Source organism: Symphalangus syndactylus, chromosome 22, assembly GCF_028878055.3.
Source record: "Symphalangus syndactylus isolate Jambi chromosome 22, NHGRI_mSymSyn1-v2.1_pri, whole genome shotgun sequence".
NCBI classification, from domain to species: Eukaryota; Metazoa; Chordata; class Mammalia; order Primates; family Hylobatidae; genus Symphalangus; species Symphalangus syndactylus.
Genome location: NC_072444.2, coordinates 21,947,898 through 22,152,487, shown reverse-complemented (window position 1 = coordinate 22,152,487; position 204,590 = coordinate 21,947,898). Strand labels below are relative to the sequence as shown.

Below are 204,590 nucleotides of genomic sequence, written 5' to 3'. Positions count from 1 at the left end.
GCTGTGGGGGGGTTGCGAGCAGAATGTAGTATGGAGAAGTGGAAAAAAAGATTGTCATCTCAGCGGCAATTTCCATGTTTGAAAAATGAAATATTGATTATTGCGTTGGGCCACAAGACAGGGAGAATCAAATGAGTTAAATTATATGCTACAAAATGCTACAAAAAGTCGAATTTTAAGGAGAAATGGTTCTAGAGTTCATTTTGCTCAGCTTCCTTGTACAGGAAAGGAAAACTGAGTAAAAAGATGTTTGCCTAAAAACCACAGTAATGCTTCACAAACACAGATAATTATAATGAAATATTAAGTTGTTTCCACCCAGAAAAACAAACAACACAAGAGCCAACCCAAATGGATCCCCTGAGGTGGCACCATGTGAGCATCAAACCAAATGGTGACTTCAATGGATTGAAACACATCTACATTAATTCCAAATCAAATATTCCTGATGATACTCTTAAAAACTCATTGGTCACTTTGGGAAGTTGCTTGTTACTGTGAACATTGATACATAAAGGGAAATAATCCACCATTTATTCTGCCTTTCCTGAACAAACTGTATTTTATGGTAAACATATAATTGGCCTGGCGCAGTGGCTCACGCCTGTAATCTCAACCCTTTGAGATGCCTAGGCTGGAGGATGCTTGAGCTCAGGAGTTTGAGATCAGTCTGGGCAACATGGAGAAACCCCGTCTCTACAACAAGTTTAAAAATTAGCTGAGTGTAGTGGTGTGTGCCTGTGGTCCCAGCTACTTGGGAGGCTGAGATGGAGGGATTGCTTGAGCTCAGAAGCTTGAGGCTGCAGTGAGCCATAATAGCACCACTACACTCCAGCCTGGGCAACAGAGTGAGACCCTGTCTCAATAATAATAATAATAATAGTTGATGAAGAAAATTCATTAACAGTTGATGAAGAAGAATTCTAGCAACAATTAACAAAGGAATATCAGAAAGATCACTATTCTGCAACCTCAAAGGAAAGAATGGAGCTAGGGAATGATCCTCAAAGAATGCTAAAACTATTAGGTAAAAAGTGGATGAGGCCGGGCACAGTGGCTCACACCAGCAATCCCAACACTTTGGGAGGACGAGGCAGGAGGATCACTTGAGGTCAGGGGTTCAAGATCAGTCTTGCCAACAAATGATCCTCAAAGAATGCTAAAACTATTAGGTTAAAAGTTGATGAGACTGGGCGCAGTGGCTCACACTGGTAATCCCAACATTTTGGGAGGCTGAGGCAGGAGGATCATTTGAGGTCAAGGGTTCAAAACCAGCCTTGCCAACATGGTGAAACCCCATCTCTACAAAAAATACAAAAATTAGCCAGGCATAGTGGCACTTGCCTGTAGTCCCAGCTACTCAGGAGACTGAGGCAGGAGAATTGCCTGAACCTGGGAGGTGGAGGTTGCAGTGAGCCGAGATCTTGCTACTGCACTCCAGCCTGGGTGACAGAGGGAGACTCCATCTCAAAAAAAGAAAAAAAAAATGTTGATAAGCCCAAGTGTCCACCGATGAATGAATGGACAAACAAAATATAGTCCATGCATACAATGAAATATTATTCAGCCTTAAAACAGATGGAAATTCTGACACATGCTACAACATGATGAACCTTGAGGACATTATGCAGAGTGAAATAAGCTAGTCACAAACACACATACTGTGTGATGCCACTTATACGAAGTATCTAGAATAGCCAAACTCATAGAAACAGAAAGTACGATGATATTTCTGAGGGCCTGGGAGGAAGGGGAATTACAGAGCTAGTGTTTGGTGGGTACAGAGTTTCAGTTTTGCAAGATGAAAAAGTTCTGGAGGTTGGTTGCACAGTGATGTAAATGTACTTAACACTACTGAACTGTACGCTAAAAATGGTTCACATGGTAAATTGTATGTTATGTGTATTTTACCACAATTAAAAATAAAAACTCGCTGGGCCTGGTGGCTCGAGCCTATAAACCCAGCAATTTGGGAGGCCAAGGCAGGAGGATCACTTGAGGTCAGGAGTTTGAGACCAGTCTGGCCAACATGGTGAAACCCTGTCTCTACTAAAAGTTAAAAAATTAGCCAGGTGTGGTGGTGTGCACCTGTAGTCCCAGCTACTTGGGAGGCTGAGGTGGGAGGATTGCTTGAACCCAGGAGGTGGAGGTTGCAGTGAGGTGAGATCTCGCCACTGTACTCCAGCCTGGACATCAGAGCAAAACTCCAACTCAAAAAAAGAATTAAAAATAAAAGTTAAAAGTCACTGGATAAAAATTTGATGGGAACTTTATGATGGACAGATCACCCTGTCAGCACTGATCCCACTGAGCCGTCTTGGCATCATTAAAAATGGGACAATCAAGATGTTATATGTTCACAGTGTGACACAGAAGGAATCACACAGCCTGCCTGTGAAGTATTCTTGACAACAAGAAGACCGAATCTCATCAGGCCTTGAGATTTAACTCTTAGTTTGCGGGAAACATGGGGAAGAGAGGAATAAGTTAACAGAAACTATGAAGAAGCAATCAGTCAAACCTAGGGTGTGAATATTCTATAGGACGAAACACCCAGTTTCTCCAGCAGATCAGTGGTATGAAAAAGGTAGGGGATGCTGTTATGGAATAAAAAATATTTAAAAAACATAACAACCAAACACAACGTGTGGATGGCATCTAGATCCCGATGTCAACAAATCATCAATACAACAATATCTCTCAGAGAATCAAGAAAATGTGAACATGGATGGATGTTAGATGATATTCAGGAACTGTTACTAGTATTGTTAGTGTGATAATGTCATAAAGGTGGGGAAGCTCCTTTTAGTTAGGAAGTATTTATGTATGAAATGACACAATGTGTTTTAAGTTAATCCAAAAGGAAGTTAATCAAAAAGGAAGAAAAAAGCGATAAAACAAGATTGGATAAATATTGAAGCTGGATTATGGGTACATGGGGTTAATGATTTCTTTTTCCTACTTTTGTGTTGTATGTTTCAAAAACTCCATTATAAACCCCAATTTTTTTCCATAGAGAAGCAATTAGTTTATATTAAAAACTGTAACTCTCTTCTATAAGACATTTCTAATGCAGATGTGAAGATTAATTTGATTTCTAGCTACTTCTAGCCCCCAAACTACTAGCATTTTTTTTAGTTTCAAATTTTATTTTAGACACAGTGGGTACATGCGCAGATTTGTACATGGAAATATTGCATGATGCCAAGGTTTGGAGTATGGATCCTGCCACACTGTCAGTGAGCATACCACCTGTTGAGTAGGTTTTTTTTTTTTCTTTTTTCTTTTTTTTTATTTTTTTGAGATGGAGTCTCACTCTATCACCCAGGCTGGAGTGCAGTGATGCAGTCTCGGCTCACTGCAACCTCTGCCTACCAGGTTCAAGCAATTCTCCTGCCTCAGCCTCCCAAGTAGCTGGGACTACAGGCGCATGCCACCATGCCTGGCTAATTTTTTTGTATTTTTAGTGGAGATGGGGTTTCATCATGTTAGCCAGGATGGTCTCGATCTCCTGACCTCGTGATCTGCCCACTCAGCCTCCCAAAGTGCTGGGATTGCAGGCGTGAGCCACCATACCCAGCCCTGATGGACAGTTTTTTAACCCACCCACCCCCACACCCTCTAGGAGTCCACAGGGTCTATTGTCCCTGTATGTTTATGTCTATGTGTGCTCAATGGTTAGCTCCCACTTTTGAGTGAGAACATGCCGTAGTTTTATTTTCCTGAGTTAATTTGCTTAGGATTATGGCCTCCAGCTCCATGCATGTTGCTGCAAAGGACACGATCTCATTCTTTTTTATGGCTGCATAATATTCCATAACGTATATGTACCACATTTTCCTTATCCAATCTACTGACCACTGATGGGCACCTGGGTTGATTCCATGTCTTTGCTATAGTGAACAGCACAGTAATGAACTGACAAATGCATGTGTCTTTTTGGTAGAATGATTTATTTTCTTTTGAGTATATACTCAGGAATGAGATTGCTGGAAGACACCCAATTTTTTTAAGTAAGTAGTCCCAAAGGAACATACACACACACACATGCACCATAGGCAGAGCTAGCTATAACCAAAGTATAAGCAAATGAGGAAGCCAGGAATTCCTGAGGATAAATACCTCCATCAGTGTGGAGAGTTAACAGGTACAGGAAATGAGAAGTCAGACCTCAGGCCTTTGCAAACTGAGCTAGCAAAATCTACAATGCCCATATTAAGCCACGACCTTGAAAGGTGCTCTACATCCTGAGAAAGGGAGGGCTTTAAAGTGTATTTTTCTGGACTGCCAGAAAAGGGAGCACATGGGCTCTGCAGGGTTTCTGGAGGGGAAAATTAACAATGGCCACTATAATAATGACGATTGTTAACCCTGAGGATTCGTAACCACATGGGACTAGGAATTAATTTAACACTCCGTGCATTCAAGGGGGAAACTCCAAGCTGAGGAAGTAAATGTAAGGGATCACAGGTTGGTAGCAGCCCTGGCATCCAAATGAAACAAACAAAAATCCGTCCTAGGGGAATGCAGCCAGGAATCAGACCCCTCAGGACTCCCGCAGATCAATTTCAATCAAAACTGAGATCACATTCAAATTATTAACCCTCCAAGAAATAAGTCACTATGAGCAAGAGTGAGCAGAAAGAACAAATAGTAGATTGAGACACTTCCTCCTACCCCAAGGACATCAGGTGTTGGAATTCCCAGATACTGATTCTACTTTGTATTAAATAGTTTTTAAAAGAAGGATTTAAAAATGAGCAAGGAATGAGATGATCAAAAATGGCCAGGCTCATCATCTGTAATCATGAGAGAAATGCAAATCAAAACCACAACGAGATACCATCTCACAACAGTCAGAATGGCTATTACTAAGAAGTCAAACAAACAAACAAACAAACTAAAACAGAAGCTGGCGAGGCTGTTGAGAAAAGGGAATGCTTATACACAGTTGGTGGGAATGTAAATTAGTTCCACCACTGTGGAAAGCAGTTTGGAGATTTCTGGAAGAACTTAAAACAGAGCTACCATTCAACCCAGCAATCCCATTGCCAGGTATATACCCAAAAAGAAAAAGATCATTTTACCAAAAAGACACATACGCTCCTATGTTCATCGCAGCACTATTCACAATAGCAAAGACGTGGAATCAACTTAGGTGCCCATCAGTGGTGGACTAGATAAGGAAAATGTGGCACACAGACACTACGGAATACTAAGTAGCCATAAGAATGAGACCATGTCCTTTACAGCAACATGGTTGCAGCTGGAGGCCATTATCCTAAGTAAATTAACAAAGGAATGGAAAATCAAATACCGCATGTTCTCACTTAGAAGTGGGATGAGCATAAACATGGGAATAGTCAACACTGCAGACTACTTGAGGGGAGAGGAGGTGGGGGGGTGGGTTGAAAAAGTACCTATTTGATACTATGCTCACTATCTGGGTGCAATGTGCCCATGTAACAAACCTGCACATTTACCCTCTGTATCTAAAATAAAAGTTGAATTTTTTTTTTTTTTTTGAGACAGAGTCTCACTCTGTTGCTCAGGCTAGAGTGCAGTGGTGCGATCTCAGCTCACTGGAACCTCTGCCTCCCGGGTTCAAGCGATTCTCATGCCTTGGCCTCCAGAGTAGCTGGGATTACAGGCACCCGCCACCACGCCCGACTAATTTCTGTATTTTTAGTAGAGACATTTTCACCATGTTGGCCAGGCTGGATCTGAACTCCTGACCTCAAGTGATCCGCCCACCTCAGCCTCCCAAAGTGCTGGGATTACAGGCGTGAGCCACCGTGCCCAGCTAAAAGCTGAATTTTTTTTAACGCCCAGGCATTTGACCTCAGAACTTTGTGGGAACACAGGGAGAACTACTTGACCCCTGTACTTTTAGCACTTCCATTCTGGTAGGATAAACATCCACATAATCAAAATACATCAGGGGTAAAAACTCAAGCATTTATAGAACAGAGAAGGAATAAGAATAAGCACGGCGGACAAACAGGACACAGGCTGTACCTGGAGGCGGCAGCCTCTCCACACGCCTCACAGATTGTTGCTCTGTGTGCAGGAACAGAGCCCAAGTATTGCTGGATGTTCCAATTTCCCCAGAAAAGACATAAATCCAAATTGTAAAGTAAGTCAATGTGATTTGTACATGTTAGCCACTGCAGGAGACACCTGAAGCTTCTGCCACCCAATATTGATTCACCTTTCTTCTAAAATATTACGGTGTTATGTATGATTCCCCTTTGGGGACCACCCCCTTTCCTATTCTCAGCCCAGTCTCAGTCTCTTCCTGGTTGAGTTGACTCCATCTCCGGCTGCAGGGATGGGCATGTGACTCAAGCTTGGCCAATCAGAGCAGAGCAGTCCCCTGGACCACACTAATTGGCTTAGAAATGGGCCTGTGATTCAATCAGAGAAAATGAGAAGCCACGAGGCCTTTGGGAGAATCTTAGGAAAAAAATTCTCTCTCATCCCCTTGGGATTCAAAGCTGAGAAGATGTAAGGGCTGGAGCTGCAGCAGTCTTTCTGTGACCATTATACAGAGATTCTGTCCGAGGTTGGATCCACGTGGTCAAAAGTATTGCCGAGGAGCCAGAGAGAGACTGAGGTCTGATGACATCACTTGAGCCCTGCAGACTTTTCATTTACAGTAACCAGTTAATTTGCTTTCATGCTGAAGCTAGTTTGAACTGGGCTCTGATATGGTTTGGCCGTGTCCCCAACCAAATCTCATCTTGAATTGTAGTTTCCATAATCCACACGTCATGGAAGGGACCCAGTGGGAGGTAATTGAATCATGAGAGCGATTACCCTCATGCTGTTCTCTTGGTATTGAGTGAGTTCTTGGAGACATGATGGTTTTATAAGGGGCTTTCCCCTTTTGCTTGGCACTGCTCCTTGCTGCCGCCACGTTAAGAGGGACGCGTTTGCTTCCCCTTCCACCATGATCTTAAGTTTCTTGAGGCCTCCCTTGCCCTGCAGTACTGTGAGTCAATTAAACCTCTTTCCTTCATAAATTACCCAGTCTCAGGCAGCTCTTTATAGCAGCATGAGCATGGACTAATACAGGCTCTTTGTCACTCCACAGAAAGAGGCTCTATCCTCCGCCAACTAGTTAAAAGTATTTTAACACACTGTGAAAGCCAAAGAAACGTGGAGGCTGACTGTGGCCTTCAGTTTGCAGCCTCAGCACCTGGACCTGCCTCCCTCTGTCCCACGGTTGCATAGCCTCCCTCATTCCCCATCTTCCAGCTCTTGTTCCCACTGCTCCTTCCTCCTGCAATGCCTTTCTTTTCCTTCTCTCCCTCCTGAAATCCTACCCATCCTTCAAGACTCAGGTCAAGTGATTCCTTTTTCTTAGAGCCCTTCCTGACCCCACATGCTCCACCCCATGTGGAAGCAAGTCCCTCCCTCTCCAACCCCAGCCCCTCAGCCCCTGGTGAGCACTCAGCCCTTCTACTGAGAATCCTAGTGACCCAGGAACATTACTGTCCCCCTTGTTTCTTGACAATGATTCAAATTCAGAGCCGGATTAGAAGGGACAATCTTTGAGACTTAAGTTTCAAAAAACAATCTATTCTTAGGAGAGGTCAGAAAACACGGTGGAAGATGAGGATTTGGGTAAAGTATCAGAAAGAAAAGAACAGTTGTTCTCGAGAAAAGAGAGAGTCTATGTTGAGTGCAGTAAGGAAGGCGGAAAAACTGGACATGTTTAGACCAAATAAAATGATTCAGAGGAAACCTGAGAAGAAATGTCCAGCGTGAGGGGATTGATCGGCTCAGAAAGGAAGATCAGCAGCGAGTGATGGGGATGACCTGAAACAACAGCAAAATGCCTAAGATAGGAGCACTGTTGGCCAGGCATGGTGGCTCATGCCTGTGATCTCAGCACTTTGGGAGGCCGAGGTGAGCGGATCATGAGGTCAGGAGTTAGAGAGCAGCCTGACCCCTGGTAAAACCCCATCTCTTCTAAAAATATAAAAATTAGCCAGGCGTGGTGGCACACACCTGTAATCCCAGCTGCTCAGGAGGCTGAGGCAGGAGAATCACTTGAACCCAGGAGGCAGAAGTTGTAGTGAGCCGAGATCGCGCCACCGCACTCCAGCCTGGGCAATACAGTGAGACTCCATCTCAAAAAAAAAAAAAAAAAAAAAAAAAAAAAAAGGAGCACTGTTGAAATGAGAAGAGAATAGAGATGGCAGTGAGATGCTACAAAACCTCCAGAAACCCAGAGAGGTGACAAGGACTGAGGTTATCTCAAACTAGACCAACAGGGAGGCCTGCTGTTGATTGGAAGCAGCTTTCTCAAAAGGTAGGGATCATGTCAGCTTGCTGTTGATGGAAACTCAGGGCCACCAAGGCCTTCTGGAATTTGCTGTTCAATAAACAGACACAGGGGAGGGCACAGGAGGCCAAGCAGTGGCTAGATGTGCCAAAAGAGCCACCATAAGTCAAAGGACAAAGTGAGCAGGGGTGTCAGCTTCTAAGCTACCCCAGGCAGAGTCTGTCTCTCTTCTCACTTCCTAAACCCTGCCAAGCACCACAAAGCCTTGTACACAGCCCCTGTGCCTCCTTCCCCAGGCCCAACTGTTTCTTTATAGGATAAATCAACTACCCCAGACCACATCCAATCACAGAGGCTCTTAACCTTTGCTGGGGAGAAGTCTGGTTAAGGCTCTGGGCCCTCTTTCCAGAAAAATGCACATTGGCCCAGACACATCAAAGCTTCCTCCCAATTTCAATGGTTCACACCTTCCCTGAGGCCACCAGTAGGTCTTCTTGGACAATAGTCCTAAACTCATTCATTCATTTATTTTATCTTAAGAGACAGGGGTCTCACTAAGTCACCCAGGCAGGAGTGCAGTGGCATGATCATAGCTCACTGCAGCCTTGAACTCCTGGGCTGATGCAATCCTCCTGCCTCAGCCTCCAGAGTAGCTGAGACCACAAGTGCCACCACATCCAGCTAACTTTTTTATTTTTTGTAAAAGCAAGGTCTCTCTATGTTGCCTGTGCTGGTTTCAAACTCCCGGGCTGACATAATCCTCTCACCTCAGCCTCCCAAAGTGTTGGGATTACAGGCGTGGGCCACCATGCTCAGCCCCTAAACTCATTCATTTATTTTTTTTAAATCCTTGTTGAATGTTGGCTGCATGTCAGGTACCGCTCTGAGCACCAGGGATGCTTGGGTGAACAAGAAAAGAATGGCCGGGTGCAGTGGCTCATGCCTGTAATCCCAGCACTTTGGGAGGCCATGGCAGGTGGATCACTGAAGGTCCAGAGTTCGAGACCAGCCTGGCCAACATGGTGAAACCCTGTCTCTACTAAAAATACAAAAAAATTAGCCAGATGTAGTGGTGCGTGCCTGTGGTCCCAGCTACTTGGGAGGCTGAGGCAGGGGAATCGCTTGAACCTGGGAGGCAGAGGTCACAGTGAGTCGAGATTGTGCCACTGCACTTCAGCCTGAGTGACAGAGTGAGACTCTGTCTCAAAAGAAAAACAAAGAACCTTCACCACATGGAGTGTAGCTTCCAGGTTATAGCCCAGCCATCCAACAATCAGAAAGTCTGGAGGTGTGGCCCAGGAACTTAGTGATTCTGACATGGGGCCAGGTTTAGGACCTCCTGTTCCAAGGAACTCCTGGTCAAACTCCTTCTGTAAGAAGAGAGGGGAGAATAATATTTGAAGGCATGTGCTCTAACTCAACTATTCATGCACTGCTGGGGGGTGTAGATTGGTGCCAGCACTTCGGAAAAATGTTTGGCAGAATCTTTTAAAGCTGAACATCTGCTGAATCTGCAACTCAGCAACTCTATTCCTAGGTCTATATCTAATAGACACGTGCACATATGCATACCAACGGACATATACAGTGGCATCATCCAATTATCTCTGGTGTTCACACCTCTGTGGAATCCTCTCCCTTGAGTCGGGGCAGGACCTGTAACTTATTTTAAGCTGTAGAATACAGCAAAGGTGATGGGATATAATTTCTGTGATTATGTTACATAAGATTATAACTTCCATCTCTCTATTGAGAGTCTATTGAGGGTCCAGAGTCACAGACTCTGTCTACTGACTCTTACTGACTTTGATGAAGCAAGCCACCTTCCAGAGAGGCCCACATGGCAAGAAAGTGAGGGTGAGCTCAGCTAATATCCAGCAAGGAGCTGAGGCTCTCCTTCTGATACCCTCAAAAAAACGAATCTTACCAATAACAATGTGAGCTTGAAACTGGATCCAGCCAGGTGTAGTGGCTCACGCCTGTAATCTCAGCACTTTGGTAGGCCAAGGTGGGAGGATCGCTTGAGCCCAGGAGTTCAAGACAAGCCTGGGCAACATAGTAAGATCTCATCTCTATTAAAAATAAAAATTAAAAAAACAGGCTTAGTGGTACATGGCTCTGGTCCCAGCTACTCAGGAGGCTGAGGTGGGAGCGACACTTGAGCCTGGGAAATCAAGGCTGCAGTGAGTTATGATCACACCACTGCACTCCCAGCCTGGACAACAGGAGAGATCCTGTCTCAAAAAAAAAAAAAAAGAAAGAAAGAAAAAGAAAAAGAGAAAAAGAAAGCAGATCAGGCCTGGCGTGGTGGTTCACACCTGTAATCCCAGCACTTTGGGAGGCTGAGGAGGGTGGATGATGAGGTCAAGAGTTTGAGATCAGCCTGGCCAATATGGTGAAACCCTGTCTCTACTAAAAATACAAAAATCAGCCAGGGGTGGTGGCACTTGCCTGTAGTCCCAGCTACTCGGGAGGCTGAGGCAGAAGAATCGCTTGAACCTGGGAGGCAGAGGTTGCAGTGAGCCAAGATCATGCCACTGCACTCCAGCCAGGCTGACAGAGCAAGACTCTGTCTCAGAAAAAAAAAAAAAAAAAAAAAAAAAGGAAAGAAAGCAGATGCAGATTTATCCCCAGTTGAGGCTCAGATGAGATCCCAGCTTGGCCAACTCCTTGATTGCAGCCTGTGAGACCCTGAAGCACAAGACCCTGCTGAGCCCTGCCCAATTCCTGACCCACAAAAACTGTGAGCTGATAAATGTGGGTTGTTTTGAGCTGCTAAGTTTGTGGTAGTTTGTTAAGCAGCAATTGGTATCCAATACAATGGAATACAACAGAGCAATGAGAATGAATGAACCACAGCTACTTAAAAAGACATGCTTGAATCTCCCAAACATAATGTCAAGCAAAAGAAACCAGACAGGAGATGGAATCTGTAGGATCCCATTTACATAAAGTTCAAAAACAAACAGAACTGGCCAGGCGCAGTGGCTCACGCCTATAATTCCAGCACTGTGGGAGGTGAGGCAGGTGGATCACCTGAGGTCAGGAGTTCGACTTCCGGACCAACATTGTGAAACCCCACCTCTACTTAAAATACAAAAATTAGCTGGGCATGGTAGCAGGTGCCTGTAATCTCAGCTACTTGGGAGGCTGAGGCAGGAGAATCACTTGAACCTGGGAGGCAGAGGTTGCAGTGAGATCATATCATGGCACTCTACCCTGGGTGATAAGAGCAAAACTCTTGTCTCAAAACAAACAAACAAAAAACAAAAAACAGAACGAATCTATGACATTAGCAGTCAGGATAGGGGCTACCCAAGGGGGTGGGTAATGACTGGAAGGGGTCACAGGGAGACTTCTAGGGGTGCTGGTAATGTTTTGCTTCTTGACCTGGATTCTGGTTAGGTGGGTGAGTACACTTAGTAAAAATTCAAATGGTGTCTCAGCCCATTTGTAATGCTATAAAGTGCAATTATGACCTGAGACAAAATGTATATTTTCAATATGTATATTATCTTTGATAAAAAGTTTACAAAAAGGCGGGGTGCGGTGGCTCACGCCTCTAATCCCAGCACTCTGGGAGGCTGAGGCGGGTGGATCACGAGGTCAGGAGATCGAGATCAGCCTGGCCAACATGGTGAAACCCCATCTCTATTAAAAATACAAAAAGTAGCCGGGCGTGGTGGCATGTGGCTGTAGTCCCAGCTACTCAGGAGGCTGAGGCAGGAGAATCGCTTGAACCTGGGAGGAGGAGGTTGCAGTGAGTCGAGATCACACCACTGCATTCCAGCCTGGGCGACAGAGCGAGACTCCATCTAAAAAAAAAAAAAAAAAGTTTACAAAAAGTACAGCACTTTGTAATCTGGTAGCCAAAGTTTGAATTCCAGAACCACCATGTGCAAGATTGGTAACTGGTTAAGCTACTCGACTTTTCTGCGCCTCAGTTTCTCTTTCTGTATAATGAATTGGGCTAAGAACTAAATAAAACTGTGCATGACATGGTGGTTGGTACCTTGCTAGCCTGAATAAATATGAGCTGAATTTGTTAACCACATTCATAAAGGTTCATTGTCACTCACAAAAATATAGTGAAGGTTTGCCCACATGCCTGGAAGTAGAATTTATGGAGTTGTCCAGCAGGTGCCACCCCATAGAGACTGCTGGGTTCCCAAGAATCACCTCTAGTTGTGACCACAGGAAGGAGCACATCCTATCTCTTATATCCACATCCACATCTAGAAAGGTCTCAGAGTAGCCGGCCAGATAATATGAGACTAGTCATCCAGAGATCAGGTTTGTTCTGGAGTGGGACTGAGACCTGATGCAAATCAAAGTTTCTCCAGAGTGTTTGTGACCTGGGTTGAGATTGGGGCTCTCTTCCCACAGCATCAGAGAAAAAGAAAACAGGCAATAATTGTAAACACTCATAGAGCCATTCAGTTGTACCAGCCACTGATCCACTGTTTCATACATCTTAACCCATTTAATCCTTTCGGTCAGTGCTGTTGTTATACCCATTTTACAGATGAGGGAAGTGAGGCACAAACAAAATACAACAAAAACCAGGCCCAGGACAGGTGGGGCCAGCACACTTTGCAGTTTTTGAATGGATGGTACAGACAGACCCCCCACAGCAAAGCGCAAGGAACCAAGGGGACTGACTTTGAAGACCAATTTGCAAGATAACTGAATGCTCCAAACCAGCATGAAAGAGTCGACATGAGATGAAGCTCCATGTTTCCTCATTTTCTGCCAGGGGAAAAGGCAAGGATGGCTGCAGAAAGCCTCAGTTACCAGTTATTCTCTCCATGGTTTGAAATTATTTTTATGAGTCTGTGTGTGTAGGTCTGTATATAAAAATCCGTACTTTCTAAGCTTATATGGTCAGGTTACTAATGGGCCGTGGAGTCTCTAGTGGGCCCTCTGCTCTCTGTCATCCATCACCCTGCACAACAGCTTGGCTATTTCCTGCACTCTGTACTCTCTAGTTCTTGCTCTTCCTCTGGCTCTCTTTCATGCCATGGAGGCTGAGGAAGCCGCACCTCTCCTGGCCGGGGCTGGGGCCTGAAGCCAGCATTCATTTCATGTTGGAATGCAAGGGCAGCAGGAGAAACATCACACGGGTCTCTGAGGATGGAGCACAGGGGTAGGCTCTCCCCAGGCAAGAACAGCCCAGGGAAGGTGGCTTGGAAGGAATGAGATTTTATGGGGGCAGAAGTTCTGCAGAAAGGAAGCCCAGCACCCAATGTCAGCAGGTAATGTGGGTGGCAGGCCTGAGCTGCCTCCTCTTGGCTTATGCCCCCTTCCCTCCCTGCCCTGGGCACTGCCTGAACCTTTGGACAGACAAGAGTGCAGGCTGCTCAGAAGTGAGAGAAAGCAGGTGTGAGTAAGTGGCATCTTGTGATTGTGACAGCTGTCACCTGTAGTTCCCCAGGGGAAATACCTTCCTTGTCACATTCATCTAGATTCAAATCCTGCCAGATTTTCTAGCTGTGTGACCTTGGGCACATTTCTCCCTGTCTCTGAGCCTTATTTCCTACAATATGGGCTTGGTAGTCACCGAGAGTTCAATAAAAGGTTAACTGTAGGCACTGCCAAGAAGCACAAATAATCTAGAAATATCAATTTCTTTTTTCAAGGACAGTATTTTTTTTTTCTTGTTTTGAGAAGGAGTCTCGCTCTTTCACCCAGGCTGGAGTGCAGTGGCGCGATCTCGGCTCACTGCAGGCTCCGCCCCCCAGGGTTCACGTCATTCTGCTGCCTCAGCCTCCCGCGTGGCTGGGACTACAGGCGCCTGCCACCTCACCCAGCTAATTTTTTGTATTTTTAGTAGAGACGGGGTTTCACTGTGTTAGCCAGGATGGTCTCGATCTCCTGACCTCGTGATCCGCCCGCCTCGGCCTCCCAAAGTGCTGGGATTACAGGCGTGAGCCACCACGCCGGGCCTAGGGACAGTATTTTTAATGCCCCATCACTGTTTAATTGCAAGGTACAACTCTCTTACTCAGCCCAGAAAATTATATCGTAAAACCCTAAGTTATTGTGTATTTGATTTTCTGTTTTTGAAGTGAAAATGGATGATACGGAATTGGGTTTCAAGAATTTTGCACACACTTGAGATAACAGTGGCATCCTGAGGGAGAGAGGATCCAATTAAGATTTGGCAACTTCGGCTCCACTGATTCTGAGTGTCAGCTTTGCTCTCAGTTTAGGATTTTTTGTTTTTCACTGAGATATCAGCTAACAGCAACAGATGAACTCTCAAAGCCTGGTGAGGGGCATGGGCTGTTCCAGCTCATGGCCAGCCTGGGTTTCACTGGGGTCTCTCTGATAGTGAGCAAGTTTGTGTCCTGGGTTCATGTTAATGACAAGAGTTTGACTAAAGACAAGCATGGAGGGGTAGTGGTAGGGGTGGAGATGGTGTTCAGGCCTGGGCAGGGGACTAGAGAAGCCAACATCCCGGGGCGAGCACAGGTCAGCCCAGCAGTCCTCAGAGGACAGGAGGCCAGGCTTCAGAAGGGTGGCAGGGGCTTCCCCCTGCATATTTATTCATTCAAACATTGTTCTAGGGACTGGTGGCACAGCAGCAAACAAAACAGGAAAAAAAAAATCCCTGCCTTCATGGAGTTTAGATTCTACCAGGGGTCAGGGAGGGACACAATAAATAACATAAATAAATAAAAGAAATAGTATGTGAGTTGATGATAAGTGATGTCTTAGTCCATTTGTGTTGCTATCAAGTAATACCTGAGGCTGGGTCATTTATCCAGAAAAGAGGTTTATCTGACTCACAGTTCTGCAGGTTGTACAAGAAGCATGGTGCCAGCATCTGCCTCTGGTGAGGGTCTCAGGCTGCTTCCACTCCTGGCAGAAAGTAGAGCCTGCAAGTGCAGGGATCACATGATGAGAGAGGAAGTGAGAGTGAGTGAGGGGGAGGTGCCAGGCTCTTTCCAACAATTAGCTCTTTAGGGAACTGATAGAGTGAGAACTCATGTGCCCTACAAGCCATCCATGAGGGATTTGCCCACATGACCCAAGCACCTCCCACCAGGCCCCACCTCCAACACTGAGGAGCAAATTTCAACATGAGATTTGGAGGGGTCAAATATTCCAACCATAGCAAGTGGCAGAAAGAAGGGAAGAGGGATAGAGTGTTGAGGTTTTTATTTTGTTTGGATGTACTTTTGTTATTCTTATTTTTATTTGCTTTTGTTGCTCTTGTTGTTTTTATTTGCTCTTTTTTGTTGTTTATTAGATTTCATGGTGGTTGTTTTATTTTTTCAAAAAACCAATTTTAGAAAAGATGGTATGTGAGTAAAAAGCTAAAGTAAAGAAGGCAAAGGAGACCCCTGACGGGAACTGCATTCCAGGCAGAGGAACGGGCAAGAGCAAAGGCTCTGAGGCAGAAACGTGTGCGGAGCTGGGCCTGACCCTCTCTGTTCCTGTGAAGCCATCACTTGGGTCCCAGCCCTTGTGGTCCCTCCTAGCATTTTACGCCTAGAATCTTTCTGGTTGTAGGAAACTGATCCAGGCAGAACCTTCCAGACTGAGGGCCTGAAAGAGATTTGTAGGGACAGGCTCCAGGAGAGGTCTCTGCAGTTCAGCTGCATAAATCAGGGTTTTGTCAAGCTTGTTGCAAATGCACATTCCTGGATTATGTCCCAGACCTGCTAAATCAGAATCTCTGGGGTCTGTGCCCAGAAGTCCACATTTCTAAAAGCCTCCAGGCACGTTTGAGCATCTTCACCATATATTCCACCACAAATCGATGTCCATGATTTCTCTCTCAGATCCTCTTCCTATTGACTAGATGTATTAGTCTGTTCTCACACTGCTATAAAGCAATTCTCTGAGACTGAATAATTTACAAAGAAAAGAGATTTAATTGACTCACAGTTCTGTGCTGCTAGGGAGGCCTCAGGAAACTTACAGTTATGGCGGAAGGCCAAGCGGAAGCAAGGAAGCTAGCATGTTGTAACATGGTGTAGCAGGACAGAGAGAGAGCAAAGGGGGAAGTGCCACACTTTTAAACCATCAGATCTCGTGAGAACTCACTCGCTATCACGAGAAAAGCAAGCGGGAAGTCAGCCCCCATGATTCAATCACCTCCCACCAGGCCCCTCTTCCAACACGTAGGGAGTGCAATTCGAGATGAGATTTGGGTGGGGACACACAGCCAAACCGTATCACTAGGGTAGAGTGTGCCATAGTTCATCTCTCTTAGAAAAACGTTTAGAGTTTTTCTTGAGGTGTCTGGTCAGCCATTTCCTGCCAGTGAAAGGAATCACTCTCTAGGTAGAGTCAGCAGGTGGCTCTGCCCTCAAGCAGAAGTGGGAGGTGGCGGGAGATAGGATTTGCACATCTTCTCAACACACTCCATCCCGCGAGTCCTGTGCCTGCTGACAAGCAGTTTCTTAAGGACAGTAACTGTTCCAGGTGTATTCTGGGATCAGCGTGTGACATTTATAGGACTCAAAAGATGTTTGCAGAGATAGAGAAAGGGCAAAAGAATGAATAAATGTCACTCTTAACAGGGAGGAGCAGAGGCAGCAGGATTGTGAGTTTGGAAATATTTTTTCCCCAGCACATGGAAGAAATCCTTATTCTTTCAAAATTGTTCACTCCACCCCATCCCTTTCCCAATCCCCACCCCACTCCCAGAGATCCTCTCTTCTTACTCTTTCTATTTTCTGGTCTGTAACGGAAAGGACTAGAGATTTGGGTAGGGCAGGGGGCATACTAACCTCCAAGGGTCTCATGAGTTCAGCTCCATCAATCTCCTACCTCTCCCTATCGCCCCCCACCCTCCGTCAACGCACCCAGCTTACAGCGAGGGGTAATGGAAAAGATTCTTGAATCAAATCTCCTCCCTGCTCCTTCCTCGCTGTAAAACCTTGGGCCATTTCTGTGACCTCTGAGCCTCCGCTCTCCCATCTGTGAAATGCGGCAGGCTCTTGGGGCCTGGGGCGTTCAGCAGGCGGTAACCCGGTGGGCGTTCCCTGCGCGGTCCCACGTCTCCTCTGCCGCGCAGGCCACGCCCTCACCTGTTAGGCTGGGCCCCGCGGCGCCTGGCGGCGTTGCCATGGCAACGCGCGTACACAGGCTGGGCGGGTGAGTGGGGTGCCGGGGGCCGGCTGGAGACTCCGCGGGAGCGCAGCCGGGAGGCCTTGCCCCGGAGCGGGCCCGAAGCCTCTCGAGCTGGCAGGGCTCTCGGCGGAGGTCGGAGCGTGGGCCTCCTCCTCCCGCCAGGTGAGTGCGGCGCGGGAAGGGGCGGCGGGCCGAGACCGGGGACCGGAAGGGGCGGCCCCACGAGGACCAGCGCTGGGAGAAGGAGGGGTGGCTCCCCGGCCCCATCCTGCCGGATCCAGGCTCCGGTCCCCGGGAGCACCCCAGTAGCTGCCCCAACACCAACCCCTCCTTTCCAGGTGCAGGCCCCACCCCGCCCGCGGAGGAAGCCCCCGGGAGCCTTAGACCCCTCCTTGGCACCAGCCATGCCACTCTGGGAAGTCCTGGGGGGTACAGCTGGGATTAGCAGGGGCATCCCTGCTGCCCCTGACTTAGGAACGACACCCACCCAGCGGTCGGAGAGACTCCCCCCTTGCCTAACCTCTCCCTTCCCAAATACAACACTGAGGAATTTCTAGGGCTCTCAAGCCACTTAAGACCTGGTAACCCCTCAATAGAAATTTTGCTTCTCTCACTTATGACCCATAAGCAGGGAGTGCAGATGCCTGAAGCTCTTTTGCTCTTTTTCCATGGTCGGTGCCCTATGTCTTAGAACTAATTTACAGAGTTTAACGCATCTAATCGCTTTCTACAGTGTTTTCAGGTAGGAAAGTGACTGCACAGGGCAAGATTAAAGTGGGGAAATAGAGCCCAACCCATTCAGCTAAAGAAATAGACTTTTTTTTTTTTTTTTTTTTCAGATGTCATCTAGGATAAATACTGAAGGGGAAAATGAAAGGTAGTTACTGTCAGAGGTTCTTAGGCTACCCTGACTTACTTTTAAGCATTATTTTGTATTTTCATTCATTCATGATTTACTGAGCACCACTATGTGTCAGGCATGGCAGCTCTGGGGGCCAGAGGGGAGTAATGAACAGACTGAGGAACTGCAAAGGGTCTGAGATTTTTACACTACTTGCAAGCTAAGTTAGCCTGCCACTGCTGAATGATGCTAGCAGAAGACCAGAGACTCCAGGACCAGAGACAAAGGATGTTATTACTCACAGCACAGCAGGCACTGTGAGCTTCATGTTTGCGTTGGTTCCCCTTGCCCTGCAAGTACTCCGGGGTGATGCAGGACAGCTCAGGTGGATGCTGTGCACACTGCGAGTCTGTGTCCCAGCTAAGGAACCCCAAGCTCAGGAAACTCCAGTCTTTTAAAAGGGGCTGCTAGCCAGTGCCCAACCTTTGCCCTGGAAGGAGATGACTTTTTTTATTTTTTTTTAAAGTCTTGCTCTGTCTCCCAAGCTAGAGTGCAGTGGCACAGTCTCAGCTCACTGCAACCTCTGCTGCACGGTTTCAAGTGATTCTCCTGCCTCAGACTTCTGATTAGCTGGGACTACAGGTGCACGCCACCATGCCCGACTAATTTTTTTGTGTTTTTAGTAGAGACAGGGTTTCGCCATGTTGGCCAGGCTGGTCTCAAACTCCTGACCTCAGGTGATCCGTCCACCTGGGCCTCCCAAAGTGCTGGGATTACAGGCATGAGCCACCGTGCCCGGCCAGAGATGACATTTTTATCATAAACAAATCTGCACTCTGCCCTGGATAGGGACACTATCCCTATCCTTTTAGGATATTTGCCCTACAGATGTCCTTGGAAGATTGTCTGGAACAAAATCTGTCAATGTCTTTGCTCTGAAGATGGGTACAAACACAGGAAACCCATGGAGAATTGAGTTTAACAAAAACAGCACAGTTCGGGCTCTCTTGGAACATATCTCAGTGAAAGGGAAATAGTAAACACATAGCTAAGTAAAGAACAAGAAAATGACAGAGAATGATAAGCTCAAGGAAGGAGCCACAGCAGTGACACATGCTAGCTAGACAACAAAGTGACTGGTGACGCCTTTAGCTGGGGTGGTCAGGTAGCTACCACAAGGCACCAGCTGTGGGAACATCTAGGGGAAGAGCTAAAAAAAAAAAAAAAAGCCAGTCATTCAGATTTGGGGGTTTACTCTGGAGGCATTTCCTGTGGCTTTCCCCCAAAAGAGACATTTCTCGAACGTTGACTTCATATTACTTTTAGTTTGGATGTGGTGCTTGATGATGTAGTCCTCTGCAATTGAAGATTAATAACTCAGGCAATTTGAGGGCAACAGGGCATGGTTCTTTTGGAAAAAGAAGTGTCTTTTTATCCCTATTAAAGATAGCAGACTTAAAATTCTCGTTATATGAAAGTATTAATATTTCTGAGGATTTCCCATAGGCTTCAGAATTTACAAACATAAACTATCTGGCTTGTTTTTATTTCTCTTACTCCCAAGTGTCTTTTCTTTTTTGCAGAGGATAGAATTCTGGTGTTAAGGGCTATCTGTTATTTCACATCCCAAGTGTCAACAAAATAGTGACAACCTCAGTATCCCAAGTGACAACCTCTCCCTCCCCCCACTCAGTCACTCTCTCTGCTCCCCCATCCCATCCCCTCCCCGCCTAGCAGTGATGGAGGTGTAAAAAGTTGAGAGCTGCCTGAGGATTATATAGTGGTGACACGCAATGGCAATCTCCCTGCCCGAATGCTAGGGGACCTTAACCTCTCTGCATCTCAGTCTCCTTTTCTGTAAAGTAGGGACAATAATGACACCCACCTTGCAGGGTTTCTCTGAGGATGAAAAGAGTATATTCAAGGAAAAGTGCCTGGCACTTACTAAGGACTCCATAAATGATGATAGAGATGATGATGAAAAGCAGAGCCAGCCCTGAGAGTCCGTACCACCACAACTAGTTGAATTTTGTTTTTATCCATAGTCCAATAATTTGGCATTTCACTGACTTTTCAATTGAAAGGAAAAGAGAGAGACTGTTGTTGTTCTTTGGCAAGGAATTGAGGTGGAAGATATCACACTGCATCTTTAGACATAATCTCAAATCGGATTCAAGCATCGAGATGAATTACTGTCAACATTTTAGAACTTTCTGAAGTCACTGAAGTGTTTGTCTTAAAAGATGTGTATAGAACTTATTTTGAAATGCACCACAATATAAAATGGATGGACACACGGATAGATGGAAAGACCTGTGATAAAGCAAATATGGCAAAATGCCGATGGTAGAATCTAGTGGTGGGTACATAGGAGCTCACTATCTGCTTCTTTCAGCCTCTCTGTATGTTGACATTTTTATAGTAAAATGCTGGGGGGAACACTGTGCAGGGTCCTGATTACATGGCTGAGCTATAATCTTGATATTTTGCCTTTAGAAGTAATCTTTTTTCCCCTAACTAAATAAATGAAGAAGTGCAGCGATTTAAAAAGAAAAACATCATCTAATGCCTGCCTCTCCAATGATAACTCTTTAAGAAACTCCAAAAGCAGACGTGGTGGTGTGCCTGTATTCCTAGCTTCTCTGGAGGCTGAGGCAGGAGGATCAGTTGAGCCCAAGAGTTCAAGGCTGCAGTGAGCTGTGATTGTGCCACTGAACTCAGCCTGGGCAAAGAGCAAGATCTCATCTCTAAATATGAATGAATGAATAAAATAAGCTCTATAGAAGTTTAGGGTTCCTTGGATCAGAGTTTGAGAATCCCAGGTTAACAACACTAATAAGAGTAGTACAAATGAGTGTTCAATGTGTGCCAGGCACCATTCTAGATACCTCACGTGTATTATTGCATTTAACCCATTTTAGGCTGGGTGTGGTGGCTCATGTCTGTAATCCCAGCACTTTGGGAGGCCAAGGCAGGAGGATTGCTTGAGCTCAAGAGTTTGAGACTAGCCTGGGCAACATGGCAATATCCCGTCTCTTTAGCCAGGTGTGGTGGTGCACACCTGTAATCCCAGCTACTCGGGAGGCTGAGGCAGGAGGATTGCTTGAGCCCAGGAGATCGAGACTTCAGTGAGCCAAGATTGCTCACTGCCCTGCAGGCTGGATGACAAAGTGAGACCCTGTCTCAAAAAAAAAAAAAAAAAAACACCCATTTTATAGATGAGGAAACTGAGTCACAGAGAGAAAATAAGTAACTCACCCAAGGTCACAGAGCTAGTAAGGGATGGGTTAGGAACACAGAACTTGAATACTTGGTAAGTCAGATCACTAAGCTCATACTAAGCTTGATGGGAGGTGGAGAGCAATCATCAGTGGAACTCAGATTTGTTGTCAGGTTGTTTTAGCTTTTGTTTGTGTCCTGAGTTACTTCAGAAATGCCGTCTGTTTGATTATTAGAACCAGGCTTCTCTATGCTAGATATCGTGGTTAGAAGAGATCATCTTAAAAACCTGCAGAATTGTCCTTGTCATCATTGTTGACTCATCTATCTAATCCCCCCCTTCTGATTTCTCACTTTGGACATGACTCTGTGGTTATTTCATTCATTCTAAGTATGATGTTGTTGAACAATTAGAGGACTGCATTTTCTAACAAAATTCTTTCTGAAAACTTTATGTAGGGAAAACAGAGAGGATGAAGGCCTATCTAAAGAGCGCAGAAGGCTTTTTTGTCCTAAATAAAAGTACCACAATTGGAAGGCATGAAGATTCAGACCTTGTTTTACAGGTAAGAAGTCTTCCCACCTGTTCCCGTCCCCTCGCTGACCCCTTCCTTTTCCCTCTCTAACAGTCCTTAGTGTTATGTGGACTCCAGGCTCTTGTACACCACAACCTTGGGCAAGCAGCCATACCTTTCCTTGGTGTGCTACCAATAGCCGGTTGCCAAGGGTACCCATTTCCCTGGCATAAGGAGTGAAGCTGAGTGCTGGGCAGAGCGTCATGCGCTCCCATCCTTTGCTGAACACATCTGTCACTGTCCCACCCGTTGCAGAGCAGATGAGCCCCAAAGTAGGGCTTATCCCGAGAGGGTTCTTGGCTTTGCACAGGAAAGAATTCAAGGGCAAGCCAGGAGTAGAAGGAAACAGCTTTATCGAAGCAGCAGTGTTACAGCTGTATGGCTGCTCCTACAGAGCCCGGCCACCCTGTAGACAGAGAGCAGCAGCTCAGGGCAGTTTTGCAGTCATATTTATACTCACTTTTAACTGCATGCAGATTAAAGGCTGGTTTATGCAGGGAAGGGATCATAACTTAGGATCATTGGATGCCATGGAAAGGGGAGATAATGCCCGGGTGTTGCCATGGCAACACTACGTTGACATGGCACACTGGTGGGCAGGTCGGATTGAAAGTTGCTTTCACCCTGTCCCTATTTTAGCTAGTCCTCAGTCTGGTCCAGTGTCTGAGCCCCACCTCTGGAGTCGAGTGCCACCTCCTACCTCACACTTGTGGTCATCTCCCCAGCAGCCTGATGTGTGGTTCAGAAGGTGGGCACAGAGCTGGTGCTTTGGCCTTTGCCTGCTCTGGGCTAGACCTCTCTTCTTTTCAAGACCCCGTGGGACTGCCGTGGGCCCCTCAGAGGCCAGGGAGGCCACGGAGCTCCAAGCCCCTGGCTTAGCCTGGACATTCTTTCATTTTCTGAATTAGCTGTGGTTTGGTCCAAAGCCTCAGCTCATTGACAACCAAGGAAGTTGAAAGAAGGAGAATAATAATAAAAACAGTGGCTTTGAGCCTTTTTAAACATGGAAGGGGGTTAAAATATTGAAGTGGAAAGAGAAAAAATGCTGTGGAATCTCTCTATAACTGTGAGAAGAAGATCTCTTTCAGACCTCACTCAATAGACTTTTTTAACCCTTCATTTTGAAATTAGAGATTAACAAGAAGTTCCAAAATAGTAGGTAGAGATCACAACTACCTTTCACCCAGTTTCCTCCAGTGGTTATATACTATGTGTGACTATGGTTATATACTATGTTTTGACAATATCAAAACCAGGAAATTGACATAAGTGCTGTGTGTGTGTGTGTGTGTGTGTGTGTCAGAGAGAGAGCGAGAGGACAATGTGTGTAGTTCTGTATCATTTTATAGATCACATGTGTATTAATAGATTTGTGTGCATCAATCAAAAAATTGTCTTACCTCTTCTGCTTCCTTTCCCTTTCCATATAAATTTTAGAATAAGTCTGTCTATATCTATGAAATGTCTTGCTGAGATTTTGATAGAAATTGTGTTTAAATCTATACATCGATGTGGAAAGAATTGATATATTTACTATGTGGTTTTTCAATCCATGAACATGGTATGTTTCTGTGTTGATTTAGGTCTTCTTTGGTTCTTTCATGAATACTTTGTAGCTTTCAGCATACAAATCCTGTGCATGTTTTGCTGGATTTATACTTAAGTACTTAATTTCTCCTTTTTTGTTTGTGATGGTAGATGGTATTATACTTTAAATTTCAGGGGCCACCTGTTTATTGCCAGTATATAGAAACATAATTGATTTTTGTATGCTTATATGGTATCTTGCAACCTTAACTGAACTTTCTAGAAGTTTTTTTGTCACCTGCTTAGGATGTTACCATGTCATCTGCAAATTAAAAGTTTTATTTTTACCTTTTTGATCTGTACACTTTTAATTTTATTTTCTTAAGATATTGCATTGGCTGGGACTTCCAGTACTCTGTTGCATAAGAGTGGTGAGAGCAGTATAAATCTTTATATTTGCCTTGTTCCTGATTTTAAGGGAAAAGCATTCAGTCTTTCATCATTAAATATTATATTAACTGTAGGGTTTTTTATAGATGTTATTTATCAAATGGAGAACATTCCCCCTGCATTTCTAGTTTTCTAAGAGTTATAAACACAATCGATTTTAAAATAATTCAACATACCTTCCCTTGAGATTCTCATCCGTGACATGGTCTCCCTACAAGGACACAGAAAACTGTTCAGTGTACAAAGTGGAAAAATCAAATAAAAAGAATCGTCGTTTCTTCTGTATCGTAACAAGGGATAGATTTAAGGTAGTTTTACTTTCTGGGTGGCCAAGGTAGAGACAGTGATCTCTCTTTTGAACTGGACTATGATATTAGAAAGCTGTAGTAATTTTTAAAAGCACAGGCTTTGGAGGTAGACCTGGATTTGAATCTCTTAGACCGTTTTCTGGCTGTGTGACTTCAAGCAAACTACTTAATCATGCTGAGCTCATTTTCTCCATTTATAAACCACTTTTTTCACAGGGCTGTAGGGATTAAATGAGAAAATGCATATAAAGTACCTGGCATATGGTACTAAGTAAATGACGCCACAATCATTATTGCAGTCACATAAAGTGGGACTGAGAATTTTTGTTCACAGGGTTAAGGTGGGTATCCACTGATACTAACAAGCTATTTGGAAACGGGAACTAATGAGGACAATTATTATATATATAGACAAAAATTGAGGAGCATTGATTGTATAAAAATAATTGACTGCTTACTGCTCCTTGGCCTTAGTTTAAAAAGTAAGTCACCACTGTCAGCAATAGTTCCATTGATTTATGAAGGAATCAGTTGCATTTCCAGAAGCATGAGCTTACACTGGCTCCTGAGAGAACAGATGATACATGAATTGCCAAATGCTTTGTGAATAGACTTTTAATGGGCTTTTATATCTTCTCTTAGACAAATCCTCTTCCCAAAGCTTAAATCGATTTGGGAGAGGAGATTTGCTTTAAGAAGGGATGTGGGGGACACAGGTCTGTTCTGAAGAACTGAAACCTACAGGCATGTCCATATTTTTCAGAAAATATTTTATAAGACAAGATAAGGTGAAAATTGCCCCTCTTTTGCCTTCACTGGGCCTTTCTGATTAACCTGAGAATCATGCTTGATCAGCTAGAAGCCACCCTGAGTAATAATTCAACAGTCAATTTATCATTTGTCTTATTTGTGCTACTGGAAGTCATTCCGCTAAATAGAGTTCAGGAATCTTAAAAAAAAAAAAAAATCAGCTGTGAAATTACCCAGCATTTACACCTAGCAAAGAAAGAAGATTGTTTTATTTACTTGGATAAATCCTAAAGAATAGGGAGCTATGCTTCTAAAGATTTATTAATATATTCATTTGCAAAGCTGCCCTTTTTTGCTTATTAATATTATAATATTCTGACATCATTCACATATTCTGATAATGGAAGGTAATTATGGGCTTATTGTTTTTTAAAAAATTGGGAGAAAGTAAACTGTAAAGAAGAAAATAAAAATCACTTGTAATCATGTGACTCAGGGACAATCAATTTAGATATTTGTAGGGTTTTGCCCTCCAGACTTTTTTTTTCTGTATCGTGAAAGGAGCATGGTTTCCTAATGGCAATAGGAAGCTTCTTTTAGCCAGCCTGGTTTTTGCTGTTATTATCACTCATTCATTCCACAGACATTTGCCTGGAGCCCCAGCACGGAGACAAGCCTGGGGATACTCACACATGGTCCCTGCAATCAGGAAGCTGCTAGGAGAGAGACATAGGTCAGAGGATCTGCAGAGCCTGGATGGTTTCAAGCCTATGTCAGGGCTCTAAAGGAAAGGAATATGGAGGATGAGAAGGACTTAACTAGACAAAGGGAGAAGGAACAGAGTGTGCAAAGGCCCTGGGGTGGAAGAGCATATGGAGAGCCTGATGGACTGAAAGAAAACCAGTGTGTAGAGGTCAGAGTGGGAAGGGGGAGAGCTAAGAGGCAGGCAGGACTCCATGCCACTGTAAGGATTTTGATCTTGATCTGAAAAACAATGGAAAGATGGCACTGATGGATTTTCAGCAAGTGGAAGTCCTGCCTGTTGAAATGGGCTCCCTGGCTGCCTTGTGCAGAAATCAGGAGCTCCTTTCAGAATCTGCCCCTGCCCCCACCTGCATTGGACAGGGCTGGAGTACCTCGGCCACCAGCCTCGGTCATTTCAGAGCTAAACCTTCTGGTTATAATCTGTATAATTTGATGTGGTTTTTGAACTGTAATGTTTATAGTTGGATGTGGCTGTTACTTGAACACTGATAAGAAAGGGACTTAATTCTTCCAGAACGCAGCAATGTCACAAGCCAATGGTTGCTGGGTTTTTCATGTGCATGAGTGTGATTGTTAAACATGAATCCCGAGGCTTTCTGACACAGTGGGGTTAGGTGAGGTCAGGAATCTGTCCATTTCTCTGCTCTGCAGGTTCAGGTGAGGGTCCCCACGGAGATGCTTCCAGGACCACACGGCCAGGCACGGTGGCTCACGGCTGTAATTCCAGTACTTTGGGAGGCCGAGGCGGGTAGATCACTTGAGGTCAGGAGTTCAAGACCAGCCTGGCCATCACGGTGAAACTCCATCTCTACCAAAAATACAAAAATTAGCTGGGTATGGTGGTGCATGCCTGTAATCCCAGCTACTTGGGAGGCTGAGGCAGGAGAATTCCTTGAACCTGGGAGATTGCCGTGAGCTGAGATTGTGCCACTGCACTCCAGCCTGGGTGACAAAGTGAGATTCTGTCCAAAAAAAAAAAAGAGTGGAGAGCTGATCTCCTTAGGACCTCACCCTGCCCTGCCCTACACCGAGGCGGTTTCAGGATTCCCTTTACAATTGACTTGTAGGACAGCCAGAGTCGATGCAGTGCCGCGGCTAGGAGGGTGAAGATCATGGAGAAAAGCAAAGGACAGAAACTGCTGGGGGATACAGGTGAAACGCTCATGCCTGCCCCTCTGCCCTTTGTGGACAGCATCCTTCTAGTTGACTCCTTTCTCTCTAGGGGAAATGTTCTCTATAGCACGTCAGCCCCTTCTCATATGGGATCCTCAGAGGGTCAGGGCACAGGAGTGATCTAACAAACACAACAGAACCATCCAACCCAATGAGTCGTATCCCTTTGCCTGGCACCTGCCATTTCTGGGCTGCCTATAAGAACTATAAGAGCCTGCATCGAAGTCTTTTTTATTACTATTAAACAATGCTGCACTGAATACCTTTCACGCATCATTTCATGGACGTGCGAGTCCATGTGCCATGTCAAAGGACATGTATGGCTGCAGCTCTGTTGGCATCGCCACACTGCCCTCCAGTGAAGGCTTACAGGGCCAGTTCCCCACCAACAGTGGGGGCACCCCCTCCCCTCCTGAGTGGAGCATGTGACCTACCTGGTGCACAAATTTCTGCTCATCCAAGAGGCAAAACATGATATCCATGACATTTTAATTCACATTTCCCATTCTATGCGTGAACCCCTCAAGTTTTGAGAGAGAAGGTGACAGGTGGACATGAACCTGGATAAAGATGCTTACCCCTCCCCGGTCCTGTGATGAAATCCACCAAAAGAAGCAGGCCTGGGGGATGTCCAGCTGCCCGCTGTCCCATCAGGACGCGCCCGTTCACCTTCCTGCCTCAGCTGTGCTCGCACACTCAGCCCTGGCTCCCCACTGGGCGTCCTGCGCTCTGTGATGTGCCTCGTGTGATCTCGTCAGTCCTTGGGGAACTTTTCTCTCCCCTGATGTCACTGGTCAGTTCCCAACACAGCAATGCATGGGCCTACTGTCCCTTCAGCACGTGGAGGGCTTGCAAGAGGAAGAAGTTCCAAGAAAAGGACTAGATCATCATCTCTCTTTTCATTAAATACACATAACATAAAATTTACCATCTTCACCATTTTAAGTGTACAGTTCAGTGGCATTCATTGCATTCACGTTTTTTTGGGGGGGAGGGGTGGGGAGACAGAGTCTCACTCGCTCTGTCACCCAGGCTGGAGTGCTGTGGCACAATCTTGGCTCACTGCAGCCTCTGCCTCCCAGATTTAAGTGATTCTTGTGCCACAGCCTGAGTAGCTGGGATTATGGGCATGTGCCACCACACCTGGCTAATTTTTGTATTTCTAGTACAGACGGGGTTTCACCACATTGGCCAGGCTGGTTTCGAACTCCCTACCTCAGCCTCGAACTCCACCTGCCTCAGCCTCCCAAAGTGCTGGACTTACAGGTGCAAGCCACCGCACCTGGCCTCACATTGTTACTCTGCCACCACCATCCATCCACAAGACCTCTCTTCATCTTGCAAAACTGAAACTCTGTACCTATTGAAGAAGAATTTCCCTTCCCCTCCCAGCCCCCCAGTCCCTGGCAGCCACCGTCTTTCTGACAAAGTACTTTGTCTCTGAATTTGCCTATAGCAGATTCCTCATAGACTATACAATACGCTGAATCGTATAGTACGTGTCTTTTGTGACTGGCTTATTTCACTTGGCATAATGTTCTTAAGGTTCCTCTGTGGCAGCATGTGTCAGAGTTCCCTTCCTTTTGAAGGCTGAATAGAGGCTGCTGCATGTCTGTACTACATTTTGTTGATCCATTCATCTGTCAATGGACACTTGGGTTGCTTCCAGCTTTTGGCTGCTGTGAATAATGCTGCTATAAACATGAGTGTGCAGATCTCTCTCTCTCTCTCTCTCTCTTTTTTAAATGGAGTCAGAGTCTCGCTCTGTTGCCCAGGCTGGAGTGCAGTGGCACAATCTCGGCTCAGTGCGAACCTCTGCCACCTGGGTTCAAGTGATTCTCCTGCCTCAGCCTCCTGAGCAACTGGGACTATAGGCATGCACCACCACGCCCGGCTAATTATTTTGTATTTTTAGTAGAGACGGGCTTTCACCATGTTGGCCAGGCTGGTCTCGAACTCCTGACCTCAGGTGATCCGCTCGCCTCGGCCTCCTAAAGTGCTGGGATTACAGGTGTGAGCCACCACCAGATACCTCTTCAAGCCCCTGCTTTCAGTTCTTTCAGATCCATACCCGGAAGAGAAACAGAACCACCAGATCAGATGACAGTTCTATTTTTAATTTTTTGAGGAACTGCCATTCTGTTTCCCACAGTGGCTGCACAATTTTGCTTTCCCATCAACAGTGCATAAAGGATCCAGTCTCCCCACATCCTCGCCAGCACTTGGTATTTTCTGGGGGTGGTGGTTGTTTTTACAGTGGCCATCCTAATCAGTGTGAGGTAGAAGATCATAATCTTTTGAGACACATTGCTGTCTCAGCTCAAGGTTCTTTTGACTAGCACGGACAATACAAACAGCCACACCCCCATGTACAGACTACTTATGAGGCGTCTCGTGTGGTTTTATATGTGTTCTATGTATATGCCGTGTATGTGTTACAGAGCTGTATCCTCAAACAGCCCTATCAGGCGAGAACTACTATTATCTTTATTATCCTCATGTAAAGATGTGGCAATGGGGCTCAGAAGGGTTAAATAACTTGCCCCAAATCACACATCTAGTCGGGGACGGTGGCGCGGAATTTGACTTGGGGCTATCTGATGCAACGCTTATAGACAAAGATGCTTCATTGTTTGGTTGTAAATTTGGCTTTAGGGAACATCTAAAAATCTAAATATCTGAAATTCCTTGTGAGTCAGTTAAGATAATCGGTAGTGGGAAATTCCACAGGTGAGGATTATCAGCAGAACAGAGAAAATCACTTTTCCTGTGATCCTCATTGATGCAACAAGCTGAGGTGGCGCCCTCTAGTGTGAGATTGGGGTAAAGAGGAAATGTCGACCCAGGCTGCAGGCGTTTTCCTGGGAAGAGGTGTGCTGGGGGCTGCGTGGATGACCCACGAGGATCCTGTCTCGGGTGTCGGGGACAGCTCCTCAGAGCCGACCAAGCTGGAGCTGCCTCTTACAAGAGAAAGCCTGGTTTGCCAGGTATGACGGGCCAGAAAGGGCCCCCATCTCCCTGCCAGGTGTAAGAAACAGTGCACACAGAGATCTGGAGGTGTTGCGTGAAGCACTTGGCATGGCATGATGAGGGCTGGATGGCCCTGCCACCCACATGTAAAAAGGCCACGTAAGCTAGGCTAAGCATTTCATGTTTAACTTGCTGCGAAAATGGAACCCCCTCCTCAAAAGGCTTTGAGCTGGGGAGAAATTGTTATTTTGAAGAGAACACCGACAAACGTAGGCAGAATGGGTGGACCAAGAACAGAAGGGCGGCTCTAGAACAGGGTGGTCAAGAGCATGAACTCAGTGCTAGGCCTCTTGCCTGTGACCCTGGCTCTGCCCTCTGAGTTGTAGGGTCCCAGGCAAGTTACCCAGCCATTCTCGGCTGCAACTTCTGTATGTGTATGGCAGGGAACTGTGTTACAAGACTGAATTACCACGAAGTGCTTAGGACAGTGCCTGGCAGGTGGTCAATACTATAGTACATTTTGGTTATTGTATTCGTTTTCTATTTATAACAATGAATATTTATTATCTCACAGTTCCTTAAGTCAGAAGTCTGGGTGGACTCAGCTGGTTCCTCTGCTCCAGGTCACTCCAGGCCAAAATCAAAGTGTTGGCCGCCTGGGCTCTTGGCTGGAGGCTCCAGGGAATCGTCTGCTCCTAGCCCCACTCACTTTGTTGGAAGAGTTTAGCTCGATGCTGCTATAGAACCGAGGCCTCCATGTCCTCACTGGCCATCGGTTGGAGGCCAGCCTCAGCTTCAGAGGCCTCCCAATCCCACATGACTCAGGGCCCCTTTATCTTCAAAACCAGCAACAATGGGTCTAGTCTTTCTCATGCTTCAGATTTCTCTGACCTCCCCATCTGACTCATCTCTCCAACTCCAGTCAGGGAAAGTTCTTTGTTTTTAAGGGCTCCTGTGGTTGGATTAGTCCCCTCTGGATAATCCAGGTTAACCTCCCTGTTTCAAGATCAGTCATCGTTATCATATCTGCACCATCCCTTTACCATGTAAGGCAGCAGCACACTCACAGGTTCCGGGGATTAGGACATGGACGTCTTTGAGGGACCATTCTGCCAACCACAGTTATTACCATCTCTTGCTTGGACTCTGGCCATAGAGAGGGAAGCGATAATGTGGGATGTTGAGAGCTTTTCAGAGGAATTAGTAGGGTCACTGCCAGGGACAGTGGAGAAACATGGTGGATGAGCTAAGAGGATGATGCTATCATTTGCGTTATTGTGCGTTTACTTTGTGCCAGGCACTGTTTGCACTTTTGTGTGTATTAACTCGTTTAATCCTTTCAGCAACCCTACAAGGTAGGGATCTCCCTTCCCCCATTTTACAGATGGGGAAGTTGTGGCACAGACAGACTAAGGAGCCTGCCCAAGGTCACGTATGACGGGCACAGAGGGCTGGGATTCATGGTCAGGCTGTCTGGGACTGTGCAGAGACAAGGAGCTTCAGGAAAAGAGGACATCCAGAACTGGGGTGTGGACACGAGGATGACTAATCGCTGCTCTGTCGTGAGTGCCTAGCAAGTGGGCACACATTGCTGTCTCAGCTCAAGGTTCTTTCGAGCCCTCAGTGCACCGGGGGGAAATGTCACAGACTCCATTACTCAGGACTCTCGGAACTCTCCCCTCCCTCTTTCAGGGTTGCACTGATTCTGGGGAGCTCTCAGAGATACCCCCTGAAACAGCATCTTCTCAGGGACTTTCCTGTTCCTCAAGACTCTCCCAGAGAAGGTGGGCAAGGCTGATTGACAGGAGGGAAGCCGACACACTTCCTCTTTCCGTCTGCTCCCAGACCCACAGTCTTACCAGAGCCCTGGCCATTTCCTCACATCCTTATTACTTTGAAAACCCCAGCTTGTTCTGTTTCTGCATTACATCCCTTCCCCGAGGCAGTGACAGGGATCACAGTAGGGGTGCAGGATGGCCAATGACCAAAAGGTAAAAAGAAATATGATTCGATACACACATGTGCCTGTTGTCCCAGACACTCGGGTGGCTGAGGCAGGAAGATCACTCGAGCCCAGGGGTTCAAGGCTATATTACGCTTTGATGGTGCCCGGAAATAGCTACTGCACTCCAGCCTGGGCAACATAGCAAGTCCCTGTGTTTTTAGCGCACACGCACACACACACACACACACACACCCCAGTTAATTTCAAAAATGTTATCCCACCACACTGAAAATTTTGCCAAATAGTATCTTTTGTCAGTCCTTTGAGGTAGAGCTTATCACACTCATTTTTGCAGCATAGGAAGCAGCCTGAGAGAGGCAAAGAAATTTGTCCCAGGCTGCACAGCAGGAACGCAGCAGAGGTGGGACTTGAACTCAGAGCTAAGTGCAGAGCCCATCCTTCTGCACACAATAGCGAACATTTTAACACCTGCTGTTGGGCTAAAATACTCTTCTAAGTGCTTTTTATATATACTGTTTCATTGATTCTTCACCACAAACCCATAAGGGCCATTCTGTTATTATCCCTGTTTACAGATGAGGAAACTGAGGTCCCAAGAGAATAGATCACTTGCCCAGGGTCACCCCACTAGGAAGTAGGAGAGCTGGAAACGAGGTTTCACTATGTTTCCAGGCTGGCCTCTAATGCCTGGGCTCAAGTAATCCTCCTACCTCAGCCTCACAAAGTGCTGGGATTACAGGTGTGAGCCACCCTGCCCAGCCACAACACGTATTTTGTGACTGCTTTATTTCACCAGCATACGTTCTCAAGGTTCATCCATGTTGTGGCAGAATTTCTTTTCTTTTAAAAGCTAAATAACATTCATTGTTTGGATGGGCCACGTTTTGTTTATCCTTTTATCTGTCCATGGACACCTGGGTTGCTTTCACCTTTTGGCTACTGTGAATAATGCTGCTAGGAACATGACTGTACAAATGTCTCTTTGAGACCCTGCTTTCAATTCTTTTGAATATATACCCAGAAGTGGCATTGCTGGATCATATGGTAATTCTATTATTACATTTTTGAGGAACCACAATGTTTCCACAGTGGCTGCACTATTTTACATTCCCAGCCACAGTGTACCAGAGTTTAACATCTCCACATCCTCGCCAACACTTATTTTCTGTGTTTTTATAGTAGCCATCCTGAAGGGTGCAAAGTGGTATCTCCTTATGGTTTTGATTTGAATTTCTTAATGATTTGTGATCTTGAGCATTCTTTTCATATGCATGTTGGCCATTTGTGTATCTTCTTTGGAGAAAGTCCATTCAAATCCTTTGCACATTTTTTAATAGGGTTATTTTGGTTTTGTTACTGTTGAGTTGTGGGGTTCTTTATATATCATGGATATTAACCCCTTTTCAGATATGTGATTTGTAAATATTTTCTTCCATTCCATAGGTTGCCTTTTCACTGTGTTGAGTGTATCCTTTGATACACAGAAGTTTTAATGTTAATGTATTCCAGTTTATCTATTTTTACTTTTGTTGCCTGTGTTCTTGGTGTCATTGCCAAGAAATAACTGTCAAATCTATTGTCCTGAAGCATTTCTTCTATGTTTTCTTTTAAGGGTTTTATAGTGTTAGCTCTTATGTTTAGGTCTTTGATCCATTTTGAACTAATTTTTGTTTATGGTGTAAGTTAAGGGTCCAGTTTTATTCTTTTTTTTTTTTTTTTTTTTTTTCTGAGACAGAGTCTCGCTCTGTCACCCAGGCTGGAGTGCAGTGGTGCGATCTCGGCTTACTGCAAGCTCTGCCTCACGGGTTCATGACATTCTCCTGCCTCAGCCTCCCGAGTAGCTGGGACTACAGGTGCATGCCACCACGCCCGACTAATTTTTTGTATTTTTAGTAGAGACAGGGTTTCACTGTACTAGCCCGGATGGTCTTGATCTCCAGACCTCGTGATCTGCCCACCTCGACCTCCCAAAGTGCTGGGATTACAGGCATGAGCCACTGTGCCCGGTGTAGTTTCATTCTTTTACTAATACATGTGAATATCCAGTTTTCCCAGGATCATTTGTTCAAAAGACTGTCCTTTCCACCATTGAATGGTATTGACACTCTTGTCGAAAATCATTTGACCATATATGCAAAGGTTTATATGGGGGCTTTCTAATCCGTTTCACTGTCTATGTGTCTGGCATAAATACTAAGCCCACAGTGTTTGATTACCCTATCTTTTTAATAACTTTTGAAACCAGGAAGTATGACACTTCCAACTGTTCTTCTTTTTCAAGATTGTTTTGGCTCTTCAGGGTTCCTTTGAGAATCCATATAAATTTTAGAATAAAATTTTCTATTTCTGGGAAAAAAGAACACCATTGGGATTTTGATAAAGACTGCATTAAATCTGTAGGTTGCTTGGGTAGTACTGATGTTCTAAACAATATCAGGTCTTCCAATTCATGAACATGGGTTGTCTTTCCATTTATTTGTATCTTCTTTAATTTCTTTCAGCAACATTGTGTAGTTTTCAATGTACAAGTCTTTTGCCTCCTTGGTTAAGTTTATTTCTAATATTTTCTTCTTTTTGATGCTATTGTAAATGGAATTGTTTTCTTATTTTACTTTTCAGCTTGTTTATTGTTAGTGTATAGAAATACCACTGATTTTTGCATGCTGATTTTGTATCCTGCGTACAAAATAAATGATTTTGTATCATTTATTATGAATTCAGTGTTATATGTATGTGTGTGTGTGTGTGTTTGTGTGTGTGTATAATCTTTAGGGCTTTCTACATATAAAAATCATGTTGTCCAACAATACAGGTAATTTTATTTCTGGGATATATTGAATGCCTTTCACTTCTTTTTCTTGTCTAACTGCTCTGGCTAGGACTTCCAGTACTATTTCAAATAGAAGTGGTGAGGGTGGGCATCTTTATATCATTCCTGGTCTTAGAGGAAAAGTCCTAGTCTTTCACCACTGAAAATCATGTTAGCTATGAGCTTTTCACATATGGCCTTTATTATGTTGATGTAGTTTTCTTCTATTCCTAGTATTTTTTTAGTGTTTTCATCATGGAAAGAGTGTTGAATTTTGCCAAGTGCTTTTTCTCCATCAGACCAGATAGTCACCTGGTTCTTCCTTTTCATTCTGTTAATGCATTATATTAGACAGATTGATTTTCATGTTGAACCATCCCTGCATTCCAGGAATAAATCCCACTTGGTCATGGTGTATAATCCTTTTAATAAGCTGTTGAATTATGTTTGCTAGTATTTTGTTGAAGATTTTTGCATCAGTATTCATTAGGGATATTGGTCTGTAGTTTTCTTTTCTTATAATGTCTTTGGTTTTACTGACAGGGTAATGCTGGTCTCTTACTTTGCCTTTTGAGTCTCAGCTTCTGCATCTGTAATATGGAAATTATAGTAGAACTCCCTGTAAAGGGCTGTTTTGCAGATTAAATGAGGGAATGAACACAAAGTGCTTTGGTAAGGCCCAGTTCACAGGAACTTCTCAAAATATGTTAGCTTATAATAATAATAAAAACAGAACAGCAGTTAATCTCATAATGAGACAGCTCAGCAGAGTGGAGCTTGTATATTCAGCCTATGTTGGCAGCAGAGCTTTCTACCAACATCAGTTTTTTGCAGTTATCTAAATACAGGAGGGAGTGGTATTATCAGGCAGTCCTCAGAAACTCTCCCTTGGCCTAACACGAGGCAGAGGCTTGTCCCATTTTGTGGTATCATCCAAAACTTCCTGCTGGCTTTGATTTCTTAATCACAGCTTGACAGCTTCTGAGGAGCTAAAAGTAATGGGATTTGGGAAGAGAAAAACAAAATGCAACACATAGAACTTATCTCTTTGATGAGTTATTAAGAGTTCATAGGCTGGGTGCCGTGGCTCACACCTGTAATCCCAGCACTTTTGGAGGCTGAGGCAGGCGGATCACCCGAGGTCTGGAATTTGAGACCAGCCTGGCTAACATGGTGAAACGCTGTCTCTACTAAAAATACAAAACTAGCTGGATGTGGTGGTGCACCCCTGTAATCCCAGCTACTCAGGAGGCTGAGCCAGGAGAATTGCTTGAACCTGAGAGGCAGAGGTTGCAGTGAGCCAGGATCGCACCACTGCACTCCAGCCTGGGTGACAGAGCAAGACTCCATCTCAAAAAAAAAAGAGAGAGAGAGTTCTTAGAGCACAAAGAAATGTGGTCAATAGGAATGGAGATGAAGATGATGTGGGTAGCATTTCCCAAAGAGCTAATATGTTTTCATGTTTATTTAATAAACTTTATTTTGTTGTGTGTTTGTTTTGAGACAGGGTCTCACTCTGTTGCCCAGGCTGGAGTGTGGTGGTGCCATCATGGCTCACTGCAGCCTCAACTTCCTGGGCCAAAGCAATCCTCCCACCTCAGCCTCCCAAGTAGTTAAGACCACAGGTGTGCACCACCACACCTGGCTAATTCTTTTATTTTTGTAGGGATAGGGTCTCCCTATGTTGCCCAGGCTGATCTTGAACTCCTAGGTTCAAGCCTCCTGCCTTGGCCCCTCAAAGTGCTGGCATTTCAGGGATGAGCCAACATGCCTGGCCTAGACTTTTTTTTTTTTTAGCAGTTTTAGGTTCACAGAAAGTTGAGCTATAACAACCCCTCCCCCACCACACTCACACATACACACACAGTTTCCCCTATTATTAAAATCTTCGTTACTATGATACATTTGTTGCAATTGATGAATCAATATTCATATGTTATTATTAACTCAAGCCCAGAGTTTACATTAGGATTCATTCTTCACGTTATAAAGTTCTATGGGTTTTGACATAGGCATAATGTCAGGTGTTCACCAATACAGAATCATACAGAATAGTTTCACTGCCCTAAAGATCCCCTGTGCTTACCTGTTCAACACAGCCCCCCACCTTCCCCTGACCCCTGGCAACCACAAATCTTTCTATAGTTTTATCTTTTTAAAAGTTTCATGTAGTTGAAATCATACAATATGTAGCCCTTTTAGATTAGCTTTTTTCACTAAGCAATATGCATTTAAAGTTCCTCTGTATCTTTTTGTGGCTTGAGAGCTCATTTCTTTTTATCATTGACTAATGTTTCATTGTATGTATGTACCAGTTTGTTTATCCATTTACCTTCTGAAGAACATTTTGGTTGCTTCCAGTTTTTGGCAATTGTGAATAAAGATGCTATAAACATGTATCCAAAATAAATGAGTCTTAAAACCCAGCAATAAGAAAACAACCCAAATTAAAGATGGACAAAAGATCTGAACAGATACTTTGCCAAAGAAGATATACAGATGGCAAATAAGCATATGAAAAGATTTCAAACATCATATTTCACTTGGCAATTACAAATAAAAGAATATATCTCCCCATTTTTTTTTCTTTAGCCTCTTGATGCAATTGATTACATTAATTGATTTTCAAATGCCAAATCAGTTCTTGAATACCTGGAATAAATCCCACTTAGTTGTGGTGTATAATTATTTTTATACATTGTTGGATTATATTCACTAATATTTTGTTGAAGACTTCACGTCTATGTATATGAGAGATATCGGCTTGTAGTTTTCCTTTCTTGTAATGTGTTTATCTTGATTGGGTATTCAGGTGATATTGGCCTCACAGAATAAGTTAGGAAGTATTCCTCCTGCTTCTATTTTCTGGAAGAGATTGTAGGGAGCTGGTATCATTTCTTCATTAAATGTTTGATAAAATTCACCAGGGAACCCATCTGGGCCTGGGGCTTTCTGTTTTAGGTTATTAACTATTGATTCAAATTCTTTAATAGATAAGGGCCCAGATCATCTGTTCCTCCTTGTATGAGTTTGGGTAAATTGTGTCTTTCAAGAAATTGGTCCATTTCATCTAAGTTATCAAATTTGTGGACAGAGAGCTGTTTATAATATTCCTTTATATATCATTATAAATAATATATAAAATAATAATATAAATGATATATAAATTATAAATATAAATATTTATATAACATTTATAAAATAAATATGTTATATATTATAAATATAATATAAATATATATTGATATGATATAAAAACATGTTATATAAATATATAACATATGTTTTATAGCATGTAAATAGGAATATAAAATATATTTTTATAAATATTCTATAACAAATATATCCATGAGATCAGCTGTGATGGCCTCTCTTTCATGTCTGATATCAATAATTTGTGTCTTCTTTTTTTCTTGGTTACCTACTAGAGGTTTGTCAGTTCTATTGATCTTTCCAAAGAACTAACTTTTGTTTTCTTTGATTCTCTCTATTGTCTTCAATTTCATTCATTTCTGATCTAATTTTTCTTTCAGTTCTTCTGTCTATGTTAGGCTTATATTGCTCTTCTTCCTCTAGTCTCCTAAGGTAGAAACTTTGATTATTGATTTCAGATCTTTCTTCTTTTCTTATGTGTGCATTCAAGGCTATAAATTTCGCTGGGCGCAGTGGCTCATGCCTGTAATCCCAGCTCTCAGGGAGGCAAGAGGCGGGAGTAGCTTGAGCCCAGGAGTTCGAGACCTGCCTGGGCAATATAGCGAGACCCCATTCTCCCGAAAAAGAAAAAAAAAAAAGTCAAGGCTATAAATTTCCCTGTAAGCACTGCTTTCACTGCTTCCCACAAATTTTAAGTTGTATTTTCATTTTCATTTAGTTAAAATAATTTTTAATTTCTCCTGAGAGTTCTTCCTTCACCATGTGTTATTTAGAAATGTGTTGTTTAATCCCCAAATGTTTTGGGATTTTCCACCTCTTTCTGTTATTGATTTCAGGTTTATTCCATTGTGGTCTGAGAGCATACTCAACATGATTTCTGTTCCTTTAAATTCATTGAGGTGTGTTTTATGGCTCAGAATGGAGTATAGCTTAGTGAGTGTTCCATGTCAGCCCAAGAAGAACGTGCACCTTGTTGTTGTTGGGTTAAGTGTTCTATAAATATCAATTAGATCTTGTTGATTGACAGTGTTGTTCAGTTTAACTATGCCTTTACTAATTTTCTGCCTGCTGGTGCTGCTAATTACTGACAGAGGGTTGTGGGAGTTTCAGCTGTCATATTGGGCTTATCTATTTTTCTTTGCAGTTCTATCAGTTTTTGCCTTGTGTATTTTGGCACTCTGTTGTTAGGTGCATGCACATCAAGCATTGTTATGTCTTCTTGGAGAATTACCCCTTTACCATTATTTATGGCTCTCTTTTTTTTTTTTTTTTTTTGAGTCTCGCTCATGTCACCCAGGCTGGAGTGTTATGGCGTGGTCTCAGCTCACTGCAACCTCCACCTACTGGGTTCAAGCGATTCTCCTTCCACAGCCTCCTGAGTGGCTGGGATTACAAGTGTGCACCACTACACCCAGCTAATTTTTGTATTTTTAGTAGAGATGGGGTTTCACCATGTTGGTCAGGCTGATCTCAAACTCCTGACCTCAGGGGATCTGCCCGCCCTGGCCTCCCAAAGTGCTGGAATTACAGGCATGAGCCACCACGCCTGGCCTAATGCTTCTCTTTATCCCCAGTTTTTCTTGTTCTGAAACTGCCTTGGCTGCAGTTAGTATGGCTACTTCAGCTTTCTTTTGTGTTTCCATATTTTGGGTGGCAAAGTGTTTGGTGGAAACTTGGAAAGTGGCTAACAGCACAGATATTTGAATCAGGCGAACCTGATTACAAGCCAGGTGACTTGTCAAGCAGGGTGACTTTGGGCAAATTCATTCTGTGCCTCAGTTTCCCTATCTACCAAATGGGAAACTATTCCTAGATTCTTGTGAAGATGAAATAGGGCAATGCAATAAAGCACTAAGCAATTTCCTGGCTTGTAAGGTGTAAGTAATATGTTTTATTGTTACTCTAGTATACATATTAATATATTTTATTATTAATATAAGCTCTAGGTTGTTACATGATGGAACTTTATATGTCTAAGTGCAAGTACTTTTATATAAAAGCTGGACAGGGCACCCTGAGAAGATAAACTTAGAAAATAATTGCAAAGTCTCAAGCTGGCATGGATGTCTGGTTGACAGTGCCCTTAAAAGATGAAGACTTTGGCTGGGTATGGTGGCTCACGCCTGTAATCCCAGCACTTTAGGAGGCCAGGGCATGCGGATCATGAGGTCAGGAGTTTGAGACCAGCCTAGCCAATATGGTGAAACCCCGTCTCTCACGCCTGTAATCTCAGCATTTTGGGTGGCCGAGGTGGGTGGATCACAAGGTCAAGAGATCGAGACCATCCTGGCTAACATGGTGAAACCCTGCCTCTACTAAAAATACAAAAAATTAGCCAGGCATGGTGGTGGGCGCCCATAGTCCCAGCTACTCGGGAGGCTGAGGCAGGAGAATGGTGTGAACCCGGGAGGCGGAGCTTGCAGTGAGCCGAGATCACGCCACTGCACTCCAGCCTGGGCGACAGAGCGAGACTCTATCTCAGAAAAAACAAACAAACAACCAACCAAACAAATAAACAAAAATTAGCTGGGTGTGGTGGCGCACGCCTGTAGTCCCAGCTACTCGGGAGGCTGAGGCAGAAGAATTTCTTGAACCCGGGAGGTGGAGGTTGCAGTGAGCCAAGATCATGCCACTGCACTCCAGCCTGGGTGACAGAGCGAGACTCTGTCTCAAACAAAAAAGACGAAGACTTCAGTGTGCCCTGCAGCTCACAGTCGGAACATTTCCCTTCATCCCTCCAGGGCCCTGCGGCTAGCGGAACATGCAGTCACCTCCTTTATGCTGAGCTTCGCTCAGTCCTCTTATTAAAGTGAAATTACAGAGGAGCTTCTGTCCGCTGCCATCAGTTCACAGACGCACTGGCTGGGGCCCCTTTCCTTTGGGGAAACATGGTCACCCCAAGCCCCCTTTTGAAAAGCAGGCCATCTGTGGTTAGGCAAATCCTGAGTAGCTTTTAAGAAGCAATGGAAATAACTAATCGTATGGGAAATGTTTATTGTACATCAAGGTTTTTCAAAGGTAGTTATAAAACTATGTATGTAGGGTGTCATTAATTTTGTTTAAAAAAAATTTAAAAGAACGTAAGCGTAGAAAAAAACATGGAAGGATGTGAACCTCAATGTTAACCATGGCTGCCACTGGTGGGGGTGGGATTGTAAGTAACGGTAATGGCTTCTTTAGTACTTTTCTCTATTTCTTGTTTGGGCCATTTCTGCCTCCTGCCCTGGTACTGAGTACCACCATAAATACCCATGTGGAGTCAGGACAATAGAAAATGGCCAATTCCTTGACCATTTTCAGTTTTGGTAAAATTAAAAAAATAATAAAAACAAAAAGAAAAGAAAATGGCCAATTCCCTGGTCCCGTATTTGCCCAATATGACTCTCCCAAGATCCCTTTGCCTTTGTGTTGCCTGATTTCCCCACTCAACAACTTGGGTACCTGTCCCCAGGTCTGGTGTCAGACAGAGCACATATCCCAAGCTCCTTCACGCACTAGCTGTGTGGCCTTGGGCAAGTCACTTAACCTCTCTGATCTTCAGTGTCCTCCTTTTAAAATGAGGATTGTCGTGATGATCTGGTGGCGGCAAAACAGGTAAAGCACTCAGCTCGAAACATTAGGGGCTGTGTCATTTTTGTTTCCATGGCTACGACTGTCCTCCTTCTCCGTTGCAGTCTCCTGACATCGACAACCACCATGCACTCATTGAATATAACGAGGCGGAGCGCAACTTTGTTCTCCAGGACTTCAACTCCCGCAACGGCACGTTTGTCAACGAGTGCCACATTCAAAACGTGGCTGTGAAGCTCATCCCTGGAGACATCCTGAGATTTGGGTCTGCAGGGCTGACCTATGAACTGGTCATTGAAAACCCACCTCCGGTGAGTCCGGGCCACTGGGGGATAGAGGGGCCGTGTCGCCTTCGTGCAACCCGGCGCTCGCATGCAGCTGCAGGGTGGCGCTCATCCACAGCAGTGCCACTGTGATCACACGCTGCACTCAGGCAGCAGAGACAGAGTCGACCCTGTGGAGTTCTGAGTCATTCTGGCGGGTCCTGGGAGGGAGAGAATCTTAGCACCCTCTTCTGGGCATTTCTTGGAGTTGCATCTTGGCTCACATAGAACCAGTTTTCCAAAAATGTGCAACTTCCTGAGAGGAAGTGGAAAACAACGTGTGCTTTTGAAAATGCAGAGATGGATTTCATTTTTAGGCAGATCAGTGCTCTGCTCCTTCCTAGCTCTGCGACCTGGGCCAGACTTCTTCATATGCCCAGGTCTCTGCCTTCTTGATGGCACATGGCATCAAGAGAATGTCTGTAGAGCCTGAAACTCAGCGTCCAAGTAGACACTCTCAACACATAAGCACCTGAAAAGCTAAGTCTGTGAAGGCTGAGCCAGTGTTTCCCTAAACATGTCTGATTATCAGAATTTAACGGGGACTGTTCAGTAAAATTACAGGTTCCCGGGGCCCCTCCATGGGAAATTCTAATTTTGTGACTTGCCAGTGGGGGAGGAGGCGGACACACAATATCTGTATTTCGTTTTTTTCATACAAAGATATTTATTGAAGTATTATTTGTAGTGGCATAACATTTGAAACCTAAATGCCCATTAAAAGGGACATTGTTTAATAAAATATAGGGGTTTCATTCTTATGTGGATAACTATGAGGTATAGTTGACATACAATAAAACTGTACATGTCTAAAGCATATCTTTTGCTAGGTTTGGGCACATGGATATACCTGTGAAGCTATTGCCACAACCAAGGCAGCAAGTGCACCCGTCACACTACAGGGTTCCTCATGACCTTAGCATTTGTTTGCTTCCTTGCTTTGAACAGCTTTATAGAGGTATAATTTATGCAGCATAAACCCTGCCCATTTTAAGCGTACAATTCAACACATTTTAGTGTATTTACAGAAGGGTGCAGCCATCTCCACAAGCCACTTCCAGAACATTGCCATCACCACGTCCTAGAAAGGAACCTCTGAGATACTTGACTTTTTGTGTTGGTTTGTGCAATTTTTTATGTTTTAAATTGCGGTAAAATACATATAACATGAAATTCACCATATTCACCATTTCTAAGGAACAGTTCAGTGTTGAATGCATTCACATTGTGGCGCTGGTGTCACACCGTTGATCCACAGAACTCTTTTCATTTTGCAAAACTGAAACTCTGTCCCTATTAAACAAGAGCACACTGTCTCCCTGTTGCCTTCTCACCCTAGCCTCTAAAGACCACCATTCTACTTCCTGTGTCTGTGAATCTGACTACTCTGTGTACCTTGTATAAGTGAAATCATACAATATTTGTCCTTTTGTGTCTGGCTGGTTTCACTTAGCACCAAGTCCTCAAGGTTCATCCGTGTTGTAGCATGCGTCAGACCGTCCTTCCTTTTGAAAGCTGAAGAATGCTCCCTTGTATGATAGACCACATTTTGCTTATCCGTTCTTCCATGGGTAGACACGTGGGCTCCTTCCGCCTTTTGCCTGTTGCAAATGATGCAGCTGTGAATCTAAGTGTACAAATTTGGGGAAGGGTATTTTGTTTTAATCACATAAGTGTGTCACCCAGTGGTAAAGACATCCAACCTTCACTACTGAAGGAGCAAGAGAATGTATTATAAAAGATTCTGTTTTGGCCGGGCATGGTGGCTCACACCTGTATTCCCAGCACTTTGGGAGGCCGAGCCGGGCAGATTGCCTGAGCTCAGGAGTTTGCGACCAGCCTGGGCAACACGGTGAAACCCCATCTCTACTGAAACACAAAAAAAAAAAATTAGCCGGGCATGGTGGCAGGCGCCTGTAGTCCCAGCTACTCTGGAGGCTGAGGCAGGAGAATTGCTTGGACCCAGGAGGTGGAGGTTGCTGTGAGCTGAGATCACGCCACTGCACTTCAGCCTGGGTGACAGAGCAAGACTCCACCTCAAAAAAAAAAAAAAAAGATTCTGTTTTGTATAACAGTTTATATTTTGTTGATGAATGAGAACAGTAGAGTTATTATAATGGAATAATGAGGAGGAGCAGGAGGGACACTGTGGTAAGGCATTTACCTGCTTTCCCTTATTTAATGCAACAGCCTATGGCATGGGCTCTCTCATGATCCCCATTTTACAGACAAGAAACCTGAAACTCAGAGAGATTAAGTAATTTGCCCAGGACCACACAGCTAGTCACTGTGAATTAAACTCTGTCTTCATTTGCAGGTAACAACTGGGAGAAAACCACTGGGTCAGCTGCTAGCTGCAGCAGTATCATCAACTGGTTTTCAAAGACAACAAAGCACACTTTTTTTTCTTTTTTGAGATGGAGTCTCGCTCTGTCACCCAGGCTGGAGTACAGTGGCCCGAGCTCAGCTCGCTGCAAGCTCCGCCTCCCGGGTTCATGCCATTCTCCTGCCTCAGCCTCCCGAGTAGGTGGGACTACAGGCGCCTGCCACCGCACCCGGCTAATTTTTTGTATTTTTAGTAGAGATGGGGTTTCACCGTGTTAGCCAGGATGGTCTCGATCTCCTGACCTCGTGATCCGCCCGTCTCGGCCTCCCACAGTGCTGGGATTACAGGCGTGAGCTACCACGCCTGGCCAACAAAGCACACTTTTACAGTCACTTGGCTGTACATGAATTTTAAAAATTCTTATTTCTACATGCAGTTGCCTCCTGCTTTATTAGCTAAGGAACTGTTGGCAGCCAGACAGATGCTCCCTGGCCCATGCCCAGGGCACCTCACAGCAGCCTGAGCCTTTCCAGGGGGCAAGCTGAGCCTCTGTCCCTGCCAGGGTTTCCTCAGAAGACCCCCCTGCCTCCACCCCATCCTCACAAAACTGTTCTCGGCTCCCTTTCAGAGCATTCCTAGATCGAGAGACGTTTGTGCATGCTTCCTCTGAGCTCTTAGTGACAAAAGGTCCTTTGCAGGCCTGAGTGAGGGCAGCCATGTGGACTGAGTTTCTCTTTCCGATGGCTTTGCTTTCTATTTGCCCGATGACCTCGACCTGTAAGCTATAACAAAGAAAAAGGGAGGTAGTGAAGAGCGTCTCTCATCAAATCTCATCTCATTTTGGGGTCCAGTTTTTCTAAGAAATGTGTAGCTGTCTTGATTCCAGCATACTCTTGTCTCTTATTGATTCTTTGAGTCCCTGGAGAGGGCGCTGTGACTTCTCCGCGGTAGAGTTTTCAAGGATTGTTTCCTTTGGAAGAGGATTGTCCTAATATTGTAAGGCTTAGCTGCTCTTTCCCCTAGAAAGAGTTCCCAAACGGAAAAATTTATTTCAGCCTTTGTGGTGACCATAACCAACAGAGAGGGACGTGACAGCCATTTCAACAGGGAATGGGAGGTGGAGGCAGAAGTTAGAGACCCAAATGTGTTTGTAGACATCACAGTGGCTAGCGTGGGTGTCCTGAAGTTCAAGTGAGTCTGCCCCACACAGTTCTGCCCTGCTCTTGACCAGCTGTGCAATCATGCACAACTTGCATCACCTCTCAAAGCCTCAGTTCCCATTTCTGTAAAATTGGAATCCTAATAGTTCCTCCCATGTGGGGTTACTGTAGTATTAAAGGGGTCATTGTTTGCAAATTGCTTAGCCCAGCACCTGGCGCCTATGATAGCAGGAAGATAAGAGGAGCACGCTGGCAGCCACCTGCCTCCACTGTGAGCCTTCCCATGGACAGAAAACTTCCCAAGACCTCCCAATGACTAGGTGGATGCCTTTGCAAATAACTTACCCATGGAGTGACATACAAGGTAGAAAAACAGAAACTCTTGGTTGACAAAGTACATTGGCACCCACGATATGCTTAAGAGTACACGTTATATATCATAGCTTTTTTTGCCAAAGTATAGCCTAGGGGCCGGGCGTGGTGGCTCATGCCTGTAATTCCAGCACTTTGGGAGGCCAAGGCAGGAGGATCGCTTGAGGCCAGGAGTTTGAGACCAGCCTGGCCAATATAGTGAAACCCCATGTCTACCAAAAACACAAAAAATTAGCCAGGCGTGGTGGCACATACCTATAGTCCCAGCTACTCAGGAGGCTGAGGCACAAGAATTGCTTGAACCCGGGAGGCAGAGGTTGCAGTGAGCGAAGATCATGCCACAGCCTGGGCAACAGAGTGAGACTCTGTCTCAAAAAAAAAAGGAAGAAAGAAAAATAAAGTATAGCCTAGGGCCACCATCTTGCACAACTCCAGTCACCATTCACAGTAGAGTCCACGAAGATGGCACCCCCTGGAGTTGTGCGAGGCATAACCTACAGGGCCATTTGCAACGCCCTGAAGCAACTGTTGAGTAGTAACGTGGAGTCTCTGCCTAAGTGTCAGGCGTGTGAAATCCAAGTCACAAAGTCAGATGTGCTTGCCACGTTGTGCCTGCCATTATGATGTTTGCTTGTTGGTTTCTTCAGTGCTTTATGATTTCCAGGAAAGGAGCTGTGAGTGAGGGTTGTCCTGTGAACACTAGTGCTGTTCTTATAAAGCAGCTAGGTAAGGAAACCTACATTGGCCTGTTCTGCCCTGCTCCCATTCCAGCCAGAGCTTCCCACGTGACTTCTGGATGCAGTCCTTTGTCCCTCTTGCAACCTCATGACATCCTGCCCAACCTAAAGAGTGCCCATGTGCCTGGCTACTCACTGCCTTAAAGGGGAAGCTCTTTAGGAGTGCAGTGAAGAACACAAAGGCTTTGGAGTACGATAGACTGAAGTTCAAACTCCAACGACAATCTAGCCTTTCTGAGCCTCAGTTTCCAACTTTTGCCGGGCAGGAACACAGGCTCCCTTTCCCCCTTCAGAATCTGCATACAGGCCTTTGGGACCATCCCATCACTGTATAAACTGAAGCCCAAAGAGGTTCTGCAATGTTCCCAAGATTGTGTAATCAGTTATGGCCAGAACCAGGATTAAGTCTCCTAAGTCCCAGTCTGGAAGTCTTTCCCAACAGCCCAGAGCACCTCGGTAACCTGAATGCTCAGCCAAGTTCCTCACTGCAGTGCTGCCAGCCTGCCACTTCACATGCTCATGGGGGATGATGTATCATGTGGGTAGAAATGAAAGCCACCGATGATAGAAGAAAATGCAGTTTCAGATAGGGGCTTCCTCATTCGCCTCTACTATCTTTTCACCAGAGATGTTGCTGAAGTTCCTGGACAAACTCAGTTCCCCCCTTTCAGTTTCTTTTTTGATGCTGATGATAATGTCTGGTGGCTAATGTGTAATGAGCACTTATTATACGTACCAGGAAGTGTTCTAAGTACTTAATATATATGATCTCATTCAGTTCTCACAAAGTAAGAAGTATCTGTTGTCATCTCCATTTTACAGGTGAGGCACAAAATGTAACACATTTTTCGGGGTTATAGATGGTAGGAGGCAGAGGAGATAGATGAACAAATTCTGCTTAATTCTAAATCCCATGTTCTTAACCAGAGGTCGGCAGACTACATCCCATGGGTCAAATTGAGACCATCTTCTGTTTTTATAAATAAAGTTTTATTGTAACACCTCCATGCCCACCAGTGTTTGCTTTTCTGCTCCAATGGCAGAGTTGAGTAGACAGAGATCATATGGCACACAAAGCCAAAAATATTTACTCTCTGGCTCTCTAAGCAAAAGTTTACCAACCTCCTCTCATAACACTATGCTATTCTGCCTCTTTCATTTACCCAGTGTCTGAAGGAAGGGCTAAAAAGGAGGATAGGAGATTCTGGGGATAGGAGAAAGAACGAATGCCCCTGCTATCTGCTAGGAACTGCGCTGGTTAATAGTTTACTTAGTTAACTGAGGAATAGGAAAAAGGGAAAATACGCTTTGAACAGTCTTCATTACCTCTTTTTTTTTTTTTTTTTTTTTTTTTTTTTTTTTTTTTTGAGACGGAGTCTCACTCTGTTGCTCAGGCTGGAGTGCAGTGGCATGATCTCGGTTCACAGCAACCTCTGCCTCCTGGGTTCAAGCAATTCTCATGCTTCACCCTCCCAAGTAGCTAGGATTCAGGCGCCCGCCACCACGTCTGGCTAATTTTTGTATTTTTAGTAGAGACAGAGTTTCGCCATGTTGGCCAGGCTGGTCTTGAACTCCTGACCTCAGGGGATCTGCCCACCTTGGCCTCCCAAAGTGCTGGGATTACCTGCCTTCATTACCTCTTTAAAACAGAACTTGGAGATATGTGGTTCTAAATATACACATACATGTATATGCATTTGCATATATAGTAATATAATCATATTGATACATCTGATAAATATGCTTGACATTAATGTATAATATATACAACAGATGAATGTTTATAAATTTTACCTGTTTCTTCAACTGGAAGTTTTTTTTTTAAAAAAAACTTTGGAATGTTTTCCCTGGTATAACTTTTGAAACAGAAATTTGAGGTTTATAGTCCAGAGGCTGCTGTAGCTAAAGAACTGTTTATTTGTTCCAAATTTCTCCACCTAATGTTTTACTACCTGTGGTTGGTTCCTTGGTCTTAAATCACTTCTTCTCTGGGGCCACTGCTTTACTCTTACAAGTTTAAAGGTAAATTTGGTGCATGACTATAGCCTGGTGGGTGTTATTCAAACAAGTCAGAACTCACATTAACACCTTTCATTCTGAGTACATAGTGATATTTGTGCTCGTGTCAATAAGCATATTTTCCAGGAAATTTTACTCTTTGCAAGTGTCAGAAACCCAACTCAGACCAGCCTAAGCAAAAGAAGGAGAAGAAGAAGTAGTTGAAGTTATTTTTCATGTAACTGAAAAGGCCAGAAGCACCAGCTTCAGGCCTGGCTAGATCCAGGTGCTCAAGGGATGCTCAGGAATGTCTGTTGGGGTTACCTCTCTCGGCTTTGGAGCCCCCTTCCCTCTTTCTCTGTACCGGGAGCTTCTTCCTTCTGTCTTCTTCCTTCTTTCTTGCCTATTAAACTTTCCGATCCTTAAAACAAAACAAAACAAAACAAAACAAAGGAATCTATCTCTTTCATCCTTGTGAGCTTCATAGTCTCAAGCAGATTCTTGCCCCACCTGTAATGAGGTGGCCACTGGCAACCCCAGCACCTTCCAAACTCAGCAGCTCTAGGAAAAGAGCAAGCCTCCTCATTGGCTTGGCTTGGATCACATGACTGTCCCCAAACCAATCACTGAAGCCAGAGACATGGACTGCTCTGACTGGCCAGGCCTGGGACATACTCCCTACCCCAGAGTGGAGCGGATGAGCCCCACTAGAATTAATGGACTCAGAATTGTGGGAGGGAGGGGTGTCTGCCCCACACCCATGCAGGAGATGGATGCAATGTAGGGAGGAAAAAAAAAAAATCCCATGGCAAGAAAGCATTCCTCCTGCCTAAGCTGAGCCTCTGCAATGAGATTCCGGGCTAGGAGCTTGGGGAAAGAAAATGATGAATAATCCATTCTCTATCAGGAAAGTTGCAGGCCGGTCTCCAAGGAAGTAGGGTGGCTTGTTTTTCTCCTCTGTGTATGTTGAGAAGGACACAGAGTTGGGGGTTTAGTCATTCATCCCAGGGAAGGTGGCATTTCCCATCTTCATGGGACCGTTAAGTACTCCCCGTTCTTGAGAAGGATGTGACTTTGCCTGTAACCAGGCCGAGTAACTGGGGATTGAACAAAGAACCAGAGAGCACGGCACACTTCAGAAGAAACGTCTCGATAGCCAAGCTTTGTCATCTCCCAGCCCAATCGCGTAGTATTTTTCCTCTACACTGTGCTGTTACAGCTCCTGGGGGGGACCTGCTGATGTGATGAAAAGTCCTGAGACCAGGTTTTTTTATATCAAAGGACATTTTCCAAAGCCCGTGAAGTGGAGGGCACGGGGCAGCAGGCAGCCTCAGGCACAATGTCCTCGGCAAAAACACAGAAGGACTCCTGAAGTTTGCTTCGTCCTCAGATGTCTACAGAGTGTGCAGACAGCATAGAGGACTGCAGGGAGGAGCGCAGGCGGAAGCCTTAGCATCCTGGTGAAACAGAACACAGACGACCCGGCCCAAAACCCCAGGGATCAACCGTGGCTGTTTCCTGCAGATCACACTCTTCCCAAACCGCAGCCACATCGCCGCTTTTCCTAAGTTAGTTGATCATGCATTGGTTCATTCAGTCACTCAATCTGGCAAGACTGAGCTCCAGCAGGCCGAGTCTAGGGTAGAAAAGGCAGTTTGCAAACATCTAAGTGTTTTCTCCTTAGATTCTCTTTCCCGTTTTATGGACTGACCAGGAAATGAATTAGAACTTAAAGGAAAAGGAAAACTTTAAGGTAGAAGGTTTACAAAGACGGAAAGTATGATGGGCCAGAATGCACTTAGGTGTCCCCTAACCCACCTGGCCAAAATCCAGATGAATGGCCTTTTTGAATAGCTCAAAGGGACCTACTTCTTTAAGCTCTACAACGTGGAAGTAGTATGCAACTTGGCTGTTCTGTGTTCTAACATGTATAATCCTGATTTCTGGAATGGAAAATCCTAAACATAATTGATCCTTTTCTTGGAAACTTAGAATTATTGCCCCATTTTGAATCCTGGCACCTGCCAGGGGCTGTTGAGATGGAGAAGGCTAGCTTCCTGGGCCCCACATAGCACCCTCTGCTGCCTTGGGGCTCTTCTGTCTACGTTTTAGGGTCTGGCAGTCAGTTCCTGCTCTCTGCTGGGATCAGTGTGCCTCCTTTCCCCCTTCTTTCTTGCCCCTTCCCGTCCTTGTAATTGTGTAGTTATTAGTGTAAAATTGAGTAAGATCAGAGGAAGTAGAGGCTGAAAGTAGACCCAGAGGACCACCTGTATGAATAAGTGACATTAGTGGTTCCATGTGGATTTTGTATTTTTTTTTTCTGGTAACTCAAAGGTCCCTTAAAAGAGTGTTGTTTTTGTTTTTTAATTAAATAACCTGGCCAGGCATGGTGGCTCACACCTGTAATTCCAGCACTTTGGGAGGTCAAGGTGAGTGGATCACTTGGGGCCAGGAGTTTGACACCAGTCTGACCAACATGGCAAAACCCCGTCTCTACTAAAAATACAAAAAATTAGCCAGGTGTGGTGGCGCATGCCTGTAATCCTAGCTCCTCGGGAAGCTGAGTCATAAAAATCGCTTGAACCCGGGAGACGGAGGTTGCAGTGAGCTAAAATCACGCTACTGTACTCCAGCCTGGGTGACAGAGTGAGACACTGTCTCAAAAAAAAAAAATTAAATAACCTTTTTATTTTGGAATAATGTTAGATTCACAGAAGAGCTGTGATGATTGTACAGAGAGTTCCTGTGTACCGCCTCCCAATTTACCCCATGGTTAACATCTGACATGACCATAGTACAGTTTTCAAAACCAAAAAAAGAAGAATCAACATCGGTACATTATTATTAATATCAGCTAAACTTCGGGATCCATGATGCATTGGGGCACCATATTCATTTGATTATCATATCTCCTGGTCTGTGAAAATTTCTCAGTCTTTCCTTAATTTCCGTGGCCTTGACCATCCTGAGAATACTGGCCAGATATCCCAGAGAATGTCCCCCGGTCTGGATTCATCTGATGTTTTCCTCTGGTTAGAGTGGGGTCACAGCTTTCGGAAAGCATGCCACAAAGGCAAAGTGTCTCTATCATCTTATCATTTCAGGGGCACTGATAGCCACCTGGCATCCCTGTGATGTTCACTTCATCAAGTGGTTGAGGGGATATTGGACAGGTTTCTCCACAGTAAAGTTACTGCTTCCTTGTCCATAAATCTGTTCTTTGGTAGCAAATCACTAAGCGTAGCCCACCCTCAAAAGAGAGGGGAGGCCAGGTGCAGTGGCTCATGCCTGTAATCCCAGCACTTTGGGATGCCAAGGTGGGTGGATCACGAGGTCAAGAGATGGAGACCATCCCGGCCAACATGGTGAAACCCTGTCTCTACTAAAAATACAGAAATTAGCCAGGCATGGTGGCACGTGCCCATAGTCCCAGCTACTAAGGAGGCTGAGGCAGGAGAATCGCTTGAACCCGGGAAGCAGAGGTTGCAATGAGCCAAGATCACATCACTGCACTCCAGCCTGGTTACAGAGCGAGACTCCATCTCAAAAAAAAAAAAAAAAAAAAAAAGGAGAGGGGAGGAAGGGGGCATTAATTAAGACTCAGCTCCACCTCCTGGCTGGGGATTACCTATGTGTGTTACAATCTTCTGTCAGGAAGTGTCTCTTCTCCGCCATTGAATTATTTACTCATTCATGTATTTATATCAGCATGGACTCCTGTGTCTTTATTTGATTCTCTGTACTATAATCCACCTGATGTTATTTATTTTGTAGCTCATATTGTTCTAGCCTTGGCCGCTGGAGCTCTTTTGGGTTGGTGCCCATCCCTCTAACAGGGCCCGCACCTTCTGTTTTTGAGCACTTACTCACTTTCTGCTGTTACAAGATGCCCCGGGCTCATAATGTATTCTCCCTGCCCCAGCCCCAGAATCAGCTGAAGGGTTTTTTTAACTTTAGTTCTGTTTGCCAATTGTTCAATTCAGTTCGGTCAGCCAGCACCTAGAGTGTGTGCCAGGCCCTTCACTGGGCACTGGGTCCAGCCAGTGCTATGCTGATGAGTGTCTGAAAAAGTGAAGCATGCAGGTATAGTATAAAGCTTACTGACACAAAGAGTGTGTAGCATATTCTTTACAAATAATAACAAAATATGCAAGACTCTTTATTGCAAATTTATCATAAATTCCATAGAGCCATTGATTCTCACAGAGGATTTTTATTGATTTTTGCCAAACTCTTGTATCCCTAGCCAACTTATGGTAGCAACTGATGAATAAGTTTCCAACCAGATTACTGGTGGATATATTTGTTTACCTTTGTAAGACGAAAGTGGAATGAGAAAGATTTGTGTTGGAACCTCACATGTTCATCAATGACATGAACACCTTCTTTGCTATCATAGTTTCTGAATACCAGAAGAAACTATTGGATACTAGTTTTTGAATATCAGAAGAAAATTTCCTCCATATCTTTTGTGCTACTCATAATGTGATGGCTACAGACACAAAACACTTTTAAATCTCATCTGTATTACTAATATTTTATCCAACACCTTCCTAAGAATAGACAAGCAACAAAACGAAAAATCAATCCCTGATTTGTAGCATTTCCTGATTTCTGTGGTGTAAATACTCCCATTAATGCAGAACAGGCAAGCCCCAAAATTGGGGCTTAGCCAGGGAGGGTTCTTGGCTTTGCCCAGGAAAGAATTCAAGGGCAAACCAGTGGTGTGAGACAGCACCTTTTATGGAAGCAGCAGTGCACAGTGGCAGGAGCGGGGCTGCTGCTTGCTCAGCAGGGCTACCACATGGGTAGTGCACCCAGAGTAGCAGCTCAAAGACAATTCTGCAGTCATATTCATATCCACATTTAATTACACAGAAACGAAGGGGTGGTTTATGCAGAAATTTCCAGGAAAAGGGTATTACCTTTCAGGTAGTTGGGTCATTGCCATGGAAAGGGGTGGTATCTTTTGGGTGTTGCCATGACAGTGCAAAACTGACATGGCACACTGGTGGGCGTGTCTTATGGAAAGCTGCTTCCACTGCAGCCCTGTTTTAGCTGGTCTTCAATTTGGTCTGGTGTCTGAGCCAAACCTCCAGAATTGAATCCCACATCCTACCTCACCATCCTGGCCAATTTCAAGCTTCACTAACACAGAGCCACAGAGAGCTATGTAGCAGCACATCACTCTACAGCACTGCCAACACACAGACGCAGTAGGAAGAATAACCATAAGAGCACAGATTATCATGAAATATAGTAAAATAATTAGGAGACTAAGTTTTAAGTATTTATTACTATTGTTTCTGGTATAATTTAATTGTAAGTATATATAATAATGGCTGTGTTTATCAGCCAGCTCACAGAATTCTCCACATTTACTCATTGGCTCTCATGAGCCAGCACCAACAGGCCCCAGCTCTCCTCTAGCACAGCAGTGAGCCAGCTACAGCCCTGCCTGGGGGGAGACTGCGGTTCTCTGAGTGGCATCCAGGGTGCTGCACATACCCTGTGACTCAAACTTGCATGAGGGAGCCTATAGCATTCCTGGAAAATCCTGTCCACACACAGCCCATGCACCATCTTGGGGATTTTCACACCATCTATTTCTCATTTTCATTTTTTAACTCAGAAAATCTATTCTTCGTTAGCCAATCATCTAAGATCCTTTTGCAAGTATGGAAAGCAAGTGTAAATCACGACTTCAAATGACCTGGAAGCTCCAGGGGCACAGAGTTTGGAGTCGAACAGCATCACCACTTCCAGGCTTCAGGACCTTGGGCAAGTCTCTGAACCCCACTGAGCCTCTGCTCCTAAATGCACAAAATGTGGGTAAAAATGCTTCCCCTACCCCAGAGTTATTCTCGTGATTAGATGAGGCCACATATACGAAGGGCACAGCACAGCCTAGCACCTAGAGCCTTCTCTCCTTGGTGGTTCAAAGCCAAGTGATAAGAATTAGAGGCCGGGCGCGGCAGCTCACGCCAGTAATCCCAGCACTTTGGGAGGCCGAAGCAGGCAGATCATGAGATCAGGAGATCAAGACCGTCCTGGCTAATATGGTGAAACTCTATCTCTACTAAAAATACAAAAATTAGCCTGGCTTGGTGGTGGGTGCCTGTAGTCCCAGCTACTCGGGAGGCTGAGGCAGGAGAATGGCATGAACCCGGGAGGCAGAGCTTGCAGTGAGCTGAGATTGTGCCACTGCACTCCAGCCTGGGCAACAGAGCGAGACCCCATCTCAAAAAAAAAAAAAAAAATTGCAGACAGCAGAAAACGTGACAGATGCTCCAAGGGCAAGGTCCACTTCCCCGCCTTGTCCACAGCCTCCAGGGCTTCCTGGAAGAATACATGGGTCCTGTGGGACTCTGGGCAAACTTCCTTGGTGTTTTAGGGTGTCCTTCTCACCCTGAAGCCTTGACAGGGTCAGAAGCGGATGTTAGTGTAATAACACAAGAAACAAGGAGATCATCCGGAAACAATGGATTTGGAGTTCTCGAGTACGTTACTGGTTGGGTGTTTGTTCAAGCTGATAGAAATTCAGCCGTGGGTGTGGTCCAGGTCTTTGGCAAGCTGCTATTTTAGACAGTGTGGGAGAGATCAGGAAGAGCACATTTGGCCTCAAAAATAAACAAAGAAAAAACCACCACGCCACATACCATATGGTCAGAGGGAAAGAAAGAGGAGGAAAGAAAGAAAGAAAGAGAATGAAAGAAGGAAGGCACTAGCAAGTATTTTTTAACTATTTCTAAACCAGACTTGTTGATAACTGACCTTGATCCCAAACTCTATGTACATTCTAATGCGAGCTCAGCCAGGAGCCAGTTTTTCAGGAGTCTTTTTTTTATGTTTGTTTATCTTCCTCACTGTTTCCTTGTAGTTACCAGCAGCAATTTCTGAGAAAACCTTGACCTTGCTTATGATAGAGTAGGCCTGTTAAGTAGAGAAGACCGACATTAACCTTCCAACTAAAGCCGCCTTAAATCAACATGCTTTCAAAAAACAAACAAACAATGCCGGGCGCTGTGGCTCACACCTGTAATCCCAGCACTTTGGGAGGCCGAGGCGGGTGGATCATCTGAGGTCAGGAGTTGAAGACCAGCCTGGCCAACATGGTGAAACCCTGTCTCTACTAAAAATACAAAAAATTAGCTGGGCGTGGTGGTGCATGCCTATAATGCCAGCTACTTGGGAGGCTGAGGCAGGAGAATCGCTGGAACCCAGGAGGCAGAGGTTGCAGTGAGCCAAGAGCACACCACTGCACTCCAGCCTGGGTGACAAGAGCGAAATTCCATCTCAATAAATAAATAAATAAATAAATAAATAAAACTTTTTTTTTTAACTGGAAGAGCTGATTGCAGTCTTTGCTGCATTTACAGGTCATGCACCGGCCCCTTTAGAGACCCTCTCATTAGCACTGTGGGGGCTGCAAGTGACAAAACCAGCTCAAACTAGCCTCACAGTACTGAGCAGTTAGTGCAGGGTGCAACGCGAGCCAGGGCTCAAAACCAGCTTCTCTGTTTGTTCATTATGCACAATAGCCAAGAGATGGACACAGCCCAAGTGTCCATGGACAGATGAATGGATAAATAAAATGTGATCTGTCCATGCAATGGAATATTATTCAGCCATGAAAAGGAAGGACATTCTGACACATGCTACAACATGGAGGAATCCAAAGGACATTGTGCTAAGTGAAATAAACCCGTCACAAAAGGACAGATGTTGTATGAATCCACTTATATGAGGGACAAAGAGTATTTAAATTCATAGAAATAGAAGGGGAATGGTGGTTACCAGGGGCTCTTAGGAGAGGAGAAGGGAGAGTTATTTAATGAGAATATATTTTCACTTTTGCAAGATGAAAAAGTTCTGGAGATCTGTTTCACAGCAGTTAGACTTTACTTAAAAATACTGAACTGTACACCTAAAATGGTTAAGATGGAGGATTTTGTTATGTATTTTTTTACAATTAAGCAAAAACAGACTGGGTGTTGGGGCTCATGTCTGTAATCCCAGCACTTTGGGAGGCTGAGGCAGGAGGATCACTTCAGCCCAGGAGTTTGTGACTAGCCTGCACAACATGGCTAAACCCCGTCTTAACAAAAAATACAAAAATTAGCTGGGCCTTGTGGCCTGCATCTATAGTCCAAGCTACTTGGGAGGCTGAGGCAGGAGGATCACCTGAGCCCACAAGGTTAGGCTGTAGTGAGCTGTGATTGCACCACTGCACTCCAGCCTGGATGACAGAGTGACCCTGTTTCAAAAAAAATGGAGAAAAGAAAACCACCTTCCCTCTCTCCACGTCTGGGCTGCACCCCTTGGTGCTGGCTACATTTTCAACTCCCCAGGTCTCTGTGGCTAGAGAGTCTGGTGTCCAGCCTGGTCTCCTTGGCTCTGATTGGATCACATGCCCCACCCCTGGCCAATCACTGTGGCCAGTGAATGTGATTTGTTGCTTAGTCCCACCTACAACAATGGGCCGAGAGAAGGAGGGAGATTTACCCATAGTCTCCAAAAGATGCTGAGTGGGTTCTGGCCCGGCCACTGCAGAAATGTTGCCCTTGAGGCAGGAGACATGCTCATTCCCATTAGAACCTGTGCAGTTAGTTGGCATGAGGCACCCTTACCTTAGAGCCCCGCCCACCGAATGTCCTAGCCTGAAAGTGGATTCCTCCACCACAACCAATAATCTCTACATTTGTGTTCCAGAAGGCTGGAGTAAAACACATCGGAGTTTGCCTGATCTCACCTTCAGCCCATTCATTCAATGAGTACTTATTAAACCCATAGGAAAAGGTCATGGGAATGAGTGAGGCAAGACAGCCCTGAGGATGGGGAGGGACATGATGGATGGAGAAGTCAGTCCAGGGCAGGGGCACAGTGGCTCAGCTTCTGAAATCAAAGAACAGAAAAGAGGGTAGGTGGAGAGGCTGAGATGTTGGCAGTGGAGAGAAATGGGAAACTACACATAAGTTGGCAGTGGAGAGAAATGGGAAACTACACATAAGGTAACAGAGTACTGGAACTCTGCCCAGACCCACTCCTGAAAACAGATTTCAAGTGGGCCAGTGTCATTATGAATGCCTGGCCAGGTGTCCCCAGATGTATTAGTCCGTTCTCACACTGCTATAAGGACATACCAGAGACTGTGTAATTTAAAAATGAAGAGGTTTAATTGACTCACAGTTCCCCAGGGCTGGGGAGGCCTCAGGAAACTTACAATCATGGCAGAAGGGGAAGCAAACGTGTCCTTCCTCACATGGCGGCAGCAAGGAGAAGGGCAGAGCAAGGGGGTGGGGAAAGCCCATTGTAAAACCATCAGATCTCACAAGAAGTCACTCGTTATCACGACAGCAGCATGGAGGTAACTGCCCCCATGATTCCATTACCTCCCACCAGGTCCGTCCCAGCCCCTCCTAAGGGGATTGTGGGAACTACGGTTCAAGATGAGATTTGGGTGGGGCACAGCCAAACCATATATCACCAGGTGATCGGAGTTTGGTGCCAGATTTCCTAGAACAGTCCTCGCTGACTCCAAGAAAGCCTTGGGGGGAATGCATAGGATCCCTGAGCGGCTGTAGACAGACTGCAGCTTGGAGATTAGGATCCTGAGTGAGTGGAGAGACCTCCTCTTCAATAAAACCCAACTGAAGTTCTAGGAGGTGCTGTCTGCTGGAGCTCTGATTTTGGAAGCATTCTGTCCTTTTCCTCATTGTGTGTGTCTGAGCTCATCTTGTCTCTGGGCTACAGAAGGAGAACCGTGAGCCCTGGGAAAATAGGGATGAGTTCTTGCCTAGGAAGCAAACCTTTGAATTTAGCTCTACCTGGAAAGCGTTGTTTGTGCCAAGAGGATTGGGAGACAGAGGAGGGGAGAGAGAAAGAAAGAGAGGAGGGATAGGGCATCAGATCTTGATCCCAGTTCCCTGTCCACCACTGCCTGTGCTGGGTAAATCCCTTAACCTCTCCAAGCCTCACTTCTAACATAGGAATAAGGAGAACCCTCACACAAAGGGTCATGATGAGAAATCAATAAGCTCAGTGCAATAAGTGATAGTGCTCATCAATGCCACCTTCAACCACTAGGCACCAGGGAGAAACCACCACTAAAGTATTAATCCATGGCAAAAGCCAGGTGTCAGCACCACTCCACGTTTGCTCATCCACGGTTAGATGGATTTTGACATGCTCTCCACAGAAAGTAGCTGTAGCATCTTCCCCGGGGCCTCTGCCAGAATCAGGTGTGCTGGTGTGGAAAAGCAAAGGCTAATCAGACAGTCAGCGTCCCTGCAATCCCAGAGCTCTGAACTTTGAGGGATAGAGGGACCCACAGTGTGGACAGAAAGAGAAAAGGCTGTGGAGTCCCAGGGAGCTGGACTGGAATCTCAGTGGTTGGCTTGTCTGTTATTTTGACCAACATTTGAGGACCTACTAGGTATGTGCCAAGCATTTATTCTAGGGGCTGAGGATACAGTGGTAAGAAAGGTAGATGAAAAGTCCCTAATCCCTTAGAGGGGACATTCTCCTGGCTCAGCAGATCAATACCACATCTATGGTGTTCAGAGTCCCTTGTTCTTGCCCGGCCTGTGTCCTCCGAGTGTTGATATTGCAGACTGTTGAGTGTATTAAATGAGTTAATGAAGGTGACTCTTTCGGCAGGACGCCTGGATAAAGCACGCATTCACTCAATGGTAGTGTGATCGTGTGCCGTGTGGTCCAGGCAAGGACCCCCATCCCAAACTTGAGGAGAGTCCAAGAAGGCTTCCTGGGGGAAGTGACTCATTGTTTTTTTTGTTTGTTTATTTTTTAGACAGAGTCTCATTCCGTCGCCCAGGATGGAGTGCAGTGGTGCTATCACAGCTCACTGCAGCCTCTACTTCCTGGGCTCAGGTGATCCTCACCTCAGCCTCTCAAGTAGCTGGGACTACAGGCATAGGCCATAAGGCCCAGCTAATTTTTGAATTTTTGGTGAGGCAGGGTTTTGCCATGTTGCCCAGGCTGGTTTTGAACTCCTGAACTCAAGCTAGCTAGACTCCCACTTTGGCCTCCCAAAGTGTTGGGATTACAGTTGTGCGCCACCATGCCTGACCGGAAGTGACTCATAAACCAAGACCTTGGGCAGCAATGCTATGGCTGGGACAAAGAAATGGAGACCATCCCAGCTGGTCATAACCTCCCCTGACCCTTGTCTGCCCCTGCAGGTCTCCTTCCCATGGATGAGGGGCCCAGCACCATGGCCAGGGCCACAGCCACCTTGTGGCACACAGCAGCCAAACCAGGCCCTCCCACTGCCACATATCCCCTTCCACCAAGGCATCCAGCCAGCACCGATGCAGAGGAGCTGGTCCCAGGCCTTCCCCAGACCCACTGTGGTCCTGCCGGCCTCCCACAGGCGGCCTGTGAGCGCCAGCAAGGAGATGTTCTCGTTTGTGATGGACGACGCCCGCAAGCCCCCCGTCATCAAGCAAGGTATGCGTCAGGGCTGCCATCGGTGGCTTGGGGGTGGTTCACGGCCATGTGGATGGGTCTTGGCTTTGGTTTACTTTCTGATTCTAAAAGTAGAACATGTTCAATTGTAAAAAATAAAAATAAATTCAGGTTAAGCAGAAAGTAAGAAAACAGTTAAAAATCAGCCGTAATCCTTATCCCCAGGGTCTCCCTGTTGACTCTGTGCTGCGTATCCCTCCAGCCTCTGTGCTGTGTCCGTATACACACACCAGGGCACCTGCAGTGGGTGTTGCCTCTGTGTGTGTGTACATATGAGTGTGTCACGGGATCATGTCAACACACTTTGACTCAGTTGTGCAAAAATATTAGTAATTGCAATCCCCTTTGCCCCCAACAGCCCTAGGAGTTTTTAAAATATTTTACCACCATTTTACAGGTCAGAGGAGACTGACACTTACCAAGGAAAATGACTTCTCCTGAGGAAGTGTATTCAGTCCCATCTAATCTAACGTTTTTCGGTCCCATTTAAGGCTGGTGAGCTTGGTGACAGCCCACTCACAGCCTGGTCACTCTGGGACACACACAAGCTTCAGGGTGTCCTTCCTTCCCCACTACCCCCTTGAAAGCCTCATGGCACTTGGGGAGGAAACTTCCCATCTGTCACTGTCCTCTTGGCCTCAGCAGCCTCACCAGCAGAAGAGCTGGTCAGTTTAGTCCCCAGGCATGGTTCCCAGAGTTCCTCCCTAGCCTCTGGCATCAAGGTCCCATTCTCTGTCCTCTTTGTCCCAGCTCCAGGCCCTTCTGAGTCCCCAGGTATCTCCCAGAGGCTTCCATATCTTTTTCCAGTCTTGCTCAAGACCATTCACATAGTCACCTTCTTCAGTCACTAAAATAATTATTATTGTGACATATGCAAGCTGAAGAGTAAAGGCAATGTGTCTCCACGGTTTACATCATCACCATCACATACCTACCACCCACATTGAGAAATGACTCAGCCATTTTCCCCCAACATTTTAATATGAACTTTTTTTGCTGTTGTTGTTGGACGGAGTCTCCCTCTGTCGCCCAGGCTGGAGTGCAGTGGCAGGATTTCGGCAGTGGCACCATCTCAGTGCACTGCAAGCTCTGCCTTCCGGGTTCACACCATTCTCCTGCCTCAGCCTCCCGAGTAGCTGGAACTACAGGCACCCGCCACCACACCCGGCTAATTTTTTGTTTTTGTGTTTTTAGTAGAGACGGGGTTTCACCATGTTAGCCAGGATGGTCTCGATCTCCCAACCTTGTGATCTGCCCACCTCGGCCTCCCAAAGTGCTGGGATTACAGACGTGAGCCACCGCGCCTGGCCTTAATATGAACATTTTTTAAACATACAGCAAAGTAAAAATAATTTTACAATGACCCCCTCCCCACCTAAATCTACCATTAACATTTTACTATACTCTTTTTTTTTTTTTTTGAGACAGAGTCTCACTCTGTTGCCCAGGCTGGAGTTCACCTTCTGGGTTCAAGCGATTCTCCTGCCTCAGCCTCCCAAGTAGCTGGGATTACAGGCACACACCACCATGCCCAGCTAATTTTTGTATTTTTAGTAGAGACGAGGTTTTTCCATGTTGGCCAGGCTGGTCTCAAACTCCTGACCTCAAGTGATCCGCCCACCTTGGCCTCCCAAAGTGCTGGGATTACAGGCGTGAGCCACCATACCTGGCCCATTTTGCTATACTCTTATTGTATATCTATCAATCATTTTGTGAATTCATTAATTCATCTTAATTTTGGATACATTTTAAAATAAGTTTCCTACAGCTGTGGACTTCCCCCTAAACATTATACCATTAACTGGAGTTAATGGAGCACGTATACCATTAACTGGAGTTCAACAGTTTTTGTCTTTTTGTGTAAAATTAACATACGGTGTGTATTAGTTACCAATTTATAACCAATTACTCTAACATATAGCACCTAAAACAAACCAAAATCCTATGCATTATCTTACACAGTTTCTGGGGGTCAGGCATTTGGGAGTAGTTTAGCAGGATGGCTATGGTTCAGGGACTCTCAGGAGGTTGTATTAAGCTTTTGACGAGAGCTGCAGTCCTCTGAAGGCCTGCCTGGGGCTGGAGGACACATCTCCTGGGTAGTTCACTCACATCCGTGTGTGAAGAGGCCTCAGTTCCTCACTAGTGACAGCAGGAAGCCTCAGTTCTTCACCACTACTACCTCTCCTAGGCTGCTTGAGTCTCCTTGTGAAATGGCTGCCAGCTTCCTCCAAAAGAGTGGTCCTAGAGAGAAAAGCAGCAGCCACATGTCTCTTAAGATCCAGCCTCAGGAGTCAAACTCCATCATTTCTCCAGTAGCCTTGGTTACATAGATAAGCTCTGTTATGGCTGAATTGTGTTCTCTCAAAATTTATATGTTGAAGTCCTAATCCCCAGTACCACAGAACCTAACTGTATTGAGAGAGTGCCTTTCTTCCTTCCTTCTTTTCTTTTCTTTTTTTCTTTCTTTTTGAAACTGAGTCTCACTCTGTCACCCAGGCTGGAGTGCAGTGGCATGATCTTGACTCACTAAAACCTCTGCCTTCCAGGTTCAAGTGATTCTCCTGCCTCAGCCTCCCGAGTAGCTAGGATTACAGGCACCCACTACCAGGCCTGGCTAATTTTTGTGGGTTTTTTTTTTTTTTTTTTGAGACGGTCTGCTCTGTCACCCAGGCTGGCGTGCAGTGGCGCAATCTTGGCTTATAGCAAGCTCTGCCTCCCAGGTTCATGCCATTCTCCTGCCTCAGCCTCCCGAGTAGCTGGGACTACAGGCACCCGCCACCACGCCCGGCTAATTTTTTGTATTTTTAGTACAGATGAGTTTTCACCATGTTAGCCAGGCTGGTCTCAAACTCCTGACCTCAGGTGATCCACCTGCCTTTAAAGAGGTAATTAAGTTAAAATGAGGTAGTTAGGGTGGGCCCTAATCCAATCTGACTGTTGTCCTTGTGAGAGGAGGCGATTAGGACACAAGTGACATCAGAGGAAAGACCATGTGAGGACATAGTGAGAAGGTGGCCATCTGCAAACCAAGGAGAGAGGCCTCAGGAGAAGCCACCCGGCCAACACCTTGATCTTGCAGCCTCTAAAACTTGAAAAAATAAATTGGTGCAGTGGCTCACCCCTGTAATCCCAGCAGTTTGGGAGGCTTGAGGCAGGAGGATCCCTTGAAGATAAGAGTTCAAGACCAGCTGGGGAAATATAGCAAGACCCCGTCTCTATTTTTAAAAGAAAAAATTAAAAATTTAATAAAGGAAAATTAATTTCTGTTATTGAGCCCCCTAGTCTGTGGTATTTTGTTATGGCAACCTGAGCATATTAATACAAGCTTCATCCAGCATTGGAGGTGACTATATAGGGGCATGAATACGGGGACAAGAATCACCAGGGTCATCTTGGAGACTGGCTGCCACTCAATGAAATGCACAGATCTCGTGTGAACACTCACTACGTATTGACAATTGTATACACCTGTGTAACCCAAACCCCTGTCAAGAACATCACCATCACCCCAGGAAGCTCCCTCAGGTCCCTTCCAAGTCAGTTCCCAACCCCTTCCCCTAGAGGTAACTACTCTTCCAAATTCTTTTTCCACCACGGATTAGAGATTCCTGTTCTAGATTCTCAAATACATGGAATCATGTCGTGTATGTTTTTCATGTGAGGCTTTTTTCCCTCTGCATATTTCTGAGATTCATCCATTTTGCTGTATGTCTTACAAGTTGTTCTTTGTGGCCAGGCACGGTGGCTCACACCTGTAATCCCAGCACTTTGGGAGGCCAAGGAGGGCGAATCACAAGGTCAGGAGCCTAAGATCAGCCTGATCAACATGGTGAAACCCCACCTCTACTAAAAATACAAAAATTAGCTGGGTGTGGTGGCGCGCACCTGTAATCCCAGCTATTCAGGAGGCTGAGGCAGGAGAATTGCTTGAACCCGGGAGGCAGAGGTTGCAGTGAGCCGAGAGTGTGCCACTGTACTCCAGCCTGGGCAACAGAGCGAGACTCTACCTCAAAAAACAAACAAACAAAAAAAGTTGTTTCTTGTTATCATTGAGTCACATTCCATGAATGTATCACAGATTTCTCTTTATCCATTCGTCCATTGGTAGACACAGGTGCTGTTTCTTTCTTTTTTCACTCAGTCTTTGATGAGTAGATTTCTCCACCTGTTTCTCCAGTGCCACGTTGAACTTGGGAAGTGAGTGAGCCATGAATGGTCCAAAGGCTTTGAGGCCCTCAGATCTGCCTGGGCTTCTCCACTGCAGCCTCCCACCGGGGTGTCATCTGGGTTGGGAAGGCACCATGATGTCTGCTCCCAAACTTCCACCGCATTCCCCTGATGCGGAGAGGGGCTTGCATCTTCCTGTAGTGAGGAGTTCCCCTGTGTCAGACCCGGGCCTCTCTGCTCCAGGCTCAGGAGAACACTGCCGGCTCCAGGCCTCCAGGTTGGCTCTTCATTGAAAGCACCCATTTTTGAGGAATCTGAGGAAGACCTTTCCTCTCTTACCAAAGCTGGACTCTTCAAACAAAAGTGTTTTGCCTTTAGACCATTGCTTTGCTTTCGATTTGAAAAATTCTATTTGGAAACACAAAGCCAAGGACTTATTTATTCTAGGTTAGGGTTTCTCAATCTTGGCACTGCTGACATTTGGGACCAGATAATTGTTTGTTGTGGGGCTGTCCCGTGCATTGATTTTGAGACAGAGGCTCACTCTGTAACCCAGGCTGGAGTGCAGTGGTGCAATCTTGGCTCAGTGCAACCTCTACCTCCCGGGTTCAAGCGATTCTCCTGCCTCAGCCTCCCAAGTAGCTAGGATTCAGGCACCTGCCACCACACCTGGCTAATTTTTGTATTTTTAGAAGAGGTGGAGTTTCACCATGTTGGCCAGGCTGGTCTTGAACTCCTGTCCTCAAGTGATCTGCCTGCCTCAGCCTTCCAAAGTTCTGGGATTACAGGTGTGAGCCACCAGGCCTGGTCCGGCCTGTGCATTGTTGAGTGTTTAGCAACATCCCTGGCTTCTACCCACTCGATACTCTCAGCAGTTCTCCCCCACTCAAGCTGTGATACTCAAAATTGTCCCAAGATGTTACCAAATGTCACCTGAGGGGCAGAATCACCCTGGTCAAGGCCCCCGTCTTGGTGGTGCTCGCCCTTCTCCTCGAACAGGCAGTAAGGCCGCAGCTCTAAGGCCGAATCTTAATGGCAAAGCTCATACAGGTGAGGGAGGAAGAATTAGAATGGAGAATGGAAATGCATGGGGTGATTTTTAAAGATACCATCCTGATTTATATATACTGTAAGTAATGGAATAATAATGAGATTGTTTGACCCTAACACTGGTATCCTACTTTTTAAAATGTAACACTATATCATGAAGGTCAACACATTTACTGCATAATGGTTATGAGTACAGGCTCTGGGTCAGACAAACTTGAGTTCAAATCTTGACTCTATCACTCACCAGCTGTGGCACCTTCGGCAAGTACTTGACATCTCTGTGCCTCAGTTCCCTCACTTACAAAATACAATATGAATGCCATGTCACTAGTTGTTTATGCTGTATTTTTATTGTTGTATTGTTATGTTTTACTGGGTTTTTAAGACGTATTTTTGGCCAGGCATAGTGGCTCCCATCTGTAATCCCAGCACTTTGGGAGGCTGAGACAGGAGGATCACTTAAGCTTAGAGGTTTGAGACCAGCTTGGATAACATAACAAGATCCTGTCTCTACAAAAAATTAAAAATTAGCCAAGCACGGTAGCATGCACCTGTAGTCACAACTACTTGGGAGCCTGAAGTGGGAAGATCAATTGAGCCCAGGAGGTCAAGGCTGCAGTGACCCATGATCATGCTACTGCACTCTAGCCTGGGTGACAGAGCAAGACCCTGTCTGTCTGTCTGTCTCTCTGTCTCTCTAAATATATATATATATATATATATATATATATATATATATATATATACATACACATACATATATATTTTCAATCCACAGTTGGTTAACTCCACAAATGTGGAACCCACACATATGGGGGGCCAGCTGTATCTATTTCTTGTTATAAATCCCAATATCACAGAACCAGATATAAATAAGGCTTTGAGGGCCATACAGTCTGTGTTGCAACTACTCAACTCTGTGTTTGTGGCACAAAAGCAGCCATAGATGATACATACATGAGTAACTGTGGCCACATTCCAATAAAACTGTACTTTCAGTCATAGGCTGGATTCAGCCCCAGGGCTGTAGTTTGCCAATCCCTGCTCTGCCTAACGTTTCATTTACTCCTCACAGTAGCCCTTTATGATAGAGACTATTCATACCCCTAAATAATATGTGTGGAAACTAAGGCTGAAAGAGATTAAATGACCTGCTCGAGAGATTAAACGATCTGCCCAAGATCGCCAGCTCTTCTGTGGCATAGGAGAAAGATCTGGAAAGAGACACATCACATTGGGTAACAGCACAGTTAGCAAAGGAAGAAGGAAGGAGGTGGCCCTTTCTCTTTCTAGTACTTCTGTGATGCTTTCACTGCTTTTCAGTGAACACACACACCACTTTGTAATTTTTTTTTTTTTTTTTGAGATGGAGTCTTGCTCTGTCGCCCAGGCTGGAGTGTAGTGGCGCAATCTCGGCTCACTGCAAGCTCTGCCTCCCAGGTTCACACCATTCTCCTGCCTCAGCCTCCCAAGTAGCTGGGACTACAGGCGCCCGCCACCACGCCCGACTAATTTTTTGTATTTTTAGTAGAGACGGGGTTTTACCGTGTTAGCCAGGATGGTCTCAATCTCCTGACCGCGTGATCCACCCGCCTTGGCCTCCCAAAGTGCTGGGATTACAGGTGTGAGCCACTGTGCCCAGCCTGTAATTTTTAAATTACATAAAATGTCAATCTCTGGGGGGAAACAAACAGGAAGGCTAATGTGAACATCTTCTTCAGGCCTCAGGGAAACTCATGATGTCTTTTGTGCTCTCTGCTGATCTCATGCCTTAGTGTGGACCAATGCCATGAAACTGTCGGAAAAATCAGTGGCCGAGGGGATTCCTGGGGCAGCTCCCCCCGTGGAGATTTATGTGGAGGAGGACTTGGCCCAGCAGGACAAGGTGAGGGAGGGGTCTGGGGAAGGGTGGAGCTGCAGCAGCGAGCGCACTGCAGAGGGACTTGCCGATGCCTGTTCTCTGTGGCCCAGGAGTACCCTTATCCTGCTTCCAAGAAACCACCTCTTATTCCCCAAGACATTCAACCAAATGTTTTATTCTAAACTATGACCTCCGCAACCACTGTTTATTAAGCATCTACTGTGAGCTGAACTGTGTCCTGTGTACTTAACATTCATTCACTCATTTAATCTTTGCTGTCTTCAAAATAGGTTTTTTATCACCATCACTTAACAATGAGGAAACTGGAGCTCAGAGAAGTTAAGTAACTTGCCCAAGGTTGCACAGTACAAGGGGCAGAATTGAGATTCACACCCAGGTCTGGTTAACTTCCCTAGTAGGAGGAAGTGAGAGCTGAGGTCAGAGATGACTAAGCAAATGAGAAAGACTTGTTAAAGAACCAGAGAGGTTTAGGGAGTGAGACAGGAAGAGAGGTCAGAACAGATAAATTGAAGCAAACTTGGGAAGGATGGATCCAGGTTGATTTTGCCTCACTTAGCCACAACCTGAAAATTATATTATGATCGACTACTTTTGCACTAACCTAATACTAAAAGCAATGATCCAACAATGCCTTGCTTCCCCTAAAGATCAGGGCTGACCTTGCAGCAATTCTCAGAGTCTGTAAGGAGCAGAACCACCTGGAGCGCTTGTCACACTCGGGAGTGACAAGTCCAGGAGTCTGCAGCAATGGTGAGGAAGGTGGGAAGTCAGGTTTGGATGCTCTGTCAGTTACCCACTGCTGTAAACAAGCCAGCCCAAAACTTAGTGGCTTAAAACAGCAATTTATTTCCCACAATTCTATGGGTTGCCTTGGAAGGTTCTCCTGCCGGTGTCTTCTGCCTCACTCATGCAACTGCAGTCAATCCGTGGCGTGACAGGGGCTGGTGGTCTCAGAAGGCCTCATTCCCATGTCTGGGACCTTGGTTGGGACACCTGGAATTAGTTTTTTTGCTTGTTTTTGTTTTTTTAGTTTCTTCCCACAGACAGATTTATTTTTTTTTAAGTTTTTATAGAGTTTTTATTAGTTTTCTTTTTTTAATTTTTCCATAATTTATTGCGATGTAGGTGGTATTTGGTTACATGAGTAAACTAGTACAGCCAATATGGAAAACAGCATGGAGATGCCTTAAAGAACTAAAAACAGAACCACCATTTGATCCGGCAATCCCACCACTGGGTATATACCCAGAGGAAAAACAGTCATTATTCGAAAAAGATACTTGCACATGCCTGTTTATAGCAGCACAATTCACAATTGCAAAATCACGGAACCAATCCAAATGCCCATCAATCAATGAGTGGATAAAGAAACTGTGGTATATATATTCAATGGAATACTATGCAGCCATAAAAAGGAATGAATTAACAGCATTTGCAGTTACCTGGATGAGATTGGAGACTATTATCCTAAGTGAAGTAACTCGGGAATGGAAAACCAAACATCGTATGTTCTCACTGATATGTGAGAGCTAAGCTATGAGGATGCAAAGGCATAAGAGTGATACAGTGGACTTTGGAGATTTAGGGGGAAGAGTGGGAGCAGGGCGAGGGATAAAAGTCTACAAATACGATGCAGTGTATACTGCTCGGGTGATAGGTATACCAAAATCTCACCACTAAAAATCACCACTAAAGGACACTTGGAATTGTGAGCCCTCTCTGCACATGGCTTTTCATCCTGGGCTTCTTCATAGCAGTACAGTGGCCTCTGGGTTTCCAGAGGGCCAGGACAGAAGCTGTACAGCCCCTTAAGAACTTGCTTGGAGACCACCCAGTATCATGTCTATCACTTTTTCTTGGTCAAAGCAGATCACAGGGCCAGCCTAGATTTAGGGGCTGGGGAAAATAGACTCCACTGCTTGATGGCAGAAGCTGCAAAGTTATTTGTAGCCATTTTTAATCCACCACAGTTGTTAAGCTGGAAATAGGATCCAACCACATTTCTAAATTTTTACTATTTATGAAATATTTATGCCCTGGCTTGTCAGGTCTCCTTCAAGTGCAAGTGACAATAAACAAATTGATTTAAGAAAAAATAGGCTGGGCTCAGTGGCTCATGCCTGTAATCCCAGCACTTTGGGAGGCCAAGCAGGAGGATCACTTGAGCCCAGGAGTTCAAGCCCAGCCTGGGCAACATAGTAAGACTCGATTTCTGCAAAAAAACACAAAAAACAAAAAACAAACAACAACAACAAAAAAACGAGCCACACATAGTGGAACTTGCCTATAGTCCCAGCTACTAGGGAGGCTGAGGTGGGAGAATCACTTGAGCCCAGGGGATCAAGGCTGCAGTGAGCTGTGATTGCACCACCGTGCTCCAGCCTGGGTGACAGAGCAAGACCCTGTCTCAAAAAAAAAAAAGAAAGAAAGAAAGAAAGAAGAAAGAAAGAAAGAAAGAAAGAAAGAAAGAAAGAAAGAAAGAAAGAAAGAAAGAAAGCAAGCAAGCAAGCAAGCATTTATTGTCTTATCTTACTGGAAAATGTAAAGGCCAACCAACTTCAGGCATGACTGGATCCAGGAGCTTGAATGATCAGCTTCCCCTCCCCCGCTATCAGTTTCTCCACTGTTTCCTTCATAGTTTTGCTTTCTGCAGCAGGCTGGCTTCTTATGTTGGAAAGCATGACTGTAGACAAACTGAAGTCTGTAAGCTTAAAGTTTATGATCCAAAAGGAAGCAAGAGCTTCTTCCTCTTTTAAGTAATACCTGAAATCTCTGAGAAAATGCCAATTGACCAGGCTGGGTCACATGCACAATGGCAGGTGGAACAGGAAGGATCAGGGCACATAACTGACCCTCCTACCAAGACCATGTGGAAGGGTCGGGGGTGCTCCCTCAAGGGAGTCACAGGGTCCTCACCAGAAAGGCAGGAATCATAGCTGTGCACCATAAGCTGCAGGCTTCTCTATACTTCAGTGCCCAGCACGAGCGTGGCGTACAGTAGATGCTCAATACATGTTTGTTCTGTGGATATTGAACAAACACCTGGCTAGAAATGGAGCCCTCGGGTAACTCATATTGGATAAGGCAAGGGGCTGCCCCAGAGCACGGACTCTGAGGCTGTCCTTTGAAATGTTGCCACAAGCACTCACAGGGACCCAACGACAGACCCTGGGGCAGCAGTTGGGCTCCATCATGACCAAAACCCTGTGGTTCCCCAGGTTAGCAAAAGCTAGAAGGTCGAGCTCCCCAGGCAATGAGCTGGTCTAGAAACTGCCCACCCACTTCCTTCCAACCAGTGGAAAATTGCATGGAGAGCAGTTTCTTCTCAAAATAACTGATCAGGAACTCTGAGCTGCCTATGAATCACGTCGGGGAATTTTTGTTCTCAGTCTTCCTGATATTTTATTGATGAGTTCTGGTGAGAAGTTTGGGGGATTTTTTTTCCCCTTTTTTGGGAAACCTAACAAATTCTTCGGCTACAGTGCTTTTTCTTTTGGCGAGATGGGGGACTGGGTTAATGATACCTGTGGGCACAGCCTGCCAAGCCCAAAGTTTTTTCCAGCCTGAAATTTACAAGAGCCTACATACATAAATCACCATTCCCCTCTCATTTATTTTTCATGACGCAGTTACCTGGAATAAATTTTTATGTGAATAATCAAAAGAGCCAGGGAATAACAGAAGAGAGGAAAGGGGAAAAGCTATTTCAGAATGTATTAAATTTGTAAAGTTAAATAGCCCCATTATAGTCAGAATGTGGTTGAATAGAGTCATTTCCTTAATTACCTTTCCTTGGTCCCTAGATGTTAGACTGAGGCCTGGTAAGTTGGTTCCTAAAAATATTGTAAATAAACTTTTTGGCAACAAAAATTCCCAAGTGGGATGGTGGTTCTTCATATGAAAGTATAATTTTAGGGGAAAGGAAAGTTTCTGTCCCTCTAAGATATACACATGCATTATAGGAGTCTATACACAAGTAATCATTTTAACCAAACTTTCGTCTCTATGAGTTTCCAAGTGACAGAGCCTCAAAGTCTGCCTTTTCTCTGCCTGCCCGCCCTTACTTTCCCAAAAGAATTACACTATAATTTTCCTACCTTTTTTTGAGACAGTTTCGCTCTTGTTGCCCAGGCTAGAGTGCAATGGCATGGTCTTGGCTCACTGCAACCTTTGCCTTCCGGGTTCAAGCGCTTCTCCTGTCTCAGCCTCCCAAGTAGCTGGGATTACAGGCGCCCGCCACTACACCTGGCTAATTTTTGTATTTTTAGTAGAGATGGGATTTCGCCATGTTGGCCAGGCTGGTCTTGAACTCCCGGACCTCAGGCGATCCACCCACCTTGGCCTCCCAAAGTGCTAGGATTACAGGCGTGAGCCACTGCACCCAGCCCCTACCTTTTTTTTAATGGGCTCAGCCTCACACCTAGGCCCACACCCGGTAAGCTTCCCATCTGATCTCTACCCAGGATGAAATAATTCTGCTGCTGGGAAAAGAGGTCAGCCGTCTCTCAGATTATGAAATTGAATCCAAATACAAAGACGTCATAATAGCAAACCTGCAGGATGAAGTGGCTGAGCTGAGTCAGAAGGTGTCGGAGACCACCACCTCCAGGCAGAATGAGAGGGAGATCTCGCAGAAGTGTCAGGTTCTGGATGAAGACATCGATGCCAAACAGAAAGAGATCCAGAGCTTGAAAAGCCAGGTAGGCAGAGCCTGAGAGGTACAGCATAGCTCTCAGGCCAAGGCCCGGGGGGCCCCAGGACCACCAACCAAGGTGAGCCACCCAGAGTTAGGGAACGCGTGGTCAGTGGAGCATGCTGGTTAAGAACACAAATCCACAAGACTGGGACATTCGGCAGTTTCCTAGCATGGTAAGAATAAGATCAGCCTTTGTTCAGCACTGGCCATGTGCAAGAACTAGTGCAAAGCACTTTAGATTAGTTTATTTAAATCCCACAATCCTCTGACACATCCATTCTACAGATGAAGGGTCTACGGCAGGCCCAGGCCAGGCGTGGTGGCTCACACCTGTAATCTGGCACTTTGGGAGGCCGAGGCAGGCGGATCACTTGAGGTCAGGAGTTTGAGACCAGCCTGGCCAATATGGTGAAACCCCATCTCTATTAAAAATACAAAAATTAGCCAGGCGTGGTGGTGTATGCCTGTAATCCCAACTACTCGGGAGGCTGAGGCTGAACCTGGGAGGCAGAAGTTAGAGTGAACTGAGATTGTGCCACTGCACTTCAGCCTGGGTGACAGAGTGAGACCCTGTCTCAAAAAGAAAGAAAGAAAAAAGTCTAAGACAGGCCCAGAGACACCCAAGAACTGCTTACAGCTTGCACAGCATGTGAGAGGTGGCGGTGCAATTTGAACTCAGGTCCGCCTTCTCGCAGACCCCATGTTCTCACCTTCATTTCCTATTTCCCCGCAATGCTGTCACTTTAGTAACCACGTCTCACCCAAATCCAGCCCCAGCCAGAGAGAGCTATGGGAAGTTAGCTAAGTGGGGAGAAGGAACCGCCCAGTGTTCCAAACACAGAGGCCTTTACCAAACCCTGAAGGCAGTTAGTTACTGGTTCACTTATAGGGAATTTCATCAAACAAAAATTCTTCACCTGGAATTTCTGAATTTATCGGTCATGTATGTTTCTCTTGAAACTTGATTCAAATTCCTTTTTTTTTTTTTTTTTACTTTAAAATTGGTCAGTGATGGCCAGGCACGGTGGCTCATGCCTGTAATCCCAGCACTTCAGGAGGCTGAGGCGGGCAGATCACGAGGTCAGGAGATCAAGACCATCCTGGCTAACACAGTGTAACCCCGACTCTACTAAAAATACAAAAAATTAGCCGGGTGTGGTGGCAGGCGCCTGTAGTCCCAGCTGCTCGGGAGGCAGTAGAATGGTGTGAACCCGGGAGGCAGAGCTTGCAGTGAGCCAAGATCACGCCACTGCACTCCAGCCTGGGCGACAGAGCGAGACTCCGTCTCAAAGAAACAAAATTGGTCAGTGCTATTGTATATCAGTCAACAAATTGGTTAAAAGAGTAATGGGCCACTGGTGAATTTCACCCTCAGTGCATCATGCTGGTTAAACTGTAGACATGCCTGGGGCCTCTGTTCACCGATTCACTGCTTTTGGCCTCTCCCTTCTGTACCCAATTCAGGGTGCACAGTTTCAGTCCTGGAAAAAGCCTAGGTTAGACCTGGTGAACCTAGAAGAGTCTTTCCAGGACTATAAACTCCACAAGGGCAAGGGCTGGGCCTAGTTACCTTCCAGAATAGGACAGTGTCTGTTCATTCATTCATTCATCCACTCATTCGTTCATTCAAATGTTTGTTGAGTGACTAGCCAGTGCCAGGCCCTCTTTTGGGCTCTGGGAATTCGGCAGAGAACAAGGTTGACCTGATCCTTGTCTTCTTACAGTTGTGTTCCAATGCGGGGGACAGAGTAGACAAGAAAACAGACAAATATATGCCCTAATATTGAGGCAGTGACCCTCCTTCAGACCTGTTTTTGAAAGTGCAATGAAAGGAGCTGGTCCTATAGGAAATACCGCGGCAGACAGCTGCCTGGACATGTCTCTAACTCATTGAGGAGCCTCTTTCTCTTCTCATCTGAGCCCAGTTTTGCAACCAGATCTCCATCTTTTTCAGTAACTCTCCCATTTCAGAGCTTTCCTGCACTAAGTGAAGTGTCTTGTCCAGGTACAAGGTTAAGGATGAGTAACTGTCACATCTCTTTGAGTCTGTGTCCACATTTTGGGTATTGTTTAAAGTGCTCACATTATCTGGAAACTTGTCTTTCACCAAGAAATTATCTAGAAATAATTACTCTGTAGCCGGGCGTGGTGGCTCACGCCTGTAATCCCAGCACTTTGGGAGGCCAAGGTGGGCAGATCACCTGAGGTCAGGAGTTCGAGACCAGTTTGGCCAACATGGCGAAACCCATCTCTACTAAAAATACAAAAATTAGCCAGGCGTGATGGGGCGGGCCTGTAATCCCAGCTACTTGGGAGGCTGAGGCAGGAGAATCACTTGAACTTGGGAGGTAGAGGTTGTAGTGAGCTGAGATCATGCCACCACACTTTAGCCTGGGCAACAGAGTGAGACTCTCTCTCAAAAAAAAAAAAAGAAAGAAAGAATTACTCTGACTTATTAATACTCCTCCCCCCACTTTGATCTTGGCTCATAATTGAAAGATGATATTTTATAACAAAGCATCTCTGAGCTAAAGGATGCAGTTGGTCTGAATCCAAATCAAGTTTCATCTGCTCACATTTTAGTCTCTTAAATATTCTGTTGCCAACAGAACATTCAAGCAGACGTACAAGCCACATGGCAGGTTGATTTATTGTTCTGATTACTTTATTCTCCCGGGTCTCCTGAAAGTGTGTGCATAACGATTTGCTCTCAAAGCCCTTCGATCTGATACAATACCCCAAGACAATGCGTACCGCCATGCGGCCTGCACTGCCTGTGCTAATTAGAAGCTGAATTAGTATCTTGAAGCAATCAGTCTTCCTAGCACTATTAACTTTCTTATGACCCAGTGCCCATTTTATTACACAGTATAATAGGCACTAAACACCTGGGGATTTATGCCAATTATAGACAATATGGATATTTATTTTGGTCATGAAGTTGATGAAGATGTTTGAAGACTACTTGGAGTTTTCCCACAGTCTGATATCCTAAAGCTCTGGTACTTAGATTGAAACATTTCGTATCTGTCAGACAGCACTGGAGTCTGGGGGATGTATTTTCCCATCCCTTCTGGAAGTTTCTCTCTGTGTTGTGCCTCTGGTATACAAACAAAAGTATTAAGCTGAGAAGAGCTGTAACTTTAAAAAAAAAAAATTCCAAATGCCTTTTTATGGGACAGTTGCATGTCCCCACAGAAAACAGGAAGAGGTGAAATAATTTTTTTCACTCCAAGTTTCCAAAGCGGAGACCTGCACAAGTGTGGCCTTGGAGAGGATTGGGACATTGCAGCCCGTGTCCCTCCATCTTCTAGTGAGCACCCCTTCTCCAGTGTCTCAGATGCCCCAAGGAAAATGTGACTGGTACACGAAATGGGCCGTAGAAATTGTGAAACCTTGATCCTTCTGTTAATTCTACCACCGTGTCATAGCCACAAGGTTTTCAGGGACAGACACTAAAAGCAGACTATGAGCGCCACCTGGTGGTCAGGTGCAGGGCACACCGTGTCTGCATTGTCGGGGTCCCCCCGCTCCCACCCTGTCATATCTTATGATATGCCTGCAACACGATGTCATGATTCACAGGGATTCTTGCACTCCTCTTAATAACGATCACACTGGCGTTTAAGTGAGCCTAGGCAAGGCTTACAAATGCACACAAAAATATTATCAATCTACCTTCCTGGAGGCAGGCAAGAGAAGCAGAAGCTAAAATGCACCGTAGAATAATCAGAGCTAGTATCTATGTGGGGAGCCAGGCATGGTCTGAGTACTCTTACATGTACTAACTTATTAAAATGCTTTCAACAACCCTGAAATTACGACTGTCACTGCACTTACAGAATTAAAAAATGGGACAGAATTGATGTCCTCCCTACCTTCACACAGAGATGGATTTTGCAGACGGCATTCTGGCTCCTGAGTCCCTACCATGCTCCACAGCCTCAGGCTCTTAATGCTGGTTCCTAGAGCCACGTGGAAAGAACTGGAAGCAGGCAACTAAAGCCTGGATTTGGATCGTAACTCTACCACCGACTGATGCGTGCAATCCCAAGCAAGCAACCTCACCCCTCTGAGTCTTGATTTCCTCACTTGCAAAATGGGAGCTGATATGGTTTGGCTGTGTCCCCACCAAATCTCAACTTGAATTGTACCGCAGAAATCCCATATGTTGTGGGAGGGACCCAGGGGGAGGTAATTGAATCATGGAGGCCAGTATTTCCTGTGCTGTTCTCATTATAGTGAATAAGTCTCATGAGATCTGATGGTTTTATCAGGGGTTTCCGCTTTTGCTTCTTCCTCATTTTCTCTTGCTGCCGCCATGTAAGAAGTGCTTTTCGCCTCCCCATGATTCTGAGGCCTCCCCAGCCATGTGGAACTGTAAGTCCAATTAAATCTCTTTTTCTTCCCCGTATCGGGTATGGCTTTATCAGCAGTGTGAAAACAGACTAATACAGTAAATTGGTACCAATAGAGTGGGGCATTGCTGAAAAGATACCTGAAAATGTGGAAGCAACTTTGGAACTGAGTAACAGGCAGAGATTGGAACAGTTTGGAGGGCTCAGAAGAAGACAGGAAAATGTGGGAAAGTTTGGAACTTTCTAGAGACTTGCTGAATGGCTTTGACAAAAAGCCTGATAGTGATATGGACAATAAAAGCCAGGCTGAGGTGGTCTCAGATGGAAATGAGGAACTTGTTGGGAACTGGAGCAAAGGTGACTCTTGTTATGTTTTAGCAAAGAGAATGGTGGCATTTCACCCCTGCCCTAAAGATTTGTGGAACTTTGAACTTGAGAGAGATACTTTAGTGTATCCAGCAGAAGAAATTTCTAAGCAGCAAAGCATTCAAAAGGTGACTTGGGTGCTGTGAAAAGCATTCCATTTTAAAAGGGAAACAGCATAAAAGTTCAGAAAATTTGCAGCCTGATGATGGAGGAGAAAAGAAAAAACCATTTTCTCAGGGAGAAATTCAAGCCAGCTGCAGAAATTTGCATAAGTACCAAGGAGACTAATGTTAATCCCCAAGGCCATGGGGAAAATGTCTCCAGGACATGTCAGAGACCTTCACAGCAGCCCCTCCCATCACAGGCCCAGAGGCCCAGGAGGAAAAATTGGTTTTGTGGGTCAGGCCCAGGGTCCCCATGCTGTGTGCAGCCTAGGGACTTGGTGCCCTGTATCCTACCCCCTCCAGCCATGGCTAAAAGGAGCCAACATAGAGCTCGGGCTGTGGCTTCAGAGGGTGGAAGCCCCAAGCCTTCGCAGCTTCCACATGGTGTTGAGCCTGCAGGTGCACAGAAGTCAAGAATTGAGGTTTGGGAACCTCTGCTTAGATTTCAGAAGATGTATGGAAACGCCTGGATGCCCATGCAGAAGTTTGCTGTGGGGTCAGGGCCCTCACGGAGAACCTTCGCTAGGGCAGTACAGAAGGGAAATGTGGGGTCAGAGCCCCCACACAGAGTCCCTACTGGGGCACTGCCTAGTGGAGCTGTGAGAAGAGGGCCCCCGTCCTCCAGACCCCAGAATGATAGAGCCACCAATGACTTGAATCGTGCTCCTGGAAAAGCCGCAGACACTCAACGCCAGCCCGTGAAAGCAGCTGGGAGAGAGGCTGTACCCTGCAAAGCCACAGGGGCAAAGCTGCCCAAGACCATGGGAACCCACCTCTTGCATTAGCGTAATCTGGATGGGAGACCTGGAGTCAAAAGATCATTTTGGAGCTTTAAAGTTTGACTGCCCTGCTGGATTTCAGACTTGCATGGGCCCTGTAACCCCTTTGTTTTGGCCAATTTCTCCCATTTGGAATGGCTGTATTTACCCAATACCTATACCCCCATTGTACCTAGGAAGTAACTAGCTTGCTTTTGATTTTGCAGGCTCATAGGCAGGAAGGACTTGCCTGGTCGCAGATGAGACTTTGACTTTTGGGTTAATGCTGAAATGAGTTAAGACTTTGGGGGACTATTGGGAAGGCATGGTTGGTTTTGAAATGTGAGGACATGAGATTTGGAGGGGCCAGGGGCAGAATGATATGGTTTTGCTGTGTCCCCACCAAATCTCAACTTGAATTGTATCTCCCAGAGTTCCCACATATTGTAGGAGGGACACAGGGAGAGGTAATTGAATCATGGGGGCTGGTCTTTCCCATGCTGTTCTCATTATAGTGAGTAAGTTTCACAAGATCTGATGGGCTTATCAGGGGTTTCTGCTTTTGCTTTTTCCTCATTTTCTCTTGCTGCCACCATGATTCTGAGGCCTCCCCAGCCAGTGGAACTGTAATTCCAATTAAACCTCTTTTTCTTTTTTTTTTTTTTTTTGAGATGGAATCTCGCTCTGTCACCCAGGCTGGAGTGCAGTGGCGTGATCTCGGCTCACTGCAAGCTCTGCCTCCCAGGTTCACGCCATTCTCCTGTCTCAGCCTCCCAAGTAGCTGGGACTACAGATGCCCACCACCACGCCCGGCTAGTTTTTTGTATTTTTAGTAGAGATGGGATTTCACCATGTTAGCCAGGATGGTCTCGATCTCCTGACCTCGCGATCCGCCCGCCTCAGCCTCCCAAAGTGCTGGGATTACAGGCATAAGCCACTGCACCCGGCCTAAACCTCTTTTTCTTCCCAGTCTCGGGTATGTCTCTATCAGCAGCATGGAAACAGACTAATGCGGGAGCATTCCCAGGAGCCTCCTGCGGAGAGGCCATGAGGCTCTGTTGAAGGAGTAGTGTCTGTGAGTGGGCTTTGTAAGCTCTAGAGTGCTCTATGAGATATAACCTATTGTTATCATTTGAGGGAATTAATTTTATAACCTGCTTCCCTCTCTTGAACTTTGCTCTGTATCCAGTCAGTACTGGGCAACCTGGAACCAACTAGTGGTCTTTTTATGGCTGGAGAGTCCAAAGGTCATCAGAAGGCACATTGAGGAACCAGGTATCCCCAGTGGCAGCCAGGCCTGGGCCCCTTTATGGGCACAAAGATAAGGTTCATGTTCGGTGACATAGGAAGTGGTGGTCCTTGAAGGAATAGGCTCTCCCCTGTCCCTTCCACTGGTTAAAACTAAAAAGCTTGGTTTCCCCAACACCCCAGCCAAAAATCAATCTGAATCTTTCTGTCAAGCTTGTGAGAAGTACCTGTGTGTCTCCCAGATGTGGGCCAGCCCCCCTCTGACTGTACCACCTCCTCCCACAGATCAGTGCCCTGCAAAAAGGCTACAGCCAGGTGCTATGCCAGACCCTGTCGGAGCGGAACTCAGAAATCACATCCCTGAAGAACGAGGGCGAGAACTTAAAGAGGGACAACGCCATCGCGTCAGGTGAGCCCTTGTTGGAGTCGGGCCTAGGAGCTGCCACTCCCATACCCAGTGTTCTTGGCCACAGCAGACATTACCAATCAACCACATACTTTTTGTTACTGAACTTGGCTGCGGCCTCAGAGTTCTTCCCAGCAGCCCTTTAGGCAGCTCCTGTCCATGAATCTGAGTTTGCCCTCAGAGGTTTATGTGCCATCCAGTTCCTAGCATAGGGCCTGGTTTGGAGTGAGCCCTTGATAAATATTTGAGCAAATGTTATCTCTTAGCTAAAAGGCCTGCTGAGCATGGACCTCACCAGGGAGCACACAGGACAAGCTGCGGTTCAGGCAGTCCCATGAGCCAGTTTGCTGTGAATGCGAACTAGAATGCGGCTAAAATGGGGTTGCCCATTTAAGGCACCCAGCCTCTTACCCATCTCACACTGGTGCTCTTGGGCTGGAGCGAAAGCATTTTGCTAATTGAGAGGTAGCTGGATACTCAAGAACTTGGGTGGGGAATGGGGCAGCCAACTCATGGCCCACCCTTGCCAGGCACAGCCATTTCTTAGCCTGGATTCATTCATTCATTCATTCATTCAACACATTTATGGAGCACTGCTAGATGCCAGGCACTGTTCTAGGCACTGGGGAGAGACAGCCCTGAGCAAACAGTCAAGATCCCTCTGCTCACGGGGCTCACACCTGGGAGAGGATGACAGACAATAAGAAGTAAACAGATAAATGAACAAGCCCGTACCAGAGAGAGATCAGTGCTCCAGAGGAAATAAAGCTGGGCACCGTGGTGGGGAAGTGCTTCAGCGGGTGAAGTGAAGGGGAATAGCTTAGTGCAAGCTTGTCCAGCCCATGACCTGCGGGCCACATGTGGCTCAGGACAGCTTTGACTGAGGCCTGACACAAATTCCTCAACTTTCCTAAAACATTATGAGATTTTTTTTTTTTTAGCTCATCAGCTATTATTAGCGTGAGTGTATTTTATGTGTGGCCCAAAACCATTCTTCTTCTTCCATTGTGGCTCAGGGAAGCCAAAAGATTGGACACCCCTGGCTTAGTGCCTGGGCAGGGATATCTCTGAGGAGGTGGGAGGGGCTGTTGGGAGGCCCCTGGGAACAGTATGCCGGGCAGAGAGCGTGGGTGCAAAGGCCCTGAGGCTGGACTGAGCCACAGTGTTGGAGCAGCGGCCAGCGAGTGTGGCTGGGGTCAGGGAACAAGGGGCTGTGGGACCCGGTGGGGTCAGGAGGGAGGCAGGGCCACATTACAGGGGAGGGATTCGGGTTTTCTTCTAAGTGTGATGGGACACGTTAGGGTTTTTAAGGCAGAGAATGACATGTCTAGAGACCTGCAGATGATGGGGCCATGGACAGAGAAAGGGGGAAGAGAGAAAAGCAGGTGGTGGGGAGGGAATGAGTCCGGGTTGGGCATATTGCTCCTAAAGTCCCCCCTGCACAGCAGGAAACATGCCCGTGGCTGTGAAAGCGGAGCCTAGCATTGAGCCAGACACAATGGCTGTCTCTGCAGGACCCAGGCCGCCTGGCCATGGCTTTCCCTCTGCCTTACTCTGCAGTCCCCCTCCCCACTCCAGGCTTCTACCTCTGCTCTTCCCTAACATGGAATGTTCTTGGATACTTGTGAGCCCTACGGGCAGGGCTGCTCTGGGCACCAAGCATCCCAGGGGGATCTCACTGGGCCCTGCCCTCCTCCCCAGCGTCTGCCTATCACACCCCATCCACGCTGCAAGCCTGTCTCAGACACCACTTCTCTAATCAAGGAGTCAGATAGATCTGGGCTCAGGTATGGCCTGGGATGGGCTACACTCTCACAGCCCCAAGTGTGGTCCCTGGACCAGCAGCATCAGCATCACCTGGATCCTTGTGAGAAACTGGGAATTTCAGGCCCCACTCCTGATCTTCCGATCAGAATCTTCATTTTCACAAGCCTCCCAGCTGCTGCATGTGCACACTCAAGCTCTAGAAGCACTGGGCCGGGTTATGCTGCAGTGACAAACAGTCCCCCAAGTCTCAGTGGCTCGCAATAGACAGATTCATCTCCTGCTTCCACCCTGGGCCCATCATGGGTCAGTAGGGGCTTTGGTCATTATGGCCACCCAGTGACCCAGGCTCACAGAAGCCATCACAACACATCACAAACCCCATCTTCCATGGCAAGAGAGGCGGATGGAGGAACAGGGTGCGGATTTCCTCACCTGCCTGAAACAACTCAAACAAACAAATGAAAAACAAACAGAAAAAAATGTCTGAAATAATGGTTTCCATCTATTGGCCCCAAGAAGCATGTGACAGTGATCTGGGAGGGAGTGGAAACAAACAAGATGAAATCTACCATTGCCCCCGGCTGGCTTGTGCTGGATAGAGTTTCCAGATCACAGCAGGGAGGGGAAGCCAGACAGAGCCCAGTGGTCAGCCCGACTTGAGGAGATGGAGGTGGAGAAGCCAGCACAGCTTGAGTTTGCTGGGTGGCATGCCAGGTGGGAGGGGGCTGCACAGAGAGCACCCCGGAGATCTCAGAGGGTCCCCCTCAAGTCTTCAGCAGAGTCAGGTGTGATGAGCACGTGCATGTGGGCAGGGAAAGAACCACCCGGGAGGAGCAGAGGGAACCATCTCAAAGCCCACGAGGGCCTGAGAGTAGCTCACTTTCCCACCATCCAGAATTGGGCAACCTTGCACTACACAGGGCATCTGGTAGAGATTCGAGCCAAATTCATTCCAGAGAAAAGGTCACTCTGGTCCCGCCTCACAAAGCATGCAGGCAAGCCCCAGAGAGAGCAGTCTGTTTCCAAGGAACTTAACCGTGCCCCCAGACAAAGCTCATTTTTACAATGAAATTCTGAATCATGTTGTTCTTTATTACACAATCAAGGATGTGTCATTGATTCTTGACTGATACCCACCAATAAAACTAGGATGAATGTTTTTCTAAGAAAAGGACCGTATGAGATAATCCAATACCACTGCATTATGCACCCTTCTCACTTTTTCTCAATGTGATAATACAATAATATATTGGCTATCTGCTGTCACATAAGTTATCCCCAAAAAGCAACAAATATGTTTATCTTACCCAGTTTCTGTGGTTCAGGAACTTGGGAGTGACTTAGTCTGGCTGAGGGTCTCTCATGAGGTTGCAGGAGCTACTGCTGTCATGTCATCTAAAGCCCGACTAGGGCTCGAGGATCCCCTTCTGGAATGACTTGCTCACATGGCTGTTGGCTGGAGGCCTCAGTTCCTCACCACGTGTGTCCTTCCCTAGGGCTGCTTGAGTGTCCTCACAACATGGCGGTTGGCTTTCCCCAGACTGAGTGATCCAAGGGAGAGCAAAGAAGAAACCACAACATCTTTGATGATTCACCCTGGGAAGTCACATTCACCACTTCCACAGTGCCATATGAGTTACACACGTCAGCCCTTTCGAGGTGGGAGGGGGCTACACAAGGCCAGGTATTCTAACAGGCAGGGATCATGGGGGCCATTTTGCAAGCTGGCTGCCACACATAGTCGTGGGTGGCAGGGAATAAACACTATGTGTTAGCCACTCTACTATGTTCTTTATACAACTCTGTGGATACAATGAGAGGTTAAATAACTTGTTCAGACCACTAAGCTAGGCTGGGCATTGTGGCTCACATCTGTAATCCCAGCACTTTGGGAGACGGAGGCTGGTGGATTGCTTCAGCCTGGGAGTTTGAGACCCGCCTGGGCAACATGGTCAAAACTCCATGTCTACAAAAAATACAAAAATTAGCCAGGCATAGTGGCATGTACCTGTAGTCCCAGCTACTTGGGAGGCCAAGGCAGGAGGATCACCTGAGTCCAAGAGGTCGAGGCTGCAGTGAACCATGATCGTGCCACTGCACTCCAGCCTGGGTGACAAGAAAAAAGACGACTGAGCTAGTAAGTGCTAGAGACGATTTCCAAACTCAGATGAGTGTGAATCAACATGTCCCTTGCTGCCACAGGCCCATCTTGTGGCCCCTACTGGTCCCTCTCTCTGCTGAGCCTTTGTTCCCAGGCAGGGCCGATGCCCACAGCACCACCGACAGATGTTTCCTGTCTCCAGCAACACGCACTGACCTCTCCTTCTCACTGAGACCTTGAACAAACGATGTGCAGTGGATATTGGTCTCAACCCCATTCAAGCTCCTGGGATCCTTGGAGACACCTCCCTTCTCAGGGCCAGGCTTGTCACAAACTGGTTGACAGCGGCAGTGATGACAGTCATCCTCACTGCCTCTTTGACCTCTGTGAGTCTTCTTTTTTACAGGGATGGTGTCATCTTTGCAAAAAGACATGTTAGCAAAGGATGAGCAAGTTCAACAACTAAAGGAAGAGGTCAGTCACCTAAAAAGTCAGAACAAGGACAAGGACCACCAGCTGGAAGTCCTTGGCTCTAAAGTGAGTAAGGATGACTGTGTCACCTTGTAGCCGTCGGGTGAAAACAACTAAAGCGAAGTCATGTGATATGCTTGTTTCATTCACCCTGGGCCCTTATTTTAAATTTCATTCTTTCCTCTCACACCATTGTGCTGGGGGCGGGGGGTGGGGGGCAAAACACAAAATGCCCACCTAGAAAAACTAAAACAGCTGGCCACATTCTTTGCAACTTTTCAAAGATCGGTGTGCATGTGCCCCAGAATAAGCAAGATGTAGCTTCAACTCCAGGAAATATTTTCTAATGCCCGTTATAAATGAGTGTGGTTAACTCCAGCAGCAAATGCACCTCTCAGCATGGATATTTCCATGGCAAGGCTTAATATTAAAGCAGAATAGAATCACTGCATGCAAAAGAGGACACGGTGGGCTTCACCTCATCCCAGTCACCACTGGTTTGCACAGTCACCTTCGAAGCAGAATGTTTGCAGGCCCAAGTGCAGTTAGACAGACTTTCATTTCTTCCCTTAGACTTTAGTGTGGGTAAGAATATTCTATGTGGAGTGAACCTGGTAGGCAAGTCAAGGGCTGTTTAAAAGTAATTTTGAGGCCAGGCACGGTGGCTAATGCCTGTAATCCCAGCACTCTTGGGAGGCCGAGGCTGGTGGATCACACGAGATCAGGAGTTTGAGGCCAGCCTGGCCAACATGGTGAAAATCTGTCTCTGCTAAAAATAACAAAAATTAGCTGGGCACCTGTAATCCCAGCTACTCGGGAGGCTGAGGCAGGAGAATAGCTTGAATCTGGGAGGCAGAAATTGCAGTGAGCTGAGATCGCGCCATTGCACTCCAGCCTGGGCAACAAGAGTGAAACTCCGTCTCAAATAATAATAATAATAATAATAATAATAATAATAATAATAATATTTGCAAAATTTACCTCAATGCTCTGACTTTAGAATCCTGAACCTATAGGATTTCTCAGTATTTGTGAGATGTGTCTGTTACGGTGAGTCAAGGTAAAACCTAACAGCTTTCATCTCAGGTGTGCCTGATGAGTTCGCCAAGCCTGCGTGGGCACCCAGGCAGGGTGGATCTGGGGGTCCAAGGATGAAGCAGCAGAAGTGACCTCTGGCGCTGACTGCAGTGCCCCAACTGGAGCTGGGGAAAGGCAGGACAGGAGCCCCGAGGGCACACAGACCAGGGTCCGAGCCCAGAGTGGGCTTTTGTTATAACTGATGTGGCCTCCCCTTTGTCATCAGCGAAATGGGAATAACAAAATCAGTTTTGAGAAGTGACAGGCCGGTTTTCATTGTGCGCTTCCGCCTCTGCGCCTTGTTAGCTCGCCTCGCCAGGCCCTCTGCATCCGTCCCCCGAGCAGGGTCACCGCCTGGATTACGTGTGTTGTCGCTGTTTCAGGTGTGTGGGTATGTGGGTGTGGGTGTGAGGATGTATGTGGGTGTGTGGGAGGGTGTGTGAGGGTGAGGATGTGTATGTGTGTGTGAGGGTGTGTGAGGGTGAGGATGTGTATGTGTGTGTGAGGGTGTGTGAGGGTGTGGATGTGTGTGGGTATGTGGGGGGTGTGGGGATGTGATGTATGAGTGTGGGTGTGTGAGAGGGTGTGTGGGGTGTGTATGGGTGTGTGAGCATAGGGGGTGTATAGGTGTGAGCATGGGGGGAGTATGGGTGTGTGGGGTGTGTGTGGATGTGTGGGTGAGGGTGTGTGGGGGGGAAAGGGTGTGGGGTATGGATGTGTGTAGGTGTGTGGGGGTGTGAGGGTGCATGTGGGTGTGGGTGAGGGTATGTGTATGGGTGTGTGTGGGTGTGGTGTGGGGATGTATGAGTGTGTGTGGGGTGTGGGTGTATGTGGGTATGGAGATGTGTGGGGGGGGTGTATGGGTGTGTGGGGGTGTGGATGTGTGTAGGTGTGTGGGTGAGTGTATGGGTGTGTGTGGGTGTGGTGTGGGGCTGTATGGGTGTGTGGGGGGTGTGGATGTGTGTAGGTGTGTGGGTGAGTGTATGGGTGTGTGTGGGTGTGCTGTGGGGGTGTATGGGGGTGTGGATGTATGTAGATGTGTATGGGTATGTGTGGGTGTGGTGTGGGGGTGTATGGGTGTGTGGGGGGTGTGGATGTGTGTAGGTGTGTGGGTGAGTGTATGGGTGTGTGTGGGTGTGGTGTGGGGGTGTATGGGGGTGTGGATGTATGTAGATGTGTATGGGTGTGTGGGTGTGGTGTGGGGGTGTGTGTGGGAGGGTATGGATGTGTGGTGTGTGGGTGTATGGGTGTGTGGGTGTGGTGTGGGGGGGTGTGTGGGAGGGTATGGATGTGTGGTGTGTGGGTGTATGGGTGTGTGGGGGGTGTGGATGTGTAAGTGTGTATGGGTGTGTGTGTGTGGATATGTGTAGGTGTGTGTGAGTGTGGTGTGGTGTGGGGGTGTATGGGTGTGTGGGGGTGTGGATGTGTGTAGGTGTGTAGGTGTGTGTGTGTGTGGGTGTGGTATGTGGGGGTGTATGGGTTTGTGGGGGTGTGGATGTGTGTAGGTGAGTGTGTGAGTGACGGTGCGTTTGGGGTGCATGGGGCGTGGATGTGTGGGTGTGGAGGTGTGGTGTGGGGGTGCGTGTGGGGTGCGTGGGTGTGTGGATGTGTGTCAGGGCTGTAGAGCTGATGTTAGGTGGGAGAAATATGGAGAAACAGCACCTCCGGGGCTCTTCTGCCCACGAAGTGCATTTGGGTTACTTGTGTCTCCACTTCCCTTCCTCGTTGACCTTGGAACAGGTCTGCCTTCTTCTCCAGGCCGCACCTGGCGTTCATCAGCACGTGGGCTCCTCGTGACCAAGAGTATTGCTCATGTGAATATCCGAATGACTGTCTTTATTTTTCAAATTACGTGTGCTGTGTTAATTTTAGAATAAAAAGTAGTTAAAACTGGAAAGCAAAATTAAAGAGAGAAGAGAAATGCCACCCCAAGAAATCTGTCAGTACTTGAGTGCATATTCCTTCTGTTTTGTTTCTAAAATTACCTGGAAAAAATATATCTGTAACAGATATATAACAACAAATTTACACTATACACATTTTTTAAACTTTAAACAATCACTGTTTCCCCACATGGATAAGAGCTTTTCTCATGGGTCTTTAAAGCTCCATGATATTCTCTTGTTTGTGCACAATGGAATCAAATAGCCCCCGGCTTATCGGACACGGGTGTTTCTTTTTTTTTGAGACGGAGTCTCGCTCTGTCACCCAGGCTGGAGTGCAGTGGCGTGATCTCAGCTCACTGCAAGCTCCACTTTCCGGATTCACGCCATTCTCCTGCCTCAGCCTCCCAAGTAGCTGGGACTACAGGCGCCCACCACCAAGCCCGGCTAATTTTTTTGTATTTTTAGTAGAGACAGGGTTTCATCGTGTTAGCCAGGGTGGTCTCAATCTCCTGACCTCATGATCCGCCCACCTCGGCCTCCCAAAGTGCTGGGATTACAGGCGTGAGCCACCGCGCCCGGCCAGGTATTTCCTTTTTGTTCACTATGGCTAACAATACTCTCAAAAACATCCCTGAACCTACAGACTTGCTGATTTGCCCAGCCATTGTCCTTATACAATCCTAAAGCAGAATTTCTGGATCAAAAAGGAGGCCCATTATTTATGTTCTTAACGCTCGTTGCCAAATTGCCCTCCGGAACGGGTGTTCCATTTTCACCGCCGCTCCCAGGGCAGTGGTGTCTTGGAGGAGTAAATTGCGTGAAGCACTGAGAGCCGTCCAAGCTCACTAGTGGCCCTCCAAGGACATCAGTGTTTATTCCTCAGCACAGACTCTCCAAAGCTGGATTTTCCTTATGGTTTAGATTGCTGGCTTTTGAAGATAAGAGTAGTGGCATTATTCCTCTGATTTCCTGAGTGGAGAACCGGGAATGGCTGCAGGATCCTGTGTGCCCGTCAGACACCATGGGATGCCTTTTGGGACCTCAGTGGGTGACTGGATGGTAACAGCAGGAAATGCTCTCAGGGACTCATGTGGGGCCTTGGAGCCCCTCCTTCCCCCAACAACCCTACATGGCCAACGTTGGCCTCTTTCTCTGTTGCCCTTTTCTCCCCAGTGCTCGGTGTTAAAGGAAGAGTTAAAACAGGAAGATGCTCACAGGGAGCTCAGGGAAGCCCAGGAGAAAGAGTTAAAACTCTGCAAAACCGTGAGTTGAGCTTCCTCCTTCATAGGTACCACCAGAAAAAACAGAGTTTGACCTTCAGGTTCTTGGTGGGATCCTGGGCCATCACTAAGCACGAAGCTCTGGGGCTCTGTGCTTGCTTGTTCTCATTGCTCTTTGATCTGCTGCTTCTGCAAGAAAGAGATGGGTGAAGGGGCCCCAGGATTCCCTGGGCAGTTGGCTCTAGCTCCCTCAAGGGTTTCCCCTGGGGCCAGGTTGGGGTTGAGACCAGGGACAGGGACAGGAGGCTGGCCAGCTGGCCACCACATGGTCCCCCGCCCCACCCCTGACCTGTGACTCCCAAACATGTATTCCACTGTCCCAAGTTTTATCCTAGCCGCGGGCACCATTGTTGACACTTCCTGAAGTATTTTTATTTAAACACAACTATTTAACACCCACTTGTAAAAACAAAACAAGGCAGCGGCTCACACCTGTAATCCTAGCACTTTGGGAGGCCAAGGTGGGTGGATTGCCTGAGCTCAGAGGTTCTAGACCAGCCTGGGGAACACAGTGAAACCCCATCTCTACTAAAATACAAAAAAATTAGCTGGGCATGATGGCGGGTGCCTGTAATCCCAGTTGCTTGCTTGGGAGGCTGAGGCAGGAGAATTGCTCGAACCCGGAAGGCAGAGGTTGCAGCGAGTCGAGATCGTGCCATTGCACTCCAGCCTGGGCAACAGAGCGAGACTCCATCTCAAAAAAAAAAAAAAAAATGTTATTTGCCTTATGTAGAAGGTAACCATAAAAATAAATACAATGAAAATAGGACCATTAAAAGTCGAAGGAGGTGTATTTCTCACACCCTCCGAATCTACCCTGCACATCACCAGGTGTGCGTTTTCCACGCGTTGGGAAGCTCAGCTTCCCCAACTTGCTCTTCCCCACACCAGCGCCGTTCCTCCAGGCCAGGAACATTTTACTCTGTGCCTCAAACAAAAGAGAAAAAACATTTCATTGTTCCGTTCCTCCAGACCTTGCCTGTTGAGTCTTCTAAACAGTTGGCCCTTTAGATTGAACTCAAAAATACACCCCAAGAGCAGGGTTTCAAGTGAGTTGATGGATGTCCTGTAGTCCTTAATCCAGGAGCTGTACTGACTTCCAAAAGAAACTAATTTCCTTTATCCAGAACTTTTAATATATCAGTTGAAAAATAAAGTCTATTTTGCTGAGAGATGTAAAACCTTCCTCCAGGAGAAGGAATTAAACAAGCTGATATCAGACAAGGTTTCCACCTTAATGGATCTTAATGGATGGGATGCCAGGGGATGAGGAGGGCTCAGACCTCTCGGCCGAGAAGGCAGTTCCTGCCCCCATCAGGGAGGTTCACTCCTCTGTTGTTGAAACTTTTTCAGCAAATCCAAGACATGGAGAAAGAAATGAAGAAGCTTAGGGCGGAGCTGAGGAAGAGTTGTACTGAACAAAGCGTGATCTCTAGGACTCTGAGAGAAAAAAGCAAGGTACATAGTGGACAACAGACACAGAGAGCGGCGTGGGCGGTAGCTCCCCACTCATCATCCCTGTTAGTCCTTTAAGTGACCTATGCTGGTATTAACCCTTCTTACAGCTGAGAAAATTGAGGCTCACACAGGGAAAGGGACCAGGTTCACTCCATAAAGTAGTTGTGTCAGGACTTGAACCCAGATTGGTCTGACTCCAAGGCCCCTGTGAGTAACCCCACTACTCCTCACTGCCTTCCAAAACTGTTTCTTGCTTTTTGGTAATGAGACCCACCTCCGGCCTCCCAATCCCAGTTTTGAGTTTAGTGTTGCTTAATTATTTTAATGTCCCTTCCCATCATGGGAAAAAAAATTGTATTGCATACTCCAGACCTGTGCTATCCATCACAGTAGCCACTAAACACGCATGGCTATTTACATTTAAATTAAAGCTGGTAGCTCACGCCTGTAATCCCAGCACTTTGGGAGGCTGAGGCAGATGGATCACCTGAGGTCAGGAGTTCAAGACCAGCCTGGCCAATGTGGTGAAACCCCGTCTCTACTAAAAATACAAAAATTAGCCAGGTGTGGTGGCGGAGGCCTGTAATTCCAGCCCCTCAGGAGGCTGAGGCAGGAGAATCACTTGAATCGGGAGGTGGAGGCTGCAGCAAGCTGAGATCGCGCCACCGCACTCCAGCCTGGGTGACAGAGCATGACTCCGTCTCAAAAGAAAAAAAAAGAAAAAAAATTAAATTAACTAAAAATGAATAAAACAAAACGTCGCTCCTCAGTTGCCAGCCATGTTCCAAGTGCATAGTAGCCACATGTAGCTAGTGGCTGCTGCACTGGACAGCACAGATATGGAAATTTCCATCAGCACAGCAAGTCCTATTGTTTTAAACTAATGGTGACCTCTTTTAGCAACATAACCAATTGAAGAGTTGTATAAAAGATGCTTATGGATCACACATATTTTAATTTTTTTAACTGAAAATATCTTCAAGAGTCCTGAACAGTGCAGACAGTATCTATTTCTTTCCATTTGAATCATCTACTTTATTTGATTAGAAGATGGTTGTCATTGAGAAAACTAAGAATTTTTTTTTTTAATAAAGACAGAGCTTCACTATGTTGCCCAGGCTGGTCCTGAACTCCTGGCCTCAAGCAGTCCTCCTGCCTCAGCCTCCCAAAGTGCTGGGCTTACAGGTGTGAGACACCATGCCCAACCACAACTGAGAATATTTTAAGAACAAATCTAAAAGGCAGAGGAATTCTATGTGAAGGGAGGTTCTCAGGGATGATCTGAGAAATAAAAGCAAATAATCTATTTTTATCCAATTTTATTTAATATGAATGTGAGTATAGTCAGCAGAAGTCAAATCATTAAAACCTCACAAGCTGAAATGTATACTACACAAGGATCACATCTTATGGATAGTATTGAAGCCTGCAAAAGTTGGCCAGACATAAGTAGACTTGGCAGAAATAATTAACACAAAATTAAAATCAACAGTTAAAACTATACAGAGTAAAATTTATTTATCAATTAAAGCTTAGAAAAATCAAATATTCTTGTCCAGGTGCGGTAGCTCACGCCTATAATCCCAGCACTTTGGAGGCCGAGGCAGGAGGATTGCTTTAGACCAGGAGTTCAGGACCAGCCTGGCCAACACAGTGAGACCCTGTCTCTACAAAAAATTAAAATAATCACTTAAAAAAATCAAATGTTCTTGAAAAAGTTTAGATTTGTAAAATATAATATGGGGAAAATGGACATGGTAGAAATGAGAACTACAAAATAAAACACAGACAGACAGACTTGTGATTGGTAAATATTTGATAGGGTCCAGAAAAACTTATGGATGAATCAAATCATAATTGTATAATTTGCCTACAAAAGAACTGATCCAGATCAAAATAATTTCAGGAGACTAAAGTGAAAATGTAAACATTTGGAAATCTGTTAAACAATTGGTTTAATGAACTTCGCTCTAGAAAATACCCTCTCAATGAAAATGAATTTGCTATGGTATATTTTTCTTTTAAATAGTTGTAGTCATGAACATGGAGTCAAAATGCTCTCTGGGCTATCAGTTTTTCTCTAAACAAGGCTTTGGCTGCATTCCACAAGTCTTAGTACATAGTATTTTCGTTATTATTCAGATCAAAATATTTTCCAAATCCCATTGTGATTTCTTCTTTCACCCATGGGTTACTATGAAGCTTATTTCCTAATTTCTAAATATATGAGAGTTTTCTGCTTACCTTTTTTGTTACTGATTTTTAGCTTAATTACACTGTGGTCGGAGAACATCTTCTGTGTAACTTCAATCTTTTGATATTAATTGAGACTTGTTTTATGGCCCGCATGTGGCCAACTGCAGTTACACATGCACACTTGAAAAGAATATGCATTCTGCAGTCATTGGGTTTAGTATTCTATACATGGACATTAAATTAAGCTTGCTGATAATGCTCAAAACTTAAATGCTCTTGTTGATTTTTTTTGTCTGTGTGTTTTGTCAGCCACTGAGAGAGGCATATTGTTTAAAGATCCTATCATGATCGTGGATTTGTCTGTTTCTTTTTTTAATATTGTCAATCTTTGCTTTATATATTTTGAGGCTGTGTTAGTAGATGCATATATATTTACCATTTCATTACTTCCTATCGAATCAAATCTTTGGCCGTCACAAGATGTTCCTCTTCATTGCTAGAGATGTTTTTCCCTTAAAGTCTTTGTCATTAAGGTAGCTCCATCAGCTACACTAGCTTTCTTTTGATTCGAGTTTTCATAGACTATCTTTTTCATACTTTTTATGTCAGTCTTTATTTTACAATGTGTATCTCATGTGAACAGCATATAGGTTTTTTTTGTTGTTGTTTTTTTTTCCCTGAGATGGCATCTCACTCTGTCCCAGGCTGGAGTGCAATGGCCTGATCTCGGCTCATTGCAACCTCTGCCTCCCGGGTTCAAGCAATTCTCCTGCCTCAGCCTCCCGAGTAGCTGGGACTACAGGCGCCTGCCACCATGCCCAGCTAATTTTTATATTTTTAATAGAGATGGGGTTTCACCATGTTGGGCAGGATGGTCTCAATCTCTTGACCTCATGATCCACCTGTCTTGGCCTCCCAAAGTGCTGGGATTACAGGCGTGAGCCACCGCGCCCGACCAACACATAGGTTTTATACAGTTTGACCGTCTTTGTCTTTCAGTCCAAGTATATTTAATATAATTGCTGGTATATTGGGATTTAAATTTAGCTTCTTGCTCAGGGCCAGGTGTACTATCTATGTTCCTTTTTCTCCCCATTCTTTCCTTCTTTTGAGTTGATGGGTTTGTTTTGTTGTTGTTTGTTTGTTTTTTGAGACAGAGTCTTGCTCTATCGCCAGGCTGGAGTGCAGTGGTGCGATATCAGCTCACTGCAACCTCTACCTCCTGGGTTCAAGCACTTGTCCTGCCTCAGCCTCCCGAATAGCTGAGAATCCCAGCTAAGCTTGTATTTTTAGTAGAGACAGTGTTTCACCATGTTGGCCAGGATGGTCTCCATCTCTTAACCTCGTGATCTGCCCACCTTGGCCCCCCAAAGTGCTGGGATTACAGGCGTGAGCCACCACGCCTGGCCGAGTTGATAGTTTTTTATCATTCGCTTTTCCCCTGTATTAGCTTGGAAATGTTCTCTCTTTTACTCTTCTTTTAGTAATCATAAGACAATAGCATGCATTCATGACTTATGAAAATCTAATATTTGGTGAGTTTTTAACTCTTTTACTATTTTAGTGGTTATTCTAAATTTTACAGTATGCATTTTCAACTTACCAAAATTCAATATTCATTAATAATTATGTCCTTCTTAACACAATGACTTAGAGATTGACACTTTAACTTCACTTACCCCATCCAGACTTATATGCCATTGTTGTCATTTTCTAAACTTCTCTCTATATTTGAAACTCCAAAAGACATTATTAATATTTTTCTATAGTCAACATCCATATCTACACATTACTATTGTGTGTTTTCTACATTTCTGATCATCCATCTAGATCATTTTTCTTCAGTATGAAGAACATCCTTTAGTGTTTTCCTTCAGCATGGCTCTGCTGGTGTCATATTCTCTCAGGAGTGTGTGTGTACATTTCTGTGTGCAAGCACGTGTGTGCATATGTGTGATTGTGCATGTGTGCATGCACGTGTGTGCCTGTGTGTGCATACATGTGTATGCATGTGTGCATGTGTAGGTATGCATGTGTATGTGTCTGAAAATTTCTATATTTATCCTTCATTCATGAAACATTTTGACTGGGTATTGAATTCTGCACTGACAATTATTTTCTTTCTGCACATTATAGATGACAGTAAGTCTATCATTCCATTGTCTTTCAGCTTCAATTGTTGCTATTTAGAAGTAAGCTATAACCTAACTATTGCACCATTGTATAATCTTTTTATATTCTGGATTTTTAAAATGTTTCTTTTCCTTTGATTTACAGCAGTTTTATTAGGATGTATCTAGGTGTGAATTCATTTTTATTTATCTTATTGGGGTTCGTATGGGCCTCTTGAATCTTTGCCTTGCTGTTTTTCATTAGTTTTGGAGCGTGGGCTGTGTACTACCTAGGCAGTGGGGAGCTACTGAGGGGACTAATATGTTTAAATTTGCGATTAATAATAATGGTGAAAATGAGCGCCACAATTTTGCATGGACTCAGCATTTTGCCAAACATTTCATCTCTTTTCATCCTCACAACAACTCTGACCTAGAAATTATTATGCCCATTTTATTTTTTTTTAATATATTGGAGCTTTTCAAGATGCCTGTTTTACAGAGGAGGGAGTCAAAGCATAGAGTCAAGTCACTACCCAAAGGCACACAGTCAGTAAGTAGCAAAGCCAAGACTGGGGGAAGCCAGGCCTGTCTGACTCCAGTTACTGTGGCACAGCCACTAGCCACAAGTGGCCATTTAGGTGAAATTAAATATAATGTAAAATTCAGTCCCTCAGTCACATGAGCCACACTTCCAGTGCTCAATAGCCAGATGTGGCCAGTGTCCACCCTATTTGACAGTATGGAGTTAGAGCACTTCATCACTGCAGAAAGTTCTACCAGACAGTGCTGCCCCACCACTTGGTAACCCTCTCACAGGACCATGAAGGATGTTCTGGAAGGAAATAAATTAGAGGCAAGGAGGCGTCACGGCCAAAGGTGCTCAGGGCCTAGCCTGAGACCATGTGTATTAGTCCGTTTTCACACTGCTGTTAAAGACACCCCTGAAACTGGGAAGAAAAAGAGGTTTAATTGGACTTACATTTCCACACGGCTGGGGAGGCCTCAGAATCATGGCGGGAGGCGAAAGGCACTTCTTACATGGCAGTGGCAAGGGAAAAATAAGGAAGAAACAAAAGTGGAAACCCCTGATAAACCCATCAATTTCAAGAGACTTATTCACCATCAGGAGAACAGCATGGGAAAGTCCGGCCCCCATGATTCAGTTACCTCCCCCTGGGTCCCTCCCACAACACTTGGGAATTCTGGGAGATACAATTCAAGTTGAGATTTGAGTGGAGACACAGCCAAACCCTATCACCATGCACAGGGGAGGAGCTCAATAAATAAATCTCTGACAGCTGGTGCCAAGGGCCTGCTGTGTGGCAGTGATATGAGGAACAGGACTGCCAGAGCTGGGGCTGGGGGTGGGGAGGCCATTCATTGAGAGGAGGAGCCAGAACAGAGCCCTGGACAGCCTCTGCTTTCGCAGCATTTGAAAAACGTCCGCCGAAACAGAAGCTGGGGTATGTTTACACCTGAGAGGATGTAAATGAGGAAACTGAGGCCCAGCGAGCTTAGCCGGCCTTCCCGGGAAGCAGCTCGCTGGGGACTGGCTGCACCCTGCCACTCAGAAAGTTTTACTGGTTGCTCTGGGTGTTTTACATGAAATCTGTGTGACCCCTCTCTAGCCCCCTAATAAACCACTTGTGAGGTTGTTTCAGAACAAAATCCTCTCATCTAGGAGAGTTTGTCTCATTTCCTGGAAGTGCCTCAGCCCGGGCTCAGCAGATGCCCAAAATATTCATGGTTCAGATACGAACTGAGCAGCTGCAGGGTCCTGTAATGGCCAGCAGAGGGCAGCACCGAATACGCCCAAGCTCATCTCGAGTTGCCCATTACTCGAGCAAGCGGGGGAAAATGGGCAAGTTTCCCCACTTTAAACGCCTTCTTTTGCAGGCTACAATTCTTTACTAGCCATTGCTTAGCGAGTCTCCCAGAGCGGTTTCCCTTGGTAAGTGTGCTAGAAGTGGTAGCAATAAACAGTTACGATAATAAACCCAGCAGTAACATTTACCAAGTGTCCACGATGGGCGGCGGTTCCTTGTGGTGTTAGGATGACACTGCATAGTGGCTACTGTCATCCACCTGTTCTAGGTCACAACATCTAACACACTTATAGAGCCCTTACGAAGCGCTGTCACTATTCCAAGCTCTTTTAAATCCCCACAATAACTCTGTGAAGAGGGAACTAGTATCACCCCATTTGACAGATAAGGACACTGAATCACAGAGCAGTGAAATGACTTTGCTGAGGTCATACAGCTTGTTAGGGACCGGGCTGGGATTAGAGCCTGGGGTAGGACAAATATTGAGCCCAGGGTGCGGAGCCCAGCCCTTTCCCCCAACGGACAATGCCCCCGGAGCCTGCCTCCACCCCGTGCACGCCTATGACCCCTGCCACATGGGCTGCAGCTGTGCCTACCCCTCTGGGCCCCCCCACGGCCATTAGACATCCTAGAGGAATTTCCCCAGAGTGCATTATGATCACATTAGCAGCAAGTACTCGCTTTCATCGTCATTTCAGGTTGAAGAGAAGCTTCAGGAGGATTCCAGAAGGAAATTGCTTCAGCTGCAAGAAATGGGGAACAGAGACAGCCTCATTAAAATCAATCTGGAGAGGGCAGTAGGTCAGGTAGGCGTGTTCCACAGCCCCCCTCATTGGCCCACGCTCCCCAGTGATTGCACCCAAGCAGTCGGTGAGGGTGAGAGAGGAGGACACCCAAGGTAGAAAGACAGACGTGCGTTAATTCTCCCATTTATCTCATGAGCAGAGGCTGTCTGCAGCTCCCCACCCCAGTGGACATCGCTAAACAGGTTTCTGCTGCTGGGAGGCCTCCCACTCGAATAGTTGACGATGACCCGAGACCCGGACCAGGCAGCCAATCCCAGCGCGATGCCTGCCCCCAATTAACCGAGCCCCTTGCCCCCAGTGGTGTTTCTAGCATTTTCTCCCTAATGTTTTTAGTCCTGACATTTACCACAATCTTTCTTACCCTCGGGCCCCAGCAGACATGACAGTCAGTGTCTATAAGGAAATGCCACTTTTCTTAATAAGGTAAAACCCCAGAGTGTCCAAAGTGCATGCTGGATGGAGAAGCTCCCGGCTGCGGGTGAGCCACTCCGACCTGGTCTAGAGGTGCCGTTTCTTTGATGCTGTGGCCTGAAATCGCCGGTGGCCCTTCCTGGCAAATGTGACACAGTCATGGGGGCCGGAATGTGCAGATGAGAGTTTACCAAAAGCTAAGGGAAAGCAAACAGGAAACCAAGATGGGAGGGCATATGACCCTCAGGAATGTGGACCCCCAGGGGCAGCCCACCCTAGATTCCTCCACAGGAGTCCCTCTCCTGGAAACCATGACTCCAGGGGATCCACAGAATGGTTTGCGCGCACACTGTGTGTGTGTGTGTGTGTGTGTGTGTGTGTGTGTGTGTGTGTGTGTGTGTGTATTTTTTTATTACTGGGAAGGAGGGTCCCCCATCCCCCATGTCTCCCACTGGGTTCTCAGGAGGGTCTGTGAACTACCAAGAAAGGTTAAAAGCCAGGATCTCTCAAACTACCCAGCTCAGCTCCTAAAGCCCTTCCATTTTCTACCATCCAAGCCTTACCAGGCAGTGTGACCAGGCCTTTGTCCCTGCACCCTAAAATTCAAATATTCACCACTGTCACCGCCAGCACCATTTCTCCTGTGGGGGCGCCAGCCCCTTATCAAGGGCAGAGAACCTGCCTATCTGGGCCTCTCCCTGTGCCCATTGGCTACCCCCAATCTTCCCCCCAACACATACCTGATTTGAGGGTCTGACCTGTGCTCCTTGCCCAAGGGCCAAGGTTCTTGTTCCAGCTCTGGGCAGAGGTCATCCAGGAGGAGCCCTGGAGGTCCTGAGACTGCCCTGTCTCTGCCTCCCAGCACCTTCCTGCTCCTGTATCTCCAAGGCCCTGCTCCCTGTCCAATAGTCTGTCCTTCCCCAGCCAAGTGACCCCAGGCCCAAGGTCACGTCTAAGATGACCTCTCCCTCCCAATGGCCCTGGGCAGCCATTCCTATGGGGAGCCCCTGATGGCAATAGGGGACCATCATTCACAGGGCCTCTTCTATACAGTCAATTCTTTGGGTGAGCTGGGACCCTCCGCTTGGCCGTGAAACCAGAGGATGGCTTTGAGAACCTCACGTCACCTGGTCTTCTCCTGGCAGGGTCACTGCGGAGATGTCCCTAAGACGTTTCCCATTAGAACTCCCCTGTGCAGTAAATACCTGTGTCTTGGGCCCCAGGTTGATGCAGTAGCCCTTTTGGTCCCTTCAAGGCTCTGCTTTGAAGCCTTTAATAACCACATTTTGCCAGTGAACCGGAGACTCACGCCAGGGGCTGCCATGTTGGTAAATTCTCAGAGAAAGTTGGGCTCCTTTTTACCTCTAACTACTAATGGAATCGGGACACCTTGGACTTGTCATTCTGTAAGCCCGGACTTAATGTAACTGCTATTTCATCAGCCTTAACCTGAAAACACTAGCACCCAGGAGGGGCTCAGTGAAAGCCACTAGAAGTAGAGGCCCTTGGCTTTGGGCGGTGTTTCTGTGTACAGGCATCCAGCAAAGGTTAATTGGGTGTCTGAGTGTCTCCTCTACACCAGGCACTGTAGTGGGCTCCAGGGATACCGAGATAAACACAGTGGGCATAGTCTTCAGGACGCTTATGGGCTCAGGCACGAAATGGAGAAAGGCAGAACACTCTCCTTTCCCCGGGCTTCCTTGCTGACTACACAATTTACCTGGACTGACAGCCTCAATATTTATTTCACAGTCTGGTGCCAACTTAGCAATTACGGAAGAGCGCTCCCGGCCCGACTTCCCATTGGATAATTGGCAGCAAGAGGCTCTTCTGAGGGTTTGAGACATGTGTGTGCACTGACCACAGGCATCGTTCGGGTTAGGCAGGCGTGCCTAAAAAGTAATTAAAGCCTGCTGTTCTCTTTTCTTCTGTGGGTCCCGCCACTCCCCATGAGCGGTGAAGATTCTGCTAACGCGGAATGGTCATTCAGGCGTGCCAAACCCTGCTAAGTGTTGTTTCCCGCACCCTGCCATGGAAACGCTGCCCCCGCTTGCTTGCCGGCCCCCACTGCCTCCCCGACACTGTTGCCCCCTTTCTGCTGCAGCTGGAGCACTTCAGAAGTCAAGTCATCAAGGCCACCTACGGACGGGCGAAGCCGTTCCCGGACAAGCCCGTCACCGACCAACAGGTTAGTCTGCCGTCCTTGCCATGTGGCTCCTTCACTTTCCTCTTCTTCTTCTTCGGGGATCTGGATTCCAGACCCTGGGAGCATATGTTTCTGTTTTTGTTGGTGGCATATTTTTCACACTGTTGCTACACCATAAAGATTTGTTTTGATTTTATGGGATTTCCTGGCTTTTAAAGTAAAAGCCAGTTAAAACTCCCTTGAAATGTGTCTGTGAAAATCAAATTAAACCACTCGGGCTTACTTCTGGTCTCCAGACATGCATGTTTCGCCTCCATTAGCACTAGGAGAAAGGGAGCCGCCTCCCCACAGCCAGTGCATTCTGGCACGTTCCTTCAGAGAAGAAAAGTTGACAGTGGCAGTGAGGATGGATGTCTGGCTGTAATGATTGCCTTGCTGTTCTTCCACTACACTTTCTAGCCCCCTGTGTCAAAGCACAGATGGGAAAATGTGCCGTGGGCTGCCCTCAGCGGGCGTGGGAGAACCTGACCTGCTGCTTATGAGCCCATAATATCAGGCTTAGTGTTCTGAATCCCTATATAACACGGAAGAATCTGGAACAAACTCAGGGCCACAAGACAGGCCTTTGGATCGTAAAAATAATCTTTGATCGGCCGGGAGTGGTGGATCACGCCTGTAATCCCAGCACTTTGGGAGGCCAAGGCGGGCGGATCACCCCAGATCAGGAGTTAGAAACCAGCCTGACCAACATGGTAAAACCCCATCTCTATTAAAAATACAAAATTAGCCGGGTGTGGTGGTGCATGCCTGTAATCTCAGCTACTTCAGAGGCTAAGGCAGGAGAATTGCTTGAACCCGGGAGGCAGAGGTTGCGGTGAGCTGAGATCAAACCATTGCACTCCGGCCTGGGCAACAAGAGTGAAACTCCATCACAAAAAAAAAAAAAGAAAATCTCTGATTCCGGGACTCATTCCCTGGTGACAGGACCGACGTCCCCCTTGACAGCTATCACCGAGACATATCAGGACCTCTGTCCTCCCGTGCTGAGACAGGAACTTAAGTTGCATCTCTCCCCTCTCCCATTCCCCTTCCCCCAGGGCCCCCCACCCCTGTATATTACATCTTTTTTTTTTTTTCCTTTTTCTTTTTCTCACCAGTTAATAGAGAAAATTACCCAGGTCACTGAGGACAACATCAATTTTCAGCAGAAAAAGTGGACCCTCCAGAAAGAAACCCAGCTGAGCAACTCCAAGCAGGAGGAAACCACCGAGAACATCGAGAAGCTGAGGACGTCGCTGGACAGCTGCCAGGTGGCCCCTGCTTATGCTTTCCACAAATGGTCTCTTTGTCTAATTTTTGTGCGGCTTATTTGGGAAATTGCCCAGCTTTTTTGGAGCAAGTTGGGCAGAAATGCTTGGCTTTTCTATCCACTTTTTCTTCTTGTTGGAGAAACTTGTTGGAGAAGAAAAAACAAAGGGCCTCAAAAAATGCCTCCCAGGAGAACTTGGCATGTCCAAAAAAGATGCCTGAGCATCTTCAATTACTGACTTTGGGCGGCCCACATCCCCAGCCAAAAAGAAATCGTTTTCATAGCCCCCATGTTATTTCCAGAGAAACCAAAGAAACATTCCTGCTTTTTATTTGCATTTTCTTTTTTTGGCCCAGCCACAAAAGGCGGTTTCCACACCGTTGCCTTTGACTCTGGAGGAGCAGGGACAGGAGGACTTGGCCATGGCCCTGCGGCCCCCACCCTGGGACATGACTTATCAGAGCAGGCGGTGGCTTCTGCTTTCTCTGGAAATCAGCAGCTCCTGTTTGGGGAGTTTGTGCAAATGCTGGCTTGTCAGCACTCTTTCAAATCAGGAAACCACGCTTTCCGACCAGCTTGTGTGTTGATCTTGGCAGGAATTCTGACGAATGGAGAAAAGTAGCCACATTTGCTTCTCATTGCAGCCAAACTGTTGATGGTACTTTGGCTTTGGGGTTTTAGGTCTTAAAAGGGGGTTCGCTTTGACCATCAAAAGTCCAAATTAGAGTATAAAAAAAAACCTGTCAAAACATAAAAATTTCAAAAAAGAAAAAAACTGAGTCCTCCCAAGGCAGCCAATACGTGGCGCTGCCTGCTTCGTGGCAGTCAAGAACGCTGTTCCTCGAAGGTCACGTCAGGGGCTATTTCTGGCCACAGGGCCTGGGCTCCTCATGATCTCACCTCTTTGCAGGCTTGCATGAAAATGTCCTGTCGCAGCCGTGACCTGAAGAAGGAAGTCGACCTTCTTCAGCACCTCCAGGTGAGCCCACCTGTCTCGGGGCTGCAGAAGGTGGTGCTGGACGTCCTGAGGCACGCGCTGTCCTGGCTGGAGGAGGTGGAGCAGCTCCTCCGGGACCTTGGGATCCCGCCCTCCAGCCCCAACAAAGGTTACTGGGACTTTTTTTCTCACATGGTTGCATGACTCTAAAATGTCGCGTTGAATCTCAGCATGATGGGACATCTGTTGAGGAAGTCTTCCTGGGTATCTGGCCAAGTCTATTCCCTTCTCCAGAACCCCCTCTTCTCTGCTTGAGGCGTAATTTTCCATTAAAAAAAAAAAACACACACACACATACAAGTGAGACACGATAACTGAAGAAAAATGAAACAAAACAGAGGCAAAAGGAAAATTAAATCGAAATTATGCAAAGTCTAATTACGCTGTTTAACTTCCAAGGCATTTTCCCATGGAAATAGCCGCGTGATTCCAGGCAAGTCACTTACCCTGTCTATGCCTCAGTTTCCCTATCTGTAAAATGAGGCTAATAGGGAGTACCCACCCTTTAGGGCTGTTGTGATCATTAAAATGCATGAATATATGGAAAGTACTTGGAATAGTACCTGGCACACAATAGGCCTTACTGAATGTTTATTGACTTTTAATTTGACAAAAAATAGTGTCATGTTACTCTCAATTTTCTTTGGTTTATTCCTAATGGTACATCATCTATGTCAGTAGACACAGACCTACATCATCGCTGTTACTGACAGCGGTTACTGATTCCATTGTGTAGGATATGCCATTGTTTTAGACAATCCCCTATCATGGGCACTTATTTGATTTCCAGTTTTTCACACTCATAAATCATGCTGAGATGAACATTGTTGCACACATACCTGCTCATATTATCTTTATTCTCCTAGAGGTGGAGAGGTATGAACCACTTTCTTTCAACAAAGATTGATTGCATGCATGCTTACCAGACGCCACATGTTGTGCAGGGCAGAGACGTAATGGGGTCAGGAACAGGTAGAATCAGGTCATGGGTGTATGGTTCACTGTAAAATTCTTCCAGTATGTCCATACATTTGAAATTTTTTATAATAAAATACTGGGGAAAAAAACAGGCCCTCTAAGAGCTTATGGTCTCAGGGGGAAGGATGAGGTGGGCATTAATGGGAAAATCACTCAAACAAACATGAAAGTTGAGTGGTGACAATTGCTATGAAGTGCAGGGTTCGATCTGGTCAGGGAGAGCAGGGCATCTGCAGGATGCATAGGAGTTGTTTGCTAAAGAAGGGGAGAGAGCATTCTGAGCACAGGAGCAGCGTGGTGGCAGGGGGAGCATGAAGAGCACACGGGGCTAACAGAAATGGGCACAGGGTAGGGCAGGTTGGCCAGGGCGCTTCCCAGGGCCACGCATGTGGGGTCTTGCAGGGCCCTGGTAAGAAGCTTTATTCTAAGGGCAGTGAGAAGCCTGTGAAAGGCCTTAAGTAAGGATCTGGACAAGCTTGCATTCTGAGACAGTCATCTTGGTGGCAAGTGGACAACATACTGGAGGGTGGGCAGCGTGGTGCCCCAGGAGCCACTTGGCAGGCTGCCGTAAGAGATGACAAGGCTGCCCTAGGGCAGGGTGGGGATGGAGAAAGAAGATTCAGGGACGAGTAAGAGGTAAATCAACAGGCCTCAGTGGTAGGACTGGAGATGGTTGGAAGGAAAGTGACAGAGGAGAGTCAACAAGACCTCAAGGTTTCTGGTGTGTGTAAAAGATGGATGTGATTTCTTCACTAAAACTCAGAGCAAGGAATGCAGGATGAGGCCCAGGTTTGAGGGGGAAGAGGAGTGTGAGGTGCCTGTGAGACATCTGAGATGAGATGCCCAAGAGACAGCTGTCTCCCTGGGTGTCTTTTCTGGGGATAGGTATTAATGATGTATCCTCAGCACCTAGAGAGCATGTGCCACACAGCGGGGGCCTAATACATATCTGTGGGATGGAGGGATGGATGGATGGAAGTGCAGGTGGATAGATGGATGGACGGATGGAAGAAAGGATGGATGGAAGGGTGGGTGGGTGGGTGGGTGGATGGATGGATGGATGGATGGACAGACGGATGGAAGAAAGAATGGATGGAAAGGTGGGTGGGTGGGTGGATGGATGGATGGATGGACAGACGGATGGAAGAAAGGATGGATAGAAGGATGGGTGGGTGGGTGGGTGGATGGATGGATGGACGGACGGATGGAAGAAAGGATGGATGGAAGGGTGGGTGTGTGGGTGGATGGATGGATGGACGGATGGATGGAAGAAAGGATGGATGGAAGGGTGGGTGGGCGGGTGGATGGATGGATGGATGCCACTGCACTGCAGCCTGTGTGATAGTGAGAGCTTGTCTAAAAATAAATAAAAATGGAAAAAAGGATGGATGGAAGTGTGGGTGTGTGGGTGGATGGATGGATGGATGGATGGATGGATGGATGGATGGAAGAAAGGATGGATGGACGCGTGGGTGGGTGGGTGGATGGATGGAAGTGTGGGTGGGTGGGTGGGTGGATGGATGGGAGGAAGGGTGGGTGGATAGAAGGGTAGGTGGGTCTGTGGGTGGATGAATAGATGGATAGAAGACGGGAAGGCAGGAGGGAAGGCAGGAAGGCAGGCAAGCAGGGAAGCAGGCAGGAAGGAAGGAAGATTAAAGCCATAGATGTGAATGGTATCAGTTAGGAAGATAATTTATTCTTCAGTCTTGAAGAACAGCCAGAGAACTTCGCTCCATGTTTTGCCTGATTTCATGTAAGCTCATGACCTACATGAAATTAATGAGAGAGAAAGGAAAGAGCACAGGGCCGCACCTTAAGGAACTCCAACATTGTGAAGGTTGTTGCTACTCCTTCTTGCCAAATCACCCTCCAGAGAGCCTGCGTCAATTTTATATTCTTTCCACAATGAATAAGAATAGAGGAGTGATTTTCAACCCTGGCGCTTCAACATCTGCAGCAGGATGCTTCCAAAGTATCCAGAAGGTGGGGTAACATTCTTAAAAAGCAAAAGCAAAACCAACATTAATTTTTATGTAGGAACCTTCCCCTCATCATGTAGCAGAGAGTGTTACTGTTCTTGCAATCAAGGCAGAGTCGTGAGCTTACTTGAAATGAGGTAAAGCATGGAGCAGAGTTCTCGTTCTTCAAGACCGGAACTAAAACAAAGACCATGATCTCCATCCTGGTAATAATAGAGCCAAGCTACGTGTGCACTGTCCCCTTCCCACTCCCAAGACCATTTTAGTCATCTAGACTAAGTCTATAAATCTAGTCATATATTACTGTTAAGAAATGTGGGTTGTTGCCAGGTGTAGTGGCTCATGCCTGTGATCCCAGCAACGTAGGAGGCTGAGGCAGGAGGATCATTTAAGGCTAGAAGTTCAAGACTGACCTGGGCAACATCGTGAAACCCCTCATCTCCAAAAAATAAAAAACAATAATAAATTAGCCAGGCATGGTGGCACAGGCCTGTAGTCCCAGCTACTCATGAGGCTGAGCCAGGAAGATCCCTTGAGGCTAAGATTTCGAGGCTGCGGTGAGCTGATTATGCCACTGCACTGCAGCCTGTGTGATAGTGAGACCTTGTCTAAAAATAAATAAACACGGATTGTAAAGTTAAGCTTTCAGGCCAGTAATTCCAGAAAGGCTGAGGAAGACTGATCTTAGGCAAGCATTCCTCAGACCAGCCATTTTCTTCTCCTGACTTCATGGAGTCGTGAGATTTGAACAACATTAAGCAGGTTTCTGCAGAATCCCTCCCTTGTTAACACGTGCCCTGGGTCAACAAGAAGGGGATAAAGAAAACAGTATTTCCAAACTACTGGTCTCCTTTCTTGATGCCCTTACCCCCACAACTAACCTCTTGGAATAATGTTCCATGGAAAACTTGTTGGGGAAACGGTGGTCTCCTGGCCACATATTCTGTGATTACAACTAGTTGGTTCTAAGAAGTCAAGAAAAAAAGAATGGAGAATAACAGAAAGGTTAGTAAGCAGGGCCCATCTTTTGTCCACTCAGCAGAAGAGAAAGTTGATGGTAAAAGGCATTTTCTCTTCTAGTACAAGCAATATTACGTCAAGCGCCCAAAAGACTGGAAGAAAAGGGTGAGCTAGAGTATGCCCCATATTCTCTACTCTTGTACCTAATTCCTAGCCCAGAGCTAATCCAGAAGGAGGAGCGGGAAGAGGAAGATGAGGAAGGATGGGGAGGAGGAGGGAAGAGGAGGAAGGAGGAGGGCGATGATGATAACGGCGATGATGGTGATTATGGTGACAATGATAGTCATTCGTCGCTGAGGACTTATATTCTAGATACGGTTCTAGCATTTTATATACATTATCTCATTTCATCCTCACAATAACTCCATGGGTTAATAATTTGCCCATTTTCCTCATTTTAGAAATGAGGAAACTGGCTCAAAGCTGGTTTTCTGATTACTCCACCAGGATAAGGTGATTTGAGGCCCTTCACGTTACAGAGGCTGACAGGGAGTCCCCAGTCTATTCACTGCCATCCTGCACACTCCCAGGAGCCGCCTGCGTTTCTAGCTCCTAAGAGAAGGGTAGAAGGCACGGGTTGTTTAGCTCTTCCTGAGGATTTAACACTGTGTTCGGTGTTTCACACGCATTGTGTACTTTTATCCTCCCACCTACCCAATGAGGCAGGTATGATTATCATCTTTATCTTTTTTTTTTTTTTTTCTGAGTAAAAGTCTTGCTCTGTTGCCCAGACTGGAGTGCAGTGGCATGATTTCAGCTCATTGCAACCTCCACCTCCCAGGCTCAAGCAATCCTCCCACCTCAGCCTCCCAGGTAGCTGGGACTACAGGCGTGTGCCACCATGCCACCTAATTTTTGTGTTTTTTATAGAGACGTGGTTTCACCATGTTGCCCAAGCTGGTCTCAAATTCCTGGGCTCAATCAACCCACTCAAATCCCAAAGTGCTAGGATTACTGGCGTGAGCCACTGTGCCCAGCCTTCATTTTAAAAGTAAAGAAACTGAGACACGGGAACGTTAAAAAGTTGCCCAGGGTCACACAGCTGGTACGTTAGGGTTAGGACTCAAACTGAGGTCTTTGTGACCCTAACACCTGTGTCCTCCCTATGACCCCTGCCCCTTCACCCCCACCCCCGTACACATACACACTTCCTCTGAAGATGCAGCAATGTACCAGGCAGGTGCCCAGTCCCTAAAGAATGGATGCTGTCATCGGCTCAGGCAGTGACAGAGCTAAGAGTTGTCTTTCCCTAAGGTAAATCGCATCTGATTCCTACCCTGAGCCATAACCACAGAAAGCCCCGTCTGTATCACAATAATGTTCCAAGCTGGGACTCTGGGTACCCACTGCCAAGGCTTGAATTTCAGCTGTGCACCTACTAGCTGTGTGGGCAGTTACGTGACGTGGCTGTGTCTCCATTTACTTGCTCGTGAAATGGCTATCCAGTCTCCTAGCAGCATATGAGGACTGAGTGACGGCATACATGCATGGCAGTGCTGGTCACAGTCAGCTCGTAATCGGTGGGGGCTGCTGTCATCGTCAGCCTCAAATACTTGTTGACTTAATCTGACCTAAACGTGGGTAGCCACCAGCCAGGTAGGCATGTGGGCCACATAGCCTGGTTTACTTGCACCCAGCTGACATCCTCTGGAGCCTCTGCCCTGTCTCCATTTAGCAGCAAATGGGGTTTCCTTAGCCCTGAGCCCTCAACTGGGTTGAAGCCAAGAGCCCTTTCTAGAGGCCTCCTCCTTAGAATCTGACAGTGGGCCTCGGGTCCTGGCTGCCAAGTGGCCAAGCTGCAACTCAGTCCACGCCCCTCCAACCTCAAACTCCCTGCTCTTGACCACCAGGCTACCTGCCTTTTAGAACATCCTCCTAAGAGATAAAACATGTGTCACAAACTAGGACGGAAATCCTGAAACGAATCCCCCAGGGGAATCCAGGTGGGGTAAACGTCAGGGAAATGACTTGCGGTGTTGTTGTGAGACGTCATGTGCAGCCCACAAGGTGAGGCCTGCTGGGGTCCGGTGTGTTCGGAAGGGTGGAGGATTTGCTGTGTGGTTCAGTGGGAGGATAAGAATGTTGAAGTGGCACCTTGAAAGTCAGCTGAAAACTCCTCCTGCCTGGTTTCTCAGGGTTCCTCTGATAAGGGAAGGAAAGGATTTTTTACATTTTTCTCTGCAAGCTCCGTCGTTTGTGTCTATTTCTGCAAGACTTTGTTACAAATAGAAGACTTTTCTTGCATGCATGACAAATCACTCAACTATCCAAGATACACTGTGTCTTTAAATGAAAAGAAAGCACGTTGCAATAATATGCTTGGTGTGCTTTTATTTTTTTTTAAATGTCAGTATCTGAGCAAAAGAACAACCTTGAGAAAAAGACATCAAACCATTAGGAGTATTATCCCAGCAGGGCAGGATTGCATTGCACCTTGACTTCCATTCAGTTGTTCAACAACTGTTCATTGAGGGCCCCTGTGTGCCAGCCACCGTGCAGAACGTGAAGACGCAGAGGCAAACACTTCCCACATTATGAATTTCTGTAACATTTGGGTTTTTATAACCAACATATATAACTTTTGTAAACAGAAGTATAAGAAAGACTTGTTCCTTCCCCCAAAGAGCAAAATCCCCATTATGATTACAGTTAGTCGTCTAATCTAGAAATAGAAATGTGATCAAATACTGGCCTCCCCTTCAGCATCCTCAACTACCTCTCCCCTTAGTCCTCCTCAGATCCCAACCATGATTTCATCCTTCCCCGTTGATTCCTGGGTCACACGTTGCAGCCAAGCAAAATCCCAGACTCATCCCAACAGAGCCTCCACAAATCCCTGTATTCACCAGGTCCAATGGGCCAAGCCAATGTCAGCCCGGCCATCTCACCTCCTCCGCCATCTTGGTATCCTTGCAATGCACCTCTCCAACGCACCAACCCAACCCTGTACTCTCAAGCCTCCAAACCCTTTGAAAAGAGAATGACAGATCTAGGTGTGAATTCTGATTCTAACACTTACCAGCTCTGTAGCTTAACCTTGGGGAGCTTCTGTCATTTCACCTATAAGTACGAACACACTTCCTTGCCGGGTTGTTTATAATGATTAGAAAAATGTATCAAACTCTTGGCATAGCACTGGCACGCAGCAGGTGTGCTATTATTATAATATTGCTGTTCTCACGCTTCTGTGCTGGAAATCCTCCGAATGGTGCATTGCCCCACACAAGAGCATGTTCTCCTCGCTTCCTTTTTCTCTCTTTGCCCATCTTTTATTCCTTCCCTCCATTATCCCCACTAGGTCTTCCTCCTAGACACAGCACGTACCCTGCCCTGTCTCCCCTTTCCTCTCCTTCCCAGGGAACTTGTGCACAAAATTCTTCTTTCTTTGGCGTTGGCGGCCTTTCTTTTCCTCTTAGTACCTTCCCTTTGCCATCAAAGGGGCACTTCAAGATGGCTGTACCATCCTGAAAAAATCATTCTTCTCTGGAATCCATCGCTTCTTTTGCTCCTTTTCAATTGCTCTTACTCCTGTCTTCACCTGTGATCTTTAAGAAGCGTGTTGCACCCTCGGTCTTCATTGCCAGCTTCTTGGCCTTTCTGCCAAGTAACTGACACGGACCACCTGCAGCACTGACTAGGCCACCACCCTCCCGGGGACTGTGTCTCTGACCTGCCCAACACTCTTCATTCTCTTTTTTGAAACCCTTTTGGCACTCTGCTTCCCTCCTGATCTTTTCCATTCATTCCCAGCAGCCCCCTTCACCGACTCCTGTCCCTAACGAGGGTGTTTTCTCCTGTGCAGTCAGCCCTTGGTCCACCCCATCTCCTTTCTCACGAAGAAACTGCACTTCCAGGCTTCCCCAGACACTCCTGTGTTATCCACACAGACGCCTCTGCAGGAGGGGCTGCTGGGAAAGTGGTGCAGGGAGTCCAGCCGAGGCAGCAGGTGGGGTCCCTGGCCAGGGTCCATGGCCACCAGGAGGAAGGGGGCCTCTTTCTTCATTCATACAAGGACCCTGGATGGGCTGGGCTGGTCCAGCCTTGCCAATTGGCATGTCCAGCTCTCTGCTGACCCTCCCTCCCTGGAGTCCTGCCAGTGCCTCAAATTCAGCATGTGTGAAACAGCCTGGTGGCTCCTTCTCTCTCCCTGCCACACCCCACCCCAACCCCAACCTGTCTCTCTCCCATCTGATGACGAGGCCACCATTCTACCCCTTTAAAAGGCTTTCCCTTTCTTCCTTCTCATCCTCGCTTCTCCCACCCTCGGTTAGAGGATCAGCACTGAATATCTGGGCATCTCTCGGGCCCTTAGAAGAGCTCCCTGCCTGTCACTCAGAGGAGGGGAGCTTATCACAGGCAACATCCAGGATCGTCTGGCGACATTTTTGGTTGTCAAAACTGGGGTGGGGTGAGTAGGGGTGCCCCTGGCATCCAGTGGGTAGAGACCAGGAATGCTACTAACCATCCCACAATGCCTAAGACAGCCCCCACAGCAAAGACTCGACAATATCAGCAGTGCAATACCAGCAATACGGCCCGACATATCGGCAGTGCTGCAGCAAAGAAACCCTGCCAGCTTCAGCCTCTCGAATGCAGCTCAGTTATTTTTCTTAAAAAAAAAAACAAAACACTCTTTATCAGGCCACTTCACTGTTCTGTCGGCCGCTGGAATAGGAGTGACTCAGACCTTGAGTCACACCAATTAGTCTTGGCTCAGCCACTGGCCTGCTGTGTGGCGTTGGGCAGGCCCGCGTCTCAGAACACCACTGCCTCATCTATAAAATGGGGACCCACTGGGCACATTTCAGTCATGTTTAAATCAAGTTTCCTCTCTCAAGGTGACGGTTTCAGGCATGTCACAGCTTGACCTCACCCTTCCATGCCTCCTCCACTGTCTGCTCCTCCCTCTCCCATCATCTACTCCAGCCCAAGTAAGCTCAGCACTTCCCTGGAGGAGCACTGCCTTTTCCTAATCCCACCCCCACCACCCCCACATCCCGGTATGAAGCTGTGGCTTCCCGTGACTATTGTAACAAATGACCACAAGAGAGTGGCTTAAAACAACACATTATTCTCTTAGCGTTCAGGATTAATTTGGTTTCACTGGACCAAATTTCCTTCCTGAGGCTCTAGGGCAGCATCCGTTTCCTGGCCTTCTTCAGCCTCTAGAGCTTCATTCCTTGCATTCCTTGGCTTGTGGCCCCTTCCTCCATCTTCAAAGCCAGCAGTGTGGCATCTTCCAGTCTCTGCTTCCATCACATCACCTTCCCCTCTGTCTGTGGTCAAGCCTCCCTCTGTCTCCTTATAAGAAGCCGTGTAATGACATTGGGTCCACCCAGATAATCCAGGATAACACCCCATCTCGAAATCCTGAACTTAATCATATTTGCCAAGCTCCTTTTGCCCTGTACGGTCACACCCACAGGTTCCAGGGATTCAGACCTGGAATCGTAGGGGGTCATCATTCAGCCCCACACATCCCTGTTCTGAAGCGCCCTCCCCGGCTCACTGAATTCTGCCCACCCAACAGCACTCACACCCAGTGGTTCTTCAACCAAGTGGCCTTACTCGCTCACTCCAGGTGAATGATCTCTCCCTCCTCTGACACCCTCACCCTCCCCTCTCCTTCAGCAGTCACTTACATGCCACCTGGGGTCACTGCATGTTTCCAGCAGGCGTTTACACCTTGTCTGTCAGACTGAACTGTAAGCCCCTGGAGGTCTTGGCTTTAGACCATCCCCCACACTAAGCACCATGCTTCGCACCCAGTAGACAGTAAATAGGTGTTCTGTTGATGGGTTGTTTTCCACCTCCAAAAAGAAAGTTGGATGTGAGCTCAACCAAGGCTTATCAACCACTTTATTTTTATTTTTTTGAAACTGAGACTCACTCTGTCACCTGAGCTGGAATGCAGTGGCACAATCTGGGCTCACTGCAACCTCTTCCTTCCAGGTTCAAGCGATTCTCATGCCTCAGCCTCCCAAGTAGCTGGAATTACAAACCTACGCCACCACACCCAGCTAGTTTTTGTACTTTTAGTCGAGATGGGGTTTTATCATGTTGGCCAGCCAGGCTAGTCTCAAGCTCCTGACCTCAGGTGATCTGCCCATCTCAGCCTCCCAAAGTGCTGGGGTTACAGACATGAGCCTCCATGCCCAGCCTAAGCCACCGTGCCCGGCTGCTTATCAACTACTTTAAAACCACGGGTTGGATGGCAGCTCATGTTTTGATGGGATGGCAACGTTGCCTTCATCCACCTGTCTGGCAAGCTTTGGAGCTGAATTGAATTTATACTTACATTCTTCCTGCTTCTCTTTTTTTAAGGGTTCTCTTTGTATCTGATATATCTTCTGGAACATTATAAAAAACTTATGAGCCAGGCCCAGGAACTTCAGGTAATTCTTTTAATTTCTTTTTTTCCAAAGTTTATTTCGGCCCCTGGTTGGCATTTATATAGCACTGTGCATTTGAAACCTGTTTTTTCTTTATCCGCTAGTCCAGTCCACACCCTCCAATAGGTGAAATGATTTCTCCATTTGCACACGAAGAGGTACAGAAAAGGTTGGCTAAGATCTCCCAGGAGTTACGATAGGGTGCTGCCCTCTCTCTGGCCTCCTGGGCCAACCACACTGTTTGTTTTCCTCTGTCAAAGGCCCAGAAGACTTAATGCCATCAGATTTTTTTTTTTTTTCGAGTCTCACTCTGTTGCCCAGACTGGAGTACAGTGGCGCAATCTCAGCTCACTGCAACCTCTGCCTCCCAGGTTCAAGTGATTCTCCTGCTTCAGCCTTCTGAGTAGCTGGGATTACAGGCGCCTGCCACCATGTGTTGCTAATTTTTGTATTTTTAGTAGAGACAGGGTTTCATTATGTTGGCCAGGCTGGTCTTGAACTCCTGACCTCAAGTGATCCACCCACCTCAGCTTCCCAAAGTGCTGGGATTACAGGCGTGAGCCACTGCACCCAGCCTTAATGCCAGCAGATTTTGAAAACTGTGTTTACTAAATCCAGTGGACAAAGTACAGCTATCTATAGCACAGGCAGCAGCATTACTAAAAGAAATATTCTAGAGGCAAATGAGCTTTATGGGTTATATCATTCTGATAGCTATTGCCATAATAGTATTATATAATAACCACAAAACTTCAGCGGCATTCAGCAATTGCTATTTACTGCTCACGTGTCTGGGGTCAGTGGCAAGGCGGCTCTGCTGATCTTGGATGGGCCCACCCACTTGTCTGGGTGTTAGCTGGCCTTTGGTTGATCTAGACTGGCCTCAGCTGGAGCGACTCAGCTCCATGTGTCTCTCATCCCCCAGCAAGCAAGCCTAGGCTGTTCTCACGGAGACTGCGAGGTACAAAAGAAAGTGGCCCAATCACGTAGTGTTTTTCAACCTTCTGCTTGTGTTATGTCTGCTAAGATCCCATTGGCCAGAGCAAGTCACATGGCTGAGGCAAAATTTGGGCGGGCACTGCAAGTTACGTAACCCTAAACATGGATAGAGTGGGGTGAAGAAGGGACCACCATGCCAATAAGCCACAGAGGCTTGAGTCCAGGGATTGGCAACTTTCTCTGTAAAGGGCCAGATGGTAAATATTTTATGCTTTGCAGACCATATTCATACCTCTTCCACTCTGCTATGGTAAAATGAAAGTAGCCATAGACAATAGGTAAGCAATGGGCCTGATAAGCATGGCACTGTTTCAATCAAACTTTATTTACGGTGGGCACAGTGGCTCATGCCTGTAATCCCAGCACTTTGGGAGGCCGAGGCGGGTGGATCACCTGAGGTCAGGAGTTCGAGACCAGCCTGGCCAACATGGTAAAACCCCGTCTCTACTAAAAATACCAAAATTAGCCAGGTGTGGTGGTGGGCACCTGTAATCTCAGCCACTCAGGAGGCTGAGGCAGGAGAATCCCTTGAACCCGGGAGGCGGAGGCTGCAGGGAACCAAGATCGTGCTCCTGCACTCCAGCCTGGGCGACAGAGCAAGACACCATCTCAGAAAAAAACAAAAACAAAAACAAAACAAAGCAAAAACACCACCTTATTTACAAAAGTATGCAGTGGGCCCGATTTGGCCTGTGGGCTGTAGTTTGTCAACCCCTGGTCTAGTCCCTTCTCATTTTTCAGATAAGGACAATTTCAGTGTCACACAGCTAATGGGTGAAGAATCAAGACAAATGTTCAAGCCTCCTGGCTCCTACAAGACTGCTTTTTTTCCTCACACCCACCTACCACTTACTGAACACCTACTATGTGCTCAGCACTGTGCTAAAAGCTTTCCATCATTATCTCACTTAATCCTTACAACTCTAAAAGGTCAATACTGTTATTAACTTCATTTTCTAAATGAGAAAGCATCTAGAAACAACTAGAGCTGGGATTCTTTCTAGATCCAGAGTCTGAATTCTTAACCACGGCATGCTGTAGTGTTCTGTGATTTTAAGAAACTTCTGGGTAAACCTTTGTCCCCAGAAAGGTAAACAATTGGTAAACAAATGTGGAAAGACTCTTTAGTTAGGCCTGTCCCCCATCAGCATCGGTTTACTTTTCTCGCGTTTCAGATCAAGTTCAACAGTTCTCAGGAAACTCAGCAGTCTTTACTGCAAGAAAAGCTGCGGGAGCATCTGGCAGAGAAGGAGAAGCTGAACGTGGAGAGGCTAGAGCAAGAGGAGAAGCTCAAAGCCAAAATCAGGCAACTGACAGAAGAGAAGGAGGTAAGGTGGTCCCTGCCATTTGCTTTACTACTGGAAACTGATGAAATGGCCTTTTCTATGGGAAATTGAGGGCATGTACTTAGAGAAATCTCAGCTACTCTGTTTGGTGCTATGAAACTAATTAAACAGGGTGAATAATTGGGGAGGATTTAACATGAAGTTTGAATTCTAAAACTCACAGCAAAATCAACTTGAAAAGGCAGCATGATTGAAATTTCAGGAAACAGTGCCTTGTTTGTGTATCTATTGCCTTCGGCTTTTTGAGATCTGAGTCATCGCTGCAGGTTCTGGTTTGTAGCTGACAGACTGTTTCTAAATGTGCGCAAGATCAACTTCAGATGACAAATTTCAGTCTTTTGCTTTCTCTTTATACATACCGGGGGAAACAAATGGCCAAAATTGCTACTGACCTTTCTAGAAACCAAGCTAGTTAGAAGATAGCAGCATCTCTAAAACTCGAACGTGCCCATGAATTGTCCGGGGATCTGGTTAAGATGCAGATTCTGTCTCAGCAGGCCTGAGACGCTACATTTTCAACAAGCTCCCAGATGGTACTGACGCTACCAGTCTGCAGATCCGCATTTTCTTAGGGTGAAGTCTTGGAGGAAGGTTTTCCCAAAGTTTCCTGATAAGAACCATCCAGATGCTTTGCTAAAAATACAGATCTTGGTCTCCACCCCAGACCCATTAAATCAGAACATCTGGAGAGGGCCAGGAAACTGTATTATTTAACGAGCTGATTCTCATCACTGTCCTAGAGTTGGCCCTTTTTTTTCTTAAGATGGGGTCTTGCTCTGTTGCCCAGGCTGGAGTGCAATAGTGTGATCATGGCTCACTGCAGCCTCGAACTCCCAGGCTGCAGTGGTCCTCCCACCTCAGTCTCCCAAGTAGCTGGGACCACAGGCATATGGCACTACACCCAGCTAATTATTACTTTTTTTTTGTAGAGATGGGATCTTGCTATGTTGCCCAGGCTGGTCTTGAACTCCTGGGCTCAAGTGACCCTCCCACCTCAGCCTCTCAAGTAGCTGGGACCACAGGCACACACCACCACACCCAGCTAATATTTTTATTTTTTGTAGAAATGGGGTCTCTCTCTATGTTGCCCAGGCTGGTCTCAAACTCCTGGCATCAAGTGATCCTCCCACCTCAGCCTCCAAAAGTTCTGGGATTACAGGCACGATCCACCATACCTGAGGGTTGGCCCTTTTTGATATTCAGGGACCTCTCCCATGAATTTCACTGTCTTTATGACTTTTGTCATTTAGGAGATTAAAAATTACTAATGCCTTGCACCTCTCCCCGTCGACTCCCCACATTCTGATCTAAGTGGGGTGAGGGTGTGGCCCCTGCTGTGGGATTTCTAAGCACTCCCAGGTGGTCGCAAAGTGCAGCCACGGTTGCGAGCCACTATTGTGGGTGGGTGTGGAGCAGCGTGTACATGCTGCCCCTCCTCACAGCCCCCTCAAGACAGCGGCCCCCCAGATCCACCGGACCCCAACTCTTCCCAGATATCTCCTCTCTTCCCCAGAAGAGTACTGGACCTGCCGCCTTCTCCATCTTTCCCCAGCTCCTTCTCTACCACACACACCTGCCCTCCAGACCTCTCCTTCTTTTATCTCCATCCTCACATGTGTGTCCAGTTACCCCAAGACATCAGTCTCCTCCTCCCTCTTCTCTTTGCCTCTTTCTCTGCTTTTCTGCATTCGCGAAGTAAAAGATTAAAAAAGAAGAGCCATCTGACCAAATCGTGTGCAATCCGCATAAAGGTCATATTAATGATAGCTATAAATCAAGACGGGCACATTTTGAAGGGCACTTAGATATGGAAAAAGCCAGCACCGTTCCATAGAGAAGAAAATAAAACCAGAAAGTACCTAGAAATCTTCAAAATCTTCACAGAGCTCTCCACCGACTTCCTTTTTTCTTCTCTGATTACCTTCTCCTTTTAACATCGGCGTTCCAGATGCCTTATTTTCTCTCTTTAGTTTTCCCATGTCGGGGTTTGATATTTCAGCCCCACCATGTTAAACACCGCGTTGGGCGCTTGCCTTAGTCTTCCTAGACACCCGTGGCGACACTGGCCTGGCAGAGTGTTTTAAGAGCTGGCGTCAGCCCCTCCTTTAAACCTGCAAACCTCGGTGCACCCCACCCTCCTTGCAGAGGGAGGAAGCAACATCAGGTCCCTGACAGACTGTGACACTCGAAGGTCGCCCTTCCTCTGGCACTCGGATTGATGGAGTTGACCCTGGGGACTCCTTGGAAAGTTACCTCTTAGACTTCAGTGCCAAGTGTCCTGACTAAATGAGCCTTCCTTAGACCTTCTGACTCCCGTCACCTGCCCTTTCCGAAAATACATGTGTCCATGGTCATTAAGTAGCCTCCCTCTCATGAATCTTGACTTGTTTGAGGACTTCGTTTCAAAGGGAAAAAAAAATTCTATGTTGCTTTATCAATCTAGCATTCTTTTCTTATTGCCAGTTGTTGACAACAATCCCTTGGTTTGTGCACACACCAATGCGTTAGATCAGGGATTGGCCAAATTGTCCCATAAAGAGCCAGATAGTAAATATTTTCAGTTTTGCGGGTCGTATGCTCTCTGCTCTTCTGCAACAGCAGCCATAGACAATACACAGCAAGCACAGAGTGTTCCAATAAAACTTTATTTACAAAAACAGACCAGATTTGGTCTGTAAACCATAGTTTGCTAACCTCTGGTTTAGAACACAAGCTTCAGAATCAAATGGGTCAGAGTTAGAATCCCTCCTCTTGTAATTTACTAGTAAACTGGGTGGATTCCTGAATGTAAGCCTGTTTCCTCCTCTGCAAGGTGGGAAGCATGGTTATCACTGTGCCAAGCATTTCGTGTTCATCATCCCATCCACCCCTCACATCAACCCAACACAGGAAGACTATTACTGTCTCCATTGTACAGGCAGGGAAACTGAGGCTCTGATAGCTTCACTTCCCCAGTGCCCTACAGCTGGAAAGGATCAACCTGGGGCTCTACCCTGGGTCTTCTGACTCCAGAGCACATGCTCTGAGCTCCTAGGCTGTGCTGCCCACAGCCTCCCCAGGGGAATGCAGTGAGGAGTGAAGAGGTAGCACATGTAGTGCCTGGCAGCTTCCAAATTCCTGCTGTGGTAACCATGTCTATTAAACAATGATTGTTGACTCAGGCTTTGGCGGAAAGCATTACCCAGGAGAAGAACAGAGTGAAGGAAGCATTAGAGGAAGAGCAGACAAGAGTCCAAGAGCTGGAGAAACGCTTGGCCCGCCAGAAGGAGGTACGCCCGGGGAGATAGAGTCGGCTGAGCCCCACTCGGCTTGAGCGCCGTGTGGAAGTAAGTTCAGAGCGCCGATGATGGGGGTGAGAGCGTGCTGGAGCCTTCCTCGTGGAGTTTGCGTTTGGGTGGGCTCAGCTTCTTCAGGAAGCGTGGGAGACTCAAGGAGGGAACCCCGGAGTTGTAGCCTTGACAACCAGTTGGGAAAAAATTGTAAACAGTGTAAAACACAGTAGAGAGAGAGCGCTTGGGAGACAAGTAGGAATGGTGACATGGGCGTCTTCTGTGTTCCAAAGCACAGAAACGGGAGAATGACAGAGTCATGGGACCTCAGGGCTGCGTGGACCCTCCACCTCCGCCCTCCATCCTAAAAGCCTCCAGCCTTCAGCACCACCACTGAGGAATGTTCTCCACCCCAAGACAGTCTGTCCCAGCCTGGATGCCTCAGGCCGACAGAAAGTTTTCCGTTTAGGTTGAGTTGGGTCAAACTCTTAGGCCCCAGAAGAGTATCAGTCCTCCGCCCTCCCCTGCCCTCGCACAAGACACGTCCACTTCCTCTTCCAACGATGACTCAGATGTGTGAAAATAGAGGCGCCCGCACCCTGCGTCTGCTCCTCCCCAGGCCCAAGCGCCCTTGTTCCTCAGGTCCCTCACAGGACTGGAGCCTGGCCCTGGCCCCCTCCTGTGGCCTGTGCTGCTCTCCAGAAGTCACAGACTGGTAGCTCAGCCACTAAACAGGGCCTGTGGAGGTTATGTTTGGCCACAGAATATTTTACTTTGAATTCATAAAATCTATTTAAAAGTTCAGATTTCCATCCTCTCCCAAAAAGTCAGAACATCTAGCCCTTGTTTCTACTTAGCAAAAATGGACTAGAAGCCTTACCAGGTAGCAGCAGTTTGCCACAGTCCTCACCACTCCCTGTTGCATTAAACACAGCCCACGTCATTTTCGGTATCTGTCTGGGCTTTGTAGGCATTTGAGTTTGTCACCCATCACCCATTTTCTTCCTAAAGGGAGGTGGCCAGAACCACTGTTCTCCAGCCACGGTAGCCTAGGGGAGGACTCTTCCCTCCCTCGTTGAAGGTGTTCTACTTCTGTTAATGCATCCAAACTAGCTTATGGGAAAGCTCTGTCACATCTGTGGATTCATGTTTAGCTTGTGGTCGCCCTCAGATCCCTGATCCTTTTTCACATCTGCTTTCATGAATTCCTCAATCCTGACACAGCACAGAGGAGTGCGGACTTTGCAGCCAGATGAGACACAAGTTCAAATCCGAGCTGGGCTACTTCCTGGCTGCAGCAGACCTATCGCTACCTCCCTTCTCAAAGGGGCGGCTGTGGGCTCAGATCTAGTGTATAATGGAGGGCCTGGCCTGCAGAATTATTGCCGAGTAAATGGCAGCTGTTACTACTGTCTCTGCTGCCACTTGTGCCCCCTCTTCTGTTTGGGCATTTGTTTTTCATCAACACTGACTCCTCGAGTAATATCCTTGCCCACCCACTGCTGCAGGAGAAATAAAAAGACCTCTGTGCCATTTGATCTGACCCAGGACAGGGAGAAGCTTACATGTCGGTTCTCCCTTGGAGTCTCTGGCACAGCTGTGCCCTGCAGCCCTCTCACAGAGCGTCACTGAGGTTTGCCCCCAAGTGATTTCTCCAGGGGTGGGGATGAGGAGGAGGGTCTCCAAAGAGTCACTTGAGTCAAATGCCTCAAGATGTCAACAGCAAAGGCCTGGGGAAGATCTTTGAATTTAGAGACTTTGAGGCCACGGCGCTCAGGAGAAAAATTCAAGCTTCATTGCAGAGGATCTGTGGTTGGGTCACCCCGCGTCTGTTAAAATGTCAGCCTACTTCTGGCAGAACTTCTCTGTGGCTTCCTATCAGGGGAACTTGAAAGAGTAGCCCCAGCCACAGGCTCCATTCAACTGCCAGTGGCTATTTGATTTTCTTTTTTTCTGTCTCCTAGGCTGGAGTGCAGAGGCATGATCTTGGCTCACTGCAACCTCTGCCTCCCGGGTTCAAACGATTCTCATGCCTCACCTTCCTAAGTAGCTGGGACTGCAGGTGCACACACCATGCCTGGCTAATTTTTTGTATTTCTAGTAGAGGCGGAGTTTCACCATGTTGGCCAGGCTGCTCTTGAACTCCTGGCCTCAAGTGATCTGCCTGCCTTGGCCTCCCAAAGTGCTGGGATTACAGGCGTGAGCCACGGCGCCCGGTCTGATTTTCTTTTCATTAGATCTTCCGCCACATTATCAGGGTTTTTAAGGTCAACAGAATCACTATGTGATTCTGGGTCTTGAGGTCATGTTCAAAGTTAATCCCCGTTATCCGCTGTGAACTTGGAAGCATAGCAACTGAGCATGTAGGGCCTGGGTGTGAGCCAGGCAAGGCCTCTCTTCCCAGTAGTACCTGTCCTGGCCGCAGAGGAGCTGCCCAGAGGAAGGCCTGGCGAGTGTAGACGCAGAGTCAGACACAGCAGAGCCAACCCTAAGTCCCTAGGAAGTGCCTCAAAGTCTCTTTCACAATTCACAGGAAAATGTCCTACCCTGAAATCTACTTCAAAGGATCCAAATAAATGTGAAATTCTTTTTTTTTTTTTTTTTTTTTTTGAGACGGAGTCTCGCTCTCTCCCCCAGGCTGGAGTGCAGTGGCGCGATCTCGGCTCACTGCAAGCTCCGCCTCCCGGGTTCACGCCATTCTTCCGCCTCAGCCTCCCGAGTAGCTGGGACTACAGGCGCCCGCCAACACACCCGGCTAATTTTTTTGTATTTTTAGTAGAGACGGGGTTTCATCGTGTTAGCCAGGATGGTCCCGATCTCCTGACCTCATGATCTGCCCGCCTCGGCCTCCCAAAGTGCTAGGATTACAGGCATGAGCCACCGCGCCCGGCGTGAAATTCTTATGATGTCACTTTTCTTCTGCTTTAAGGCTGGTGTTGGGACAGCAGAGTGTTAGAGTTTTGTCAACTACTTTTCACTGCAAAGTATACAATATCTCAGCCATATTCTGGATTAAACACTTTTTACAGGCTCATCTGGGGCCCTAACCACTGGTTATAATGGAAACCATGTTCCAAGTTCTAAATGCCTGACAGTGAACCTGGTGTTTGAAAGACAAGCCATTGGAAAATAGAGGTGGCCCTTCTCATGGTGACTGGAAACAGGCTGGCAGTGTATTTCCTTTGGTGATTTGCATTAAGCTGTTTAGTTGAATAGCTTACCAGCAAGTAACTTCCCAGACAAAACTCCTTGATTAGGGCCACTAAATACTGGCCACACTTTCTTCCCTACATCCTACCAGAACATTGCTTGTCCCTTCTAGAAACTGGTATATCGTGGCTCATTAATCCAACATACTGCCCTTCTCTTGAAACCGGATTCTGTTGAAGAGACTTATTTCAATAATGGAAATTCCATTATTAACGAGACTCTTCTTTTGATCAGAGAGGCTGCCTGGCCTCGTGATAGGAAGCCGCCACCGCTGCTCCCGGGTCCCCTGTCGAGAGTTCTTTATTCAGACTCTGTGCTTTCCTCTGCGCAGGCTTCAGATCCTGGCCTCACCACTGACAAAGGGTGTGGCTCTGAGCCCTCTCTGACTTCCTGCTCCTCGGTTTCCTCATCTGTAAAATGGGCCACTCTCAGCACTTCTCTAACAAAGTTGCTGTGAGACTGAAGGGCTGGCCAGGGGCCCAGGCGTATCTAATAGCCGCCCCAACACTTTGGCTGTTATTGTTACTATTATTATTACTATTATTATTATCATTACTAGCAATTTCCCCCCTAAATGTGCAGGCCACCAAGAGCACTGGTCGTTGATTTTCAGGTTTTGGAGAGCAGCATAGCCCATGAAAAAAGAAAAGCAAAGGAAGCCTTGGAGTCAGAAAAGAGAAAAGTTCAGGATCTGGAGAACCACTTAACCCAACAGAAGGAGGTATGAGCAGCAGCAGGAAAGAATCCTCTGGAAAGAGCTACAAAGCCAGATCCCTGGGAGAGTACTGTGGGAAATCGGGCAGATATCAGAGCCCCGCCTCCCTTTGAAGTGGCCAAGATCTGCCGTTTACTGGCAGTGTGACCTCCGGCAGATGGCCACCTCCCCATCCCTCAGTTTCCTTATCTGTGAAATGGGAATGCTAACAGTCCCTACCTCATCGAATTAGATGCTCTCAGGTGTCAAGTACATAGGACTGCACCCTGCATCCTAGAGGGCCCTCGGGAAGTTTTTTCTGCTCTCTGGTTCAGCTACCTAGGAAAGAGGGATCCTCCCAGGAGAGAACACTGGGTTTCAGCCAGGGTCAGGGGCTTAGCGAGCATCGTCCTCCCAGTAGAGAGGCATGTATGCCACACCTGGCATGGCCAAGGGAGAAGGCACTGCTCCTGGCCTGGCCTCCTGGTGTCATGGACTCCAGAGCAGGCCCTCCCTGGACTGGCTGAGGAGTAAAAGCACAAAGAGTACAAAGAGAGATGGCACAGGTAGGTGCACAGTAAGTGCATGTGGTTGTCATATCAGATAAGCCCCAGGGATCAGTGCCTTCTGGAATGGACGAGAAGGTGGGCATCCCAGGACAGACTGATACCAGGGAGGAAAGGAGGGGTCAGAGCTGGAGACATCCACATCCATCCACCCCAACGCCACCAACCTAGGGACCTGGCCCACAACACACACCTGCCCCGAGCAGCATGAAAGGCAGGCCCTCAGGTCAGCCCGGACGCCTGGGTCACACCCTGGAAGTAAGAGCCAGGGGGCCAGGAGGAGGTCACTCAGGGACCCACATGGCATCTCCATGAGCTGGGCTTCGGGGACAGAGGTGGCACAGACACACACGTGCCGGCCCCCACAGAACTTCCAGAAACAGAGCTGATGGCTCAGTGAATGGTTCAATTCGGTTTCATTCATCCGCCCATAACTATTCATTTATCCACCCACTGACTTCAGTTTCATTCATCCACCCATCGTGGGCCAGGCCCGGTTCTGGGTGCCACGGACACCGCAGTGAGCAAGGCAGACCAGGGCCAGGCTGCCAGAGCTTCCATCCTAGCACAGGGGAGACAGACAGCCTGCAGAAGCAGGGGTGGCTCCAGGGCCACAAAACCAAAGCCGAGAAGCAGGCTAGAGAGTGCCTGGGGGCAGGACCGCTCAGGAAGTGACATTCCAGTGAGAACTGGAAGGGAAAAGGAGCCTGGGGGCAGAGAGGACCACTGGATAAAGTGGCACAGGTGTGAAGGTCAGGACCTGAGCTCGCCAGGAGGTAGATGGGGGAGACTGGGTAAGGAATGAAACCAAAGCTGGCCCAAGATGGGAGGCACCAGGGCGCAGGGGAAGGAAACAGGTGGGGGAGGCAGGGAAAGAACTGCAGAGCTTGATGGGCTAAAGGGTTCATTCTGGGCTCAAATCTCAGCTCTGCCCTAACAGGCTGTGTGACCCTGGGCATGCCCCTTGCCCTCTCCGTGCCCTCACCTGCCATGTGGGTGTGGTGGCAGAACCGCCCTAGAGGTGTCATATGAGGAGTCAGCATATTCATGGCTTGGGATGTACCTGCCCTGGTGAGGTCAGAGTCCAGGTGGGGTGGGCAGTTGAGTGGGCACAGCAGGGAGGGGGCTGCACAGCCTTAAATGAAGCCCTTGGCAGTGGGACAATGCCAAGCCCATGAGGGAAGTGGGGTCAGAGTCCAGGTAGGCAGAGGGAGCACAGACATCCTAAGGGGTGGGACCCAAACTATGGTCACCACTGCCCCCAGAGCCTCCCTTATACATACGAGCCAGGGATGGGGTCCTGAAGCTCAGGCTACAGCCAGGCAGTGTCTTGGGCTCTGTGCCAGCCTGGGTATGAACATATAAACACATCTTGCTGGGCACGATGGCTCACGCCTGTAATCCCAGCACTTTGGGAGGCCAAGGCAGGCAGATCACTTGAGGTTGGGAGTTCAAGACCAGCCTGGCCAACATGGTGAAACCCCATCTCTACTAGAAATACAAAAATTAGCTGGGCCTGGTGGTGCACACCTGTAGTCCCAGCTGCTCGGGAGGCTGAGGCAGGAGAATCACTTGAACCTGGGAGGTGGAGGTTGCAGAGAGCCGAGAGCACGCCACTGTACTCCAGCTTGGGTGTCAGAGTGAGACTGTCTCAAAAAAAATTAAAACTAAAATAAAAAAAAATTTTTTTAAAAAGTCTCCTGCCTCCACGTGGGCAGGGTTTCAATCAGGGCCCAGAGGCTGAGTGGTTAAGGCAAGGGCACTGGCATCTAAGCCTGCAACACTCCTTCCTGGTGGTGTGACCTTGGAACTCTGCTTGTCTTTATACTGCCTCGGTTACAGCCTGCGTTTCCTTTCTTGTGAAACAGGGATAATCAGATAGATGCTCTCTGGGGGTTTGCAGATTGGATGCACTAGTATGTTCTGTGCACAGGGTCATTGTGAGTATTTTCATTTGTAACGCACCAAGCAGTGCGTAGTAAGAGAAGGGAAAGAGCCCTCACCACAGGGCATGCAGAAGAGTGTGGGTGGCCTTGTAGGACAGGCAGGACTTAGCCCTCCAGGGCAAGGATTGGACCGTCTTAAGCGAAGACTCAACAGTGAGAAAAAGCCAGGTCTGCAGTGGGAGATGTGGTCGAGGCGGGGGCCTGGGAGTTGGATGTGCAGAGCTGGGTGGGGTGGGTGGGTGCCACGCACGTGATGTTAAAACCGGGAACATTGTCTTTCCTTGAAGGCCACACACACCTCGAGTCTCATACTGTCCCTTGAATTAGGATGTTCCCATCTCCTATCACTGCATGCCCTGTAAAGATTTTTGTTTTTCTTTTTGCCAATAATACCTGTGCATTAAAGAAAATTTAGAAGATATAGACCTGTGAAAAGAACAAAATAAAAGTTGCTATAATCCCAATTTCCCCTAAAAAACCGTCACTTACATTTCAGTACATACCCCTCTGGTCTTTTGTTGTACATATACACATACATTTAAAATCCTTTTCTTGTGAACTTTATGTTGGTGGGGGGGAGGTGTATAATTGCAAGAGTTTCAATAGACGCAGATAGAGTTTTTCCCTAGCTGTTTACCTCCCAGGGTGTGTACAGGTGAGTCTGGGCCTCCAGTTCCCTCCCCATCACCAGGTCTGTGGCGTTTGTGTTCTCAGCTCCAAACTGACCTAGACAAGAATTTTGAAAACCCATGCCTTTGTAGACTGCAAGTGGCTGCCTGGGTCCTCCTTTGGAGTCATTGGCATGGGTCTGCAGGGACAGAAGGCACCTCCCCAGCACTGTCTCTCCTGCCCCACCTCCCAAAGAGCCAAGTACTTCCAACAAAGGCCAGCATCAGTGCCAGCACATGCCAGTTTATTCAGTAACTCAGTGCCAAACACCAGGACCCAACCACTCACCAGCATGTCACTTCCTGAACACCAGCCCTGAAGTCTTGAATGATGACTCACTCTCTCCTTTACACACATGACTAAGATATGGCTCCCGCGTTCTCACCATGGTGGCCATGCCACGGTTCTCACCTCTGTCCCCAGTGGGTGCTTTGTTCCTTGAGATCTTTCTCCCCAACCCTGACTTGGTGGCTTCCACGGTGACTCGTCCTGGTTTCCCTTTTCGGTGTCATTTCCTTTGAGGGCACAGGCCCTCAAACCACTTTCATTGACTTCCAGATCTCAGACAGCAACATCGCCTACGAGAAACGCAAAGCAAAGGAGGCCATGGAGAAGGAAAAGAAAAAGGTGCAAGACCTGGAGAATCACTTAACCAGGCAGAAAGAGGTATGAGCCGCAGGGAGGGAGAGACAAGAGGGGCCCAGCACAGCGAAGGGCAGTGCTCTAGAGCCAGGTTCTGGGTTCAAATCCTACCTCTCCCCATCCCTGGCTGTGGGACTTCAGGCTAGTACCTTACCATCTCTGTGCCTTAGTTTCCCCACTTATGAAATACACTCAATACACACAGATCAATCTTGAGTTGTTGTGAGACATGACTGCTGCTATACACACAGAACACATGGATAGGCACCCAGCACTCAGCACTCCACATGTATGTGTCAGCTGCCTGTGTTAGCATGGCGAACTCATGGCTGGGAAGTGGAGGGACAGGATCTGAAGCCTGGACTGTCTGACTCCCCAGCGCTAAATCTTCGCCCCTCCCTCTCTACTGCACTTCAGCTTTGTGTTGGCTCAGCTGCCTGGCTTAAGAGAGAAGATGTTGGCTGGGCACGGTGGCTCACACATGTAATCCCAGCATTTTGGGAGGCCAAGGTGGGCAGATCACCTGAGGTCAAGAGTTCGAGACCAGCCTGACCAACATGGTGAAACCCCATCTCTACTAAAAACGCAAAAATTAGCTGGGCGTGGTGGCACCTGCCTGTAATCCCAGCTACTCAGGAGGCTGAGGCAGGAGAATCGCTCGAACCCGGGAGGCGGAGGTTGCAGTGAGCCGAGATTGCGCCATTGCACTCCAGCCTGGGTGACAGAGCAAGACTCCATCTCAAAAAAAAAAAAAAGAGAGGGATGTTAGGGTATGGATACCTGGATTTCTGATTAGGCTGGTATCAGTTTTCCCTGCAGAGTTCGTCATCATAATTGTCATCGCCTTCATAATCAAAATGCATTTACTGTTATCACTGAGAATTGTAAACACAGTAGGAATAGAAGTGGATTTCGCACCTGACCCTGTCTTGGGTACCTCATAAGCAATAGGGCATAATTCACTTCTCCTGGGTCCCAGCAGTACAAAACACACACACAATGACCAATATGTCAAAGTCAAAGCAGTTGATAAACATGCAACCTGGCAATAATGGGTCAAATTTAAATATAGGTGACTATGACTTCACAGGATTTTCAGGACCAGCTAGGACTAAAAATGTCTCTATTCACATCAACCTTGGATCATTTTCTTCAAAGAAAGGTTTGCAAACATTAGCATGCATTCGAATCTCTGGGGAATTTATTTTAAATGCCTGTTTCTTGAACCTCACCCCAAGAAATTCTGACCCCCTGGGTGGAGGACAGACTCAGGAAGCTGCACGTTTCATAAGCAGCCCGAGTGGCGCTGATGCACTTTAAACAATGCTGCTCTAGGGAGAATAGTCAGGAAGGCACATCTGGATTGCACATCAGCCCTGGACACCAGTCTTTAAGAGGGGCCTTGAGTAACTGGCATGTGTCCGGAGAAGGCAGACGAGAGTTGGGTGAAGTGATGCAGGACTTGTCAGCCCATGGCCGTCATGGTCACAGAGGACCCCTGCAGGGAGGCACATGCTGCAGGCTGTGGGAGAGCCCGAGAAAGGCAGTCTCCTCCCAAGCAGCCGTGTCCCCCAAATGATGTATCATGGATCCTCCATGAAATACACTATGGGTAGGCAAAAAGGACAGGTTAAAGTTTTAAAAGTAGGTAAGATGGGACATAAAAGGGATCCAGAATGAGACTAATGAAAAAAAAAAGTATATCATGAAATCAATGAATGAGTCACAATTTTTACTGTAGCAATTACAGTGCAAGGGAAGGCCCAGCTGGTTGTACAATTTACTAGACAAAAATGGACCAACTGCTCGTGGAAATATGACCATTCTTGGTACTAGGCCAGAGAGAATCTCTCCTAAGGGTCATTACTTAGAGGATTCTGCAACAAGCAACCTTCTCAACAATATCCTTAGAACAGTGACACCAGAAGGTAGAGTCTTGGCCGGGAGCAGTGGCTCACACCTGTAATCCCAGCACTTTGGGAGGCCAAGGCGGGTGGATCACCTGAGGTCAGGAGTTCAAGCCCAGCCTGACCAACATGGTGAAACCCCGTCTCTACTGAAAATACAAAAATTAGCCAGGCATGGTGGCACGTGCCTGTAATCCCAGCTACTTGGGAGGCTGAGGCAGGAGAATCACTTGAACCTGGGAGGCAGAGGTTATAATGAGTCAAGATCACGCCATTGCACTCCAGCCTGGGCAATAGAGTGAGACTCCTTCTTGAAAAAAAAAGTGGGGTCTTATGGCATCCCTCAAAGTAGACAGGTGACATTACCCTAGACAAGCAGGAACAGGACCCAGCCCAGGGAGTCACCATTTACCAGGAAAATCCAAGGAAATATGAGTACAGTCAGGCAGAGAGTTGCTTGTTTGCACATTATTTTATCCGTACACTCGGAAGAGCAATCAAAGATTGATTTCATCTATGTAGGCAAAACAGGAAAGGGAGAGAGGAGAGAGGAAAGGAATTTCAAACACATGGGACCAGTGAACTTTGTTCTCCTATCCTTGGACAAGCTGCTGAGTAGCTGCCGGGGAGCAAAGATGCTAGGCTGCATGATCTGCTCGTAAGCAGGGCACCTTCACAGCTCTTCAAAGAAACAATTGCAGTTTGTTGTGGATTATTTGGGACACCTGGGGTGCGTCGCTGAGCTGTACGTGACAAGCTACTCCGTGGGATGCCTACTAGTGTCCCCAGTGAGCACCTCCATAGGCCAGGTCTGCATGAGGTCCTCCGTGGAATATCCCAACAGTAAAAGCGAGGTTAAGACCCTGAAAAAGGATCAGACGGAGTTAAGCGGAGGTACACAGAGGACGCAGCAACTCCCAGGTGAGGCTTGCAGGAATAACACAATGAAAACGGTGTAGGGATTTAATTTATTCAAAAAAAAGTGTTTTCTTTCCTGATTATAAAAAAAAAAACCTGTCGTTCTAGAAAACTTGAAAAAAAAACAAAACAAACAAACAAAAAACAGAAAATCACTCCAAAGAAAATAATAACTAACAGAGTCCACTGAGCACAGTTGCCACTATCGACATTTTGATGTGATTCCTTCCAGACTGCCTTTGTGTTGAGCCTCAGCATCGACATTGATAAATACCGATTTATGACCAAGTTAGTGATTTACACTGTGACACTGTGCACACTGCTTCGGATGCTATTTTTGATATTTACCATACGATGTGTCAACCTTAAATAATGAGATTCTCTAAGTATAGAGTTTATTCGAGCTCAAAGCTTGAGGATGGCAACCCAGAAAACAGACTTCAAAAGAATGAGTCAGTGTTCCAAAGCAGGGAGGTGAAAGTTTCACTTTGATAGGCAGTTAACAGGATCGCAATGTCTTCCACACAAGGTCAGCACATGCAGTTATAGCCCTTTGATTGGTTACAGCTTGCTACATTCCTGGGAAAATTGCTTTACTATTCCAGGATGAGGAGTGATCATCTGAAGGAGTCATCTCTGGCGCGGCCAGGGCTTTCCCACTCATTTACAGAAAAGAACAGAAGTTGCAGGTGCGTGCTACGTGACCCAGGCCACACAGCCACCACATTCCTCTCGAGTCTCAAAATAATTTAAGGTTTCAACCACTTTAAGTTTGAATGATTTTGGCCAGGCACAGTGACTCACGCCTGTAATCCCAGCACTTTGGGAGGTCAAGGTGGGAAGATCACCTGAGGTCAGGAGTTCAACACCAGCCTGGCCAACATGGCAAAACCACATCTCTGCTAAAAATACAAAAATTAGCCGGGCGTGGTGGTGGGTGCCTGTAATCCCGGCTACTCAGGAGGCTGAGGCAGGAGAATCACTTGAACCCGGGTGGTGGAGGTTTCACTGAGCTGAGATCATGCCACTGCACTCCAGCCCGGGCAACAGAGCGAGACTCCATCTCAAAAAAAAAAAAAAAAAATTGAATGATTTCATGTTGCGTAGAATGTCTCAACGTCATCGAACAGTCTTCCATGGCCTGGGTTTGCACTGTGCTGGATGGAACCCGATTTCTTTTCTTCTCCCCTGGGGTGGTTTCTTAGTCTTCACTAGTGCAGCAGATGCTCGGCTGACCCACCCTGTGCATCAGTCTTTACATCCTTAGGAAAAATTCCCTAAAGTGGAATTGCTGAGTCACAGGACGTGCACATTTTCAGGCTCATAATACGCATTCCTGAGTGAGTGTCTAGAAAGGTCACAGCAGTTTGCACCTCCACCAACAGAGTTTAAGAATGCCCAGTACTTTGAATATATTTTAAATTGGATTAAATGATGTTCATAAGATGCCCAGCACAGTGCCACTCAAGAAGCCCACACTTCACATTATTGCAGGAGGGACTCAAAGAGAATAGAATGCTGACTATGAAAGATTGAAAGAATGGGGCCAGGCGCGGTGGCACACACCTGTAATCCCAGAATTTGGGAGGCCGAGGCAGGCAGATTACGAGGTCAAGAGAGCGAGACCAGCCTGGCCAACATGGTGAAACTTCGTCTCTACTAAAAATACAAAAATTAGCTGGGTGTGGTGGCGGGTGCCTATAGTCCCAGCTACTTGGGAGGCTGAAGCAGGTGAATCGCTTAAACCCGGGAGGTTGCAGTGAGCTGAGATAGCACCATTGCACTCCAGCCCAGGTGACAATGCGAGACTCCTAGACTCCGTCTCAAAAAAAAAAAAAAAAAGAATGGGTTCCAGGAGGAGGGATAAGAAATGCCCAGGACAGGGCCGCTGGAGCCCTGGAGGAAAGGGTGGTGTCCTGGAGGCAGGTGTTGCAGTGAAGGAGAGAAGGGATTCGGCACATTCATCTTGGAGAACAGATTAAGAGACAGACATGACAGCCCTCCTCAAATATTTAAAGGGCTGTCTCATAAAAGAGAAATAAAACGCACTCAATGAGCTCCAGGTGACAGAACTGAGCTCAGAGACCAGAAATCACAAGGAGACAGATGTCTGCTGAATATAAAGACGAGTTCTATCATAATTGGAACCTTCCAGAGAAGGCATGGACTCTGTGGTTTAAAAGAATCGACAGAATAATTAGAGAATAAACTTCACCCAGTTCCTGAAGGTGGGGGATAAGGGGGCTGGGTAAATATGTATTCCTGAATGTCTGTTATTTTGCTACTTGTTTTTTTGTCTAGGAATTAGAATTAAAAGAGCAAGAAGAGGACGTTTTAAATAATAAATTAAGTGACGCACTAGCCATGGTTGAAGAGACTCAGAAAACAAAGGCAACTGAAAGTCTAAAAGCAGAGAGCCTCGCCTTGAAATTAAGTGAAACATTAGCTGAACTGGAAACTACAAAGACAAAAATGGTAAGTCAGTGCCTTCCGGGAATGGGAGAATTTTTCTCTCAATGGAAGATTACAGTGCCACGAGAATGTGTGGTTTAAACCGGGGCTTCTCGGCCTCAGCACTGCTGATGTTCTGGGCCAAGTAGCTCTTTCCTGTTAGGGGCTGTCCTGAGCATCTTAGGATATTTAGCACCACCCCTGTTCTCTACCCACCGGATGCCAGGAGCCCTCTCCCCGCAGTTGTGATCACCAAAAATGTCTTCAGACATTGCCAAGTGTCCCTTAATGGCCCCCTAATGAGAAGCGTTGGTTTAGAACGAAACGTACACAGAGCTAGGATGCCCTCTCTGCAGGGTGTTCTGAGATGTTGTAATGCAGGGTCCTCACAGGATCAGAACACCTGGAGAGCCTCAGGATTGAGTGATGAGTGACAATTCCACAGGCTTTAAGACAATGCATGAAAGCGTAGGCTCGGCCTTTGAGGCCCTCCACAATTAGGGCTTGATGTGCATTCACTCTGTCATCCACACGTTCAACCGACAGGTTTCTGGGCAAGGAAGTCATGAAGGTGAATCTCCCAGAAGAGCACAAAATAAATTTCACGAGGGTGTGGCGTTGGAGAGAACAGCTCTGGGTGTGGCACATGGTGTAGACCAGAATCATAAGGACCTGACCTTGGCGGGAGCTGGGGGAGGCGTGGGAGGGAGGGAGTCTCTGGAGAGAGTTACGATGGCAGGACTTGATAACTGCTGGCACGACATGAGCGCCAAGAAGAGGACAATGCCAAAGGAGAGTGCATGCTTCAGGCGAGGGCGCCTGGGGACCTGATGGCATAGGGACGATGTAAGGATGGGAGTATGGACGTCTGGGGTCATGGTGGGGGGTTCTCTTGGAGCGACCCTCTTTTGGAGAAGAGAAGACAAGAGGAGGAAGGCGAGCATAGGGCATCAAAGTTCAAAAGCCACCGAGATTTGGGTGCACAATAGTTTTGGGAGAGAAAGCAAGACAAAAGCCTAATCTGGAAGGCAGCCTCCTAGGCAGGGTCCTTGGAAGAGCAGGCATGTGTGAGTGTCTCGGGCAAAGAATGTACCTGTCATGGGGAGATCAGAAGCCGAGGCGCAGCACGTCACCTGAGAATAGGGGGCAGGATAGGGTGAGGTTGGAGCAAAAGGCAGGCAGTGAGGAGGAGGTGCTGGGATGGAAATGCCAAGGGGGGCCTCAGGAGGGAGTGGGCGTGGGAAAGCAGTGGATTTGCCATTAGGGGGTCATTAGTAATTTTTTGTTTTTAAGAAATGCAAATTCTGGCTGGGCACAGTGGCTCACACCTGTAATCTCAGTACTTTGGGAGGCCAAGGTGGGTGGATCATCTGAGGTCAAGAATTTGAGACCAGCCTGGCAACATGGCGAAACCCTATCTCCACTAAAAAAAAAAATACAAAAATTATTGGGAGGCTGAGACGGGCGGATCACTAGGTCAGGAGATCAAGACCATCCTGGCTAACATGGTGAAACCCCATCTCTACTAAAAATGCAAAAAAACAGCCAGGCGTGGTGGTGGTCATCTGTAGTCCCAGCTATTCAGGAGGCTGAGGCAGGAGAATGGCATGAACCTGGAGGCAGAGCTTGCAGTGAGCCGAGATCACGCCACTGCACTCCAGCCTGGGCGACAGAGCGAGACTCAAGAAAAAAAAAATACAAAAATTAGCCGAATGTGGTGGCGCACGCCTGTAGTTCCAGCTACTCAGGAGGCTGAGGCAGGAGAATCACTTGAACCCAGGAGGCAGAGGTTGCAGTGAGCCAAGATAGATAATGCCACTGCACTCTAATGTGGGTGACAGAGCAAGACTCTGTCTCAAAACAAACAAACAACAACAACAACAAAAAAGAAGTTTACATTATAGTGGGCATGAGAAACAAACAAAATTAAAGGCTTCAGGGACAATGCAACAGATGCTGGAACAGAAAGTGTCTGGGGCTGCTCCTGATAGGTAGTCAGGGAGGGCCTCTCAGAGGAGGTGGTGCTGGAGCTGAGCCCTGAGAGTTAAGAAGGAGTTGGCCATGCAAGGAGCTGGGGAAGAAGTGTACAGGGCAGAGGGAACTGCACGTGCTAAGGCCCTGGGGTGGGGCCCAGTTTAGCACATGTGTGTGTGCCCAGGGGGCATATTATTGTTGTCATCATACCCAGCTCCCAAGACCACACTGAGTGACGCTCTGTTTCCCAGATCATGGTGGAAGAGCGGCTAATCCTGCAGCAGAAGATGGTAAAGGCCCTCCAGGATGAGCAGGAATCACAGAGACACGGGTTTGAAGAAGAGGTCATGGAATATAAGGAGCAAATCAAACAGCACTCCCAGACAATTGTGAGCCTCGAAGAGAAACTCCAGAAAGTCACTCAGCACCATAAAAAAATAGAAGGCGAGATTGCAACATTGAAGGACAACGACCCAGGTAGGTCCAAGGAGGCCAAGGAAATCTTAGTGTTCGGGGCAGGTTCTGATTGTCCGCTGGGTCCCAACAGGCTGATGGCTAAGAAAAAGGCCGTGCCTCATTCGAAAGCTCATTCATTCTCTGAGGCCCCCTTTTGTTCTTGTTACACAACGGTGTCAGAAGCCCTCTGAGGCCCAGGTTCAGCAGAAGTCATGGCAATGAGTTGGGACATCCTTTGTGCCTACCCAGTGAGCCGGCGAGACACACAGGCTACCGGGGCTGTCAGGGCCATCGAGAGCAGCACGAAGTGGAATCATCTTTTGCACATGAAAACATCTCGTGCAGGGGCCTTTCAAAGGCTTCTCTCTGCCATTGGCCTTTTGCATCTTCACTAATGCACTCATTACCAGCCAGGATTTATCCCTTAAAAAATTAACCCTAAAGAGGCTGAGAAAAGAACTCAGACTTTTGAGCACTTATTTGCCCCAAATGGCCAAGGTAAGTTGTATTATTGTAAGCTCTTGAGGAAAGTCCTGGAAGTAGAGGACTCAGGCCAGGGTATCCCAGCCTCAGCCCTGTTGACATTTGGAGCAGGATCATTTTTTCATGGATGGGACTGTCCTGGGCACTATCGGGTGTTAGCAGCCTCCCTGTCCTCCACCCACCAGCTGCCAGTGGCACCTCTACCCCAGTTGTGACAACCAAAAGTATCTCCAGACATTGCCCAATGTCCCCTAGAGGCAAGCTCACTCCTGGTTAAGAAACATGGCTCTAGTCCCCAGCAAGTTGGCAGGCCGTCAGGACTTACCTCATTCATTCACTCATTCAGCTCTCTCAGTGGAGCTTCTGTTATGTTCCATTCTCATGCAGGCACTCAAGATCCAGTGATGGACAAACCAGTTTTTGTCCCCGTAGTAACAAAATTATTGCCCTGACAGGTGATCCAGGATGAACAGGGCACCATGACAAGGACGAAGAGTGGGGTTCAGTTTCCCAACCCAGAGTCCAGGTCAGAGGGAGGGTGTTTGAGATTGAGCTGGGGGCTGGGTCAGTGGCTCACGCCTGTAATCCCAGCACTTTGGGAGGCCGAGGCCGGCGGATCATGAGGCCAAGAAATCGAGACCATCCTGGCCAACATGGTGAAACCCCGTCTCTACTAAATAGCCGGGCATGGTGGCACACTCCTGTAGTCCAGCTACTCGGGCGGCTGAGACAGGAGAATCGCTTGAACCCGGGAGGCGGAGGTTGCAGTCAGCCGAGATCGCGCCATTGCACTCCAGCCTAGCAACAAAGCAAGACTCTGTCTCAAAAAAAAAGAAAAAAGAGAGATCGAGCTGGGACCTGAAGGGTGACATCCAGGTCAGAGGGAGGATGTTTGAGATTGAGCTGGGACCTGAAGGGTGACTGCATCTTTGTCACCCCCGTACTTAGACCAGTGTGCACTCCACAAATGTTTGTTGAAGGGATAAACAAGTGAGTGAACACGTGACTGAGTAGTGAGACGGAACACTAGAGGCAGTGCACTGAGGTGTAAATGGGAGGTGAGGAGAAGAAGGCGCTAAACACAGATTCTTCTTCCAAGAGAGATAGGCAGGCAGTGGGACCAGGGGCTGAAACCGCACTGCTCAGCAGCTTAGCCAAGCGGGTCGCCAGAAGCTTCCATCACTCTGGTACCCCTTTCCCTGTCTGTAAGTGGATTTGATGGCCCCTGCCTTCTAGAGTAGCTGGGAAGATTGCATGGCCACACACTTGGGGAGAGCCCCCAGCCTGTGACACGGCACACGTGCGGGTCTCTCACAAGGTGGAGAGGGCTGCAGGTGGAGGCAGGGTTTGTAAGTTGTGAAAGACACAGGTGTGCTTGTAAGCAAAGGGGAAGGACAGTTTCCTCTCACAACGATCACGTGTCCCTCTGATACAGCCCAAAAGGAGGAAAGGCCGCAAGACCCTCTGGTGGCTCCCATGACAGAGAACAGTGCCAAAGACATGGCGTACGAACATCTGATGTGAGTACCCGCGGGTGTGTGAGCGCCAGGCATTCTCACCGGCACCACTTGGGTGGGGTCAAACAGGCAATCAGCCCCTACCTGGGCCACAATGTCAGAAGCCAAACAAGGAGCCGGGCCTGCTGCCTTCCCAGTGCTGCTTCCACTTCCCCATTCCTTCAGCAAGGCAGGGCGATGTCGTGGAAAGATTTAAGTAGATCTACATTCAGATCCTCAGACTGTTTTCTGCTATTTATAACAGAATACCCAAAACTGGGTAATTTATAAAGAAAAGAGATTTATGTCTTACAGTTATGGAGACTGAGAAGTCCCAGGTTGAGGGGTTGCATCTGGTGAGGGCCTTCTCGCTGCTGAGGACTCTCTGCAGAGTCGGGGAGTGGTGCAGGGCATCACATGTCCGGGGGCTGAGTGTGCTAACTCAGGTCTCCCTGCCTCTTTTTATAAATCCACAGTCTCACTACCATGATAACCCATTAATCCACTAACCCAGTAGTCCACAAATCTATTAATCCATAATTGTACCTTCGGGACCCAATAGCTTTATAAAGGCCCCACCTCTCAATACTGCCACATTGGGAGTTAAGTTTCAACTTGAGATTTGGAGGGGACGAACATTCAAAACATAGCAGATTCCAACTCGACACTTTCCAGCTGTGTGACCCTGGGCAAGTCACGCCACCTCACTGAGCCTTAGCTTCCACGTTTCTGAAGTAAGGCTGTACATGCCTAGTGCTTGGGAAGTCTAGCTGATATTGTTATTAGCTAGTTTTCCCCAGGATCAGCTAGAGGCAAGCCCATTCATAGGTGTTATTAAGCAGACAGAGATTTCAAATAGTGGAGACCACTTGGTGGGGCGGGGTCTTGTAAAGGGTAAGACGTTAAGGGGTCGGCTAAATGACCTTAAATAAATGATTTCAACTCTCCTGACCCTGAAAGCCAGTGAGTCTATAAAGAAGTCTACCCTCAAAGAACTGACAGTTTTCAGAGAAACAAACGTATGAATGGGAAAGATCCAGAAAGCAGCACGTAAAGAAGATGGCGACGATGGGACGCAGCGGTGGGGTTCAGAAGCTCCTCCAAGAGGAGAACTACCTGCCTGACCATTGCACCAAATCCTAGTGACCGAAGTCTAATGTCACAGGATTTTTACCCTAAAAAGACAAGGATACTCAGCTTCCTCATTGTGAAAAGTTCCTGACTCCTTCTCCTGTTTAAACCCTAGAAACAGTGGTGCCCATGACTTGGAGAAGAGTCAGCACCACCCAGCTCTGCTCTGGTCCACTTCCTTGGCATGTGAACGTGCTTGAGTTCTAAGATTTTACCCTCAAGTTGGAAGATTTGTGGTTGCAGCCAAGGATACACTCGTGGACAGACACGCATGCACGCACACACAGAATATACCATATATATGTAGTTATTTTCATTCTGATGATCACCAGTCTTTTTGTTTGACGTGCAACCTGCCAGTGTTTTACTTTAATTCATAATAAACACAGTACCTTCTAAAGTCTGTATAAGGCCAGGCATGGTGGCTCATGCCTGTAATCCCAGCACTTTAGGTGGCCAAGGCAGGTGGATCACCTGAGGTCAGGAGTTCGAGACCAGCCTGGCCAACATGGTGAAAGCCCCGTCTCTACTAAAAATGCAAAAATTAGCCAGGCGTAGTGGCAGATGCCTGTAGTCTCAGCTACTTGGGAGGCTGAGGCAGGAGAATCACTTGAACCTGGGAGGTAGAGTTTGCAGTGAGCCGAGATCACACCACTGCACTCCAGCCTGGGCCACAGAGCAAGACTCCGTCTCAAAAAATAAAAATAAATAAAAAATAAAGTCTTTATAAGAAGAGCCTGGATTTCAAAAGCCTGTGAATTCAAATGAAGTGACATTAATACCTGCCCAAAGACTAAGGCTCCTAACCCCCTTCCAAAAGGGCAAGACCCACTCCCTGCAGCACACACATGACCTATCTCCGCCAGGCTGCAGTTTCTCAACTTGCTGAGACATGCACCCTGTGTTCTTCCAGTCAAATCCCCACCAAGGCACCTCCCCTGCCGTTCCTGCTGGGCACCCTTCACCCTTCCACTGGGCGCAGCCACCCTCCCATCAACCATCCTGAGTCTCAGGGTGCCAAAGGTGTGCTGCCCTCCAGGGGTGTGGGAGGGGAAGCTGTCCTGTCACCATCACTGTCCCCCTGTTGCCTGGGCCCCAAGGCCACACTTCCATGGCTCCCTGAAGAACAACATTCATTCACATCTGGCCCCGCCTCTCTCCACCAGGAATTCAAAGGGGCTGCTGAGAGAACAAAGCCACATTGTCTTCCTCTCTTTTTTCTTCCCTGTCCCCAAAGAATCCCTGAACCTCCCGAAAATAGTCTTCCCCTGTCCCTCCACCATCAGAAGTCCACAGGCACATCAATTCGTGATGGTGGGTAGTGAGTATCAGTCTCATGCAAGGCATGTTTGAGCTGCAGACTCAACTCAGCCAGATCCTGTGTTCTATCTCAGTGGATTTTCTTTTTTCTTTCTTTCTTTTTTTTCTTAGAGATGGGGTCTTGCTCTGCCACCCAGGCTGGAGTGCAGCCTTCAACTCCTATACTCAAGCAATCTTTCCACCTCAGCCTCCCGAGTAGCTAGGACAATAGCCACACACCACTATGCCTGGCTAATTTTTTTTTTTTGTAGAGACGGGGTTCTGACTTATGTAGCCCAGGCTGGTCTTGAACTCCCGGGCTCAAGTGATCCTCCAGCCTTGGCCTCCCAAAGTGCTGGGATTACAGGCACATGCCCGGTGCCTGGCCTCAATGTATTTTCTTAAACGAGGTGCAAGAAAAAAGTCATTTTTGTTTTAGAGTTTTTGAAGACTGTCCTCATCCTTTGCTGGGACTGGCATCGCATGGACCATTATTGAGAATCTCTTTGCATTTGTACTTGGCCCCTTCCTGACACTCAGGAGATAACATGGAGTTTGAGTTGAACTGACTTCACCTGTTTTTGTGAATTTCAGAGATGACTTATTGGCTGCTCAGAAGGAAATTCTGTTTCAGCAGGAAGTCATCATGAAGTTAAGGAAAGACCTTACCGAAGCCCACAGCAGAATGTCGGATTTGAGAGGTTTGAACAATTTCCGGTGTCTCTTGACCTCCTGACCCACTCGAGAAAGGAAGGAGATGAGGCTTAAGAGTCGGGCGGGCGCAGTGGCTCACGCCTGTAATCCCAGCACTTTGGGAGGCCAAGGTAGTTGGATCACAAGGTCAGGAGTTCAAGACTAGCCTGGCCAAGATGGTGAAAACTCACCTCTACTAAAAATACAAAAGTTAGTCAGGTGTGGTGGTGGCACCTGTAATCCCAGCTACTCATGAGGCTGAGGCAGAGGATTGCTTGAACCCAGGAGGTGAAGGTTGCAGTGAGCTGAGATCGCGCCACTGCACTCCAGCCTGAGCGACAAAGCGAGACTCTGTCTCAAAAAAAAAAAGAGTTGAAAACCTTGGCATGAAAAATCCTGCTTCCCTGTGCTGTCCCAGCACCTGTAACTCAGGGTCAGCAAAAGCCGTATCCTGGATATGTCCCTGATTCCCACCCCCCACTGAGTCCCTGACTCAATGCCAAGGGGTGCAGAGTACATTCTCCAGAGGACTTTGGATCTCTGCACTGAAATGCAACTTTCTTCTTCAGGGATAATTTTCCTTTAGCACAGATTTGCTTCTGGAAGCAAAGGCTTGGAGGGCAATCCTGGGGTCTCCCTGCGGCAGGCCAGTTTGCACAAGCCCCAGCACTCACTAGCTTTGGGACCTAGGGCAAGGGGGCATCTCCAGGCCATCTCTTCCTCAGGTGCCAAGTAGAGAGAACACGCCTTCTTCCTAGGGTTGACATGGACATCAGTGGCCCCTAGAGTAGGGGCAAAATAACTGAGTTCTGTGCTGTTCTGGACAGACACAAACAATGCTGCCTTCATATTCCTGCTTTGTTCCTCCTTATCTCTGTGCTTTTAGTTCTGCCTCCCTCCTTCTTGCATCTGATAGCAGCCTCTCTTTCCCATCTCTACTCTCCCTCAAGCCAAAGGGCATAAACAGGCAGGAGCTGGAAGATGGAACTAAGCCTGGGGAAGTGGAGGAAGGGAAAAGAATGCTCTTATCTTGTCCCCATCCCAAACCCTACAGGGTATTTGCTCCCTGTAGCTGTTCCTGTTAATACCCCAAGACATTTATGGCTGAGTTTTTTTGTAATAAGGTATGAGAAAGTGTGGGGTAGAGGCTACAATGCCCGGTTCTCGGGAGATGTTGGGCCCAATTCTATGTCTGCTCGCTCTTAGTTGCATGACCTCAGGTAAGTCCCTTACCTCTTTGAGCCTCAGTTTCTGCATCTGTGAAGTAAGGATGCTAATAGTAGCTACCTTACACCTGTAGTCCCTGCACTTTGGGAGACTGAGGTGGGTGGATCACCTGAGGTCAGGAGTGTGAGACCAGCCTGGCCAACATGGTGAAACCCTCTCTCTACTAAAAATACAAAAATTAGCCAGGCGTGGTGGCGCACGCCTGTAATCCCACCTACACAAGAGGCTGAGGCAGGAGAATCACTTGAACCGGGGAGGCAGAGACCCCCTTACCGGCCCTCCTGTCACTCCCAGGAGAGCTAAACGAGAAGCAGAAGATAGAACTGGAGCGGAACGTGGTGCTGGTCCAGCAGCAGAGCAAGGAGCTGAGTGTGCTCAAGGAGAAGATGACCCAGATGAGCAGCCTGGTAGAAAAGAAAGACCGGGAGCTGAAGGCCTTCAAGGAGGCACTCAGGTTGGGTGGGCCGGGGCGGGGTTGGGGTTGGGGGGATGGTTTGCCTGGCGTGGGGAGCCCCTGAGTCTTGCAGAGAGAGGGCTCAGTACATGCTGCTTGAGGAGCTGAATGAATGAATGATATGTGTTTCATGGCTTTGCTTATTATTCTGTGCTTCTCAAACTTCCTTGTCCAATATTCCAGATGACAGGTCTCTGCTTAAATGCCACTTCCTCCAGGAAGCCCTCCCTCACTCACCCTCACCAAGCATAGCCAAGGGATCCTGCTGTTCTTGGGCTCCCTCAGCCCCTGCACTCTGTCTAACCTACCACTTAGCACACAGCAAGGCTACCTTTGCCTGTTTTGTTGTTGTTGTTTGTTTGTTTTTTGAGACGGAATCTCACTCGCTCTGTTGCCCAGGCTGGAGTGCAGTGGAGCGATCTTGGCTCACTGCAACCTCTGCCTCCCGGGTTCAAGCCATTCTCATGCCTCAGCCTCTGGAGTAGCTGGGACTACGGGCATGAGCCACCACGCCTGGCTAATTTTTTGGTATTTTTAGTAGAGACGGAGATTCACCATGTTGGCCAGGCTGGTCTCGAACTCCTGACCTCAAGTGACCCACCCACCTCAGTCTCCTAAAGTGCTGGGATTACAGGCATGAGCCACTGCGCCCAGCCCCATTGCCTGTTTATTGTCTGCCCTCCCTATAAGGACAGGGTCTGTGTAGACCTTGCCCACTGTTGATTTCCCAGCCCAGCACATAAGGGAACTTAATATTTATTTAAAAAATGAATAAACTGGAGGTGTCAGCTTAAAATACATACAAAATATTGTCATTGTCCCATGGGTTCATCTTTAAAAATACCCGTGAGTTGCATTTTTACCTGCAGCTTATCCATATTTTAGAATGAGTCCTGTTTTCACAAAAAAAAAGAGTTTGACTGAAATTGATGTTTTGTGGATATCTGGTAGCTCTGTGTGCCTCGTGGCCAAAGCAGATTCACATAGTGGCTAAAGGAGCAGACTCCATACCTGGCTGCCTGGTTTCAAAGCCAGACCCTAGACCAGGCCCAGTGGCTCATGCCTATAATCCCAGCACTTTGGGAGGCTAAGGTGGGCGAATCACCTGAGGTCAGGAGTTTGGGAGTAGCCTGGCCAACATATAGTGAAACCCTGTCTCTACTAAAAATACAAAATTAGCCGGATGTAGTGGTGCATGCCTGTCCCAGCTATTCGGGAGGCTGAGGCAGGAGAATTGCTTGAACCTGGGAGGCGGAGGTTGCAGTGAGCTGAGATCACACCATTGCACTCCAGCCTGGGTGGAAGAACAAGAACAAAACTCCATCTAAAAAAAAAAAATAGCCAGACCATCCACTTACAAGCAAGGTGACTGCAGGCAGATTGCTGTGTGTCTCTTTACTTGTCTGTAAAATGAGACAAGCAGAGTACCTAACTTGTGGGATTGTTATGAGAGATAGAAGGGTTAGCCACACATGAAGTGTTAGAAACAGCAGACATGCAGTGAATGTCCCTGTAAAGCCACAGCAGGTGTCTTCAGCCCCAGTGCAGGAACCAAGGGCAGATGCTCCCTGCCCTGGCCACTCTCCCATAAGTCCCCTGAAACTGAATTATCTAGAAATATGGGAACAGGAAACAAGTCTCAAAAGAATTCTGTTTCCTATAAAAATAGAGCTCCAGGTCATGGTCTTCCAATGAGTGTAAAAGTAATCTGTGGTTTCCAGAACCTCGTGCCATCCTCCTCTTCTCTACCCTAGGGCTTCCCAAGAGAAACACAGACTCCAGCTGAACACAGAGAAGGAACAGAAGCCCCGGAAGAAGACCCAGACATGTGACACCTCTGTGCAGATAGAACCCGTCCACAATGAGGCCTTCTCCAGCAGCCAAGAGGTGAGTACCACCCACTCCTGGGCACCTGGAAGGATGTGCTAAGACACGGCCCAGTGGTGGCTTTCTTTCCTTTTGAAGATATTTTCATTCTGAGTTCCAAAAGTATGGTTTGCTTGTGTGAAATGTATAAAGTAAATCGCAGAATCCTGCCTCTTCAGTCACAGTCACCAGAGTGACAGTTGTCCACGGTGTGATGTGCGTGCCATGAGATCTTTCCCTCGGAGAGGCCTCCACGTTCTCACACGGTCAAGAAAGTGCAGTGGCTGAAGATCAGGCGTGGATTCACTCCACCTGCGTTTGAATCCCAACTCCTCCACTTAGAAACTCTGTGACCTTGGGGAGGTCACTGTGCACCAGTTCCCTGTTCTGACAGTAATGACCACCCCCACCTTATGGGTTGGTTGAGAAATACATTTTATATATATACACATCTGAACAAACACACACAAACCCATACATATATTTATTTATTCATTCATTCATTTATTTTGAGGAAAGGTCTCAGTGAACAAACACACACAAACCCATACATATATTTATTTATTCATTCATTCATTTATTTTGAGGCAAGGTCTCACTCTGTCACCCAGGCAGGAATGTAGTGGTGCAATCACAACTTCACTGCAGCCTCAACTTCCCAAGGTTCAAATGATCATCCTGCCTCAGCCTCCCTAGTAGCTGGGACTACAGACGCACGCCACCACACCCAATGAATTTTTGTATTTTTAGTACAGATGAGGTTTCACCATGTTACCCAGGCTGGTCTTGAATTCCCGGACTTAAGAGATCCACCTGCCTCAGCCTCCCAAAGTGCTGGGATTACAAGCGTGAGCCACCACGCCTGGCCCATATAGATATTTGTTTAGTAGATAATTTTTTTGCTAATGGTATCAAACCATGTACATTCTGCAACATGGGTTTATTTTCACATAACACTATTTAATGGGCATCTTTGCAAGTATATGAAGATCTGCCTCACCCTTTTAAATGGTTGTGTAGAATTCCACTGTGTTTCTTTTTTCCAACCAGTCCCCTCTTGATGGACACTTAGGTTATTTCTCCTCTTGTGCAATGCTGTAGTTGATGTACTTGTTCTTCCTGAATTGTGCTTGATGGGGCCAAACTGCCTTCCCAAAGAGCCACGTAGTGAGTGTTCCATGGCTGTGTCTTGGTAGCTGTTTTATGCACCTGCCCAGAAGCATCTGATGGGAGTGTGTCTTTGAATGAGAACAGCCTTCATTGGGCCGTCCTGGAAGTGGGCACTCATGCTCTGTCCCTGTGGCTGGGGCTGTGATACTCCCCATGACCCGCAGCATGCAGTTGTGAGACTCAGTGGTTCCTCAGGGCCCTGGTTTCCTGGAGCCTGGGGCTATTCTTTCCCCAGGGCTTTTTGAGCCTGGAGAGCCTGGCGTTCCAGTAACGGGCTTTGGATTTTCACTGGGAAGCCAGGCCAAATGTGTCATCTTGCTTCTGGCTCTCTCAGAGATGCCTTTCCCCTGCCAGACAGCATTGAGCCAGGGCTGCAAACAGCTTGAACGAAAGGGCTCGAGGTCCAGCCAGCTGTCCTTGGCATCGGTTGCTGTCCAGAGCACTTTAACAGAAGTGTCTCCTGGTTGCTCAGGGCAACCAGGAAGGCAGGGGCTGCAGCAGGTCCACGTGGCCGTAAGCTCCGTGGGGCAAGGGGTGTGTGGCACTCCTGTTGGAATCCCAGGTTCTTAGAGCAGAACCTGACCCATATTCATTCACTCGTTCAACAACTATTGAGCACCTGCTGTGTGTCAGGCCCTATGCCAGGGATAGGAGAAGACGCACAGGGTCCTGCCCACACCAAACGCCCTTGGACTCTGTGCACGTCTGTTGGAGTGGATTGTTGAACTGGGATGCCCTTGATTTTTAGTTTATATTATGTGGAAGGATTAGTGGAGGAGGATGGGGGAGGGAGACTGCAAGATAAAAGGGAAAATATATTTGTTCCTTCTTGGAATGGTTTTCCTCCCTCGGGCTCCTTCCTGCTTTCTAAGCCAGAGTGGGTCAGAGGGCTTAAGAGTTGTATGAGAAAGAATCTCCATCCTCTCCAAATAAATAAATTCCCAGCAGAGCCGCAAGGAGGGGTCACGTGGAGCTCCTGGTACCCCTCAGGCCAAGCACAGGCTGTGATGCAGCCTCAATGCGTGGCTACCCCTACGCCCCCAAAACTCAGTATCTCCTGCCCCCTTGCTATACACAGAGAGACAGAGAGAGAGGGAGAACATTCCAGGTTGTTTACTCCCAGGGCAAACACGCATCCTCAAGAGGTGACCGAGGCCAGTGTAGAGCCAACCCCAGAAGGGAACCAGCCACGCATCCTGTGAGCAGGCTGGAACCAGGGTCCAAGGACAAGCGAGGCCCTACTAAGCGCAACCAGGATGGGCTGCCTCTCTCACAGCTGCTGAGCCCTGGCCCCAGCTTGCAAAGCCAGGGCAAGCTCCTTACTGCTCCTATTTCTGACAGGCTCCATATTTATTGAGTACCTACTGTGCTCAGACACAGTGCTGGGCCCTGGGAATAGCACAGTCTTCAAAGGAGATAAAGACTGCTCTCACAGAGCCTGTTGTCTGGGAGGAGAGACACAGAAATAAACAAGCCAAGAACAAGTAAAATGTCCAGTGGGAATAAGGGCTCTGAGGAACTGCACAGCAGGATTCAGAACAGAGTGACGTGGGGGGAGGGGGTGGTCAAGTGATCAGGTGGTCAGGGAGGCCTGTGCTGGAGGAGACCTGGAGCAGAGCTGGAAGGAAGGGAGGGAACGAGTGGTGGGGACATGGGGGTGGGGGTAGGGGACTGTCCCAGGAGGGCCTCAGAGGGCACTGTTGAGCCCCTTGTAGGAGGCCACGGGCCCTGTTCCCCTGGTGGCAGTATGGCTAGCGCAGGGCCAGGGATGTGTCATATGGGCCTCTGATAAGCATTTGAACCATCAAAGGAGGAAGAACAAACAGATGTCTCCTTTGCTCTCCTCTGCGTTCTTTTCGTGGAGCACTTATCATTCTCCAGAATCAGAGTATTTGTGCGCCTGTCTGTCTGTTATCTGTCTGCCCCATAGAAAATGCACCCACAGCAGCAAGGGCTGGTCTGCCTGCTCCCTGATCTAGCCCTAGCACCTAGAACAGTGTCCGGCATGCAGCCACTGCTGCCATTCAATAGATAGATGGGTAGGCAACTTTTAAAATAATTTTGGTTCACTTCGTACTACATATATATTATCTTCTGTATCTAGAGCTCTCTATATATGTATATGTATATGCATGAAGTGAACCAAAACTGTTATTTTAAAAAGTATTATAAAAGAGCCAGATTGTCAATTTCTTCTCTTTCTTGCCAGTTTGACTGAAGCCTTTCCTGGCAACTCTATCTACAATTGAAAACTGTTCCCAACTGAATCCCACCCTGTTTCCCCACTTAATTTTCTCTTTACCATTTATAACTTCTACCTGATATTTTCACCTTGTTGTCTGTCTGCCCACATGAGGATGCAAAATCTATGACAACAGGGATGTTGCTGGGTTTAGCAACTACTGAATCCCCAGAGCCTAGAATAAGGCTTGGCACATAGAGGTGCTCAATAAATCGATGTGAGATGAATGAATGAATTTCTTACCCTAGAGAAGCATTGTTTAGCTCAGAGTTTATGAATGGACTTCAGGAGGTCTTGACCCTCTGGACGTTGTATGCAAATATTTGTGTCAATGCGAATTTTTCTGGAGGAAAAAACCCTGCATGCTTCCAAATCTTAAAAGGGTACATGACCCTTAAAAGATGAAAAAGACGACTGGGCACGGTGGCTCACACCTGTAATCCCAGCACTTTGGGAGGCCGAGGGAGGCGGATCACGAGGTCAGGAGTTTGAGACCAGCCTGGCCAACATGGTGAAACCCCGTCTCTACTAACAATACACAAAAAATTAGCTGAGCGTGGTGGCATGCACCTGTAATCCCAGCTACTCAGGAGGCTGAGGCAGGAGAATCGCTTGAACCCGGGAGGCGGAGGTTGCAGTGAGCCGAGATCGCGCCACTGCACACTAGCCTGGGTGACAGAGCAAGACTCCGTCAAAAAAAAAAAAAAAAAAAAGATGAAAAAGACCTTTCTTTGTCTGTGCTCTTAGTAAACCCAACTCTAGGCTGGTTACAGTAGCTTATGCCTGTAATCCCAGCACCTTGGGAGGCAGAAGCAGGAGGATTGCTTGAGCTCAGGAGTTTGAGACCAGCGTGGGCAACAAAGCGACATCCTGTCTCTACAAAAAAATAGAGAAAAATTAGTCGGGCATGGTGGCACACACTTGTAGTTCCAGCTACAGAGCTGGAAGGATCACTTGAGCCCACAGGTAGAGGCTACAGTGAGCCGTGATCATGCCATTGCATTCCAGCCTGGGCAGCAGAGCAAGACACAACAGAGCAAGATCCAAAAACCAAAACAAACAACACACACACACACACACACACACAAACCCAACTCTACCTCAGCTGTTTAGGATGGTCCATCTGGGTCTAGTGGCTACCGTATTGGACAGTGCAGGTATAAAACATTCCCTTCACCACAGAAAGTTCCATGGGGTTCCAGAAGCTCCGAAGCCTCAGAGGAAGATTTTCATTTCTCCAGCCCAACCAAGAGCCAGTCTATCAAATCCCCCTAGCAAATATTAAATAATCATCCTTATCACCAGTTAAAAGAAAGCATCATGGGTTCTCATCTGAAAATGCCCCTCCAGGAGTAGAATTGGCTGTGATCGTTCAGAAACAAGACCCGCATGACAGCAAATGGAAACCCAGGCATAGAACAGTATTAGAAGAAAATATAAAACGTGGAGTAGGAGCGTGGAGGGGGTCTTTTATTTATAGTAATGCTAAATAAGAAAGTTGGAAGTCTTCCTACATGTGACCCGATATTTGAGATGAAAAATGTAAATTCTATCTCTGCTGAAGCCCTAATGCTATTTTTCCAAAGGTTCTAAGTGACTGGGTTCCTCTATACATGAATTGTTCACGTTTCTGTGAATGTAAGAGAAATCTTCTAATCCCTGATCAACTGCTGCCCACCCCATTCTGCCCATAGCAGCAATCCTTCAGCGATCTAGGGGTCAAGTGCAAAGGGTCCCGGCACGAGGAGGTCATTCGGCATCAGAAAAAGGCCTTATCTGAACTTCGAGCGCGAGTTGAAGAACTCGAGAAGGCGCTCTCACCAGGTAAGTCTCCTTCTTCCTAGTCAGAGCAGTGGACCCCAGACTCAGGCTCACTTTGGGGAGTGACCGGTTTGCCAGGACTACCGTGTTTTATCTGCATCATCCCAGAACTCAGAGGATGTTGTAATACACAAAAAGATGGGCAGACCATGATCTCAGAGTCAAGTGCAGGCCTTGATATTAAATAAATAGAATTTCATGCATAACTCACTATTGTACTTTTTTTTTTTTTTCTTTTTGAGACAGAGTCTCACTCTGTCACCCAGCGTGGAGTGCAGTGGCACATTCTTGCCTCACTGCAACCTCCGCCTCCCAGGTTCTAGTGATTCTCCTGCCTCAGCCTCCCTAGTATCTAGGACTACAGGAACTAGCCACCACACTGGGCCAATTTTTATATTTTAGTAGAGACAGGATTTCACCATATTGGCCAGGCTGGTCTTGAACTCCTGACCTTGTGATCCACCCGCCTCAGCCTCCCAAAGGGCTGAGATTATAGGCGAGAGCCACCACACCCAGCCTACTTTTTCTTAATTCATGGTGGCTGGGTGAGAACTTTGTCATGGATGAATACTGTCTAAGGATCAATGTTGGAGAACCACTTAGAGTACCCTCTTTAGAGGGGATAGGACTCTCCTAAGACTTGGGGCCCACTGCAGGCTGGGGCACTGGTCTAGGACCTGGAAGCCTGGGTTCAAGTTCCATCTTGGTTCCATGGCTGAAGGACCTTAGCAAAGTCCACCCTCAATGGCCTCAGCGCTGATACCTGTGTGGCTGCAGCCTCCTATGAGCCGGGTGACCTTGGCCAGGTCATTTAATCTCTCTAGGCCTGTGTCCTCATCTGCCATGGGAAGTTGTAAGGATTCAAGCAGGCCTGTGTAAGTGTCCTGTAAATAGTTGCTATGGTTATTACATGAAATAACTTCTTCCTGAGCCTTTCTTTTGAGTCTACTTTATTTCTTTTGTAGATCATAAAGACCACCAGAATGAATCATTTCTAGATTTAAAGAACCTCAGAATGGAAAACAATGTCCAGAAAATACTACTGGATGCAAAACCGGATTTGCCAACTCTCTCAAGAATAGAGATCCTAGCGGTAACCAAAGAAAATTATCTCTGCTGTGACTGGCATGTGGAGAGGAGGGGCCTGAGGGCAGACACTAGCTGCATTCCCTGGCACAGCCATACATGTCAGTGGTTTGGGGCTGGCTGCTGTCTATACTCACTAGCTGGTGCCCCGACCATACCTGTTGTCCAGGGTTTGCACAGAAAGGTAGCCTTCCACTTGTGCACAGTACGGTTTGGCGTGGCATCGACATTGGGCCACATTAATCGCTGAAGCATGGCGGGCCCCCTTTCCAGATTATGTATGATATTCTTTTTTTTATATATTTATTTATTTATTTTTATTTTTATTTTTTTGAGACAGAGTCTTGCTCTGTCACCCAGGCTGGAGTGCAGTGGCATTATCTTGGCTCACTGCAAGCTCCGCCTCCCAGGTTCACACCATTCTCCTGCCTCAGCGTCCTGAGTAGCTGGGACTGCAGGCACCCGCCACCACACCCGGCTAATTTTTTGTATTTTTAGTAGAGACAGGGTTGCACCGTGTTAGCCAGGATGGTCTCGATCTCCTGACCTCATGATCCGCCCGCCTCGGCCTCCCAAAATGCTGGGATGACAGGGGTGAGCCACCGCACCCAGCTGATCACGTGTGATATTCGGTAGAACATGTTCAGCAGACTAATAGATCATGTTATGCCATGAGTTTGCCCAAAGTTTGCTTTTCCTGTCACCTGAAAAACACAAACATATAAAAGGCAGGAGAAGGGAGCCATGATTCAGAGCACACAAGTTCCTAGAGTCAGAGGGTCCTGTGTCCAGATCCGAGCTCTGCAAGCTGTGCGACCTTGGGCAAGGCCCTTGACCTTTCTGGGACTCCATTTCCCAGCTGTAAAATGATGATGAAAATACTGAAGGAGATAATTCTGGAAAGTGCTCAGCCTAGTGCCTGGCTCAGAGGAAAAAATAAATGACAGATGTTATTATTAAATATTATTTAAATAGGCCAGGTGTGGTGGCTCACACCCATCATCCCACCACTTCGTGAGGCCAAGAGAAGAGGATCGCTTGAGGTCAGGAGCTTGAGACCAGCCTGGGAAACATAGCGAGACCCCATCTCTATAAAAAATTAAAAATACATTAGTCAGGCATGGTGCCAGGCACCTGCAGTCCTGGCTACTCAGGAGGCTGACATGGGAAGATCGCTTGAGCTCAGGAGTTTGAGGCTACAGTGAGCTGTGATCGTGCCGCTGCTCTCCAGTGGGGACGATAGGATTTCCAGAAGTGATTTGATTGTGCAGTTGCAGGTGCCTTTTTACCCTAAATGGATGTTTGGGCATTTGATGGACACGTGACAGGTCAGCATCTGTCACAGGACCTGCCGAGGGCACGTGTGCTGCTGCAGCTGGATCCACACCACACAGGCTTCTAGAAGAAATAATGAGGCTATCCTACATTCTCTCAGCAGTTTTTCTGGGCATTCGCGAGAGTCCAGGAAGAGGGTCTTTGGAAATGAGCTGGTTTTCTAGAGAAAATCAAACCCTACTTCCCTGAGGGTGGGAGTGGAGGGACAGCCTCCAGGTTGGGATCAGTTTGATTCCCAGCCTGACCCGCTCCCAAGACAGGGCTTTCCCCTCGGCAGTGCTCCAGTCCCACCACAGACTGACCCGCTCCCAAGACAGGCCTTCCCCTCCGCAGGGCCTCAGTCCCACCACGGACACCACACAGCAGGAAACCTCTCCACTCTCTCAAAAGTCCTCAATCTTCCGACACAACACTGACAGCAATTCACATTAAGAGAAGGGGGCCAAGTGCAGTGGCTCATGCCTGTAATCCCAGCACTTTGGGAGGCCGAGGCAGGCAGATCACTTTGAGCTCAGGAGTTCAAGACCAGCCTGGGCAACATGGCGAGACCCTGTCTCTACAAAAAATTAGCCAGGCATTGGTGGCTCACGCCTGTAGTCCCAGCTACTCAGGAGGCTGAGGCTAGAGAATCACTTGAGCCCAGGAAGTGGAGGCTGCAGTGAGCCAAGATCACCTGACTGCACTCTGGCCTGGGTGACAGAATGAGACTCTGTCTCAAAAAAAAAAAAAAAAGAAGAAACAAGAGAAGGAGCAGGAGGAAGAACAGCTGGCATTTACTGAGTGCTTACTGTGTACCAGGCATTGAGCAAAGCCCTTCACATGTGTTATTTCATTTAATCCACACAGCAGCCTGGATCAGTTAACCATTGTTATCCCCATTTTACAGATAAGAAAAATTAAGACTTCAGGCCAGGCACAGTGGCTCGTGCCTATAATCCCAACACTTTGGGAGGCCCAGGCAGGCACATCACTTGAGGCGAGAAGTTCGAGACCAGCCTGGCCAACATGGCAATACCCCGTCTCTGCTAAAAATACAAAACTTAGCCAGGCATGGTGGTGCACATCCGTGCTCAGGCACGAGAATCACTTGAACCCAGGAGGCGGAGGTTGCAGTGAACCAACATCGCACCACTGCACTCCAGCCTGGGCGACAGAGTGAAACTGTCAAAAAAAAAAAAAAGAAAGAAAGAAAAGAAAGAAAAAGAAAAATTAAGGCTTCAGAAGGTCAAGCACCTCACCCAAGGTCACAAAGATAATGAATGACAGAGCCAGGACTGTGTCCCTGGAGGTCCGCCTCCTGCAGCCTGCTGGTCTGCAGAGAAGGAGGTGGGGATGGTGTGATCGAACCTGCAGCCCAGACTCTTCCTTAGGTCACCCTCCCTCTGGACTCCTGCAAGCTGCAGGAAAAGAGAGGGGATTCTGAAGGGGAGTGCAGAGGATGTGGCTCGGAGCTAGAGACACCAAGCTGCGTTTTAGGTTCTTTTTGTAACAAAACTGCCCAATTTCTTGTTATCTTTAAATACCTGCTTTGTTCTCATCTCATAGATAGATAAATGTGTCCACTCTTAATACAGACAAACATGTCACACTTACCTATCACAGTCATCTTTAGGCTTTTAGATTTTTGTGAATGGGTTTTTTGTTTTTGTTTTTTTTTAATCTCCCAGGTTTAGTGTAGAGCCGGTAAATGCTGCAAGCTGACATGCTCTTGGTGTTCATGGCGAGTACTTAAAACCCAATTTAGTTGTGAGGGGATGTATGGGGGTTGTCCGTGGCCTCCAGACTCCCCTCTTGGCCTGGTGGCTTTTCTATGCCTTTGGCTGGGGCTTTCAGCAAGCAGCTGGCTGAGCAGGGTCTTAGCAGGTGCACAGCTGTCTCCTCTCTGGAAAGGGTCTGAAGTGATGCTCACCCACCATCTGCATCATCTCTGGAAAGGGTCGGAAATGAGCGTCCAGTTTCCGCTGCATGAAAATGGCATTCCTTTAATAAAAGGAGGGGGGATATTTTCTATTTAACCTGCATTCATTCATGTGACAAACATGCCCACTCTGTGCCAGGCGCCATGCTGGGCACAAGGAGGGGGAGAGTGAGCAACCAGCAACACCGTCCCTGCTTCTATGGCACTCTCGTCTGGACCAGGGTTTCCAGGCCTTAGCACTGTTTATATTTTAGGGCCCCACAATCTGGCGCGGTTTGTGAGGGGATGTGTGGATGTCTAGTACCGTCTTTGCTCTCTGCCCCCTAGATGCTGGTAGCACTCCCCGCCTACAGTTGTGACAATCAAAAATGTGTCCAAACACTGCCAAATGGCCCAGGGGAGGGGACAAAACCACCCCAGTTGAGAACCACTGTTCTAGAGGGAAGACAGGCGGTGATCAAAGAACAAGACAAGTGATGTATAATTACAGAGACTTCAAAGACAGAATCATTCTCTGAAGGGTAGGAATACGATTATAAGAAAGCAGTTGACAAAGGAGTCAGACGGAATGATCAGGACGTGGACTGAAAATCAACTCTCTTGAGTTAATCTTCAGTAATCACACAGTGCTTTAGCTTCCAGTCCTAGAAAGTAATAATGGAATGTCAAGAGAGGCCTTTCATTTCTTTCTGATTTCAGCCTCAGAATGGCCTTTGCAACGCAAGGTTCAGCTCAGCCATGGAGAAGTCAGGGAAGATGGATGTGGCTGAGGCTTTAGAGCTCAGTGAAAAGCTGGTACGTACATCCAGCATCCAACCTGCTCCTATCCAAAGCCTGGGTCCCCTGCAGTTAGTGTTAAACACAGGATAGTTTAAATGTCAACCTCACATGCCCATTTAGTTGCTCTAATAACTCTGCAAGACCTACCTGCTATCCCAGCATGGGTCAGGAATCGCATAGCCAAATTCCTTGAAAAACTGGGTGGTTAGAATGAAGTGTTTGTATCTGTTGTCATTTTTCACCCCCGGTTCTCAAAAAAGGCATAGCGTAAATGGATGTGGGAGAAATGAAAGTCATGCTGAAAGCCCCAGTTGCACTTCTTTCAAAGCATGTGTGTGTTCTCTGCAATTGCAGAAAGTGAATGAAACAGAATTAGACATCGGCCTCCTTAAAGCGGCCACCAGCGGCCTCGGGTAATGCCTCTTATGCACCAATGTTTTCCTTGCAGTACCTGGATATGAGCCAAACCCTCGGAAGTCTGATGAACATCAAGAATATGTCAGGCCACGTGTCCATGAAATACCTCTCCCGCCAGGAGAGGGAGAAGGTCAACCAGCTTCGACAAAGGGACCTCGACCTGGTGTTTGATAAGATCACCCAACTCAAGAACCAGCTGGAGAGGAAAGAGGAGCTGTTGAGAGGATATGAAAAGGACGTTGAACAGCTCAGGTACCTCGGCACCCCCACGTCCCCATGGAAATACCCGGGCCTCCCTTCTCCTGGCTAAACTCAGGCTAGCAGCAGACCCCTAGGCCTGGGACAGGAGGACAGAGACCCGAGTGTGGAATACCTACAATGTCAGAAGCGGAACAGGGAGGGCACTGACTAGGCCTGGTAGAGGGAATTCTGTCCCTGAGATCACGGCTGCAGAAGTGCACGGTTTCCCCATTCTGTGAACTATTTTCTGTGCAAGCTGCACCTCTTGCGACCCTTGACTTACGGTTTCCCACTTGTGTAGCATTGACAGCTCCGTCACATTTTCAAAAGTCACGGTTCCCCACTCCCCAGGAACTCGGGAGGGGCTGGTAGCACGTCCTTTATCCCCTCCCGCTGCACACATTCAGCTCAATGAATGGCTCATTCTGCTCTCTGTACCCCAAATCTTCATCATGCTCTCCTGCTTGTGATGACATTCCTGAGTGAGCCCCCACTGTGGATGTATTTTGAGAGACTTCCGGGTCTGGCACATTGATGATGATTGGGAAAGATAAGGGAGAAAGAGACGCCATCTCTCCTGTGCACCCAGGCGGAGCAAAGTGTCCGTTGAGATGTACCAGTCGCAGGTGGCAAAGCTGGAGGATGATGTCTACAAAGAGGCCGAAGAGAAGGCCCTGCTGAAGGAGGCCCTGGAGCGCATGGAGCACCAGCTGTGCCAGGAGAAGAGGATCAACAGAGCCATCCGGCAGCAGAAGGTAAGGCGCTGCTGCCTAGAGCAGAACCTCCCAGGCTGCCCTGCAGCTCCCGTTAACAACGGCCAAGGGAGGTCCCTGGAGGATCCAGGTAGCACAGAACGCATGGACGGATGCAAAGGGAGGCGACTGGATAGCTTTTGCATCAGACAGACCTAGATTTAGACCAGGGCTCTACCGCTTACTATGTGACCTTAGATAGGTTTCTTAACCTCTCTGAGACTCATGGTGCTCATCTGTATTTTTTTTAATGGTGGTTGTTATTCATATTTATGTCAATCTGCCAGGTGCTAGGGATACATAAGCTCTCAGGGAGTGGAGATTTGGAGTCACTATTCTGAGTGCCTGGCACGCAGTAGACACCCAGTAAATATTTGATGAATGGATGGATGGAAGGACAGACAGGTTGATTGATGGACAGGTGGAAGAATAGGTGGACTGAGGAGTATACAGGTGGATGGGCAGATGGATGTCCTCGAAGAACGTATCCCTTGGTGTGGAACAGAGAGCTGACTTCAGGTGGATTTCATAGCTGAAGGGTGTCGAGGCTGTGCAGTCCAGGAAGGGCACTCAGCCTGGTTAGAACATGCAGGGAGGGCCTGCCAAAGCCACAATACCGCCAGTGGCCACAAAGGAGAGCTGGAGCTTGCGCACCAAAGGGATGAGAGGGTGGACGTTCCCCGCTGAAGGAGCCGCACAGGAAAGGTGTGAGGATGAGATTTGCTCCCTGGCACACAGTTGGAAATAGCACTGGCTTGAGAAACCGAGATTCCAATCTCAGGCTGGTGACCCAGCGAGAATGGGTCCCCCTCCCACCACACACACACACACACACATGCACGCACACACACACACACACACACACACACACCCTGGTATCTCATCTGTAACATGGTACAGGAGTCAGCCGGTCCTGGGCTCAAATCCCCGCACTTATTAACTGTGCGACCTTGTGCAGGTCTCTTCGCCTCTCTGAGCCTTGCTTTCCTCATTAGTAAATGGGAGCTTCCAGCCCCTGCCTCACAGGCAGGTGGTAAGGATGAAAGAATGCAGGCATCCCTCGCTATTGCCGTCCACTCTCGCTGTCATCAGACTTCAGGAGCCAAGTGCTTTCAGATGGTGAGGGTGCTTGTCCCATCTCTGAAGCACCTGCCCAGGGCCTGGCACCAGCCGGTGGACACTGCCTTCCCCATGCTGCCCATGACCCATGCTGCCCGTGACCCATGCACGTGGTCTCCTGGGTGAGTCCTGCAATGCCTCAGACCCGGTAGGGTCTACACAATGGAAAGTTTCCCCAAAGCAAGTCACACATGAGCAGCACCCGGGTGGCCTCCAAAGCTCCCTGAAAGCTGGCAGAGGGGCTTTCCTGTCTGCTTTGCAGTTGACATATTCATCATCCACTCCTGCAGTCCACAAGGCACTGGAACAGTGACTTCTAAATAGAGCCAGACTCTCCCTTTCCTTCACTCTTGCCTAAGGTGGAGCAGATCCCAAGGCTGGGGTTAGGCAAGTCAGGGAAAGAACCACAGCCACCATCTCTTCATGACCGTCTCCAGGCCAGGGACTGGGCTCATCTGAGCTTTGCAGCCGTGATAGGGCTTATTAATGCCTCTAATAGCCCTGCCTGGTACGATGATCCCTATTTTACAGATGAGGAAACTGCACCTCAGAGAGTTAAGAGACGCCCAGGTGCACATAGTGGCGGGTAAGGAGGGCTGGGACCTGACCCCAGATCCCTCTGACCCTGGTTCTCCTGCTCTCTGCAGGGTTGGCCCTGAGTCCCCTCCTTGTAACTGTCAGCTTTTATGTGTGTGTGCATTCTTGTGTGCATGTGTGTGCACATGTGTACCATGTGCATGAGGGTTTGCCTGTATGTGACGCTATGTGTGTGTGTTTGTGTGTGTTGCCTGCCTGAGCTCAGAGAGAGCCAAACCCCCAGAGAAGGGTGCCCCCTCCACCAACCAGGTGAGCTCCTTGCGGAGGCCTGGCCTTCATCCCACAAACCTTGCAGACCACAGGCTCCCTGGCTTGCAGCCCCCAAAAATGAAGGCAGCGCCCTGCTCTGGACGTGGCCTTTCCAGCACTCACCACTGTGAATTAAACATCACAGGCCCCCATCTGCACATGTCGTGGGGCTGCCTCGGGCAGAGGACGGTCTCCTTTCACGTTGTGCCATGCCAGGGAGATCTGGGCAGCAACAGAATCCTGAGATGTCCTTTGATGTGCCCACAGGAGAGTTCGCTCCTTCCCGAGGCAGCGTCCCCCAGGGCTTGGCAGGCCAGGCCCACAGCAGAGACACCAAACCACAGAATGGGACGGCAGAGGGCCCTAAAAAGCCCATTGTCATGCACTGGCTGAAAATGAAAGAAAACCTGCAGATTTACATAATCAGTCCACATGCATTATTCATGGCCTCCCTACGCACACACAATGCAGGCTGGCCAGCCTTCCACAGAGCAGGAGGAAGGTCCGAAGTGGCCAAGCCAAACCTGTGTCAGGGTCCCCAGCTGGAGCTGGGAATTTTCAAATTCATGGAATTCACAATATAGGGAAAGATTTGATAGGAAGTAGAGCCGCAATCACAGCAAGGCTGATGGTATTATTTACGGAGCACTTGCTGTCAGGCGCACCCCACAGGGCTCGGCCCGCCCTCACCTCACGTCAGCCTGCAGGGAGGGCTGCCGGGCGTCTGCCCACTGAGAGGGGAAACTGAGGAGGTCAGAGGGCAGTGTCACCCGGCTACTCAGCTACAGAAACGGGACCTCAGCGACCTCCGATCCTGGCCCTCCCAGCCCATCCACTCATCCACCCCATTCCTTTCCAGGGTGCACCCCACCTACTCCATCACCGTTTCTCTCGGGGTTCATCCACAGGCTCAGTTTGCATTTAAGGTTTGTGACTAACATGTCATCAGAAACTCCTGTTTGTCAAGGGAGAAAAAAGGGGGAAAATCTTTTTTTTTTCTTGCTGTTCAAGAGTTTGACAACATCAGAGAAAACAGTTTTTTTTCAGTGTTGCAAGATTCAAAAGGGAACCTGTATACATCTGTTTGGGCAGCAGCTGCTTCCTAGGAGTATATTTTCACTAAATGAAAGTTAAAGGAAAGTAGAATTCCTTTAAGTTTCACACCTAACATTTTCACAAGGAGTCGATTTTTTTCCAAGTCTCATGTATAAAATCTCAGCGCCCCTTCATAAAGATGGAACAGTTGAGGCTCTGGGAAACGAAATTACTCACCTTGAGTTTCAGAACTACCTGCCCCCAACACACAGACAACCACTGTAGTTTTAACACTTGAACATCTCTTCACTGAGCAGAACTTTCCAGAGTCAAAAGTCATACTTCCAACTGAGCAGGGTACCTCATGTCTGTAATATCAGAACTTTGGGAGGCTGAGGCAGGAGGATCACTTGAGACCAGCCTGGGCAACATAGCAAGACACCACCTCTGAAAATAAAAATAAACAAATTAGCCAGGTATGGCACCACACACCTGTAATCTCAGCTACTTGGGAGGCTAAGACAGGAGGATCAATTGAGCCTAGTAGTTTGGGGCTGCAGTAAGCTATGATCGCGCCACTGCCCTCCAGCCTGGACAACACAGCAAGACCTTGTCTCTTTTAAAACAGAAAAAAGGCATAGTTCTGTACTAATACCTCTGGCTGTGCAAATCAGACCTGACATAAAATGCTGGGAAAAACCTCAGTGCTGGTCATTCACAGAGAACCTCATGGTCATCAGCGTCCTGACTCTGGGATGCCCTGGGTCTACAGCTCCCTGCAGTGACAGTGTGACAGTGACACTGGCCCAGGCTGTGCCCAATCTAGTCCACTTCCCACATCACTAAACAAGGTGGCAGAGTTTCTCCGAGATAAGAGGCAGACTTTGGAGTCCAACAGATAGGGCTTAGGGTTCAAGCCCACCTCTGTCCCTGAGTGACCCTCAGTAGGTGACTTTACCTCTGTCACAGGTTTCTCAACAACAGCAACAATAACGGTAACAACAGGACCTGCCTCGTGGGGTGGTTAAATGGTGTGATGCCGGCTCGGTTACTCGGTTACTGTGGGGAAGAGAAAAGGCCACTCGGGGGCGGGGGCAGTGCCTGCATCGCTTCCAATGAGCTTCCTGCCCGCTGGCGAGTCCTGCAGACCCCGAGACTTTTTCCTGGGTCCTCCTAGAGCCGGCAGCGCCTTTGTAAAGCTGTCTTTTCTATTTAGTGAATACAACTAGGGCTACAGCCAAGAAACAGCCGATACTTTTCGTGAATGGGTTAAGACTGGAATTTTCAATAGGAACATTTTAAATGCACAGAAGTTGCCCTTGGAGAAGGATGCAAGCCCGTTCTTTGGCCTTTATTAGGACTTGAGTGTGAGAACCACTGAAATGCACTAGCTGCTTCTGGCTGGGGAGCAGCCCAGCTCCTGTTCCGGGCTCCAGCCAATCCTCCCCAAGGGGCTTGGCCACAGCTTTGCCGAGTGGTCTCCGCTGGGCTGGAGCCCCTAACCTTCCCTCTGCATTATGAGCTCAAGTCCCTCATCTTTAAGATGAAAATAAAAATGTGCCTAACTCACAGGAGTCAATCCCGTGAAGGCACGCATATAAAACCCTTAGCAAACATGACCTCACAATCATGCTCTTTTCTCTTTTTCTTTTTTCCTTTTTTGTTTTGTTTTTTTGTTTGTTTGTTTGAGACAGAGTCTCGCTCTGTTGCCCAGGCTGGAGTGCAGTAGCACAATCTCGGCTCACTGCAACCTCTGCCTCCCAGGCTCAAATGATCCTCCCACCTCAGCCGCCCAAGTAGCTGGGATTACAAGGCACCCGCCACCACACCCGGCTTATTTTTGTATTTTTTTAGTAGAGAGTTTTGCCATGTTGCCCAGGCTGATCTGGAGCTCCGGGGCGCAAGTGATCTGCCCACGTTGGCCTCCCAAAGTGCTGGGATTATAGGCGTGAGCCACCAGACTCGGCCATCGTATCAGTACTGTTTTATACATCATCATATCAGTAGTATTTTATTTAACTATTTCCCAAGATCTTCTTGGGCCCAGGAATTTTCAAGATCCTGGTTTCCTCAGCGCCACTATGTGTTTTTGACCAAAAAGTAGGAATTGGTAGATGTGTGGGATGAGAATGGGATGGGGGTTTGGGGGTGGTAACCTCGCGCCCTCACCAGGATGGAAAAGTAAAATGTGGCTAGAGTGGTGCAGTGTGTGGATAGAAGATGGCTCAAGAAAAAGACACCAGGCTGGGTGCAGTGGCTCATGCCTGTAATCCAAACACTTTGGGAGGCCGAGGCAGAAGGATGACTTGAGGCCAGGAGTTTGAGACCAGCCTGGGCAACATAGCATGACTCCCATCTCTACAAAAAATAAAAAATTAGCTGGGCATGGTAACTCACACCTGTAATCCTAGCACTTTGGGAGGCTGACGGAGGATGGCTTGAGCCCATGAGTTGGTGACCATCCTGGGCAATATGGCAAAACCCCATCTCTACTAAAAATTAAAAAAAAATTAGCTGGGTGTGGTGGTGCATGCCCGTAGTCCCAGCTACTTGGGAGACTGAGGTGGGAGGATTGCTTGAGCCTAGGAGGTTGAGGTTACAGTGAGCCATGGTCGTGCCACTGCACTCCAGCCTGTGTGACAGAGTGAGACCCTGTCTCAAATAAAAAAGAAAGAGACTCCCCCGCAGTGATCCCCTGTCTTCTGCCCACCTATCTCAGTGAGTCCCAGCGTCTCCTAGAAACCTCAGAGGCCTGTCACAGATTGGAACAGGTAAGGACACACTAAGGTTAGCACTCTCTTGCTAACCTGATACTTTTCACTCAGGAAAGTGTAGAGGAGCACGAACCGAGAAACGCAAAAGAATCGACACCTTGCAACTGTGCCTTCAAAGAGAAAGACAGGCAGGTATGGGAGGTGTTCTGATGTTGCAGACACACAGTAGAGATAGTCTCAACTGGGGGTAAGAGCTCGTGGCGTGCAAATGCCTCCACGCACTGCCCCACCTCCCTCCCTCCCTTCCCTCCCCAGCCCCTGCCCCACCTCCCTCCCTTCCCTCCCCAGCCCCTGCCCCACCTCCCTCCCTTCCCTCCCCAGCCCCTGCCCCACCTCCCTCCCTCCCTTCCCTCCCCAGCCCCTGCCCCACCTCCCTCCCTCCCTTCCCTCCCCAGCCCCTGCCTCACCTCCCTCCCTCCCTTCCCTCCCCAGGCCGTGCCCCACCTCGCTCCCTCCCTCCCATCCCCAGCCCCTACCCCACCTGCCTGCAGTTTGAACGGATGACCTAAGAGACAAGCAAGCGTCCAGCCCAGTCCGTTAAGGTGAGAAAGCAGAGGGGATATTCCAGCACAGCTTTAGCTCATGGAGCAGCCATCCTAGGCCACTAAGTGACTTGGGGACTTGGAGACAAGGTCCTAAGAGAAGAAAGAAGGGAGGAGTGAGGAGCCCCAAGAACCCCTGTCCTAAGAATGAAATGAGGGGGGTGAAAGAAGGTGGGAGTGGTTACAAAATGGAGCCAGGAATGAGGATGAAAGTGCCTTCTACCCCCGCCAAGGGGGAGCCCTATTCGACTCCGACCTTCCTGGCAGCCAACGAGAAATGGGAAACCAACTTGGTCACAGTTCACAGTGTCCATGAGATACAATGGGTGGATGCTCACAAGTGCTCTTAGAACAAAGACCTTGCTGGACTTTCCCCCTAGAGGGGCCGGTGTGTGATGTAAAGAGCAGCATCTTTAAGAACAGCCTTCGTGGGGTGACGTGGGCTGAGCCGTGGCTGAGAACAGCTCTTGAGACAGATCGATGTCATCACATCCCACTGAATCCAGTAAAGTTCAGTAAAAGCAGATCTGTTTGGGGCTGGGCTCTGCTCTCCAGTGCTCAGGTGTCCACTGAGCAGACTTAATCCAGGGATGGATTTCGGAGCAGTGTTCCACCTGGAGTTCCTGGAGCCCTTGTGCCCCGTGGAAGGGTATGAGTCCCAACACCCTCACATCTTGTTTCCACCAGAGCAGATGTTTTACATACCAAGTTCCTCAAAGGATTTTGTTTGGGTAAAGAATTCTACTGGCACGCCTGTAATCCCAGAATTTTGGGAGGTCAAGACAGCCGGATGGCTTCAGCCCAGGAGTTCAAGACCAGCCTGGGCAACATGGCAAAACCCCGGCTCTACAAAAGCACAAAAAATTAGCCAGGCATGGTGGCGTGCACCTGTAGTCCCAGCTACTCGGGAGGCTGAGGTGGGACAATGTCTTGAGCCCAGGATTTCAAGGTTGTAATGAGCCACATAAGCATGCCGCTGAACTCTAGCCTGAGCAACAGAGCAAGAACCTGTCTCAAAAAAAAAAAACCTGCTGGAAAAGAAGAAAGGAGGGAAGAGAAGTTTAAAACCATTGCTTGACAATATCTGAAATGACGACTCTCGCTGAGTTTGTTCCTGTCACTAACTTTGTGATAAATGTTGAGTGGCTGCAGGCTCCAGGCCTTCCAGAGGGCAACTGTCAGCTAAATACAGGCCATAAGTCTTTGCAGACTGTTGCTTTGGGAGAACAGCGGAGACTTACGAGCACCTATGCCCCTATCCTAAAAGACAGCCTGACTCACTGTCCCCGTGAGTCTGGGGGATGCCAAATGGGGTTGGGTTGCCAAATTTAAAGGAAAAAAATAAAACAAGTTACCTAGTTACATTTGAATTTCAGATAAATAACAAATCGTGATTTAGTGTTAAGTATGTTCTAAATATTGCATGGGACATACATATACTTAAAGTATTTGTTTTCATTCTGAAACTCAAATGTAACTGGGTATCCTGTATTTTATCTGGCAACCCACCAGCTCTCCACTGAGCACCAGCTAGATGCCAAGCAGGGCGGCCCTGAGGCCACGTCATAAAACAGCAGCCCCCAGCTGTGCCTCATTTGGCCCTTGGAATTTTTTTTGTTTTGGGAGTTTGAAGTATCATTTCAAAATAGGGCACTTTTGGCCAGGCACGGTGGCTCATGCCTGTAATCCCAGCACTTTGGGAGGACGAGGCGGGCTGATCACTTGAGGTCAGGAGTTCCAGACCAGCCTGGCCAACATGGTAAAACTTCATCTCTACTAAAAATACAAAAATTAGCCAGGCGTGGGGGCAGGCGCCTGTAATCCAAGCTACTCGGGAGGCTGAGGCAGGAGAATCGTTTGAATGTGGGAGGCAAAGGTTGCAGTGAGCCGAGATCGTGCCACTGCACTCCAGCCTGGGTGACAGAGCAAGACTCTGTCTCAAAAAAAAAAAAAAAAAAAAAAAATAGGCCGGGCACGGTGGCTTACGCCTGTAATCCCAACACTTTGGGAGGCCGAGGTGGGCGGATCACAAGGTCAGGAGATCGAGACCATCCTGACTAACACGGTGGATTCCTGTCTCTACTAAAAATACAAAAAATTAGCCGGGCGTGGTGGCAGGCGCCTGTAGTCCCAGCTACTTGGGAGGCTCAGGCAGGAGAATGGCGTGAACCTGGGAGGCGGAGCTTGCAGTAAGCCAAGATCATGCCACTGCACTCCAGCCTGGGCGACAGAGTGAGACTCTGTCTCAAAAAAAGAAAAAAAAAAACACTTTAAGAGAATACTCCAGATTTCTGGCTTCTTTGGGAAACTTGGATCTGCTGGTGACACTAGGCCCACAGTCCCACACGCCACCAGCTTCTATCCCCTTAGAAAGGACCCTGGCCCCTGGGTTTGCTGCCATCTCCATCTCGCCACCTTCTTTGACTTCCTGGCCCCTGTAGGCATGAGGTTGGCGACCCCCGTGGAAGGTTGGGGATCTCTGAGAGGGGGGCCCAGCTCCCTCCCTCCCTGAGGTGTCCCCAGTATCTGGGACTGCTCTTTCTTCAGGGAACTGTCCCTGAGGTGCCACATCTTGGGGACCCCAGGGTCAGCAACCGTAAACCAAACCCCAGGGAAATAGCAAGCTTCAGATTCCAGGTGACGATGGCATTCAAACAGGCCCCCTGAAGGGAGTTCAACCATCATGGACCCCACCATCCCTGAGCCATTGGGATGCCGAGGTGTGAACCACCGGGCATCTGCAGCCCCTTCCACCTGCTCTGGGAGGCACTGCCTCCAGCTAAAACAGACGTGTCCTTCAAGAAGAGCAGTGTTCCTCATAGGCCTTGGGTTGAGCAGCCTCCACCTCTGCTGGAATCTAGAACAGAGACCCCCAAGAGACTCAGCAAGATGGGGCACCGTGGCTCCCAAAAGCTGTGCGCCCTTCTTGTTGAGAAAATGGATTTTTCTCAATTTTCAGATGCTACCCATTTGGTATGCTGTCCCTGGGAAGGCCCAGCATACCAAATGGGTAGCATCTAAAAGTGGAGAAAAATCCATTTTTCTTTGATGCAAAAGGCAAAGAGGAATCTAAACTAAATTTTGTTCTTATTCTTTCTGTATTGAAGAGACGAGTATTTGTAGAGATGGTGAAGAACAGGATGCAGAACTCAAATTCCCAGGTGAGCAGAAAGAGTATCCTCTAGAATTCTCTTTTTTTGTTGATTTGTTTTGTTTTGTTTTGCTTGAGACGGAGTCTCACCCTGTTGCCCAGGCTAGAGTGCAGTGGCTAGAGCTCGGCTCACTGCAACCTCCGCCTCCCAGGATCAAGCAATTCTCCTGCCTCAGCCTTCTGAGTAGCTGGGACTACAGGCGCATGCCATCATGCCTGGCTAATTTTTTTTATATTTTTAGTAGAGACAGGGTTTCACTGTGTTAGCCAGGATAGTCTCAATCTTCTGACCTCGTAATCTGCCTGCCTCGGCCTCCCAAAGCACTGGGATTACAGGAGTGAGCCACCGCACCCGGCTGAATACTCTTTTTTAATCAAGTCTATAAAATCTTAAACATGTTGAATCATTGCCATTCACAAATCAGCCCTGGAACTGGAATTGATCCAATCCACACTCCTGCTTTGCAGAAAGCAGAGGCAAGCTATCAGGAAGCTTGAAAGCAAAACACATTTTGGTTGAATAAGAAAGGCTTATTTAACAAGTTTGATAAAAGGCCACAGTTATTCTGAGACAACAAAATTGTCATTGGAAAAACTGAAGATATTCTATGCAAGGGACATTTTTGGAAAATAGAAGCCTCTTCTTAACTGACATCATTGTCCCAAGACTACTAGAAGGTGGCTGCTGCTCTGGGTGTTAGGAGGGTAGAGAGTGTCCCCAGGGTCCCCAGGTTCAAGCGATTCTCCTGCCTCAACCTCCCGAGTAGCTGGGACTACAGGTGTGCACCACCACACCCGGCTAATTTTTGTATTTTCAGTAGAGATGGGGTTTCACTATATTGCCCAGGGTAGTCTGGAACTCCTGACCTCAGGTCCAATCTCCCAAAGTGGAGGGATTACAGGCGTGAGCCCCCGCGCCTGGCCAAAAATTCATTCTTTTTATGTATAAAGCGATGGACATAGCTACATAGATGTGGACACACACACACACACACACACACTGCTATCTGTAAAAGGGTGAGGGGCTAGGAAAAAAACCTCTAAGAATTCTCAGAGGGCAAGGTTGATAGTGAAAGAAAGGTTGAGAAACACAGAGTTAGACCAATGAAGACAAAGATCCCTGCCTGCCTGGCTTACTGTCTTGGGCTTTGTTTTTTTTTGTTTTTTTTTTTTTTGAGACTGGGTCTTGCCCTGTGGTCCAGGCTGTAGTGTAGTGGCACAATCTCAGTTCACTGCAACCTCCACTTCCCAGGCTCAAGTGATCCTCCTGCCTCAGCCTCCCAAAGTGCTGGGATTTCAGGCATGAGCCACTGCCCCGGCCTCTTTTTTTTTTTTCAAGTAAATACACATAATGATTAAATAATAACTTTGTGCCTAGTGTTTGGAGGACAAAGGCCCCTGGACTGAGCTGAGCATATTTCACACGGACCCTTTCATGCCCAGTCCAAGCTCCAGGAGAGGCCTCCCTGAGGACCGGATGTTTAAACTCAGACATGAGGTTGTGTGGGAGTGGGCAGGGGGCTTCCTAGAGCCGAGGCTTGCAGTTTCCTGAAGCAGCCACCCCAGGATGGCCTAAGTTCATTCACACCTGGGTGTGGCTATTTAAATGACCGGCTTCTACCCCTGCCTTTTCATTGTAAGGGTGAGGCACGTGGTTCCAAATATCTCAAGTGGAATCTGTGCATTTCACATTTTCCATTCCCAGGCTGCCTTCTACTGCCCCATCCCTTGTTGCTTCATAAAGAGAACAAAGCCCCTTCCGTGGTGCTTCCCATCCCATGCTCCTGGCAGCCCTGTGGCTGGGGACCCGGGGACCTGGGACTCTTTAACAAACTCCCTGGCTCCAACTCTGACAGCCAACTCCACACCAGCTCAGGGCACTGGCATTTGGAAACCATCCACAGTCAGCAATTTTATTGAAAATCAAATGGAAAGGAATATACAGTAAGGGTTGTTTAGGGGGGAAGGCTTTTGAGTTTGCCATCTGTTTTCTTTTTCCCTGGGCATTTGGACCAATGTTTACTTTGTGGGCTAGTATGGGACTGACTTACTCTTTCTTGCCCTGAAACAATCTTGAATGCAGAGTCTCAAAACACATTTGAGGCTCCCGTCAGCCACTGTCATGGGCCTCAGGAGGTGATTCTTAAATCCATCTTAAGGTGAAAAGAGCTTAAGCGATGGTCCTAACAGACCCTTCCATTGAAATCCTCCCAGAATCTCCTTTCTGCCCTCTGAGGAAGGCAGGATTGATATTCATCCCTATTTGGCAGATGAGGAAACTGAGGGTCACGTAGCGAGTGGCAGAGCTGAAACACGACTGGCCACCCAGCCTTCTTGCCCCAGGTGTGTGTGCAGCCTGAAGGCTGGTGGCAAAGCTTTGCGGGAACAGAGTTGGCAAGGTAAATCCTGTTGGAAAGAAACTCGCAAGCCACAGTATTATCCACAGTGTGTCCAGAATTGTTTGCGGGAGAGGTCTTGGGTTGCAGCTAACAAAAACCTACTCAGAAAGGGGGCAGGGCGGGGGGCTTTTATAAAGATACAGAAATGAATGCCTTATAAAAGCTATGGGAGAGAACTAGGAGAATAGCCCAGGCATCGTCTCTCTCGTGCATGCACGCACTCGGGCACACGCACGTCTCCGTGTCATTTCTCTGCCCCTCTCCATACCTCTGCTGATTTCTTCTTTCTCCAGTCATGTGACAGGAAGGGACAACCTTACAGTCCCTCAGTTCAAAGGGCCAGCCCAGGGAGCGAGTGGCATCTCACAGCCCATTACCCCGACTCCTAGGAGTGGGAATCGGAAAAACCCAGCTGTGCCAAGTGTCCAACAAATACGGCCTGGGAGTGGGGTCATGCACACAGCCACCAGGACACCCACTCCTTCAAGCTGGGAAGTGCTCAAGGGGTTAAACAGAGCCCCTTAAATATACTTCACTTTCTCCTTCTAAGCCAAGCTTGTCCAGCTCGCGGCCCAGGATAGCTTTGAATGCAGCCCAACACAAATTGGTAAACTTTCTTAAAACATTATGGGATAATTTTTTTTTTAGCTTATCAGCTACCGTTAGTGTATTTTACATGTGGCCCAAGACTATTCTTCTTCCAATGTGGCCCAGGGAAGCCAAAAGATTGGACACCCAGTTCTAAGCCATCAGAGACTTTAGACACAGTCAATTCAGTAACAGCTTTTCAGGAGAAACACCATCACAATGAATGTGCTTACCACAAGAACCTCCTGGTTTCAAACTAAAAAATATGTAAATGGACCAGGCTTGGTGGCTCACGCCTGTAATCCCAGCACTTTGGGAGGCCAAGGAAGGCAGATCACTTGAGCCCAGGAATTCGAGACCAGCCTGGGCAACATGGCAAAACCTCATCTCTACAAAAAATAAAATAAAATAATTAGTTGGGCATAGTGGTGCACACCTATAGTCCCAGCTTACTGGGGAGGCTGAGGTTGGAGGATCAACTGAGCCTGAGGAGGTCGAGGCTGCAGTGAGCGGGGATTGCTCCACAGCACTCCAGCCTGGGCAACAGAGTGAGACCCCATATCAAGAAAAAAAAAGAAAATAGAGAAAGGGAAAGCAATATCTGTGTACCTGGAAGGGTGCACCCCAAAACCTTACTAAGGCTCATCTTTGAGTAATGTGATAATGATAAATCATTTTATCTCTTTTTTGCTCATATCTATGTGTGTATATATATATATATCTTTTACAACAAACATTTTATTTTGTGTACAAAAAAATAACCAGCCAGGTGCAGTGGCTCATGCCTGTAATCCTAGCACTTTGGGAGGCCAAGGCGAGCAGATCACTTGAGGCCAGGAGTTCGAGACCAACCTGACCAACATGGTGAAACCCCCATCTCTACTAAAAATACAAAAATTAGCCAGGTGTGGCAGCATGTGCCTGTAGTCGCAGCTGCTTGGGGGGCTGAGGCAGGAGAATCACTTGAATCCGGGAGGTGGAGGTTGCAGTGAGCAGAGATCACGCCACTGCACTCCAGCCTGGGCCACCGAACAAGACTCTGTCTCAAAAAATAATAATAATAATAAGTAAATAAGTACAATACAATAAAATACATGGGAAGTGTCTAGTCCTCCTCATGTTAAAAATAATTAAATAAGGCCGGGCGCGGTGGCGCAAGCCTGTAATCCCAGCACTTTGGGAGGCCAAGGCGGGCAGATCATGAGGTCAGGAGATCAAGACCATCCTGGCTAACACAGTGATACCCCACCTTTACTAAAAAAAAAATACAAAAAAATTAGCTGGGTGTGGTGGCGGGCGCCTGTAGTCCCAGCTTCTCAGGAGGCTGAGGCAGGAGAATGGCGTGAACCTGGGAGGCAGAGCTTGCAGTGAGCTGAGATCACACCACTGCACTCTAGCCTGGGCGACAGAGCAAGACTCCGTCTCAAAAAAAAAAAAAAAAAAACTTAAATAAAATAAAAAATAACAAAACCACTTGAGTGGAACAATTGGAGTCTTTCTACGATGGAGTTTGTCTGTTTTTTCTCTTGCTTGTTAAAGGTTGGAACCAGAAAAGCCTCCCTAAAGATGGACCAAGAAAGAGAGATGCTGAGAAAAGAGACCTCCAGCAAGTCCAGCCAGAGCCTTTTGCATTCTAAGCCCAGTGGAAAGTATTAGAGAAACCTCGTCCCACCAGGCCTCGTGTGATCTTCTGTGAGTTCGTGTGACTCTTCTGTGTCATCTGTGTCAAAATACTGAGTTGCTTTTGTAGGACTTTAAAGATTGTTACCCTAGTGTTTCGCTTTCTAGACCAGTATTTTGAACAATATTATATTTTGGAATGTGTGGGGAGAAGGGTTCTTTTTTTAAAATACCTATGAATGTACACGAACTCAGGTATATGAAGAATAGAAGTGTGTAACCCAGATGTCCAGGCCTGGTAGATAGAATTATGTGGTTCCACACTGGGTCATGATGTTCCCAAATATCAAACCTCCTAAGACTTCCAACAGACTCACACTGAGAAAACCTGAGACTTGTACTGGAGCCTCAGGGCAGAATTGTAACATTGGAGCTCTCAGGGCCTTGGGATAGTGAATTCAAATCTCAGTTATGGCCTGGCCTGGCAGGATGGCTCATGCCTGTAATTTCAGCACTTTGGGAGGCCAAGGCAGGCGGATTACAAGGTCAGCAGTTTGAGACCAGCCTGGCAAACATCGTGAATCCCTGTCTCTACTAAAAATACAAAAAAAATTAGCCGGGCGTGGTGGTGGGCGCCTGTAGTCCCAGCTACTCGGAGAGGCTGAGGCAGGAGAATGGTGTGAACCCAGGAGGCAGAGCTTGCAGTGAGCCGAGATTGCGCCACTGCACTCCTGCCTGGGCGACAGAGCCAGACTCCATCTCAAAAAAAAAAAAAAAAAAAAATACAAAAATTAGCCAGGTGTGGTGGCACACGCCTGTAGTCCCAGCTACTCAGGAGGCTGAGGCGGGAGAATCACTTGAACCCAGGAGGCAGAGGTTGCAGTGAGCCAAGACCACACCATTGCACTCCAGCCTGAGTAACAGAGTGAGACTCCGTCTAAAAAAAAAAAAAAAAAAAAAAAAAAAAAATGGCCAGGCCTGTAATTCCAGCTACTCGGGAGGCTGAGACAGGAGAATCAGTTCAACGCGGGAGGTGGTGATTGCAGTGAGCCAAGATCACACAATTGCACTCTAGCCTGAGTGACAGAGCAAGACTCCATCTCAAAAAAAAAAAAAAAAAAAACTCAGTTTATTGTAATAAATTTAGAACACCAATCAGTTTTATTGCTTCTGTAATAATGACTAACATCTATATAGCACTCTACAATTTTCAAAACACATCTCATTTAATCCTCCCCCAGCCCCTGGGAGGTAAATAGTATTACATTCTCCATTTGACAGATGAAGAAGCTGAGGCCCTGAGAAGTTACATGGCCTGCCTAAAATCACACAGCTAGTCAACTCAAGAGTTGGGTCTTGAACCCAGGTTTCTAATTCCATCTCATACTGTCCATTCTGATACACCAGATGGCCTAGTTGTTACAGTCCCAGGCCACAAGGACAGACCAAGTCCCTAGTCACCAAAGAGCACACACTGCCTAGGTACACACACTCCTGTTCCACGGTGTTTGGAGAGACCCCCCATTTTCCTTGCTGTACTCTCTGCTCCTTCCAAGTTCTGCCTTCTCTCCATCTATCCACCCCCTCACTGCCATTCTTGTGTGGCCAAGCAGCCAAAAAAAAAAAAAAAATGGAAGAGCCAGAAATCATGAATACTTTTTTTTTTTTTTTGAGACGGAGTTTCGCTCTGGTCGCCCAGGCTGGAGTGCAATGGCGCGATCTCCACTCACTGCAACCTCCACCTCCCAGGTTCAAGTGATTCTCCAGCCTCAGCCTCCTGAGTAGCTGGGATTATAGGCAGCCACCACCACACCCTGCTAATTTTTTGTGTTTTTAGTAGAGATGGGGTTTCGCCATGTTGGCCAGGTTGATCTAGAACTCTTGACCTCAGGTGATCCACCCATCTTGGCCTCCCAAAGTGATGGGATTACAGGCATGAGCTACTGTGCCCAGCCTACTTTCTTTATTTTTAAAAGGCCACAGTAAAAATATTTTTATATTTTAAAACCAAATATATTCTTTAAACCCACTAAACCTGGGGGAAATAGGACAAACTCTTTGTGCAATATTCCACTGGAGGCACATCTTACACATGGTTAGGATCTAAAGCCAGTGAGAGGCCAGGCATGGTGGCTCACACCTGTAATCCTAACACTTTGAGAGGCTGAGGCAGGAGGATTGCTTGAGCCTAGGAGTTCCAGATCAGCCTGGACAACATAGTGAGACCCTGTCTCTACAAGAAACTTAAGAATTAGCTGGTGTGGTGGCGTGTGCCAGTAGTCACAACTATTTGGGAGGCTGTGCTGGGAGGATCGCTTGAGCCCAGGAGGTTGAGGCTGCAGTGAGCTATGACTGTACCACTGCATTCCAGCCTGGGCAACAGAGCAACACCTTGTCTCAAAAAAAAAAATAAAGTCAGTAAGAAAGGAGAGTGTAACTTGACTTTACAAATACTCTAGAAAATCTCAGAAATGTTCAAAAACCTAATACATTAAAGAACCTGGTATTAGACTGTACCATATCCCCAAATATAGAGCTGAGAATCTTGATGCAGTTCCAGGAGTAGAGCAGACATTTCCCCACTTGTGTTCAGGGAAACAAAGCCAGTCTTCAGAAAAAAGGAGGCTGGAATAGATATGCAACAAGGAGAGACAAAAAACCCACAGAACCCCACAGAGGCAGTGCAGCAGATACTACAGCTGCTCAGCAGATACTAAGTCTACTTAGTCATTGCTCAGCCATCACTTTCCTCTACCATATAGGCTCAAAGCTAACCGTCATGATTTTCCCGGCTCCCTTGCAGCTAGGACGGGCCATGTTGGACCAATCTGGCTAATGACATATAAGGAAAAGCCCCTGCGGAGGGCTTCCCTTCCAGCTTCTCTAGAAGAAAGCATTCACCCTTGTACCTTTGTCTTGTCTCCTTTCTCACTCCTGGAGCTCAGTCCAGAAGCTGGAGCAGCCACCTTGGGATCAGCAGACACCAGCAGTAGGCCAAAGGATAGTGGAGTGGAGGGATGAGAAGGCCCAGGTGAGCCTTCTCTGAGAATCACTGAGCTCTGAACCATGAATGAACTGCCTACCTCTATACTTCCTGTTGTATAGGACAATTAAATCCCTATCTATTTAAACCACTGTAGTCAGGTCTATGTATTTGTGCTGTGGAACAAACCACCCAAACTTAGTGACTTAAAATGACAAATATTTATTATTTCTTTTGATTCCATGGGTCAAGCTGCACACTTTTCCTGTCTGGACTGTCTTGGCTGGGGCTGGATGGTTTAGAATGGCCTCTTTCATACACCTGGCCTTGGCAGGCAAGTTGGGTTAGGGCAGTAGTTCTCAACAAGGAGCAATTTTGTCCCCCAAGAGAACTTTGGCCATGTCTGGACATAATTTTAGTTGTCACAACGAAGGAAGTGCAGGTGCCCTTCTAGAGGTACAGGCCAAAGGTGCTGCTAAACATTCTACAATGGACAAAAGAACTCCCCACAACAAAGAATTATTTGATCTAAAATGTCAGTAGCACTGAGGTTGAGAAACCTGGTCTAGAGAGGCCTTCCACTGCCACGCTTTGTCTCTGCTCAGCAGGCCCACTCATCCTTCAGCCGACTGGACTAGGCTCATTCACATGTGGCCACAGGTTCCCAAGAACAGCAGGTGAGAACAAGCCCCAATGCACAAGCACTTTTCAAGTCTCTACTTGCCTTATGTTTGTTAATATCCCATCAGTTAAAGCCAGAGTCTGTGTGGGAGGAGCTCCAGATTTTTACAATCTACTCACATTGGGTTTTTTGCTATTTGAAGCTGAATACATTCCCAGCTGACCCAGAAGAAAGTTACCTTGATTCCCAATGACTTTCTGATTCCCAGTTCCCTTCTTTGTGAAGGCCAGTTCCAGTGCCTGCCGTTGGGTTCCACTAGGACCCTTTGTATCACTCAAGATCCCTTGGTTGTAAACAACAGATACCTCCTGTGGCTGACTTAAACAGAAAGAGAGTTTACTGGGAGGAAATGAGGAAGGTCAGAGAATCAGGGGCTAAGCAAAGCTGAAGAGTCAGGCTTAGACATCAGGAGCTGGCTTTTCCCTATAGATGCCCTCTTTTCGCTTTAGCTGGTTTGAGTTTCTGTTCATTGCAACCAAATGGGCATTTACTACGATGCTCTGCTACACACACTGACTACTGATTCTGAGAAGCTACCAGCAGTCTTTCCCCTGGGGGTCGCACAATGAGGTACCTGGATACCCAAACCTCCCCATCTTCTTCTGATCTCTCAAGAAGCTAAGACACACAACTTCCTTCCGCCCTTGCCAGTGGGAGCCCATGTGGATCCATGGATTCGTGACTTTGCAGATAAGGTGCCCTTCTCTTGAAACTTGGCAGCGTCACCATCGCCTGCTGTTGTAGAAACCAAAGTCATGAAATGTCTGGAGGGAAAAAATAGCTTCCAGATCTGCATTCCAAAGTGTGCTCCTGGTAAGTGGAGTGGTTCCCAATTTTTTAGGGACTTCTTAGGAATGAAAGCAATCCACTAAGGATGTGAGGAAATCTAAACCTGATAATGCTAATGCATGCCTCTTTTCCATGCTGAGGCCTCCTAAAGCAGGACGGAGGGCACCAGTGAGGCTATTTCAGCTCATCAGCTTGGCCTCATTTCCATCAGGTGCGCTGCTTGCATCTGTCTGCTCAGTGTCCCAGGTTATTTTGGGCCAATTCATGACCTTATGCGCCTGCTTTTGTTTTTAAACATTTTTCTTTGCCCATCTGTTGCCCAGGAATCCTTTTGCAATGCCTCCGTCCAGTTGGGGGAAGCATTAGCAGGTCTTTGTTTTGAGTTTCCTGTCATCTTTAGCAAACTGTTTTCCTTTCTAAGACCCAAAAATATTGGAGGCAGAAACTTTATCTTCTGGCTAACTGTGGTCTTATCATCAGAGAGTATGGTTTTACAGTTAAACAACCAGCCTTCATCCATTCAGCCAGTAGACACTGGGGGCCTACTATGGGCCAGGCTCTGATGCTACCATGTTAGTTAGACCTCATGGCCTTGACCTTTACTCCTTTTCAAATTCTGATCCACTGCTTTAACTGAAAAGGAAGCTGGAATCATTAATTTACTGGGTATGTTGCATAGGAGCACTTACTTTTGACGTCCAAATATCTTGTTGGCTATATATGGGATTACTGCTGGGCGTTCTTTAAAGAGAGTGGCATGCAGCAATGACCCGCTTGCTGGGAGTTTCTCTGGACCTTTCATCAGTTGAAATATAATAGCTAATAATAGTAACTACTTTGTATAGAGTCCTTCCTAGCCATGAGACACTATGCAAAGCGTGGTCCAGACAATATCCCACTTCATCCCCACCATGTCATTACTCCTGTTACACCTGTGAAAGTGATGAGCCCAGACTAGGTAAGTAACTTGTCCAAGGTCACAGAGCAAGTGTTGGAGCCCAGACTTTATACCCACAACTGCTTAATATAGCACTTTCCTCAGGGAAGTGCAGGAACCAGCTGGTTGTCTACTAATGAATGAGGACAGGATGACAGACTTTTTCTGTAAAGGGCCAAATAGCAAATCCTTTCTTCTGTAAAGGGCTCTATTGACCATAGGTGTCTTATCACCACCACTCAACTGTAGCAGTGCAGCATGATACATAAATGAATGAGCATGGCCATGTTTCAATAAAACTTTATTTATAAAAATAGGAAGTGGGCCAGATTTGCCAACCCCTGTGTTAAACTGTCACCCAGAGTAGATTATTAGGATATGCATAGCTGTTGCCTGCCATGTGACAACCTAGAAGCCAGATTATTGTCATCTTCATCATTGAGACCTTTTTGAGTTTTACTATGTGCCATGCACTGCAGTAAACACTTTCCATAAATTTTCTCATTGAATCCTCCCAAGCACTCCAGGAAGAGATAGGAGTGCTTGAGAGGATCCCATTTTATAGACAATGAAACTGAGGCCAGAAAGGTAATTTGGCCAAGGTCACCCTGGGATTTCCAAACCCACCTCCTAACCATTACACCACTTTGAATATGGAAAAAAAAGAACACCATTCAATGTGCTTTTTCCTGTTCTCTCAATCAACGTCAAAAGCAATCAACACAGACAGAAGATGCTGTGACCACATGTGGAGGGAGACTTCTCTCCACCACAAAGCAAGCAATGAGCTCTGCAGCAGACACTAGCCGGGTGTCCGCCAATTCAATTCCATTGCTATCTACCTGGAGATAGCATCAGATCCCACAGGCTGGGGGCTCAGTCCCCAATACTTGCCCACTTCAGACACCAGTCACAAGTCCAGGACTCTGGAACTTCTGACCGACAGGCTTCAAGTTGGGGTTCCCATGACCCTTCTGTGGATTTGATTAATTTGCTAGAGCAGCTCACAGAAGTCAGAGTAACACATTTACTGATTGGTTGTTTATAAAAGAAACTATAAAGGATACAGGCTGGACACAGTGGCTCACGCCTGTAATCCCAGCACTTTGGGAGGCTGAGATGGGTGGATCACCTGAGGTCAGGAGTTCAAGACTAGCCTGGCCAACACGGTGAAACCCCATCTCTACTAAAAATACAAAAATTAGCCAGGGATAGTGGCGGGTGCCTGTAATCCCAGCTACTCAAGAGGCTCAGGCAAGAGAATCGCTTGAACTCGGGAGGCGGAGGTTGCAGTGGGCCAAGATCGCGCACAATTGCACTCCAGCCTGGACGACAAGAGCGAGACTCCGTCTCAAAAACAATAAAATAAGATAAAGGATGCAGATGAAGGAATGCATAGGACAAGGTATGGGGGAAGGGGTGGAGCTTCCACACCCTCCCTGGCACACCACCCTCCAGGAACCTCCACCTGCTCAGCTGTCCGGAAGCTCCTGAACCCTGTCCTCTCAGGCCTGTTATGGAAACTTCATTGGATAAGCATGACTGAAGCATGGGCAACTGTGTCAAAATGGGATTGGACAAAAAGAGATGTAAACCCAGCAAGGCCGGTCTGTTCCAATTCCTCTCTGCCTCTGTGCAGCATTCCTTCCTCCAGGGTATCCGGCAGGACCCTCTCTGCAATGAGATTACACCCAGAATTAGATTAGAGTCCTGCTGTGGGCAGGTGAAAGGAGGGTAGAAGAATGTCAGGGAGGGAGATCGTGTTTACTGTAACAAGGGCCATGGGAGTTATAAACCAGGAACCGTGGACAAAAAATACAGGCGTGGTGCAGTGGCTCACGCCTGTAATCCCAGTACTGAGGGAGGCCGAGGCAGGAGGATTGCCTAAACCCAGGAGTTTGAGACCAGCCTGGGCAACATAGTGAGACCCAGTCTCTACAAAAAAATTTGAAAAATTAGCCAGGTGGTGCATGCCTGTAGTTACAGCTACTCAGGAAAGCTGAGGTGAGAGGATCGCTTGAAACTGGGAGTTTGAGGCTGCAGTGAGCCGTATTCTTATCACTGCACTCCAGTCTGGGTGACAGAGTGAGACCTGTCCCAAAAACAACAATAACAAAAACTATATATATAAAATATCACAATCACACTGCCTTTTGTCATCAGAGAGATGCATCTGCACACTAGGGAACATTGTCATTGGGTCTAAAAGACCTGCTTCTCCTGGACTGAGCCTCAGAAGACAACACCTTCATGGTATGTTCCCTTCCCTTAGGCATGCTGCTTTCATAGCCCCCCCCTCGAGAATCACCTGCTTTCTTTAGTTAATACCTTAGGTCAACCAGGCATGGTGGCTCACGCCTGTAATCCCCACACTTTGGGAGGCCGAGGCGGGCAGATCGCTTGAGCCCAGGAGTTGAAGACCAGCCTGAGCAACATGGTGAAACTCCACCTCTACAAAAAAATACAAAAATTAACTGGATGTGGTGGTGCACACCTGTAGTCCCAGCTACTACTAAGGAGGCTGAGGTGGGAGGATTGCTTAAGCCTGGGAGGTTGAGACTGCAGTAAGCAGTGAATATGCCACTGCACTCCAGCCTGGGTGACAGAGAGAGACCCCTGTCTCAAAAAACAAAACAAAAAAAATACCTTAAGTCAGGTGTCCCGGGGCTAGGCACCATGCTATTTTTTCTGACTGGTTTTGCCTACCTCTGCACTGGTCCATTATGTGTTGGTTTTATGATGTCCCTGTCTGTCTCCCAGGCTCTGGGGTGTCCTCACGGTGGCCACATGCAGTGTTTACCTGTACCTTCCATCTGTTCCCTCTGCCTGTCTGCTAAGCAGAGAGCTGCTTAAATGACCTCTGGGCCAAAGTGATGGCTGAGGACCAGCAGGTCACCCAGCCCCAACCCCTATCTGATGCCACTGATGCTGTCCTCAGGGAAAACAGGAGACAGACACTTGAGAGGCTTGTTTTTGAAGAGCTCCTGTTAACTTTTGTGGTAAGTCATGTGAGTGCACAGAGGTGTCACTTTAGCAGCTTCTCTTTCTTGGCAGTGACCTTGAGACCTGAAACTGGGTCACCGGATGCTCTGGAGGGGACACAGAAAACACCCAATCTGTCCCCAGTCCTCAGGCAGAGCAGGCCCTCATGCATTCATTCAACAACTATTTCTACAGCACTCACCTCAGGCCAGGTATCCTGATGTGGGTGCTGAGGATCCAAAGGTGAAGCAGACAGACAGGTCCCTTCCCCCAGGAGGTTGTGTTGGGAGTAACAGATATTTTATTAACACTTCGCTATGGAAAATAATTGCTGGGTCCCAACCAGAGCAGAGTTTAGCTGGAAGAGTGGTAGCCCCTCTCCATCAGTCGCCTAGTATGCGGTCCCATAAATACCACACTTCAAAATGACTATTCCAACTCTCACCTCCCTGTCCCCCAGCTTGCCTACAACCAGGAGAATTCCAGGACCAGTACCCAGTGCCCAGCGCATTTAATAAGTATGTCTGGATTGCCTGGCTGTTGCTGCACACCGCTTTCACAAAGTAGCTGTTGCAAGTACAAAAATCGAAACCAGCTGCCCATATTATTCCTATCTTTGGAAGGGTCCCAGGAGAGCACTGTGGACACAGCATTGCTGGATTTTAAGGTATCTCCCAGACATGCACACAAACACAAAAACACTTTTTGGGAGTTTAAAACAGAGCTAAGGCTAGGGCCCATCAGGGTGTTAAACTTGCACACCGAATTGCCTGTGGCTTAGAAGCAGAAAACACGCCCAGGTGGACACCTGCAGCTCATTTGAAGGATCAGTCGTCTTGGTTTTCAAGTAGATTCACAGTGTCTAAGATAACCACAAAAAGAGAGCTGGAGGACCGGGTGCAGTTCACGCCTGTAATCCCAGCACTTTGGGAGGCCAAGGCAGGTGGATCATGAGGTCAGGAGTTCGAGACCATCCTGGCTAACACAGTGAAACCACGTCTCTACTAAAAGTACAAAAAATTAGCCGGGCGTGGCGCCAGATGCCTGTAGTCCCAGTTACTTGGGAGGCTGAGGCAGGAGAATGGCGTGAACCCGGGAGGTGGAGGTTGAAGTGAGCTGAGATCGCACCACTGCACTCCAGCCTGGGCAGCAGAGCAAGACTCCATCTCAAAAAAAAAAAAAAAAAGAGCTGGATAGATAAGCTAGTTTCTAATAACCTGCAAATGGGTCTACCTGCAGCTGTCGACCTATCGTCACTGGCTTTTTCTCCTGCCTCTTTGCCCCCGCTCAGTGGTCTCATAAATGCCTGACATCAGCGCCTCTCCCCATTACACCTTTTGCATGGCTTCCAGATCTTGCAAGAGATGAGAAAGCCTCTCAGGCCAAATCAGGCTGTGATCCTGTGCTGCTCTCACTCCAGTTGCCCCAAATGAATATTGGTGCTGCCCCTGAACTTTGATCTCTGTGCATCTTTCTCCATCCATCAAGGGTTTCCTGATGACTGTGGAGTGTTTGTAAGCTGGTATTTGTAAAGTGCTAAGGGAGCCCTGCATTTTGTGAGCCAACTTCATCTCCGCCGTCTCCCGAATCCTTTCCTGTTTTCCCAGCATCTCCAGCTGGAGGGACCACGCAGTTCTGTCAGGCTCCAGAACGTCCCCAGTGCTATCTCCCCATCACCCAAGAGCTCTCCCCAACTTTCTCCCCTTCTTGTTCCCCCCCCCGCCCCTTTTTCAAAGTTCTGTTGTTTTTCTTACTATCACTTCACCCCTCCCCAAAAGACAGTTATACAAGGAGATGTGGGAGGAAGCAAAGAAACATAAGTAATGATGACTAAGTCAGCCTGGCTCCCTTGCCACTGGAATATTGTCAGAATTGGCCGGCTCGCCCTTGCCTCTGTAAAAAGCCTTTGCCAAGGGTGTGATTTTTCCTGAAGATCATTCTTTCCACATGACCAAATGCTGTAGTGTGTCACCAGTCCAGATCATTTCTTTCTGCCAGAATCTATGCTTGGGGCACAAAACTCAGGGTCATGCAAAAGTGATTTCCCCTAATCAAGAGGCAAGTGATATTTCCTGGAAGTTTCACCTCCAATCAGGGCTCATCGGCTTCCTCTGCTTTTCCTTCCATCACTGCTTCTTTGATTCCTGAAAAAGTGCTTTTCTTGAAGCCCAATGACCAATGACGAAAAAAACCTGGAGTAAAAGGCAGCCCCAGCGTCCATCTCTGGCCCAGGCCCAAGGTCTCTGAAATGGGGCCACAGTACTGGGCAGCTTGAGGTCTCACCCTGTTGTCACAGTCTCAGAGCTCTGCAAACCCCGAAAACCTGTGAGAAAAATCAACCCAAGAGGTGTTAAAAGGACTTGCCCATCTGGGCAGCATTTCCTGAGCTCTGCCTGAGTTTAACAGTTGTAAGGCTCCAGCGTTCAGCAGCCCTCCTGCAAGATGCTATAGGTAATGAGCAGGAATTCCCCTAACCTGTGTGTCATGGAATGCACCCTCCCTCCCAAGAGCTGTGTCCACACAAAGCCAACAGGGTAACTGACCAGAGAGCTTACTACGCATAGGCAGTCCACATAATTCAAACCCCAACCCCAGTTTTCTCACATATATATGTAAGTTGTTTTGCAAGAAGGCAAAACCCTCACATTATCTCCTCACTGTGAAGTTTGCACCCACGTCAAGCAGATGCAAACAATTTCATAAAACGGCAACCCAGTTTTATGCAGAACCATTGGAAATCATAAACTGGAGTAAACCGAGGCTCACTAGAGTCTTGAAAGTAATTAGCTGCTTTGTGAGGAAGACTAAGAATTCAACAAACTTAAGCATCTACAAACATCATCTGCAGACATCATCTTAAACATTTTAATCTGCATCCTGTCCCTAGTCCTTTACATTCCTTAAATAACTATTTTACTTCTGTTGAGTCCTTCAGGGCTGCATATGGGAGACATGAAAGCCTGTCTTTTGCAAGTAGCTGGACCAAACTGCCCAAAACTAAGAGAAACTTAATTCTGAGATTTTTAAAAAAAACAAATCATTTTAGCGGAGCATCTTTATTGGACTCAAAAACAATTTCATAAACAAGTAAATGAGAACTTCACATTTTCTGAACCTTGAAGGTTTTTTCCTCAATTTCATTCTTTTTTTTTTTTTTTTGAGACGGATTCTCGCTCTGTCGCCCAGGCTGGAGTGCAGTGGCGCGATCTCCGCTCACTGCAAGCTCCGCCTCCCGGGTTCACGCCATTCTCCTGCCTCAGCCTCCCGAGTAGCTGGGACTACAGGTGCCCGCCACCATGCCCGGCTAATTTTTTTTTTGTATTTTTAGTAGAGACGGAGTTTTACTGTCTCGATCGCCTGACCTCGTGATCCGCCCGCCTCGGCCTCCCAAAGTGCTGGGATTACAAGCGTGAGCCACTGCGCCCGGCCCAATTTCATTCTTTTAAAAATACCTTTTAAATTAATTCAGCAATGTTCTTAAACACAGCAAATTGACAAATATCAACTGAGTGTCTGTTCTGTGCAAATCACTCTGTAACAGCTTGCTGGCTTTACAGTCTCCAGGGCTCCCTGCCTCCAGAGCATACTGGTTTTGGGGCCCTGCATGCATCTTTCCTCTGCACCTTGGCTGGTTGGAGCAGTTTCAGTAGACGGGTCCTGATTGACCCAACATTTCAGAGAACATGCACAGAGCATAGTCCTCCTTCTAAATCAGGGATTCTCAAATTTCAGTGAGCAGAACTCCCCTGGGTGCTTGTTTACACGTAGATTCCTGGGTCCCACCCCAGAGATCAGTTTTGTCTGTCCAAATTGGAGCCTGGGAATCTGTATTATTAACCTAGGCCCCAGTGGTTCTGATGCTGGAGGTCCAGAGTTGTGCAGTTGTAAGGTGACAGTCCAGACCACACAGATACTTACTATCTGAACTCTTTTCCCAGTCCTGTCCAGGAGCCATTGGGGAGGACATCTGTCCTCTGGGGACCCCATCAAAATGGCGACATCATGATCTCCCTGTCAGTTTCCCTAAAGTACAGTCACAGGCGACAACACTGGCCCAGCAGCTATTCTGCCAAGTCATCCGTGTGATGGTGCGGGGCCTCGGGAGAGAGGACGACCAGCCCCTTCCCTTGTCCCTCACCCGCTGTCTCCAGGGGCACTTTCACGGGTGAAGCCTAGTCCAATCTCCCTCGCAGCTGCTAGTCTGTCCTCTTCTAAGAGGCCATCGGCGCCCGCCACGGTTCACCCTAAACAGGGGTTTCTGCTCCTCAGGTCCGCCTCGGAACCCCTGCAACCCTCATTGAGAACGCCAGTGTTTAACAGCTAGTCGTCTCCATAGCAACCGACCAGGTGTCACAGACACAGGATTATGACTTCACGGCGTGGGGATTCCGGAGAAGGGGGTGGGGCGGCGCCCCCCCTCGCTCCCCCGCCGCCCCCGGCAAGCCCCGCTCCTCACCCAGGCCGCGGGGGAGGAGCCCTCTTCTTTCCCGCCCGGCCCCGGCCCCCAGCCGGACCCCTCCCGCTCAGCTGCTACAGTGGGCACGAAGAGGGACATGGCTTTCCGCCGCGCTCCCCAGCCTCGCGGGGGGCAGACGACGGCGGGCGGGGCGCGCAGAGTACACTTGACCCCCGGCAGCCAGGAGCGATCACGCGCATGCCGCGCGAGCCCGGGCCCCGGCCCGGGCGCGGGGGCGGGGGCGAAGGCGGGGCGAGCGGTCCCCGCCAGGGCCCAAGTCCCACCTTCGGGGGCGGCGCCTGGCCCGGGGAGTGTCAGGAAGAGGAAGAGCGCGGCCCGCGGCGCTGCGCTGCGAGCAGGGGCCCGGCCAAGGCGAGTGCCGCGCGGGCCACCATGGCCACGGACGAGCTGGCCACCAAGCTGAGCCGGAGGCTGCAGATGGAGGGCGAGGGCGGCGACGAGACCCCGGAGCAGCCCGGGCTGAACGGGGCAGCGGCGGCGGCGGCGGGGGCGCCCGACGAGGCGGCGGAGGCGCTGGGCAGCGCGGACTGCGAGCTGAGCGCCAAGCTGCTGCGGCGCGCAGACCTCAACCAGGGCATCGGCGAGCCCCAATCGCCCAGCCGCCGCGTCTTCAACCCCTACACCGAGTTCAAGGAGTTCTCCAGGAAGCAGATCAAGGACATGGAGAAGATGTTCAAGCAGTGAGTGCCCGCGCGACCCGGCCCCCCGGCCGCCCCGCGACCCGGTCTCGGGCCCCGAACCCCCCGATCCCCGGATCCCGCTCCGCCCCGGGACCCCCTGCCGTCAGCCAAGCTTCCCCGAACCCAGACGCACCGGGGTTGGGGACCCCGCGGCCCCTTCCAGATCGAGACCCGGCATCTCCCCACGCACGTTAGTCTGGGGGACCCCCGGCCCCTGGCACGCGGCAGCGACTCGTATTTGTGCTGCCTCCGGTACACCGTAGACGCGTCCACAGAGTGGGGGACCCCAAGCTTCCTTCCAGATAATCGCCAGGCCCCGCGAGCCCCACCCCCACCACCACACGTGTGGGTCCCGGGCCCCCCGCCGTGTTAGTGGGGCTTCTCCATCACCTCACACCGTACACACCAGGGAGGACCCAGCGGCCTTCCTTCCCCGATCCCAGCTACTCGCGTTCCCCACCCCCACCCCAACACACGCTGGCCAAAGACACCCACCCCAGTGCCCCTCGACACCACATGCCAGCCACATTCCTTCCCTTAAGGTCTTTTCATTTCCTCTGCGATCTCAGGTCTCCCTCAAGGTGGGTTCTGGGCAGGGATCCCCCCAACTTCCTCTCCAGTTATTTTGCGTCTACCAGCAAACTGGGGGCAAAGACTTGCCCTTTCCATCCTCACCCACTCATTAGCCAGGACCCAAATCCTTCACTCACAAGTGCTCTCCCTAGGAAGGGACTCCTCGGCCCCTGTTCCGCCTCTGGTGTAAACCTCACTCCAGTTGTCCTTGTGGGCCGAGTCCCCTCCGGGTTTGGAAGGCCTCCCTCCCCCTCCTACCCGCCCCACCCCCCTGCACCCAGCAGCTTGCAGTCACCGCTCCCCTGCTTCTGTCGCAAGGCCCGCCATCTCTCCTCCCCACTCCATATATCCTGTGGGAAGGGGTTCCCTCCCCACAAGAACCCCCCATGTCCCACACCCACCCTAGTCAAAAGCGGCCCCTTCCTATGTGACTTGCCCTGTTACCCCCACCCCTACCCTTTATTCCATCAGATTCCACACTCTGTGCCCTCACCAGGGTGTATGGGCACCCCCAGACCTGTGGGCTCATACCCCTGTCCCCCCACAAAAACAATCTTAATGTCTTTGTGGAGGGGCTAGAGAGAGAGGGCCCAGCTCCCTCCGGCCCATCCCTGGGTCCCACTCTGTTGGGTCTAAGATGCACAACCACTCTCTCCCAGCCATGTGTGTGCCCAGGGGTTGGGGAAGGTGCCAGTGCCCCTCCCTTTGGTACCTTTCCCCACCTCCTGTTCCCTGTCCCCCTCCCCCTGGCTCCTGGAGAGGGAACAGCCTCTGTTCCACGATCTGGGTGCTGGTCTGGAGTGGTTCTAGACGGGGATAGAACTGGCCTGAGGCTGAGTCTTGGGGGTGAGCCAGGAGGTCTAGCCCCACCCGGCACAGGCAGCCCAAGCCTGAGGGAGGGATGCCGCAAGGCGGGCTCCCGCTTGGCTGGGCAGGAGGTGGGGGCAGACCAGGGGTGTCAGCCTCAGCCACATGCAGCTGTCAGTGCCCGACATCAAGCCGGAAGCCCAGGAAGGGGCGTTTTGCAACCGCACAGTTTGAGAAAGGCTCTGCCCCTACTCACCACAGCTTGCAGCAGCTTCTGCATTTGGCCCCAAGGCAGGGGAAGGGATTTCTGGTTCCCAGTCCCATACTTTCCCAAGGTCATTCTGGGGGAAAATCAAGTCCTTGACCCCCGGCCCCTCTGAATCTCTTAAAGAAAGTCCCAGGGCGCCCACCTCCTTCGCTCCAGGGTGTTTGGTTGGAGTTCTTCTAAAGTTTCTTCCCAGCGAAAGGCTGGCGAGATTGGGAAAGCAGGATTTCCAGGATTCCTGGAAGAGTAACTTGAATGCTCCCGGGTGGGCAGATGCAGGGGTGGGTATGGATCACTGTCTGTCAGTCACTGCAGACGCAGGGGTGGGTATGGATCACTGTCTGTCACTGCCCCCATCGGGGAGTGCAGAGCTGATTCAGACACCACGGAGATCCCTGTGCTGATAGTGCTGAGGCGCTCACCAGGTCCTTCAAACAGCCCCGTGACACAGAGCTCTTCGTCACCTTTGTGCAGACAAGGAGTCTTAAATAACTTGCCAAGACCACACAGCTAGAAAATGATAGAGCCAGGATTCAAACCCAGGTCTGTGACTCCAAATCCCAGGTTCTTCCCCTTCTGGGTTTCCCATCACAGACATCTGCTTTCACGTTGGAAAAGCTTCTCCAACACCTGCTTCCATGTTCGTGGCGGATTGTCCACTCTTGTCCCCACCCCCAGCCCCAGTCTCTCCTTTCCCCCAGAGCCTGCCTTTCTGGGCTTCCACAGCTTCCCTGCCCACTGGCCACCAAAACAAAGATGGAGCTATTCTGGGGGAACCTAGACACTTCATATGCGCGGGACTTGGGAGGCTGCAGTTTGGTTGGAAGTGGCATGTGGCTGAGGGAACAGTCTGGAAGTTTGATTTGCACGGCAAACTCACTTTTTTTTACATAGGCTGTTTCTGGTCTAGTTTGATGAGAGGTACTCTGAGGGAGACTGAGGGGAGCTGGACCCCTCCAAGCCACCCCTTGGCACCAGCACTTCTTGCCAGGGTTTTAGGAGGGCTGATGGGGCAGGCAGGGGCCAGGAAGCTGGACCTCTAGGGAAGCAAGTACTGCCCACCAGGGCCCGGGTGAGGGTGGAAAGCTGCAGATTGTGTATTCAAGGAAACAAGGCTTCACTGTGCCAATCAAGCCCAGTCCCGCCGCCAACAGACAGGCTCTCGTGGAAGACAAAACCCCCGTTCTGCTTCCGCTGTCCGAGTGGGGCTGCAGCCTCCTGGGTCCAAGCAGGGTCCTGGGATCAGAGCCAGGGCATCAGAGCCAGGGCTCTGGGGAGGGCAGAGGGCAGGGAGGAGGGGAGCCTGCCCTCCTGGGAAGCCAGTCACCAGAGCAGGAGGCAGGAGACCATGAGGTCAGCAGGAGAATGGGAGCCGGCCTTTCCTTGGGGGCCAGGAGCGAAGAACCTGGGCTTCCATCCTAGTCTGCTTGACCTCCCTGGGCCTCAGTCTACCCCCCTGTAAAAGGGGCAGGCTATCCCTGATGACCCCCAAAGGTCCTTCAGCCCTGACCTGCGTATGTCTGAGGGGATCTGCGTCTTTCTGGATGTTGGAACTGCCTTCCAGGGCCTTCTGGTCCACCCATCCGTGTTGATTCAGCAGGTGCTTCCTGAGGCTGGAGATCGAGGGGAAGAGAGGGGAGGGGGGAAGATAGACAGACTCTCAGCCATCACTGGTCTCACACCTAGAGACATTCAGGTTCCTCCTGAGATAGACCAGGAGGGTTGACTCCAACCCCTGTCCCCATTTGACGGAAGAGGGAACCAAGACCCAGAAAGGTGCGGCGGTGACTTGCTCAGGGTTACGGAGAGGTTTGCAGTGAGACTGAAATCTTGGATGATGGGGAGAGTGGTCCCGGTGTCTCAGGGTGGGGCTCAGAGGACATGACACACTTAGAGTTCTGGCCCAGTGCCAGGCACGAGGAGGCTCTGCGTCTCCCTGGCCCTCGCAGCCAGGACTCTCCATCCCCCTCCATGCAGCCTCAGGCTATGTCCAGCATCTCTGATCCCCCAGCTGCTCCCTCCCTCTCTGTGCTTCTCCAGGGCTGGCTCTGGAACCCTCCTGTCAGAGAGGCAAATAGAATGGCCCTGGAGAGCCTCGGGAGTGCCCACCCCTGAGCTGACAACAGCCTAGCGGGGGCTCTGGAGGGTTTTGTAAGTTGAGACCTGCTGGAAAGGTAGGCAGCCGTGTAATTCTGAACCTGCCATGGAATCTGAGGACAATGCCCTAGATCCCTGTCTCCTGCCTAGCCCAGCCTTGCAGGCCCTGTCCCCACCGTCATCCCCGGGCACTTCATCTCAGGACACCTTGCGTCAGAGAGGCAGGCTTTCCTTTCCTTCTGGCCAGCTCTTCCCTGCCCAAGCTCTGGAAGCCTCTCGCCCTCCTCTCCACCCCTCCACCTCCAGGGGACACACCTCTCCCAGGAGCCCTTCCTGGACGCAGTCGGCAGGGCCTCTGGAGTCTGCAGCCATGGGTTTGAATACAGCTGTGGGCCCTGGAGCCCTTCTGAGCTTCTGTTCCTCACCCTGGAACAGGGGGGACAGGAGGACCCACCTCACAGCGTTGTTGTACGGCGCTTAGCCCAGTGCTTGGCACAGAGCAAGTCGTTACTAAATGACTGTCACCGCCATCCCCAGCTCAGCATACACCCTGTCCTGGGCCCCTCATAGCGCCCTGGCAGCGGTCATTGCGGCTGGCTCAGAGGCAGCTCCATAACGCCCACTGGCTGCCTCCACTTAACCACCAGTGGAGCTTCCAGGTCTGCCAGGTTGTCGACAACCCTTTGCTTTGGGCCCTAGTGACAGGACCCAGGGTTAGAGCCCTCCTTCTCTCCTGCTGAACAGCCACTCTGATTGACAGCTACATATGGCTTTGATAAATAACAAAAAGGGAGAAATGAATTCATTATCACCTAGTTACAGGGAAGGCAGGTGGCACAAAAAAGGGGAGAGCAAACAACAGCTCTGGAGGGTGCACAATGGGGATTCCCGTCTGCCACCACCCAGCTGGGTTGCTCCAGGCAGGGGATTCAGCTTCTCTGAGCCTCGGTTTCCCCTGGGGCTTAAGAACCTACCTGGTAAAGTTCTGAGGATTAGGTATAAAAATGCCCTGAGTCTTTCTGAAGAGCCCATCATGGTGTCTGGGCTGTTTGCATGATAGATGATGTTTTTGAAAAATACAAGGTTCTCGTATGTGATCATTCTTCCAACAGATATTTTATTAAGTTTTTGCGCTACAAGATCCAGAGAATTAAATGAATCAAGTTCCTGCCCTCAAGAGGCTTACAGTCTTATATAGAACAAACATGTACAGAGGTTTGGGGGTAGAGAGGATGCACCCACAAGGCTAGCAATGGAAGGTTTTTTTCTTTATTTCTGCCATGAGGACCGAAAACTCTCATGAATGGCACCGTGCTGATGTTCTCTTTGTAGCCAGCCCCCTGCCTCTGGGCCCCCTCCTTGTTAAACAGAGCCACTAGTTCTAGCCATTCCTGGAGGAGCCTATGTATATTATTTAGAGAATTGAATTGAATTCTCACACAAGCACAATGAGATTGATACTGTCTTTGTTTTCCTTTTTTTTTTTTTTTTTTTGAGATGGAGTCTTGCTCTGCTGCCAAGGCTGAAGTACAGTGGCGTGATCTTGGCTCACTGCAGCCTCTGCCTCCTGGGTTCAAGTGATTCTCCTGCTTCAGCCTCCCAAGTAGCTGGGACTACAGGCACACACCACCACGCCTGGCTAATTTTTGTATTTTTGAGTAGAGATGGGGTTTCACCATGTTGGCGGGGCTGGTCTCGGACGTCTGACCTCAAGTGATCTGCCCGCCTCAGCCTCCCAAAGTGCTGGGATTACAGACGAGAGCCACCGCTCCCAGCCTGATACTATCATTTTTATCCCCATTTGACAGATGAGGAGACTGAGGCTCAAGGCGATTGTCACTTGTCTAAGATTACATTAAGTGGCAGTGACAGGATTAGAACCAGAGCCTCCTGCAAGGAGCCCCCAGAGGCCTAGTGAAGCCGTGTTTGTGGCTGCAGCTTGGGGGAGCCTCCCAGAGCCTTAGAGAGGTGGAGAGGTGGGGTCCTTCACCTGCTGCTTACGGTCAGTGGGTGGGGAGAATGCCCTGCACCCCTGGGGAGGGAGGATTTCCCAGCCTTGGTCCTTACTCTGTTCCTCCCACTTCCGCTATGCATCAGCCTCTGAGTCACCTCTCCTTCCCCACACTCCCAGCCCAGGACTTTCGGTTCCTCTTTGGTCCACGCTTCCTGCCTTCTCTTCTTCGGCCTCCTCGCTCTCCTCCATGCTACCTGGGTCCAAGGCCTGGTGGCTTGGACTGGCTTCCACTGTGAGAGTCTAGGCTCCAGGACAGCAGGCCTTGCTGCCTCAGGGGATGTCAGAGGTCCTTTCTGCAAGGCCAGCCCCGCCGGCAGAGGCAGAGTCACTTTGCAGCCTCAGCAGGGAAGGTCCCCACACCCTGGAGCAGCTGAGTTCCCCTGACTGCCGGGCAGCCTTCTCCTTGGCTGACTTCCGCTTTTCAAGGACAGCAGAGAAGCAGGGGTCAGTGCCAGAAAGGTGTGGCCAGATGGGAGCCGGGCCGCCCGGGGAGTCCTGAGCCATCAGACGCTTCAAACCAGATGCTTAGCCTCCCGTTCAGTCCTTTCTCATCCTGCAACATTATCCTCGCCCATTTCACAGTTAAGGAGGCTGGGCTTTCAGAAGGGTTACGTGACTTGTCCAAAGTCACACAGCTAGTGAGGGGCAGAAGCAGGATTTGAACCTGGGCCTCCCCGACTCCAAGTCCTCTGAACGCTTACAGTGGCCCAAACACCAGCAGCATCACCGCCCGGGAGTATGTTAGAAATGCAGACGCTCAGGTTCCACCCCAGATTTACCAGACTGTAATCTGCATTTTTTTTTAAGAGACACTTCCCCTTTGGGGTGAGCATGGTCCCCGGCTGGTTGCTTCCCTGCCCCTGCCCCTCTCCCCAGTTCTGATAACTAGGGAGTCACAGGGGTAGGCAGTGGAGGTGTCAACCATGCATAGTGCAGACGTCATTTAGTCTGGCGATGACAGTCATTTAGTAATGACTTTGCTCTGTCACCCAGACAGAATGCAGTGGTATAGTCATAGCTCACTGCAGCCTCAACTTCCTGGGCTTAAGTGATCCTCCCACCTCAGCCTCCTGAGTAGCTGGGACTATAGGCACATGCCACCACATCCAGCTAATTTTTTTTTTATTTCTGTAGAGATGGGGTCTCATTATGTTGCTCAGACTGGTCTCAAACTCCTGGCCCCAAGCCACCCTCCCACCTCAACCTCCCAAAGTGCAGGATTACAGGCATGAGCCACCACGCCCAGCCCATAATCCGCACTGTAACCAGCTTCACCAGGTGTGCACATTGACGTTTAAGAAGCGCTAAGCCGCGGCTCAGGCCCCCGCACAGCCATCTCCCCACCACTTCCTGAGGTTGACCCAAGGTTATCCTTAGGCAGATGACTTTGTCTGAGCTGTAAGAGGATAAGATGAAGGGAGTAAAGATGAAGTGACGTTATAAACACTGGGTTATGTTACTATTAGGCATTCAATATACTTTATAATCACTGTCATAACAATAATGATTATGAAGAGCAAGAAGGGAAAGGGGGCGGCCGGCAGGGAGTGCCATGGGTGCGGCGTGAGGTTATTGAACTCCAGGTTAGGATGCCCTTGAGCCCTGACAGCCCCCCAGCAAATTGCTTGGGGTCTCCCTCTTTATCCTCTGTGGGGGAGCCCCAAGCGCCACACTTGTGTGCTCTCTCTCTGTCTCTCTATCTCTCCGTCTCTCTCTCTCCCCCCACCCCATACCCCACTTAGCTGACCCAGGGCAACAGATCAAGTGTGAGATCCCCAGATAGGACTAGAGGAAGTGGCGAGCGCTGGACTTTCCCCATATGAGTCAGGCGGTCTGGGGGTGGGGACATGCAGGAACTGGGGAAGCGGGGGGCCTGAGGGCTCCTGAACCCAGACCCAACACCCACCCCATCCAGTTATCTGTTCTCCTGGGACCCGCACGCCCAGAGGGGCCATCGGCAAAGCCTGGGATGGGAGTCAGAAGAGACAGAATTGGGGTCCCTGTGCTCCCACCTTCCCGTGTGCAGTGGCTGCGATGACTGTGCTTCCTTCTGCCATCAGACTGTGCGGTGCAGCCTAGGGGGACCTGCATGAGGAACAACTTTCTTTTTCTTTTTCTTGTTTTTTTTTTTTTTCTTGAGAGAGTCTCGCTCTGTTACCCAGGCTGGAGTGCAGTGGCACAATCTTGGCTCACTGCAGCCTCCGCCTCCCGGGTTCAAGCGATTCTCCTGCCTCAGCCTCCCTAGTAACTGGGATTACAGGCATGCACCACCACACCCAGTTAATTTTTGTGTTCTTAGTAGAGACAGGGTTTCACCATGTTGGCCAAGCTGGTCTCGAACACCTGGCCTCAAGTGATCCGCCCGCCTCGGCCTCCCAAAGTGCTGAGATTACAGGCGTGAGCTACTGCACGTGGTCGAGGATCAACTTTCTTTTTTTTTTTTGAGATGGAGTCTCACTCTGTCGCCCAGGCTGGAGTGCAGTGGCGCGATCTCAACTCACTGCAACCTCCGCCTCCTGGGTTCATGCCATTCTCCTGCCTCAGCTTCCCGAGTAGCTGGGATTACAGGCACCTGCCACCACGCCCAGCTAATTTTTTGTATTTTTAGTAGAGATGGGGTTTCACCGTGTTAGCCAGGATGGTCTTGATCTCCTGACCTCGTGATCCACCCGCCTTGGCCTCCTAAAGTGCTGGGATTACAGGCGTGAGCCACCGCTTCGGGCCGCAACGTTCTAATAGTTCCAAAGCCAATATGGGCCCCCTTAGGTAAGCAATGAGCTTCCTGTCCTCAGAGGTATTCAAGGCACTAAACAACGAACTGCATCAGGAATCTGATTTTCAGGAAGGACTGAATAAGATGGCCTCCAATATCCCTTCCAACCCTGAAGTTCTCTGCCGTGTCCCGATAGGCATCAGGGCATAGCATAGTCGTTAAGAGTGCATGTGTTTGATCAGGCCTGGTTCAGAGCCCAGCGACACCCTTGTCACCTATGACCTGGGCCAAGTCGCTTCCCCTCTGAGCCTCAGTCTCCTTGTCGGTTCATGTTCATGCCGCTTCATAGACTTCTTGTGAGGATCTGATGCAAAACACCTGGCATCGTGCCTGGCACATAGCAAGTGCTCAGCAGAGTAGCCAGGAATGATGATAGGTTATGACGTGGGGCTCACCTGGGTGCAAGGCTGGGACGTCTGCACTATGCATGGTTGACACCTCCACTGCCTACCCCTGTGACTCCCTAGTTATCAGAACTGGGGAGAGGGGCAGGGGCAGGGAAGCAACCAGCCGGGGACCATGCTCACCCCAAAGGGGAAGTGTTGTACTGGGGGGTAACCTGCTGCTCCACTTTCAAGAGGCGGATGGATGGGGATTTTGTCCCCAGCATCCAGGGTGCAGCTAGCTGCTGAGCCCTCCCTGGCGAGAACTGTTCAAGGGGAGGCAGATAGGAATGTGGGCATGGTGCCAGGCCCCGCAGCCTCCCTCCGGTGCTGGAGAAAAGAGCTGAGCTCCCAGGCTGGGTGCTTTCTGCCAGTCCTGCCGAATGGCATTGGCCTTCCCAAACAGGCACCAAGCTGGGCTCTCAGTCCAGCCTCTGCTGGCCCTGCAAGCTTGAGAATGTGGGACCCTCCATGGGACCAGGAAAAAGAGAGGTGGCCAGGGAGGAGAAAAACTTCCAGCTGTTGGAATCCTGCAGTCTGCCGGCTGTGTGACCCTGGGCCAGTCACTGCCCACTCTGGGCCCCAGTTTCCCTACGTAATGTAAAACGGGTAGACCAGGCTATCTGGGTGGATCTTGCAGGCCGACCTGTCTTTTTCTGGATCCTCTAAGCCAGCTGCAACCTCAGTTCCAGCTCAGGGAGAAGGGCTGGTGGGTGAGAGGCCCTCTAGCCCAGGAGATGCCTGTTTTTCGTGGAACCTCATTCTCTCCTGTGCTGCCAGTTGTCCCACACACACACTGGCACCATGAGAGTAGCCCCTTCATCACTTTTCTCCAACCCCGAGGGAAGGTTCCTCGCTCCCTGAGGCTCCTCTCTCCCTGTTCAAGGGCTCTATCCAGCGGCCATCTGTCTTCCCACTTCCCAGAGATGCTGGGGCTTTGCGTCAGGCCTAGTAGGGGAAAAGTGGGCCTTCAGAGGAGAGGTCATGCTGGAGGGATCCCCTGGGTTGTCATGTCCACCCCTGCCTCCAGGCCAAGCCACACAAGCCCTGCCTCCCAGCCCTGTACCACCAATCAGGACTGGAGCCTGTGGCAGAAGCCAGTGTGTTTTTTATCATTATTTCTAATATAATCACCCTTTTTATATTGTATATGTGAAGTATATGATGTGTCTATGTGACACACACAAACTTCTCAATATAACAACTATTATGATGATGATAAAATTAACAGGTTTTAAGGACTCACTATGTGCCAGGCATTTTATATCTGTAATCTCATTTTCATTTTCTTTTTTTTGTTTTTTTTTTTTTTAAACAAGGTCTCACTCTGTTGCCCAGGCTGAAGAGCAGTGGCTTGATCAGGGCTCACTGCAGCCTCAACCTCCAGGGCTAAAGTGATCCTCCCACCACAGCCTCCCTAGTAGCTGGGACCAGAGGCATACACCACCATCCCCAGCTATTTATTTATTATTTATTTATTTTTTTTTTGAGACAGTGTCTCACTTTGTCACCCAGGCTGGAGTGCAGTGGCATGATCTCAGCTCACTGCAACCTCCATCTCCTGGGTTCAAGCAATTCTCCTGCCTCAGCCTCCTGAGTAGCTGGAATTACAGGTGCGTGCCACCATGCCTGGCTAATTTTTATATTTTTAGTAGAGACGGGGTTTTACCATGTTGGTCAGGCTGGTCTCAAACTCCTGACCTCATGATCTGCCTGCCTCAGCCTCCCAAAGTGCTGGGATTACAAGCATGAGCCACCACACCTGGCCCTTTATTTTTTTAAAGAGATGTGGTCTCCCTATCTTGCCCAAGCTGGTCTTAAACTCCTGGGCTCAAGTGATCCTCCCACCTCAGCCTCCCAAAGTGCTGGCATTATAGGCGTGAGCCACTGCATCCAGCCTCATTTACTCTTTAATAATCTTAAAGGTAGATGTTAGGAATAATAATAACTGGTTTTTAGTATCATAGTAGGCATGTATGAAGTGCTTCCTGTGGACCAGGCGCTGTGCTAAGAGTCTGCTTGTATCATCTCTTTTAATCCTTGCCTCCATCCTGAGATGAGTTCTTTGATCTCCATGATGTAGATGAGGAAATTGAGGTCTGTGGGGTTAGGTGACTTGACCAGAGCTGGGGTTTGGATCCAGGTCAGTCTCAGCGGAGTTGATGTAACCACAAACCCTCAAGGCCATCTTCAATCAGGTTGACCCTGGAACCTGGCTGATCCCCTGCACTAGACCACATCCAAGCCCAGGGCACAGGGCAGATGGCCACTCTCCAGGAGTCGCTTGGGAATGGCCTCCTCCATGGCTACCTCTGGGGGCTTCACCTCCCACCCCAGCACCTGGCATCTCGCAGCCCCCGTCACCTCCTCTTGGTGATGGACTCTGGCACCGCAGCCAGCCCCTATATTGTCCCCCTGGGGGCCAGAGCCTGCCCTGGATGGAGCCCAGCCCCAGTAATTGATTGGCCCTTGATTGATAGAGGCGGTCGTTCAAATCGTGGTTTGAGCTGCGGCCCAGCCAGGCCTGGAAGCTGCCAAAGACAGAGGGATCCACAGCCCACGTTTCCATCCAACTTTGGACACTTTATCTTCACTTCCTCTGAAACTGAGCTGCCCCTGGCTGCAGAAGAAACCCATGCACTTGAGCAATAAATAAAGCTGGGGCTCAGGGAGAAACACATGGGACCCAGGGGCTGGGGCGTGAACCCCTGACCTGCTGGTTATGGGACCGGTGGCCTCACCGATAACAGCCCTCCTGACCTAATCCGGACCTGGAGGATTGCTGAGCACAGGGGTTGTAAAGAGAAAGTGCTGGCCCATCGGGAGTTTAGTGAAGGTGATTCAATCTTGTTTTAGTGGTGGCGACTGCCATTTATGCAGCTAGCTCTGTGCGCTGGGAGCTGTGCTGAGTGCTTGACAGGGATGAGCTCACTCGTTCCTCACAGTGGCCCATGAGAGAGGCCCCATTGCAGCAGGGTTCTCAGCCTCAGCACCACTGGCACTTGGGGCCAGGTCATTCCTTTTTTTTTTTTTTTTTTTCTTTTTGAGACAGAGTCTCACTTTGTTGCCCAGGCTGGAGTGCAGTGGCGCAATCTCAGCTCACTGCAACCTCCACCTCCTTTGTTTAAGTGATTCTCCTGCCTCAGCCTCCCAAGTAGCAGGGATTACAGGTGCCTGCCACCATGCCTGGCTAATTGGTGTATTTTTAATAGAGACAGGGTTTCACCATGTTGGCCAGGATGGTCTTCATCTCCTGACCTCATGATCTGCCCACCTCAGCCTCCCAAAGTGCTGGGATTATAGGTGTGAGCCACCTCGCCCAGCTGGCCAGGTCATTCTTTGCGGTGGCCACCCTATGCACTATAGGAGCTTCCCTGGCCTCCACCCACCAGATGCCACTGGCACCCCCCCACCCCGCCTCAGGTGTGACAACCAAAAACATCTCTAGACATCGCCAGATGTCTCCTGAGGGGCACATGCACCCCAGCTTAAGAGATGCTGCATTTTGGCCAGGCACAGTGGCTCACACCTGTAATCCCAGCACTTTGAGAGGCCAAGGCTGGCGGATCACGAAGTCAGGAGATCAAGACCATCCTGGCTAACATGGTGAAACCCCGTCTCTACTAAAAATACAAAAAATTAGCCGGGCATGGTGGCGGGCGCCTGTAGTCCCAGCTACTCGGGAGGCTGAGGCAGGAGAATGGCGTGAACCCGGGAGGCGGAGCTTGCAGTGAGCCGAGATCACACCACTGCACTCCAGCCTGGGCAACAGAGTAAGACTCCATCTCAGAAAAAAAAAAAAAAGATGAGATGCTGCATTTTGTGGCTGAGGAGCCCAGGCAATTTGGCTCCAGAGCCTGACTGTCATCGCTGACCTTCATGGGAGCCCAGGGTCAGAAAGTGGCAGGGGCTTTGCTTTCCTGGGGGGCACTGAGGAGGGGAGTCCTCGTGACTTGGCTCAGGAAAGATGAGTCCCTCACCAGGTGCCCCTGCACAGCGCCACAGTCATGTGGCGCCCGCCCAGCCCTCTACCAGGCAGCAAACGGGGTCCAGAGATGGCAAGAGGGCCCTCCGCTGTGTCCCCCAGAGCCCCTCCAGCTCCTGGTGGAGGCTGGACCACAGCAGCTTTGGCCTGCCTGACCCTCTGAGTCCCACACCTTCTACTGCCACAGAGGTGGCCACTGCCCACAGGGGCTGCTGGCCCATCCACCTCCACCCCAGCCCTCAACCATCAGTGGGGCAGAAGGCCTCAGGACCCTGTGTTCCCTCCAGGGCTCCCAAGACCCATCTTTGCTGTGTCACTTCCAACCACTGACTCACTGGCTCGTGAACTATTTATACCCCTCGCACAAATGCTCCCCTTGCGCTCCAGGCAGCCGTCTGTGTTCTGCAGCAGCCCCAGGACACGTTGGGGAGGGGCTGGGTACAGAGCAAATGTGCAAGTTTATGAGCTCAGCAGATCTAGTCTGGAAGTCCAGCTCCCTCCTTACTGCTGTGTGACTGTGGGTGGGTCACTTAACCTCTCTGAGCCTTGGTTGTAAAATAAGGTTATTAGGAGGATTAAGTAAAGTAAGCAGTTCCCAGCATAAAGACAGGTCTCAGTACATGGTTGCTATTAGGTGTTCAAAGTACACCTAACTAGAGAAGGCGAAGGGATCTGGGGAGCCCGGAAGAAGGTGCAGAAATGAGACATATTCATGCAGAAGCTCAAGCGCCCGGGACATAGGGTTCTGGAACACAGCCCCATGTGTTGCGCTGCTGTCACCAGCACTGTCACCAGCCAGTTCAAGGCTTTGGGGACTGCACAAGGCTTCTTTAGGTGCAGAAAAACCCATTTTGGCTGGGCAAAGTGGTGCACACCTGTAATCCCAGCACTCTGGGAGGCTGATGTAGGAGGATTGCGTGAGCCCAGGAGTTCGAGACCAGCCTGGGCAACATATTGACATGCCGTCTCTACAAAAAAAAATACAAAAATTGGCCAGGCATGGTGGCATGCACCTGCAGTCCCAGCTACTTGGGAGGCTGAGGCGGGAGGGTCACTTGAGCCCAGGAGGTAGAGGCTGCAGTAAGCTAGGATCGCACCTGGGTAACAAAGCAACACCCCATCTCAAAAAAAAAAAAAAAAAGAAAAAAGAAAAGCCCATGTTAGCAACTCTGGGATCACTCTCCCCAGCCCCCCTCTCGTCTTCCTCCCACGCTGTTCCCAGAGACCAGTAGGGCAGGTGTTTGGTTGATAAGAGAGCCCAGCTGGGCAAACAGCGCCTCGCCCTCTTTCACCAGGCTGTGTGCTCCAGGAACCAGTGCTGCCTTCCCAGCCAGGGAACAGGCAGAGAGGCCACCTAGACTCTTACTACACAGAAGCCAGTCAAGAGGGACTTGCCCCCAACCCCATCCCTGTCTCTGCCAGGTTGTTGGTGGTAGAAAAAAAGAGAACCTGAGTGTGCAGGGCGGAGGGGGGCCATCTCTATCGCCTGATGCTTGTTCCCAGCTTCCCCACCGCCCCGCCAATCTCTGCCACTCCCTGCAGGCACTGCACCACACTTCCCCGAACACACCCAGGCCGCCTCCTGCCACCTGGCCCTGCCTCCTGCCCCCCTCCTGCTCTGTGCCCTCGACGAAGGCAGAGACCCTGCCTTAGATACCCCCCATTTATTCACATCTTATTTCTTCATTACACGTTTTTGAGCACCTACTGTGTGCTTTTTAACCTCCTTCCCAGTACCTAGGGCAAGCCGGGGGGCATGAAATAGACCCTCCAGTACAGAGGGTGCTGAGTAAGAAGAGTCATTTATCACATGGAAAGAGGCCGCCTTCCACACCCACGTCACATCCCCTATCCCAGTGCTTCTCAACGGGGAATGCTTTTATCCCGCTGGGGACATTTGACAATGTCTGGGAGACATTTTTAGCTGTCACAACTCAGGAGGGATGCTACTATAAACATCTCACAATGCACAGGACAGCCCCTACGGCAAGGATTTGTTCTGTCCAGATTGTTTAAGGTCTGAGGTTGAGAAACCATGCCTTTGCCTGCAAGGGTCTGCCTGTAGGGTGGGGGTGAGATGTCCCCCCAAGTGCCCATGGAGATGCCAGTAAGCCAGCTGGTCATGGAGGTGGTGAGTGAGTGCTCAGCTCAGAGCCTGATCCACCCTGCCATGGTACTGAGAATTCCTTCTCGGCCAGGCACAGTGGCTCATGCCTGTAATCCCAGCACTTTGGGAGGCTGAAGTGGGTGGATCACTCAAGGTCAGGAGTTCAAGACCAGCCTGGCCAGCATGGTGAAACCCTGTCTCTACTAAAAATAAAAAAATTAGCTGGGTGTGGTGGCGCACACCTGTAATCCCAGCAACTCAAGAGGCTGAGGCAGGAGAATCGCTTGAACCCGGGAGGTGGAGGCTGCAGTGAGCCGAGATTGAGCCACTGCACTTGAGCCTGGGCAACAGAGTGAGTCTCCGTCTCAAAAAAACCCAGAGAATTCCTTCTCACTGTCTGTGCCATCACATTCAGCACACGGAGGCTGTCATTTCAGCTTCCTTGTGCCTCAGGCTTGTCCAAAAGTTAGCGCTATTCTACATGCAGGAGGCTGCCCGGCCCTGTGGTGAGTTCCCTGTCATCAGAGGTAACCAAGCAGGAGCTGAGCCATATATGGGTCCTCTGCCTGGACTGAGGTCCCTTCCAGCAGTGACGGAATGATATGGTTGGTGGGAGATGCCCTCTGATCCCCCAGTCTCCTTGCACTCAAGCCTGCGGCCTCTCTGACTGAGCCAGTGCCAAGATGCCCTCTCTTTTTGCGTCTGCAGGTATGATGCCGGGCGGGATGGCTTCATCGACCTGATGGAGCTAAAACTCATGATGGAGAAACTTGGGGCCCCTCAGACCCACCTGGGCCTGAAAAACATGATCAAGGAGGTGGATGAGGACTTTGACAGCAAGCTGAGCTTCCGGGAGGTAAGCCCGGCCCTCAGCCCCACTCCCCTACCAGGGGCTTCACCTGGGGACTTGGTGGCCGGGGAGAGACCAACCCCCATCCTTTGTCGATGAATGAATGACATTGCCATTGAACAGCAGCTGTGAGCAGCTGCTACTTGGCTGAGTGAGGCTTCAGAGGGCCTGTTAGAGCAGGCACCAGGGAGCGTTCTGAGATCCTTTCAGGGAGGAAGAGGAGGGAGGGACATCCCTTCCTTCACATAGGGAGCATATATTGAGCGATTTCTGTATACTTGACCCTGTGCAGGCTCTGGGGTAGAGAAACGCCCTGTGCTCGAAGGTTCCTGGAAGTGTAGAGGGGGAGACACCACAGAGGGAAATCAGTGCTGTGATGCAGAGGAAGAGGGCCACGGCACTGGGTGACTTCACGCCCAGGATCTCACTTTGAGACAGGAGCTAGGGGCAAGGCTGTTTCGCAAGGAAGGAAATGGAGTCCCCAAGCCAGATAGCGATGATCCTGGACCCCAGGCAGCGCAGGGTTAGGTGTGGGGACTCGAGGCCCAGCTGGGGCCCAGGAGGTCTGGCAGGAAGCATGAAGGATGCAGGGAAGGAGAGACGTGGCAGGGGCAGGTGAGGGAGTGCGAGTGGCTGGGCGGGAGGTGTGGGCAGTGCAGGGTAACAGCTTAGAGTCAGAGAGCAGGGTTCCATCCCTCTGACACGTTCAGGCGCTGAGACTTGGGGCATGTCTTTTACTGTCTCGGAGGCTTCCTCATTCTGTCATGACACCCGTAGGACTCAATACATGGAACGCAGAGTAGGTTCACTGGGGAACAGTGGGGGACAGAGGTAAGAGGTAGGCTGAGGCCGTGTCGTCGGGAGCTGGTGTGGGCGGGGCAGGGCTGCAGTAGGCCAGCATCCTGGGTGGCAGATGAGTCATATCACCTCCCATTGTACAGATGGGCAGAGGCCCAGTGAAGGGGAGCACAGGAGCAGCAAGGGGCGAGACCCAGCTCACTGCCCCCCAGTCCTCTGCAGGGGAGGCCTGAGGCTGGGGCCTGGGTGCGGCCAGGGATTCCAGCTCCCCTCCTTCCCTCCCTTCCTGACACCTCGCGCCTCTCTCCCCACTGCAGTTCCTCCTGATCTTCCGCAAGGCGGCGGCCGGGGAGCTTCAGGAGGACAGCGGGCTGTGCGTGCTGGCCCGCCTCTCCGAGATCGACGTCTCCAGTGAGGGCGTCAAGGGGGCCAAGAGCTTCTTTGAGGCCAAGGTGAGGAGCCCGAGGGGTGCCCTGACCCACGCTCCAGGACAAGGGGACCCTGGGTTGGCGCGAAGTTAATACGTCCCCTTCCCGTCCCTGCTGAGGCTGCAGACAGAGATGGGAGCTGACTCCCCGCTAGGCTGGGCCAGGCCCACACGCTCTGTCTTCTGTCTCCTCCCACTCCTGGCTGAGATCCTTGGCAGCCGCCAAGGGGGTGGGTGACGGGGGTGTACTCTTGAAAAGGGGACAGGGACTACCTTGAGGTGCCCCGGCCCTGGCACACTGAGCTGCTAACCCAGAGGACTGGGCCTTAGGAGGGCAGGCCCAGAAACACAGCACTGGCTCTCCAGGGTCCCCGGTAGACACCAACCCCACCAGCCCCAGCCTGGGAGGAAGCCTGGGGGCTCAGAGACCACCTGCATGCACAATACCCTCCCCTTTCAGCAGGTTCTCAGATGGAGGGGACACCTGTGATCTAGTGGCTCCTGGGTCCTGCCCACCCAGGGCCCCAGCTCTCCCGCCTTGTTTCTCTCTTTCCTTGCTAAGAACATTCCTTCCAGAGACTGCCTCCCACCTCCCTCTGGGCGTCGGAGCATTGGTGGAACTTTTCAGGGTTCATCAGTGGAACTGAGTGTGCCGCTGGTCTCCCTGGACAGGAAGCAGAGGATCAGGATGGCAGCAGCTTGAGCGACTCCCTTCCCCTTTGAGCACCCTTGCTCTGTAGCAGCCACAGAATATATGTTCTCTCTTTCAATCCTCTCAACAACTCCGTAAGATCAGAGTTATTGGGTGCCAGGTTCTAATCGAGGAAACTGAGGCTCAGGAAGGTGAATGAAGTGCCTGACCCAGGGCCAGAGCTGCTGTGGTCAAGCTGTTTGTGTTGCTGGGGAGGACTCAGCAGAAGCCTGAGCCAGAAGGGACCCCAGGAAAAGCAGTCATAAGGCCGGGCGTAGTGGCTCACACCTGTCATCCCAGCACTTTGGGATGCTGAGGCAGGTGGATCACCTGAGGTCAGGAGTTCGAGACCAGCCAACATGGCCAACATGGTGAAACCCCGTCTCTACTAAAAATACCAAAATTAGCTGGGCATGGTGGAGGGCGCCCATAATCCCAGCTACTCAAGAGGCTGAGGCAGGAGAATCGCTTGAACCTGGAAGGCAGAGGTTGCAGTGAGCCAAGATTGTGCCATCGCACTCCAGCCTGGGCGACAGAGTGAGACTCCTTCTGAAAAAAATTAAAGAAAAAAGAAAAAGCAGCTGTAGCACAGAGAACCCCCAACATACACCATCCAGCCCTGACCCCCTCACCCCCATCCCCCCGCAGGTCCAGGCCATCAACGTGTCCAGCCGATTCGAGGAGGAGATCAAGGCAGAGCAGGAGGAAAGGAAGAAGCAGGCGGAGGAGATGAAGCAGCGGAAAGCGGCCTTCAAGGAGCTGCAGTCCACCTTTAAGTAGCAGGGGTGCAGCCGACCGCCCTGCTCCAGCCCCAATGTGGCGGGCGAGGGTGGCGCATGGGAGGCCGAGCCTGAATCCTTGCCTGTGTCTGACGGGACCACTACTAAAAACCTAAAAATGTCTGTGAATGGAGCAAGTTCAGGGGTCTCATGGAGGTGGCCCGGCCCCCCCCCCGCCCCCCGCTCCCTTCCACTCTTCACGAGGCTGCGACACCGGCGCTGTCTCCCTGCCCGGCCCGGCCTTCCCTGGCAATCCCTGGGCTCTCTTGCACCCCTAACTGCCCCGCTGCCTGCTCCAGCACTGCCCCGGGCCCAGCTCTTGGCCCTAGGTCCCTCCCGGCCCCATGTGCCTGCCCTCCACACGTCCCTGTCCCCCCAGCCTGGGAACCCCTGCCCTCCTCCAGCAGGCCGCACCGCCCCTGGGGCCCCCTGCCAGCCCCCTCCCAGGCTGGGAGACAGCAGAAGAGACAGAATCAGGGCTGCCCCCACAGAGTGGGACCCAGGGGCTTATTGGAGGCACGAGGGGACCCCTCCCCAGGGCCTTTTCCTCCACCTCTTCCTCTTCCATCTACTGAAATGGGAGAGGAGGTGGGGAGCTTCTGTTCTGGTGAAGGGACCCAGGCCCCCGGCACCCCATGCTGACTTGGAGAACCCCAGATCTCTGGGGCCCAGCCAGGCAGGGTGTGGGGGCAGCTGTGCCAATCTACCTCACAGGCCCACCCCCTGCCGGGCATGCCGTGGGATCATGGGCAGGGAAGGCTCTGGGGGTCGGAGACACTGCTCCTTAGCACCCCAGCCAGAACACCCTGAGGGTCCCAGGGGGCTCTGGAGAGAGTGGGGTGGGAGGAAGAATTGGCGCCTTCCTAGGGAAGGAAAGGAGCGCTTCATCTTGCTTCTCCGAGAAGCGTCCGAGAAGTGCTTTAAGTGTGTTTGCATGCGCCAGGCGGTGGGCAGCAGGGGCCTGTCCAGCCCTCTACCACCATCCTTCCCCAAGTGACATCCACTGCCTTGTCACCAGCGACCTGCCTGTCATGCCCACCCCCTGAGGAAGCATGGGGACCCCAACCCCCTGGTGCCCTGCACCAGACAGGCCGTGGTCAGGCCCATGTCACCGGCCCGGTTCGGCCACAGCTTCCCACGTGCTTGCTGACATACATGTGCCTGTGTGTGGTGTCTGTTGCTGTGTCGTGAAACTGTGACGTCACTCAGTCCAAACAAGTGAGTGGCCCTCGGGGCCACAGTTATGCAACTTTCAGTGTGTGTCATAACGGCGTCACTGCTTTTTAAACTCGGTAACTCTTTATTTTAGTAAAATGCCCCAGGAGTCCTCGAAGCTACGCGGGCTTGCAGAGGTTTTATTTTTTGGCCTTAGAATCTGCAGAAATTAGGAGGCACCGAGCCCAGCGCAGCAGCCTCGGCCCCGGATTGCGTTTGCCTTAGCGGATATGTTTATACAGATGAATATAAAATGTTTTTTTCTTTGTGCTTTTTGCTTTTTTTTTCCCCCTTCTCACCTTCCCTGCTCCCCAACCCCCCCAAAAAAATGCTACTTCTTCATTCCGTGGTACGATTATTTTTTTTAACTAAAAGAAGATAAAATTCTGTATTTTTATGTGTGTATGGTTCTTGATGGTGAGTGGGCAGGGAAATGACAAGGTCACCTGGGTGTGGGGACAGTGGTGTCAAAGCCTGGGAGGGGAGGGGACCCGCCCTAGTGGAGGAGGTTGGTGTTTGATGCCCAGACGCTGCCACCACGCATGAGTCTAGGTGCTTTGTGTCTATTAACTCATTTAAATCCTTGCAACCAGCCCATGCAAGGGGTGATATTTTTATTCCCCTTTTGCAGATAAGAACAGCGAGGTGGCTGGGCGTGGTGGCTCACACCTGTAATCCCAGCACTTTGGGAGGCCAAGGCGGGTGGATCGCCTGAGGTCAGGAGTTCGAAACCAGCCTGGCCAACATGGTGGAACCTCGTCTCTACCAAAAATACAAAAATTAGCCGGGCGTGGTGGCACACGCCTGTAATCCCAGCTACTCGGGAGGCTGAGGCAGAAGAATTGCTTGAACCCGGGAGGCGGAGGTTGCAGTGAGCCGAGATTGCGCCATTGCACTCTAGCCTGGGTGACAGAGAGATTCTGCCTCAAAAAAACAAAACAAAACAAAACAAAACAGGCCTGGAAAGTCTCCCAGAGACACACAGGCAAGTGGGGAGGCAAGAGGCAGGGCCCAGGCTGTCGAGGTCATGGCTCGCAAACCTGCCAGGTGAGCAGAGAGGAGGGGCTGCCTCTCCACAAGGCCACACGGTGGCTGGCAGTGGCATTAAGGCCCTGGGAATTATGGCTTGTGCAGCCCAGAGACCCCCAAGCACCCCTGCCATGGAGACACCCAAAGTCTTCCACAGGCTGGAAAACCCCAGGGGTGATGGGCGGACACCAGCAGCTGTGTGTGTGTGGCTTTAGACAGATCAGGCCCCCACGGGGTCTCAGTCTCCCCATCTATTCCATGCGAGGGTGGGCGAGGGTCTGGGGTCTTCCCAGGCAGGCTGTGGGAGCTGGAGTTTGGATTAGGCAGGGCATCGCTGCCCCCAAGTGGCCAGGGGTGGTACTACAGCAGCCGGGATGCCTGGGGAAGGCAGTGTCCTCCCCACACGCTACCCAGGGCCTGAGACGCCACTGCACGCCACCACCAACTTGGGACTTTCAGTTCCACACTGCCTTTCAAAATCCCTTCCCCAAGAGAGGAACATCCGCATCCCTGATATCCTGCTGGAAAGGGCTTCGGGAAGAAGGGACGGGGACGCTGAAAGAGTGCATGGTGGCTCACGCCTGTAATCCCAGCACGTCGGGAGGCCGAGGTGGGAGGATCACTTGAAGCCAGGAATTGAAGACCAGTCTGGGCAACATAGTGAGACCTGATCTTTACAAAATATAATAACAAATCATACTGAAAAGGAAGCTCCTGATGGTGATGGCCGTGGGCTTCGAGTCCTTGGACCATGAGAGACCAGGGCCAGCTGTCCCATGCCAGGGCCCTCCACCAAGGGTCTCAGCCTGTCAGGAGCCCCCAGCCTTGGCCTGCACAAGACCCCCAGAGAAAGCAAGTTGAGGAGGGAAGGGACCTGGAGTGATCCTAGGACCAAGAGAGAGGACTCCCTAAAACCCTCCCAGGGCTGGACACAGTGTCTCATGCCTATAACTCCAGCACTTTGGGACGCCAAGGCAGGAGGATCACTGGAGTCCAGTAGTTCAAGACTAGCCTGGGCAACATAGCGAGACCTTGTCTCTAGAAAAAAATTTAAAACAACTAGCTGGGCAGCTACTCAGGAACCTCAGGAGAAGGATCACTTACGCCCAGAAGTTCAAGGCTGCAGTGAGCCATGATTGCGCCACTGCACTCCAGCCTGAGCGACAGAGCAAGACCCTGTCGCTTAAAAGAAACAAAACAAACAGACAAACAAAAAAAACAACTCCCAGTTTCCCTCCTCTCGTTAAGCCTCCCTGCACTGAGTCCCAGCTCCAAATCCCCATGGAACCCCCATCCCCTCTCTCTGAACTGTTAACCCCTTGCTGAACGCCAAGCCCTCATTGGGCCCCACAACCCTCTCTAACCCCCAGTGCTTCCATCTGGTTTGGAGGAGAAGCCCTGCCAGCCCCTCAGCTGGCCCCTTAGTGGGCCTCACCCGAGACATAACAGCTGCCGCCCGAGAGTCCTGTCCCAGCAGCCAGAAAATCCCAGCCCTGTCAGTGACACCTGCCTCTTTTCTCAAGCTCTTATCCCGCCCCACCCCCACCTTGGCATTGCTCCCCCTGAGGCCCCAGGGCACCACCTGACCACGTCCCCCACCCCGTTCTACTTGCCTCTGCCAAGTCGCCCCTGGTTATTTTTCCAGCACAGTCTGGCCCCAAGTGGCTCAAGGACTTTGAGGCCCTGGGTCCTGGGAGACCCCACTCCAGGTCCTGAAAAATCCCAGGGTTAAGCAGTGGGGCGGGGGTGGATTCTGGCATTCTCTCACCCTTGAGGCCTCAGATTCAGTTTGGACATGGACTCTGTACAGAAGGAATCCTTTCCCTGCCTGCCCCTCATCAGGCTTCCACCAGAACCAGTCTCTTCTCACGCAGAACTCCACGCCCTTGGCCCATCTCTCCAAGGGAGACTATCTCCAAGGAACACTCACCCTGTCCAGCAGGGAGCTCCCCATGGCTGAACGGGTCTTATTATCTCTATACCCAATCCTATCATGGGGCCTGCACACAGTAGTTGCTCCGTGAATGTGGGAGGAATGAATGAGTGAGTGAATGAATGTTTTCTGTGTATGTTATGTTTCTGTGTATGACATATGGTATGTCAGTGACTCACAGCCTGGGCAAACAAAACAGTCACTTCTTTAAATATGTAAGTTAGGTTGGGCGTGGTGGCTCATGCCTATAATCTCAGCACTTTGGGAGGCTGAGGTGGACGGATCACTTGAGGTCAGGAGTTCGAGACCAGCCCGGCCAACATGGTGAAACACTGTCTCTACTAAAAATACAAAAATTAGCCAGGCGTGGTGGCTTGTGCCTGAATCACTTGAACTCAGAAGAATCAGAGGTTGCAGTGAGCCGAGATTGTGCCATTGCACTCCAGCCTGGGCAACAGAGTAAGAGTCTGCCTCAATAAATAAATAAATATGCAAGTTAATCCAACTTCAAGCCCTGACCCCTCCCATCACAGGAAATCCACCCTCCCAGGGCTTCTGTCAGCCGATAGCCATAGGCCCCCTCTGGGGTACTTCTTCAGTCTCGGTGATCAAGGCCAGAAAATCAGGTCAGCCAACCCAGCATCACCACCGTAACTTAGGCAGTTTGAGCCACTGGGATCATGGTGTCGCCTGACCGGCTGCTCCCTGCACCAGGCCTGGAGTCAGGAGGGGCTGGCACCAGCCACGCATGTGCCCGGAGGCAGCTCCTACGCCTGTCTACCTTTTCCAGCAAGAACAAGTTTCTCCTGGCTGCCCTGGGACACAGCTAAAGGTGCCTCCAGGGCCTGGAAAAGGTGCTCGGGGGAGCCATAGACCATTCCCCAAACTCTCTCAGCCCTTGGGTCATCTAGAACCTCACGGAAGAAGGGGCCACAGGGCCTGGAGCCCACGACACCTTTAGGGGCCCACAAAAATGTTTTGATTTCTTTAAAATCAGTAAGAAAAAAATGAAAAGGATCCAAACTGGATTACATTCATTGTTATAACCATACAAATAAACATAATTTTTATTTTATTTTTTAAGGAAACGTAATTTTTCATTTTTTTATGTTTTATTTTTTAGAGATGGGGTCTCTCTATGTCACCCAGGCTAGAATGCAGTAGCATGATCATAGCTTACTGCAGCCTCAAATTCCTGGCCTCAAGCAGTCCTCCCGCCTCAGCCTCTAGAGTAGCTGGGACTACAGGCATGTGCCACCACACCCAGGTAGTTTTTTAAATTCTTTTAGAGTCAGGGGTCTCACCATGTTGCCCAGGCTGGTCTTGAACTCCTGGCCTCAAGGGATTCTCTCACCTCAGCCTCCTGAGTAGCTGGGATTACAGGCACGAGCCATCATGCCCAGCCAGTTTTTAATATTTTTTTTAATGGAGAAAGGGGCCCATGAAGGCAAAAGTACTCAGTGACCAAGTCCAGTCTCAAGCTTTCTCCTAAGAACCAGATAACAACAATAATAATAGTAACAGCAAACATTTAGACCGTCCTTACCATATGCCAGGCACTTCTTCCAACAGCTCTAGGAGGGAGGTACCATTTTCTTTCTTTTTCTTTTTATTTTTTTGAGACGGAGTCTT

The 204,590-nt window shown here is 48.4% G+C and overlaps 2 protein-coding genes and 1 long non-coding RNA gene across 16 annotated transcripts; 2 read left to right on the top strand and 1 right to left on the bottom strand.

Annotated features, from left to right (window-relative positions):
• Positions 1-11,947: 11,947 nt before the first annotated feature.
• Positions 11,948-16,258, bottom strand: LOC134735642 (uncharacterized). The gene is made up of 3 exons (XR_010118959.1): positions 16,224-16,258; positions 15,086-15,174; positions 11,948-12,108 (listed from the first exon to the last, which is right to left on the bottom strand). It is a non-coding gene; the product is annotated as an uncharacterized lncRNA (long non-coding RNA).
• A 1,090-nt stretch (positions 16,259-17,348) lies between these two features.
• On the top strand, positions 17,349-170,311 carry FHAD1 (forkhead associated phosphopeptide binding domain 1). 14 transcript variants are annotated; one of them, XM_055261903.2, is made up of 34 exons: positions 17,349-17,542; positions 21,900-22,006; positions 41,561-41,767; positions 59,574-59,841; positions 66,855-66,964; positions 71,425-71,661; positions 78,837-78,960; positions 83,232-83,362; positions 87,433-87,522; positions 88,893-88,997; positions 95,832-95,939; positions 98,455-98,538; positions 99,654-99,806; positions 100,716-100,911; positions 111,104-111,174; positions 113,346-113,498; positions 116,678-116,785; positions 120,609-120,716; positions 124,429-124,536; positions 129,639-129,812; positions 132,014-132,239; positions 134,137-134,221; positions 137,222-137,328; positions 138,842-139,001; positions 140,756-140,888; positions 145,974-146,103; positions 147,066-147,193; positions 151,139-151,234; positions 151,668-151,888; positions 152,466-152,631; positions 158,454-158,534; positions 162,052-162,105; positions 166,622-166,774; positions 169,506-169,815. In XM_055261903.2, exons 2-33 carry the CDS (start codon positions 21,914-21,916, stop codon positions 166,736-166,738), a joined length of 4,332 nt encoding a protein of 1,443 aa, XP_055117878.1. In that variant the 5' UTR covers positions 17,349-17,542; positions 21,900-21,913; the 3' UTR covers positions 166,739-166,774; positions 169,506-169,815. The 14 variants fall into 14 exon arrangements, with proteins under 14 accessions (XP_055117878.1, XP_063487878.1, XP_063487868.1 ...); XM_063631798.1 differs by lacking the exon at positions 169,506-169,815 and adding an exon at positions 170,294-170,311 and having other exon boundaries at positions 17,399-17,542; XM_063631799.1 differs by having other exon boundaries at positions 17,399-17,542; positions 145,977-146,103.
• Positions 170,312-179,819: 9,508 nt separating this feature from the next.
• On the top strand, positions 179,820-200,387 carry EFHD2 (EF-hand domain family member D2). The gene is made up of 4 exons (XM_055261628.2): positions 179,820-180,232; positions 195,945-196,092; positions 197,202-197,336; positions 198,651-200,387. The coding sequence occupies exons 1-4, from the start codon at positions 179,925-179,927 to the stop codon at positions 198,780-198,782; spliced, it is 723 nt and encodes a 240-aa protein (XP_055117603.1). The 5' UTR covers positions 179,820-179,924; the 3' UTR covers positions 198,783-200,387.
• Positions 200,388-204,590: the final 4,203 nt, after the last annotated feature.

Excerpts from the sequence above, each read along its gene's own strand:
- FHAD1 (XM_063631798.1), top strand. The coding sequence starts at position 21,914 with ATGAAGGCCTATCTAAAGAGCGCAGAAGGCTTTTTTGTCCTAAATAAA. Across the intron at positions 78,961-83,231 it reads GGACAACGCCATCGCGTCAG|GGATGGTGTCATCTTTGCAA; the intron begins GTGAGCCCTTGT and ends TCTTTTTTACAG. Across the intron at positions 99,807-100,715 it reads CGTCGCTGGACAGCTGCCAG|GCTTGCATGAAAATGTCCTG; the intron begins GTGGCCCCTGCT and ends ACCTCTTTGCAG.
- EFHD2 (XM_055261628.2), top strand. The coding sequence starts at position 179,925 with ATGGCCACGGACGAGCTGGCCACCAAGCTGAGCCGGAGGCTGCAGATG. Across the intron at positions 180,233-195,944 it reads ATGGAGAAGATGTTCAAGCA|GTATGATGCCGGGCGGGATG; the intron begins GTGAGTGCCCGC and ends TTGCGTCTGCAG. Across the intron at positions 197,337-198,650 it reads AGAGCTTCTTTGAGGCCAAG|GTCCAGGCCATCAACGTGTC; the intron begins GTGAGGAGCCCG and ends ATCCCCCCGCAG.